This window comes from Eschrichtius robustus, chromosome 14, assembly GCF_028021215.1.
Source record: "Eschrichtius robustus isolate mEscRob2 chromosome 14, mEscRob2.pri, whole genome shotgun sequence".
Lineage (NCBI taxonomy): Eukaryota > Metazoa > Chordata > Mammalia > Artiodactyla > Eschrichtiidae > Eschrichtius > Eschrichtius robustus.
Window position 1 is genome coordinate 51,046,364 of NC_090837.1, and position 288,358 is coordinate 51,334,721.

Consider the following 288,358-nt stretch of genomic DNA (forward strand, 5'->3'; position numbering starts at 1 on the left):
TCAGACTCCCCAGAAGAGACTCCATCAATGAAGGAGGAGCTGTGTTGATGAACCCAACCAAGAAATGGATGAAAGGAACAGGGAAAACAGGAAGTCAGGGGATTACTGGAATCAAAGAACATGGTGACGTAAATGGTGAGGGTTGGGAATTCCTTCAACCCAGATAAGGTAATAAAAGGTGGGAAAAGTTAGGAGAAAAATTAGGGGAAGAGGTGTGTTAAATGTGTGGTTTCTTGTGTTGGGGAGCCAGGGCAGCGGAGAGGGTGACAGTTCTTACAGTTCAGTGTTTGCTGTTCACTTGATTTCACCTGTTGCCAGGCCTGCGGGTGACCTCCAGCCACCCCTGCACCCCTACATCTGGGCCTCAGCGGTTCACAGGACCAACCACGTAATTTATGGGGCCCAGTGCAGAATGAAAACGCAGAGCCCCTTGTTCAAAATGTATTCAGAATTCCATGGGGGAAATGGGGAGATGTTGGTCAAAGGGTACAGACGTTCAGTTTTGTTTGTTTGTTTGTTTTTAACTTTTTTTAAAATTAATTAATTTATTTATTTTTGGCTGTGTTGGGTATTCGTTTCTGTGCGAGGGCTTTCTCTAGTTGTGGCAAGCGGGGGCCACTCTTCATCGCAGTGCACGGGCCTCTCACTATCGCGGCCTCTCTTGTTGCAGAGCACAGGCTCCAGACGCACAGGCTCAGTAGTTGTGGCTCACGGGCCTAGTTGCTCCGCGGCATGTGGGATCTTCCCAGACCAGGGCTTGAACCCATGTCCCCTGCATTGGCAGGCAGATTCTCAACCACTGCGCCACCAGGGAAGCCCAGACGTTCAGTTATAAGATGACTATGCTGCTGAGATCTAAGGTACAGCCTGGTGACTGTAGTTAACAATCTTGAATTATACACTGGAGAGTTGCTGTGAGAGTAGAGCTTGAATGTTCTCACCATAACAACAACAAGAAAATGGCAATTATGTGAGGTGAAGGGTGTGTAAACTAACCTTCCTGTGGTAAGCATTTTGTAATATATCATGTATGTATATGTGTATCAAGTCATCATATTGTACACCTTAAATGTACGCAGTGTTGTATGTCAATTATATCTCGACAAAGCTGAAAAAAAAAGTAGCTGTGGTGGGAATAATGAACAAAATCATATAAAGGTTGATGTGGTAATAACATCAAATCTGATCTTTAAACCTTTATATCCAAATTCCTACTGGCAAGAAACATAGTCACCAAAAGGCCAGGCTTTAAAAAGTATTTAAAATGTCCAGGCAAGGGAGAAAGTATTTATGTCTGGACTTAACAGAGTGAGTGAACGTTTTCTTCGAATCCATTCAATGAGGGGATTTACTCAACATAAAAAAAAGAAAAAAAAGAAAAGAAAAGAATTTCAACATAGGAAGAGCAGAACATTCAACCACAAGCTGCAGGAACACGAAGCAGACCCTTGCGGTACAATTTCTCAAAAGAATAACCTCCCCTTGCCCGTTTGAGGGAGGTGGTGTAGGATGGAGATGTTTAAGAGAAGAATCTACCTGGTGGTCCCTCTGGCCTGGAGGCAGTTCCCCCATCCCCTCGCCCTTGGTTTTTTTTGGTTTTTTAAAAAATTAATTAATTTATTTATTCTTGGTTGCGTTGGGTCTTCGCTTCTGTGCGAGGGCTTTCTTTAGTTGCGGCAAGTGGGGGCCGCTCCTCATCGCGGCGCGCGGGCCTCTCACTATCGCGGCCTCTCTTGTTGCGGAGCACGGGCTCCAGACGCGCAGGCTCAGCAGTTGTGGCTCACGGGCCCAGCTGCTCCGCAGCACGTGGGATCCTCCTGGACCAGGGCTCGAACCCGTGTCCCCTGCACTGGCAGGCGGATTCCCAACCACTGCGCTACCAGGGAAGCCCCTCGCCCTTGGTTTTGAGGCCACCTAAGAGGTGCCTGCTGGGGTTCTGGGCGAGCCCTCTCTCCTCTCAGCAGCCTCTCTCTGAACTTCCTTAAATCAATTCTCTCTCCTTCCTCTTTCTGTTAATCTTTTTAAAAAAATGGATTCAAATTTCTCATCCATTGTTGTCTTTAATGTTCTCGGTCCTCATGGGTGAAATATTCCTCATTACTATAATTTAGTGGGATTTTCGGGGGAGCGGAGTTCAGTGCCTGAGATTGGTCTGCCACTTAGGGCCTTGAAGAGGAATCCACCAAGAGGGGACAACAGCACACTCATAAGGGGCTTTTGGAGATGTGTTGAAACTCTCTGCTGGGCCAGCTCTGGAGCCAGGCTGCAGGGCTCCTATCCCAGCTCTCCAGTCAGCAGCCGCATGACCTGCGCATGTTACTGCTTCCTTTAGGCCTTAGTTTTCTTACCGATGCAACAGGGGTATTATAATAGTACTACTGATGCTGAAAGCTTGGCCTTTGTGCACGGGTGCTGAATTGAGTCTCGGAGACAGTTTTAGGTGAAGTAGAAAAGAATAGCTTTATTGCTTTGCCAGGCAAAGGCGGACGTAGCAGGCTCGTGCCTCTCAAAATTGTGTGCCCCCAACCTGGGAGGATTTGATGAGGAGTCTTATAGCAATGGTTCAAGGGTGGAGTTGCTGATAAGATTAGGGTGTGTGCAGGGACTGCACACCTCTAATCTCTCAGGTGAATCTTCTTGATGAGCTTCTCTGGTTCCTTTAATCTTGCCTCAGGTGGTTTCTTGGCTGCTCCTTCCTTGATTAACAACTGTTTGAATCTGCCCTTTAGAACTCAGGGAAGGTCACGGAGGCTGGAGTCTGTCCCCTACAAACAAGAAACATGGGACAGAAAGGCTTCCGTGCCCTGGAGTCCCACAGGGTCCTGCTTGGTTTCACTACCTCATAGTGTTGTTAATACAACACTATGAGTTAGTATCTGAAAACCCAGAAAAGTTTCTTATTGAGATGAAGAGGGGAAGGTGAGTCTCTGATGACTGGAGCAAACAACACCTCTGTGGGGTACTTCCCCCAGAAACGGGAACAGTCAGTGGGCTTTGAAAAGAGGGGCGAGGGTCTGCTTACAGCTTGGGAACACTTCTCATTTTGCTTTTTGTAGATTTTGATCACTTGATGTATGGTCAGGCCACTCAAGATGGCTGTTCTCTTGCTCTCTGTACATCCCGTGCCCGACCAGTGCCTGCTTCACCTACACCCTCCTCACGTGACTGACCTTCCTGCATACTTGCCCCAGGCCCCAGGTGGTGATTGTTCTTATCAGAGGGGTGGTGAGGGGCGTGCCCCCCTGCTAGTCTCTCTGGTAACGGATGAGCCAACCTGACGTCAATTCCCCTGTAACTGGCAATCTCCCCTTCCCCCCGGGAGCGAAGACTGCTGCCATGTTCTGCCCATCTTCTGCCACACACGGTGGGGTGTCTCTCCAGAACCTTGCTTCCCCCTTCCATTAATCTATTGATGTCTCCTTTGCTGACTCTGGGCTCTTTCTTCCATCTTGAAGCTGGGCAAGTACAGTCCTTGCCGGTCTGCAGGATGCAGCCCAACACTTGGTTTACCAGGTTGACCTTGGCCCAGAATGTGGAGGAACAAGCCACTACTTCCTCATCTGAACTGTTTGTGGAACCACCCTCTTCCCTCTCCCCACTTCCGTTTGGGCTTCTGGGTTCAGGTCTGCAGGTCTGGAGGGTCCAGATCTGACCCCACCTTCCCAGAAGTTCAGTTTCTGACAAAGGTAGTCAGCGACTGGGATCCCACTGGTATGAGGGGTACGAGTGCTGACCAAGGCTCTTTTGGTTACTAGTGACAGAAACCCAGATGTTATAAGGTAAATTAAGAAAGTTTTGGCTAAAGTAAATAATCCATGATGAGACAGGCTGGAGCAGGCCTCAGAGACAACAGCAGCTCATTCTCTCTGCATTCATGTCTCGGCTTCTGCCTGTGTGTGACTCATTCTCTCACTCTAGTGTGTACAACAGGGGCCACGGCCACTAGAGCTTCAGGATTTGAGCCGGGCAGCCGCTCCCCTATCTTCTACACGGTGTGCTTATGGCTTTGTGAAGTTATCTATAGCGTTAACAGACCTAGAAGCGCACGCATGCATGGGGGCTAGGGTTTCATTTTAAAAGATAAAGGGTGACTCTGTAACATATCTGAGAGTGTTCTTATCTCCTTGGACCTTGAGTGACAATAAGCAAAAAGTGAATGACAGGGAAAATCAGAGTACAGCAGAACACCATCTGCATGGACTTTTTCTCTTAGTCCACTCGGGCTGGCTTTGAAATGAGCTGCGTAACTCACGAGCATTGGAAAAATTCTGGAGCAGAGGCGATTTTCTGTACTGCACCTGAATAAACAAAGGTTCATGAGATTGCGTCTTCACTTCCCCTTCATCAAAAGTCGATCTCCTTCTTAAAAGGGATACTCATATTTCTAAATTCATATTTTCCCTGACACAAGAGCAATTTAATATTATTCTGATGCCACTTGAGAGAAGAGGTAAAATTCCTAGATCATTGGAAGAAATAATATATACTCCAGAAAGAAAAGAAACCAGGAAATGTAAGGTTCTGAGGAAGTGAATGGAAAAAAAAACTAGCATCAAAATATTGTTTACTAGAACAAAAAGGTAGCAGAGAAGAAAGAAAGTGAAGAACCAGGGTAGTACGTGAAAAACACAACTGAATGAGAATCTAAAGGACCTCCTGGGAAACAAACACAGGATAGATGATAGATAGATAGATACGGATTAATGGATCCAGGCATGACCAAGGTGGCTTCCTAGATGGCATAGAGTTGAGTGAATATCATCTCAGACCCACTCACACATGTCCACCCCTGCTGATTTACAGAAAGACAAGTGGCCCAGCTTAAAAGAGACTGGAAAGAATTTTTATTTTAGTTTAGTTTAGTTTAGTCTATTTTATTTTATTTTATTGTATTTTTTGGCTGCACCATGCAACATGCAGGATCCTAGTTCCCCAACCAGGGATCGAACCTGTGCACCCTGCAGTGGAAGCACGGATTCTTAACCACTAGACTGCCAGGGAAGTCCCCAGAAAGAATTTTTAATATTTGTAAATTATTAGGCAGGAGACTGAAGGCCTAAGGAATATGCATGGTATTGTTGCTACTTCTTGCAAGCTGTCTGTGGGACTTTGGGAGAGAAATTGAGGGCAGGAATTGTTTTCTACCAGATGGTATGAGGGCATTTGGCATTCTGGACTTTCACATAAAGGGATAGAATCAGGCATTTCTAACTAGAGGGGAAGTGGATCCCACAAAGATAGGAAAGAACAGGCTTGCTCAGAGACTAGCTGACCTGCTCAGGAGGATTCTAAAGTAAAGTGTATTAATTTTTTTTTTAAATAAAGAGATGTACAAAGATGAAAACAAAAATGATTCAGAAGTCTACTGTGCAGAATAAATCTTAATATTAAACAATAAATAGATAAAATAACCTGTGCACTTGTGAGAAAATTTCAAATAGTACCTGAGAGGTTTTTATACAAAATATGGATGAGGATGGAGGGGGGAAAAAAACCAAGTATGACATGGTAGGCAATAAGTGGGCAAGAGGTTCCCAATGATTCTCATGAAGAATGTGGTTGAGAAACAAGATGCTAATGGCCTCAGTTTCCCTGATGTGAAGAGAATGGCCAATAAGGTATACTCACAGTTTTAATTAACTAAGACTGGTATGTTGAAATTCAAAAGTAGAATATGATGTAAGAGCTTTCGTTATTCAAAAGAAATATATGTTAGGTAGCATACCATGAATATGTGCAGCAACCTTCATGAAGTCAATGTATTTATCAAGCACATGTAATCTGCCAGGAATTTTTCTAGATATTGGAATCCAATACCTGCTCTCAAGGAGCTTATAGTCTATGATCTCAAGTTGCTTTTTGAATTCAGCCAGGTATAAATAACTCCAAATTGTTCTAGTGAGTAAATAAAGACACACCTGCAAGAAAGCTGTGTTAATTCTCTGAAGGATTTGAGATGTGATCAGTCTTTTTTGAAAACACACACACAGAAGAGGGAAAGAAGGGAGCAGAACCAAAGATGACTTTGCACGGTTAGACAGAGATGTAAAAATGGAATCAGGAAGATTAAAGTCCAACAGGAGATGGGGCTTGATTTTTTTCTAAGTAAACATTATTGAATGACCCCATATATACCCCAAAGCACAGCAATCACAATTATATCACTCGTTCATTTTCACAAATTGAACACACCCATGTAACCAGCATCCAGATCAAAAAAACAGAACACAGCCAGCATCTCCAGAAACCTCCTTATGGCTTCTTCTAATCATCACACACCCCATCCCGCACCCGTGGCTACGGCTAACTGCTATCTTGACTTCTAACACTATACCTTACTTTTGCCAAAAGTAGTTCACTTTCTTAAAACTACTTTGCTCAGGTATAACCTGCACATATTTAAGTGTGAAAGTAAGCACCACCCAGTCAAGGTACTGAACATGTATTTCCATCATCCCTAAAATGTTCCTATGTTTCTTTGTAATCCATCCCTCCTTCTACTCCTGTCCCTAGGTGACCTCTGATCTGTTTCTGTCACTATGTTAGTTTGCATTTATTAGAATTTTATACAAATGGGATCCTACAATAAATGGGATTATATACCCTTTCTTTTTTTTTTTTTTAAGTCTGCCTTCTTTTACTCAATGTAGTGATTTTGAGATTCATCCATGTCGTTTCATAAGTCAGTGGTTTGTTCCTTTGTATGGATGAGTAGTATCTTATTGTATGGCTATAACGGAATTTGTTTATCCATTCACCAGCTGACAGACATTTGGGTTATTTACAGGCTTGTAGTTATTACAAATAAAGTGGCTGTAAACATTCATGATCAACTCTTTGAAGAAATATAAGCTTTCATTTTTCTTGGGCAAATACCTGGAAGTGGAATGGCTGGGTCATATTGTAGGTGTGTGTTTAACTTTTCAAGATGCGGCCAAACTGCCTTCCAAAGTGATGTATGAGAGAGCCAGTTGTGCCCCATTCTCACCACTACTTGCTATTATCAGTCTTTTTAAAGTTTAGTTATTCTAGTGGATGTATAGTGGGGTCTCATTGGGGGTTTAGATTGCATTTTCCTGATTACTAGTGATGTGAAGCATCTATTCATGCCCTTCTTGGCCATTTTAATATATTCTTTTTTTTTTTAATAGATAGATAGACAGCTTTAAATTTAGGTATTTATTTATTTTTGGCTGTGTTGGGTCTTCGTTTCTGTGCGAGGGCTTTCTCCAGTTGCGGCGAGCGGGGGCCACTCTTCATCGCGGTACGCGGGCCTCTCACTGTCGCAGCCTCTCCCGTTGCAGAGCACAGGCTCCAGACGCGCAGGCTCAGTAGTTGTGGCTCACGGGCCTAGCCGCTCCGCGGCATGTGGGATCTTCCCGGACCGGGGCACGAACCCGTGTCCCCTGCATTGGCAGGCAGACTCTCAACCACTGCGCCACCAGGGAAGCCCCCCATTTTAATATATTCTTTTGTGAATTGTCTGAGTGATTTGTTTTAATGCCAAGATCAGCAAAAGGGACTTATGCAAATGTTCAGAGGCAAGAGAAGGGAGAGTGGACCATAGATGCAGTGTTGCTGGATAATAAGGACAATGCAGACTCTTATCTTGCTTTAGTTTTCTATTTCAGGGGGAAAATCTTCAGCCTAAAAGGAGGAATGGCAGCCTGCATATAGGAAGAAATAGCAGATCCATAAAATGAATTGGAGAGTAGAGACCTAGTGGTCCACCAATAATCATTTCCCCCTTCTTTCTTTAGAATCTCCAAGTTTTAGTTCGGTATAGGGTGACCAGCCTCTCTTTTTGCCCAGGATTGAGGAGATTCCTAAGATGCAGGACTTTCTAGAAAAGACTTAGGTAAACCTAGGGAGAAAGGCTTAGGTAAACCTAGGGAGGTCCTTGGCTATCCAAAATGAAGATGATTATTTCCCAGGCTCCCTTTCAGCTAGATGTGGCCATGCAATTAAGTTATGACCAGTGAAATAAAAGCAAAAGTGATGTCTGAACTTTCTGGGGTGTTCACGGAAAGAGCATGCCCTCCCCTTCCTTCCTTTCTGTCTTCCCACTGGCTCAAATGAAGAAGTGAGAGCAGCAGGAGGCATGCCCATCCTAATCTGTGAGATAGAAGCTGCTGGTTAAGAATGCCAGAGCAACAGGAGAGAAGGACGAAGAGCCCCTGATTATTATGACACTGCCATAACAACCAGAGGTGCCTACCCAGCTTTTACGTAAGAGAGAAGTAAACTTCGATTTTGTTTAAGCTCCTTGTTTTAGACCACCTTACAGCTGCCTACATAATATAGTATATAAGAGCTAAAGTAGGTAGGCTAAATGATTTTAATGGATATAAATGTTTTCAATCTTCAAAAAGAAGGCATAAACAAACCCCAAATTGGTGAGTTTGATGACAATCTTGGGTTATTTTTCTAGAGTGGATTAATAAAAGGATGTTGTGAGTCACTTAAAAAGGCAGCAGAGATTGCTAGGTTCGAACATTGTTGCACCAAGAATTAGTCTTGTTGAGCTTGTCTTAGTTTCACTCTTTTGAGATGGTTGTTATACTGGTAGGTCAGCAAAATGTGTGCTTGTAATAAGGCTACTGACAAGAACACACATGGCATTCATGCAGACTTGTTTTGGGTATAAGAACAACTAGGTGGATGAAAAACCAGTCGAACAATCATACCCAGAGGGTATTGAGTATGCATCAACATCAGCTTGGAAGGAAATTTCAAGAGGAAGCTTTGATCTAGCTAAATATTTTATCAGTGATTCGGATGACTAGATAGTGAAGTACTCATCCTATTGGCAGAAGACAAGAAAGACAGTAAATACTAATGAAGACAGAATCAGGACTAAAAGTTCTTGCTGGCTAGAATGGCAGAATGAAACTAACAAAGTGAAGTGATACATGTGTGTTCATGCATTCAGATTGAAAAAAAACCATCTAATAAGATAAGAAATGGGGGCGATATGAATTAGTATTAAGTATTTTAGGTGACGGCTCAAAATGAGTCAACAGGGCAAAGCTGGAGCAGTCCTGGCTGACTCTGTTAACAGGGTGACAGTGTCTGCCATGGGGGGTATGGCTCCGCTAGCAATGTTCAAAGTGGCAGTTCTCATGCCACGATTTGAAAGATATAGAGGCACAGCTTGAAGAAGGAGTGGAGGAGACATGAAACTAATCTCAAATACTGGCAGGCTAACCTGTGGCGTTCTAACTCTACACAGCCATGGCCCTGGTCCCTCACTCTGACGCTCACACTTCACTCACACTTGTCTGACTATCTACCTGCTCCTGACCTTCAGCTTGCCACTCTATTCCTGTTGCTTATCTTCACATATAGGTTCATCCTGCTGCTCTCAGCTTTGGGAACATTGTCTTTCTGACCTGAGCCCTTGATGTCAAGGAGATTGGGTGGACACAAGAGTGGAGAAGCTAAGTGTGGGCAGTGGGAATGGTCATGCCCCAAACACTTCCTCTTAAAGCAGTGTCTTTTCAGATTGTGAGATGCATCAAGAAGGTAGTCAAAAGTAGCAACTTTTTTTTTTTGGCTTCGCCATGTGGCTTTTGGGATCTTAGTTCTGCAACCAGGGATTGAACCTGTGAAAGCACAGAGTCCTAACCCTGGGACTGCCAGGGAATTCCCAAAAGCAGCAACATTTTTTTCTTTAAATAAATTTATTTATTTTATTTATTTATTTTTGCCTGTGTTGGGTCTTCGTTGCTGTGCGCGGGCTTTCTCTAGTTGTGGCGAGCCGAGTCTACTCCTCCTTGTGGTGCGCAGGCTTCTCATTGCAGTGGCTTTTCTTGTTGCGGAGCTCGGGCTCTAGGCACGTGGGATTCAGTAGTTGTGGCATGTAGGCTCAGTAGTTGTGGCTCACGGGCTCTAGAGAACAGGCTCAGTAGTTGTGGTGCACAGGCTTAGTTGCTCCGCGGCATGTGGGATCTTCCCGGACCAGGGCTCCAACCCTTGTCCCCTGCATTGGCAGGGGGATTCTTAACCACTGCGCCACCAGGGAAGCCCAGTAGCAACTTTTTAATATGCTCTTTTCTCTGAATTGTAGAAATTGCTGTGCTTCTGAGGCTTAATGGGGAATATGGGGCAGTATGATGAACTACATACCTTAAATAGCCCTCCCAAAGAAACAACTAAAACTGCTGAATAAAATTTTTAAATATGTGTATTTAAAAATGCATCACTGAGCTTGCAGGAAAAAAGCCTCACAAGCCAAAAATGAAATGAAATTTAAATCCAGAGGGGAAAGATAGCCCTGAGGTTGGCTTTCACCTTGAGACCATCAGCCCAACCCTGGTGACCCTGAGCTTTCACTAGGTAGCCCTTCAGGATAGAGAAACAGAAGCTAAAATCTGCGGCCTGCCCAAGTGCAGAATCTAAAAGGATATCCTGCATAAAGTTGGGAACCCCACGGAACATAGCATTGATGTAATGATAAATTACAAAGAAATTCACCCTAATGGAAAAGACAACAAGGAAATTTATCTTGACTTTGGCATTGGGTAGAAGGAGAAAAATCTGTCCTGGTAAGGTGTAATCCTCAGCAGGCCTCATATGAGTTTTGGCTTGTATTCAACTATCTACAAGGTTCTAAAAAACCTCAGTCTAAAAAGTTAAAGTAATCTCAGGTCCCTAAAGAAGCAAGCCAAATCTTTTATGAGAGAATATAGCTTAAAGTCAGACCTTAATGAATTTCCACAAAGTTCCAAAGAACAGGAGCTCACCGTCAAGTATTACAGAATATGCAGGAAAACAAGGCAACCTGAGTGAGAGTTAGCAGACAGCAGACTCAATCTATAAAAGCTTGTATTAATTGGAATTATCAGATACTAAATATAAAATAAATTTGCTTAATTTGTACATAGAAATAAAAAAGAGTGAAATATGATGAGAGAAAAAGAGCAATTAAAAATAACCAAGCATAATTTTAAAAGACCAAAAAGAAGTTCTAGAAATGAAAAATATAATAAAGTTTCAAGAACAAGGCAAAAGATCAATAAAAAAGTAGATGTTTTAAATAATGCTATAAACCAACTAGACCTAATAGTCGTGTGTATAACATTCCATCCAATAACAGCAGAATATATATTCTTCTCAAGTGCACATGGAACATTCTCCAGAATAGAATATATGCTAGGGCATAAAACAAGCCCCAATAATAGAAATCAATATTGAAATCACACAAAATATATTAACCAAACACAGTGGAAATTAGAAATCAATAACAGAAGAAATGTAGGATATTTACAAATATGTTAAAATTTTAAAATATACTCCTAAATAACCAAAGGGTCAAAGAAGAAATCACAAGAGAAATTAGAAAACACTTTGAGATGAATGAAAATGAAACACAAGCAGGGGTAGAGGGAAATTTATACCTGCAAATGCCTATATTTAAAAAAAGAAAAGAAAAAAGAAAAAATCCCATATCAAGAGCCTAATCTTCTACCTTAAGAAATTAGAAAAAGAAGAGCAAACTTAACCCAAAACAAGCAGAAGGAACAAAATCATAGAGACTAAAGAGAAAATAAATAGAAAAACAAAAGAGAAAATCAACAAAACCAAAAGTTTTATTGATATGAAATATAAAAAAATTGACAAAACTTGAGCTAGACTAACAAGGAGAAAAGAGAAGATTCAAATTGCTAAAATCAGGAATGAAAGTGGGGATACCACTTATAACCTTTCAGAAATAAAACAGGCTTATAAGGGAATATAATGTTGTATGTTCCATCACTTAAGTCCAGGCATTCAGTAAAACAATAAAAGTAAAAAACAAACAAACAATTAAAAGAAACAAAGTAGATAAACTAAATAAAATGAACAAATTACTAGAAAGACACAAACTACCAAAACTGATTCTAAAAGAAAGAGAAAATCTGAATAAAACTATAAGAAGTAAAGAGATGGAATTATCAGTAAACCAAAAACAAAAAGAAAACCAAACAAACAAACAAAAAATTTCCACAAAGAAAAACCGAGTCTCACGTGACTTCGCTAGTGAATTCTACCAACTTTTAAGGAAGAATTAACACCAATTCTTAACAAACTCTTCCAAAAATTAGAAGAGATGGTACACATCTCAACTCATTCTACAAGGACAGTATTACCTTGATACTAACATAAAGCAAAGATATCACAAGAAAACTACAGACCAAAATCCCTTGTGAATATAGACTCAAATATCCTCATCAAAATACTAGCAAACTGAATTCAGCAGCATATAAAAAGGATTGTACACCATGATCAACTGGGATCTTTCATAGGGTTGCAAGTTTGGCTTAAGATATGAAAAACAATGTAAAACACTGTATTAATAGAATAAAGGACAAAAAACACACAATCATCTCAATAGATGTAGATAAGCTTTTGACAAAATCTAACAGCATTTCATGAAAAACCACCAAACAAACTAGAGATAAAAGAGAAAGTCCTCAATTTATTAAAGGCCATCTATGAAAACTACATAGCTAACAACATCTTTAATGGTGAAACACTAGATGTTTTCCCCCAAGATCAGGAACAAGTCACTGCTATTCAACATTATACTGGAGGTTCTAGCCAGGGCAATTAAGTAAGAAAAAGAAATGAAAGGCATCCACATTGGAAAGGAAGAAGTAAAACTCTCTCTATTCACAGATGACATGACCTTACGTATAGAAAATCCTGAGACATTCACACACACACACACAAATATTAAAACTAATAAATACATTCATCAAAATTTCAGGATACAGTTTCACTATACAAAAACTCTATTTCTGTAAATAAGCAATAAATAATCAAAAATAAAATTAAGAAAAAAGTACATTTACAATAACAATAAAAAGAATAAAATACTTAGAAATAAATTTAACAAAAGAAGACTTGGACACTAAGAACTACAAAACATTACTAAAAGAAATTAAAGAAGACCTAAATAACTGGAAAGACATCCCTTGATCATCACATTGGAGGTTAGGATTTCAACATATGAATTTGGGGGAGACACAAATATTTAATTCATAACAGGCATCAAGACAATCCAATAGGAGAAGGAATAATCTCTTCAGAAAATGGGTCTGGGATAATTGGATATCCAAATGCAAAAGAATGAAGTTGGACTCTTATGCCATAATAAAAAATTAACTCATGGATTTAAGACCTAAATGTAAAAGTTGAAAATATAAAATTCTTAGAAGAAAACAGGAGCAAGTCTTTGCGACCTTGGATTAGGCAATGTTTTCTTAGATATGACGTGGAAAGCACATGTGACAACAGAAAAAGCAGATAAATTGGGCTTCATCAAAACTTTTTTAAAAAATGTGCTTCAATGGACACCATCCTGAAAGTGAGAAGACAACCCACAGAATGGAAGAAAATATTTATAAATCATATAGCTTATACTTGTATCTAGAGTATATAAAAATCTCTTATAATAAAAAATAAAAAGGGAAATAACCCATTTTTTTAATTGGGTAAAGGATTTGACTAGAGTTTTCTCAAAGAGAGATACATCAGTGAAAGTATCAAAACATAGTGAATCTAAACATTGTTAGACTTTCTAGAAAAAATAGAAATATTATATACAATCTCCAAATTACTAGATGGGTAAAAATAAAGTGAAAGGAGAAAAGCAGAATGAATTTTTTTAAAAGACAAAAAAGGACACCAGAAACAAAACCAGAAAAATAGGAAAGTATAAAATAAAAGTAGGAATAGATTCAAATATAATTCTAAATAGAATAAACTCAGTCTTGAAGACAATGTTTACTGCAGAGACTTTTAAAATCTAGTTATATGCCATTTTCAGAAGACATACCTAAACATAAGGCACAGAAAGTTAAAAAGGAAAGGATAGAAAAAATACCCAGAACACAAAAATAGGTGGTATAACTGTATTAATGTCAGACGAAATAGATGTTAAGGGGAAACTAAAGGACACAGATTTCCTGTCAATGTAAGGAAGAAATTTCTAAGGGACCTATAAGAAAAGTGGAATGAGTGACCTCTGGAGTCATTGAATTCTCCATACTTTGAGAAATTCAAATCTGAGGTGATGACCACTCGTAAGTGTGTTAGGGAGGACACTAAACCATCACAGAAAGGTTGGGATTTAATGACCATACAGTTTCTCTGTATCCTGAAATCCTAATATGTTATCTCATTTTCCAGTTGTCTTTCAAATTATTTCATTTTCTCATGTCTACAAGATTTTCTGATTAGCCACATATTAGAAGGAAGTTCTGACATTCCTGTCTCATTATGAACCTTCATCTCTAAAGTATAAAGTCTGTGGCACATATGTGTATACGTAAGAGTGTGATTTATGTGTGTGTTAGACTGTATGTGTACACACATGTCCATTGTTAGGACTTCGATTTCCTCTGCTTTAAGATTTGTCTTCTAACAATTTGTCTGAAAGGGAGGTTGAGAAAACTCCCAGAGGAAAATATTAATGTCCTATCTTATCTAACAGACAACAACAGTTAGTTGTCTGAGTTACTAACAAATATGCAAAGAGAGATAAACATTGCAAAGCCTTCAGAACACACAACACATTTTGAGGGTGTGGGCTGGGTGGCAGCTGTTTGGCAATAGCATTCAGCTGTTCTTTTGCAATACAGATCCCCAGGTTTTAAACTGCCAGATCAAGATCTATCCAAAAAATTCTCAAAAAATTTCCTGGAAGATGTCTGGGGCCTGGAGTGGATAGAGCCTGCTCTACCTGCTCCAAGATACTCCCAGGGTGGGACCCAGAGAATAGGGTCCCACCCTGGGACCCTAAAAATAGGTGGGATCCTATTTTTAACAAGCATCTCTAGAGGATTCTGAATCACACTAAAGATTGAGAAACATGAATTTAAGGTATCTCAAGATTTTAGTATAAAAGAGGTGAGCTCTTTTTCCATGCTTTTAAATACCAATTTCTTTAAAATATTCCTTGATTGTCTTTTCTTTTTTTTAATTAGTGACACAGATTATAAAGACATTTGGAGGTAGTATTCTCACTTTATTTTTTGGTGAAACCATCTTGGGTCTTTTTTTCCAATCATATTTCATTTATTCTCATCAACTTTAAAAGGAGATCATGTCATTACTCACTGTGATGGCAGGAATCTGGCCTTCGTGGTCTAAATGATCTAGGAGTATACCTACAGGAAAAGGACAAAAATGGTCATGGTTTTATTTTCTTTGCTGGTATAGATACCTACATTAGGGGATGTGAGTTCTATGATCCTAAAAGAAAGTATAACAGTAGTCTCAAGGAGACAAACCAAGCCAGCAAGAAGCTCATTGTAAATGTGATCAAGTTGCAGGAGAAGCCAAAAAGAGAGAATGAAAAGAATAAATTTCAACTTCTATAATCATTTACTAAATAAGTAATTTGAAATATTTATTCAAAAATTATTTTTAAATGACAGTAATGGACAATGATTAGTACAAAGGTAACTTTAGGCTGGAAAAAAGTAATTTTCAGCAAAAAGAGGCAATAGAGCAAAGGAAAGGCTGACTTTGTTTCCTCCTCACAAAGTCACAGAATTTAATTTTTTTTTACCAGAGGTGAAAAAATAAATAGCTTTTACCTTACACAGTCTCATCAGACACAAAATAAATGATTGAATGCAATCTGGCTTACTAAGAATTCATTACGGGGCTTCCCTGGTGGCACAGTGGTTAAGAATCCTCCTGTCAGTGCAAGGGACCTGGGTTCGAGCCCTGGGCCGGGAAGATCCCACATGCCACGGAGCAACAAAGCCCATGCACCACAACTACTGAGCCTGTGCTCTAGAGCCTGTGAACCACAACTACTGAGGCCTGCGTGCCACAACTACTGAAGCCCGCATGCCTGGAGCCCGTGCTCTGCAACAAGAGAAGCCACCACAATGAGAAGCCTGTGTACCACAACGAAGAGTAGCCCCCGCTGGTCGCAACTAGAGAAAGCCCACGCACAGCAGCGAGGACCCAACACAGCCAAAAATAAATAAATAAATCAAAAAAAAAAAAAAAAGAATCCATTACGTAAGAGCCATTTAAGATTTATTCTTTAGCCTGACCACAAATGTCCTCCTATAGATTGAAGCTCTCTGAGAAATAACTGTGTTCCTCTTGTATGTACCCCACATGTCTTCAACACTGTTGGTCATGTAACAGGATATCAAAAATATCCTGATTGGTTAAATAGTTGACTGCTTTTTGAACAGCACTCATTGTGAACTTACAAATCCTTATGAAATTTCACTATACTAAGTTAAAGAGAAAACTCTAAAAGCTTCTTGAGAGCAAAAACAACTCATTGGGAAAAGGATGAGAATCATATTGGCTTTCAGATTTTTCTACCTTTAGGCTGGACTACCATAGAACAATGCCTTCAAAATACTAACAGAAAATTGTTTGGAACATAGAACTCTATATCTAGCCAATTTACCAGTCTGCAAATCACATTGAAAGAATTCAACATTTACCTCCCTTTATGGAAAAAAAAATCACTTGAGTATATGCTTTAAGAAAATGAAAATTGAAATAAAAAAAGATGAAGATATAAAATCCAAAAAATAATGGCCACAACTCAGAATAGCAATAAAAAGAATCCCTAGGCTTTTGGTTGGGCAGCAGGTATAAAGGCATTGGTTCAAAGTGAAACTTGCAGACAAATGTATTTGATAGGAAAATGAATTCACCTCAACAAATAAGTATTATTTTAAAAGTTATATGAACTTAGTGATAGAGTGAAGGTGATTGTTTCTTCTGTCAATAAGAAAAAAGTAAGGCAAACAGAAACTCTCTGAAAAATAAAAAGGTCTATAGCAAAATCACAGCCTATATAAAACAAATTAAATGTAACATGATTCTGAATAGCTTATGGAGTGTAATGAAGGATAAAACATTCTATCTTGGTTTTTGAAATATTATTTTTGAATCTATACATATTTAGGAAAAGCCTAAGTACATTTCCTTCTCCACAAGTCTACCTACATTTCTTGATTCTGCAGAAAATAATATGTACACAATTTTAGTATTTCAAGCACCCTTTATTGGATTCTACTTTTTTGAATCAACTTATACACAAAGCATAGAAGACCTAATTATAGTTCCAAAACAGAAGGAAATGTTATAAACCTTTATAATGTATAAGTTATGAGATGGAAAGGGAAGAGAGGATGTAAAAGTGTGAGGGTATACATATCCTCATTTTTTATAATGAAGACTTGAGAGATACTACCTAAAGTTGAGTGGCCAAGAAAGTACTTTCTTTTTATAATTTAAGGTTATAAAGTAAGCCAGTAGAAGAAGTACTTATAATACAACTACCAAAATATTGAAAATAGGAGGGAGACAGAGGTGGTGTTAATGAGTCCAATTCCTATTCTTTGATATGTGGAAATCAATAAAAAACTCGTGTGTGGTAGATGTTATTGTTCCCAACTTTTTGCTCCTTCTATGTAGTAGATTATACATCCACTCTTTCTGTCATATGATTTTTGCCATACCTCCTGATAGGGCATAGATAGTTTCATGCCTATCCCCATCAACTCTAGGCTTGGCCATATGAATTATTTTGAACAATGAAATGACACTGGTTAGCTCTGAACAGAGGCTTTCAGAAGTATCATGTGTTTCAGTTACTTCTCTTCAGCTGTGGCCCCCTGCGGTGGGAAAAGCATATCCCAAATAATAATGGACGCTCCTTTAGCCCAAGACCCAAGATAAAAAGACACATAGAGCCAAGCCAAACCAAGTCCAGCATGGTGGTAGCCAATGGTTTGTGAGCTTGCAATAAGTGTCTGTTGTAAACAATGACTTGGGAATTGTTTGTATGGCCACAAAAATTGACACACACTGTCTAAAGTTGAAATATCAAGAATTGGAACTATACTATTTAGAATTAAGGGAGATATCCATCAGAGAGGTGGGGTGGCAACCACCAAAAAGAATTAGTTAAAGGTAGTTGGGCTTCCCTGGTGGCGCAGTGGTTGAGAATCTGCCTGCCAATGCAGGGGACACGGGTTCGAGCCCTGGTCTGGGAAGATCCCACATGCCGCAGAGCAACTAGGCCCGTGAGCCACAACTACTGAGCCTGCGTGTCTGGAGCCTGTGCTCCGCAACAAGAGAGGCCGCGATAGTGAGAGGCCCGCGCACCGCGATGAAGAGTGGCCCCCACTTGCCCCAACTAGAGAAAGCCCTCGCACAGAAACGAAGACCCAACACAGCCATAAATAAATAAATAAATAAATAAATAAATTTAAAGTCCAAATTTATAAAAAAAAGAAAAAAGGTAGTTACCTTTGGGGATGCTATTGGGTGGAAAAAATTTAAGCCTTTGTTTCATATCTTCCTATCCTGTTTGAATTTTTTATATGTATGTATTTTATATATGTATGTATTACTTTTATATTTAAAATGTGCAAAGTACAGTGCATACCATCTAGGAGGTGATATAAGCCATAGACACATAAAACATTATAGCTATCATATCATGAGGCAGCTAATTTGTGTGGGGGAAAAAAAATGCCCCAGATGATGAAATTATAGGAATTCAAAAAAAAAAAAAAAAAAAGGAGAGAGAGAGAGAGATCAACCCAACTGAAGAGGTGGTAGATGGTAAAGAAAATTGCACTGCAGAAGAATCCATAGGGATTAAGATAGGTGGAGGAAAGTAGGCAAGGAAGAAATAAGCAGCATAATAAATCTGGAGAGAGGGAACACTGAAGGGGATGTGGTATGACTGGAGTAGAGAATTCTTATGGGAGAGCTGTGGGCAAGAGGGCTGGGACCGCTAAGAATGGGACAAGATTGTGAAGGGCTTGGATGGCTTGAGTAATGTGTGTGTGGACAGAATGACTTCATGAACTTGGTGTTTCAGGAAGGCCAACATGGCAGGGCAGTGTAAGACAGACTGTATTCAGAATCCTCAGAGCTAGTAGAAACTGTCTCAAGGGTCACTTAGCCAGGTGGTGTGGCGTATGTGAGGGTATTGCTCTTAGTCACATAGCTTCTGTTACCACATCTTCCTTTGGGCCTAAAGCTATAAAAGCAGTGCCTCACTCCTTTGCTAGAAATGTGTAAATAATTATTCAGATAGACTGGTGCCCTATAGGACTGGGAAGCTATGACTAGGGGAAAGAAGGGGCCACAAAAAGGTATTTTATAAATCTCTCAAAACCACTCTTAGCTGGAAAAGACCTGCAGTCTTCTCCTCCACCCTGTGCTACTTACCAAGTTTTTTTCACTGAGTCTTCCTAAATGCCATCTAACAATACCATGAATTCACATGTGTTAAAACTCAGGTTGGGGGACTTCCCTGGTGGCGCAGTGGTTAAGAATCTGCCTGCCAATGCAGGAGACACAGGTTCGAGCCCTGGTCTGGGAATATCCCACATGCCGCGGAGCAACTAAGCCCGTGCACCACAACTACTGAGCCCACGTGCCACAACTACTGAAGCCCGCGCACCTAGAGCCTGTGCTCTGCAACAAGAGAAGCCACCGCAATGAAGAGTAGCCCCTGCTTGCTGCAACTAAAGAAAGCCCGCACACAGCAACAAAGACCCAACGCAGCCAAAAATTAATTAATTAATTAATTAAAAAAACAAACAAACAAACAAAAAAAACAAAAAAACTCAGGTTGGGACTTCCCCAGTGGTCCAGTGGTTAAGACTCCGCCTTCTAGTGCAGGGGGCATGGGTTCCATCCCTGGTCAGGGAACTAAGAACCCACATGCTGCAGGGTATGGCCAAACAAACAAACAAAAAAACCCTCTGGTTGTCTTACTCCACAGTACCTCTTTTGAACTGAGAACCCAACATCTCTTCCATTTCTCTTCATTTCAGGTTCATTCCGTTTGATTTCCTTTTAAGTGATGACTGCCCACCCAAATCTACTGCCCACTAAGACTTGCTTCCATTGCCCTTGATGATTTTTGTACCTGATTTAGGTTTTAGCTGCTATTCTGATTCCTGCCTTCCTTAACCTCAAAAAAAATTCATACTGGTGTCTGGTCTATTATTTTCAGTTTCTTAGGTTCATTTCTGTCACTGCCTTCTTCACCTTCATTGGCCATGTGCCCAAATGGCATATGCTGAGCCTTCTCAGGGCAAGGCCTATTCCACCTGCAGAACCTCAGGCTTGTTCTTCTCACCAGCTGTCTCAGCTTTTCCACTCCTCCATGCTTGCTGACCTCGGACTCCATTGAATCTCTGATCTAGCAGTTCCCAGGATTTCACCTATTTTTTTCCTGTAGGATATTATAGCCCATATAAGTCTCCAGAGTGTATGTGTGGAATTCCCAATAAACCAGCAATAAATTTTCCCTTTCCTCTCTGACTCATAAAAGCCTATTGGAATGCAAGAAACTGGGAGTGACTTTTTTATAGGAATAATCTGCAATCTGCTCTAATTTATGTTTTAAAACTTTATTCTCAACTGCTTGTTCCTGCCCAAGATGGAATAGTGTGGATGGAGTACATTTCCCACTAAGAACAGTTAAAAGCCCTGGACATTGTATATGAAACAAACAAGAGAAAACTCTGAAAGGCAGAGAGAAGAAGACAACTGATTAAGGACCTTGGGATCTGAGGAATGACAGGACAATGAGTTCTCTGTGTTATTTTTTTGTTTGTTTGGTTTGTTTGTTTGTCTTGCCTCATATATCTTAGGCTAGAGAAGCTGGCAACCTAGAACCACCACAGGAACAAATTTTTTAAAAACCCCAAGAAATGCCTGCTCTCACTAGCTAAAGGACTGGGAAAGGGGCAACGTAGACAACTCTTAGACCAGTAACTACCCTATTCTAGCCAAACCCTGCGGGAAAAAAAAAAAGTGACCTCACCCCTGTCCCAGTCAGCAAAGGCTGAATAGAGGGACTCCCACCTTCACCCTTTTGTTAGAAGGCATCACTCATGACCCCTCTAACCCCTGCTGAGGTGATGTCAGAGAAGACCAAGTGGGGAGCCAGCACTTTCATCCCGGCCCAGTTGACAGGTGACTAGCAAAAACAAAACAAACAAAACGACGCAACCACATGGAAGTGTATTATGCCAGGTTAAAAAAAAAAAAAAAGCCAGTCTCAAAAGGTCATATACTGTATGATTCCATTATATAACATCCTTGAATAACAAAACTATAGAGATGGAAAACAGATAGTGGTTGCCAGGGGTTAGAGATAGTGGGGATGGGGGAGGGGTAAGTGTGACTATGAAGGAAGTTCATGAGGGAGATCTTTGTGGTAATGGAATAGTTCTGTATCTTTATGCTGGTGATAGTTATGGGAAACTGTACATGTGATAAAGTGGCACAGAACTATACACACATATTGTACCAATGTCAATTTCCTGGTTTTGATATTGTACTATAGTTACAAGTTTATAGCTTTTTTATAAGTTACAGTTATAAGATGTAACCATTGGGGGGAAATGGGTGAAGAGTACAAAGGACTTTTCTGTACAGTTTTTACAACTTCCTATGAATTTATAATTATTTCAAAATAAAAAGTTAAAAAAAGTTATCCTCCAATTTTGATACTTGTGATAGTCATTAATGTTATAATCCCAATTTTTGCAGCTCTCTGCCTTCTGGGGACAATATTGCATTTCCCTGCTTCTTTGAAAGTTAGATATGGCAGGTCGTTTGATTTGGCCAATGAAATGCATGCATAAAAGTGACACTTGGTGAGGAAGTGTTAGGAGACCATGTACAATATGCCACATGTCCTTCTACTGTCTCTGCCAAGGAGGAACCATGTGCTGCTCTGGACTCTTCTTCAGCCTGGGAATGACCCCCCCACCCCCCTTCCTCAAAGGACATGGCTTGTGGGCCAGAAAGGACCTGTGTAGTTTTGGGGCTTTTGGATATAGACATCCAGTGCAGTAATACAACAATTAGTCACCATTACCTGCCCATGCCCCTTACAAATGCCTAAAATGTACTGCTCTTATCACCAGATCCAAAGCAAGGCACCCTCCTGACTGCTTATGATCCACATTTACCACACCCAGGACTGCCCTCACCATGCTGACATATGCCTACTGCCTGACCTAACCCATGATCACCACCCATCTGGCTATTCTCACTTGGTTTAATGTTTTTGAGGTTCCTCTATGTTGTATCTTCCACATATCTTCTATGTATCTTTCATTCTGTTTTATTGAATAGCATTCATTGTATGGATATACCACATTTTGTTTATCCATTCACCAGTTGCTGGACATCTGGATTGTTTCTAGTTTTCAGGTATTATGAATAATGCTCCTATGAATATTTATATACAACTTGCTATATGAACATGTTTTCAGTTTTGGGGGGTATATACTTAGGAGTGGAATCATTGGGTCATATGGTACTCTTATGTATAACTTTTTAAGTACCTTTTTAACAAACTTCCAAAGTGGCTGTACCATTTCACATATCCATCAGAAATGTAGGTGAGGGTTCTAATCTCTCTAATCTCCTCAGCAACACTTGCTATCATCAGTCGTTTTTATTACAGCCATTGTAGTGGGTGTGAAGAGCTTTCTCATTGTGGTTCTGATTTTCATTTCCCTAGTCACTAATGATGTTGAACATCGTTTCATGCTATTGTTGACCATGTAAATATTTTCTTTGGTAAAATGCCTATTCCATTCTTTTGTCCATTTAAAATTCAATTATTAGTCTTATTAAGTTATGAGTTCTTTATATATTCTGAATACAAGTCCTTTATCAGATATACGATTTGCAAATCTTTTTTTCCCCAAGATACAAAAAAATCTTTTTTTTTTCCTTAACACGGTTATTTTTTAAAAAGATACAAACTTCAAAGTGAAGTTCCCTTGTGGTACATTAACAGGCCAATCATGATTCACTTTGTTTCAAAATATTATGTCAGTACTTTTAAAAAGCAACTTTTAACTTTTATTTTAGAATACTTGGAAAATGTAGATAAGCACAAAATAGGATAGTAAAATTCCACAGATAATCTTCAGTAACATTATTTGCTTCCAGCCTTTTGGTTCTTTCTGCGAACATACCTTTATTTAAAATATAAAAATGGGACCATTTAAATATTATAAACATTAGTTTCACCGCTGGCAAGCAAAACACAAAAACCTCTGAATGATTCAAGTAGAAAATTTATTAAAAGAACAGTTGGTCATGCCTAGTGAGTGACAGAAGACCAGGCTGCGTCTTCTCTTCAGGTTAAGGTACGGCTAGGTACTGGAATTAGTGCCAAGGAAGAGTGTTTCCCAAGGGGGCACAGTGGAAGGGCCCCTCTCAGAACTACGTGGGAGACACTGCCCTAAACAGCCCCTATCCTGCGGGGGCCGGGGTTGTTTTTGTCCCCCAAGGCCTGTCTGCCTCTTCCGGCTTTGCCGGTCGGTGGCCTCCCCTCTCGCCGCCCACCCTGGGTCCTGGACCTCCTGCATCCCCGTCGCCGGGGGCAGCGCTCAGCTCGGCCAGACCAAGGGGCCGCTGACCGTCCTCCAGCTCCGAGTCCTCGTCGACCGCTCGCGGGTCAGGAACAGCCCTGGCCTCGGCCCCGGGATCGATCCGAAGATCTCGTCGGCGCGGTGAGGGCACCGTGCTTTCCTCCCACCCCGCGACCTGCTCGACGTGAAACGGCCCGAGCTGTACTTCACTTGCGGCGGCAGCCCCTTTGTCCGTGCACAGGTTCAGGTGGAGACCACTCGGCCCGGACCTCACGGCCGAGCCCGTCGCAGACCCAGGCTCCCGCCCGGGACAGAACCGGCAGCGCCGCCCGGAGGCCCTCGCTCCGGCGCCCGGGTTCCGCGCCTCGCCACGGGTGGGACAGGCAGAGGTAGAGGCGCCGAGAAGCCGGAACCTTCACGCCCCCGAGGAAAGCGCCGCGGCCCCGAGGTGGGCTCGCCGCAGGGGCGGGGGCGCCGCATCCGGGTGAGCGCGCGGCGCCCCCGCCTCCCCCGCGCAGCCGCACGGGCCGCCGCCGCCACCAGCACGCCCCGAGCGGGAGGACCGCGCCCAAGCGGCCTGCGTGGGCGGCCCTGCGGCCCCGGACCGCCGTGCTGAGGCGGTCCCGAGTGAGCGGTAGCGGCGGCGGCAGCAGCATGCGGGGTGGCCCGGAGTAGCGCGCCGAGCCCGCGAGGCCCCGCGAGGAGGAGGGGGCAGGCGCGGCGGAGGCGGGGCCCGCGTCGGGCCCGCCCGCCCGCCGGGGGAGCCGCCGGCAGTGGTCGAGGAGGCGGCGCGGCGGACGGCGGCCCGAGAGTAGCGCCCGCGCTGCGGCCCGCGGGACCGCGCCGCGACCGCCCGGGCCGGCTCCGAGGAGCGCCCGCCGCCGCCGCCGCCGCCGCGCGCGGACCGAGGTGAGTGTCCGCCCGCGCCCGGGCCGTCCCGGAGCCGCGGCGGCTGACGCGGGGCCGGGGGAGGAGGAGGAGGAGGCCCGGCCGCGTCCGCGTCTCCCGTCCCTTTGTGGCCGGCGCGGCCGGGGCGCGGGCACGCTGGGCGCGGGGTCCGGGTCGGGGACTCGGGGGCTGCTGGACACGCGGCGTCTCTGGTTGGCCGCTGCGGCGAGAAGCGAGTTTCCGTCCTAGTTTGACATTGAGTTAGAACCGTTTTTCTTTAGAAGACGGAAGTTTGTTTTATTGACCAAAATACAGCAAAATATGGCTCCTGGGTTCGGTCCGGCTGTGTGGTACTTGGAGTCGCGGTGCCAGGCTGACCCCCGTCCGGCCGGCGCGACGCGGGAGGGGAGGACACACGGGCGGCCCGGGTTGGGGGCTTCCGGCCCACTACCCGCGAAGAGGACCCGGCCCTGAATTAGCAGACGTCTGTGGATGGGAAATAGCAGGCGTTAGGTAATGTAGTACAGCTTCCTGGAAGAATGAATGAATGAAATGTCATTTACTCATCCATAATCAATGCAATGCCCATTTAAAGATTTGCCAGGAATTGTGATGATTTGCAGTGTCATTGCCTCTCTTACCTAGTCAACCTTGCTAAGTGAGGGTCCCCCTCCTCCGAACTTGTGACCTTGGTCTCATTCACAGAGCCGCTAAGCTAACCAGACGGGCTTGGCATTTTCTGGCAAGTGTGGGCAATGGTCAGAGTAGTCTTTGTGATTGTGAACTGTATCTGGAGGGCAGAGATCATACGTTATGCTTAATATCAACGCATTGATCTATAATAATTCTTGTCAAGAACTCTGAGAGGGTGGGGTGGGATGGGTGGGTATTTTGTCCTCATTTCACAAATGAAGTTGAGGCCCTAAGAAGCTGTAACTTTACAGGGCGCAAGCTAAGCAGCAGAGTTGGGATTCACACCTAGGTCTTATTAATCCAGTGCTCTTTACATTACATCTGTGTCTGGACTTGGGTTGTCCATTGTGGTAGCCACTAACCACGTGTGGCTATTTAAATTAATTAAAATTAAAGTTGTGAAAATTCACTAGCCACATTACAAGTGTTCAGTAGCCAAATGTGACCGGTGGTTACTATTGAACAGCACTTGTTTAGACCATATATCCATTGGCTTATTCAGTAAATATTTGTTGAGTGCCATCTGTCTATGAGGCATAGTTTTAAGTCCTGGGTATAGTATGGTGAATAGGAGAGGCAAAATGTCCTTGGCTTCATGGAGCTTGCATTTTACATGATAGTTTAAGGGATGTTTCCGTGGTACCTTCAGTGCTTTGCTAATGCAAAGTGTGGTTCGTGAACCAGCGGCAGCATCTCTGTCGCCTGGGAGTTTGGAAGAAATGCAGAATCTCAGGTCCCAAGCCACATCAACTGAATGAGTGTCTGTTAAAGTGATTTAACAGGTCACAGGTGATAGATCTCAGATCTCAAGTGATTTGTTTTCATACTGAAGGCCTTATTTGGGTTTAACAAATGTCCTGATGGATTGTTTGGTAGGGCTCTTAAGCCAACTTTGAATGCCTTGGGAACACTCATCATTTACACAAATACCTGTTAAATGCCTGGCTTCTGTAGTAGAGTGTCAGCTTTATGAGAGCAGAGATTTTGTCTTCCTTTTCCAGCCATGTATCTTCAAAGACTGCACAGTGCTTGGTAAGCAGTAGGCACTCAATAAATGCTTCTTGCGTATATTAATGAGCCTGTTCAGAAGTCAAAACTAGTTAATCCCAAGCAATTCAGGCAAGGTAATATTCAGGGCAGCGGGTAAGGGCATAGGACCAGAATCAAAATGAAGGTAGATCTATGTGTAGTTTTTCAGCTCTAAGCCCCAGCTACCCTGGCCTGAGTTTCATTTCCTGGTTCCCTTGCATGCCCTATCTCTTTCTCTTTTTAATAATATAAAATAATATTTATAAATTTGAATCTTAATCATATCTTAGTGCCACATACATATGTATATGTGTATATATATTATTTTTTAAAAACTAAATTCCAGACTTTATTTGGATTTCACCAATTTTCCCATTAATATCCTCTTTCTGTTCCAGAATCCTGTCCAGGGTACCACACTGCACCACATTGCATTTAGTCATCATGATTCCTTAGTCTTTGGTCTGTGGCAGTTTTTCAGGTTTCCTTGTTTTGTGTAACTTTGGTAGCCTTGAGGAGTACTGTCCTGGCTGTCTTCAGTGGGCAGCTTTCCACAGACCAGTTAGGATCATCTAATACTGGGAAAAGGCTCTCATATTCAGAAAAGTAAGACCCTGACAGGAATAGCTATTTCTGCTGGTATTTGTCTGTTTATGTAATATATACGTCTATTATGCTTCTGTAACAACTTACAACTGTAGTGCTTTGTTTTCAGTAACAGATTCTTGGGATACAGTTCTTAATTGGTTGAGATTCAGAAGTGTGTTACAACATTGCAAATGTGAACCACTATTTTAAAATATACTGAGTTTTTTATGATGGGTTAAGAGCTGGGCTGAGGTGGAGGAGCTAGGAAAAAGGAGAGATTAGCTAAAAGAGGCAGTGGGTCAGAGAGGGACCATGACGCACGGAGTGACGGATAATGCAGGAAAGAAGACTGGGGCAACTGCATAGAAGGGAACTAGAAGTGAATACTTACTGTTTGTTCATTGACTCAGTTAATATTTACTGGGCGCTTATTGTGTGCCAATCCCAGCGCTAGGTACTCAAGATAACTGGGGTTGGACAGCATTAGATAAACATGCAGGTAAGTGCATAATAATTAAACTTGTGATGAGTGCTAGAAAGAAAAGGTAAAGGGTGCCGGAGAGACTGTGTTTGTGTGGTGGTGGGGAGCTGCTTGCTTTTGGTTGGCTGGGTTGGTAAGGAAGTCTTCTCTCATTTGCATTCCTCGCGCCAGCTTTTGGGGACCTTCCATTGTTACCCCCACACTGCTTACTCCATCTTTTTGTTATTTCACAACACACACGCCCCTTTCTTCATAGGCACTGTGTTTATTTTTAGCTCCGAGTCTTTACATATGATTTCTTCTTCCCAAGACATCCCCATCTCCACTTCCACTTGTGTAAGTGCTACCTCTTGTTCAAGGATTTGCTCAAATCTCATCTCCTTTATGAAGTCTTTCACTGTTGATTTGTGCCTGTGTTTGTCACTCTACTTGAGTTTATGGTGTTTGAGGGTACGGATAATATTTTACGTTTATATCTATGTGTCCGCAGTCCACCACAAAGCCAGAATTAATAAAGAGTTGTTAAGAAGGTAGATCTATTCTGAAGTGTTAACATTTGGGTGATGAATCTTAGAGTAGTGAGTGAAAGTCCAGTTTTGGGCTTTTGTGTGTGTGTGAGTGATGAAAGAAAGTGCAGCATTTATTTCAGGGCACCAAGCAAGGAGTTAGGGACAGCTAGTGCTCAAAAAGCCCAAACTCTGGGCTTTTTTTTTTTTTTTTTTAATTTTTTATTTATTTATTTATTTATTTATTATTTTTATTTTTTTGGCTGTGTTGGGTCTTCGTTTCTGTGCGAGGGCTTTCTCCAGTTGTGGCGAGTGGGGGCCACTCTTCATCGCGGTGCGCGGGCCTCTCACTGTCGTGGCCTCTCTTGTTGCGGAGCACAGGCTCCAGACACGCAGGCTCAGTAATTGTGGCTCACGGGCCCAGCTGCTCCGTGGCATGTGGGATCTTCCCAGACCAGGGCTCGAACCCATGTCCCCTGCATTGGCAGGCAGATTCTCAACCACTGCACCACCAGGGAAGCCCTGGGCTTTTTTAAATTAAACTTTTTTTGGTGGCATAATTGTAGATCCACATGCAGTTACAAGAAATAATTCTGAAAGATCCCATGTACCCTTTACCCAGTTGCTCCCAGTGGTATCATGTAAAACTGTAGTGCAATATCAGACCCATGAGAGTGTCATTGATATAGTCAAGATACAGAACATTTCCATCAGCACAGGGTTTCTGCGTGTTGTTCTGTTATAGCCATACCCTCTTCCCTCCCAGTTCCATCCACTCCTTAAGTCCTGACAATCACTAATCTGTTCTCCATTTCTATAATTTTGTCCTTTTAAGAATGTTTTATACATGGAGTCATATAGTAAGTACTTTTTGGAATTGGCTTTTGCCTCCCACGCCCCCCCCCCCCCCCAGCATAATTCTCTGGAGACTCATCGAGGTATTGGGTGTATCAATAGTTGCTTCCTTTTTATTGCTGAGTAGTATTTCATAGTATGGATGTACTTTTATGGTTCTTTTAACCATTTACCTGTTGAAGGACATTTGTTGTTTCCAGGTTTGGCTATTATAGCACCATTGGTTGAAAAGGCAACATTGTTTCCTCCATTGAATTGCTTTTATATCTGTAAAAAAGATCGGTTGGGTATACTTGTATGCGTTTACTTCTGGGTTCTCTGTTCCATTGATCTATGTGTCTGTCCCTCCACCAGTATTGTACAGTCTTGGTTACTGTGCAATATAATAAGTCTTAAGTAGGTGTAGAATGATTCCTTCCACTTCATTCTTTTTCAGAATTGTATTAACTGTTCTTTCCTTTGCCTATCCATATAAATTGTAGAATAATCTTGTTTATATTTATAAAAAAATCTTACTGGAATTTTGATAGGAATTGCATTAGAACTGTATATCAATTTGGGGAGAATTGATGTCTTACTCTATTGTCTCTTCCAATCTATGAACATGGTATGTCTCTCCATTTATTTAGATCTTTGATTTCTTTCATTAGCATTGTGTAGTTTTATCATACAAGTCTATGTTTTGTTAGATTTTGTTGGGTTTTTGTTAGATTTACATATAAGTATTTGTATTTTGAACAATTGAAAATGGTATTGTATTTTACAAGCAACTCATGCAGCTCATTATCAAAAAAAACAAACAACCCAAATCAAAAATGGGCAGAAGACCTAAATAGACATTTCTCCAAAGAAGATATGCAGATTGCCAACAAACACATGAAAGGATGCTCAACACCACTAATCATTAGAGAAATGCAAATCAAAACTACAATGAGGTATCACCTCACACCAGTCAGAATGGCCATCATCAAAAAATCTACAAACAAATGCTGGAGAGGGTGTGGAGAAAAGGGAACCCTCTTGCACTGTTGGTGGGAATGTAAATTGATACAGCCACTATGGAGAACAGTATGGAGGTTCCTTAAAAAACTAAAAGTAGAACTCCCATATGACCCAGCATTCCCACTACTGGGCATATACCCTGAGAAAACCATAGTTCAAAAAGAGTCATGAACCACAATGTTCATTGCAGCACTCTTTACAATAGCCAGGACATGGAAGCAACCTAAGTGTCCATAGACAGATGAATAGATAAGGAAGGTGTGGCACATATATACAATGGAATATTACTCAGCCATAAAAAGAAACGAAATTGAGTTATTTGTAGTGAGGTGGATGGACCTAGAGTCTGTCATACAGAGTGAAGTAAGTCAGAAAGAGAAAAACAAATACCGTATCTAACACATATATATGGAATCTAAAAAAAAAATGGTTCTGAAGAACCTAGGAGCAGGACAGGAATAAAGATGCAGACGTAGAGAATGGACTTGAGGACACGGAGAGGGGGAAGGGTAAGCTGGGACGAAGTGAGAGAGTGGCATGGACATATATACACTACCAAATGTAAAATAGATAGCTAGTGGGAAGCAGCCACATACCACAGGGAGATCAGCTCGGTGCTTTGTGACCACCTAGAGGGGTGGGTTAGGGAGGGTGGGAGGGGGACACAAGAGGGAGGGGATATGGGGATATATGTACCTGTATAGCTGATTCACTTTGTTGTAAAGTAGAAACTAAGACAACATTGTAAAGCAATTATACTCCAATAAAGTTGTTAAAAAAAATGGTATTGTATTTTAAATTTTGGTGTCAATGTGTTTATTGCTAGTAGAGAGAAGTATTAACTTTCTTATGTTGATCTTGTATCCTGCAGTCTTGCGGAACCCATTTTTTAGTTCTAGGAGTTTTTCTGTAGATTCCTTGAGACTTTCTAAGTAGACAACCATGTCTTGTCTACATAGGGGCAGTTTTATTTCTTCCTTTTCAATCTACATGCTGTCTACTTCCTCTTCCTGCCTGATTGCACTGGCGAAAACTTCTAGTACTATGTCTAATAAGAATAATAGGAGAGGACGTTATTGCCTTGTTTCTGATCTTAGGGAGAAAGCATTCAGTCTTTCACTATGTTTTGGGTTAGTCTCTGCCAGTCCATAGTGATGCTATTGGCTAGAAATGACTGGCACTCACCTGGGCCTGTGGTGAGCCCCCACACAGACATTTCCCCTTCTGGAGCCAGTTTTGTGTCTGGACTGGCCCTTGTGCTCTTACAGTGATTGTAAGACACACCTCTGCAACAACCATAAGGGAAGTTTGAAAAAAAAAGGCTTATTACAGGTCCTGGAGGAGGGTACATGGCATGCCTGAGGCCACACAACGAGGTTGTGGGTAAAGAGTGCAGACCTGGGTTTCTGCTTTTTTTGGGGTTGATGGTGAGGGGCCTAGGGTTTTGTGGGTTCTCTCTTTATTGGTGAATGTAAGACATAAGAGCAGGAATTAGGGCACAGGAAGGAAAAAGCAAGCTGTCAAATGGTCAGTTATCTAATGACTAGAGCTCTCTTAAAGAAAAAACATAAACAAAAAAATGCAACTTTATGGGTGGGGCGGCACGGCTCTCTATCTAGCTGTGTAGCTGGCAATGTGTTTATTCAAGATGGATGTCTTTGAACTGGATGCCTGGGACATCAAAAGCTTAATGTCAGGCATTTACATTGCACAATCAAAAAAGCTAATTGTCAGGTACTTATACTACACAGTATTATGTATAGTGTTAACTGTAGGGTTTTTCTAGATGCTCTTCATCAAGTTGAGGACGTTCCCTTCTGTTCCTGTCTCTCTGAAAGTTTTTGTCATGAATGGGTGTTGAATTTCATTAAGTGCTTTTTGCGCATTGATCTTTATATGGTCATGTAATTTTTTTCTTTAGCCTATTGGTATGATGGATTATTTTGATTGATTTTTAATTGAGCCAGCCTTGCATTCCTGGAATAAACCCCACTTGGCCATGGTGTATTATCCCTTTTATATTTTGCTGAATTCTATTTACTAATATTTTGTTGAGGACTTTTTGCATTTATATTCATGGGGGCATTTAGCAGTATAAATTTTCCTCTAAGCACTGTTTTAGCTGTGTCCCACAAATTCTGTTTTATTTTTATTTTCACTCAGTTCAATATATGTTTTTATTTCTCTGAGACTTCTTTGACCCATGGATTATTTAGAAGTGTGTTGTCTAGTTTCCAGGTGTTTGGAGATTTTCCTGTTATCTTTCTGTTTTTGGTTTTTACTTCGATTCTGTTGTGGTTGGAGAATACACTCTGTATGTTTCAGTTCTTTTAAATGTGTTTAGGATTGTTTTATGGCTTAAAATATAGTCTATCTTGGTATATGTTCTGTGGACACTTGATTAGAATGTGTTTTCTGCTGTTGAGTGGAGTGTTTTATAAATGTTTCGTATATGTTGATTACATTCTGTTGGTTGATAGTGTTGTTGAGTTCTTCTATACCCTTGCTGGTTTTCTGCCTAGGTATTCTATCAACTCTTGAGAGAGGGATGTTGAAGTCTCAACTATATTTGTGGATTTGTCTGTTTCTCCTTTTAGGTTATATCAGTTTTTAGCTTTACATATTTTGCAGCTCTCTGCTGCATACACATTTAAGGTTGCTGTGTTTTCGTGGTGGGTTGACACTTTCTGTCACTACATAATGTCCTTCTCTGTCTCTAGTAATTCTCTTTGCTCTGAATTCTACTTTTATCTGATATTAACATAGCTGCTACTTTTCTTTTTCCTTTGATTGCTTTCCTTTGTTTGAATGATATATCCTTTTCCATTCTTTTCCTTTCAACCTGCCTAAACTGTTATGTTTGAATTAAGTGTCTTGTAGACAGCATATAGTTGGATCATGTTTTTTAGTTGATTCTAGCAATCTTTGTCTTTTTCATTGATGCATTTAGACCATTTACAATGAATGTTATTATTGATCTGTTAGAGCTTAAGTCTGCCATTTAATTTTTTGTTTATTCCCTCTGTATTTTGTTTCTCTGGGTATTCCCCCACTGCTCCTCCTCCCAGCTTCCTGTGGGTTACTTGAGCTTTTTTTTTTTTTTTTACAATTCCATTTTAATTTATTAGTGTTTTTGAGTGTATTTCTTTGTATAGTTTTTTTAAATTAAAAGTATTTTTACTGGTTGATTTAGGTATTACATTATATATACCTGGCTAATCATTGTCTAGTGGTGTCATCATTTTTCCTGTTCAGATGAAGCACAGAAACCTTACTTCCCTATACATCCCTTTACTCGCCCACATTTTAATACAATTGTATTTATTTCTTTTAAAAACATTTACAAGTACACTAGACACTGTGTTATAGTTTTTGCTTTCACAAACATAAATGAGTAAACTCAAGGGGATAAGGAAAGCCTATTTATCTGTATTTTTGCTTACTGTGTTTTCTCTTGATGTGTCAAGATTCCTTCTCTTATCATTTCTTTTTGTTTTTAAGAACTTCCTTTAGCCATTCTTAAGGGTATGCCTGCTGGCGACAGATTTTCTTTGTTTTCCTTCATTTGGGGATGACTTGATTTGCTCTTCATTCCTGAAGGATATTTTCTTTGGATATAGGATTGTGTTGATCTTTTCTTTCAGCATTTGAAAAATGTTGTACCACTTACCTCTGGCCTCCATGGTTTCTGATGAGAAATCCACTGTCTGAATAGTTTTTCTTCCGTAGTTAAGGTGTCTTTTATCTAACACTGTCCTCAGGATTTTTTCTTTATTTTTAGTTTTTAGAAATTTAATAGTGATAAATGTTGGTTTGGATTTCTTTGGGTTTATCCTGTTTGCATTCACTCAGCTTCCTGAACCTGTAGGTTTGTGTCTCTTTCCAAATTTGGGAAGTTTTCACCATTATTTCCTGAGTGCAAGTGCTTTTTCAGCAAACTTTCTTTCTTTTCAAGACTCTGATGACTTGAATGTTAGATCTTTTGTTATGGTCCCACAGGTTCCTAAGGCTGTCAATTTTCTTTAGTTTGTTTCTTTCTGTTGTTCAGTTTGAGTAATTTCTGTTTTTGTATCTTCCAGTTTCTTTGTCCCTTCCATTCTGCTGTTGAGTTCATCAACTTAGCTTTTCATTTCGGTATTTTTCAGCTCTAAAATTTCCATTTTGTTTTTATTTGTATCTTCTGTTTCTTTGTTGAGGTTATTTATTTGTTTTTATTTATTTATTTTGAAATTTCTTGTTGAAGCATTTCTGTCACAGCTGCATTATAATCATTCTCAGATAATTCTGACATCTCTGTCATGTTGGCGTTGGTATCTATTAATGTCTTTTTCATTTAGTTTGAGGGCATCCTGGCTTTTGGTATGGTGAGTGTCTTTTTGTTTTTTTTTTATTAAAACTTGGAAATTTTCATATTCTATGAAATTCTGGATCTTATTTAAGCCTTTGTTTTAGCTGGCTTTTTTTTGACACCACTCCAGCAGGGGTAGGGGTGGCATGTGGTGCTACCTTGTTATTGCTAGGAGGAATTAGAAGTACAGCCTCCCCACTTGGCCTCCCTCGACCCAAGAAGTAGAGTGTTTTGTTACTGTCAGATGGGGTTAGAGGTTCAGGATCCTCAGGGGACATGATGTGGAAGGGTGCCTTGTTACCAGCTGACATGGATAAAAGCCTGGGCTCCCTACTTGGCCTCCTTAGCACCAGTCTAGTGTGGATGGGGTTGGGGTGCCTTGTTACAGCCTGGTGAGTATATGGAAATCTAAGTTACCTACCTGAACTTTGCTGGCCTCGGTGGGCCACAGTTTTTTCTGTGGTTTTTGTCTGGAGTAGAGTCATTTTTTTCCCTTAGCGTTTTCTGTCTTGCTAAGATGTCCCTTTTTTGGTCCTTTGGCTAGAGAGAGCAGGCTTTTGTTGGGCTTTTTTTTTGGTCTGTGACTGTTGGCATTTCCAGTTGGCCAGCTTCTTCACTTCCAAGTTTGGGATATATGAGGCAAAAATAAAACCCAGGGTAGTCACCACTGTGTTGTTCCTCAGGGCCTGAGGCCTTGCCAGTCTGCCTTCTTCTCTCCACATTTAAGAGTCTTCTTATGTTTGTTTCATACGCACTGTCTAGAATTTTTAGTTGTAGTTAGTGGGAGAAATAAGGAAAAGTACATCTACTCCATTTTCCCGGAAGCAAATGTCCCTGAAGGACCCGTTTTTAACATTTTCCCTTTGTCACAGGCTGATTCTTTTCTAACATATGTAAAGTATGAATTATAAGAAAAATGAAATTAAAAGCCTACAATATATAACTTACAATTTTTTATTGTTAGATTTAGTAGATGTAAAAGTTCTGTAACATTGCTGTCATAGTTTCTAAGTGCTTACTCTCAATCTCTGTACTTACTCTTCATGGAGTAGGTGCAAGCAGTTTGCTGTCTAAGGACCACACTTTGACTAGCACTGCCTAGGGTATGACTGCTTGATTCTTTCTGAAACTAGAAGTCAGTGATAAGCCATTCAGTTTAGTTTCTCCTCTGCTATTTTCCTTGTATTTTTGTAGGAATGTCTTCAATGTGAAACCCTTTTAATCCTTAAGGAGAAGGAATGTTTTAGGGTAGCTGTTACATTAGCGATCAGAGTTCAGAGTGCACCTCTGATTTTATGTGACTTATTTCTCCTTTAATTTTTAGAGTTCTTATAAAATGTTATGTTATAGAATAAATTCCTACAAGTGTTTATAAGAATCCTTTACAGTCATTGTAATTATAACTTCTAATGTTACATAGAGAACATATGGTGGTTTTTGGTTCTGTAAAGATGTGTAAATATAGGTTTCTGGTATGTAATCTTTTGGTTGGCAACCTTAGCTATGGGATAAACACTAAGAGACACTAGATAAAACCTTTTGGGGAGCCTTGAGGTGAATTGAAGGTAGTTCTTTAGTTTAGATGTCATGGTTTTTGCTAGATCTTTGTGTCCTTGGTAGTTAGGACTTCCTTCTCGTTAAAAAAAAATTTTTTTTTTAAGTATCAGTTCAGTTATAAATAGGAGTAGAATTTGCATTTGTTGGTAAAGCCACATGCTAAGTTATTGGATTGGTCTTTGGAAATTGCACATTGCAGTTTATATTCATTGTTTCTCTTAAGGTTAAAGAGTGAGTGAAATTTTCTGGGAATGTCGTAACTCTCATTTTCCCGCCTCTAGGGATTCGTGAGTTACCAATAAACACTTTTCTAGTATTTACCAGTCCCTGTGTGTGGCAGGGGCTGTAGAGGGTAGGTGAGGCCTGACTGCTTCAGAGAGAAGTCCATATTCTGCTCATAGTCAAGCTGCAGAATTAGTTTTAATTATTTTAAGTGTTTCCATGCAGAGAGAACACTACCTGATGAAATAGGACTGTTGTAGGGAGAACAGCCATGAGAGTTTCAACTTCTACCCAGAAATAGGGGCATAAGAGAACTAAAACAGTTTTGCCACTCGGCATGGAGAATGGTGGTAAGATGGTCTCTGATCTGAAACTTGGGAGAGGAGTGAGAAAGTAGAGGGAAGAAGAGGATGGTTAATTGTAGACTAGGAGTCTCTGAATAGGGCTGGAAATCCTGTGATGAGCAGCCTCTGGGGCATTTCAGTGCATGAGCTATAAGGACACTCCTGGAGAGAAAGGAGCTTTGTGGTAGAAGCTTTCGACTGGAGATGTCCTTGAGTTAGAGGAAGGGGTGTAATACTGGCAGCTTATCAGCCAGTGTTTATCAGCTGGTGTCGTGGGCTCTTACCTCAGAAGAAGTTTGAGGAGTATTAGAGAAACAAGGAGTTGGTTCAGATAGACTGGGATGTAAGCTATTGACAGTTGGAGATGGTGCTGCAAAACATAAATAAGACACAACGTGTGTAGCACTGATCAGTGCCAGGCACTATTCCAAGTGTTCTACGTACACTAGTTCATTTAATCGTTATAACAGTCCTTGGAGGTAACTACTCTTATCATTATCCCCATTGTTTAGATGAAGGATGGAGGAACTGTAGCCCAGGGAAGTTAAGTGGTGAAGCTGGGATGTGCACCTTCCCTGTGTCTGTGCATTTAACATGGCGGTCTGGCTCCAGAGTTTATGGTCTTAACCACTAAGCTAGATTGCCTGGTTAGAATAGTGTGGACAAGATTAATAGGGTCTTTGAATACCAAGCAGAAGAATATGGACATTATTTGGAGGACAGTAGGGAGACATTGAAGGATTTTGATGGACTGTTGATTGACATCAGAATTGAACTTTAAAATACATGTAGGTGGGTGGTTTTTATTTTAAGACTAGAGGTAGGACGTGAGGCTAATGCACCAGTCTAGTTGACCGTGTATGCAGGAACATATAGCTGCATTTTTAGAGATGGAATCAGATGTTCTTGTCAGTGGACGAAGGAAAGAGAGATGTCAGTCACTCGACCTCTAGGAGAATATCACCATTAACAGAAATGGAAAAAAACAGGAGTTTGTTTGAGGATAGTTACTGAGTGTGTCTTGAGACATGTCCAGTTGCAGGTGCCAGAGAGGGACTCCAGGTGGAACTGTCCTGAGGCCATCGTAATTGTGGAACTTGATCTTGGCAGGAGAGGTCAGTTCTGGAGGTACAGATAAGCATGAGCAGCATGGAGATGGTGAAAATAGGGAGTGGTGGAGAGGGCCGAGAAATGAATCCAAGGGGATACTTACATTTGGGACTGCAGAGAAGGAAAGAGTCTTTTACATCGTCATTGAGCGAATATTTATTGAGTGTCTGCTGTGGGCCAGGTTATGTGAATACACAGTGAACAGAACAGACATGGTTCCTGTGCTTGTTGATCTACAATCTAACGGGGTAGACAAAAATAGAGACAAGTGAACAATGGGAGTTTTCACAACAAACAAACAAAATAAATAATGGGGAAATGATGTTTCAGCTGAGACCCAGAGGTCAAAAAAGATTTAATACAGAGAGTGGGGCAAGAAGATTCCAGGTAAAAAGAATGGTACGTGCAGAGGCCGTGTAGCAGAAGAGGACTCACTCTGTTTAAGGAACTGAAAGATCACTGTGGCTGAAGGGCCACTGGTGCAATGGAAAGTGAGGTGAGACGCAGGGAGGGAAATTGGCAGGGACGACGGGACGGGTGATGCAGGAGCTTAATCCCAGTGCTGTTGGAAGGCTCTGAGCAGGAGAGAGCCCGGTCTCAAATTTTAGGCAGATCACCCTGCTGCAGTGTGGAGAATGGATTCATGCAGGAGGTAGGATGGATGGAAGAGAAGCGTGGAGACCAGTGAGGAGACTTGCAGGAGGCCTGGACTACAGTGGTGGCAGTGGGTGTGTGTGAGGCTGAGGATGGCTCTAGTGTCTCTCTCAGCAAGCTGCTCGGGCCCTCCCTGGCCTTTCCCTCAGTGGTGCTTTTTCCTCTATCACATCATGTATCGTGTTGACGCTCAGTTTATTCATCTGTGTTTCTTCTGTGCTGTGACTTCCTTAGGCAAAAATAGGGAACTTCACTTACTGGTCTCTTAATAAGCACAGGTGCTTCCAGCTGAGAAGTGAGCGGTAATGTTGAATAAATAAATCAGCATGCGTACCTTTCGAGGTGCAAGACTGTGGTCAGGTTTAGACTGAGTCTTTTTCCTGTTGTTTTTTCCTTGAGAGAAACTCCAAGACCTGGGCTGGCTGGTGGCAGTGTTACAGGGGAGAGCGTGCTGACTGTGGGGCCTGCATGGCCTTCAGAGGTGTTTCCGGGTGCCTGGCCATTGGAAGGTCAGGAGGAGAATTAGAAGAGAACAGAGTCAGGAAAGCCTTGACTTTGGGGGAGGGGGCCTTGTGAGGAATGACGGGCACTCCTGTCCAGTGCTGCTGGGCAGGCCGGAGTGTGGAGAGACTTGCTCTGCTCCCTGCAGTTCCAGCAGCGAGGTGACGGCAGAAATCGTATTACAAGGTGATCAGTGGTGACGGCAGGTGGAGCCAGTTCCCTGAGGAGCTGAGAGGAGGAGGAGGGCGGGGCTTGATCGGGGCAGTCGAGGCGGGTGACTTGCAGGACAGGAGGAGCGGCCGTTGCCTGTAAGCAGTGGGAGTGGCCTGTGAGAGCAGGGGCCCAGCGCAGGGCTGACGGGACAAGGAAGGAGGGTTGTGGTCGGAGGGGACAAATGCCCCCGCGGGAGGGGGCGGCCAGCCATCGGCTCCAAGGAGGACTTTGCTCTTGGCGTGTGCTCTCTCCCTGGGGGCAGAGGGTTCTGTTTTCCCAGAGAAGCCAGGGATCCTGGTTTTGTTTTGAGTGCAAAGTCCTGATGTTTAAATGTTGGCAGTTCATTTTTTAAGAGTCTGGTTTTGTGGGGAAAGGAGAGACAAAATCCTCATCTCTGACAATTATCTCAGGAGAAAGGGCTGGTGAGTGTGAGAGACAGGAGGAAAGCGTGTGTGGAACAAGGCTTCCGAGGCTGTGGGAAGGGATGCGACTACGTGTGCAAGTGGAGGGCACGTCCCCTTGGGGACGGGGAAGGGCTCTGAGAGAGCAGAGGGCGAGCACGTATCTGAGGAAGAGAGACTTAGTGGAGCCGGGGCCAGGGCCACGTGGCGTGGCCATGAGGGTGTGCACACGTGGCTGGCTGGGCTGTGAAGTGGGTTTCCGGTGGACCCAGCCAGCCTGGTGTCCGAACTTTCTCTGTGATGTTAATAACCTGGAAGTCAAAGCAGAACAAAACAGTGGGACTTGCCTAGGGTTAGGACTGAAAGGCCGAAAGGTCCAGTGGGTGAGGGATTTTTTGTGTGTCAGGAGGGTGTAATAACAAAGGTTGTGTGACTTCTTGGTTGGTAGCTGAGCACGTGGAAGGTGGGGTAGGGGAAGAGGAGGTGGCTCAGGGGCAAATGGAGAAGGGCAGGTTTGGTGGGGTGAGGAATGTCTGCGCCAGATGGTGGGGAGACCGTGGCCAGGTGTGGTCTGTGTCTGGGTTTGGTGTGGGCCGAGGTATCCGTGTAAGGTGTGGACGGGCAGGTTGGTGTTGAGCCCTGAGACAGAAGACAGAGCGCCAGGATCCGGGCCTCTGAGGACGACAGTGTTAGAAGTCAGCTTGAGTGTTGCAGCCGATGGAGGATGGAGGGGATTGGAAGTGAGGAAGAAGGCAGTCAATCCAGTGCTGACATCAGCCCACTGTGGGGTTGGGTGGTGTCTTGAAGATCAGTCTCGGAATATAAGGTTACATCTTTTGGGAGTGGGGCCTAAATAAAGCAGCAGATTTTGACTAATCCACAGTTCACACTTAACTATTACAATACTCTTAATATTATGGCGAATGTCCTATGTAGAATACCCTCATATATAACAAAAATGTAATAAAATAATATGTAAGAAGATTGGGACTGATCCATTTTTTTAGGGCAGACAAAGTGGGGTCCACCTGCAGTTCACTTTACTCACACCCACAGCGATGCTTGATTGCCAGTCCTGACCTGTTCTGTTTTCATTTACTAGCAGCTCCAGACTTGTGAGAAGTGGCAGTGACTAACCCAGTCATGCCATCACCTGGGTCCCTAGAAGTCCTTGCCAATATCACTTTCTGAGGGGTCAGGGGCTCCACAAAGGTCTTCACATTTCCTTTAAACTTTCAGCAGTGGAAGACCATTGGCTTGTTTAGTAACCAGACTGTAAGCCTATGGCAGCAAGCTGCTGCCTGTTTACTTGCCACCTTCCAAACAAAACTAAACAAAAATGATTATGAATTTAGGGATGCTTTCTTCTCTCCATGTCATGTCCACATGTTTCTGCATAAAAATACTACTGGGAGAGTAAGGAGACTAAGGTCATTTTTTTTGCATTATTAAGTAATGGGAATTTTTTAAAAATAGAAGTTAACATTTACATGGTAAAATATCCTGACAGTACCAAAAGTTATACAGTGAAAAGTAATTCTTCCACCCCAGTATTTTTTTTAAATTTGCAAATGGAAGTCATAGATATTTCTGGGCCAGATGAGAGTTGCCTTAATTTTTTTTTTTTTTTTTGTAAATTAGAATATTATGAAGAGATATAATAACTAGGCTAGAGGGGAAAGAAACCACCAGTTAGATGCGATTTTCCAGTAGGCATTTTTAAAAAGTTAAATTTGGGGTACCTTTTGAGAAATGGAAGAAGGTAGGGAATGTATATTTTGGAGAGAGAGGGTGCTGTGGAGACCAGGGAAAACAGGAGAGCTTTGGGAGAGAACTTAGGACACTGGGTGTTAGATATAGAAGTTAGGATAGATTATGTCAGAGCAGAAAGAAGCACGAAGTCACTTAGCACGGGTTTTTCTGAGCCCTGAAATGGAAAAACTTTTCTCCAGACTCAAAATGGGAACTAAAAACAGTAGCTAGATTCAGATTGGGCGGGAAGGTGGAAATAAGACAAATCAAAGTAGACAGGGATCTAGTGATGTAGACCAGGATAGTAAAAATAGAATTCCAGGAAAAAATTGTTGAGGACTTTAAACCTGAACCAAGCCAGCTGGATAACTTATACTGTTCTCTCACCTCTGAATAATCTCTGCCCTTACATATTATTGAGGTATAATAGAGTTTCATTATGAACATGAACCTTTTATATGCTGGAGTGTGCTGAACTAGGGAAAAAGGGTTTCCATCAGAGACAGACAGGGAAAGTCTCCCCCTTTATATTTTTGTATAGATTGCAGCAGTGAACCTGAGTAGACATATGGTTATACAATCTCCGCAAGATTATACAAGGCAGGGAGAGGTAATTCTCCAAAAGGAAATTAGGATGGATGCTAGGCAGCTGAAAAGAAATGTCTCCTTTTCAATATCAAAGATTTTCATGATTCTTAAAGGGAACCCTCCTACACTGTTGGTAAGAATGTAAATTGGTGCAGACACTATGGATCCAGTATGGGGATTCCTCAAAAAGTTAAGAATAGAACTACCATATGATCCACTATCCCACTTCTGGGTGTTTATCCAAGAATAAAAAACACTAATTTGAAAAGATATATGCACCCCTATGTTCATTGCAGCATTATTTACAATAGCCAAGATATGAAAACAACTTAAGTGCCCATCAACAGATGAGTGGATAAAGATGTGGTATATTGAATACATATACAGTGGAATACTACTAAGTCATAAAGAAGATGAAATCTTGCTATTTGCAATAACATAGATGGACCTTGAGGGTATTACGCTAAGTGAAATAAGTCAGAGGAAGACTAAGTACCACATGATTTCACTCATATGTGGAATCTATAAAAAACAGAAAACCAAAATAAATGAACAAACTAGACAAAACACATATATGTGGAGAACAGAGTAGTGGTTACCAGAGGGAAGAGGTGGGGGGAGGGTGAAATGGATAAAGGGGATCAACTGTATGGCGACAGATGGAAACTAAATTTTTGGGGGTGAGCACCCTGTCGGGTTCACAGAAGTAGAAATATAATGTTGTACACATGAAACTTATATAATGTTACAAACCGATGTTAACCTCAATTAAAAATTTTTTCATAATTCTTCACACTGTAGTAGCTTACTTGTGTAAGACAATAGCTAGAACTTACTTAGTGCTTTGCTCAATACAGTTTATACTGTGTCTGATATCAGCCCTTTACATGCTGCTTATTTAATCATCACAATACTCTTTTAATGTGGGTAACCACTTGTGTGAACTTACCTGATAATAGGTGTGAGAGCCAGGTGCAAACCTAGGTAGTGTGTGCTGCATTGCCTCTATGCTGTTTAAAAACTTATCATGAATTAGTTAATGCTTTTAAATAAAATTGAATTTTATTAATTTTAGTGTATGTGCATATTTTTAAATGGTAGTACCATGTATCTCTTTCTCTCTCACACACACACAAATGATATAATTTATTCAGAAAGGTAGTGAGGCAGTTCTTCAACTTCCCGAGGCTTCTTGGCTGTAGATTAGGAATCACTGGCTATCCTTGTATTGATGTGCAGTTCTCTCCCAGTCATGGCTTCTCTTCTCCCCACTGTGTGGCCATCAGTGGTGGCCCTGAGTAATCTAAGGCAATCATGGTAGTCCCATCCCCCTTGCTAGGGATTGATTCAGAAATAGGCATGTTACAATTTTAGGCTGAGGGAAAATCTGCTGAAGCTTCTGGGAAAGACTTTTTTCCTTGTCCAAGGCATGGGGAAGTGGCCGCTCTCTTTGTATAGACTTTGTCAGATTTGACTGTGAGGCTCCGAGCTGCTGCAGCAATCTTGTTAAACTCAAGGAGGAAACCAGCTCCAGAAGGTGGCGGAAAGTATTGCAGAGGGATGGAGCGAGAGTTGCTAGGCTGACAACTCTGAATTCCACCCTACCCCTGGACTAACAGTTATGTGAGCCAGTAAATTTCCTTATGTTTAAGCAGTTTGAGGTGTGATTTCTGTTCACTTACAGCTAACGGCATCTCAGCAGATGTCATAATGCAGAATTGCACTGGAAAGAGATAACGAGATTCTTTCTGCTGGATGTTCAAAGTAAAATCATCAAGATACTGTTAAATAATCTGGTCCCCTAACCTGGCAAGGTAGAAACTGCATGAATTAGACTCAGAGGACCTGGGTTATAGTTTCTACTTTGCCATTAAGAACCTATGTCACAGACCTAAATTTCCCTATTAGCAATAACAAGAAGGTTGCCCTGAATAAGCTGTAATGTACTTTTCATCTCAAATATCCTCTATTTTGGAACCCACGACAAATATCTAGTTAGACTTAATCAGGAATTAGGAGATTTTTGTTTTTGAAAAACAGTGAGCCATCTCAGATTTTTATTATAATTTAGTAGCCCCAAGGCAGTCTCTTTCTACAGCTTGTATGTAAGTAGCAGTAGTAAAGTTTTTAACAGTGTTTTAAAAACTACCCCCCCCCCGCCCCCGAGGACTTAAAACCACCAGTAGCTTATTTATTTATTTATTAAAAAAAATTTTTTTTTGGTTTCTTTAAGATTCTTCAGATTGTTCATATTCTCTCTCTTTACTGTGGAAATTTTCAAATGTGTATGGAAGTAGAATAGTGTAATGAATCCCCATATATTCATCTTCTTACCTCAGGAATTATCAACATTCTGACAGTCTTAAAACCAGTAGCTTTTAAGTGCTTATATAGTTGCCTCTTCTAGCAGAGACTTTTTTCCCTGGTAAACTTTGGAGCTAACTTAGGTCTCCCTTGCTTTAAGGTTTCAGTTGTCTGCGTATGTTTATTTAGTACTGTTTTTTTTTTTTTAGCATCAAAAGCAGTTACAACACTGTGAAAACAAGTCTTTATATTAGCGATTGTGCTCAAACAATTATGAATATTTAGGCATTTATATTTGTACACGTCACGGTAGGATGAGTTATGCTGTACTAGCATGCAACCCCCAAATCTCAGTGGCTTATATACTGGTTGGCTGGGGACTCTGCTCTGCCTCATGCCCCTCTGGGACCCAAGCTGAGGGAGCAGTTACCGTCTTAAATGTTGCCAGCACTGGCACAGAGGGAAAGAGAGCAGGGCAAATTGTGCACTGTTTCTTAAAGCTTCTTAGTGTCATTTTTGTTCACATATCAGGGGCCAAAGCAAGTCATATGCCTAACCCATATTTTAAGGGGATGGAAAATCGCAAATCTACCATGTGCCTGCCAGGAGAACCAGAAATATTTGGTGGACAGCATTAATGATTATCACAGTATCATGACAAATATAAAATCTCTTCTGCCTTTCAACTTTATATGTAACAGCCAAGGCTTCAAATCTTGTTTACCCTCATGGAACAAGTATAGTATAGGTCATGGTATTAAAATTAGCCTCATTGTTTTCTTAGCTCTTGTTTATTTAAAAGCCACTTTCAGACCAGTTATTTAGAAAAAGTCCTCAAGAGAGGAAGTACCAGTTTCGGATTGGATCCCTGACGTTTTCTGGAAGATACAGACTTTTCACTTCTCTCAGGTGATGCAGTAGACCACCATTAGAGGAAGACCTTTCCCATCTTTGCCCTGCATCTTTTAAAAAGTAGCATTTTGGATTTGCATTCTGACATGGGTAAAATCCTGGGTCAGACCCCTGGAATGTTTCAAGTGGGGTTCAGGATTCGATATCAGATCTCTGTTTATATCTTTTGCTTTTGGAGGCTGGGATTTAAACAACAGATTTTGACTATCCTGTGTGAGTTATGTCAGTCATAGCACTGGCCATATTTATATGACCTTCTGCAGGAAACTGTGTAACCCCCCCCAGTCTCTGCTCAAAGGTGCTCTTGGTTGGTCATAATTTTGTAGCCCTCAGAAACGTGCACCAGACCAAGGCAAGGCAGCCAGGCCAGTAGCAGCTACTGTGATAAGACCTGGCTTGAAAAGATACGTGAGGCCAGCTAGCTCCTTTCTCGTGTAGAGAATTTAACTTCCAAGACTGAGACTGAGACTCCTGAGCCTGTTAGGAAGCCATGAGAGAGTAGAAAAGCCATGATCAGTTCTGGCTGCTGGGGGCCTTTGCATTTCTGTTTCCCTGTGTGAGCCCCAGCCCTGTGGTCACTTCTGCCCAGCTTGGCTTGGGATTCCTGGGTTCCTTGCATGTTCTGTAGGATAGGATTAGTTGGGAGTACTTGTTCCAGAGACCCAGAAGAAGGGTAGCTGAGGCAAGAAGAGCTACTTCTCTTTCGTGTCCAAGTCAGAGCATAGACAGCTCATGGCTGGTGTGGCAGCTCCATGGTTCTCTGGGATCTTGGTGGCTCCAGCTCTCTCCTCCGCCATCCCAGGGTCTAGTCTTCCTCCTCGTGGCCTGAGCCGTCACATTCACGTTCCGTGCAGCAGGATGGAGGAAGAGTAGAAGAGAAGGCATGCTCCGTCCGGTCTTTTTGGACACCTCTAGAAGTTGTACAGAAGACTTCTCTCATATCAATTAGATCTTCACTGCCGGGGAGACTGGGAAATACATCCTTTTACTAGCTGTCCATGTGCCTTGCAAAAATTGGGGGTTCTGTAACTGCAGAAGAGGGCACGAACAGTGGACACCTCACAATCTGCTTTCTGTATCTTGAAAGTAAACTCGGTTGCTTGAGGCTGTCTCTGTGTCTTGGTATGAAAGGCATCTAAGTCACCTCTCAGAATGTCCTTCTTTCATTTCGTGCCTGTTTGTACGTACTCCACTAATCGTTTCGGCCAAACTAAACAAAGATTCATTTGTTCATTTACTATAATGTTCTTTTATTAGTGTCCGTTGTGCACTTCAAGTACAGTCCTGGGTATTGAGAAAACACAGAAATGAACTAATATGAGGTCTCTGCCCTCAAGGAGTTCACAGTTTGGCAGAGAGAGATGTGTGAGTGAAGAGTCGCGCTGTTGTGTGATAAATGCAGTAATGGAGATCCTCGTGGAAGATACAAAGCATACCCGCTAGGATGGCAAAGAAGCGTGCTGGCTACATCTTCCCCCTCTTTCTTTCTTCAAGACGCAGGAAATGAAGGCCCACACCCTGGCCCTAACTAAGCACTAGCCATGGTAGGGGCACTGTCAGTCCAAATTCAGATACTCTTTCCTATAAGAACTTCCCAGTTCTTTCCTATCCGTGAACAGAGTAAAAGCTTTCTAACGGCAAATCCTTGAATCTACCACAGGAAAGAGCAATATATATACACAGCATATAATACACGTATAACTGCATGTACAGTGCTTTATGTCATATAACATTCTTCTCACCACACACCCCATTTATCCAGAAATCCAGTTACCTAGTTTTATCAAAACTAATATTTCTTTTGGACATTTTTTACATGACAGTCTTTGTTGACTGACTTACCAGTGGTGTTTTTGTTTTACTTTAAATCTTATCCCCATTTACTTTTTGTCTGCACCTGTCTATAGAAAGCTGATCGTTGATTGGCATTAGTGGTGCTTTAGGGAATACATAGTAATCTTAGGTTGAAATGGAATTTTTATACAAAAAAATTTAGATCAGTTAAATCGCTGTCAGCTTATCAGGATATAGGAGATAACATGAGATTAATACAGCATTGCTCCTGCGACCTATCTCCTGGGATGTAGAAATAGCTGTTTTTCAGACCTCTCCTCTGAAATGGTGTCTTCTCTTTGATGATCTTACCTAGAGCCCGTTGCTACCATTGAACTCTTCTCTGTTAGACTTTGTGTTAAGTTTATGAGTTGAAAGCACTGCTATGCATCATAGTTTATTTGGATTAATTATAACTGTAAATTTTGTTTTAATTCTTACCATCATAGGTACTACTGGGGCTGTTAAAAATTTTTTCCTGAAAGAGAATTATTTTTTAATAGGGAATGTGGGAAAGACAGATATGGTCAGAAGCATTTGGGAGAGAGCAGTGGCTGAGACAAAGTGAATTCATTTTTTTATATTGATTATAATCAGCTGCTTGCTCTTTGCTTAGTATTAATCCCTTTAGATTCTCTTTTTGAAGGCATACGTTGTAATAATGACATCTCAAATAATACTAAATATTTTTTATATATAAAAGTGAAATGAATCCCTAGCGTTTGAATAGTCTTCAGTGTACATTTGATTCTTTTTGATAGAGGTAGAAAATTGTTCTGAAAGTCATTATACTGAAACTTATGGAACATAGGTAGCTTCAGTTGTTTTTTTTTTGTTTTTAATCTGCATTGTGTCTGGAACCATGGATGTGTCCTTCTGTGGAATCATAGAGTGTTACAGTTTCAAGGAATAGGCCAACTATATAATGTTAGTGAGTCCAGTGCAAAATGAAAATGTGGGGCCCCTTACTAAAAACCATTAAGAATTTCAAGACCGTGAGAGCAGAGCAGTAAACCAAAATGTGGAGCCCTTCTAAGCGTGGGGCCCTGTGTGACTGACTGCATAGGTCACAGGCGCGTGAAGCCTGCCCTACCAGGAAATCTTAGCCTGCATTTAGTGTAGGCCCCTTCTTTAATAGATGAGGATGTGTAGCATTTATATGCAACTAGATGCTGATAAATTATTACTGTATAGCAAGACCAAAACCACAACCTTTAAAAATGGTGCTTTTGAAGGTTTCTGTAGGCATATCTAGTCAGTGTAATTTAAAACTACCATCAGGTATTCCCAGTGGTCATAAAAATAATGGCATGGGTAGTTGAAATAAATAATCCCACAGAATTTTATCCTAAATTGTTTCCCAATTCTCCATCCAACAGGGTTTCTTTTTTCTTTTTTAAGATCTTTGTCATAGTTTCTGTCCTGCTGCAAATTTTATTAGCTTAGATTTCTTTATTCTCCTGTAAATGCTCTGAGAGTTCTAATGAGCCTTGAAGGGACCCACAGGAAGGGGACTGAAGAGAAGCAGAGGGCATTTACAATCTACAATGTAGACAATGAGCCCTTACAACTGAGAACGGTGCCTGTGTAAGTGTGGTGGATATTCTGTTGCTGAAGGACACATGGAAGACTAAGTAGCATGTGTTTGTTATTGAAAGTCTGCTGTATACACCCCTGTCACTATAGTTTTTTTTAATTAAATTACTTTTATTAACTAGTAATCAAATAGTTTTTGTTTTGTTTTTGCAGAATCACGTTAATTATGACTGCTGTTAGAAATAAATGGAAGCAGCTAGCTCCTTGAGCATGATTCATGGTCACATCACTTTAAAACTTAAATGTTAATATTCTGATAGCTACTTTGGGGGGCATTTTTGTACCTTGTTTCATTAGCTTACCCAATTTTATATGGTGTTTTAAAAAAAAAAATCATTTATTTATTTATTTTTAGCTGCGTTGGGTCTTCGTTGCTGTGTGACTTTCTCTAGTTGCGGTGAGTGGGGGCTACTCTTCATTGCGGTGCGCGGGCTTCTCATTGTGGTGGCTTCTCTTGTTGTGGAATAAGGGCTCTAGGTGCATGGGCTTCAGTAGTTGTGGTGTGCAGGCTCAGTAGTTGTGGCTCGCGGGCTCTAGAGCGCAGGCTCAGTAGTTGTGGCGCACGGGCTTAGTTGCTCCGCAGCGTGTGGGGTTTTCTCGGACCAGGGGTTGAACCTGTGTCCCCTGCATTGGCAGGCGGATTCTTAACCACTGTGCCACCAGGGAAGTCCTATATGGTGTTTTAATAAAACTCACGGACAGTATAATGTGAATTAGACCTGCTCTTCTAGCATGGTAGAATACATTGGATAGCCAACGGAAGAGAACTATTAAAAAAATTTATGAACAAACCAACTGCTCATGGCACAGGGAAATTAGGACATCATGGAGTTAAGGGAGTTTGTAATGCAAACAGCTGCCATGTCGTAGAGCTGCCTCTCAGCTCCCGTAACAGAAATCAACTCAGTTGATCAGAAACAATAAGAACTAACACCCTTCTACATTGAATAATTTGGGGTCATGTTTTACTGTTTTGATTGCTGTGTGCAGTTGCCAGCTACAATGCTGAATCCACTTTACTTAACTTTCAGTGTTTGGCTGACTTTTACTACAGTCTGGTGTCTAACAAGGAGCTTTTGCTTCTCTTAAATGCTGACCCAGGAGCTGAGACCTGTGATGTGGATACCAGCCACCTCTTGCACCATTAGGGGAGAAACAGAATAGGGGATATGCCTGTTTGAGAGCATTGCCATTTACAAAATGGCTCTGAGGTTTATAACATGCTTTACAGATGAAATTCAGTAATCGGATGAACATTTATGGAGTGTGTGTGATGTATAAGGCCCAGTGTTCGACTCAGTGGGTGATAGAAAGATAAGATATAATTCCTGCTATAGTTAAAGGTAAGACATAAAAATAGTTATAGTTAGAATAAAAGTCGATTCAGTGATTTAGTCATTTGTCTCATAGTTATTAAGCACCTCTGCTATGAATCAGACACTGCTCAGCACTGTGAATTCAAAAATGCCTTCCAGGACCCACAGTCAAATGGGTGGACTTGGCATACAAAAATACACCTGCGTGATGACGTCAGTAGAGGTGTGTGGAGGGAGAGGTCTGAGGAGGCCAGGAGCGGTTCCTTGAATCCCAGCAACATGTCAGCAGGTACAGCCCTGGGTCCCGGGAATACAAAACCTCTGCCTTCACGGAACTTTGGGCTGAGTGTTACATGAATCTGGCAGATGGACAAGCAGAGGCCATTTCAGACAGAGGAGTCAACACTTGTGGGGACGTGGAAGCCAGAGACTGCATGGCACACTGGAGCCTGGGCGTGGTTAGCAGGGCAGGGCCCTGAAGGAGGTGTGGAGTGGAAGCGGACGTGTGGCCGGCTCATGCTGGGCATTGTCCCCAAGGCTCTGTCGGGGACGCTCTTCCACGGGCTCCTCTGTGGCTTCCCGTCTCCTCAGCAACACTGCCTCAGAAAAGCCTTTCCTGATCACCTGGCAGAGAGGAACTGCCCAGGCCCTTGCTAACACAGCACCTGTCCTTTTTATTTATTTACGGAGTGCTCCTTACTAGCTGACACTTTTTGTTTATTTTTGTTTATTGTCTGTGTCCCAACACTTGGCTACAGTTCCATGAGAGCAGGAACCCGGTCTGTCCTGTTTATTGCTGTATCCCTAGCACCTAGAACCCAGCATAAAGCTGGCATTTGATAAATGTTTATGGAATCAATGTAAGCATGGAATGTTTTACTATGAATTTTGGATTTTATTCTATAGACCAGTGGCTCTCAATATTATTCTTCTCTAGACCACTTTATACCAAAAAATTATTGAAGACCTCAAAGATTTTTTGTCTTGTGGGTTATGTCTGTTAATGTTTATTATATTAAAGATAAAAACCTAGACATTTTAGACACTAATTCATTTAAAATAATAATAAATCCATTACATGTTGATATAAATATATTTTAAAAAATAACTGCTTTCCAAAGCAAAAAATTAGTGAGGAGTGTGGCAGTGTTTTATATTTGTGCAGATCTCATTGTCTAGCATCTCATAGCTGGATCCCCAAATCTTCTTTTGTATTCAGTCTTTTATGATATCATATGTCATGTAGCCTCTGGAACTCAGCTGTATACTCATGATGGAATGAGAGTAAAAAGACAAATAATGACTTGATGTTAGTATACGATTAGTTTTGACCTTGCAGGCTCCTTGAAAGGATCTTGAGGACCCCCAGATGTGGTCCCCAGGCTACCATTTGAAGATCCGCTGCTGTAGGTGGATGGTTTTCTGACTTTTTACTAGCAAGAGTATGTTCTCAAATAATATCTTCTACCAAGCTCCAGTGTATAGCTAAAGATAGAGCTGTTTGGGTTAAAGTGCATCTGTGTTGGGCGTTAGGTCCCAGGAGCCCTGAATTCCCTTTCTTTCTCATTCCTTGGCTAAGTTGCTAAATTGGCACCTCCAGGGTGGGAACATTGTGTGAGAGAGTGAGGCAGGTGAGCTGTTTACCACTCAGTACCATAGTTAAATTTCAGTACGTATTTTATTTAATGGCTTTTAATATATCATAGCTTACTATATTTTAGCATGAACTAGTATCTTATAAAGGCCATTTTCCCGTAAATACACGATCATTGGTTTGCTTTCATTAAAAAAAAAAATTAATTGCAATCAGAAACCTTATTTTGTTTCTGAGGTTTACTTTTTCAATTTTGTTTAAGAAATTTTACTGAAATTTGCAAGAACGTTATAGAAATATTTGTCAGTAAACATTACCTAACTCAGGTTTTAAAAAACAAGTTGCTTTCTTTACACATCTGAGAGTATGTAAAATAAAATTCAGTCAAGGCCTAATACGTAATCAGACAGAAGTGAAGAGGTAAAAGTGGTCTAATTCTGCTTGCCAGATACAGGAGGGATTCTCGTGGTCGGGAGAGTGGAGGAGAGTGGAGGAGAGTGGAGGGGAGGGGAGGGGAGTGGAGGGGAGGGGAGGGGAGGAGAGTGCAGGGGAGTGCAGGGGAGTGGAGGGGAGTGGAGGAGAGTGGAGGGGAGGGGAGGGGAGTGGAGGGGAGTGCAGGGGAGTGGAGGGGAGTGGAGGGGAGTGGAGGAGAGTGGAGGGGGGGGAGGGGAGGGGAGTGGAGTGGAGGAGAGTGCAGGGGAGTGCAGGGGAGTGCAGGGGAGTGGAGGGGAGTGGAGGGGAGGGGAGGGGAGTGGAGTGGAGGAGAGTGCAGGGGAGTGCAGGGGAGTGCAGGGGAGTGGAGGGGAGTGGAGGAGAGTGGCAGCTGGCCAGAGTCAGGCTGGCGCCTGCACAGTGCCATAAGCAGCATCACCTCTGGCCGGCTTCAGTATGTTGCTGTGTTTAAAATGCAGTTATTTGCCTCAGGAAACATCCTCAAGTTTTGTTACTACGTGGAACTGTTTCTGATTTTTTTTTTTTTATCTTGAAAAAGGATCACAAGTTTCCTGTAAAGCTTCTGGTTTTGCAAGTAAATCCTGTCTCTACATTTTGTAGGTTCTATTCTTCGGGAGTTTTATCCGATAGACAAAGTAAAATGACCATGTTGGAACATTAATCCATTACCGTCATCATTACCTGTATCATTAAAAAGAGAGAGAGATCATCCGTTGTGTATAATCACAACACAATGTTTATATAGAATACAAACTCTAGCTTTATTTTCTACCTTTTAAGAGGTGGAAGGGAAAATTGAGGGATACCGAGAAAAGCGATGAAAATAATTACAGGACTGAAAAGTACAGTCTTGGTTTTGGAGTTAAATGTTTTAAGGTGTGATTTAATTACTAACTCAACTTCATACATGATTCTTCTTATGAAAAGAGAAAAATCTGCTTTAAAGAGTTATAAATAGGGCACATCTCCATAAAAGATAGAATGAGATATAATTGGGCAAATTACCTTCTAAATTAGGTTTAACATTCAAAAGAACTGCCTAATAGTGATACCAATAAATTCCTAATTATCTTTAGAAATATGAAGGATGATTCTCATTTAACCATTCTCTCAGTAAATATCCAAGTCTCTATTTTGATCGTATCATAAGTTTATTTTAAAATTTCATTTATTTTAATTTTTTGAATAGGTAGCATCATAACAGCATTTTGAGCAGCATCTCCAGTTATTAATGTTAAAGTGCGCCTGTGTTTCTTGGAAGTGGATGGAGTCATATAGGCTGCTCATCATCCTCCTTCACATCAAGAGAAGAGGAAAATACTCATAATTTCTTATAATTGTATGTCTAATAAAAATTAATTGGTGGTATGTGGGGGAAATAATGTTTAGTAATAGCTACCTTGTTTAAAATCCCAGCCCCTTCACCTCACTCTTGATCCTTCTACTTAAAGGATCCCTATTTCTTCTTTCCATTGCTCTTACTACCTTCTGTGATACAATTCACTTTACTTAGTTTATTGTTTCCTGTCTGTACCTCTCTTCCCACGTAGGGTTTTTTTTTTTTTTTTTTTGGTTATAATTTCTCATAATATTTTTATTTTTTTTTTAACATCTTTATTGGAGTATACTTGCTTTACAATGGTGTGTCAGTTTCTGCTTTATAACAAAGTGTGTCAGCTATACATATACATATATCCCCATATCTCCTCCCTCTTGCATCTCCCTCCCATCCTCCCTACCCCACCCCTCTAGGTGGTCACAAAGCACCGAGCTGATCTCCCTGTGCTATGCAGCTGCTTCCCACTGACTATCTATTTTACATTTGGTAGTGTATATATGTCCATGCCACTCTCTCACTTCGTCCCAGCTTACCCTTCCCCCTCCCCGTGTCCTCAAGTCCATTCTCTACCTCTGCGTCTTTATTCCTGTCCTGCCCCTAGGTTCTTCAGAACCACTTTTTTATTTTTTAGATTCCATATATATGTGTTAGCATACGGTATTTGTATTTCTCTTTTTGACTTCACTCTGTATGACAGACTCTAGGTCCATCCACCTCTCTACAAATAACTCAATTTCGTTTCTTTTTATGGCTGAGTAATATTCCATTGTGTATATGTGTCACATCTTCTTTATCCATTCATTTGTCAGTGGACACTTAGGTTGCTTCCATGCCGTAGCTATTGTAAATAGAGCTGCAGTGAACACTGTGGTACATAACTCTTTGAATTATGGTTTTCTCAGGGTATATGCCCAGTAGTGGGATTGCTGGGTTGTATGGTAGTTCTATTTTTAGTTTTTTAAGGAACCTCCATACTGTTCTCCATAGTGGCTGTATCAATTTACATTGCCACCAACAGTGCAAGAGGGTTCCCTTTTCTCCACACCCTCTCCAGCATTTATTGTTTGTAGATTTTTTGATGATGGCCATTCTGACTGGTGTGAGGTGATACCTCATTGTAGTTTTGATTTGCATTTCTCTAATGATTAGTGATGGTGAGCATCCTTTCATGTGTTTGTTGGCCATCTGTACCACATAGGGTTTTTGAATGTGTTAATCTTTGTGTAGTTTAGTGATACATGCCAAGTGCATAGAACAGTGCTTGGTACATATTTGTTAATCAAATGAATCATTTTTTTTCTTTGGCTTTTAGAAGTAGAGGTACATTTCTTCTGGGGAAAAATACTCAGCTAGCAAACTATTCAAAGCGTTTAGAGGCTTCAGTTTCTGGCAGTGTGGCAAATTATAGAGTGGAAAAAAAAACAAAACGTCCCCACTTATTAAACATCACAAATACTGGGCCAGATATTCATACCTTTTAAACCCATAGTTGAGCTGACAAGCAAGTAAGGAAACGCCTCGGGGGTCAAAAGCAAGAACTCTTGAATCCAGGGAGGTAAGCTAATGGTGATATGGCTGCTATGCTGGGGGCGCTGGTATCTGTAGATCCCTCGAGGCCTAGAGGATTTTGCAGGGTGACCATGGGGTGCTAGGCAGAGTCTTGGGATCAAGCAAGGTGAAAGGTTCAGAGACTCTGGTAGAAAGCTGAAACTCCCTGAAGGGTGTTGGTAAATAAACTGGGAAAAAATTTAAAAACTTGTCCCACAGTGCAGGGGTGGGGGACAATAGGAGTGCGGTAAGGAGGATTGCCTGTCTCAGCTTGTCTTTCATTGGAAAGGTGATCGGTCTTCCCTGAGAAATGATAACTACAAGTCCACTCTTCACTGGGTTTGGGATTGGAGCTCATGCTACCTGAATGGCACAAAGCAAACAAACAAACAAAAAAACAAGCCAAGAAATTAGTGAAAGGTGATCTCAGGTTGTTAGAGCTGAGAAGCAAAGCAGATCCTCTCTGGAGGAATATAGGAACACATACTTCAGAGAATTGATACAGTAAGTTTCTACGAACGTGAGCTCACAGTTGAAAAAAAAAAAAAATCAAAAGCTCTTCAAATAAGCCACGATGAGTTAATCAGTGGAACTAGGAAACCATATAGTCAGGCACCAGAAACTGCAGATATTCTAGTTGTTAGATACAGAATATAAAATAAATGTTTACTGTGTTCAGAAAGTATAAAAATATAGCTAAGGAGCAAGAGGCTATCAAAAATAATTAGGCTGAATTCAGCAGTGCATAAAGGAAATACTGCATATTGAACAAAGAGTTTATTCCAGGAAGACAAGCTTGGTTCTGTGTTAGAAAATCTGTTAATGTAATTATCCACATGAACAGTGTAAAGCTTTAAAAAAACAAAAACATATTCTAAAAGATACAGAAAAAGCATTTAATAATATTCAACAATCTTTTAGGATACAAACTCATTCCAAAATAAGGATAGGAGAGAAATTCCATAACCTGACAAAGGGCATCTACAAAAAACCTACAGCTGACATCATACTTGACAGAGAAACATTAGAAGTATTCCTTTAAAAATCAGCAACAATGTAAGGATGTCCTTTGTTACCTCACTTCTGCAGCATTGCACTGGAGCTGCTAGTCAGTAAGGCAAGAACGTTACCGGCTTTAAGGGATGAACAGAGTGGTCATCCTTAGAGTCAGTATGAATATTCTCATAGAAGATTCACCAGTCCACAGATACATTTTTAGGATTTATAATAGTTAGCAAGTCGCTGAATATAAGATCGATGTAGTAAAATCAGTTCTGTTACTCTAAACTAGCAGCTCACAATAAAAACGTGATTAAAAATTTTCACATCAACTATACTCCAATAAAAATTTTTAAAAATTTCACAATAGTGAAAAAAAAAAGCTCCATAGGAATAAATATAAAAAGAGGTAACAAGATCTTTATATATAGAAAGTTTAAAAAATGTGTTGAAAGACGTTAAAGAAGACCTAAATAAATGTGGGGACACACTGTGTTCATAGGGAGAAAGACTGTTTCTTGTAAATATATCAATTAACCTGTCATTGATATATAAATTCATTGTTATTTCCATAAAAACCCTGTAGGGTATGGTTTTGTTTGTTTTTGTGAAACTTGACAAGTTAATTTAAAAATTTATTTTGGAAAGGAAATGTCTAAGAATAGCCAAGATATTTCTGAAGAGTGCTTGTCCTAACAGATTTTAAGACTTAATGTAAAGCTTTAATAATTGAGTTAGTGTAGTATTAGGGCAAGGATACACAAATAGATACTGTAAAAAAAATTGAGGCAAAAAAACAAAACAGAACTCTGCATACATGGAAATCTGATATATGACAGAGCTAGTGTTACAGATCAAATAAGGAGATGGAATCCTCTGTAAACGGTCTTGGGATTTATTGTTAGAAGGCAGGGGAGAGGATGGTTTCTTACCTCACACCATATTAAAAAAAAAAAAAATTCCAGATGGATTAAAAATTTGTGAAAGGCAAAATTTAAGCCTTCAGAATAAGATATGAGAGGGTATTTTATGATTTCAGGCTTTCTTAACTAGTTGCCAAAAGCACAGCTGTTGAAGGAAAAGGTCAATAAATTTGCATATATTAAAACTGAGATCTTTTGTTTCTTGTTTAAAACAGAAAGAGCATGTAAAGACAAGTCACAGGTACTCAAATAGAAGATATTTCTAACACATACAGCTGACAAAGATTTTTTAAATCACAGTAATATATACACATATATGTGTATATGTCCATGCACATACACATGTCAATGTGAAAAGATAAACGGGCAATAGAGAGGAAAAGCTTTTCATAGAAAAAAGATGAATAGCCACTAAATATTTGTCAACAGGGAAATGCAAATTAAAACTACATTGACAAAATTATAAAAGCTGAATAATACCCAGCATACTCCTGTAATGCTCTGTGGCCAGGGTCAGCAAACCTTCTGTTTTAGGCTTTGCAGGCTGTACAGTCTCTGTTGTAATTACTCAGCTTTGCTACTGTAGGGCAAAAGTAGCCATAAACCGTACATAAACAAATAGAATGGGTGTGGCTGTGTTGCCATAAAATTTTATTTATAAAAATAGTGGTTTGCCGACCCCTGCTCTGTGGCACCAAAGATAATGAGTTATTAATACATAAACACGGACAAATCTTACAAACTGGACTACAACGGTAGCAAAAAATACATTATAGTATGATTCCATGAATGTACATTCCAAAGGTAGACTATAAAGAATACAGATTTATGGGTTTTACCGTGGTTACTGGAACTTGACAGACTTTGTCAAGGCCAGAACTCAAAATCGATGTTGGCCAAATTACCTAACGTTTTAAAGCATCAGTTTTCTTATCTGTAAGATGATGGGCATAGGCATAATAGTACCTAGCTCATTGGCTTGTTGGGAAGATTACATAGTTACATAGTGCCCCTAAAAGTGCTTAGCACAAAGTTAAAAGTTCAGTAATTGTTGCTATGCCTTTATTCTCCTTTAAAAATTTACATTCCTATTAAAAGAAAGGATAACCTTTCTTGCTTTGGGAACTCTAGGTATTTTTTATCCAGCCTTGCACTGCACGTAGTTAATGTGACTGATAGCAAGGCTTGAAATATCCTCACCCTGAAGTCTTGAATAAGGTTTAATTTCTTTTAATTAGCACAGTTCTTGAGACCCTCTGATGTTTTAGTGTCATGTTTAGATCACCAAGCTCCACGTAGCTTGCTAAATACCTGACAAAAACAGTTTCCAGTGTCACTTAACCTTCCTCTGTAGCATTTAGCATTGTGGAAAACTCCTTTCTCAGAACTCTGTCCTTTTTTCGTTTAATGTGCCACGCTCCAGATTCTTCTCTGACCTCTTAGACCTTTCAGTTCTCTAAATGCTGCCCACCCCTAAAATCATGACTTACCAGATTTTTCATCTGAAAAATGAAGATAAAACCCATTCAGACAATTTTCCCCTCAATCTTATGTGTGTGGCTTCTGTTCTCTATAACTTTCTGTCATACCACCCTGATCACAGATGTTCATACCGACTGTCTCTTCCCGAAGGATAGTGACATTGTCTAACTCATCTTTGTTCTCCTAGGGTCTGGCAACATGCTTGGCATATAGTACATAGGTGCTGATTATATTCAAGTTAAGTGAATGAATGTATTCATGCCTTGATTTTGTTCATAAAACACCAGTGTTTGCAATATTTGGCCTGCCAAAGTAGGATGTTAAATCTGTTTGTAACCCTAAATTAGCTTTCAGCTAGCTGAAACAAACTTAAAAGTTATTTCTTTATATTCAAAAAATTCCAACATACATAAAAGTAGAGGAAATAGTAAAATGAACCCCCTGAAACCTGTTTCCATCTTCCAGATTCAGCAGAGGTTAAGATTTGCCACATGTGCTTCACTTCTCAATCCTTCCCACCACCTTCCTGCCAACCCCAAGTATCTTTTTTTTTTTAATTAATTTTTATTGGAGTGTAGTTGATTTACATTGTCATGTTAGAAACCTAAGTATCTTAAAGCAGTATGAGACACCATGCTATTTTACCTCTAAAATTCTTCAGTGTGGATCTTTTAAAAGTGAGAACGTTTTCAAATCTAGCCATAATGATGTTATCATTCCTAATAAAACTAACAATAATTCCTTAGTATCATCTTCTACCCAGTCCATAGTCATATTTTCCCAGTGGTCCCTATAGTGTCTGTTTGAGTTGGTTTGTTGATTGAAAAGTCAAACAAATCCACACATTACATTTGGTTTTCATGGGAAAACTCTTCTTATGAAGAAATAAAACAATACCTAGTTTTTATTATTTCTCCCCCCCCCCCTTCTTTTTCTTTTTTTTAAATACTCTCCCTCAAGATTAGGGTTCTTTATAATAAAACCAGAGGCTCTGCAATTTTAGGTAAAGGTTTCATCTCCCTTGAGACTGCTTTGCTGTTCTTTTTTGTTAATCAAGCACTTTAACGTGTATAGGGCAGTACTGCACTTAACAGCACAGCAAAATGCGAGACTGAAGGTTGTTAAATTTAACTGTTCTCTGCAATACTGTTAGGACTTTTCATTAAGGCTGTAAAATTATTTTATGTTCATTAAAATGTATATGCTCTTTGATAACATTTAAACATATCTTAAATATTTTAGAGTTATTTTTCTTGAATTTATGGTTGTAAGGAGGAAGCTAAATTTAGGCTGTAACACAGTATGTGTATTTGGAAAAATCTGCCTACGGATGAACTTAATTCTTACATTCTCTAAAGCTGAAATAGAGAAATGTCATCTGCAAAAAATTTATCTTTTAGTTATGGTATTTTTGTCGGTAATAAAGAAAAACATGTGTAACTGTTCAGTGTGTAATAAGGGAAGATAACCCAAGTGTTTAGAGGTTTTAGCAGAATGCAATTTTGAGAATTAAGTGGAATTTTAAAAAATAGTGCAGAAGTAATGTTTTGAGTTATTGATGTGAATTAAATAACAGGATTATTTCAGGGACTTTTTCAACAGTTTTCCTGTTAACTTTCTGTTATATTGTTAAGTGAATAACATCCTAATTGCAGTGGTTTTGAGGGTTTCTGAGAGCAGGAAGCAAATCCTATGTCTGCTCCCAAAGAGCTGAAAAAAATTCCAAGAAAAGGCACTTGGGGTGTTATCTCCTAGCATGGACCTTAGCTAGTGTCAGTGCAGAAGTCCTTAACTAGTATCAGAAGCCATGTGAAACTAGGAGAAAATTAAATTGAGGCAGTGAGGTAGAGAATAGCTATTCACAAAAACAAAAGGCAAGGGGCCAGACAGTTGAGTAAAAACAGCAAGAGAGAATGCAGAAACAATATAAGCTAAGAAAAGAAGTTAAGTGGCATTAGAGAGTAACCAAATTAGGAAAAAACCCCACAAAAGCCAAAACCAGTGTACCAGCTTGCTGACGAGTTAAGGGAGAAGATGAAGACTGTGTTGTATAGTGTGTGGTGCCTGTGATAAATCTGTGAAGTAGAATTCATGACTGACTAGAGCACCATCTTTCTGTAACACGCTAATACATGAACAAAGGGTTGTGTTTTTTTTTAATGGTAACTATAAATATTTCAGACCATTATCTTGGACCAAAATCTGATATCTACCCCCATCCCAAATTTCTGTTTTCATTCGGTCTGTTGAGCAAATTTAAAACTTTTTCGATCCCAAAAGGTCACTTAAGTTAACCTCCAAGTAACGTAAGACAGTGTTTTAAGTGAAGTAGTTCTCAGAAGACCCTTTATGTTTGCAATCGTAAAAGACAGCCAAATTTCATTTGAGGGTACTCTCGTCCTTTGATATTTTTTCTTCCTTCTCTCTTCCCAGATGATTCAGTGGAGGAGGAGGAAAAGTATGGCACTGAGCTCTGGGGAATGCATGGGAGAAGGAAAAATAGGGAAAAGGGAATGACAACAGAGATTTCCATTTAGTCTGCAAATTGTTTTTGGTTTTTCTCATCCCAAGCCCAGAGCCAAGAGACTGTGGGATCTTACAGTCTTGTTTGTTATCCAAACTGGCAGTAGCAGTGCTGGTGGTAATAGCATAGTACTGTCTGCATTCTCGGTGTGGTTGGCCAGTTTCTAGTGGATTCTTTATCCACTCTGGTTGGCCACCTCATAGCACATACACGTTGCCTGTGCATTTTGGCTTGATCTGTGGGCCAGCAGCCATCTGTGGGTAACATCTGAGAATCTCTGTTTAAAATCTGAGAAGTAAAATATATTTTTTAAATAAAAGATTTTAAACATATAGTAAAGTACAGTAGCAGAAGACCAGGAACGGTCATGAACTCACCTTTCCCCTGTGTCTTATCTTTACATTTTTCTCTACTTGATTCTCTTCAGTTAGTATTAGGTTTGGCTGCATCTAAAAGATACCTGTTTCCCTTCTTCCCCCCAGAAAAGGTGCTTTTAGAGAGAGTTTTTTCCTCCCAGGACATGGCAGCTGTGTGGTCATCAAGCACCCTACTCCTCTTATCTTTCTGCTTTTCAGTCCTTAGCCTGTGGCTTGCTTTCTCAAGGTCTTCTCATGGTTGCAAAGAATGTCTTTGTAGCTCCATCCTTCATGTTCATGTTCCGGGCAGTGAAGTCAGTTCCCTTTCAATACCTTTCCCATACCCCACCCAGTGATTTCTGGTTTGATCTTACTGGCTACCTTAATCTGCGTGGCAGGCCAGGATATGTAAATTGCCACTCATTAATACAGCAGTTTGATTTGTAAGAAAGAAGAGGAAAGTAGAAATTCAGTGAGGAACTAACAACCTGCCACAATTTAGGTCTTTTATATATGAAAAAAGTTCCTTTATAGTTGAAGCCCTTTCCTTCCTACTCAGAGTTAACCATGTGTGAATTTGGTATATTATTCTCATGCATATTATTTTATCTTTACAGTATTTATTTATGTCCATGAAGTGTCTTATTTTAATATATTTTAAAACTATATAAATGGAACATACTGTGCATATCCTGCAGATTGCTTTCTTCTTCATTCAGCATTGTTTACCCAGATAGATGCACATAGTTCTAGTTTAATTTTAACTACTATGTAGTATTATACAGTTCATGTATCCTCTTGATGCACATGTATGTTGTTACCTTTTTTCCCCCATCATAAACAATGCTGCAGTCTTTGTACATTTCTCCTTATAAGTACGTGCAGAGTTTCTTCCGGGTGTGTATCTAGAAGTGGAATTACTGAGTGATAGGGTAGTGCTTTCTTCAGCTTTACTAGATACTGTCAGATTGCTCTCTGAAGTGGCTGTGCCAGATTACACTTACAACAACATTGTAGGAGCGGCTTTTTATTCCTTACTGACACTTGTGTTTCTCCTCATCTGTTGAAGTCAAACTCATTTCCCTGAATACTGCTGAGGTTGAGTATATTTTCATATGTTCATTGGCTGTTTATGGTTCCTTGTCTGTGATTTGCCTTTTCATACCTTTTGGCTATTTGTCACTTGTGTGTTGTTGTTTGTTTTGATTTGGAGGAGTTTTTAATACATTCTGATACTAATCTTTTGCTGATTATTTCTGTTGTGGATATTTTCCCCTAGTCTCTGGCTTATCATTTAAATGTCTATGATGTCTTTGGTTATATTACAATTTTTAACTTTCATGTAGTAATTATTTATTTTTTCTTTTATGGTTTGTGCTTTTTGAGTATTCTTTAAGAAATTCTTCTGTAACCAAGGACATAAAGATATTTGCCTATATTTTCTTTTAAAGTTTTAGAGATTTGTATCCTTAAATCTTTAATCCACCTGGAATTGGTTTTTTGTGTGGTGTGAGGTAGGAATTTTATTTTTACATATGGACGAACATTTATTAAATAGCCCATCACTTTCATACTGATTTGTAGTGCCACTTGTGTCACGTGTTGTTTGTATGTTCATGTAGGTCTGATCCTGGACTCTCTGTTCTGTTTCACTGGTCTTCTAATCTGTCTCTGCCCATGATTCACACTGACTTAATTACTGTAGCTTGATTGATATATGGTAGACAGAGTTCCCTCACCTTGTTGTTCGAAATCTTATTGGTTTTCATGGCTTTGCTCTTCAGTATGATTTTAGGATCTGCTTTTAAAGTTCTATAAAAGACTACATTGAGATTTTGATTGGAACTGTGGTAAGTATGTAGATTAATATGAAGAGAATTTACTTCTTTACTATGATAAATCTTCCATGTATGAGCATGCTATATCTTCATTTTTTTAAAAGGTCTTTCTAAGCATTTTTCTAGTTATTATTGGCAAAAGAATGCATTGAATTTTGTTTTTTAAATCTTTATTTATTTATTTATTTATTTTTGGCTGCATTGGGTCTTTGTTGCTGCGTGCGGGTTTTCTCTAGTTGCGGCGAGCAGGGGCTACTCTTCGTTTTGGTGCACAGACTGCTCATTGCAGTGGCTTCTCTTGTTGCAGAGCATGGACTCTAGGCATGCGGGCTTCAGTAGTTGTAGCATGCGGGCTCAGTAGTTGTGGCTCACGGGCTCTAGAGCGCAGGCTCAGTAGTTGTGGCGCACAGGCTTAGTTGCTCCGCGGCACATGGGATCTTCCTGGACCAGGGCTCGAACCCGTGTCCCCTGCATTGGCAGGCGGATTCTTAACCACTGCGCCACCAGGGAAGCCCAAGAATTCATTGAGTTTTGTGTGTTGATCTTGAATCCAGCAACCTTGCTAAAAGTTCTCATTAGTTCTAATTGTCTTTATTTTCTTGGACTTGCTGTCATTTCTTTTGTTGTTGTTCTGTTCTCGTCTTTCCAATTCTTAAACCTTTTGTTTCTTTTTCTTGTTTTACTGTTCTGGATAGGAATTCTAGTACATTGTTGGAAGGGAAAAGTGATAGAAAGCATTTTTGTCCTTTTCCTAACTTCAAAGGGAATGCTTACAACACTTCATCAATAAGTATTTTGTTTACTGTAGATTTAGGGCAGATATCCTCTATCAGGTTAACAAAATTCATTCTATTTCTAGTTTCCTAGCATTCTTTTGTTTTTGTTTTAAATATCATGAATAGGTGCTAGGTTGTATTACTTCACATAAAATGTTAAGTCCCTTGAAACCATATAGTTAAGCTTCCTCCCACCTCTATCCTTTGCTCTAATTTTGTCATATATTATGTCTTCATATTAATAAATTGTACAATACAAAGTTATAAATTTTGTTTTAATCAACCATGTCTTTTAAGACATCAGGAGGGAAAAAAAACAGGCTTTTGTATTTACTGATATTTACCATTGCTGATGTTCTTCATTTCTCCTTACAGATCTGAGTTTCCATCTGGTGTCATTTTCCTTCTGCCTGAAGAACTTCTGTTAGCATTTCTTGTAGTGCAGGTCTGTGAGGCATGAGTTGTTTTGGCTTTTTCTTTATCTGAAAATGTCTTTGTTTCATGTAATGAGAAGTCATCCATTTTTTTCCTCTGTATTTAATATGTCTTTTTTCTCTCTCTGCTGCTTTCAAGAGTTTTTCTGAATCTTTAGTTTTCAGCAGTTTGAATATGATGTGCTCTAGTTGTGATTTTCTTTGTATTTATCTTGCTTAGGGTTCACTGAACTTAGATTTGCAATTTTATGTTTTCTACCAACTGTGGACATTTTCAGCTCTTATTTTTATGTATACTTTTCTGCGTAATTTTCTCTGTGCCCTACTTTTTGGGACTCCAGTTTCACCTATGTTAAACTTTATGGTTTTGTACCTCTGCTCAGTGAGCTCACTGAGGCTCTTTGTTTATTAAAATATTTTTCTTTCCACTCAGATCTTCAGATTAGGTTATTGTTTTTTTTAATCTGTCTTTACGGTGACTGACCCAGTATTCTGTTGTCGCTAATTTGCTTTAAACCTGCCAAGTAAATTTTTCATTTCAGACTGTATCTTTGTGTTCTACATGGTTCTGTACGGTTCCTTTTTTGTGGTTTTCATTTGTCTGATGAGAGTTCCCTCTCTTTATTATTAAGTTTCTGAACATATTTATAGTAGCCACTTTATAGTATTTATAGTAGTCCTCGTCAACTAATTCCAACGTCTGAGTAATCTTGCGTTCGGTGTGTATTGACTGCTTTTTTTTCTTGACTGTGGGTCACATTTTTCTGTTTATTCTCATGTCTAGTAAGTTTTTATTGTAAAATGGGTATTGTGGATATGTTTTTGTGACCTGCAGTTCTGTTTTGTCTTAACGATTATTGACTCTTTGTTGCTCTAGCAGGCAGTCAACTGACTAGACTTAAACTCCCAGCTCTGTTTCCCCTGCACTGGGCAATAGCTGATTTCTTTGTTCAGTTCTTACAGCTGTCTGGCTGTTGCTTTCATTTTGGACCTCTGGAGTCTCTTCCGTGTTGTATGGTCCAGGGCTTACCTAAGGATTGTGGTGGAGGTTATATACGTATTTCGGGGTTCCCTCTTTTCTAGGATATCTCCCCTCGCTTTCCTATTGCTCTTTTAGCTCCAGACTTCATATTTTGATGCCATGAACAAATATGATTATGAATTCCTTCTTGAACTTCAGCTTCTCTACACAGCGTCGGCTGGTGTCTGCCCTCGGCTGGTGTCTGCCCTCAGGCACGCACTTGTATAAAGGCAAATCTCACCTAGCATAGTTCCCCTCTTTCAAGGGTTGGCTTCTGTCTAGTTACTGCCTTTTGATTGCTCTCCAGTGCATTTAGTTGTTTTTATCTTTCGGCCAGAGTTTATGATTGTTGTTTGTGGGAGCGTTAGTCCAGTATAAGCTGTTCAACCTTTATGTGTGTAAATCTTCTGTGCTTTCAATTTTTTTAAAAAAAAGCCTTTATTTTTGAAAGCAATTTTAGGTTTACCATAAAATTGAGAGGAAAGTACAGAGATTTCAGTCCATATGCCCCCTGCTCCCACAAATGCATAACCTCCTCATTATCAGCATCATTCACCAGAGTGGTGCATTTGGTTTTTTTGGGTTTTTTTTTCTAAACCAAGGATAAACCTACATTGACACATTATAATCAGTCAAAGTATATAGATTACCTAAGGGTTTACTCCTGGAGGTGTGTATATTCTTTGAGTTTGGACCAATATATAAAGGCACATATCCATCATTATAATATCATACAGAGTATTTTCACTGCCCCCTAAATCCTATTCTCTATTTATCCTGACCTTCAGCCCCCATCCCTGGCAACCACTGATTTTTTTTTTTTTTTTTTTTTTTTTTTGCTCCATAATTTTGCCTTTTCTAGAATGTCATACAGTTGGAATCATACAGTATGTAGCCTTTTCAGATTGGCTTTTTTCACAGTAATGTGCATTTAAGGTTCCTTCATGGCTTTTCATAGCTTGATAGCTCATTTCTTTTTAACACTGACTAATATTCTGTTGTCTGGATGAACCACAGTTCGTCCATCCATTCACCTGAGGGACATCCCAGTTGCTTCCAGTTTTTTGCAATTATGAATAAAGCTACTATGTAAACATCCATGTGCACGTTTTTATGTGAACAAAAGGTTTCAGCTTCTTTGGGTGAGTACCAAGGAGCATGATTGCTGGATGGTATGATAAGAATATGTTTAGTTTTGTAAGAAACTGCCAAATTGTCTTCTAAAGCGGCTGTACCATTTTGCATTCTCACCAGCAATAGATGATAGTTTCTGTTGGATGAGAGTTCCTTACCAGTATTTGGTGTTGTCAGTGTTCTGGATTTTTGCCATTGTAGTAGGTGTGTAGTGGTATCGTGTTGTTTAAATTGTATTTTCCTGATGATGTATGATGTGCAGCATCTGTTCCTATGTTTATTTGCCATCTGTATATCTTTGGTGAGGTTGCTTTCACTTTTAACTTTTCTGAATCCTTATGTTTTTGATGTATGTATCATAAATAGCATATAGCTTTTATTTAAAAAAAATCCAATCTGATAACTTTTAATGAATACATTTAATCTTTTTATCTTCATTTAAATTACTTATGTATGGGGAATTTTTTCTACCATTTTGTTTTGTGCTTTCTATATTTGTGGGTTTTTTGTATTAGGTTTTTTTTTTTTTTTTGGCTGCATTGGGTCTTCGTTGCTGTGTGCAGGCTTCTCATTGCGGTGGCTTCTCTTGTTGCGGAGCACAGGCTCTAGGTGTGCGGGCTTCAGTAGTTGTGGCGCGTGGGCTTCAGTAGTTGTGGCGCACGGGCTTAGTTGCTCCGCGACATGTGGGATCTTCCCAGACCAGGGCTCGAACCTGTGTCCCCTGCAGTGGCAGGAGGATTCTTAACCGCTGTGCCACTGGGGAAGCCCTGGGTTTTTTTTAGTGATTTTAAGTTCCTTCCCATTTTATTCCGAATTGATTGGTTTTCTTATTTCTCCTTTTTGCAGTTTGGTTTTTGATTACACATACTGTTTTTACTTAATTAATTGTTACCTTTTAATTTAAAAAAATATTTAATTTTAAAAAGTCTAAAATTAATCAAATATCTCTGCTCTATACCTAAACACAGCAAGCTTAAAATGCTTTAATTTCAATCACCTTTATTCCTTCTTACATGGCATTGCTTTCAGGTATTTTCATTCATTTACAAATAATTACTGAATTCTTCTACCATGTGCCAAGTTCTCTTCTAGGTGCTGTAGTAATAGCATTAAACAAAATACAGTCTCTGCCCTCATGAAGCTTACAAGATAATTAATAAACTAATTATGATATATTTTGTTGTAAATTAGTGTTTGGTGCTGGAATGGAAAGTAAAGCATTAGGACAAAATAAAGAATGACTTGGGGTGGAGATGCTATTTTATATATGAGTTTCTGCTGTCTTCAGACATTTGATAAGATTTTTAGGGCTCAAGTGTGTAAAACATGATTCTCATGCTGGAGGAGCTTGCATTCTAACCAGAGTCACAGGAAGAAGTTACAGATGGGGGACCCTTCAGCACATGGTGGGTAATGCTGTACAACTGGTGGATTTCCCAACGAGGCTATTAGAGTGTCAGGCAGCATGCAGACAGATCCCGGGCAGAGTGGGATGAGCCAGAGAAGAAGACTGCAAAGCATGGTCAGAAAAGTGGGAGAACAAGGAATGACCCTGGAGCCAAGAAAAGAAGAGGTTATGTTTTACTTATAGCCTGCCTATTCTGCAAATAAGAGGCTGAGACATAAGGTAGAAGGAGTATGAGAAAGAGACTTGTCTTGGTAGTTAGGACATTAGAGTGACTTGATCAAAAACAGTTTCATTTAAGTGAAGCCAGACTACACTGAGTTGAGAAGTTGAGAAATTGGAGACAGAGAATGAAGACTACTTGCATAGAAGGTGGTAAAGGAAAGAAAAGAGAGAGAGTGATAATTTGAGGGGAAGAGGGCAGCATTGTAGAACTCAGGGCTAAGGTTGGTATTCTGGCAAAAATACAGAACAAAACCTTGGAGACTTTAGGGACTCTCTGGCCTGGAGGAGGTTTCTGCTGGATCCTTTACTTGCCAGAAACTGCTCCCCAGGATCTCTCGGGTTTTCCATTGCTGATGGTGGCGGTGTATTTCCTTGTATCTCAGTTCATGGTTGGGAGGAAAGATGTACATTTTCTGAAACCTCAGTGTTCTGTTGTAATGATTTGTCATTTGTATTCAGAGATAAAATTAAAAACATGGGAAAACTTCCCGTGACCATTGCTCTTCAAACTCCTTAGCGTGAGAGTCAAGATTTCCCCTGTTCTGAACACACCCTTTCAACCATATCTCCCAGTTTTTCTGTTTGCTGTCCCCGACATGTCCCTTGATTTTCCTGCCTCCCTATTTTAGGTCGCATTGTTTTGTCCACCTGAAACATCCTTTTGCCTTTTCCTAATTGAAACCAATTCCCGTCATTCTCCTTCACCAGGTTCTCTCCTTTGTGCACTATAGCTCCTTGTAGCTTGGCACCTGTTGCAAAGATAGAAAAGCATTTTGTAAATTGTAAAGTGCCACAAAAACTTATTATCTGTCCTCCTAAACTACAAGCTCATTGAGGGCAGAAACTGAGCCTTCTTCATATTTATGTACATCAAACTACTTAGTTTTGTGTCTTGTACATACTTGGTATTTATTGAAGTTTGAATGAATTAGGGATTTGTGATTCTGTGATAGCTTAAATAATGCTAAGAATGGGCATATTATATACCAGGTTCTATTTTGCAGCTGTTAAATTTATACTGAAATTCTGCTCCTATGCAATCTCCTGTAAAAGTAGATTCCTTAATTTGGATCCTCCACTGGTTTACATCTCATTTTTTTCTTCACAGGATATGTGCCTTTCTAAATCAATAATTGTAGGTTGCAGAGTGATGTATTGGCATGCTTTTGACTATAGTAGCAGAATACCCAGTTAAACAAATAGGGCTTTATCCCCTCTGGTAACAGGAAGTCCAGACCTAGGAGATTTCAGGGCTAGTCTGTTAGTGGCCCCATGATAAACAGGGTCCCTTTTGCTTTCCATGTTTTCATGTTGTCATCCTTAGCATGTTGATGTTGGCTTCCCTCATGACCTCAAGATGGCTGCAGCACTTCTAAGTGTGCTCTGCAAACAATATCCAAAGCCAGAAAAGTATAGTTTCTCCTTCAGCATCTCTATGAGGGAGCATAACTTTTCCTGAATGCTTCCCAATAGATTTCCCCTCAGATCCTATTGGTTGAGATTTGGTTACTTACACTGGCAAGAGGAGTAGAACAGTCACAGTTGACTTGGACTAATCAAGAATAGGTAGTCTAGCAGAGAATGATCACTTGAATTCAGTTAGGGGTCTAATGCCGTGAAAAACTGGAGTGGGAGATAAGGAACAAACAGTTATCTGCCACAGGTGCTGTCTGTGTGTCCTTGGCCTTCCCACCTGGGAAGTTAATATCCTCATAGATTTCTAAGAGAAGGAGAGATACTTTTTACAGTATTTCCACTGAGCTTGGTGTTGGATCTCAGAAATACTTTATTCATTGGCTCACTTATTCATGTAATAAACATTAACTGAACACATAGTTTGTGCCAGGTATTGTGCTCAGCATTGGGGAAGTAGCTGGTAAGACTTGGTCCTTGTCCTCAGGTGGTGGCTGGTGTCTAGTCCAGTGAAAGAGGGTGGCTGAGGTCACGGGGGGAGGAGAGAGTTACTCTGCAATAAACTGATTTTAGGAAATTTATTTTTCAACAGGAGATGTGGGACATGTGGATTTGGGATATGAATTCATTTGAAAAACCACTTTGGGGTAAGTTGATAGCTGGGAGTAAATGACTTGAGGGTTGTACTTCTCTTTACATTGGGATTTGCTCTTATTGTGATGTAGGTTCAAACTTATGTTCATTGGACTTTATGCCTCATATACACAAGAAAATGGCTTGTACTAAAATCCTAGTGTAGTAATTTGAGAAATATAACCATCAAGCATAGCCACAGTACTAGTTAATATTCATGCATTCACTTCTCATTCAGGAGGTCAATTTGAAGACTAAATGAAGACCAGATTTAGAAATAGAAAGATACTTATTATATACGGTTTAACCTGCTTGCGCTCAACCAATAATCCTGTCATGTGGACTGGAAAGCACTCATAGCACCAGTGTTATGGAGATGGAGGGTTAAAGTTTGTCTCTGAGCTTCTCTTTGCAGTACTCCAGATGGCCGTTTGAATTCTCATTGCATCAGTACAAATATAAAAGGTTCCTGATTTTTCATTTCACCTAAGAAAGAGCCTCTAGAAATACTATTTAATATTTACTGAGTGTTTACTATGAGTGTGTTGTGCATTACTTCATTTAATTCAGGGACTATAATGTGGGTATGTTTTTCTCATTCAAAGGAATGAAGAGGCCCAGATTTATGCAAATAAAGTACAATTGTTAGGATCACATAACTAATACGTTTTGGAATTGAAATTTGAATTTCAGCGTTTGGCCTAATAGACCCTCATTTCTGTTTTAAAATGCTGATTGTGTTGGGTGTCCCCAAGACCAACCCCAGATTTAGTGACTGGCTAGGAGAGCTGATAGGATTCAGCATATGATCATAATAATGGCTAAGATTTAGTGCAGCGAAAGGATACACAGCAATATTAGCAAAGGGAAAAAGTGCATGGGGTGAAGTCTGGAGGAGACTAGTCACTAGCTTCCCAGAATCCTCTCCCAGTAGAGGAGTCCCACAGGATGAGCTTAATTCCTCCAACGATGACTTTTGACAACACATGTGAAGTGCTGTCAACCAGGGAAACTCATTAGACTCTGCCAATGTTTTTATTGGACCTGGTAATGGAGGCACCTTCCACCTAGCATGTACCAAAATTTCAGGCTCCCAGAAGGAAAACAGATGTTTTGCATAAACCATAATGTTTGTATAAACAGTTTAGGCACAGTGAGGCCCACTTATCATTTAATGTAAGTTTTATATCGTTGTAGGGAACTGTTTATCCTTCAAGTTCCCAGACACCAGCCAAGGGCTAACCTTGCAACCAAGCCTTTCTAAGGACAGTAATCTCAGCCTTACATCTTAGCTTTTATCCTGTACACTGATTTATTCATTTAAGGATATTGTTCTTATGATCATTTAGCTTCTGAAAAGTAATGAGAGAAGTAGGTATTATGGCAAACAAAATTCTTTAGTGGTGTTTGTTTTGAGGGTCCCATGACTGCCCACTAGTTTGATTTGCTGGAAGGACTGACACAACTCAACATAATGTTGTACTCATGGCTAAGTTTTTATTACAGCAAAGGTTACAGTGCAAGAACAGCAGGAAAAAGATATATATAGGTGATTGCTAGAGAGATCAGGCACGGACTTCTAAATCTCCCCTCTGTGAGGATCACAGGGACATGATTTCCCCTCTAGCTGTGAGAGATAGAGACACGTACAAGATGTGTCAGACAGGGAAGCCCATGAGTATTCCAGTCCAGAGTTCTTATAGGAAGCTGGTTACATAGGCATACTACTGCCATGTGGCCAGCCATGGCAACTGAAACTTAGGGCCCCAGACCAGATACCAGGTGCACATCATAAATCTTGATGATTACTTTAAACAATGCTGACAGCCTGGTACATCCTGACTCATCACCTCTAACATCCTTAACCAGTGACTGTGAACATTCCACGAGTTTAGTTCTCAGAGTTTGGCCAGGGGTCATTGCCATGGCTGTAGGCATCCCCCAGGGTTTAGCAAGGACTGGGTAGGACTCTTTGTTAACTTCTTCCTCTCTGACTTCTACATGAAATAATGCTGCATTTGTTGAATGCAAAATTTAATGATGATATATTTTTATAATATGATACTCTATACTTAGAAAAAATAATTGATAGTAGAAATAGTTTACAGATTTCACTTATCTGAGGGGAGGTTTGTAGATTCTTTTCTTTTAGGGTTTTATATAATGGTGACTTTTGGATTTCCCATTTTTGTCCACAGTTACTTGTATTATATACAGGTATATGTTATGTTAAAGAACGATACAGAAATATGAACTTAAATTAGTTGAATCAAGATATTACAAAATTAACCTTCTCTCTCTCTGAAGGTCTGCCTCGTGAGAAGCTTTTAAACACAATAGGATCTCTTTTTTATGCAATTTGCGGATTTACAGAAATAACAGTTTTGCAGAAAGAAAATAACCCATAATTTAAAAATTGCCTGGTTCCAGGATTTGAAACCAATCTTTACTAGTTCATTTATTGCTCTTTGAAACCTGGTTTGTGTTATGCAAAAAAGAAAGACAAAGTAGATGGGGAAGGTTCCATGCTTGAATATGAGAAGTTCTGAGTTAACAAACTTACATAGCTTTCCTTATTGCAGGACTTCACAGAACGTTTGGTGCAATGATGTACAGCGAATGGAGTATGTAACATTTCCCTAACTTATTTGACCATGGAATTTCTTAAGTGCAGACTCTCCCTATGGGTCTTGCAGATAGTGTTCTTTAGAACAAAATAACAGGACATCGGGAAGCCCTTAAAGGGATTTAGCTAAAGGAGAGACAGAAACAAAACAGCTATAGAAAAAAATTTAAAGAAAACCTTGTTGCAGAAAAGTTTAGTATCTTACACTGCCTGATAAAACCTATTTAGAAACTTCCCTATCTGGATGTCTTTTTCCTGCCAGGTTTCCTGAGTTGATGTTTCTCTTTTGCAATGTGAATGGCGTGTCTCTCACACTGGTATTTAACAGTGTGATAACAGCTTCTGTGGCGTGGGTCACTGCCTTCATGCTCCTGCCATCTACAGTGTCTGACATGGTATCAAGAACGTAGTTGGCTAAGACTCAATAAATATCCAGACAGCATGGAATGATTATGACTCTAAAATACTGAAGCCATTTTTTTAAGGATAACAATATAGTAGACATAAAGGTTAGGTGCTGTGCATTTATTTTAATAGTGCTGTCATTTTGAAAAGCATTTTTAGAACTTTTCTTTTAGACTTCTCTTGAATTCCTCTTTTCATCTCCAACTTCTTTTTTTATGACCTTTATGAATTTGTAATTGGTTTATTTTTTCAGAACAGTAGAATTGTTCTACCATAGACATGTAAGCACTTTAAACTACTAGATTTCTTTTGCAGTAGGTGGAATATCATTTTAAGTAATTAAATGGTGGTCATAGCTAAGGAAGGCCAGTGGGTCAGAAGTAGCCAAGGCCCTTCTCAAGTAGTGAAAGGTGAGAATACTTGCTTTACTGTGTATCAAAAATTATTATAAAGCTGTAATAATTAAGACAGCCATGTGGTGTAGGGATAGACAGACCAATGGAACAGAACATAGAACCTCAGAAACCTGGTTTATAACAAAGTTGGCATTGCACATTTCTAGGGAGAGGATGAACTTTCCCAAATAGTACTGGGACAATTGGTTATCCACATGGAAGAAGATGACATTGAATCTCTACTTAAACTGGAAAGGTAAAACTTTAAAATTTTTAGACATTAAAACATTATTTTTAATGATCTCTAGATAGAGAAGAGTTTCTTAAGACATAGAAAATGCAAACTATAAAAGACACCTCTTGGGAATTCCCTGGCAGTCCAGTGATTAGAACTCCGAGCTCTCATTGCTTAGGGCCCGGGTTCAATCCCTAGTTGGGGAACTAGGATCCTGCAAACTGTGTGGCGCAGTCAAAAAGAAAAAAATAAAATAATAAAAGACACCTCTTGTTAAGAAGATAAGCTATAAACTGGAAAAGTTACTTGTAGTACATGTAACTGACATGGATTAGAATCTAGACTGTATAAAGATCTTCACAAACTAATAGGAAAAAGACAAAACGACCCCACCCAATAGAATAATGGACTAAACTTCAGTAGGTACATTAGAGAAGAGGAAATGGAATGACCAGTAATGTCAGAGATGGTGGGAAAATGCAGATTAAAACTGCATTAAGGTAACAACTACACACTTACCAGATTGTAAAAAAATAAAATAGTTTGACATCAATAACTGTTGCCAGGGTTATAACGCATCCAGAGCTCTCATTTTTCTTCCTAATTTGTTTCAAACACCTGGGAAAACAAATTTGCCATATTAGTCATATTAAAAATATGTATACCCTATGACCTAATTCCCCTAGGTATGTACTCTAGATCAGGGTTGGTGTGACGACTCATGAATTAAGAAAGGTTTTTAACATCTTTAAATGGTTAAAAAAATAAAAATAATGTTTCATAATTTATAATATGAAAATTACATGAGATTCAAATTTCAGTGTCCGTAAATAAAGTTCTATTGGAATACTGTCACACTTACTTGGTTACATATCACATATGGCTGCTTTTGTGGTACAACACCAGATTTGAGTGGTTGCAGTAGAGATCTTATGTCCCGCAAAGCCTAAAATGTTTACAGTCTGGCCCTTTGCAGAAGAAGCTTGCTGACCCCTGGCACGTTTGTTCCAGAAAATGTGTTCAGGAATATTCATAGCAGTACTGCTTGTAATAACAGAAACCTAGAAATAACCACATGTTTATTAAGGGTAGAAGGGGTAAAGTGTGGTAAGCCTTATAGTGTATAATTATATAAGCCAATTGAATATTAGACAGTAGTGAAAATGAACTGACTGCAACTACACGCAACAAATGGATGGTTCTCAGGAACGTAGTGTTAGAAGAAAAGCAGGTCTCAGATTTTTCCATTTATAAGTAGTTCAGAAACAGAAAATGTAAACAAGGCATTTTTAAGGATAACAGTGAGGTAAAACTATCAGGAAAAGAAAGAATGTTAAGTTCAGAATAGAGGTGGTCTTTGAGGAGCTAGGGAAGAGATGGTATTGGAGAGGGAACTTTAAAGGTGATGTTCTTATTCTTAAACTGAGTGGTGGATACATGTGTATGTTGTGTTGTGATCCTTTATATCTGTGATTTGTTTTATACCTACTTTTGATATTTGATATGTTTTTGTGATTTGGGGCATTAAAAAGTATCTTTTCAAATAGTGTAGTCTGCCTCATAATGTATAATTGTTTATGACTAGTAGAGGGGAACCTCACCAGTGGACCAGAACCTGTTTGATTTTTACCTGTAGGTCTCCTCTGTCCCCTACCCCCCCATCCCCCCAGTGGCCATCCCAGATGTGTGTTAGGAACCCAATTCAAACTGTCATAAACAGAAAAGGGGATTAATAGAAGGATTCCTGGGTGTTCACAAAAGCCAAAGTAGAGTCAGGGACTCCGTCACCTTTGCCTCTCGTCCTGTGTGCCTCTGGGCTCATCCTCTTGGACTGCAGGTCAGCTTTCTCTACATGTTGGGCAGTGTAGCTGACTGCAGTGCTAGATGAGCACAGGCTTCCAGCTCTGTGACTCGGGAAGCCAAGGGGTGAGGTCCTGTGGTTGGCCTGGCCAGGTCATTTGGCTATCCTGTGGCCAGGGGGCTAGGTCTGTTACCAGAAGAAATCCTTGGGGGAGGGTGGGGAGAGCACAAGTCAGAATCATGAGCCGGGAAGCCATCTCGGTTTGTGTCTATTTTATGTTTGTTCTTTAAGTATAAAACAATATGTGGCATTTTGACATAGCTTTGTGGATATCAGGGCTATTTTGAAGTGACCATTAAGACATTTGTTGCCTAAGACAGGCTACTCAGTGGTTGGAGTGGAAAGAGAGGTTAGAAATGTCTGTTGAGTGTATTACTGTAATTAAAAAAAATCACAACAGCATTATGACAAAGGTCTCTCCTGCTACCCCTTTATAGTCACAGCCATTCCATTCTTTTCCCCCTGATAGGGACATTTAAGACATTAAAATGGTTGAGTCGAAATAGACATTACAAACTTGCTTTAAAACGACATATCTATGAGCTATTCTGAATGACTGGGAGGGCACTTATCCCACTGGTAATAGTGTTTAGCTGGGATGGGGGTTTATAGATGGCTTTGTATCTTTTATTTTACTTCTCTGTGTTTGCCAAGTTCTTTGTATTGAGCATATATTACTTTGTAACTAGGAAAAATGTTCACTTTTAAAGGTATTGCTAGAAGCTAAGTCTGTTTATCACCTTGGAAACTGACATTCCACTTAAGATACCAAACACTGAATGCTCTAAATTAAAACATTTCAGCCAGTAAATTTTTATAGGAGTCTGTACTTTGGATACCCCAAATGATAAACTTGTTCCACCAACCTCTAAACTTGGGGTAACACCTGGGAAATAATTAAGAAAAGAGAATATCCAAATTTATATTGAATGTGGGCATCATTTTGTTACATACGCTAATACCTAAAAATTGGTACTTTTTTTTTTTTTTTAAATAATGTGAGTTTTTTTTTAAAATTATTATTTATTTATTTATTTATTTTTGGCTGTGTTGGGTCTTCGTTTCTGTGCGAGGGCTTTCTCTAGTTGTGGCAAGCGGGAGCCACTCTTCATCACGGTGCACGGGCCTCTCACTCTCGCGGCCTCTCTTGTTGCGGAGCACAGGCTCCAGATGCACAGGCTCAGTAGTTGTGGCTCACGGGCCTAGTTGCTCCGCGGCATGTGGGATCTTCCCAGACCAGGGCTCGAACCCGTGTCCCCTGCATCGGCAGGCAGATTCTCAACCACTGCACCACCAGGGAAGCCCAAAATTGGTACATTTTTTAAGCTAGTGAATGAGCCTTTTCAGTGTTGTTTTAATTAATAATCACTGGACAACTCAAAGACAGTGGCAGAAATGTAATAGGCCAGAATAGCTGCTACTTTGTTTTGACAACTTTGGCTTCAGTTATTATCTATTCATAGATTTACTTTTGTTATTGGTATATGGTAGGATCTAAATTTATTTATTTATTTATTTATTTATTTTAAAACGGTGGGTTTTTTTTTTTTGTCCAAAACACTTAAGAAGTTTTATTGAAAACAAAATACAAAAACACCAGATTCTCATTTTAAAGTAAAACAGCATCTTTCACAACTTTCCAAGTACTCCACCATTCTTATCACTATTAAAAAACAAAACCAAGGTTCCAGATCCAAAATAATTAATGAACCCACTGGTGAACATTTTTCTCATGGTTCTAGCTTCCACTCATTTTTTAAATTTTACATTTGCACCTTTTCAAGAATGAGTAGCAGTTTTTATTTAATATCTGTGAGAACCACACTTAACTTTCTTCATATGAAATAGAAAACCACACATACCCTAATCAAACTCAGAGAAAATACACATTTGTTCATTAAAGCTCACCTGCTTTAGATAATTTTTTCTCTTCACACATTAGCATAGTAAGCCAATGTTTGATCCATGCTGCAAAAGCTGTACAAAATGAAAAGACCTGTTAATTCCCTAGGGAAACCTTAAGGCAAAAGCAAAAGCCTTACTCTACAAAAGAAAAACAAAGCAGAGGCATGGGGACTGTGGAGACGGCTCAGATGAGTAAGCACCACAAGGATGAAGAAGACGATTTTTGTACAAACATATGCAGGATAAAGTTTAAAAAGGAGCATTGAACGTCCATGTTTCCTGCAGAAATAATGATCATGTCAGGTAAAATGACTCCTGAAACAAGTTCTGCTTGGATCTTAATTAACAGAATCTTATTAGTTCTCTCCTACATATACCCGTGGTATCAGAGCCTTGTTTCAGAGCTCTTCTTTCCTCCTGTTCACTGTACAGACCTGGATCCCAGGCCTGCCCAACAATCCCTATAGAAGACAGTGTTAGTGTGCTTGGGTCCTTCTTTGGAAAGCTGTCACCTCTCCTTCACCTGAACACTGGGACTTGGGTGCTCTTGTAGCTACTTTATTTATTTATTTATTTATTTATTTTTGACTGTGTTGGGTCTTCGGTTCGTGCGAGGGCCTTCTCTAGTTGCGGCAAGCGGGGGCCGCTCCTCATCGCGGTGCGGGGACCGCTCTTCATCGCGGTGCGCGGGCCTTTCACTATCGCGGCCCCTTCCGTTGCGGAGCACAGGCTCCAGACGCACATGCTCAGTAATTGTGGCTCACGGGCCCAGCTGCTCCGTGGCATGTGGGATCTTCCCAGACCAGGGCTCGAACCCGTGTCCCCTGCATTGGCAGGCAGATTCTCAACCACTGCGCCACCAGGGAAGCCCTAAATTTATTTTTTACCATTTGGAAAGCTGTTTGTTCCTTTATCAGTTTTCTGCTCTGATTTATAGTAGCACCTTTCCAGTTTTCCACACATGTTTAGGTTTGTTTTGGGGTACCTCACGGCTGTAGATACTTCTACTTCATAATAGAGGTTTCATTTGTGTTTTGATTAGAATTAAATTAATTTAGGGAAGAAGTTGCTTGTTTGTTTTTCCTGAACATGGTACATCTATCCATTAGTCAGGTGTTCTTTTATGTCCTTCGACAAAGCTCCACAATTTTCTTCATGTCTTGCACATATTTTGTTAAGTTTATTTCCAGATACCTTAGCGTTTTTATAGCTGCTTTGAATGTGATTTGTTTTCCTTTATATATTCTAATTAGTTATTATCATGAAGAAGCATGATTGATGTTATATGTTCACCTTTGTATTCAGCAACCTTGATGAAATAATGAATTAGCTCTAATGGTTTATTTATTGATTTCTTTTAGAGTTTCTATATAGAAGACATGCTATCTGCAGATAATTTTGTCTCTTTTTAATCCCCTAATTCTTATTCCTTTTCTTGTCTTATTGTTTAGACCTCCAGTACAATATCAGATTGGAGTGAGGATGCATAACTTTTCTTATTTACAATGTTACAGAAATGCATCGGGAATCCCATCATTAAATATGTTTGCTATAAGTTAAAGAATTTCCTTTCTAGTCCTAGTTTTCTGTTGAAGTTCTCTATTGATGAGTAAAGAACTACCTAACTGCCTCAAAACTTAATGGCTTTAAACAATAAACATTTATTATCTCATATTTTCTTTGGGTCAGGAATGCAGGAGTAGCTTAGCAAGGTGGTATTGACTCAGGATCTTACATGATGTTACAGTCAAGATGAAGGCTTGACTGGGTCTGCTTCCAAAATGGTTCACTTCCATGCCTTGCAAGAGAGTACTCTTTGTTGGCAGGAGGTTTCAGTTTCTCAGCACATGGACCTCTATAGGGATGCTTGAGTGTCCTTCTGACATGGTGCTGGCTTTCCCCAGAGTGTGTGATCTGAGAGAGAGCTGGGAAGAACTGTGCTTTATGACTAGTCTTGAAATCACACATCATTACTTCCACCATATTCGATTGGTTAGAAGCAAGTCCCTAAGTCCAGCCCACACTTTAGGAGGGAAATTACACTCCACAAAAATTATTTCATGTATTGATTTTTTTTTAGTCTGTCTGCCCCTACAAAGTTGCACAAGAGCAGGGGCTTCTATCTGTATATCTTTACAGAGATATACAGAGAACCCCACTTTGAGCCTCAAACTTTTGTGTCCTCAGCTGTGGTTAACATCTCTTTGAGGGTATCAGAGGTACCTCATACTCAGCATGTCCAAAGTCAAACTTACATTTCTTCCCATCTTTTCCTCCTTTCCAAAAATTGGTCCTCTTTTACCGGTCCCTGTTTCTGTGACTGGCAACACTCTGCATCCACTTGTATAGGCCAGGATTTCCTCCTCTTTACCCCCACCTGACTCATCCTTAAATCCCATTGAGTTTGTCCCTTAATACCTCTTGAATCTGCCCACTTTTATCCAGCTCCAGCTTTGTCGCAATCACAGTTTTCACCTCTTTTGTCTTTGATCCACTGGCCTTTGAGTGTTGGGCTCCTTCCTGCTATAGAATCCTTGCTACTCACTGCCCCAAATGCTCATTTTCTCTTCAAATCATGTTTTCCTCAGGGAAGCCTTTTTGACAAAGTCAGATCTCTGTTACAGATGTGTACAGTGCTGTGTACCTCCCTCCAAAACAGTAATCACGATTGAAATTTCACGTTTATGTGAGTGTTCGACTAATGCCTGCTTTCCTGGAGCCAACTCTAAACTTCGTAAGGGAAGGAATATTTTGTTCACGTTTGTATTCCTTGCATTTGACACATTCCCTACATTTACTGAGTTTGTGTGTTTTGAATGTATGAAATAATAATAAGTGAATGAATAGGTTTCATTATAGTTCTGAGAAATAGAGCAAATGGAATATAAAATTAGTAAATAAAATAATCTTGCTTCTCTTTACAATGTTAGAGGATAAATATCATTTTTTTAAGTCTTTTTAGTTTTTCTGGCAGAAATTTCAGCTACAAATTAAATGAATAGATCTATTGAAGGGTCTCATATCATACCTCTGCCTGGTCAGTACAGTGCAAAATTAGTGATTCTAGGTGTAGGTGCCTGAGAATTCAGTGTTCTTGGGAGAGGGGAGATAAGCACCTTAACATACTCAGAAGACTGAAGTTTTAGGTCCAAGAGAATGATGCTTCTATTTTCTCCAAAGCTGCTTTTGAGCTGAGACTCTCTTTTTAGGCTTGAAATTTCTGGAGAGCCTTGGCTAGAAGTATATGGAGTAAGAGAAAATAATTATTTAGCCCTAGAAAATACTGATCAACCTTTGGAAAAACTTGGCATATGACACGTAGGATAGAACCAGAAGTTTACTGATATAATTGATCACTGTACTTTGACATTAATTCAGATTGTGTACCTTCTAAAATAATTAAGGAGTTAAATGCATTTCACATGGAAGGTTTTAATCTATTGTGGTTGAGACAGAAACTCTGAGCTTTTAATAATTTCCAAGATAAATTCTGGTATGTATCACTTGAAGAAATACACAACAGTTTTTCTCCTAAAATTGGAATTATTTCTTTGAAGGATCCTCACCTCCCCTGTATTTATCTGTGTACAGTAAAATTCACCCTTTTAGGTGTAGTCGTACCAGTTTGGACAAAATGACTGCCGCCACCACAAGCAAGAGATGGAATGTTTTCATTATCACAAGTTCCTTCACGGCCGTTTGAGAGCAGTCCTCTACTTTTCCACAGCCCCTGGCAACCACTGATCTGATTTGTCTCATATAAATGGAATCATACAGTATACAGTATGCAGCCTTTTGTGACTGACCACTTTCACTTAGCATAAAGCTTTTGAGATTCATCAGTATTATTGCATATATATCAAGAGTTCTTTTTGATTGCTGGATTTCTGGGTAGTAGTATTTTACTGTTTGGTGTACCACAATTTGTTTATCCATTAACCAGGTGATGGACATTTGGATTGTTTACAGATTTTGATGATTATGATTAAGCTGCTATAAAGATTTGTGTACAAGCCTTTGTGTAGACGTACGTTTTCCTTTCTCTTAAGTAAATAGCTAGGAATGGAATTGCAGATTCTTGTGGGAAGAAACTGCCAAACTGTTTTCCAGAGAGACTGTACCATTGTGCATTCCACAGGCAATGTATTAGAGGTCCAGTTGCATCAGTTCCTTAATAGCACTTGGTAGTTTTCTTTTTTCCTTTCACTGTTTATGTTGGTGCATAGTGGTGTTTCATTGTGGTCTTAACTTGCAGTTCCCTAATAGCTAATGATGTTGAACATCTTTTCTTGTGCTCTTTTGCCACCTGTATCACTGTTTTGGTAAAGCAACAGTTCAAACCTTTTGCCCATTGTATTGGATCAGGATTTTTAAAAATTGTATTTGGAGAGTTCTTTATATGGTCTGGATACAAGTAATTATCAGATACGTAATTTGTAAATATTTTCTCCCAATATGTGACTTGTTTTTTATTTTTTTAACTGTCTTTTGAAGAGCAGATTTTAATTATAAAGTCCAACTTATCAATCTTTTTAAATGATTTGTGCATTTTATTGTTACCATCTAAGGAATCTCTGCATAACTCAAGGTCTCAAAGATGTTTGCCTCTCCTTTATCCTCCTTTCTCTCTACACCTCCTGCTTTCTCTGTACCGCTCTCCCAAATACACACACACCCACTGCATTTCATCTTCACTTTTAGAATCTAATTTTGCTGCCTTGGAAAAATTAAATAGGAATGAGTACAGAGTTATAAAGATTTACATTTAAGTGTTCTGGGCTGTAAGCATTGAAAAAAATAACAATCAGCAGATTTTAGAGAACACAAAACTACATTTGAATCCCAGCTATTGCTCTGGCAGTTCGACTGCTTGCTTTGCCAGTGACCAAAAGAGGTAGCCTTTCATGTGAAGTGGCTTGAAATATATACATATATAATCTGTATCTCGCTTCCCTGGAGAGAACTGTTGCTCCGTGACACTGTGCATTATAATGCTTTTGCTCTTCCCCTCACCCTAGTCACCACAGATGTCAGTTGTTGCTCACTGCATGTGACAGATACTAAGTAAGTATGATTTTGAGGCAAGAATATGACAGTAGCATCCCTGTTCTCACTGTGCAGTCAGGGAGTGTTGGTTTGATGAAAGGAGGCCAATAGGCAAGAGATCAAAGTCCCCAGGGAGATGAACAGAAATAATACTTTACATTTATAAGTATTACTTGGTATTTTGGGGTGCTTTTCAGGTTGCTGTTTAGCCACCTTGTGAAGTAGGAAAGAACTGTTGTATCTTTTTCATAAATAAACTCTCTGGCCTGCCCTGGATTGTTTAGGTAGAGACATCTCTACTGTCCACCATGGAACATGCCACATAAAACTGCCCTTGTAAGAAGCTGCTATGCTGCCCATCAGCCCAGCCCTTCAGAGCATCTGCTCATTGTCTTTCACCTGTGCCCAGTGTGTGTTTCCTCCATCCACTCCCCTGAATGCACTTGGCTCATCTGTCTCCTGATCAGCAGTGACACAGACCTTTGAGCCTTGATGTCAGCGGCTCGGTGGGATGACTCCTTACCTCTCTGAGGTCCCTCGGACTGCTCCAGAGCTCCCCCAGATGAGTGCCGTATGTGCCAGAAGTGTTTCTGGTCTAGCTATCCCAAAGGACAGTTCCTCCAGTCATTTTCTCATGATATTTTAACAGATTGGGGGTGGGGGGGGTGGATAGAAACTAAACATCAGGGAAGTCTGTAAAATTACTGTCAGAGCCAGGACTAGGGCTCAGATCTTTCGATACCCTTTTCTTTTCTGTTATACTTTCCATGAGTCTTGTTTCTGAACGGCTGGTGACTAGCATTTTTAGAATGGGATTCAGTGGGACAGAGGGATAAGAATCATTCCAATTAAACTGCTCTAGAAAAGTACTAGGAGAACTCATATAAATCCTTGGACCCTGGGAACTGAATGTGAGTGGTTAAAATGGACTGGGAATTACTGGTTTCTTAAACTCCTGTGGCAGTTAATGGCTTAGCTTTTGCTTTAGTGTTTAATACGGCAATTGAATAGAAGGCAGTTAAGCCCCATGTGTTTGATGGATATAAGATAGTAGCTCACTGTTTTAATTTGAATTTTCCTCATTGTAATGAATCGAGCACCTTTTCACTTGTTTATTGGCTATTCAGGTTTCCTTTCTGCAAAGTGCTTGTTTATGTCCTTTACCCATTTTTCTATTGGATTGTGTATATTGATTTGTAGGAGTTATTTGCATGTTCTTGTTACTATTTTTATATATTTTACATGTATTCTTTCAAGTCTGATTTTAAAACTTATTCTTCGTAGTAAAATTTCATATTCATATTGAATTAATCCATTGGTTCTTTTTTAGGTTCTGAATTTTTAAGTTAATCTTTTTTCTTTTTCTTTCTATAGGTTATGAACGTGATTTCTGATGAAACTGGATTGGAATAATTTTCATGATCTTTGTATATTTATATATATATATATATTTTAAAATTTTGCATTTGACTTAAAGTGCCATGAGAAAATTTGCATATTGCAAGGTGGTCCTAGCCACCTCCTTGATTTGGGTACTCTTGGATATGTTCCTGCTGCTTTACTTCAGTGAATGCAACAAATGTGATGAAAAAAAAGAGAGAGGACTTCCTGCTGGGGATGGTGAGTGACATTTTATAATAGTGGACCTGTTTTGATATATATGTCACTTGTTTGTACTAACTAATTTGGAAACTATAAAATTTTAACATTTTTAGATTAATAGTAATCCCTGGCTTCCTATATATGATGATCATAGTTCCATCAGTTCTCCAGTGGGTTCTTCTAACAGTTAAAAGTATTAAAGTATCCTGTATAGAATTGCTAAAGTCAATTTGTTTGTTCAATGTTAAATGTAGTTAATTTTCTGGAAGTTATATTACCAAATACTGTAGGGAATCTCATAGCTGGAACTACCAAAATTGTACAGGAGATTAGTCTAGTGTCATAATGCTGAGTGGAGCGTTAAAATTGCATTATCAAGTATGAGAGAGTTCTCCAGCCTTCCCATCTCAGTCCTAAGGGAAGAAGTCATTTTAGGTAGATGTGGTCTGGTGAGTTTGTTTTGTTAATGCTGTAGATAGCTCCAGTTAGCACTTTTAGGGAGAAGTTATGAAAAGATCAGGCTATAAAATCTGGGCTGCAGTGAGAACACTGCAGTATCTGATATGGAAAAGGAAGGAAACACAAATATGAAGCATCTAGTTTGGAAGTACTGACATTTTTGACAGAGGACACCTGAAAAATTCAGTTTTAGACTCTGTGTTTAAACTAAAAAACAAATGCTGCCTTTTATTTATTTTTTTAACAAAATGAAAATGACTTTGCATTGTGAATCAGTAATTCAGCAATTCTGCGCTCTGAACTCTCTGTGATTAGTTATAGAATATCTGGCTAAACAGTAATTCTATTTTTAGGAATTATATGTAAATGATTACTGCTTTATTTGAATATATAGCCACATTTAAATATCTTGCACTTTTATAATGAAAGCACCTGCCTGGTCCCTTAAAATTTATAATCTAAAATTATTTATTTGTACTGGTAAGTGTGCCTACTTATTGTAATTTTTACAGATGGGATTGTGTAACCAGTTCTGTTTATTTCATGGGAAATCTGCCTCAAATTAGGCTCAGTTGCTAACACTGGACTTTAGTAATACCTAGGCTAACCCCTGACTTTTTAATTTTCACCTTCCCCATAATTTTTTGCTTATTAATTTGTTGACTTTCCTGGTTTCCTTTATGGCCCTGCTGTTTAGTAAGTTTGTTGGGTGACAAGACACTACCTCCTTAACTGTTGTTAGAGCTGTAACTCTGTCAACATTTAAATCAAATCAAAGGTATTGCCATTCACCAGTAAGAAACTAGCATAATTCTTTTCCCAAATGGAACAGATTAACTTTCCCCTTACTCCACCTTAATTCATTGCCATTTATAGAGGGAGCTCATGGTGTTCTGTCTTAAATGCAAAGGCATGAGAAGTAAGACAGACTGGGACTGCTGTAGTAGGTGAAGACACACTTAATGAGTGTTTTTTAAACTCTGATATGTGCTGGGCAGTGTGGTACGTGCTAGTGACATACACTTCAACAATACAAAAAAGTTCCTCCCTTTGGAGAATCCCAATCCAACAGGAGGGAAAGAATATGGTAAAGTAGTGATATGCTAGATAGCCTACTAGAGATGTGCATGAGAGCAGGAGGAAGGAACACCGTGGGGCATCTGAGAAGGTGCAGCAAGGAAGTGTAATGCTCAAGCTGTAGTATCAGGGTGAACAGGTGTTTGTTAGGTTTGATGGGTGAGGGGAATACCTTCCAAGCAAAGGAGAGAAGCATGTGCAAGATAAGCAAGTGAGAGACAGAGTTGATGGATAGGAGAATGTGAGGAAAGAGCACGGGATGAAGCTGGGAGGTTAGCAGAGGCCACATCACAGGAGGCCTTTTATGACATGCTAAGGGTTTTGGACTGAATCCTGTAGGTGAGGCATGACATTGAAGGATTTTTTTGGCTGCGTCAGGTCTTAGTTGCGGCACGCGGGATCTTTTGTTGCGGCACACGGGCTCTTTGTTGCGGCGCACGGGCTTCTCTCTAGTTGTGGTGCGCAGGCTCCAAGGCGCGTGGGCTCTGTAGTTTGTGGCATGCAGGCTCTCTAGTTGAGGCCCGCGAGCTCAGTAGTTGTGGCTTGCGGGCTTAGTTGCCTTGCAGCATGTGGGATCTTAGTTCCCTGACCAGGGATGGAACCTTTGTCGCCTGCATTGTAAGGCAGATTGTTTACCACTGGACCACCAGGGAAGTCCCACTGAAGGATTTTAAACAAGGGAATAAGTAACCTGATGGGATCCAGACTTTCAGAAGGAAGCTTGGTGGTCACGTGGCTGATGTATTGGCTTGGTGTTTAAAAGACGAGTTCCTTCGGTTTTTAAATAAAAATAAAAGACACATTTTTCATTTTCACCAAGAACTTTATTGAACAACATATTCACAGTTTTGTACCACTACCTTCTGCCATTTTTCAGGCAACTTCATAATTCCATCTTCCTAAAACTTTTTATCTTTCTGAGCAAAGAAGTGTTTCAGGTGCCTTTTACAGTCTTCCAGGGGATTGAAATTTTTTCCATTAAGAGACTTTTGTAAAGACCGAAATAAATGGAAATCTGAAGGTGCAATGTCTGGTGAATATGGCGGATTAATCAGAACTTCCCAGCCAAGCTGTAACAGTTTTTGCCTGGTCATCAAAGAAACGTGTGGTTTTGCGTTAATCCTGATGGAAGATTATGCATTTTCTTTTGACTAATTCTGGACCCTTTCGTCGAGTGCTGCTTTCAGTTGGTCTAATTGGGAGCAGTACTTGTTGGAATTAATCATTTGGTTTCTGGAAGGGGCTCATAATAGAGGACTCCCTTCCAATCCCACCATATACACAACATCACCTTCTTTGGATGAAGACCAGCCTTCGGTGTGATTGGTGGTGGTTCATTCACTTGCCCCACGATCTCTTCCATTCCACATTATTGTACAGTATCCACTTTTCATCGTCTGTCACAATTTGTTTTAAAAACGGAACGTTTCGTTACGTTTCAGCAGAGAATCTCATGCAGAAATCCGGTCAAGAAGGTTTTTTTCCGCTTAATTTACATGGAACCCGAACATCAAAGCGATTTACATAACCAAGCTGGTGCAAATGATTTCAGCGCTTGATTTGGGTACTTTGAGTATGTTGGCTGTCTCCCGTGTGATATAACATTGATTGTTCTCAGTTAATGTCTCGATTTGATCCCTGTCAACTTCAACTGGTCTCCCCGACCTTGGAGCATCGTCCAGCACGAAACTTCCAGACCACTTTTGACACGTTCGATCAGTCACAGCACCCTCTCCATACACTGCACAAATATTTTTTTGTGTTTCAGTTGCATTTTTACCTTTCTTGTAATAATAAAGCATAACATGCCGAAAATGTTGCTTTTTTTCTTCCGTCCTCAGTATTAAAATGGCTACACAAAAATTCACCAATTTTTTTTTTTTTTAATGCATGCTGATATGACAGCTGTCACAGTACAATCTAACAAAAATGTTTCAAATGAAGTTAAAGACAACTAAGCGCTACCAGAGCCATCGTATGGGAAAAACCAAACAAACTTTTTGGCCCACCCAATACTAGCAGGGAATGAGACAGCAGAGACTGGTTGTGAGGCCGCTGGGAAGGTTTGGAGAAGTTCTTGGGGCCTACACTAAAATGACACTGGAGATGGGAGGAAGTAAAATATATGAGAAGTTTGTAAATAGTGGCATTTACATAGCATGGGGAGTCACTGAATGTAGGTAATAACGGAAAGTGAAAAGTCGAAGATGATTCTCAGGTCTTCCTCTTTGGATGAATTGATACGACGTGGGGCCCCCAGAGGCGGAGTGGCTTTGGTGAGAAGGCAGAAGGATGAGTTGTGTTTGGAGCATTTCATGTGGAGGTGTTGGGAGGGATGTTCGGCAGCAGAGGGTGGCTGGGGTAGAGCACGGGGGCGGCAGTGTGGGCCCCAGCAGTGTGTGGATGTTGGAAGAGACAGGCCAGTGTTGGAGAGGATCATGGAGGGTCAGCAAAGGGAAATAAGGCTTCTGGAAGTCAGAGTAGGAGGAGAAGACAGAGGGAGTCGGGTATGGAAATCCAGGAGTGATGTTTGTTCAGAGATTTTACCTGAGATGAAGAAGTGGTTCTGATGTGTTTCCCAACAGGGGGTTTCTTGTGACCCTAGCAAGTGCCATTTCAGTGCCAGTGGATTTGATATTACTGATGTGTAGCTTATCCTTTTAGGAAGCTTCCACACAAAGAGATAGATAGTACAGTAGTTTAAAAGAAAGGAATGGAGCCAAAGTTGGTTTTCTATGTATGTATGTATTTTTTATGTATGTTGAGAGAGACGTTTAAAATATAAAGGAATGAAGTAATACTTGAAAGAGCCAATTCTCAGCAGATGAGACAGTGTGGTATCAACCAGAAGAAAAAGATTATCCTTGAAGAGGATTCTAAGGTTAATACAGTTTTGGAAAACCACTAGTAGCATGAGCATCAAAGAAAAGGAGTAGCTTTCATACAAAGTACAGAAGTACGAAGTAAAGGAGAAATGGTCTGAAAGTAACAATGTAGAGCTATGAGAGAGCATCGTTACCTCCTGGGAGACGGAGAATGAAAGTTGTTGAGGGTTGTGAGGTTAGTGGGCTCTGGGGAAGAGCCGGATTTAAGTCTGGTAGATGGGGCCCCTGTTGAGACAAGACGATGTATTGATAGAAGCTTTATAATGGCCTGGGGGCATCAGGGTGTTGAGTGGGACAGACTGAGAAGGACGTGAGCAGCGGAAGGATGAGAGAAGCACTGAGCAGTAAGCCAAGACGTGAGTTAATAGCTGAAGGGAGAGACTTGGAGAGGCCCTCGGTTCCAGATGGGGCCCTAGAGCATCCACTTTTTCAAACTGTGTTCCATGTAGCCTTAAGGGATTGAAGGCAAAGAGCGAGGAAATGATTTAGGGAAGGGGGACAATGGATGCTAAGCAAGAACAGTTTGAAAAATCTGCTCTGACGTGAAGTTTCAGTGCAGTGGGTGCTGAGAGGTCTCAAGTAGCATCCGAGGCCTAAGGTTGTTAAGGCTCTCAACATAAGGCTGCTGAGGAATTGTGGTGCCACTGAACAGATCTTTCTCTAAAATTGTTGGGAGAGGGTTGATAGGTGATGGCACCAAGGATGTGGACCTTCTTAGTGGAATTAGCAAGTACAGTCAGTGACCTAGAGGAATGTAGGTCTCTTTTGATAGAACACATAAGGTCTCCAGGATATTCGTTTTCTATGGCATTTGAAAAACCAAATCAAAACAAAAAAGCAAAAAAAACAATGAGCAGATACAACACTCCAGAGCAATTGTCTCAGTATTGTAAGGACCTCATTTCTGAACTTCTTTGAACTGCTTTACAGTGCCAATTTGGTAAAATTTACCAAATTCTGTTCTTTATACTATTGTGTGCAAAAAGGTGTCCTATTTTTAAGCAAAATGGATTCATTATCCTTATGATAATGCTCATAAGATTATCGTTGATATATCTAGTTTTCTAGGATTCTTACATTTACTTGTTACTTGCCTGCGTCAGGTAACAACAGGCCAGTCTTTGGTGTTTCAGAGGGTTGGTTTTGTTTTGTTTTGTTTTATTTTATTTTCCTGAGCAGTTGTCTCTCATAGTTTTATACTTGTATTTTATACCCCAGACTGAGAATGGCAAAATTCTTCTGTTGCTAGAGAATTAGATTAGATATTCCCTTTGAAAAAACAGGGTTAGTGTGGGTTATGTCTTGGGAATATTTTTGCAACTCTTCTGCTTTTTAGAATTAACTCATTCATTCAATTTAGGGATTTGGATGTTGCATAGACTATTCACTATTTTTACAGATGCAATTTCAAGTAGGAATTAATCCTTTGTGCCAGCACTGTACTTGATTTTCAGATTATTAAAATGTTGATTATCCAAGTTTTCATGTGCTTCTGCTAGAATTATTTCAGTTGTCAAACAGTAGGAAAAGTTTGAGAACATATTTTATAGAAGAAACTTCTGATGATTAAAAACTTAAAAATATTGTTAGTAAAGGCTTTCAGAAACTCTTTATTACAGACTTTTAGTGTGCTTAGAGTTTTATTTGAACACATTACAAATGAATTGAATATAAAATTGGAATGAAGGTTGAAACTGACAGGTGTTGAGGTAGCAGAGAGTTATCAATGAATTTAGTTACATGCAATAATATTTTGACGTTAAAAAAATGAGGTAATTTGCTTTGTTTCTAGAATACATATTATATACACTAAGAAAGCAAAAACATTTCAGTTGTCATTGTAAGCCACATCCCAATTTCAGAGATGTTAAAATATGGGAAAAAATATTTTGGAATAAGTGAAATATAGTGCATAAAAATAGTAAAGATAGTTGTATAATAAGATAAGAAAATTGTTTGGGAGAAATGATTTTAGCCTTTTATCTTCCCCATCTTCCCCAAATGGGTATCATGTAACTTTATACCTCCTTATTCCACTTCCATGAGAAAAATACAAATTAGAAATTTGTAAGATTTATTAAAACACATTCATAGGTATGTCATGTGGTTTGTATATGTGAATCTTACTTGGCAGCATTCAGAGTGAACCTATAGTTTTTTCGAAAATTAAATTTTCTAAAACATGAAACTTCTCTACATTGTCATGTAAATGAAGTTTAACGAAAGTGTATAATAAAATGTTTGTTCTCACGTAATACTTTGGAATAACACTTTAGTCACCCCCTTGTCAAAGCTGATTTGATTTTTAGAAATGATCTGCCTATAAAATGTTATGGCAACGAAAGTTTGTTTTTCAGTTTGGGAAATGATCATATCCAAACCCATTTCATTTGCTTTCAAACAAGTTTCACTGAACTCTTTTTTAATTTACATGAAAGACTGGTAAGTAGAATACAAGGGAAGTTAATGCTTACTATCTTCTTTGTTAGTTGCTTTTTAATACTGCAAGTGCATTAGTAGTAAAAATATTCACTAGCTAGTTGCATTTTATCCTGGCATCTTTGCCAAAGAAAATTAGTTTACTGGTTGGTGTAATTCTTCAGGATATTATAATTTCTAAATTAGAGTATTGTGGTGGATTCTGTAAGTCATGCAGTAGTCATATAACTTTTGATTAATGGTCATTTTAAATGCGGCTCTGAGAATGCATGTGTATCAGTAGGTTAAAGTATATAATGTGGGTATTATACCAGATATTTAGATTATTAGTAAGTACCAGGTGACCAAATTTGTAAAATATTGCAGCCAGGAGGATTTTATATGTTGAACAGTTTTGCGCAATTCTTTAAGACCTCAAGGCTAGAGTTTTACTTCACTGTGATGGGGCAGGATTTTAACTTTCTGGTCATACAGTCTTTTAGGCTGTAAGCAATCAAGTTTATACTTACTGGTTCTTAAAGTAATAATTTCTTGAGTGCTCCTTCATGCTCCCCCCAGTCCTCATGGAAAATTTCCAAACATAAACAAAAGTAGAGAAAAATAGAAAATTGATCTCCCATATACCCATCATCTGGCTTCAACAGTTATCAACTCAAAGCTAGTCTTGTGGCGTAGATACATGGATACCTCTTTCTTTTTGTCCTCCCCACCCCCCGTTTTCGGTTGTTGTTGAAGAAGAAGAAATGGGTTTTTTTGTTTTCTCCAGTTTCCCACAGGCAGGATTTGCATCCCTTTAATGTTTTTTTTTATCATTTCCTCTGTCCCCTATATTTCCTGTGAATTGGTAAGTAAATCCAGAGGCTTGATCAGATTCAGGATCTACCCCACCCTGCCCCCAGCAAAAATATGTTATAGATGGTGTTCTGTATAACTTAATACTCAATTAAAAAACTGAGTAGTGTGAAAATGTTTCCATTATAACTTTTCTTTAAAGCATCATCTTATGCTAAAATAGGGCAAGGTAACTGAAGGATATTTATAATCAGGGCCACTAGATGTCTCCCACCTGCTCTTCAGGTTATCTGTGCCATGCAGATAAAATAACTGTTACCTCTAGAACTCCGCTGCTTTATATTGACCCGTGAATGTCCCAACCCCCAAATCTGTTAATTACTCTTTATTTTCAGAGACAGGTAAGTAAGAATTGACTCTGAGAGTTTTATAATTTATGATATTTAAAGTTTTAAAAGCTTATATGGGCATTATACTTCTGTACTTACAGTTTTTATTACACTTGGCATTGGAAATTTTTGTCACTGAAAATTTTTAATTCTTATATTTAAAGAGCTTACTTGACAAAAATTAGGCGGGATTTGTTTTTAAAAATTGTGTTATAAGAGTTTCCTATAATTTAAGTTATTTCCTAATATTTTAACTTTCTTCCTGGAATCACAGTTCATTCTGAGAATGGGGAAAGTTATTATCCACCATTTTTTTCCTTGATAGTCCTCTAGAATAGATTTTATATTCTAGACAGAGTTTTTGAGGACACAGTGAATAATATTCTGCAGCTCTGGTATTGGTAGGTTCCTTTGTACCCCATCTGAACAGTCATCCTATAGGTCAGCTTTACCAACTAGAGCTGTTCTTGGGCAGATGAAGCTTGGCTGAAATGAGCTGGTTTGTCTACTGCCTTGATATCTTCATTTTTGTCCAGAGACTTTCGGGGATGCCTAAAAAACAAACTGTAGGAGAATAAAACTTTCAGCTTTAAAAATAAACAAGTAATGTACAAAACAGATATTTTCATCCCATTCTTATCCTCACCTCATTTTCTACCCATCCCTCTTAGATGGGAAGTTTAACAATTTTTTTTCAAATTTAATATATTCTAGAACATATTTTTCTTGGAACACTTTTCAACATCTCAAAAGCATATAGCAAGGAACAAGATTTGGGAATTGCTGATCAGGAATATTATTCTTTTTACTGATATAGCCGGTCCTCCATATCCATGGGTTATATAGAGGCCTGACCGTACCACAACTTTTTATATAAGGGACTTGTGCGTCTGTGGATTTTGGTATCCGCAGGGCGGGGTGAGGGGGGTGTCTTGGAACCAGTCCCCCATGGATACTGAGGGACAACTATATATTACGAGATAACATTACTTCTGATTAGAATTATATTTCTTTTTTTTTCATTAATAAGGTTATTTACTAGATATATTTCAAATATGTAATCTACATATATGGAATACATAGTTTTAACACATTCCACTTAGCATTTTTAAAAATGAAGCATTTTTCTAGCCCACAAAGGAAATGTTAATACCTTTCAAAAGGTAGGAAGTTTAAGCCACATGAGGGTAGAGAACATGTAATGTGTTGTCTGCACTGATCCTCAGTGCCTGGCACAGTGGCTGCTATGATGTAGGTGCTCATTAAATATTTATTGTTGGAAGGCTGTATTTTCTCACTTAAGTGCAATAAAGGAAAAAAGTTTACAATGAATGTTTGAACAAATAAAAAGCTCAAAGCATAAAAGAAATTCAAAATAAAAGAAATTCTCAAGAATTATATTTCTTGATGCTCCACCTTGCATAATGCTTATTATAATGTCTACTATTGTCAGTTCTAGGATTTCATTTTGACTTATTTTGAATAACACTTTTACTCACATATTAATTTAGCATGTAGTTATAAAATGCCTATATAACACTGCTAAACTCCACAGAAGGTACGTGAATGAACAAAAAACTCCAGCTAAAAAAGAGATCATAATCTAGTTAGGGGAGGGTGTCGTAGGCAGGTTTAGCGATCATAATAAGAGAGAACTATTGATTAGAGACATAGAGCCCTGGACAAAATGATGTAGTAGTCAAGAGTAGTAAATGATCACTCTAGAGAGATGCAGAAAAGCTGCAGGAGAGAAGCTGTTTTAGCTGGGCCTTGAAGGACAAGTGTGAGTTTGGTATTGCTAGAGGTAGAGGTAGGAAGGAGGTGCCAAGGGAGGGGGCCAGTGTGAGGAAAGGCACCAACGCAAGAAGACATGAGGCACATGGAGGAAAGTAGTGGGTGCTGTTTAACTGGAGGATGAGGATCCGGGGGGTGGGAGGTGGAGAGCCCAGCAGGTGGTGGGTTTGGGAAGTTAGATTAAATTTCCTATTAAAGAGATTGGCCTCTAGGAGACCATGAGAATAACACAATGAAGGCTATGCTTTAGGGAGATTAATGTGGTAAGGATATCCGAGATGGGAGTGCCAAGGCCATGAAGTGGTTCAGGTGAGTGGTGCAAAGTGAGGAGGTCTTGAGTCAGGACGAGGCGTGGAAGCGGAGGACAAGGCAGCCCCTAGGTCGTGTCACAGACTGGGAGAGGATGGTCTCAGAAATGGCTCTGGTTGTTGAGGGCATAGTTTAAACTCAAATGTTATTAAACAGAAACATGAATCAATTGTTATACAATTAATGTTAGTTAAGTTTCCTCCTTATTCTTAGTTCTAGAGCCAGTACAAAAGCCTCATGAAGGTCCTGGAGAAATGGGGAAACCAGTCATCATTCCTAAAGAGGATCAAGAAAAGATGAAAGAGATGTTTAAAATCAATCAGTTCAATTTAATGGCAAGTGAGATGATTGCACTCAACAGATCTTTACCAGATGTTAGGTTAGAAGGGTAAGTACCTAGTGTGGTCCTAATTGTATTTAATATGAATGAAAAGTATGTTATGAATTCCCAATAAATTGCACTTTAGTGTTGACTGTTCTTAAAGTGATCGTTACATCACTAAGTTACTACTTACCCCCCCCCCCCCACTTAAATAGTTAAATGCTGATAAAATAATACCTCAAGTTCTAGTGATCATTGGGACTATATATTTTAGGCTTTGGAAGATAATTGTTTATCTTGATAGATTAGTAGGGATTTTAAACTTCATTATTAACAAAACATTTATATAATTAATTTTTTTTATTTGAATTTTATTTTATTTTTTTATACAGCAGGTTCTTATTAGTTATCTGTTTTATATATATATTAGTGTATATATGTCAGTCCCAATCTCCCAGTTCATCCCACCCACCCACCCCCGCCACTTTCCCCCCTTGGTGTATATAATTAATTTTTTACAAGATTCTTTTAAGTTGTGTGTAACTTAAAATGGTGAAGTATACAGTCATAAGCATACAGATTACTGAATTTTTACATATGTATGTACCTGTCTAACCATCATCCAAATCAAGTTATAGAACATTTCCATCACCCCTGAAAGTTCTCTTGTGTTCCTTTCCAGTCAATACTCCAACCACCAGGGGCAGCCATTGTTTTGATCTCTAAACATAGATTAGCTTTGTCCTTCTTTGAACTGTTTATAAATGGACCCATACTGTTTATATTCTTTGGTGTCTCTGAGATCCATATTGTTGCATATATCAGAAACTTATTCTTGTCCATTGCAGTGTTGTGGTTTGTTATGTGAATATACCATAGTTTATTTACATGTTGATAGATATTTGTGTTGTTTCCACTTTTTGACCATTGTGAATAAAGGCTATGGTGACATTTCTGTGCACATTTTAGGAAGACTTAAGCTCTCATTTCTATTTGGTATACGTATTGGGGAAAGGAATAGGGTATACACTTAAGCAGCTTTAGCACGGGCTGCCAAACATTTTTCCAAGATGGTTGTACCAACTTACACTCCTACCAGCAATAGAAGGCCCAGTTGTGCCATACGAAGAAGGTAATACAAGGTATCTGGACTAGAGGACAACAGGCCCAGTTAAAAGCAAGGGAACTGTACAGAGAAAGGTAGATCAAGTGAACATATACATTCTAGCTGTTGAGACCCCCTAGCCACCTTGCCCTCTATGGCTCCCATTAATGCCAGCAGCCAGGCTTTATCCCTCCAGGCAGGAGATTGGAGGATCTTTTTCAGCAGAATTGGACTAGCCCTAGAGAAAAGCAAAACAACTGCAAACACTGACATCAGAGATTCTCCAACTTAATAGCATAGCCTGGTCACTCCAGTGGAGGATACTCATAGTCACTAAGCCTCACTTAAATATTCAGAGCTTATATTCAGTTTTTTGGCCTTCCATTTTTAGTAATAGATGGCCAAGGAATACTAGACATCACAGGAAACCCTCAAACATGTAAAGTATAATTCAAAACTTTAAGCAACTTGGAGGAAGCAAAGACTGACTATTCAGGGGGAAGAAAACTTAAAAAGAAATAATTAGTAATCCCAATGAAATAAGAAAACATATTACAACCATAAAACAAGAATAGGATACCATTCAAAAAATAGACTGAGAGAACCAAAAAGAGCTTTTGGGAATTAAAACAAAACAAAACTCAGTAGCAGGTTGGGAGGAAATCTTCCATACAAATAGATCAAAGAGATGGACAATAGTAAAAGCATATGAAATTGAATTGACTATCAATGAGGACCAATATTTGATTAATAGGAGTCTCAAAGAGAACAACAAAAAAAGTGAGGAGAGGGGTAGGCAGGTGGGAAGGAGAAAATTTATCCACCAGATTTTCCAGAACTGGACTGTACAGGTTTTGGATTGAAAGACCATTAAGTTTTCAGGACAACAGATGAAAACAGACTGCACCCCCAAGGCATTGTGACTTTCAGAACACTGGCAATCGTTCCCTGAAAAAGACCTCTTATAAGTTTCTCTTGAGAAGAAAGCAGATCACAATCAAAGGATTATTTATCAGAATATCTTCAAACTTCTCAGCAGCAACTCTGGAAACAAAGGAGCAAAATTCTAAAGGAAAATAACTGCCAACCTAGAATTCTGTGTGCATCCAAATTAACAATAAAGTGCACAGGTTAAATAAGGACATTTTGGGAATGCAAGGTCTCAAAACATTGAACTGCCGCCACATATCTTTTCTTGGGAAGTTACTGGCTTGTGCTCCACCAAAAGAGGACTTAAATCAAGGAAAAGGTTGACACAGGATGTGGAAGACAGGAGATCTGATGTGCGAGAGATGGTGGGAATCTCTGGAAGATGGTGTAAGGACAGCCACGGGTGAGAGTTGTGCAGGCAGAGAGGCAGCCAGCCCGGGTGGGAGCAGCTCAGAAAATGCTCACCAGGAGAGACGTCAAGGAGACGTTGTTGAAGTCGTACCTGAGAAGGCTGAATGTCTTGGAGAGATTTAGACAATTGATGGAGAATTTGGGATTGAATTAGTAATAAGTACATAGAAAACCATTGCAAGAAAAAAAATTAAACAATCATTAAATCCAGGGAAAATTTTGTAAAGTTGTTCAGAGAAGGCAAAGGTAATCATAGTTTATTACATGGCACAGCTATGAACAAGTCATAATAAGGTAGCCATTGAATATTGTGCATGTAAAAATTAAACTGAGGGGATATAGAGTATTCATCCAGCAAATTGGTTCAGTGGACATCAGTCAAGAGAAGCTTCGTTGTAAACTTAGATTTTCACAAACTGTGTACTTTCCTGAGTAACTTAAGAATTATTGAAGAAAGCTAGACTCCTCAAGGAAGTCTCAGTTAAATTCAGTGATGTGTGCATTAAAAAGAACCTTAAATATTATTGTTTATAGTAGAGTTGTTTCTGCGCTTTTAATAATTCCCCTAAATACATCACCACTCTCAACACATTTTATTGTTTATTTTTAAAAATCTTTTACATGGTTCTTGAAGATACTTTTATTAATGAGTAGCTTATAAGTATATTAAATATATTATAAACACTAGTTTTTGCACAGTGAACAACTTCATGATATAAAGATGAGTGTTTAAACGGTGTGATATGTATGCTTGTGCACCAAATTTGGGGCTTGATGAGGACTTCTCAGACTTGAAAAAACCCTGCTTTGTGCTGGATTGCTAGTCCAGCTGCTAATACGCAGCCCTTCTGGCCAACCATTGGGTCTCTGTGGGACAGGGCTGCTTCATGAGGTGGCACAAAGTCACTACTACCGCTGAATAGCCATTTTTTTGCCTTCTTGTTCCATTTCTGTGCTTTTATCCTTTTTTTAAAAAAAAAAAAGTTTTGAAAAACTTTTTATTATGGAAATTTTCAAATATATACAAAAATAGAGATAATAGTATGAACCCTAATGTATTCATCACCTTGCTTCAACAGTTCCTAAAAGTTCTCTTTTATACCCTCTAAGATGTCCTGCAACAATCTCCTTCTCCTGGTATTTACACTTCTGTGTGGTCTCTTCTTATGTTGTGCTACGGTTGGTCTGTATGACCAGCAGAACACCGTACAAGTGATGGAGTGTCATTTTCAGGATTGGGTTATAAAATACACTATGGTTTCCAATTTGGTCTTTTATTCTCACTTGGATCGTTGACTCTGGGGTAAGCCAGCTGACATGACAGGAATGGCCCTGTGGAGAAGCCCACATGGTTTGTGGATTTTGGGGATCAACCAGGTGCGTGAGATTAGAAGCAGATTCCCCAACCTCAGGCAAAGACCTACCATTTGCAAATATTACAATATTTGTCTCTGAAAGATAGGACTCATAGAACAAAAAAAAAGGAAAGGGAAAAATCATGATACCGTTTTTCATACCTAAAAAAAGTATTAACAGCGATTCCTTGATAACATGAAATATCCAGTTAAATTTCCCTAGTTATGTCATATATTTTCCTTTTTTAAGAGTGTTTGTATCGGGATGCAAATAAGATGCACACATTGCAACTCGTAGATATCTATCTCAAGTCTCTCTTAGTCTGTAGGTTCCGTCTTCTTTTTTCCCTTACAGTTTATTATTTGAATACCAGGTGGAGCGTCTTGTATCTTTCCTGAGTCTGCATTTTGCTGATTGCTGGTGCCATTGATTGTGTTCCTCTGTTTCCTCTCGTCCCTGTAGATTGGTAGGTTAAAGGCGTTTTGTACCAATATCCTTGAAGTCAAGTAAGTTGTGACCTATTAGACAGGCCTATTATATGTCCCATCAGTCTGTTTTCTATCATTGAAACTCCTATTAGCCAGGCTTTGGACTGCTTGCATTGATTCTCTTAGTCCCTTTTATTTTTATCTTTTCTCGTCTTTCTGTTCTACTTCCAGGGAGAAGTGCTAGGCTACCTTTCAGCTATTCTCTTGAATTTTTTATTTGTTAAATTTTTAATTACTAAGTCGTTGCTGTTGTTTTCTGACTTAAAGATACAGACACAAAACCCTGCAACTTAACTTTTTTATTCACAGAAATATTTGTGAGATGTTTAGTATAACAGTAGCATTTTAATCTTTCTAGTTTTTAAAGTAATTTTAACTTTGGTTTAAAAAATTATCAGTCCTATGAGGCAGGCTGCTGTTAAGTGCCTCAGAGAGATTGCTGTAGCCCAGGACAATTGAATCAGGTTTGAATCCAGGTCTTCTGACTTCTAATTCCCTTCTTTCTCTGCCTAATTGCTGAAGGTTATTTTTTTCTCATTTTCTTAACTATTCCTTTTAATGTTAGATGAAATTCTGGAAACAGATTAAAATCATGTATTTAGTAGAATTCTGTTTATTTTCTCATGTTAGATAAGCTTCTCTAGATGATTTGGATAAACTTCTGGGAGTTGCTGTGCTTATAATTTTTAAGACTTACGGTTTTATAGTCTTTTAGATGTTTTCAGTAGTGTTGTTATTCCCCAGTTGTATTCCATTCCTCTCTAACCATAGGTCTGATTTTTGCATTTATCATTACTGTGCATGTTTCTATCTATCTATCTATCTATCTATCTATCTATCTATCTATCTATCTATTATCTATCTACCTAAACAATATATAGTTTCATATTTTTAACAACAAATTCTAGCATAGCATATGCACATATTCTTCTGCAACTTTAAAATTGTTCAAGCATTGATTTTGAAATTTGGCCATGTCATTACATGTAGTTCTAGGTCATTCATTTTAACTGCTTTGTAGAAGTCCATTGTGGGAATATACACCATAATTTATCTATTTTGCTTTTGCTTATTTAGATGTATATACTTTACAGTTACAGAATGTCTATAAATATCCTTTTTAAACAAGCATGTATTCTCTTGTACAGATGTAACAGTTTTCTGTGGAGCAGTGCTTTCCAAATTGTCGGTCATGACCCCTTAGTCATTAAATGGATCATGAGATCAATTTAGAAGACCTCAGGCCTCAAGTTTTTTTTCATGGTATTTCATACACAATGTGAATACCTGTTAGCATTTTAATTAGTGAAATAGAAGATATCGGAGTGTATCTCATGTAATAAAAGTTTTTTTTCATTAATCATTGTTTCAGAATGTATGTTTTACGATGACGTAAAATGTATTTGTTACCATGTGTTATGGTCAGTTGCACAGAGATGCGAAATAATTGTGTTGAGAGGAATGCACTTTTTAATTTCATTTGACGTTTTTAAAAATTGCTCCCACTGTGGTTTCACCAGTTTACATTTTCCAGCTGCAGTGGCTGAGAGATTACATTGCTCTGCATATTCACGCAGAGGATAGTAGTGGCATGAGTGAGATATAATAGTGGCATGGATGAGGCTGGCACAGGTGAAGAAGTTTTCAAATTCTGATTGTATGTTTAAGATGGAAGCTATCAGAATGCTGACAGGTTGGATGTGGAGTAAAAGAAAAAAGGAAAAGTTAAGAATTTAGGCCTGATTAGCTATCTGAATTAAAGTCATACTTGCCAAGATGGAAAGGAGAGGAGAAATATGGGAATAGAGATCAAGAATTGTTAGCACATATTTATAAAATCTTGGAGTTCAGGGGAGGGATTGAAGCTGGAGTCATTAAGGGATAAGAGAATTTAAAGTCACGGGACTGGTTGACAGCCACTGGAGTGGATGAGGTGAAAAAGGGGTTAGGGAGCTAATGTTCCAGCCTTTGAAGATTGAGAACAGGAGGGAGATCTAGCAAGAGGCTGAGGAGGGGTGAGGTAATGTTTCAAGGGGGAAGTGGCCAGCTGTGTTAAATGCTGCTGAGAGGTTAAGTTGAGATCTCTAAACTGACCGACGGTTCCAGTGTGTGGAGAGGCTGTTGGACAGGATTGTTTGTATGGAGTGATAGGCAATGAAACCGTGGTTTAAAAGAATGGGGAGACTTTTCCATTTCTTTAATGGTGGCCTTGGTGATCTGGACCAACTCTCCAAATGAGAACATCTAGAGAGTTAGAAAAATCATCCTCTTGAAAACATCCAGAGGTTAGAAAGCACAGCTTAGAAGGTAGTGAAAAATTACAGAGCCAACATCTGGGAGAAGATGGAAACCCAGAGAAATGAGCATAGAATTTGGAGGCTACTTTTTATCTAGAGGCATCTGCTGAATCCAAAAGGTATATACTGAGAAACTAAATAGTGCTTTCGACAGGAAAGAAAAGATATTGGGAGCAAGAGGGACTTAATGAGGTGCTGGCTGTGTTCTATTTCTTCACCTGAGTCATGATTACATGAGCATTTGCTTGTGATATCTCATTTGCTCTAAATTTATGTTTTTTGCACTCTGTTATGCTTCCCATAAAATCAACTTGAAAAAAGAGTGGGAGAAACAATGTGGGAGGGAAGCAGTGGAGACAGCAAGTATAGCAGTGCTTTTGAGGTGTAATTGTTGGAAAAAGAGAAATGGGGCAGTTAGCTGGGGAGATTGTGCAATCAAGGGAGACATTTTCTTTTTCTTCTGTAATATGGCATATAGTACAATATGGTTGTATGTTGATAGAAATGATCCCATTGAGGGAAAGTTTGAGAGGGGAGTATTATAGCAAGAGCATTCCACTTGAGTAGGTGAGAAGGAATGTAGTTGGCTTCAGACAGGAACAGGGATAATGCAGACATTGTATAATGGGGAAAAGGCACAATGTTCATGATCACAGATGTCTAGAGGATGGTCAGTGTGTTGATGGGAGTATGGAAATCCTCATCTGATGGCTTTTTTCAGTGAAATTAGAAACAAGGTTAACACCTGTGAGTGAGGAGGGTAGGAAAGGTATTGGGAATCTCAGGAGATGTGGAACAGTTTGCAGGGGTTAACCAGGAAATGTAGTGGGAGTACTGGATAGTGCTGAGAGCCTCCTTGAGGTTTGTGTTTGTAAACTGAAAATGAGACCATTCAGCATGCTCATATGTTTTCTTTAGCCATATTCAGCAGCCCTAGTGCAGATGCAGAATCAGCGGAAAGTTGGATTTAGCTATTGGGATATTGCCAAGCAAGTGAGATAGAATAGGGAGATACAAGACAGTGATTATAATAAAGAGTCCTGGAAAACATGAAGAGGGTCACAGAAAGTAAAAGGATGGAAGGGTCTGGATTTGAGATCCCAGTGAAGAAAGCTAAGGATCTGGGATTATTGGAGTAACTGAGTTGGAACAAGCCAGGATGTCAGGGGGAGGGAGTGGGGATGGGAGGTGGAAGGAGCAATGGTGACCAGAGATTGGGATGCTTAAATGGAGATTATCAATAATGCTGTGGTCTAAGGGTATAGCATGAAAGTAAGTGGATGATATATGGTGGAGGAGAACAGAGCAGAGCAAAGATCTGAGAGGCCAAGTATTGATAAATCGACTGCATGGAAACTAAAATGACTGATAACGTGATGACAAGACTAGTGATGGAACTGGTAGGGAAGGTGACAGATGACTGTACCAAGGATGGGTTGGCAACTTCTGATAGCACCTTCTTTAAAGGACCTGAGGCTTCTTAGGGAAGAGGGAGAAACATAAGTCTTGAAATAGCGATGAGGAACAAGGGAGATACTTGCCCCCACTTCCAGACTCAGTGGTTCAAGGGATGTTGAAGAAAAGCCAGCCTTCTCTTGAAAGACCACTCAGGAGGCAGTATTCTTGGTGATATTTTAATTAGTGTAGAATATGAAGGGAATATTCAGAGAAGAGATTGTGAATATTTGGGAACTTTGCTAATGACAGTAACCATGAATTCCAGAGAGCACAGTGGAAAGGTTTAGAGATTATGAGCTTTAGTTAGCCAAATCGCAATTAGAATTTGGGTAATTCACGATGACCTGGAAGGCTTGGGTTTTTTGTTATTTGTTCATAGCATTATCTTCAGTACCTGATGCTTTTAAAACATTTTCACTAGATCTATAATTATGTGTCTATTCTCATTTCTAATATTGTTTGTTTCTTTTCTCTTTTTTCCTTAGTCAGTCTTGCTAGTGGTTTGCAGTTTTTAAGTTTAAAAGAGGAGTAGCTTTTCCTTTTGTTTATCCAGTTTTTAAAAACTTGTTTTCTATGTAATTATCTTGTCTTCTATTTTGTGTTTAATCTGTTTTCTCACTTCCTTAGTTAAATGCTTAACCTGTTAATTTAAAATATTTTTGTTTTCTAATAAATTCATTAAAGACTCTAAATTTACATCTGTGAATCATGTCAGTGCACCCTGCTAGTTTTATGTGTAGTACTTTCATCCTAATTCATTTACAAGTAGTTTGTAATTTCCATTTGATTTCTATTCAACCCAGGATGACTTAGAAGTACATTTTTAAATTTCTGTTTACATTTCTTTTTGCCTTTTGATTTTCTCATTTTTGTTATTGATTCCTAGATTAATGATCAGTAAGGATTGTCTTTTTTTTTTTTTTTTTTTAAGAAATTCACGTTCTTTATTTATTTATTTATTTATTTATGACTGTGTTGAGTCTTCGTTTCTGTGCGAGGGCTTTCTCTAGTTGCGGCAAGTGGGGACCACTCTTCATCGCGGTGCGCGGGCCTCTCACCATCGCGGCCTCTCTTGTTGCCGAGCACGGGCTCCAGACGCACAGGCTCAGTAATTGTGGCTCACGGGCCCAGTTGCTCCGTGGCATGTGGGATCTTCCCAGACCAGGGCTCGAACCCGTGTCCCCTGCATTGGCAGGCAGATTCTCAACCACTGCGCCACCAGGGAAGCCCCAGGATTGTCTTTTTGAAATGTGTTGAAACCTTTGTGATCTAGAAAGTGTGCAGGTTTTTTTAAATGTTTCCTCTGCTGTTGAAAATAACATGGTCTGGTTGCCTGTTACTTTTGTTTTTGTCTGTTTTAGTGTGCATACTCTATTAGATTCTGATTAATTTGTATAAAAAAAGAACTCCCACTATGATTGTGGATTTGACAATTTCCCTAACTCATTCTATTAGTTTACTTTTCAAGGCTGCATCGTTGGATGCATTTAAGACAATTTACTCTGTGTGTGTGTGTGTGCGTGCGTGCGCGCGCGCATGCACGCATGTGTGTTTTTTAAACTCAATGTTCGTGTATCTTTATTGACTTTCTTCCGCCTGATTTTGATATTGTTACATCACTTTTAGTCTAACATTTTCCTGGTATGTCTTTTTTCTTTTTCTGTTTTTTTACTTTCAGCCATCTGTATGGTTTTTGTTTTAGGTGTATCTCTACTAAATGGCTGAATTTTGTATTTTTAAATCATATAATCTTTGTTTCTAATAGTTGAGTTTGATGCATGTATATTTATTGTGACTGTTGATATATTTAGACTTATTTCTTTTAGGTTGAACCATATGAAATTGATATTCATTTTTGACCTATGAAAATGACAGCTTTATAAAGTTCCATCTAATAAATCTTGTTTTCTGTTTACCATCATTTTTTTTTCTTCCTTTCCTGCATTGCTAATTGATACAGTTTCAGTTGATAAAATTTTTAGTATTCATGTTTTTCTCTCTCTTGGTTTGGAAACTTCACATTTTATTTTTATTCCTTTAGTGGTGAGATCTGGGCACACTGTAATGTCTGTCAAGGTGTGAATTCATCTACATACTCAGTGTACATAGTGTACTTTTGATCTGAGCATTCATGTTCTTCACTTCTAGAACATTTCTAGTTATAATCTCAAATTTTGCTGTGTCACCATTCCCTCTGGTCTGTTCTTCTGGAACTGCTCGTGTGCATATACTAGAGCTTCTTAATCTATACTCTTATTTTTTCTCCTTTTTTGAATTGTATCTAGATGAATTTCTCATTAATGTCTTGATGCTGGCAAAGTCTGGATCTGCCTTTATTGGCTGTGTGGCTTTGGACAAGTTATTCACCTTTCCGTACCTCGGGATCCGTACCTGTACAATCTGGACAGTAACAAGAGCTGCTGGGAGGCTCTGTAGTGCTTTGAATACTCACTGGCCTAGGATGCAGAGAAGGCCTCTGTTCAGGGAGAATGAGCTCCGGGTACCAGTGCAGTTCTCAGGAAAAGCTTACTCCAAGCATGCTTTTCCATCCTCACTCTTTTTCACTCATCACTGTCTGGCTTCTGAAGTGTATTCACAATGAAATGTGAAATGAGAACTGTCAGCCTAATATTTAAATATCCCTACATTGAGATGGACAAAACTGGCCAGCAGGTGGTTTTCAGACCGATTCCCAGAGGTGGAAGGAGGAGTAGTGTGGGACAGCCCCTAGAGAGCAGCTTTTTCACCCCCTTATCTGAATCCAGAAAAGCCTTGGTGGTTCTAAGCTGTAGGGTTAACTGGTAGTATAGCTGGAGTGTCCGGATCACCCTGTGCCAGAACCTTTACTGCCTTGTAGCGTCTCCAGGGGCACATTTCTGAAGGCAACTGGAGGAAAGAATAACATTGTTCCAGTGTCAAGAAGAGTTCAATAGAATTAAGAGTCAAGGAATGATCTTTGTAACGTATAATCTTAGGGAAGGAGATTAATACAAATTCAAAGCACCTAATTTGGCAATTCCATCCTATATAATTAGTCTCAGATGCTTAAAAAGTAATAATAATACCACTTATTGAGTGTTTATTATGTACCCAGGACTATACACATTATCCTATTTAAACAGTTGAGCAAAATGGTAGTAGTATGCCCAGTTTACAGATTGGTAAACTCAGCTTGGGGAGCTTAAATAATTTATGCAAAAGTATGGTCAAGAAGTGACTCAAGTGAAATGTGTCAATGATAAAACATGTAATCTTAGTCAGTGTGCTTGGCCATCACTTTTATGGTTAGATCTTCATTGATCTTGCCTGAATGAGAGTACATGGAGGAGAAATTATGTAACATTGCCAGACAGTGTTTTAACTTGTCGTTGATAAATGGTAGTGTCAGGTAAATTTGGTGGGTGACAAAGAATACTCTGAAAATCATACTCAAAGGGACATGGAGATGAGGATTAGGTTATTTGTGCATATTCACCTTGATTTGGAATCAAGCTACTTCATTTCTGTAAGCCTCAGTTTTCCCATCTTTAAAATTGGGAGAATAATACTTCTGTCTTAGGGTTGTTGTAAGGATAAAGTGGGATAATGCATATAAAACTCTTAATGCCATTTCACTCCCTAAGAGGGTTAGGATAAGTACAGTGGGACTTTAACTGTTGAAAAATCATAGAAATAATAATTATCAAGGGAACTCTGTTGTTCTGTATTCCTGAATTTTTAGGTATTTGTGTGGATTGATTTCTCTGGTAAGCCTAGTCTTGCTGAGTTGAACACTATCCTAAGCAAACTTATTAATGTCTTTATTTCCTGAAACACTGCTGAGTCACTCAGGCAGGCACTCAAGCTAACTCTCAGACCACATAGTGAATTTCATGCATTAGAGTTTATTCAGTAATCCTCTCACTCGCTTATAAAATGAGTACTCATTATGCAGGACGTCTTTTAATTAGTATTGTATATAGGGACATAAATGAAACCACTCGTGTTTTTTGCTCATTGTTTAAAAATTATAAAAATGGGATTTTCAATCTACTCTAGTATATAACTCACTCCCATTAATAGCATCAGCCCACTATGGAAGTGATGGTGTAGTCTGAAACACCTGCCATCTCCCCTCATCCTTTCTCAGTCTGTGCTCTCTGCCAAAACAAAGGAGTAAAACTAAGAGAAAGACATGCTGTATAGAAGAGAGGAAATCCAGTGTGCAGAGAGAGAACAGAATCCCGGGCGGGGCTGGGGGGCAGGTGGCGAAGGGAGAGCCCCAGATGACAGTGGTGCAAGCATGGAGGGAGGCAGCCCAGAAAACCTCAGGAGAGATTGCTTTAAGAAGATTCCACTGATACTATACTGATAGTTGGTGCTTCTGAACACCTTAAGAGACTTTTAGACAGTTTGTAGAGAGTGTGGGTTTGAATTAGTGACAAATACATAGAAAACTAAGGACGAGTGGGGGGATAATCCAGGGTGAAATGGAGGGGAATGTTGTGCAGAAAGAGGAATATTATTCATAATATATGACTCAGCTATGAATAGCATTTTACATAGCTCTAATATACATTCAGTAGTGATATATCCAAATTTATAATATAATTTGGGAGACTGAGAGACTAGCAAGTGTATGTGTTGGGGGAGATAGGAGTGAGATAAATCCTCATATTCTGTAGTAAGAAGTCAATACATAATATCTACAACTAGGGAAAAATCAAGTAAAAATGCAGATATAGTACTTAGAATTATGTCTGCTCTATGGGAAGGGAGAAGTGGCAAAGAGGTGAGGGAACAGCCTTTTTTAAAATAGATCTTTATTGGAGTATAATTGCTTCACAATACTGTGTTAGTTTCTGTTGTACAGCCTTTTTAAACAAGCTTTTGACAGCTTATTTTTTAAGCATGTACATGTCCTTTGATCAAAATAAAAACCTAAATAAAGATGCTCAGCTAATTCTGATCTCTGCAGACATCCCACCTCCCAGAGACTCATTACTCCAATCTAGTGCTTCTCAAACTCAAACTTGCTAGGGTAGGAGAGGAGGGAGAAAGAAAAATAAGGCTGGGAATGTGGATGTGGAGTTTAATCTCTCTCTGACCTTTGGTCACCCCTTACTAGTTTCCCAGACCAGAAGGAGAGAGCTTATCTTGGGACTCTTTCTTTGTGCTTCTAGTGCATGCTTCCAGTTGTGGAACTGCCTTTGAGTGCAGCCTGACTAATGCCAGAGGGGGAAGAATGGAAAACTCACCACTGGTTAGATGGAACTTCAAATTCTAGTCTCCTTCACTAGTTGACCTGCTACCATTTACATTTCAGTGTCCCCTCAGACAGCTGCTCCATGTATCCTGTCCAGGAGTTATGGTCCCGCCCACTGGGAGTAACAGAGTGGAGTGCACTTACTCCACCTTTCCCGGAGCCAGAAAATGCACCCATTTAAAGTGAATAATTCAATGATTTTGAGTAAATTTGCAGAGTTATGCAAGTATCACCACTTTTAGAAAATTTCCATCACCCCAAAAAGGTCTGTGGTGTAGTCACTCTCCATTCGCACTCTCCATTAATTAAGTTATCACTAATGTACTCTGTGTATATAGATTTGCCTTATCTGGACATTTCATGTAAGTGGAGTCATATAATATGAAGTCTTTTGTGTCTGGGTTCTTTGACGGAGGATAATGTTTCTGGGATTCTCCCGTGTTGTAGCATGTACTCTTTGTTCCTTTTTATTGCCCAGTGTTATTCAGCTGTATGGATAAAACACATTTATTTCTCCTGTCACCAGTTGATGAACATTTGAATTGTTCCCCTTTTCTGGCTATTATGAATAATGTTGCTAAGAACATTTGTGTTACAGGTGTTTGTGTGGATATATAGTTTTGTTTTTCTTGGGCAAATTCCTGATTGCTGGGTCATATGATAACTTTAACTATTTAAGAAATTGCCAAACTATTTTCCAGAGTGGCTGCACCATTTACGTACCCACCAGCAATGTATGAGGGTTCTAGTTTCTCCACATCCTCACCAACACTTACTTTTGACTGTCTTTTTTACTGTAGCCATTCTACTAGGTATGAACTGGTGTCTCATTGTGATTTTAATTTGTGTTTCTCTAATGATTAATGATATTGGGGATCTTTTCATGTACTTAGCCATTCTTATATCTTTGATGAAATGTTTCTTCAAATATGTTGCCCATTTTAAATTGGATAATTTGTCTTCCTGTTACTGAGTTGTAAGAGTTCTTTATGTATTCTGGATACAAATCATTTATCAGACATATGATTTCCAAATATTTTCTCAGTTTCTGGCTTGTGTTTTACATTTCCTTAATGGTAACTTTAGGCACAGAATGTGCTTAATGGCACACAAAAAGTTAATTTTAATGAAGTCATATTTATCAGTTGTTTCTTTTATGGGTCATGCTTCCAATGTTATATCACACTTCATGGTACAAGACTGGAATCTTCCCCCCTAAGATCAGAAATAAGGAAAGGATGTCTACTTTCCACTTCTATTTAAAATTGTACCAGTCCAAAACTTGGACCTGTGCTGTGGGTACAGAAGGAGAGCCCCAGAAGAAGCCCTCTCTGGTCTGGGATACAAGAAGAGGGTCTCTTAAGGGTTAGAGAGTGGAGTAAAACCCTTATTTCTCCCCCAACCCATCTCTTTAAAAAAAATTTTTTTTACCTGCCCCACAATCTCAGCCCCTAGGCAGTATTGCCAGGCAGCACAGCCATGAGCAGTGGCCAGGGAAGCAACTAAACATCTGAAGGGAATTGTCTCTGACTAGAACAACTCTGGTGTCCGGAGCATGGGTAGAACTCCCATTGCTTTTCTTTTTCTGTCTCTGACAGCGTGACCTGGAACACAGGACAGTCTTGGGAAGTATGCAGCAGAGGGAGGAGACTAAAGCCTCTGCTTTCTAGCTATGTTGGAAGACTCAACATAAAAGATGTCAGTTCTCCCCAATAGATGCTTGGTGAAATTCCATTCAAAATCCCAGCAAGGGATTTAAATCTTTATTTGAAAAGGCAAAGGAAATAGAATAGATAAAATAATTTTGAAAAAGATGAATAAAGTTGGAGGAAATACAGTACCCAATTTAAAGACTTTCTGTAAAGCTGCAGTAATCAAGACAGTGTGGTGTTGGCAAAAAGATAGATATATAGATTAGTGGAACAGGACAGAAAACTCAGAAATAGACCCATATAAATATGGCTTTTTTTTTTTATTGAAGTATAGTTGATTTACAATGTTGTGTTAGTTTCAGTTGTACAGCAAAGTGATTCACTTTTATATACTCATATTCTTTTCCATTACGGTTTATTATAAGACACTGAATATAGTTCCCTGTGCTGTACAGTAGGACCTTGTTGTTTATGTTTTATGTATAGTAGTTTGTATCTGCTAATCGCAAACTCCTAATAATACCCCTCTCCCAGCCCCTTTCCCCCTTGGTAACCATAAGTTTGTTTTCTATGTCTGTGAGTCTGTTTTTGTTTTGTAAATAAGTTCACTTGTATCATATTTTAGAGTCCACGTATAAGTGATACCATGTGGTATTTGTCTTTCTCTTTCTGACTTATTTCACTTAGTATGATAATCTCTAGTTCCATCCATGTTGGTGCAAATGGCATTATTTCATTCTTTTTTATGGCTGAATAATATTCCGTTATATACATACACACACACAAATACATATATATGTATGTATGTATGTATATACCGCATCTTCTTTATCCATTCATCTGTCAGTGGACATTTAGGTTGCTTCCATATCTTGGCTATTGTAAATAGTGCTGCTGTGAACATTGGGATGCTTGTATCTTTCTGAATTAGAGTTTTCTCCAGATATATGCCCAGGAGTGGGATTAGGCTATTTGATCTTTGACAAAGGTAAAAAGCCATTCAATAGAGAAAAGATTTTCTCTTCAACAAATGGTGTTGGAACAGTTAGAAATTCATATGCAAAAACATGACTCTCAACCTGAATCTCATGTATTATATGAAAATTAACTCAAATTGGATCACAGATCTAAATCTAAAACCTAAAATATTATAATTTTTAGGGACAATATTCAGGACCTTACATTAGGCAGAGAGTATTTAGACATGACATCAAAAGCATGATTTCATCAAGGAAAAAAAATGATAAATTGGACTTCATCAAATTTTAAAATTTTCACTCTGTTGAAAACACTGTTAAGAGAATCAAATGACAAGCAACAGACTGGGAGGAAATATTTATAAACTAGATATCCAACAAAGGGCTTGTGTCTAGAATACACAAAGGACTCTCAAACATTCAACCCTTACTCCAATGAAGATGTTAAAAAAATTAAAAAATAATTTTTTAATTAAAAAAAACCAACCGAATTAAAAAAAAATTGAATGCAATAAAAAGTTGTCAAAAGATTTGACACTTCACCCAAGATGCTATATGAATAGCAAATGAGCACATGAAAAGACACCAACCATTGGGGAAATGCCAGTTTAAACCATAATTAGATACCACTCTATACCTATTTAAATGGCTAAAATAAAAAATACTGACAGCATCAAGTACTAACAAAGATGTAGAACAGTTGGAACTCTCATATATTTCTGGTGGGAATGCAAAAATGATACAGTCTCTCTGGAAAAGTTTGGCAGTTTAAAAGTTACACTTACATTGTTAACACTTACCATGTAACCCAGCTAGCCCATTACTGAATATTTATTTACTCTAGAGAAATGAGAACATGTTCACACAAAAAGTTTTTTTTTATTGGAGTATAATTGCTTTACAATGTTGTGTTAATTTCTGCTGCATAGCGAAGTGAATCAGCCATACGCATACACACATCCCCTCCCTCTTGGACCTCCCTCCCCCCAGCCCAACATCCCACCCAGCTAGGCCATCACAGAGCACTGAGCTGAGCTCCCTGTGCTATACAGCAGGTTCCTACTAGCTATCTATTTTGCACATGGTAGTGTATTTATGTCAAACCTAATCTCAACACAAAAGACCCTGAATAGCCGAAGCAATCTTGAGAAAGAAAAACGGAGCTGGAAGAATCGGGCTCTCCGACTTCAGACTATACTACAAAGCTACAGTAATCAATACAGTATGGTGCTGGCACAAAAACAGAAATATAGATCAGTGGAACAGGATAGAGAGCCCAGAGATAAACCCACACACCTGTGGTCACCTAATCTATGACAAAAGAGGCAAGAATATACAATGGAGAAAAGACAGCCTCTTCAGTAAATGGTGCTGGGAAAACTGGACAGCTACATGTAAAAGAGTGAAATTAGAACACTCCCTAACACCATACACAAAAATAAACTCAAAATGGATTAAAGACCTAAATGTAAGACCAGACACTATAAAATCAGAGGAAAACATAGGAAAAACACTCTTTGACATAAATCACAGCAAGATATTTTTTGACCCACCTCCTAGAGTAATGAAAATAAAAGCACACAAAAATTTGTACGAATATTTATAGCAACCCTATTCATAATGGCCAAAAAAACTGGAAAGAACAGGTGAATGAAGAAACAAACTAATATATCAGAATGGAGTACTATTCAGCAATAAAAAATAACAAACTTCTGATACCACAACTTAAAGGAATCTCAGAGATATTGTCCTGGGTGAAAGAAAGATTATACACCTCATTCATGACATTTGTGGAAAGACAAAACTATAGTAATGGAGAACAGATGTTGGTTGCTGGGGGTGTTAGGTGTAGGGGGAGGGTGTGAGTATAAAAGGATAGCACAAAGGAGTTCTTTGGGGAGATGGAACTGTTCTGTTTTCTGATTTTGGTGAATAGTTTTATGAACCTATACATGTGCTAAAACTCATAGAACTTTTCACCACCACCCCAAAAAAAGGTCATTAAAAAAATGACACAATACCAAGTGTTGGTGAGTATGTGGAACAACTCGAACTCTAACAGACTGATGGTGAGAGTGAAAATTATTACACCCTCTTTGGAAGCCTGTTTCTCAGTATTTACTAAAGCTGAGCTTATATATCCTTTATTGCCCAACAATACAGAAATGTATACATGTAGTCACCAAAAGACATACACATGAGTATTATCACAGCACTATTCATTATAGCCCAGACTAGAAAGTACTCTAATGTCCATCAATGGTGAATGGAAAAATAAGTTATGATTATGTTATGATTATGTACTCATATAATGGAATACTGTACGTCAGTATAAATAAACTATGGCATACAACAATATGAACGATACATAACCACACTGTTGAATGAAAGAATTCAGACATAAAAGGATGCTCAGTATCAACAGCTCCCAAAGTGTAGTCCTGAGACTTCTGGGGTCCTTGAAGTCCTTTCAAGAAGTCTGCAAGGTCAAAACAGTTTTCACAATATTACTAAGGTATTATTTGCCCTTTCTGCTCTTAATCAACTAGTGTGCAGTGGAGTTTGAGAGGCTGTGTGGATCAGGGTCCAGGTGGGAGTCAGAAATCACACAATAATGTGAACAGAGAAAGTTTAATATAAATAATTACTAACTATAATGGAATTAACTATAAGGGAGTAAAGATAGTAGTAAAGGAAGGAAAATTATCAAGGAAGGAAAACCTTTGGAAGGGAGACCCCTCCATAAGGCTGGGATTCAGACCTCATTGGAGAAGTTTCAGTAGATGGTAGAGAACTTTGCTAGTTACCCCTGGCCAGACCCGGTGCACAGCACCCTCCAGAGTGGGGACTGGTAAAGCAGGGTAACAAGCATAAAATACACTTCGGAGCTCATTTGGGCAGGAAATCAGAGCCAGAACTGCCAAACAGCAGCCACCCCTCCTGGCTTTAGGCAACCAACTCTGGGAAGCCAGCTGCTGGGGTACCTGGGAGACTGACTGAGAGGCTGCCTGTGGGTGCTACTGGAACTCATGCGTTTGGGCGTCTTCCACACACTCCAGTAGCAGCCACCCTATAGGAAGGAGAAGAAAACAAATGGAGGCATGCTAGAACCAGGAAGGGAGGTTTCTTCCTCCGGCAGTGTCCCTCCAGCACCCTCGACTGTCAAAGCTTATGTATGCATCTTGCCAACTGCAAAGGAGAAATGCTTATAGGAACCAGTTACACTATCACAGAGCAGGCAGTGAAGGATATATTTGGAGATAAGAGGCAATAAATTCTTAGTGGGTTACTATATGAAAGTGATAAATCATCTCTCTGATGGCTAACGTAATATGTGTTTGTGGATTCTTTATTTTAAAATTTTGTTTTAATTTATAATGTAAATATTAATAGCTATAACCCATAGAAGAACTTAGGGATCCTCAATTTTTAAATGTATAAAGGGGTTTTGAGTCAAAAAGTTTGATGGCCACTGCTCTGTATTACTCCTTTTAAATAAGCATTTAAAAAAAGAGGTAAAATTCATCTGTAGTGCTAGAGGTCCAGAGGAGTGGTTACCTTGGGAAGGGGCAGAAAGGAAGCCTCTGGGGTGTTGGTAATGGTCTGTTTCTTTATCTGGGTGCTGACTCCTTGATGCAGTCACTTTGTGGAAACTCATTCACCTGTATACTTATGGTTGTCAACTTGTTTGAATGTATATTATATTTCAGTAAAAAGTTAAGACTCTTCTTTTCCCTCTCTTCCTAACCCACACCCTGTTGTTAAATCTGTGTGTGGTGTTTTTGCTTTGTTTTGTTTTTTTGTTTTTTTAAATTTTTATTTATTTATTTATTTTTGGGTGTGTTGGGTCTTCGTTTCTGTGCGAGGGCTTTCTCTAGTTGCGGCAAGCAGGGGCCACTCTTCATCGCGGTGCGCGGGCCTCTCACCGTCGCGGCCTCTCTTGTTGCAGAGCACGGGCTCCAGACGCACAGGCTCAGTAGTTGTGGCTCACGGGCCTAGTTGCTCCGCGGCATGTGGGATCTTCCCAGACCGGGGCTCGGACCCACATCCCCTGCATTGGCAGGCAGATTCTCAACCACTGCGCCACCAGGGAAGCCCCGTTTTGTTTGTTTTTAAAGTAGCACAACTTTACACTGGCTAATTTTCATCCCTGAGGATGAAAGACTCAGTTGGGACAGGGTGGAAGAAAACTGCTTCATAACACTGCCTGTGCTTATCCTCAGCTCCCTACCCCCAAAGGGATCCCTCACCTCCAAGCCCACAAGGACAGGTGGTCCCTCCATGGGAGAAGCTTAGCTAGAATGCTGAAAGCGTCTCAGGTCTTCTCAAGTGCTTTATGGCTTTCTCAGGTAGAGGGGAGTATGTGTGTGTTTACCTGTTTGAGATCAGTTACGAAGATTTTCCCATATTTTCTCTATATTTTCTGTTTTGCATTGAGAGAATACTTATGAATTTATATGTTCTCTGAATGATTAAATTCAATTGTTTGATTTAGGAAATTGTTTTCCTTTTTGTCATCTGTTCTTCTGGGTCCCAATAATTTGCTTTGCTTTCTGATTCTTCCATCCTGCTGTGAATGATTTCCATTTTAGTCTTCTTTATTTCCAGTGTTCCTATAGCCTTGCTTCCTTTCCATACAACTTCAGAATTTAATTCTTTAATGTGTCATCCTAGTAATAAATCTGGCTTATCACTCCTCTTCTGCAGACCCTGCCATCTCAAGAGTTTTCCGTCGTCTTCCTCTCTGCTTCCTAGCCATGCACATGGCTAGCAGTACTGTTGGTACATGGCGAATTTGCCTAATCATCTTCTGTGTCTCACTTGATTTTGTTCTTTTTGTTGTTTCAGTAAGCTAGCAGCTTTACAGTCACCATGACTGTTTTCTGTTTCCCAATTCTCCTATAATAATAAGTAGGATTAATTTGTGAAAAAGGATTACATATGACTTAATATGATTCAGTTAAATAATATTGGAAAGTCTTTTTCTGAACGCCCCTTCCCCATACTCAAGCTATTCCTGACTTCACAGTTCTGCTCCAGTAGTCTGCAAGTCAGGTATACAGCATGCACCTTCCCATGAAAACATGAGTGTCTTGGCTTGCTCACCTGCAAGGTACCTGAAGCATAGTACTAATGAGATACCTATAATTTGGACGCCATTTGTAACAGAGTTTTGATAAATACTGTCCAAAAGTAATACTATTTGATATAATGCTATTATATCAATACTATCTGAAAATAATAATAAAAAACAAAATGGTACTATTTTCAGATAGTATTATTTGGAATGCCAAGAACCTTCCCATAGTTTTCCTTCCTGTAGCCTAGGCAGCTAGTCTTTTGGACTTCACCTCTAGCCCAGACCTGGAGGGAGGGGATTGTAGAGAGGGTGGCAGGCTGTGTGGCAGCCTTCTAGTGGATCTTGGTGTGAACACAGGGTGAGCGGGGAGTGGACTCTGACGTGGACATGGGGCTGTGGTCTCAGGCGTCGGTGGATAGACAGTGAGGTTGCTGGCGAGAGGAGAGGGAGACCGCGCTGTGAAAGGGAGTCTTGGGAACGGTGAAGAGGTGGGAGGGGCTGAAATGGGATTTAATGAAGAAGGACAATGGAAGCTGTTTGTTTCCCCTTTTCTCCTGGGAGGGAGGAGGGACCAGTGCTGATGGGGCTCCCTAGTGAACTCTCCTTCGTTTCTCCTTATTTCAACCCCTTTATTTTACCTTGCCATCTTTTTCCTCTTCTATTTTCCTTTTCTTCCAGCTGCCAATCAGCAGCCCTAGGGTGCCACATTTAGTGAGTAGGGTTATAGTGGCAGCTTCAGAAGAGGGCTTTTGTTGGTATTTTTTCTCAATTCTTCCCCCTTCTCTCCTTTCTCCGCTCCCATTGACAGGTAATAATAGACGAGATTGGAGAGACCACACAAGGTTTGAGGAGTTCACGAGAGCAAGAAAAAAAAGGTGGATATAGAGGCTGGAACAACTCTTAAAATTTGGGGGTCCCTAAGAAAGAGTAACACATGCACTCTTTAGGAGAGCCTTTGTCCTAAACAGCTGCCTTGATGTCTGGTTACTTGGTGCTGTTGTTGCCCTTGGCTAGTCTGTTTCTGGCGGTTTCATCTAGCTAGCAAGATTGAAAGAAGAGACCATGTAGAATTAGTATATTGATTCTGTGTGTAGATACTTTGGGTGTGTTTGGTCTTTCTGATGGTTACATTTCTAAAGATAGTCTGTACTAAACAAGACGCATGTGGGAATTTCACCGTGGAGGGGGCAGCATCAGGACTGTGGAGCTCCCAGTCAGGCCCTGCCGCTCCCTCCCTTGGTCCATCCTCTGCTTCTCTCTGTGAAATGTGGCTTCAGATACCTCACAGGACTATTAGAAGGCTTCAGTGACCAGTACATAATAGATACTCAGTAAATATTAGTTTACTTCCTTTGTGGAAGGTAGTCCTTTGCTTAGATTATTAAACTGTTAGACTGTAGTGGTTCTGATTTTTTGTCTAACGGGATTCTTGAGGTACGTTCACTTTGGGATTAATATAGCCTTAGTACATTATCCATTCAAGCGAATCAACAGAAAACATGTCAGGAAAGAGGTGCCTGATTTTAAGAATATAACTAACATCTTTAAAATAGTTTTAATCTAACCATAAAGCTCTAAGTAGTTACTATTTTATTAAACATGCAACGTTAACCAAAACTAAAATAAATGAAGTACTGAGAGTTGCACCACTAGAGCCACCTGTCTTATTCTTCTATTACCCCTTCTAGTCTGGGTTACTTGATTATGCTATTTGTAACAGTTTTACAAAGGCATTTGCTTTGTCTCTAGGTGTAAAACAAAGGTGTATCCAGATAATCTTCCTACAACAAGTGTGGTGATTGTTTTCCATAATGAGGCTTGGAGCACACTTCTGCGAACTGTCCATAGTGTCCTTAATCGCTCACCAAGACACATGCTAGAAGAAATTGTTCTAGTAGATGATGCCAGTGAAAGAGGTAAATTTTACATTTTAATGCCAATAATATGCTACACCTTTTGTCATTAATGGTTAAAAAACTAGTTGCTATCATTTTAACCTAATAATTTTATACAAACTTCTAATTTATCCTAAAAGTTATTTATGACGTTTGGACTCATTTCACGTACGCAAAAAATTTACACCCTTGTGAAACTTAAAATATTACTTTAATTAGCATTTAGTTTGTGTCACATCTTAATCTTGTTTTAAAAAGAAATCTATAAAAATTTATGCAGAACAGTGAAAAAAAAACCACATAATTTTGTCAGGATTTTCTCTGTGGGAAGCTGCAGCCCTGAGTCAGTGGAGAAAGATTGGGCTCCTACTGAGAGCCATGAATAGAGAGATTTAGTTCCCTGTACAGTGGGAAGCATCCCTGACAGCAAAACAGAGCCTGAGCTGGGTGAGCCTTAGTTCTCCAGATTCTTCTTAGGTTTTCCGTTTCCTCCGTTCCTAAGTTCAGGAATAATCTATAGCTAGGTACATAAAGGGTGACGAAGGAACTTATGAAAAAGTGGTATATAATATGTTTCTGATCTCATGATGAATCTCTACAGTGGCTCTTGCCCAGACATTCTTCCAAGAATCTCAGAACTTTTCACAGGCTTTTTTTTCACAGCACAGCTGTTCAGGATCATTGGTGTCATGTGTTTCCCCCAATATTCCTGTACTCACGTGAGAAAAATTTGGAGGGAACTACGGAAAACGGCTCTTCCTTCCTTCCTTGAGCGGCCTTAAACTTCATGACCCATCTTTTCAACCTTTTTTGTTATTATCTTCAACTTTCTCGCCTATCTCTCATTGCATCTGCTAAAATAGTTTAGTCAAGTATTATACCTTCTCCTCCCTGTGCCCACACTAAATATATACATTTAACCGTGATGAATTTAATCACTTCCTGTCTTAATTATTGGGAGTAATTTACTCATTGATAACAATTTAAATCTTCTTACTTTGCCAGGTTGTAGAGGTACCAATGAAGAATTAGTTACAGCCCTGCTGTTTCAAGGGCCTTGTAGCTCACTTCCTTAATCTAATCAAGGAGATAGTTTATAATTACATAAAACATTTAATAATAATGTATAATGTAATTAATGTCAAAATGAATGAGAACTGTTATAAATTAAGAATACCACACTTAAATAATTACTGTTGACAGTAGAAGTATAAACCCCACGTGGATAATTGTTAGCTAGGAGTTAATTAATTCCTGTTTAAGAAAATTAACTGAAGTTAATTTTAGCGGTGATTCATACAAACATCTATCCTGCAAGTGACTTTTACTTATATGTTGATATTTGTTCAATGTTCCTCAAGAAGAGATATTTTTCCTCAGATGAAATGATTTATTTTTCCAGTCCCCCCTTTGTTTTCTCCATTATTTTGTTGAGTGCCTGAGAAGGCTGTGAAATAGTAAGTTTTTGTAGGATGTGGCCTAACCAGCAAGACTTACATGTCCGCTACCTGAAGTGACAAAGATAGTCACGTATCCCGGTTATCTTTTACCTCCCTCGTGTAGGCCCTTCTGAATCACCCCAGCCTTTGTAAACCTGTAATTGGAAACGTGTGGGCAGGTGTCTGCCTCCCTGCCCCGTCGGGCTTAGTCACTAAGCAGGACCCTGAGCGTCTCCCCACAGCCCTGATCAGGGACCTGGCTCTTCTATATCTTCCTGCATGGAAAGCCTCAGGCACCTGGGTCACTACTTCTGATATTTGGGAACCCCTGGGCATTGTGTTTTTGTGGTTATAACTGCAGTCTTGCTATCCAGATTGAGAATTATCTAATCTAACTTTCTTGTTTAGGTGGTAACTTTGGGCCCAGGAACCAGAGCCAGCTCTCTAAGTCCGCTCTTTCCTATTCATGAGGCACAGCCATGGCACCCTCATTTCTCACCTGGCCGATGAAACAGACTAATTAGTCTCCCCACAGACATCCTCACCCCATCCTGTCTGTTCATGCTGCGTGCAGAGGGAGCTTTTAAACGTGCAGACCTGACCGTGTCACTTCTCTGATTAAAACCTTTCCTCTAAACAAGGACCTACTGTGTAGCACAGGGAACTATAGTCAGTATCCTGCAATAACCTATAATGGAAAAGAATCTGAAAAAAATATATATGTATATATAACTGAATCACGTTGCTGTACACCTGAAACATTGTAAATCAACTATACTTCAATTAAAAGAAAAAGAAGCCTTCCCTCTAAGGCCTGCAGGACCTGGCCCCTGCCTGCATCTCCAGTCGTATCTCAGATCATTCCCTGCCCACCCCAGCCCCTAGTTCCGCTCGTATGTTTCCTCAGAATCAAGTTGCACTTAGAGAGGCTTTCCTGACCTCCTGCGACCGGGTCATGTCCCTCTGAGCACCTCTCAGAACACTCTATACTCCCGCAGCTCTCCCCAGAGATTTACCTGTTTACTTGCCTATTTAATGACTGTCTCCCCCCACCCTGCCCCCCAGACAGGCGCCATGACTCCATCAGGACTATTTGCTCACCATCATCTCCTTGGTGTCCACAGTGCCTACCACACAGTAGACAGTCCAGACAGTGAAGGAAGGAAAGAATAATCTACCAGTCAGCTGATCCTTATTTCTACTCCTTGTCTGCACAGACTTCCTAACTAGGTTGTGTAGTGTGCATAGTCGGCTCATGGCCTCAGGTATTGGATTTCACGGTGAACCTGCTGAGTTGTCAGTAGCTCCATTTATTAAGGATGGAGTAGGTGCTATAATTATCCCTATTTTATTGATTGAGCAAAATGAGACTTCGCATAAACCTAGGGCTGAACCTCTTAACTGCTATGTAGCTCATGTCTGTCATAACTTTACCGTTAAGGGGTCTGTAATGAAGACGGAGTCTGGATGAATCCCTAGTTCATGTTCGAAGTTATGCCGTTGTCATCTCAGAAGGTTATGTTAAGATTTAGAATTGATACAATGTTCTTAATCTGAGATAACTATTGTTTTTCTCATTTTACACAGAAGGAAACAGAGGTTCTTATTTAAGTAGGGATTAGGCGTCAGATTTATTACACTCTAAATTCTTTGCTCTTTCTGCTGCTCTTTAGAGTTCTGGCTAAGATTTCTCAGATGTTGCTGGGAGCAGTGAAATTTTCCCTGACATTCACTCTCTGACAGCCTCACAACTCCCTTATGCAGAGATGCCTAGGGATCCATTTATAGACTAATAGCTGTAAAGATACTCTAATAAAATAAGATTCTCTCTTATTTTTAGATGACATCGTACCTTCTAATCATAATCACTTAACACCCCCCCAATGGCTTCATTTTTATAAAATGAGGTTTGAATAAATAGTTCCTAATCCCCCACCTAGCCCTGAGTCCATAATTCTATATCAGGTGTTAGGAAGATACCTATTTCTTAGCCATATTGCATGAAAGCCACAAAGACATCAAACAAAGATACCAAGAAAATTTGTTGAACAGCAACTCTTTTCAACTACCAGACCAGAGAATCATGCATTTTTCATTTTAGTTATAGACAGGACAGAATATTATAACTTTCAAAGATACGGGATTCAGGGATTAGATTGCTTTGATTCTTAATAAGCACTTTAAACTGTCTAATATTTTGGGGAAGACGTATTGGGAGACACAGTGTTTGTGACACAGCCGTATTTGACTGGTCTAAGGTACTCGAATATATCTCACACCTTAACCACATGAGATTCTGTCAAACTCTGGACATAAAGCAATTTAAATTTGGATCAGGTTGGGTGAATCCACAGTCCTGAATTGTTCTCTCAGTAGTTCCCTTGTAGGATTTCTTGCTGTGGGTGAAAAGAGGGGCTTTGAAGTCAGGCAGACCTGGCTTGAATCTTGGATCTACCTCTTAATAAGCTGTGTCATCTTGATCAGTTCATTTAATATTCTGAGCCTTAGAGTTTCATGTCTAAAATATGCTTAATGACATCTCATAGGGTTGTTATGAGGATTAAATGAAATAAAATATGTAAAGAACCTGGCATTGTATTAAATAGACATAAAATGGTAAAGTGTTGTTTTTCATTGGGGTTGGCACTACCCTCACCTTTTTTTACTCAGAATCAAGTTATATATGTTTCTAACCCTAAGATTTGGTTCATAAAATCACGGTGATCAGATAGGAGTTCTCCACATATTTTTCAGATTCTCTTTTTAGCCCAGATATTTTAGGAAGTGTATTAGCAGACATGGAAATGATTGGTGTTCTGGTGTAGTGGGACACAGAGGCCTTTTTTTCTTTCACAGTTTTCATAGTCCTGATTATGCCATTATTGAATCAGTCAGGTCTTACCAGTTCCAATGGACAAGAACCATTTCACTACTATTTGTCTTTCCCTCTCCGCTATGTAGGGAGCCCTTTGGATTCCCACGTTTAGTATTTAAAGAGCCCCTTAATACTTACACCCTGACCTCCGTTACTGGGGTCCCAGGACAGAGCTAATCATAGGAGTCCTAGTAGCTCCATGTCAAATTTTTCCTTCCCTAGAGAGACTGTCCTTGTACCTGTTGTATGGGGGCAAATTGGAAAGACATTTGATCACCATCCGTCACTTCTCTGGCATAAGCACCATGAACTAACCTGATCTGAAAAGTTTCTTGTCTTTGGTTTGAGGAAGTGGACCCTTTTCTGCTTTTTAAAATCAATTATGTACTTTGGAGGCAGGAAAGCCTTGGCTTAGGAGCATAACCTCTATCTGATCTCTCTAGGATAGCTGCTGATTTCATCACCCATTCACTCTCCCTTTCTCTTTTCCTCTTCAATTGCCCTTCCCCCTGGAAACCTTTTTTACTTAGACCGACCGGTCTGGTAAGGGTTCTGTTTGGTCTTGCGGCTCCAGTCCAGCATTCTCATCTAGCTTGACCTCATTTCCCACCTCCTGAAAAAGAACTACATAGAGACTGTGATAATCTATAAGACAATTTGTTTCTGCCTTTGAAGAAACCCCACAGTTTTCCGAACCCGAACAGCTAGTGCGTATTCTGTTCTTTGTCTCTATTGAGGTCTGGATTTAATTCTCTTGAACTACCTTCTTTCTGTTCCTGATCCTTAAGCATGATTAGAGAAAAGAAGAATTGAGCCTGACGGAGAGCTGCTTAGAGAAGCGTGGTAACGTGCCTTTGACTGAGCCTGAGCCCAGAGGCTCTCCCCTAATTCCTCGTGTAACAAAGGAGAGGCAGTTCTGGTACATTCTCTCGGGAAATAAAAAGGCTTCCTAAGTGAAATGGGTTTGTGAGTCAGGGAGCCTCACTGAAAGTGCTCAGTAGGTATGTGTTGAACGAATATTGCAAACCAAAATTGCCTTCCATCTGGATAATGCCAGCTCGCAGTTTTTTCATGTTAGTTTTTTAAATTTGTTTTATTAATTTTCAGACTTTTTGAAAAGACCTCTAGAGAGTTATGTGAAAAAATTAAAAGTACCAGTTCACGTAATTCGAATGGAGCAACGTTCTGGATTGATCAGAGCTAGGTTAAAAGGAGCTGCAGTGTCTAAAGGCCAAGTGATCACCTTTTTAGATGCTCACTGTGAATGTACAGTGGGGTGGCTGGAGCCTCTCTTAGCCAGGATCAAACATGACAGGTAATTTTCTGGAGTCTATAAATTGTTTTCAGTACGTTTGTCCTAAACTGTGGTAAGTTGCAAAATTCCATGTTTTTAAATAAATGTAAAAATATTTTCCTTTAAAATACCCACGAAGAGTACTCTAAACTAAATATGAATAAGACCACATTCTAAAGTCTGGAAGGAATGTTTGCAGACTGTCTTGTTAATGAGGATGGATTAGGAAACATGTTAGGATGTATACTGTATGCTCTCTTCACTAAACGGGAGCAGAACAGATAGACACGGATCTCAGGGAAGGTAGGATAAAGCCCTTTACTTGTCCCTGCTCTCTAAGGCTGACACTGGGGCGCGAGCAGGTCATCTCCTCTCTGTCTGCATCCTTACTGGGACTGTATCTCTCAGCCAGTAGCACAAAGTAGAAGGGGGTGGGGATCCTGAAATGCTTGATTGTATATGGAAAAGGACTGTAATCTTGGATAATACAGGTAGAACATTGGGAGCAGCGCAAGCTCATGGTTGTAGTCTTTCATGATGCACAATTTTCAAAGAATTACCTACTGCTGGGCTTGGCCTTAGCTCCTAGATATGAGAAGACAACCTAACTTCAGTCTGCAAGACCTATGTTAGTTGAATTTCTGCTTGTCATTGAAGTTTGAACCAGAGGCTGTCTGTGTCATCTTAACATTAAGGTTTAGATTTCAGCAGGATAAACTTTTACTAGTCAAGCAGAGCATAGTGGGAGCCAAAGTCATTGCATCTATTCTGTTTGTAAGCAAATGCTGGACCTACGTCTCTCCCGTCCCACCCCCACCCCCACCCCCGTTTTCCCTGACCCGGGATCGAACCTATGCCCCCTGCATTGGGAGCGTGGAGTCTTAACCACTGGACCACCAGGGGAAGTCCCCATCTCTCCCCTTTCAAAGATGAATTGCCTGGGCAATGAGAAGATACAGTAGCTTTAGGAAAAAGAACACTGCCTGAAGAAGAAATAGGATATTTCTGTAAATTGTTCTCTATATGAAACAGATGACTGATTTAGGAAGTGTTTGCTTGCGTAAAGACAATGTGTAACCTTTATGAAGCAGGAGCCTGGACCCATGGAGAGAAAGCAATGTGAGGTGATGACAGAAATATGAAAGGGAAATTGGCTGAAATAACAACCACAACAACTTCCAGTTGGGCTGTGTGGTAGATTAGGTATCCTGAATAACGTTTCCAACTGAAAAAGCTAAGTGCTGGATAAATACAAAACACATTTTTAAAAAAAGATTTATTTATTATTTATTTATTTCATTTATTTTTGGCTGCGTCGGGTCTTAGTTGCAGCACGCAGGATCTTCATTGAGGCACGCAGGATTTTTCATTGCGGTGCATGGGCTTCTCTCTAGTTGTGACATGTGGGTTTTTCTCTCTGTAGTTGTGGCGCATGGGCTCCAGAGCACGTGTGCTCTGTAGTTTGCAGCACACAGTGTCTCTAGTAGAGGCGCGAGAGCTCAGTATTTGTGGCGTGCGGGCTTAGTTGCCCTGTAGCATGTGGGGTCTTAGTTTCCTGACCAGGGTTCGAACCTGTGTCCCCTGCATTGTAAGGTGGATTCTTTACCACTGGACCACCAGGGAAGTCCCCAAAATACATTTTTAAATGCATCACCAAGTTGGCAGCAAAGTAAGAAATTTTGCAGATCTCAGAACAAAGTGCAAACAAGTAAAGCAGTCTGGGAACTAAAGCCAGCTTTCACTTGTAGGGTTTCTGCTGAACTTAGGTGACACTGAGCTTCTGCCTTGAAAGACAAACAGATGGGAGGATGGGAGCCAAGGCCTGGGCCCTGACTGCAGTGGGAAGACGAATAGCAAACACCTGTATAAAGCTAGGCTCCTGATGTCTGTACTTCTGTGTTAGAATGAGAAATGAATCCCACCACACCAAAGACAACTTGGCTGTTTCAACCTTGGTACGGGGTGGAAGAGGGGATCTCCCCTAAGGGTTTGTAAGCAGAACAAAGAAAAGGGGTACCGATTCAGCTCTTTTTATGAGACTGGTATAACGTTGATATGAAACCAGAACAGATGTGGAAAATTTCTCATACCCACTCATGAATGCTAATACGAAAATCTCACAGCACCAGCAAACTGAATCCAACTGAGATTTATTAATATCATATCAACATATATATATATTTATATATAAAAGTAAAACATATCATATAACATATCAATATATGTAACATATCATTACTACTTGGTTTAGTGTAATATTACAAAACCAATTCACATAATATACCCTACTAACATATTTCTGAAACTGTGATTAAAACTCTGTCATTAAAACTCTGTAATCACTTTAATAGATACAGAAAAAAGTGTTCATTTATGATTAAAATGAACATTGATTTATGATTAAAAATACTTAGTAAACTATTATAGAATGGAAATTTACTAATTTAAGAAGCTAAACTAATTTAATTTAGCTACACACACACACACCCTTAACTAGCAAACATCATATCAATAGAGAAATGCAGAAAGTATTTTTTGGAAGATATTGCACAAGATAAGAATGCCCTGAATTATTACTGTTACTCAGTATTATTAGAAGCCTTAGATTTTGCAATAATATAAGAAATAAATAAAGGGTATAAGAATTAGAAAGGAAAAAAACAAGTGCTGTCAATTGCAAATGATGTGTTTTTTACGAAGAAAAGTAAACTATACACAAAGTAGTAGAAATAATAAGAATTTAGCAGGGTAGCCAAACATAAGATCACCATAGAAAAGTCAGTTGCCTTCTCCATACCAGCAGGAAGAGTTAGAAAATATAATGTAAAAAGAAGAAAAGAAATGATATCATTTATAATAGCAATGGAAATCATAGGCTATAATTAGGAATATGTTTAACAAATGATGCATGAAATAGAAAACTGTTGAAATTCATTGGAAAATAATCTGAGTGGAAAGAAGGATAATGTTCATGGATAGAAAAGTCAATATAAAAATGTCATTTCTCTCCACATTGATCTATATAAATTCAGTGTGTTTCTAATTGAAAATCTCAACAGAATTTTCTTGGAGAAACTGGCTGATTCTAACATTTATCTGGAAGTACACATTTTAAAAAATAGCTAAAATACCCCTGAAAAAAGAGGAGTCAAGTACAACTGGGCCTGCCCTACTAGACATCAAGACTTATTTTAAAGCTGTTTTAATTGTGGCAGTGACGTATTGATGCAGGAATTCACAAATAGACTAGTGAAACAGAGCCATTCCATGTTTCTATGAAAACTTGATTTATGACAGAGCAGGCACTTACGATTACAGCAGAAGAAAAAAAAAGACCATTAGATAAATAGTGCTAGAACAGTTGTTCATCCATAAGGAAAATAAACGAAGTTGGATACTTATTGCATGTAATACCCAAAATCAATTTCACAAGGATTAAAGGTAAACATGAAAGGCAAAAATATAATTCCTTTTGAAGAGAATATGGGAGAATATCTTCATGATTTGGGAGTAGGGAAAGATTTCCTCAAATAAGACACCAGTCAGATGGGGAGGATATCACATACTCTAAAATGTGGCTCCCAAGGGCTCTGAGCAGAGGGCACTGTTTCTTAGAAGGGGCTGTGGGCATGTGTGTTTTTTCAAGTTTATAAAAATCACAATACCAAAAGAAAAATATTTCAGAGTGTGTGTTCAATTTGTATGAAGAAATACAAACTGCAGGAAAAATACTCTTCTAATCATTAGAAAAGATAAATTTTTTAAATCCAGAGATACTATGTAACATTATTATAGTAACAAAATTGCAAGAAAATAGCATCCAAAGTTGATAGTATTATAAGGAATCTGTATATAAATATACATATAACACTTTTGGAAAGCAGTTATGAGTAGTGCCACAAAAAGTTCTTTCCTTTAATTCGCTAATCTCACTCCTGGAAGTTCACTCTTAAAGCAAAAGTAAAATATTGTATATATGAACATAGTCACTTAGTATCTTAGTAGCAAAAATCTATAAGAAACACAAATGTCCAGAAGTCATTTATTAAGAAAACTGTTAGCTTAAAATTATTAAATATGTAGTCATTAGAATTATTAAATATATAGTCATTAAAAGTTATTTTTGGGGCTTCCCTGGTGGCGCAGTGGTTGAGAGTCTGCCTGCCAATGCAGGGGACACGGGTTCGGGCCCTGGTCTGGGAGGATCCCACATGCCGCGGAGCAACTGGGCCCGTGAGCCACAACTACTGAGCCTGCGCGTCTGGAGCCTGTGCTCCGCAACAAGAGAGGCCGCGATAGTGAGAGGCCCGCGCACCACGATGAAGAGTGGCCCCCGCTCGCCACAACTAGAGAAAGCCCACGCACAGAAACGAAGACCCAACACAGCCAAAAATAAATCAATCAATAAATAAAGTGTAAAATTTATAAAAAAAAAAAAAAGTTATTTTTGAATACTGTAGAAATATTTGAAGTACTTTTACGTGTGGCAAATATATAAAAGTATGAATGGAAGAGGGATGGAAGGTTATTTTCAATAAGTTATAAATAAATATAGTAGATAATTATGATGCTAGCTTGGTAGGATATAGCAGGGAATTTTTTCACCATTGTCCTTAACATAATAGAATGTATTTTTATTTTAAAAACACTTAGTATACACTTGTTATATAGTTGTTACGATAGCCCTCAAAAAAGAAGGTTTTAAAAGATTTTTAATTTGCTTTTATGATTTTAGGAAGACAGTGGTCTGTCCTATCATTGATGTGATCAGTGATGATACTTTTGAGTACATGGCAGGTTCTGACATGACCTATGGTGGATTCAACTGGAAGCTCAATTTTCGCTGGTATCCTGTTCCCCAAAGAGAAATGGACAGAAGGAAAGGTGATCGAACTCTTCCTGTGAGGTAACTGATTTGTCAAACATTTTCCCTAATGTGTTATTGGCAGGGGATTGTGAAGCTTTGGGGATCATACTAGAAGGATTATACGTGTATTTTGAAAGACATGAAGGATTTGTGCACCATATATGTAGTTAAGAGCCATCTTTCATGTATATCATTATTTCAAAGAGGGACTTTTTTCCTCTGATGAATTAGTAAAATTCGAATTTTTCATTTCTATAAATCTAGTGCCTGTGAGAAATGATGGTGACATGCATATGTTCTTTCATTCCTATATGAACAACATTTTGCAGATCTATAATTTATGCTTTAATTCAGTTGTTAGGGATAATAATATTTAACTTAAACCATCCCTTAATTAATTGTAAGTGCCAATATGTGAAAATAATACCTAAAACTGGGTGATAAAATGTAAAATGTAAGACTTTAAATTCAGACGTGTACCATCTGATAAGGTTAGAAAAAGCTTGTTTCAAATATAAAAATAACTAGAATTGACAAAAGTATAAAAAAGGATTTCCATTAATGCATTTCTGCTTTTTCTTTTGTTCTATATTTGGTCTTATAGAGATTTTTTTCAGAAAGGGATAAAAACCTTCATTCTATTCAGGACCTTTAGATAGAGACCTTGAGCCTTCTGAGCCATCCTAGGATTCCAGTTGCATCAGCCTGTTGTTTCTGTAGTAATTGAGAGTTCCTGCAGCACCAGACTTTTTAGCCTTCTCCTCTCCAGGAGAGGAGAAGGCTTCCCAGATCTTTCTTCCTTTGAATTAAGTCCAGTTCTGACAGAGTTGAAGAGAGGTTTCACTAATTCTTTGCTCTTTCTCCCTAGCCAACCCAAGTCCTTTCCCAGTAAAGGGACTTTTCCACTCTTTTGGTGACAGTTCAAATCACCATCTAAACCAAGGGTCACTAAACATTTCATACATGATGGACTTCTTTGAAAAACCTGATAAAAGCTTTGAGTCTTCTCTAAAGTGGGACTGGGGGTGGGAGGCAGGGATGCACATGTGCAAACAGAAGGGTTTACATACAAGTCTAGGAAATTTAGAGAGATCCCCAAACCTAGGTCAAGAAACCCCTGCACTAAATGATAGTGCTGGGTGTCAGCCTGTTTCCTTTGACTCCTAAGATATTAGACTTTCTCATTCTTTTTTCTCTTCTAAAATCAAAGTAAGTCCTAACTTCTTTGTGGAAACAACTATTTCCACTGGAAAAGCAAATGCTGCCACCCTCACCAGTGCATGGAATGAGTATGTTTTAGGGTTACATAGGTAGCCAGTTCATCCTAAAATATGATCTCCATAGTGTCCTCTGTCCCTGGAACTTAATTACGGTCTCCTAGTTGGAACCCAATTTTTCCCCATATTCATTCTTCAAGGAAACCAATATTTGGTATTCATTTATTTAAATCCTCCTTCATTATCATTTCTCTGCTTAATTCTACCTATTCCCACCCACTCTATATACCTAGGCCATGTTTCGAGGCAGAGAATTTACCATACTTGGTCAGGATGATGATCTCCTTACTTACGAGGAGTATATTGATTTTATTCTGTACTTCATCTCCTTCCTTAAAGGTTGAGGGAAAGGGCTGCATTGCTTTCATCCTGTTTAGTCTTACATCTTTGCAATATTTGCCACCCCTTAGAACCTGGCGTGTTAGAGCTGCTAACATGAGTCTAGTTGGCTAATGTGGACAACTGCATTTATGGTTGCTTGGAACTATGGAGTAGATACACAGTCAGATGGAGAGGATTATGAGAAATAGCTTCAATTTAAGGAGTTTGAGGTAGAAGCTCAGTCAGCACCTGAGGATCAAGAAAGGTACTGAAGACAGTAAGAGAGAGCCCTTGGGACTGGGCAGGGAAGGGTGTCCAGGCAGAGAAGGGTGTCCAGGCAGAGAAGGATGTCCAGGCAGGAGCTGTGACAGCACGAGTGGGGTGCAGGTCCAGCATAAAAACAAAGAAAGCCCTGGGAGCCTGTGAAAGTTTCTGAAGGGTGTGAGAATAAGCATTTATTCTGTAGTTACAAACAGTTATAAAACTACTTTTAAAAACAAAAACTGATAGTAAATTTTAAATTGTTACAATTAACGGTATAGTATTATGATTGAATTTCAGAACACCTACAATGGCAGGAGGCCTTTTTTCAATAGACAGAGATTACTTTCAGGAAATTGGAACATATGATGCTGGAATGGATATTTGGGGAGGAGAAAACCTAGAAATTTCCTTTAGGGTAAGTTCCCTTTGAAAAAAGTAATCTGTATAAACTCAAATATGGATATGCTTTAAATATTTATGTTATCTCTAAACAAAAATTAAAAAGTGAAATTAATATGAGTTTAATCAGACTTCACAGCCTTCAGCCCATAAAAAGTTTGGTGATACTATTAAAGGTTCATTATAAACTATTTTAAGCAAATAATTCAGTTATAATTACTAGTCCACCTTTAAAACTTATACAAGATTCCCCTGTTGTCTTTAATTTGTTACTTTCAAGGAAGTAATTCAAACTCCAAAAATAAACAAAAATAACACATAGTTTGTAGATGCTACTTTGTTACTTAACTGCCAAAAACATGATTTCACTTTCTTTAATATGCTTTGTCCTTCTGGTTTGAAAATTGTTCTCTCTTATTTAAACCTGGTCACTTTACCAGCTTTATATTTTTCCGTAAAAAGAAAAAGGCAAAAGAATTCTGAAATTATTCTAAATTAATGTAACCCAGTCAACCTTAAGTCTTATGCATTTCCTGTTCACAAAAATCAACATATTTTTAAAATGACGTAGTGTATTTCTGAAAATAATGAACTTTAGACACGTGGCCTATAGTGGAAATCACACTGAACTGCACTGAAGTCTAACCCAGCTAGCTTGCTGTGTTCCTGGTAGATAGCTTTGCTCTTTATTTATAAAAGGAGAGTTTTGAACTCCAGATCATCTTGGAGATCCTACTTAGCTGTATCACTTTTTGATCCTGTGAAAATGTTAAGGTAGGCACACTGAATATTTAACAAAATCAAAATTTTTCAAAATGTATTTTAATTGAAAATAGTAGATTTTTGACTTACGGGAAAATGTATTTTGAAAGGATAATTTCGTTAAGGATGTGAAACCACAGTTAATGATCTTTCTTTTACCCCTTTTTTGTTTTTATCCTCACAAACACCATAGAGTGTGCTCTCACTGTCCACTGAATAACTCACGAGTAATCAAGTTAAGATTCCTAGGTTCTGTTTAATGTACAGGTTGTGACAGGTTTGGAGAAGGAGGAACAGATAGGACTCTGGCTGAATACTGCATGGTCAAAGTTTTTTGACCACGAACCATATTAATAAACATACACACAACCCATAATGTAAACATTTCATGAAACAGTATGTCCTTGCTAGTACTGGTTGCAATTCATCAAATTTGAATTTTATGACCCTTGTAAGAGTGACGGCCTGCAGTTAGAGAAATACTGCTGTGGACCTCAAGTCTTTTCTGTATTTTACATTTACCTATCTTTCTGAATTTAACCTTCAGCTTCTGGTTTGATCAGAACCAAAAATTGAGGAAGCACTGGCTTTGGGACCATATAGCAGGAGCTCCACTGTACGCCCTTGAGTCTGTGAAATTCCAGCTATGAAACTCAATAGATGTGAACCGTTGTTTTTTTTTGTATAATTATCAGTGTTTAAAACTGGTCTTCTTTGCTGTTGTTTTCAGATTTGGCAGTGTGGAGGAACTTTGGAGATTGTTACTTGCTCACACGTTGGACATGTGTTTCGGAAAGCTACACCCTACACGTTTCCAGGAGGCACAGGGCAGATTATCAATAAAAATAACAGACGACTTGCAGAAGTGTGGATGGATGAATTCAAGAATTTCTTCTATATAATTTCTCCAGGTTAGCATTATTTTGCATTAGAAATACAAAACTAACTTTCTTGGTCTGATCCTAATGCATTCTGAAGAGAGATAAGAAGGAGTGGAAGAGAACCTCTGAGCAGAGGCGAGACACCTACCTCACAGGTTGTTGTTAAGGAGTAAAGGAAGTCACATACAGTATAGAAGGTGCTTAGCAGAATGCCGGTATATGTCATTAACAATAACAATACACGATCCAGTCTTGCAGAAGTCACTATTGGTCCAGGTGCTTTCCATGTTCTTTTTTTTTTTAAACCTAACTGCAACAATTAAGTTTATATGAAAGCATCAAGTATTTCAAGGCCAGTGCAGAGCCCTGTAACATGCCTCCAGGGACTTCCCTCCGGGAGCTTTTCTCTGCTCTTCTGAGTTTTGTGGCAACAGCTGTTCCATCAGCTATAAATCTGCCTGACATTGTTACCATTCCATCCTCTTCCAATCACCACAAGACTATGCAGTGGCAGCGCACACAATTCAGTGAGCTGTGCGAGAGAAACCTGACCGGAAACAATTGCTCTGTTTAACCTCTGTTTCATATATTGGGCAATATTGGTCTTTAGTTTTGTTTTTGCCTTAACAAATATTAAACTTTTCTGACCCCATATAACTTACATTTGTGTGTAATATTATTAGCATGTATATCGTTCTCAGATAAATTTAATTTTTCTTTGAAAAACACATTTATATATTTCCTTGTTTTATATTTTGGGAGGTGGATTTATGGTATGTCACTTGTGTAGTCACACATCACCAAAATGATACTACTTTTCTCATTTGACTGGCTTTTTAGATGCAATATATAAATAGAAATGTGTTACCTAACAGAACATTAATAATTCAGTCACTTATTTCTTTTAACAGGTGTTACAAAGGTAGATTATGGAGATATATCATCAAGACTTGGTCTAAGACACAAACTCCAATGCAGACCTTTCTCTTGGTACCTAGAGAATATTTATCCCGATTCTCAGATTCCACGTCACTATTTCTCTTTGGGAGAGGTAAAAAAAAAAATATATGTATATATATATATATTCTGTGTGGTTATTATGTTCTCACTGATTTATAAAAAATAATAGAGGTTAAACTTCTAACAAGGGAGTACCTTCATATTAAAGTTACCTCAAATGTGAGAAAGTTCTTGTTAGTTGACACAGTCTACCTTATTAATTTTTTATCATGTTATATTTTATTAAAATAAGAATGCTCTACCTCTCACCTTTCAGAGTTGGACTTTTGTTACAGTATATTAGTGTCTTCGATAGACTTCTTATTTTAACAAACTGGCCCATTTAGTTGAAACCATATATTCCTAAAGCTAATGTCCTAGCATTAATTAGCCCAAATCAAAGTGTGAGGAACTTCAAAGTAAAGATAAATTGTAAAGAACTGACAAGGAAACTTGAAAGACCATTTATAATAAGTTGTATTTTTAACACCCATTTATTTTCCCTTGGGAGTCCAAAATCTCAGTGTGGGCATGGAGGTTGGAAAGACTGTTGGTTAGCATGCTTTTATCTCTGATGATGCCTTTAGTCATTGCTCTTAGAATTCAGCAGCAGATCTTCTTGAAACTGAAATAATTTCCTTATTAGTGCTTATAATTAGACAACACAATTAGTTGTGCTTTGGAGTTTGGCCTTTTTAATCTTTGTGGGTGCCCATAGTATAGGGTCTGGTGTGAGAGAGTCTTGCCTTCTTACCTTCTGGTATAACTACCAGGATGGTCACAAGGAAGTACTTCTTGTGCCCTGTCCCACTGTTTTCCTAGAATGTCGATAGCCATTCTTTCTGGTTCCCAGCCAAAGCTGTGCTCTGTGTGTAGGAAATCTAAATCTGATTTAGAAATCTGATCAAGTCAGGGGTTTTAGTAGTTTCATAGGGCTGCCATAATAAAATACCATTTCTGGCTTAAACACAGAAATGTATTGTCTCACAGTTCTAAAGACTAGAAATCCAAGATCAAAGTGTGGGCAGGTTTGGTTCCTTCTGAGGTCTGTGAGGAAGAATCTGTTCTCTGCCTCTTTCTAGCTTCTAGTGGTTTGCCGACAATCTTTGGTGTTCCTTGGCGTGTAGAAGCGTCACCCTGATCTCTGCCTTCATCTTCACATGGCATTCTCCTGTGTACGTGTCTGTCTCCAAACTTGCCCTCTTTATAAGGACACCAGTCATATTGGATTAAGGCCTACCCTAATGACCTCGTTTTAACTTGATTACCTCTGTAAAGAACCTATCTCCAAATAATTGCCACATTCTGAGGTACGGGGGGTTAGGACTCCAACATGTGAATTTGGAGGGGGGACACAATTCAATCCATAACAAAGATTGAGCTAGGTGGGGCTGGGTTGCAGTTTTAGGAAGACTTAGTTCACTTCTGGCTCATGTATGCTTCTTGGAGGGGTCTCTGTCTCTTCAACCCTGAAAGTTTTGCCTTTCTGAGGTTTTGAGATTAGTATACTTTAGCCTCCCACCTTGTTCAGTGGAGGGGGGACCAGTTGTTATTTTTTCAGGTCTTCTGTCTAGCAGGAATTTGTCTCCTAAGCACCAGGAGATGTGGAAGATGTTTTTTTTAATTTTATTGAAGTATAGTTGATGTACAATGTTGTGTTAATTTCTACTATACAGCAAAGTGATTCAGTTATATATATATATTCAGTTTTATATATATATATATACACACACACACACATTCTTTTTCATATCCTTTTCCATTATGGTTTATCACAGGATATTGAGTAGAGTTCCCTGTGCTATACAGTAGGACCTTGTTGTTTATCCATCCTATATATAACAGTTTACATCTACTAATCCCATACTCCCTATCCATCCCTCCTCCACACCCCCCCATTGGCAACCACAAGTCTGTTCTCTATATCTGCGAGATTGTTTCTGTTCTGTAGATAAGTTCATTTGTGTCATAATTTGGATTCCACATATAAGTGATATCATATGGTATCTGTCTTTCTCTTTCTGACTTACCCTGCTTAGTATGATAATCTCTAGGTCCATCCATGTTGCTGCGAATGGCATTATTTCATTCTTTTTCATGGCTGAGTAGTATTCCATTGTATATATGTACCGTATCTTCTTTATCCATTCATCTGTCGATGGACATTTAGGTTGCTTCCATGTCTTGGCTATTGTAAGTAGTGCTGCAGTGAACACTGGGGTGCATGTATCTTTACAAATTACAGTTTTCTCCAGATACATGACCAGTTGTGGGATTGCAGGATCATATGGCAACTCTGTTTTTAGTTTTTTGAGGAACCTCATTACTGTTTTCCATAGTGGCTGCACCAATTTACATTCCCACCAACAGTGTAGGAGGGTTCCCTTTTCTCCATACCCTCTCCAGCATTTGTTATTTGTAGACTTTTTAATGATGGCCATTCTGACCAGTGTTAGGTGATACCTCATTGTAGTTTTGATTTGCATTTCTCTAATAATTAGCTATGTTGATCATCTTTTCATGTGCCTCTTGGCCATCTGTATGTATCATTTGGAGAAATATTTATTTAGGTCTTCTGCTCATTTTTTTTTTTTTTTAATTTATTTATTTATTTTTGGCTGTGTTGGGTCTTCGTTTCTGTGCGAGGGCTTTCTCTAGTTGCAGCAAGCGGGGGCCACTCTTCATCGCGGTGCGCGGGCCTCTCACTGTCGCGGCCTCTCTTGTTGCGGAGCACACGCTCCAGACACGCAGGCTCAGTAGTTGTGGCTCACGGGCCTAGTTGCTCCGTGGCATGTGGGATCTTCCCAGACCAGGGCTCGAACCCGTGTCCCCTGCATTAGCAGGCAGATTCTCAACCACTGTGCCACCAGGGAAGCCCTGCTCATTTTTTGATTGGGTTTTTTTGCTGCTGTTGTTGTTGTTACTGAGTTGTATGAGCTGTTTGTACAGTTTGGAAGTCCTTGTCAGTCACATCATTTGCAAATATTTTCTCCCAGTCCATAGATTGTCTTTTCGTTTTGTTTAGGTTTCCTTTGCTGTGCAAAAGCTTATAGGTTTGATTAGGTCCCGTTTGTTTATTTTTGTTTTTATTTCTATTGCCTTGAGTGACTGACTTAAAACACTGGTATGATTTATGTCAGAGAATGTTTTGCCTATATTCTCTTCTAAGAGTTTTATGGTGTCATGTCTTATATTTAAGTCTTTAAGCCATTTTGAGTTTATTTTTGTGTATGGTATGAGGGTGTGTTCTAATTTCATTGATTTACATGCAGCTGTCTGTCCAACTTTCCCAGTACCACTTGCTGAAGAGACTTTCTCTTCTCCATTGTGTATTGTAGGCTCCTTTGTCAAAGATTAATTGACCATAGGTGTGTAGGTTTATTTCTGGGCTCACTATTCCGTTCCGTTGATCCATATGTCTGTTTTTGTGCCAGTACCACACTGTTTTGACTACTGTAGCTTTATAGAATTGTCTGAAGTCTGGGAGAGTTATGCCTCCTGCTGCGTTCTTTTTCCTCAGGATTGCGTTGGCAATTCTGGGTCTTTTATGGTTGCATACACATTTTAGGATTATTTGTTCTTGTTCTGTGAAAAATGTCATGGGTAATTTGATAGGAATTGCATAAATCTATAGATTGCTTTGGTAGTATGGCCACTTTAACAATATTAATTCTTTCAGTCCAAGAGCATAAAATATCTTTCCATTTCTTTGAATCATCTTCAGTTTCCTTTATTAGTGTTTTATAGTTCTCAGCATATAAGTCTTTCACCGCCTTGGTCAGGTTTATTCCTAGGTGTTTTTTTTAATGCAGTTTTGAAAGGGATTGTTTTTTTTTTCCCCTTCTGATATTTCATTGTTAGTGTAAAGAAATGCACCCGATTTCTGTTATGTTAATCTTGTATCCTGCTACCTTGCTGAATTCGTTCATCAGTTCTAGTAGTTTTTGTGTGGAGTCTTTAGGGTTTTCTATATATATAGTATCATGGCATCTGCATATAATGACAGTTTTCCCTCTTGAGATGTGGAGGATTTCATTCTGCCTTTCTAGCCACAGCTTCCCACCCACTGACAGCACAGCAAATGTCCCATGAGGAGAATGGCCTTGTATTTGGGGCTCCTCTGATTTTTATTTTGTCATTCTAGCCTTCACATAACCAACATCACTGTGCTCTTTCCTTGAGGAAAAGGCCCATTTGGGCCACACCCTGTCGTCAGCCTGCACCATCAGCAAATGTCCTTACAGAGGAAGACATCTGGTGATTGTCAGCTCACCCAGGGAGGGCTCTTCCCTTTCTGGGATTACAGTTCACCTCACCCTACTTGCTTCCATTGCTCTCTAATAGACTCAAAAATAGGATTTCTGCAATTTAGCTGTTTTTCCCTCTACTTGTTGGAGCAGAAGTGTTGGGCTACTATGTGTTACTACTGAGAAAGTGTTTTTCCTCTTCTTTACTACAGTGCAATACCCCAAGCCAGGGAGCCATAAAGATTCTGGTTCTCCTTTCTTAATAATCTTCTAATTCCCCAAGGTCCCTCTTTTTATTAGGTCAAGGCAGTGATTTTCAATTTTCTGATTACAACCCAGAAGTGGTTTATAAATCAATTTAGCTACTTATGGCCAACATTTTTTAATAGCTTAGGAAATACTGTATGAAAGTGCATTGCTTATAGTAAAGAAATTTTGTTTTTACTGGGTCTGTCTGTAGTTCATTGCAAATCTTTATAAACCTTTAAATTATAAAATTGACTTTTTGAAAGCATGTGAATCCAAATAGAAGAAAAGAAAAACCCAACACTTCTGTGACAGGAATTGATAGCAGGGCAAAATTTTCTTTGTGGGTCACAGCAGGGAATGATGATTTGTGTGGACAGGGCCACATCCAGGTCCCATCCCAGGACTGAATCTTCCTGACACTCAGGAAGAGTCGACCCCCCCCCCCCACCCCTGATCTGCAGGAGGTTGTCACTTCTTCCTTCCTTTCATTCATTCAACAAATATTTGCATACCTACTATTTGATAGATACTATTTTAAGTACTGGGAATACAGTGAATAAAATAAAGTCTCTGCTCTTGTGGATCATGCAGTCTCTGGAGGAAGACAGATTTTTTTTTTTTTTTTTTTTTTTTTAATAGTCACGGTGTCAGGTGGTGGTAAGGACAAAGAGGATAGAATGACTTGTGGGTGGGAGCGGTGGTGCTCTTTTATGTGGAGTAGTTGAAAAAGTCCTCTCTTATAAGGTGATTTTTGAGCAGAGATCTGAAGGAAGTGAAGGAGCAAGTCAGATGAATTTCTGGGGAAAGAGTGTTCCAGGCACAAGGAAAACAAGTGCCAAGGCCCTAAGACAGGAATGTACTTTGGCACATTCCAGAAGCAGCAGAGAGGCCAGTTGTCTGGGTATAGTGGACAGGGGGAGAGCAGAAGAAGATAAGGTCAAGACGTAGTGAGGGCCAAATCACATAGAGCTTGTAGGCCATAGTGAGGACTTTGGGTTTTGTTCTGAGGTGGGAAGTTGCAGGGAGAGATGAGCAGACTTTCACTAAAAGGATCAGATTGTCTGCTATGTCAGAAAGAACTCTGTGGGAACAAGCGTAGAACTGGTGTATTGGTGAAAGGAAGAGAATAGCCAAGGATTATGTTAAGATTTTGAGCGAGACACTGGGGCAGTGAAGTTGGCCTTCCTGAGATGGGAAGGCCTGTAGAGCAGGTGCAGAAGGCGCTCAGCAGTGCAGCCTGGGACGTGTTACATTTGATCCGGGTAAAGACAGTGGATAGATATTTGCATTAAAAAACCTGCAGCTTGGACACAAGTTTGGGATGGAGATCTACAGTTAGGGGTTGGCAGTATATAGATGGTTTTTAAAACCACAAAACTTCATGAGAGCGCCTTGGGGGGAGTGAATGTATTGTAGATGGACAAGAGGACTGAGGACAAGCCATGAAAGACTCCACAATTTAGAAATTGTGAAGGTGAGAAGGCATCAGCCAAAAAGACTGAGAAGGAGAGAGCATTGAAATAGGAAGAGAGGGAATTCCCTGGCAGTCCAGTGGTTAGGACTCTGTGCGTCCACTGCAGGGGGCACGGGTTCCATCCCTGGTCGGGGAACTAAGGTCCCACAAACCACGTGGCATGGCCAAAAAAAAAAAAAAAAAAGTTACTATTTCTGAAATAGGAAGAGAACTAAGAGAGTGATGCCCCAGTAAGTGAAGGACTTGCTTCCAGAAAGAGGGAAGTGACCCATCGTGTGGAACACTGCAGAGAAAGGAGGGGGACACGTCCTGAGAACTGGCCGTTGGATTGGTGAGGGAGACATTGTCAGGAGGCTCCATCTCACTGTGTCAAGTGGGTTCCGGTGGAGACTGGTGGGGACAGAATCTCTGATGGCTTCACAGGAGATCAGGAGAAGAGGAAGTGGAGATCATGAGCGTGGATAAGAAATTTTGCTGTAAAGCTGAACAGAGAAGTGAGTGGTAGCTGGAGGGGTAAATGGGGTTAAAGAAGGGTTTTTCTGTGTATTTTTGCTAAGATGAAACTGTGCTGATGCCAAGGACACAAAAGAGAAAACGTGAAGATAGAAAAGAGCCACTGCTGGCAGGAGTCCAGGAGTCACGTTCAGTAGGTGGGGGGGTATGGGCTGTGGTGCACAGTGGAGGTAGAGGCTGGAGAGGGGGCAGTTCATCCACGCAGCTGGAAGGAAGCGGGGCCAGGCCAAGTCAGGCGAATTGTGGGTTGAGGGCTGGAGGCTGGTAGTTTGAGGTGGGAGTGTGAGGGACTTCTCTGGTGAGCTTTGTTTCTTCAGCTGAACACAAGATCGTTGGCTGAGAGTGAAGAGGGGGTGTTGGTGAACAGAGTGAAAGAGGAGGAGATGTAACGTGGAAAAGTAGGATGCGGTAGAGCAGCTAGATCACAGCGGGGAGCTGCGCGGTGGTGAGTGAGAAACCGATCGGCCTGGTTGCAGTGTCTCCAGTGCCAGAGCAAGCACAGACTCCTTGTTGGTCCTTGGTAGTTCCTGAGGCTACTTCACGGTTGACCTGAGCTCCCTGCCTCTGAACTTTGTCGTGGTTTAAGGAAGTCACCTCAAACAAGCGAGGGTATGCGGAGTTCCTTGTCTCATCAGTGAGTATCCATTCCCTTTGCCGGAGCCTCATTCCAGTCAGGAAAGGCCCGGCGTGGGTGATGCCATGGGAAGATTGATAGCAGTTGCTTGCCTTCAGAATAAAGAATGAGGAGTTTTGTTTTTTTTTTTTTTTTTTTAGAACTGACCCAATTTTGGACAACACCTAGGCATTGTTAGCTAGGTCAGAATATAGGCGTATTACAAAGAGCCACTTGTCTAACACACAGTAGATGATTGCCAAGGCAAGCTTGCCTTTTACCTGCCTCTTGCCAGCTGGCTTTCTATATAAGGAACAGATTTTACCCTCTGTGGCCTGCTTGTTATTACCTTAGTAACTAAGCAGCTGGTCTTAAGCATTTATGTCCTTAATACTAGGCCACACTATCAGGTCGAAGCTCTGATTTGGGGACTGGGGTTGTTCTCGAGCACCAGCCAGAGTGCAGCTAGGGAGCTTGTGCTTGTGATCATAGCTCCATCTCTGTGAGCCTTCCTTTGCTAGGACTGGAATTTAGCCTATCAGGTACCTCTTGTCATATTACAAGGACCCAGGGAAACCTGAAGTCATAGGATTTTAGAGCAGGAAGGGAAATCGGAATGTGTACATTTAGCACGTCTGGCTTCACAAAGTCTGGCTCTCATAGCTCCTGTAGGGACCTGGAACTGAATAAATGTGTTTCACTGTGATATCTAATTGTTGTTAATCCAAGAGGTGAATTGTCTAAACAGCAGACACAGAAAGCAAATAATCCAGACTCGTACAGTTTAGCCAGGCTTATGGACTGACCATTTACTTTTCCACCCTAAAATTTACTGAGCATGAACTTTATGTCAAGCACCAGTCTGAGGCTTTACAAATATTAACTCATTTCCCAGCACTCCGAGATAGGTGCTATTTTCCCCCACTTCACGGGTAAGTAAATTAAGGCACAAATAAATGGTTTAATCAACATGGCTCAGGTCACAACCACAAAATGGAAGAGACAGGATTTGAGCACAGGCAGTCTGGCTTGAGAGCTTGTGCTAATCTTAACGACTAACACTCACACCCTTTCTCATATCTAACCAGTATTAATTACCCTCATGGCAGAGAGTGAAAAAGTAAATCTAGATTCCGTAATAGTAGATTCCAAGAATCCTTTAACTGCTTATTACATCGTCCACCCTAATGAAGGTGCCAGGATTCTGGAGGAGACTATAGCAGAATCCAAGAAACTTAGGCTCTAATTTCTTGCCTGGTTTCCCAGGAATGAGTGCATTCACAATCATCAACTCAGAAGGTTGAAAATAATATTTTAGTGACAGCTGTATACACCTGAGTTAAGGAGAGCCAACAGCTATTGTGGGCCTACTAGGTGTCAGTTTCTGCTGGGCCTCTGTATGTGTTACCTCACTGAGGGATCTCAGCAAACGTGAGAGAGAGTGTTATCCCTGTTTTACAGATGAGAAAATGAGGTCTGTACAGCAATGTTTCCCACTTACTATGTTCTAAGGATTGCTGATGTCTGGTATCTCTCAAGGTGCCTGTTAGAAAGGCAAGGGGTAGGGGAGGAGGGGTGGATTTTATGGCCAAAAATGTTTGGGAAATGCTGCTTTATAAAAAGCAGCATTGGGGCTTCCCTGGTGGCGCAGTGGTTGAGAATCCGCCTGCCAATGCAGGGGACACGGGTTCGAGCCCTGGTCTGGGAAGATCCCACATGCCGCGGAGCAACTGGGCCCGTGAGCCACAATTACTGAGCCTGCGCAGCTGGAGCCTGTGCTCCGCAACAACAGAGGCCGCGATAGTGAGAGGCCCGCGCACCGCGATGAAGAGTGGCCCCCGCTTGCCACAACTAGAGAAAGCCCTCGCACAGAAACGAAGACCCAACACAGCCATAAATAAATAAATAAATAAATAAATAAATAATTTTAAAAAAAAACTTGCCAAGCCTAATCGTCCTTTTTAAAACAAAAAAAAAATTAAAAAAATAAAATAAAAAATAAAAAGCAGCATTATATCCTTCTGTACTATCAGTCCCCACCCCTACCAAGAGTCTTAATTAGTATGTTAAAAGGCTTTGAGAAGTCCTTCAGTAAAGAAAACCTATTCAAATTTGTTAATCTGGTATTTCCCAAACATACTTGATCACAAAATCTTTTTTTCAGTGGCAGATACTGAAAAAAAGTTTATTCAGTTGTTCAAATCATGGTTTTGGGAATCACTGTCTTAGAGTACTGACCTGCCAAGGTCGCATGGCAGGTGGAGCCGGGCGTGAGGCCCAGCTCTGCTCGTCCCCCCACCCTAAGCTCTCATGCCTACCCATCTGCCTCCAGACACCTTGAAAGTGCGGCTATTTTTCCCTGACTGCATCGTTCAGATATTGTTATGACTTTAAGTGTCAGATTTTGAGTAACCAAGTCTGGTACCTATTTCCATTCCAATATGAACATTGAAACAAGTATTATCACCACCATTCCTACCTTCCGTAGTTCACTATAAAGCCGGTCATTGGTTACATAGCGTTAAAGCTATATAGAATTACAATTTTGAACATCTGATTCAACTTTTTTTTTTAAATGTTTGTTCCTAATTTTTCCATTCCCCAAAGACTCTTCAAAGTTAACTCCCACCAAACAAACCTATTAAGTGATCTACTGCCTACTGACATCATAAAGAACAGAATTGTTCCCAAAACTCACCCCTAGTCATCCTGGTTTTTCATGTCCTTCAGAAATCATCTCACACACTCTGTAGGTGAGGTAGCCCACATGTATTCCTACAAAGGAGGAGGATATTCCCTGAAAACTGTCTTCTCTAGCAATCTAACGTGGAAAAACCAGCCTGGAGAGCAGCTCAAAGATGCCACTTTATGCATTGAGCCAGACAGAATCCTCTCTGCCCAGGCACCAAACATCACAGCTCCCCTTCTGCGGAAGTTCCTTCCTCAGCGAGTGTGCGGGGCTTCTCTCCATCCCTCCCCTGCACTTTGGAGAAGTGTCATCAGGCCCCAGCAGAGGCCCACCCACTCTCTGACCACTCGTCTCAGCTGGGCCACATCTTGCTAATCAAGGTTCATTGTCACCAAAACAGTTGTCGGGAAGCAATGGTTTCCAATCCTTGGAGAACTCTACTTTTAACACCTAGTTGTCAGTAGTATCCTCAAGGGTTGGAGGCTCAGATCTCTTACGTCAGAAAACAATCCAGAATTGTTCATAGGGATGGTGTAAGGGTGGTATAAGCTGTTACAGGTTAAAAACTCATAGAACAATGCCTAGTGCAGAGTAAGTGTAATTTATTTGCCGTAATTTTTAGCAACATCAGTTATGGAAACAGAATAGCCAAAGTTGATTTATTATAAGATAGTTACTGAGTGATAGGAAGTCCAATTACATTTGGGGAGAATTTTATTTTTTAAATTTTTATTATATTGTTTGATAAAAGATAATTATGTAACCAAAAAAAAAAAACATTTCCATGTGAGAGGGAGAAGCTGACAATAATGGTGGTTCTTCCCTAATCATTTCTGTGACATTTATCACCTTTCTTCAGAAACCTCTACATCTGTATTTGAAAGAAAAAAATTGAGGAAAGCAAAGGACTGGGGAGTTTGTAACTTTTTCAAAAGTATAAGGAAATAATTGTTTTATATGAATATATGAGATTAAAGACTCACCTTGTCAAAATTCGAACTAAATTTTTTGTCAAGTAAGATAGCCATGATCATCAAGTATTAATTGATTATCCATCGAGGTGCAGAAAGGTGTTTTATGTAAAATTGTATCTAACTATAAAACCTTTTATAAAATTTATTTATGAGGTAATAGGTTTCTGCTTTAAAATAATGGATAAAAAGATGATGTGCATTATGTGGTAAAAGAATTCCTGGATACTGATGTGATATGTTACACCCAGGAAAAAAATGATGATGGAGGTTTGTTTTAGATAGCAATCCTCAGGGTCAGGGGTGGAGTGGCAGGGGTATGTTAAGATGTTTGGGTGAAGAAGTATTAGCATTTAGGAGTTGGAAAATCCTGTTTTTGCATGAACTGAGTTTGAGGTTTTGATGGAATAGCCAGATGGAGTTGACTAGTGATAAGGCGGCAGCGCAGATTATTACTATTTCTGAGTCCACTACGTGCTAGACTCCGAAGTAGGTATGTGGATGCACTGTCTTACCCAACCTCAACATAGAGCTGACTAGTCTCTCTTAGGAAATTGTTCTCAGAGGGTTTGGATCATTCGGACTTAAACCCAGGCCTCTCTTTTGCCAAAGCCCCAGTTCTTATTCTGATCCCCTGGGAATAATACAGTTATTCATACTTATGCTGTTGTATCTTTATAAGAAAAAAATGCATCTGGACTTGTTAGTGCCTTATTAAAATAGTGGAATAATATGTAGACTGTACATGTTTATAAAAATAAATGGGCTATTTGTGGTTTTAACTTTCCCCCCAGTTTATCTATCACACACAATTACTCCTTTTCTATCTACATGACATGACAGATATAGTTTGTCCTACTTCTCCCTTCCGGCTTACCTGCTGACAATACCACCCATGAGAACAGATTTAGGACTTTACAAATGTCTATTAATTTGCCATATGCTTTTAAACTGTAGTGGTTCAGAGGGAAAAAATACATCAAAGGACAGTGCTTAAAATATTCTTCCTAATTCTGATGACTGATTCAATTTTTTTATGTAACTGACAAATACCTAATGGAAGAATGGTGTTTACACTACACCATGCTTAGGCTTTCCAGTTAAGCCAAGTTCCAGGTTCTTTGCTTAGAAAATACCCACCTTGAGCCTCCTAAGAAGTCATCAAAGTAGTTATCAGTAGTAATGCCCCCTTATCTTGGTGGCAAACAGTGTCCACAGGGAGTTGTTAAGTTGCTTTAAATTATTAGGCAAACTAGAGCTTACTGAGTTAAATACAAATCATAGAAGAACAGTTTGGGATGAAAGAAAGAAGAACTTAAAGGATTTCTCCATGAAACACAAAAATTACTTATATAAATAGTAAGACCTTTCTAGATCACGGAGTCTTAGATAGCCAGACAGTGATTTTTTTCCCCTCCCAACTCATAGCCCTTACCTCAGGAATTAGAGATTTAGTGGGAAGTTTAGATCGATTTTAATGTGTGTGTTAGATCTGTATGTGTCTGTCTAGTTAACCTCTCTAACTCATGATATTTTCATTATTCATTGTCCCCTAGATACGAAATGTGGAAACAAATCAGTGTCTAGATAACATGGCTAGAAAAGAGAATGAAAAAGTTGGAATTTTTAACTGTCACGGTATGGGAGGTAATCAGGTGAGTATTTTAGTAAAGCTTTAAAGGGGTGATTTTTGGATTTGTTTTAATCATCTTCCTTTTTTATTTCATGACATCATTCAGGAAATATTTTCCTACCTTTAAAGAGAAAATAATAAAGACCTTTAGGAGAATAGAGCCTTCAATCTAATGATTATTTTTTTAAATGAAACATTTGTAAAAGTCCCTTTCTGAGAACTGTGTTTATATTGTTGTACACGAGATGTATTCTGCCCTTTTTAGTCAAACAGATGACAACCCTTGACCGTACACTCAGTTTATACAGAGAACTTAAGATCATTTCTTTTTCTTCTCTGCAAAAATAGCAGTGTCTTTTCTGAGTCATTTATTCTCCATTACACTAATAAAGTTCAAAAAGCATGTATCTTGAAATACTTGTTTTTTTCCCTGCCAGATTCTTGGGCATATAAAACGCTTATTTATTTTGCTGTTAAAGCTTGTATGTGTGCATTTTTGTTTTTCAGGTTTTCTCTTACACTGCCAACAAAGAAATTAGAACAGATGACCTTTGCTTGGATGTCTCCAAACTTAATGGCCCAGTCACAATGCTAAAATGCCACCACCTAAAAGGCAACCAACTTTGGGAGTATGACCCGGTGGTAAGTTATCCAGTTGAATATAGGAATAAAATTGGGTGTCATTGGGTGTATTGTATAAAATGCTTTATCTAAAAGAATGAATTCTTGTGGAATCTGCATATGGATCAAATTGTTCTTATACTCCAAGAATTGACAGATGGGAAAAGCAATATAAGTAAAATAAACATGTTTTAATCTCTCCAGTAATTAAATTAGTATTGCCTCCAGTCCCTGGGTCCTTGTTGTTACTATGTAGCCACTCTTCCCTCTGTATGTCCTTAAGCTTTGCCAGCCACTGTGGTAGAAATGGAACAGTAAGTAGGCTTTTAAAATTACTGAATTAAACATTTAGGTAAAAGTTGAGCTTTAATTAATGAAATTCTCTGGCTCAATGATTTTTCAGTGACATATATAATAAAACTATTTGTCTTTGCTTTCCTCTGGAGCCACTCCCTCTCCCCACCTGCTATATGTTGTACTCAAATAGAGGTACTTAAAAGCACCTCCAGTAAACCTCTCTTCCTTTCCTCATACCTGGCTAACCTCCCAACTTATGCTTTTTTGCTCTATGGTTCTGGAACCAGCACCAGCATCTTCAATATATCTTTCTCTGGTTCTTTTTCTTCCGCCTACAAGCACTGGTTTTCTTCTTCATGTTGGGACAGACTTTTGTTCCTATTTTATTTTCTACATACCATCCTGCTTTTCTCCTGTGCTGTATGATGGCGAGTGAATGGCTGGCACTTGTACCTCTGGTTCTTCAACCTGGCTCCTGCCTTGGTCTGACACTATATAGAAACAGCCCCTGGATGCAAAGCCAGGACATTCTCGTCTCTTTTTCTTAACTTCTCTGTAGCATTTACTATTGCTAAGCAGATGATCTTTTAAAATCCTCTTATCCGTTGGCTTTAGATGCACTACTCTTTAGTTTCTTCTCTTAGCTTTTTCTCTACTTCTTTTGTCTGCTTGGCTCACTCTGCTGCTTCATTCTACCCCCTCAATGGAGATGTCCAAAACCAAGTTGTGACTTTGGCTGTCTTTTCTCCTTATACTGCATCACATACAAACCCTGGTCTACTTTTCATCTTCGACCAGCTATTCCCTGAACATACCCTGTACTTTCCCACTTTACATTTAAGATCATACAGTTCCACCTGCCTAACAAATCCTGCCTGTTCTTGAGGGCCCAGAATTGACATCACTTCCATGGATCCCAGCCAGAAATTAGCTCTCTCTGTCTTAATTACAATTGTCTCTGACCCCTGTAATTCTGTGCTTCTTTGTAGTTATTTATCTACCAGTCTTTTTCTCCACTATTAGATAGTTAGATCCTAGAGGGCTAAGACCATGTTTTGTAAATCCTGGGTCTCCCTTCACAATATCAAACCACAGTTAAAAAAAATACTGTGTGTGTGTGTATGGGAGAGAGAGAGAGAGCGCAGTAGCTCAGTTAATATGACTATTGGAAGTGGCCTGAATATTCTGTTGCAGGGTTTTCCATGGTGCATGCTATTGCCATTTTGGGTGTAGCTGCCCCAGGTCCTGCAGGATATATGGCATCTCTGAGTCCAGACAGTAAATGCCAGTGGCACCCCACAGTCATTGCAAAGGCAAAATATTTTGAAAATTAAAAAGCCTCCCAATTGTATATGTTCATTGAAAAATGATGGTATATTTAATTAGGTAACATAAACCTATTTATAGTAGCATGAACAGATAGTGGTTTATTTTTTTCTTAAGTCTGGATGTAAGTGGCTTCTGGCATGGATTCAGTGACACAATGATGTCAGGGATGACATTGCAGCAATATTCTTGGCTTTTTCTTGTGGCCTCTAGAAGGCTGCTACAGTGCTCACCCCATCACGCCCAACTCAAGACAGGAAGAAGGGAAGAGGAATGTTGCACTACTGCTTGAATTGCTCTTTATCAGGAAAGCCAAAGCTTTTCCTGGATCCCCCGCAGCAGGCTCTGCTGTGTCCCATGGGCCAGAACTGCATCTCATAGCGATCCCCCAGCTACAAGGGGAGGCTGGGAAAGCAGGCATTTGCATTTCCAGTCTTTATGGTGTGCTGTGGCCAGGAGACAGGGAGTGGGAATGGCCAATTGGCAGACTGTGTATAAGATATACAGTCTACCACAACAGTTATTCAGAAGTAAATGTTTGCTTAGAAGTTAAGGAGCTAGAAGTGATTTAGGATATTTTGAAAGAACCAGTTATGAGTGTAAAGTTTTAAAACCCCTGGAGCACTTTGCAAGGTGTCTTCCCTGAGATTAAATTCTAGTATTGCAGGCTGGGTTCTCCCAGAAGCTGACTCCACTCCAAGGTCAAGCTTAGTGTTCAGGATGTTTATTAGGGAGCACCCTTTAGATCAACACCTGTGAAAAGGGAGACAGAAGAATTGGCAGAGGGAGGAGTCAAGCTGTGTTGTGGGTCCCACAGTCTGAGCCGACTGCACAGGGAGCTCCGGACGGCCCATCAGAGTTGTCCTGCCTCCATCAGTTGAAAACTGCAGTCTGGAAGAATAACACTTATGTCAGTAATGTATAATCTAAACCTAAAGTCGTGAAATCTTAGATTTCAAAGGAACCCTAGAAATAAAATTCAGGACCTTGTTTTTAATACATGTAGACACTGAAGCCCAGAATGGAAGTTAATTGCCCAAGGTCACAGAGCAGGTAAATTAAGAATCCCAGATCTCAGACCTGGGATTCTTAATCCAGGATCCTTTGCACAATACCATACTATCTTGTATTAAATTGTATATTCTTATATCTTTAAGTCTTGTTTATAGTATATATTGCAGAGAGTTTATGACACCAAGCTCTTTTGCTTTGACTACTTGTAGCTGTCCTTTCTGGAATGAAAATGTAGATTTTGACACAGTTATATCTAGAGATTAGGGGTAGAGGGCGGCAAATTATTTTTTTCTAGGTTGCAGGTGGACTTTATGCAATGATAACTATAGCTTTCATCCTCCTTTCAGAGGTTACAATTAGCCTGTTGCCCTAGTTACACTCTTTCTGTGTGGAAACTAGTCCGTGCTGACAGATCCTCCGCTGAGTACGGTGACCACAGTCCCCACAGAGTCACGAGCCACAGGACTCTGCCCCTGCTGCCAGCAGCCGGAGAGCTGTGTCTGGAACAGGGCTCTTCACCAGAGTCCTGGTCTCCTGAAGGGACGTTAGCTTCCTGAAATTATAGGGATTCTGTCTTAATTTTGAGCAGTTAAATACCCAGCATGTATCAATAACCTCTGTCTTTGTTACAAGTTTATTTTAATGATTCTAAATAAGTGAAATAATAACATTTTTTAAAATTAGGGTGATAAAGACCAATTTCCCAACTAAGAAGTTTTTTGTTGTTTTTTTTGTGTTTTTATTAATACTGACAATGGGCCTGATGAAGGTGGCCACTCAGAGAAGCTTTGAAGGGCCTTCTGGAATGTTTGGGGGGTTCTTTTTAAAGTGCTTTGTTTTTGTCTTACAAATGACCGAAGGCCTTAGCAGCAAGCTGTGTGCTTCCGCTCTCTCGGGGCTGCTCAGGATGTTGTAGCGAGTGCCTCTGAGCTGGGCGGCACTTTCTGTTCATTATCTTAATGTTTCCGCACAACTCGAGAAGTATTCTTGTCCCCATTTTATAGATGAGGAACCTGGGGCTGAGAGAGGTTTCTGCTCAGGGGCATATTGTTGGTACGTGACAAATCTGGGGTTCACTACAGAAATGTCTGGCTGCAAAGTGCATCCCCTCAAAACAAACTACACAGCATCTGCATAAAAGTGAAAACAGCCCCAGCCATGCTGACTTTTCCCGGTCTTTTTATTTACGTATGTATGCACGTATGCATGTATGGCTGCGCTGGGTCTTCACGCAGGCTTTCTCTAGTTGCGGAGAGCAGGGGCTACTCTTCGTTGCGGTGCGCGGGCTTCTCATTGCCGTGGCTTCTCTTGTTGCAGAGCATGGGCTCTAAAGCGCAGGCTCAGTGGTTGTGGCGCACGGGCTTAGCTGCTCTGCGGCATGTGGGATCTTCCTGGACCAGGACTTGAACCCGTGTCCCCTGCATTGGCAGGCAGATTCTTAACCACTGCGCCACCAGGGAAACCCTTCCTGGTCTTCTTGTTATGCATTTATTGGAACTAAAGTATCTAACCCTGACCCTTTGATACTTCTGAAGTCAGTGTTGAGAGTAAACTGTGACATCTGCGAATGTGCACTGCCTTTTGCCAGCTTCCACATGGACCATAACACAGAAGTGACTGAAAGCTAAAGTAGCTGTATTGTATACGGTCATTAGGTTTTGCTTTGTTTGAAGTTCAAATAGGTACAGAAGAGGCCTTATGAAAATGAAATGTTCCGTATGAAAATTAAATGAGATAAAAGAATTACATTAAAATAGAGCCGTGAGTAAAAATGTGTTAATAAACATATTTCCTTATAGTTGCATACTTATTTAGGATAACGCTTAATGCAAATTCCTACATAGCTGCTTTGGAGTTCTTCACCTGACCAGGGCTTGGTATCGGATTCATTAGTATGGTCAGTATGTGTCTGTTAACCCTCATCTGTCAGTTCTTTTGAAATTATCCTAAAAATCAACATGACAGCATCAAGTCTGGAATGCAGGCAAGTAGAGAGGAAGATATATAGCCACATCTATCAATCAGCCACTTATTAAGGACTCTTTTATAAATCTTATGATTTCGAGTCTTCAAAAAGACCTGAGTTTCTAAGGACTTGAAGCTTGGAATCACAGAATTAATTTGAACAGCCTTATCATGGGAAAATGAAGCAGTTTTGAGACACCTTTTTGAAAATAGGTTGAGGATCCTAACTTAGGAATCACTAACCTGATCACTTTTTTAGGAAACTGAAGCACAAAAAAGTAAAATTTCTCACAGTATTACAGAGCTTATGGCAGAATTGGGACTTAGAATTGAGGTCATCTGACTGCAAATCCAGCAGAATGCACTGTACCCCCAGTGCCTTTCTCCCCGACATAGCTCTTAATGCCGTCTACACGGACACATTTCTCCATTGTCTTAAATAATTTATATTTCAAAAACAAAACCCTTTTCTACAGAGGAATTTCATAATCACAAAAAATGATGGTTGAGGTGTTTTGGTTTTGTTTTCCACTTTGATATTAAGACTTCTTTCCTGTCATTTTCAGAAATTAACCCTGCAGCATGTGAACAGTAATCAGTGCCTGGATAAAGCCACGGAAGAGGACAGCCAGGTGCCCAGCATTAGAGACTGCAATGGAAGCCGGTCCCAGCAGTGGCTTCTTCGAAATGTCACCCTTCCAGAAATATTCTGAGACCAAATTTACAAAAAAAGAAGAAAATAAATAAGGATTGACTGGGCTACCTCAGCATACATTTCTGCCACATTCTTAAGTAGCAAAAAAGGAAAAGTGCTTTCCTCCTGCAGGATGTAAGGTTTATCAGCCATTAAAACTTAAACTGCTCTCTCTTTCACTAGCTGTGAACCGGCCTTCCTGCCCAAGGACGTGAAACTATGTAGTAGCGAGATTGTGCACACTGATGTTTACAAGATTAAAAGAGTCTTTCATCAAGAATCATTGTAAAGAATATTCAGACTGAAACAATCTACGAAATGTGCTTTCCAGAGAGCTGCACCTTTTATGGTTTGCTTGCACATCAGTAATTTCTGCTGAATGTGCTGTTATAATGAAGAGATGTCCAAGATTTTTTTTCTGATTAGAACTGGTAGCCAGTATATTAAATATTGATATAAAAACAAATGAAAAAGAACTGGAACCAGATTCAGAATCATGAAAACATTTTTACAACAATTAAAGAAACTATATTAAACAGGGTTTAAAGGAAATTAAAACAGAACTACGAGAAGTACAATTTGTTATAGTATAGTATCAAATTTCTATATAGATTTTATACCTCAGTGGGGGAAAATAACTGATTCCAATGACATTCATTCTGTTTTCATCTGTGATAGTCATGGATGCTTTTTTTCCCCTTGGGGTGCTGAAATAATTGAGCTGAAAAAGTGGCTCCTTGAACGTAGTTTTAATTGCTTTCTACAGTTTTTTTTATTTGGTTTGTGGGCTGTTGGAATTGTAATTTTTCATTGCCTTCAAAAAATGGAGATTTAAAATAATGTCTGGTTTCACTGAACAAGTTTGATATCTCAGTTGCTCTTGGGTCAACTGGCTTATAGACTTTCTCTCACACACAAATTTCTTATTAGATTTTCAACTTCCTAACTTGATTCAACTGATTATGTTTAATACCCAAGATTCATACTACTGTACTACAGATTTGTTTTCACAGCAATAAATCTTCTGTTCTTTGTTTATGATTCCACTCAACAGACGGCCTGCAGAAGTGATTTATCTGGGTATTTGGAGATGATACGTTTGATGGTTTTTTGGAAAAAACTTTTTTCACTCCATACTCAGATGTGCTTCATTGTCAAGTGCATATTTAGATTAGGTTCTTGAATTGTAATGTTGATCTGCTGCTTTTTTTTTTTTTAATAAAATTTGACTGAAAATGTTTAATTGGTATTTTTTAATGAGTTAGTTAGCTGAAGAAGTGCAGCTATTATTCCATATTATTAGTCCTGCATTTCTTCCCTAAATTCCATTTAGGTTCAATCTGTTTTATTTTTCTGATTTTTAATACAAGATGATGATAACCTGAGTATTGATTAAAGTTGAGTATCAATTAAATTGTTTTAATCATCGAAAGAAAATCTGATTGTGACATTTTTCCTGATACGTGAAGCAATCCATTGGCAAAAGTGCATATATTTTTCTTCCTATTTGTAAGATGATTATATTTAATGATATTTTCTTTGTCAAAGGCTCTCACTGCAGGCAGTGCTATTTCTTGTGCCTAAAAATGTTTCTGAAAGTTGTTGCATCACTAACGATGCTTGCCAAGTTGAGTGTACAGAAAGTTTCTCACATCCTATTCAAGTTAATATCAAGCACATGTGGATGCTTTAGGGTGAGGCTATAGTACAGAATGCGTAAATTTTGTCCCCAGGAAATCTGAGACAAAGGAAGTGCTGGATGGGGTTTTTTTCCTATTCCATGAGCTGTGTTAATTCTGTCTTTGGTAGGCCTTTTATGCTTGAATAAACCAGATGTCTAATCAATAAATTATTTTCATGCTCAGAATTTCAGGTTTTTGTACTCTAGTGTAGGTTGGTCTTATTTCTTACTGTAAGAAAACTTAACAGCAATGTGATTTAAGGTTTTGTTGTGTTTTTTAAGAGGGGGATGTGAGTGATTTAATTCATGGGTACTTTTAGAATCCGATAGATAATCCCATTGCCTTTATTTTTCTAATTAAAGAATTCCTAAGTACTTTGAAAATATAAAATATTCCTGAATAGTTTTGCTTTACATTGGTTTTATTTGAAGTTAAAATAGATCCCTGTTCTTTATAGCTATTTGTAGATTAGGCAGTGTGCTAAACACTGTTAAAAATTAAATTGGGAAGAAAGGAATGAATGAAAAAGGAAGCAAAGGATGAAAAGATGGGATTATTACTTGACTAATGAATAATTCGTAAATGTGACAGTTCAGGACAATTTGAATCTCACCAATCTATTCACCCTACTCCAATGCCAACCCATTTTAATATGTCTTTCTGTTCTAATTGGGATCTTGAAAATAGTACTTTGTTCACCATTCTGCAAATAAAAGGCAGCATGTAGGTCATGTCCTCATTTCCCTATTCTACACTCAGCTGAAAAACAAAGGTTCCTCTGTAAAGATTTGGTGCTGTCTCCGATTTTTAAGAACTATACCAAGAACAAATTTAACTCAAGAATTACATATTCTGCAAAGGAGAAGGAAATCAGAAAGAAGGTAGTATTTCTGAGGTGATACCTGTAAAAAGAGGTATACAAAGCGAATCACGTTTTACTGTTCGGAAAATCAGATGTTTCCAATTATATGACACTGCTCCTATTCTCTGATTTCTTGGAGTGTTTGCTTGATAAATCTACCAGAACTGACAATTTTGCAGGATATGAGGCAAAACTCAGTTGTACTGTCTATACGCTAGCAACAAACAATTGAGAATTAAATTTTAAATACATAATTTATCATCAAAGAAGTCAGATACCTCAAAAGTAAGGTAACAAGAGAGGTGCAAGACTTCTACCCAGAAAACTACAAAACATTGCTGAGAGAAACTGTAGAACACTGCAATCGATAAGTTATGTTCATGAATTGAAAGACTACATACTGTTAAGATCTCATTGCCCACAGATTGATCTACAGATTCAATGAAATCAAAATATGAGGCTTTCTTGTAGAAATTGGCAAATATATATGAAATGCAGCAGACCCAAAATAGCCAAGAAAATCTTGAAGAAGGAAACAAAAGGTTGGAAGACTTTACACTACTCGATTTTATGACTTGCTTTAAAGCTACAGAAATTGAGTGTGGTACTGGAGTTAGGACAGACATAGATCAATGGATAGAATAGAGAGTCCAGAAGTAGATCCACACATCATATATAATTACTGACTTTTCAACAAAAACACCAAGCAATTCAGTAAGTTGTTATGGAATGTGTTTTCAGTTGGACCTGGAGTAATGATACCTGTATGAGAAAACACCAAACATTGATGCTTTAATGCAATGTGCATTTATTCAAAATGGATCAGAGACCTAAATGTGAAGGGCAAAGCAAATCTTCTAGAAGAAAACAGTATCTCCATGACTCTCAGGATAGGCAGGTATTTTAGGACACAAAAGATGTCAACCGTAAAAGATAAAAGCTGATAAGTTTCACCAAAATTAAACCCTTCTCATCAAGAAGATACTGTTAAGGTGAAAAGGCAAGCCATGACCAAGGAGAAAACATTTGCAATGCATGTAAATGGCAAAGGATTCATATGCAGAAAAACAACTTGTAAAAGCCATTTCAAAAGCAACACAATATAAAAATCAATGACTTGAATACACACTTCACAGAAGCTATCCAAATGTGCAATTAGCACAGGAAAAGGTGCCCAACATCAGTCATCAGGGAATGCAAAATGAAACCACAAGGAAATCACACTGTATAACTGCTGAATGGTGAGAATGTGGAGCAACTGGTGCATGTCAGTTGGTATTGTCACCTTGGGAAACAGCTTGCCAGTTCCTCATACAGGTAAACATATGCCTACCCCATGACTCAGTGACTCCACTTCCACAGATAAAACCAAGAGAGATGAGTATATGGGTCCACAGCAAGATTTGTGCAAGAATATTGTCATAGTTCCAAGTTGGGAACTACCCAAATATCCATCAACAAGTTAGTGGATAATCAAACTAATGGTATATTTATACACTGGGATATTAGTCTGCAATTTTAAAAAGTGAATTCCTGATAGAACAACAAGGATAAGTCTAAAAAATGTTGAACAAAGAAAGCTAGACATGTTGCATTTATATCAAGTTCAAGAACAGGCAACGCAAATACAGAGTGGTTACCTCTGGGTGAGCATAGGGTGGAAACAAGCATGAGAGAACTTTCTGGAATGATGGGAGTATTCTATAAAGTGATTTAGATGATGGTAACATGCATAAACATTATTTAAAATTTTCTTTAGCTGTGTACTTAGGATATATGCATTTTATTGTATGTGAATTATACCTCAATAAAGTAGTGGGGGAAATAAGGAAGATAGCAAGATTTTCTCCACTGCTACAAAACACCCAGAGGCTGAATAAATTACACCAAACATATTTCCTAGTGGAATGCTGAGCTCAGAAGAAAATATAGAAAATCCTTAATGTCTGGGGGAAAAAAGGATACATAAACTTAAGCCACAGATGTAACTGCTAAACATGAAAGCCCTTCCTCTCCAAGGACAAAATATAGTAACCAGAGTTTGGGGAATAGGAGCTTAGGCCTGAACAAAGTTGGAGAATTGAAGATCTGCATAAAGCTGGGATAGTCAGAGGAGTTACATCTAAGGATAGGTAAAGAAGTCTGCCACCTTGTGAAGGAAACCAAAAAGTGACTGACTAATAACTCTGCCCCTCTTCCGAGTGTAAATAGTGATGAGGATGATGCCACCTCTGTAATCATAAGGCCTGCTTTTACATAGGTCAAGGGTTTAATGCCACAATCATGAGGTCTGCAGATCAAGAAAAAGTGAGTAGACTTATGGCCTTTTCTGGGAATCATTGGAATACAAGTCTTTTTGAAAAAAATCCAATTCCCTACACTCCACAAATTATGAAATCACTATATAAAAGAGGAAGTGAGTCCCCAGTGTGAATGTTAAAAAAAAAAAAAAGTTTGAAGACAAAGATGGTGGAATAGGAGGCTGCTGAGCTCACCTCCCCTCACAAACACATCAAAACTGCAAATACACATAGAGCGACTCTCAGTGAGGTCAGCGTGGGGAGTAGCAGAACAGCTCTTCCACAACCAAGGCTGTGAGGAAAGATCCACACAGAGCCTGGTAGGAAGGGAAAAGAAGCAATCTGGTGGAGACCTGCACCCCTAGTGGGGGATACAGAAGAGGAGGGAGAGACCACAGGCTCAAGGATCCTCCCTGGATAGTGAGGGCTTCCAACCACTTATGAGGCACGCCAGCCCAGGGGTCTGACACCACGAAGATGAGCCCTTTTAGTCTGAAAACCAGTGGGGCTTACCTGAGGGCCATAGGAAACTGAGACCCCATTCTTGAAGAACACATGCATGGACTTGCTTACTTCCGATCACAGTGTGGAGGCAGCAGATTGAAAACTGCCTGGGGCTCTGGCCAGCTTGCCAGGACCACCATAGCACACTCCCGAGCCTGCACTTGGCTCCTGCTCCAGTCCCTCTTGCTCTGGTGCTGCTTGCCACTAAGGCAGAAGCTGCCGTTTTCAATGAGCCTATGCATACTTGGAGAGAACTGAGCCAGCTCAGACCCAGCCCCACCTCTGACCAGCCATTGCCAGCGAGCCTTTGGTGCACACACACAGGAGGGAGCAAGGCTGTCTCCAGGGTGGAGACCATCACGAGAGCACCAGTCCCTGCGCAGACTGGGAAGGGAGTGAAGCTAGCTCCAGGGCAGAGACGAGCATCACTGGAGCTTTGTATACATGTGGGAGGGGGCTGGGCCAGCTCAGTGGCATGCCATCAACCCCTCCTTCGCCAATCCAGCCTCTAACCAAGGCGTGCACACCAGGGAAAAAGTGAAACCACGGAAGTGTAGCCCCAAGTCCTCAGGCCTCAGCCATATCCCAAACCAAGGTGGAGGCTGCTACCACACCTGGGAGAAACCCAACTCCCTTGCAGCCCCTGCTCCATCCCCTTAGGCCCCAGCCCTGGCCCCAGGAGAGCAGTTACAGCCATTGAGCATAGGAAAGCCCCAGCTTGCACCTGGCTCTGGCTCTAGCCCCTCCAACTCCATTCTTACCTCCCACCAAAGAGGTGGCTCCCAGAACACCCCAGGGAAAGAGGCAGCTCATGCTCTTTTGAGAACCAGCTCTGCACCAAAGCTACTGGGCACACTCAGACTGCACAGAATGCTCCCATACAAGGACACACCTTCAAGACCAGGATAGGTAACTGTTTCACCTAATTTCATAGAGACATGGAAAGTTAAAATGAGCATACAGAGGAATATGTTTCAAACAAAAGATCAAGGGAAAAAACCCTGAAAAGACCCTAATGAAACAGAGATAAATAATTTACCTGAGAAAGAGTTCAAAGCAATAGTAATAAGAATGCTAACTGAACTAGGGGAAAGAATAGAATTGACACTGTAAGAATTTTAATAAGGAACTAGAAAACATAAAAAGAACCGGTCAGAGCTGATGGATACAATAACTGAAATGAAAAACACACAGAGGGAATTAACAGCACATTAAGTGATACAGAAGAACTCATAGCAATCTGGAAGACAGAACAACGGAAATTACTCGATCAGAACAACAAAAAGAAAAACAAATTTTAAAAGTTGAGAATAGTTTAAGGGACCTCTAGGACATCAGGCATACTAAGATTTGCATTATAGGGGTCCCAGAAGGAGAAGAAAGAGTAAAAGGGGTAGAAAATATATTTGATGAAATGATGGCTGAAAACTTCCTAACCTAAAGGAGATAGATATCCAGGTACAAGAAACACAGAGTGCCAAACAAGATGAACCCAAAGGCACCTACAACGAGGCATATCGTAATTAAAATGTCAAAAGTTAAAGAGAATTCTAAAAGCCACAAGAGAAAAAGAGTCACATATAAGGGAAGCTCCATAAAGCTATCAGCTGACTTTTCAGCAGAAACTTTGTAGGCCAGAAGGGAGTGGCATGATATATTTAAAGTGCCGAAAGGAGAAAACCTACAACCTAGGATACTCTACCCAGCAAGGTTATCACTGAGAACTGAAGGAGAGAGAAAGGGCTTCTCACACAAGTAAAAACTAAAAGAGTTCATCAATACTAAACTGACCTTACAGAAGTGTTAAAGGGTCTTCTTTAAGTAAAAAAGAAAAAGCTGCAACAAGAAATAAATTATAGGAAGTGAAAAATCCCACTGGTAAAGGCAAATATATAGTAAAGTCTGTGGATCAACCACTTAAATAACCTAGTACAAAGGCAAAAACATTGTAAAATTAACTATAACTACAATAAACAGTTAATGGCTAAGCATGAAAATGTAAAATATGACATCAAAAACATGAAACAAGGGACTTCCCTAGTGGTCCAGTGGTTAAGACTATGCATTTCCACTGCAGAGGGCGCAGGTTCAATCCCTGGTTGGGGAACTAAGATCCCACATGCTGCATGGCACAGCCAAAAAATAGAAGGAAAAAAAAAAAAAAACACACAAAACATGAAACAAGGTGGGGGTGGTAAAAAATGCAGAGCTTTTAGAATGTGTTTTAACATTTTTAAACAAATAGATCAAGTAGATACAGTTATAGGTCAGTTATAGGTTATAGGTCAACATATATGAACTACACACTAACCACAAATCAAAAACTTACAATAGACATAAAAAACCTAGAGAGAAAGGAACACAAACATGACATTAAAGAAAATCATCAAACCACAAGAGAAGAGACTAAAAGAAGAACAAAAGACCAGAGAACTACAAAAACAACCAGAAAGTGAATAACAAAATGGCATGCCGCAAAAAGAACATACCTGTCAAAAATCACTTTAAATATCAATGGACTAGGACTTCCCTGGTGGCACAGTGGTTAAGAATCCACCTACCAATGCAGGAGACACAGGTTTGAGCCCTTGTCCGGGAAGATCCCACATGCCACAAAGCAACTAAGCTGGTGCACCACAACTACTGAGCCTGCACTCTAGAGCCCACGAGCCACAACTACTGAGCCCACGTGCCACAACTAGAGCCCATGAGCTCTGGAACCTGCACACCACAACTAGAGAGCCTGCACGCCACAACTAGAGAAGCCCACGCACCACAATGAAGAGCCCACGGGCCGCAACAAAAGATCCCACGTGCCGCGCTGAAGATACCACGTGCCGCAACTAAGACCCAACGCAGCCAAAAATAATAATTTTTTTAAAAAGTCTATAAAAAAGACAAAGGAAGACTTTATATAAAGGGATCAATACAAGAAAGGGACATAATATTTGTAAGCAAATATGCACGTAATATAGGAGCACCTAAATATATAAAGCAGATATTAACAGACAAAAAGGGAGAAACTGACAATAATATAATAATAGTAGGGGACTTTAACACCCCACTTACATCAATGGAGAGATCATCACACAGAAAATCAATAAGAAAGCAGTGGCCTCAAATGACACGTTGGACCAGTTGGATTTAACAGATACATAATGGAACATTCCATCCAAAAACTGCAGAATACACATTCTTTTCAAGTGCTCATGAAGCATTCTCCAGGATAGATCACATGTTAGGCCACAATACAAGTCTCAAAAAATTTAAGAGGATAGAAACTATATCAAGCGTCTTTTCCAACCACAATGGTATGAAGCCAGAAATTAATTACAGGAAGAAAAACGGGGAAAACAAAAACACTAGGAGATTAAACATGCTAATAAAAAACTAATGGGTCAGTATAGAAATAAAAGAGGAAATCAGAAAATACATTGAGACATGAAAATAAAAACACAACTTTCCAAAATCTACAAGATGCAGCAAAAGCAGTTCTAAGAGGAAACTTTATAGTGATGCAGGCATACTTCAAGAAACAAGAAAAATCTCAATCAACCTAACCTACCATTGAAAGGAATTAGAAAAAGAAATACAAACAAAGCCCAGAGCCAGAAGAAGGAAAGAAATAATAAAGATCAGTGAGGAAATAAATAAAATTGAAGCCAAAAAAACAATAGAAGAGATCAATGAAACCCAAACAATCATAAGAGACACATATTAATCAAACTAACAAAAATTAAATTCAAAGACAAAATATTCAAAGCAGCAAAGGAAAAGCAAAAAATAAGGGAATCCCAACATACAAGGGAATCCCCATAAGGTTATCAGCTGATTTTTCAGCATAAACTCTGCAGGCCAGAAAGGAGTGGCAGGATATATTTAAAGTCATGAAAGGGAAAAGCCTACAACCAAGATTACTCTACCTGGCAAGGATATCATTCAGATTCAATGGAGAAATCAAAAGTTGTACAGACAAGCAAAAGGTAAAAGAATTCAGCAGCACCAAGCGAGCTTTACAACAAATGCTAAAGGAACTTCTCTAGGAGGGAAACACAAGAGAAGAAAAAGACCTACAAAAACAAACCCAAAACAATTAAGAAAATGGTAATAGGAACATACATATCGATAATTACCTTAAGTGTAAATGGATTAAATGCTCCAATGAAAAGACACAGACTGGCTGAGTGGATACAAAAACAAGACCCATATATATGCTGTCTACAAGAGACCCACTTCAGACGTAGAGACACATACAGACTGAAAGTGAGGAGATGGAAAAAGATATTCCATGCAAATGGAAATCAAAAGAAAGCTGGAGTAGCAATACTCATACCACACAAAATAGACTTTGAAATAAAGACTGTGACAAGAGACAAGGAAGGACACTACATGATGATCAGGGATCAATCCAAGAAGAAGATATAACAATTGTAAATATTTATGCACCCAGCATAGGAGAACCTCAATATATAAGGCAAATACTAATAGCCATAAAGGGAGAAACTGACAGTAACACAATAAGAGTGGGGGACTTTAACACACCACTTACCAATGGACAGATCATCCAGACAGATAATTAATAAGGAAATACAAGCTTTAAATGACATATTAGACCAGATAGACTTAATTGATATTTATAGAACATTCCATCCAAAAGCAGCAGAATACATTTTCTTCTCAAGTGCACACAGTACATTCTCCAGGATAGATCACATCTTGGGTCACACATGAAAAGATGCTAAACATCGCTAATTATTACAGAAATGCAAGTCAAAACTACAATAAGGTATCATCTCACACCAGTCAGAATGGTCATCATCAAAAAATCTACAAACAATAAATGCTGGACAGGGTGTGGAGAAAAGGGAACCCTCTTACACTGTTGATGGGAATGTAAATTGATACAGCCACTATGGAAAACAGTATGGAGGTTCCTTAGAAAACTAAAAATAGAATTACCATATGACCCAGCAATCCCACTCCTGGGCATATACCCAGAGAAAACATAATTCCAAAAGATACATGCACCCCAATGTTCATTGCAGCACTATTTACAATAGCCAGGAAATGGAAGCAACCTAAATGTCCATCAACAGAGGAATGGATAAAGAGGATGTGGTACATATATATACAATGGAATATTACTCAGCCATAAGAAGGAATGAAATTGTGCCATTTGCAGAGACACAGATGGACCTAGAGACTGTCATACAGAGTGAAGTAAGTCAGAAAGAGCAAAACAAATATCATATATTAATGTATATCATAGAGAACAAATGTATGGACGCCAAGGGGGGAAAGGGGGGGTGGGATGAATTGGGTGACTGGGATTGACATATATACGCTACTATGTATAAAATAGATAACCAATGAGAACCTACTATATAGCACAGGGAACTCTACTCAATGCTCTGTGGTGACCTAAATGGGAAGGAAATCAAAAAAGGAGGGAATATATGTATACATATAACTGATTTACTTTGCTGTACAGCAGAAACTAACACAACATAGTAAAGCAACTATATTCCAATAAAACAAAATAAAATAAAATAGTTGGTGGCGACTGCCTCTTAAATGTCTTAAAGCCACTGCCCTTCTTAAAAAAAAAAAAAACACAATGCGATTTCACCTCACACCTGTCAGAATACCTATCACTAAAAAGACAACAGAAAATAAGTGTTGGCAAGGGTGTGGTGAAAAGGGAACCCTATTTCACTATTGGTAGGAATGTAAATTGGTACAGCCACTATGAAAAACAATGGAGGTTCCTCAAAAAATAAAAAATAGAACTATCATATGATCCAGCAGTACCACTCCTGGGTATATATCTGAAGAAAACAAGAGCACTAATAAGAAAAGATACGTGCACCCAATATTCATAGCAGCATTATTTACAATAGCCAAGACATAGAAGCAACCTAAGTGTCCATCAACATACTAATGGATAAAGAAGCTGTGGTACACACACACACACACACACACACACACACACACACAAATGGAATATTACTCAACCATAAAAAAGAATGAAATTTGCCATTTGCAACAACGTGGATGGACCTGGAAGGTTTACGCTTAGTAAGACAAATCAGACAGAGAAAGGCAAACACTGTTTTCACTTATATGTGGAATCTAAAAAAGCACATGAATGAATATAACAAAACAGAAACAAACTCATAGCTACAGAGAACAAACTAGTGGTTACCAGTGGGGAGAGTGGTGGGGAGAGGAGCAAGATAGGGGAAGGGGACTAAGAAATACAAACTATTAGATACAAAATAAGTAAGATACAAGGATGTAAGGTGTAGCACAGGGAATATAACCAATATTTTATAATAACTTTAAATGGAGTATAATCTATAAAAATATCAAATCACTATGTTGTACACCTGAAACTAATATAACATTGTAAATCAACTACACTTTAATTAACAAAAAAAGAATTTAAAAGAAGTTCGGGCAAAGTGAGGATAGCTTGGGTCAGGCTAAACCTCCTCCCAATAAGTCAATAAGTTAATGACCCTGGACAAAAATTTTTTGCGGGGGCGGGGGCGGGGGCCATGCCACTTGGCTTGTGGGATATTGTTCCTCGCTCGACCAGGGATCGAACCCGGGCCCCCTGCAGTGGAAGCACAGAGTCCTAACCAGTGGACCACCAGGGAATTCCCCAGGACAATTTTTTAAAAAAAGTTTGAAGGCCCTGGAGAGTGAACAAAAGACAGAAAATGTAGGGGATTCGACCCTTGTTTAGCAGGACCTTCATTGGATAAAGTGACATATATATAGCTTTTCCACAGAGAGGATCCCCAATGCACACAGCTCACTAAAGTAGTGTTCATACAGGCAGTAACTGTTGTCTTATGCTGAAGAGTAAGAGATCTTATTTAGAAGGAAACAGAGTGGCTGGAAATGGAGGGAGGAAATCCCAAAAGGAAGGAGCCATAGGGGAACCCCCAAATCTGCATACAAAATTTTCCTCAAATCCTTGGCTTATTCAACTAAGTATATACAGGATGAGACTCCAGGAAGCCCAGGGAAAAACAGCTGGAAGGCAGAAGATCTGAGCAGAGGTTGCCTGGTACCAAGAATACAAAGTTTCAAGTTCACATTCTTCCAATTTCCAGGGGCCTGATAAACACTTTAGACTTTATGTTGAAACCCAATAAGAGCCATAGGAATAAAGACCATTTTTCTTAAGGATTTAGAGCTATTCCTAGGGCCAAGAACAAAGTGGGAAAAGACCAGACTTAACAAAGTGTAAAACCAAGCCTCTGTAACATCAAGTTGATCTGCCAATAATTTAATTGACTTCTTGGACAAAACTCAATAGTCTTCTGAGGAAGATAACAGAATACAGAATCTCTTCAATACATCAGTCACAATGCTCAGTACAAAATGAAAAAGTAATAGATAAAGAGACAAGAAAGTGATCTTTATTTTTTTAAATAGTCAATAAAAGCAGATCCACTGATAACCTAGATAATGGAATTAGCAGACGAGCTCTTCAAAATAATTATGTGTTTTTTAAAAATAGATATTGAAAAAATGGCTGTAATAAAAATGGGAAATTTCAGAAGATGTAGAAATTAGAAAAGAGAAAAATTAGAATCCTAATATTGAAAAATATCAAAGAATTTATTGAATGAGATTAATATCAAATAGGACACAACAGAAAAAGGGTCAGTGAACACAAGTCAATGAAATTTTTTCAAACTGAACCACAGGTAGTGAAGAAGATGAGGAAGAGAAAGACAGTCTGAGAGGCAGGGGCTTGGCCAAGATGGCAGAGCAGGAAGACCCTGGGCTTACCTCCTTCCATGGGCACCCCGGCCCCACTTGCAGCTAACCAGCACCAGCTTTGAGACACCAGGACCCTGCAGCCAACCATGTCAGGAACTGGCCCCACCTGCCAAAAGGCCAACACCAGATCCTGGAAGCCCGGCCCCCAAACCACCCACCCGAGAACCCAGCTCAGCCCACCAGTGGGCCAGCACTAGCCACAGGACCACCACCCCACAACGGTGCGGCAGCCAGCCACCTCGTGTCCCGGCCCTGCCAACCAGCAGCCCACATAAAGAGCACCCCTAGAGCATATGGCTCTGGTGATGAGAGTGTAATGCACTGCTGGGACGCACAGGACATCTACAAAAGGCCACTTCTCCAAGGCTGGGAAAAGTAACCAACCTAACAAATAACACAGAAATAAAAACAGCAGTTAGGCAAAATGAGGAGAAAGGAACATGGTCCAAACAAAGGAATAAGATAAAACCCCAGAAGAACTAAATGCACTGGAGATAGGCAATCAGATCCAAAGAAAATGAAAACACTAATTTCAAAAAGATACAGGTACTCCAGTGTTCATGGCAGCATTATTCACAATAGCCAATATACGCAAGCAAGTGCCCATCAATAGATTAATGGATAAAGAAGCTATGGTATATATATATATACACACACACACATACACACACATACATACATACAATGCAATACTACTCAGCCACAAAAAAGAATACAATTTTGCTATTTGCAACAACATGGATGGACATGGAGAGCACTGTGCTTAGTGAACTAAGTCAGACAGAAAAAGACAAATATTGTATGTTATCACTTACAAGTGGAATCTAAAAACAAAACAAACAAATGAATATAATAAACAAAAACAGGCTCACAGATATAGAGAACAAACTAGTGGTTACCAGTTACCTCCCTAGCTACCTCTCCAATGGGGAGAGGAAAGGGAGGAAGGGCAAGAGAGGGGTAGAGAATTAAGAGGTACAAAGTACTATATATAAAAGAAATAAGCTACAAGGATATATTGCACAGCTCAGGGAATACAGCCCATATTTTAAAATACCTTTAAATGAAATATAAGCTATAAAAATTTTGAATCACTATGTTGTACACTCAAAACTAATACAATATTGTAAATCAGCTATATAATTCAATTAAAATGAAATATTTATCAAGTGACATTTTAAATATTTGAAGGTGTTTAAGTTTGTAAATGAAACAAACATCATCCAAAAGCCCCGTAAAAAGACTGCTATCTCATTGTAGTTTTGATTTGCATCAAAACTACAATGAGATATCATCTCACACTGGCCAGAATGGCCATCATCAAAAAATCTAGAAACAATAAAGGCTGGAGAGGGTGTGGAGAAAAGGGAACACTCTTGCACTGTTGGTGGGAATGTAAATCGATACAGCCACTATGGAGAACAGTATGGAGGTTCCTTAAAAAACTAAAAATAGAACTACCATACGACCCAGCAATCCCACTACTGGGCATATACCCTGACAAAACCATAATTCAAAAAGAGTCATGTACCAAAATGTTCATTGCAGCTCTATTTACAATAGCCAGGACATGGAAGCAACCTAAGTGTCCATCATCGGATGAATGGATAAAGAAGATGTGGCGCATATATACGACGGAATATTACTCAGCCATAAAAAGAAACGAAATTGAGTTATTTGTAGTGAGGTGGATGGAGTTAGAGTCTGTCATACAGAATGAAGTAAGTCAGAAAGAGAAAAACAAATACAGTATGCAACACATATATATGGAATCTAAGGGAAAAAAAAAAAAAAGGTCATGAAGAACCTAGTGGCAAGATGGGAATAAAGACACAGACCTACTAGAGAATGGACTTGAGGATATGGGGAGGGGGAAGGAAAAAACAAACAAAAAAATGACTGCTAAATTTTGATAGACTTATACATAGAAAAATAAAAAGAAAAATTATAAACTAAATCTTAAAACTTAAGAAGGAACTAGATTTTTATAAAATTTATAACTTTAATAAATAAAATATTATTTTCAAAAAAATTAGTGGCTTCTAATTGTGTTAATAATAAAATGCATCATCTATAGAAAAGCCTATCTCCCTCTTCAACATCATTTTCAGCTTCTTTCCTTTTTGTTTATTATGATCCAACCACCATGGTCTTTCAGTTCCTCCAACAAACCAAGCTCTTTTTCACATGAAGGCTTTTACATGTGCTGTGCCTTGAGTTTCCTAAAAAGTCCCACACACACCAGCTATTTTCCATTATTATTCATACCTTAAATAAATGCCCCTTCCTTAGCAAGACCTTCCCTGACTACACAATTCCAAACAGGCACCCCTTTTATTCACTATATAATCTTTTCCTTTGTTGCTCTTAACAAAATGTTTGATCATATAATTATTTGGGGGTTTACCCTATCTTACCACTAATGATAAGCTGTATAAACAACCAAACCTCATTGATAGAATTTAGTGACAAATATAGTGCTTGGAACATAGATAATAAATATATATTTGTTGAAAGAGTAAACCAATAATTTTTATTTGTTTCTATTGTTCTGTAATAAATATGCACTTTGCAGAAAAAAATTATCTCTTCTTAGTTCTTCATTAGGTGGCACAGTTTAATAAAAATCTGTAATTATAAAAAATTTATATATATATCATTTAATAAAATGATATTTTTTAAAAAGAGGAAAAGTCATGATAATCAAGCACATGCATTTGATACTCAGAAGGAGGTAAGACAGAGAATGAAGGCTGAGGGAGAAGTTGTGTCATGCCTTTCTCCTCACTTCCATGATTGCTGGCAATCCCTGGCTTGTAGATGCATCACTCCAATTTCTGCCTTTTTCTATACATGGCATTATACTGTGTCTGTGTCTGTCCTCTTAAAGGACACTAAATATACTGGACTGAGGGCCCACCCTAATCTAATTTGACCTCTTAGCTAACTACATCTGCAATACTGTTATGGGTTGAATTGTGTCCACCCAAGAAAGATATGTTAAAGTCTAACCGTCAATTCCTCAGAATATAAACCTTATTTGGAAATAGCATCTTTACAGAGGTAATCAAGTTATAATAAGGTCATTAGGGTGGGCCCTAATCCAATATGCCTTATGTCCTTATAGAAATGGGAAATTTGAACACAGAGAGGGACACAGATAGAAGATGATGAGAAGAAACAGACAGAACATCATCTACAAGCCAAGGAATGCCTCAGAGTAACAGAACCTAGGAGAGAAGCAAGGAACAGATTATCCCTTACAACCCTCTGAAGGAATCAACTCTGCTAACCCCTTGATTTGGGTCTTCTAGTCTCCAAACTCCAGAACAATAAATTTCTGTTGTTTAAGCCACTCAGTGTGTGGTACTTTGTTATGGCAGCTCCAGGAAACTTACACAGACCTTATTTCAAAATTAGGTCCCATTCTGAAGTTCTGAGTAGATGTGAATTTGGGGGAAACACTATTTTAAATCAGTACATCCACTAAACATTTAAAGAAGAATTAACACCAATCCTTCACAAACTGTCCCATAAAAGACTAGGAAGGAACGCCTCAATTCATTTTATGGGACTAGCATTACCCTGATACCAAATCCAGACAAAGATATCACAAGAAAAGGAAAGGAAAAAAACCTAAAGACAAATATCTCTGATGATTATTGATGAAAATACCTTCAACAAAAGATATTAGTAAACCAAAGATACTAGTAAACCAAACCCAGCAGTGTATTAAAACAATTACACACCATGATGAAGTGGGATTTATCCTAGGAATGCAAAGTTGGTTCAACATATGAAATCCATGTAATACACCGTATTAATATAATAAAGGACAAAAACCACATGATCATTTCAACAGATGCAGTAGAGATATTTGATAAAATCCAACACCCTTTCATGATAAAAACAGTCAACAAACTGGGAATAGAAGGGAACTTCCTCAATCTAACAAAGGGCCTCTATGAAAAATCCACAGCTAGCATGATATTTAACAGTGAAAGACTGGATGTTTTCTACCTAAGATCTGGAAAACAAACAACAAGGTTGTTCAATCTTGCCATGTCTATTCACCATTGTACTGGAGATACTACCCAAGGCATTTAAGCAAGAAAAAGCATCCAGATTGAAAAGGAAAAAACTAAAACTATCTTTATTTGCAGATGACATGATCTCATATATAGAAAATTCTAAGGAGTACACCAAAAAAAAAAAAAATTAGAAATAATAAATGAGTTCAGCAAGGTTGCAAGACAAGATCAATACTCGAAAATCAGTTGTATTTCTATACCCTAGCAATGAACAATTCAAAAATAAAATTAATAAAACAATTAATTTAAAATAGTATCAAAAAGAAATAAATACTCAGGAATAGATTCAACAAAACAGTGCAAGACTTATACATTGAAAACTTTTTTTAAAAAAATCACTGAAAGAAGACCTAAAAAAATCACATGTTCATGAATCAAGACTTAAAATTGTTAAAATGGTGATATTTCCCAAATTGAGCTACAATTTCAATAAGTCTCTATCAAAATCCCAGGTGCCTTTTTGTTGTTGTTGTTGCAGAAATTGACAAGCTTATCCTAAAATTCATATGGAAATTCAAAAGGCCCAGAATAACCAAAGTAATCTTGGAAAGAGGACAAAAGTTGGAGTGTTAAGCTTCTTGATTTTCAGCCTTACTACAAAGCTACAGTAATCAAGACAGTGTGGGGCTTGCATATGGATAGACGAACAGATCAATGGAATAGAACTGTGAGTCCATTAACAATCTCTTACATTTATGGTCAATTGATTTTTCAACAAGAGTGCCAGGAAAATTTAATGGAAAGAGTAGTTTTTTAAACAAGTGGTAGTGGGACAACTGGAAGTCTACATGCAAAAGAAGGAAGTTTGACCTGTATATTATACCATACAAAAATTAACTCAAAATGGATAAAAGACCCAAATGTAAGAGCTAAAATTATAAAACTCTTAAAAGAAAACATAAGCATGATCTTCATTACCTTGGATTAGGCAATGATCTCTAAGATATGAAACTAAAAAGCGCCAGTAAAAAGAGAAAGAAATACAGAAATTGAAATTCATCAAAATGAAAAGCTTTTGTGCTCTCAAAGGTCCCCATCAAGAAAGTGAAAAGACAACCCAGAGAATGGGAAAAAAATATTGGTCAATCATATATTCAATAAGGGACTTTTATCCAGAATATATGAAAAGTGCTTACAACTCAACAATAAAAAGACAAATAATCCAATTAAATAATGGACAAAAGAATCAAATAGACATTTCTCCAAAGAAGATACACAAATGGCCAATAAGAATATGAAAATATGCTCAACATCATTAACCATCAGGGAAATACAAATCAAAACCACAATAAGATACCACTTCATACCCACTAGGATGACTATTAAGAAAAAGACAATAAGTTCTGCTGAGGATATAAAGAAATCAGGACCTTTATACATTGCTGGTAGAAGTGTAAAATGGTGCAGGTGCCATGGGAAACATTTGGCAGGTTCCTTAAAAAGTTAAACATAGAGTGATCATAAGACCCAGTAATTTCTTTTTTTTTTAACTTTTAATTTTATATTGGAGTATAGTTGATTAACAATGTTGTGTTAGTTTCAGTTGTACAACAAAGTGATTCAGGTATACATAGACATGTATCTATTCTTTTTCAAATTCTTTTCCCAATTAGGTTGTTACATAATACTGAGCAGAGTTCTCTGTGCTATACAGTAGATCCTTGTTGGTTATCCATTTTCAATATAGCAGTGTGTACATGTCAATTCCAAACTCTCTAACTATTCCTCCCCCCCAACTCTTCTCCCCTGGAACCATAAGTTCATTCTCTAGGTCTGTGAGTCTGTTTCTGTTTTGTAAATAAGTTCATTTGTACCATTTTTGTTACATTCCGCATATAAGCGATATATTTCTGTTTGTCTGTCTGACTTACTTCACTCAGTATGACAATCTCTAAGTCCATCCATGTTGCTGCAAGAAACCTAGTAATTTCACTCCTAGGTTTATACCCAAGAGAACTGAAAACATGTCTACACAAAAATTTATTCATAAACAGTCATAGCAGCATTATCCATAATAGCCAAAGCGTGGCAAAAACCCAATGTCCATCAACTGATGAATGGATGAATAAAATATATCTCCATACAACAGAATGTTATTCAGTCACAAAAAAGAATTAACCACTGGAGAGTGACATCAGCAAGATGGTGGACTAGGAAGCTACAGGTCCACCTTCCCCCACAAAGACATTGAGTTAACAATATACAGACCAGAGAACCTCTCTGAGAACTCTAGAGACCAACTGAGAAGCTACGGCACCCAGGCTATTGTAAAATCAAGAAGGAACTCCAGCAAAAGGGGTAGGAAAATTCACATTGGATGCACCTGTTCATGCCCCTTCCTTTATGTAGCACAGCATAGAGGAAATCCTTGTTCCTCCCTCAGGATAGAAACAAAAGAGTGGACCATGTAGCCAACACTCTGGCTTGCTTGGGAGCAGCCTGAGGGACTGCTTTCTGTCTTGCCTGACTCAGAGTGTTTAACAGGATCAGTACCAGAATTTGGGAAGCTGCTGAAATCAGAGGCAAGCAGCATATCAGAGCAGCAGTTTTGCAGGAAGACACCAAGGGGAGCAAGAGATAAAAAATTGAGAGGTCTTAGAACCTACAGCTAGGCTGATTGGTGAAGGTCTTCCCTGTGTAAAGCTAGTATGCAAAGATTGGGAGAGGTGGTTATTTTTTCCAAATGCTCAAATCTCAGAAAAAAAATTGTAAGGCATACAAAGACACAGGAAAATGTTGGTCAAAGGAAAAAAATAAAACTCTAGAAACTAACCCTAAAGAAATACAGATCTATGAGCTTCCTGACAAAAAATTAAAATAACTGTTATAAAGATAGTGAACTAAAAGAAAACACAAACAACTAAACTAAATTAAGAAAATGATGAACAAAATAATATTAACAAAGAGACAAACTATTTTTTTAAAAAAGCAAACAAATTCTGGAGCTGAAAAATACAATAACTGAACAAAAAATTCAATAGAGTGGGGACATCCCAGGTGGTGCAGTGGTTAAGAATCCTCCTGCCAATGCAGGGGACATGGGTTCGAGCCCTGGTCTGGGAAGATCCCACATGCTGTGGAGCAACTAAGCCTGTGTGCCACAACTACTGAGCCTGTGCTCTAGAGCCCACAAGCCACAACTACTGAGCCCGTGTGCCACAACTACTGAAGCCCGTGTGCCTACAGCGCATGCTCAACAAGAGAAGCCACCACGATGAGAAGCCCACACACCGCAATGAAGAGTAGCCCCTGCTCGCCATGGCTAGAGAAAGCCCACGTGCAGCAACAAAAGCCCAACACAGCCAAAAATAAATAAATAAATTTATTTAAAAAAAATTCAATAGAGGGGTTCAACAGCTGACTTGACCAAGCTAGCAAAAGTGAAGACAGGTCATCTGAAATTATTGAGTCAGAGGAGCAAATAAGAAAATATTAAAAAAACCAAAGACAGCCTAAGGGACTTATGGTACATTCTCAGGGGGACCAATGTACACATTAAGGAAATCCCAGAAGGAGAAGAAAGAGAGAAAGGGGCAAAGAGTTTCTGTGAAGAAATGACAGTCAAAAGCTTCCCAAATCTAAGAAAATAGACATACAGATTTTAAGAAATTTAAAGAACTCCAACTAGAGTAAATCCAAAGAGAACTGCATCAAGACACATTACAATCAAATTGTCTAAAGTCAAAGACAGAAGATCTTGAAAGCAGTTAGAGGAAAGCAATATATCATTTACAAAGGAGCTTCCATAAGATTATCAGCAGATTTCTCAGCATAACCTTTGAAGGCCAGAAGGGAGTAGTATGATATATTCAAAGTACTAAAAGAAAAGAATTCAACCAAGAATACTGTATGTGGCAAGACTGTCCTTCAAAATGAAGGAGAAATTAAGACCTTCCTAGATAAATAAAAGCTGAGGGATTTCATTAGCACTAGAACTACTCTACAAGGAATGCTAAAAGAGTCCTTCAAGTTGAAGTGAAAAGATGATAGACAGCAACATGAAGCTGTTGCTGAAATTATAAGGCTCTTCAATAAAGGTAAATGCATGAACAAATATAGTAACCTCTTCTATTGTAATTTTAATGCATAGAATTTAAATGACAAAAATTTAAATAACCATAAATCTATATTACACAATATTTAAAGATGTCATTGGTGACATCAATAGTACAAAGTGTGTGAGTTGAAGCTGTAAACGAATAGAGTTGCAACTGAAGCTAAGTTGTTAACAGTTTAAAACAGAAAGCTACAATTTTAAGATATTTGATTGCAATGGTAACCACAAGGAAAATATCTATAGAATATACACAAAAGGAAATGAGAAAGAAATCAAAGCATATCACTACCAAAAAAATGAAACACAAAGTAAGAAATGAAAGACAATAAAGCTACAAGACATACAGAAAACGATGAACAAAATGGCAATCGTAAGTCCCTCCCTGTCAATAATTACTTTAAATACATGTAAATGCATTACACTCCCCAATCAAAAGACATAGAGTGGCTTAATGGATTTAAAAAAGTGATCCAACTATATTCTGTCTACAAGAGACTTTAGATCTAAGGACACACATAGGCTGGAAGTGAAAGGGTGGAAAAAGATATTCCATACAAACGGTAACCAAAAAGGAGCAGGAGTGACCATACTAAAACCAGACAGACTTTAAATCAAAAACTGTTACAAAAGACAAAGAAGGACATTGTACAATAATAAAAGGGTCGATTCACCAAGAAGATTTATCAGTTATAAATATTTATGTACCAAACCTCAGAACTCCTAAATATATGAAGCAAACCTTGATAGAATTGAAGGGAGAAATAGACAGAAACACAATACTAGTAAGAGAGTTCAATTCCCCACTTTCAATAATGGATAGAACAACCAGACAGAAAGTCAGCAAGCAAATGGAGGAACTGAACAACACTATAGACCAACTGGACCTAACAGACATATACAGAACATTTTACCCAACTATAGCAGAATGTACATTCTTATCAAGTGCACATGGTACATTCTCCAGGATAGACCACATATTAGGCCACAAAACAACTCTTAATAAATTCAAGACTATTGAAATCATACAAAGTATCTTTTTCCATCACAATGGAATGAAACTGGAAATCAACAGCACAAGAAAAACTGGAAAATCCACGAATATGTGGAAATTAAACAATACACTTTTAAACAACCAATGCAACAAAGAATTCACAAGGAAAATTATAAAATACCTGAGACAAGTCAAAATTAAAACATGACATACCAAAACCTATGGAATGCAGTGAAAGCAGTGCTAAGAGGGAAATTTACAGCTATAAATGAGTACTACAATAAAGTAGAAAGACCTCAACCCAAATTTACACCTCAAGAAACTAGAAAAAGAAGAAAAAACTTAATCCAAAGAGAGCATAAGGAAGAAAATAATAAAGATTAGAGCAGAGATAAACTAGAGAACAGAAAAACAGAAAACAATCAATGAAGCTAAGAGTTGAATTTTAAAAGATCAACAAAATTATCAAATCCTTAGCTAGATTACGAAAAAAGAGAGAAGACTCAAATAACTAAAATTAGAAATGAAAGAGGGCATTACAATGACAGGAAGAAAAGGATTATAGGAGAATACTATGAACAATTGTACACCAAGTTGTACAACAAATTAGTTAACCTAGAAGAAATGAATAAAATCCTAGAAACACTTAAACTGCCAAGACTGAATCATGAAGAAATAGAAAATCTAAACAGACGAATACTGAGTAAAAAGATTGAATCGGGAATCAAAAGCCTCCCAACAAAGAAAAGCCCAGGACCAGACAGATTCACTGGTGAATTCTACCAAACATTTAAAAAAGTAACACCAATTCTCCTGAAACTCTTCAAAAAAACTTAAGAGGAGGGTACACGTCCAAATTCATTCTATGAAGCTAGCATTATCCTGATACCAAAGCCAGATGAAGACACTACAAGAAATTATAACTATGACCAATATCCCTGATGACTATTGATGCAAAAATTCTTAACAAAATACTAGCAAAAAGAATTCAACAGAACTTTAAAAGGCGTATACACCATGACCAAGTGGGATTTGTTCCTGGAATGCTTAAATGGCTCAACCTATAAAAATCAATTAATGCAATACACCACAATAACAGAATGAAGGATGAAAAAGGATCATCTCAACTGATGTGGAAAAGCATATGACAAGGTTCAACACCCTTTCATGATTAAAAAAAAATCAACAAACTAAAAAAAGAAAGAATTATTGCAACATAATAAAGCCCATATATGAAAAGCCCACAGCTATCAATCATACTTAAGGGTGAAAGACTGAGTTTTCCCTCTGAGATCAGGAACAAGGCAAGGATATCTGCTCTTACCACTTTTTTTTTTTTTTTTCAATATAGTATTGAAAATCCTAGCTAGAGCACTTAGGCACTTAGACCTAAAACTATAAAACTCCTAGAGGAAAACAAAAGGAAAAAGTTTCATGACATTGGACTTGGCAATGATTTCTTGGATATGGCACCAAAATCACGAGCAACAAGAGCAAAAAAATAGACTATATTAAACTTAAAAACTTTTGTGTGTCAAAGGACAAAATCAACGAAGTGAAAGGCAAACTATGTAATGGGAGAAAATATTTGCAAAAGCACATATCTGAAAAAGGCATTAATATCCAGAATATATAAAGAAATCCTACAAATCAATAAAAAATAAAATAGCCTAACTAAAAAATGGGCACAAATTTTAATAGACATTTCTCCAAAGATGATATATAAATGGCCAAAAAGCATAAGAAAAGATGCTCAACATCACTAATCATCAGAGAAATGCAAATCAGAACCACATTAGGTATCACCTCATACCCATTAGTATGGGTAATATCAAAAAGACAGAAAATAACAAGTGTTGGCAGGGATGTGGAGAAGTTGGAGCTTGTGCATTGTTGGTGGGATTGTGAAATTGTGCAACCATTATGGAAAACAGTATGGACGTTCTTCAAAAAATTTAAAATAGAACTACCATGTGATCCCACAATCCTATTTATGGGCATATATCAAAAAAAATTGAAAGCAGGGTCTCCAAGAGATACTTGCATACCCATGCTTATAGCACACTATTAACAACAGCCAAGATGTAGAAGCAACACAAATGTGAATGGATAAACAAAATGTGAGATAGATATAATCACACAGTGGATTATTAACTCAACCTTAAAATGGAAGGAAATCCTGACACATGCTTCAACATGGACGAACCTTGAGGACATTATGCTAAGTGAAATATGCCAGTCACAAAAAGACAAATATTGTATGTTTCTGCTTATATGAAATATCTAAAGTAGTCAAATTCATTGAAATAGAAAGTAGAATTGTGGTTACCAGGGGCTGGGGGGAGGGGGGAAAAGGGAGTTGCTGTTTAGTGGGTATTTTCACAACAATGTGAATATACTTAACACTAAAGTACAGTTAAAATGTTTAAAATGGTAAATTTTATGTGTTTTTTACCACACGCACAAAAAGGAATGCACCAAATGCTGGTGAGTATACAGGATAACAGGAACTCTCATTTATTGCTGGTGGGGATGCAGAATGGTTCAGCCACTTTGGAAGACAGTTGGGCAGTTTCTTACAAAACTAAACATATTCTTACCACACCATCCAGTAATCATTCTCCTTGGTATTTATCCAAAGGATTTGGAAACTTTCGTCCACACAAAAACCTCCACACGGATGTTTACAGTAGCTCTATTCATAAGTGCTAAAACTTGGAAGCAACCAAGGTGAATGGATAAACCGTGGTACATTACAACAATGGACTGTTATTCAGCCCTTAAAAAAAAAAAGCTACCAAGCCAAAAAAAGGCATGGGGGAACCTTAAATGCACATTACTAGGTGAAAAAAAGCCAACCTGAAAAAGCTACCTACTGTAGGATTCCAACTGTATGACATTCTGGAAAATCAAAACTATGGAGACAATAAAAATATCTGTAGTTGACAGGGGAAAGGGTTGGGGGGAGGAATAAATAGGCAGAGCACAGAGAATTCTTAGGGCAGTGAAAATACTCTGTATGATGTTATAATGATGGATACATGTCTTTATACATTTGTCCAAACCCATAGAATTTACACCACCAAGAGTGAACCCTAAGGTAAACTATGGACTTTGAGTGATTATGGTTTGCCAATATAGGGTCACCCTTGGTAACAAATGTACCACTATGGTGAGTGAAGTTGAAGGCTATACATGTGTGGGAGAAAGGGGGTATATGGGAAATCTCTGTACCTCCCTCTCAATTTTGTTGTGAACCTAAAAACTGCTCTTAAAAATGTTTTTTTAATAAAAGGAATTAAGTATTTATTAATGCATGTTACAACATGGATGCACTTTGAAAATATGCTGCATGAAAGAAGCCAGACAGAACACATTTTATGATTCCATTTATGTGAAGTGTTCAGATTAGGCACCCACAGAGACAGAAAATAGGTTAGTGGTTGGCAGGACCTTGGGGAAGAGGGAATGGGGAATGACTGGAAATGGGTATGTGTGTATTTTTGCGATTATAAAAATGTTCTGGAATTAGATAGTGGATATGGTGCACAACGTTGTAAATATACTAAAACCATTGAACTGTATACTTTAAAAAGTAAATAAACAAGTAAGCAAAAAATCGAAGGTGAAATAAAGACATTTTCATATAAATGGAACCTGAGAGCCTCTGTGGCCAACAGTCCTGCACTATAAGAAATGCTAAAAGAAGTTCTTCATACTGAAAGGAAATGGTAGCGGGTAGGCACTCAGATCTACAAAAGGGAAAAAAGAGCAATAGTAATGATAATTATACCTAATAGCAGTAGTGTGGGGTGGGAACTGCCCTCTGAAGCCAACTACCAGGTGGTGGGTTCCTTTGCCATCTTGCTTCTTCGCTCTTAGGAATTAGGGACCTCTCCGCAGGCAGCTCTCACCATACACTCTCTCTCTGTTATTCCGGTGGTGGAGGGAACCCCAGTTAAGTCCACCATCTAAGCAGATGAGCAGAGCATGCAGGGCCAGTGCCCGGCTCCCCTCAGGCAAGCACCCCATTCTACCCTAGGGGGACACACTTGGGAAAGGGAGAGGCTGACGTCCCTCAAAAGCCCCCCCTCCCACCTTCGGACTCTGGGGTTGAGCTGCTACAGGTCCGAAGGCAGAAGGGCTGGGTTGCACATAGGAACTTCCCTATAAGCCTGTGCAGAGGGGCCACCCTGAGGGCCTCAGCTCCTGCCTCATAGGCCAGGAAAGAAACCTTCACTTTCTGTCCTCAGCTTTGGGCCTTTGCCAGATTTCAAGACATCAGGCAATATTGTACTGCACATCCTGTCAAGAGAGGGGAGAAGGAGAGGGACACGGTCTCTACACAATCGTGCCATTTCAGTGGCCAAAGTGAGACGGTCAGTTGTGAAAGGAGACAGTGGTCCTGCGGAAAGAGCATGGGCTTGGAAGTCAGATAAGCATAGGTTCAAATCCAAAGTGGGCCATCTGTCAGCTGAGGGACCCTTAGCAAGGCCCTTCATCTCTCCGGGCCTCTGTTTTGTCATGTCTAAACTGGCTGCCTTGTTGGGGAGTTATAACACCTTGACAGAGATGGCATTAACAGATGGTTTTTCCCTTCCGCTGCTCTCATCATTTGCTTCTGCTAAGGCTGGTGCCTGTGGTGAGGGCAGCTGCACTGAACTGTGTGCCAGACCAGACCAAGGACACTGTGCACTGGGCCGCTGGAAGGGGATCCAATCCAGAAGGATGGAAATCCAGTCCTCCTTAACCAATGCATGACTTGGTTTGACTTCAGCAAAGAAACATTTAAAACTGCAAAAAGTTAAAAGAAACAAGGTAGTATTTACTCTTCAGCACTTCCACTGTTACTCAGTCCAGCCCACCTGATTCCATCCTGCACCCTGAGTGTGTGGCCTTCCCTGATCCACAGGCCACAGGCAGGTTTAGAGATAAAGAGCTTGACTTGAAACAGTGGACCAAAGAGAGAAAAGTCTCAGCCAGACTCACAGACATAGAGAACAGACTTGTGGTTGCCAAGGGGGAGGGGGGTAGGGGAGGGATGGATAGGGAGTTTGGGATTAGCAGAGGCAAACTATTATATATAGAATGGATAAACAACAAGGTCTTACTGTATAGTGCAGGGAACTACTATATTCAATATCCTGTGATAAACTGTAGTGGAAAAGAATATGAAAAAGAATGTATATGTGTGTGTGTGTGTGTGTGTGTGTATGTGTGTGTGTGTGTGTATATATATATATATATATATATATATATATATATACACACATATATTTAACTGAATCACTGTGTTGTACACCAGAAACTCACACAACACTGGAAATCAACTATACTAGAAAATAAATTTTTAAGAAAGGAAAAGTCTCAGCCAATCTCCCTCATGATTGCAGACTCAAAACTCCTAGACACAACATAAAAAGAAAGAATTCAACATTAGATTAAAAGAAGTATTCACTTCAACTAAGTTGGGATTGTCTCAAAATTTAACTAAGATTTAAGAGAAAATCTATGAATGTATTGGGCCAGTAGATGTTTGATAAAACCTTACTAGTAAACACTTGTTGCAAAAGCTGTGTTTAACATGTTTGTTTTTTTTTAAAGTACTCTTGTACTTTAACTTACATTTTTTCAAACCAAAAGCCAAATTTCGATTTAACGATAAAACCCTAGAGACTTTGTTATTTAAATCAAACAAAAGAAGGATGCCTGCTGTCACCACTACCACTTAACAGTGTTCAGGAAGTTCTGACAATACATTAAGATCTGAAACAGAACGGAGGTAAAAAAACATCATCAAGAACAACGTGTTCTCATTATTTGCAGATGATTGTCATATATTTGTTTCTTAACTCACCAAATATACACTGAGAGCCTCCTCTATGTCCCACACCATTCAGGGAAACAGAAGGCAAACTCCCTGCCTTCACAGAGCTGACAGGAGGGGGGGTTGGAGACAGATAAACAAACAAGTGAAACAAAATAAAGAATGTGCCTTGAAGAAAACTAAAACAGTTGACAGAGTGACAGGGCAGAAGGAGCCATTCCATAGCAGGTGGTCAGCCTAACTAAAGAAGGGATATTTGACCATAGTCTGAAAGGTACAAAAGAGCAAGCCATGGGGCAAGTAGACAGTGTTCCAGGTTGGGGAGCAGCGAGGGCAAAGGCCCTGGGACAGGAACAAGGTCAGCAAGCTGATGAGCAGGGCAGTGTGGACAGGGAATAGTTAGGTGAAGGGGAAGGGCCTAAGATAGAGCCAAAAAGCAGGCAATGGGAGGGCTAATTATAGGCAGAATAATGGCTCCCAAAGATAGCCATGTCCTAATCCCTGGAACCTGTGAATATGTTAGTTTACTTTGCAAAGGAGAATTAAGTTTGCAAATGGATATAAGGTTGCTAATCAGCTGACCCTGAGGTGGGGAAATTATCCTAGATTATCTGGCTGGTCCCAATGCAATCACAAGTCTCCTTAAATGTAAAAGACAGTGAATCAGTGTTAGAGTGATGTGATGTAAGAAAGACTCAACTGGACACTGCTGGCTTTGAAGATGGAAGGGGGCCATGAGCCAAGGATGCAAGCAGCCCCCTAGCAGCTAGATAAGGTGAAAAAACAGATTATCCCTTCAAATCTACAGAAAGGAACATAGCCCTACTGACACCTTGATTTTAAGCCAGTAAAACCCATTTTGGACTTCTGGCCCCTAGAATGGTAAGATAACAAATTTGTGCTTTTACACCACTAGTTTGTGTTGTTACACCAGCAATAAGAAACAAACATAATGGTGTATTATACTATTTTCAAATATTTAATTAGCATTCCATCCCTGGAATAAACCCCATTTAGTCATAGTGTATAATTCTTTTACAGACTGGTGAATTCTGCTTGCTAATGTCTTGTTAAGAGTTTTTGTATCTATTTTCATGAGGGATATTGATCTACAGATTTCCCTTTTTGTGTTATCATTGTGTAGTTAAGAGTTCTTTGTAAATTGTGGATAACAGTCCTTTATTAGATGTGTCTTTTGCAAATATTTTCTCCCAGTCTGTCTTGTCTTCCCATTTTCTTGATTGTCTTTCACAGAGCAGAAGTTTTTAACTTTAATGAAGTCCAACTTATCAATTATTTCTTTCATGGATCATGTCTTTGTTGTTCTGTCTAAAAAACGGCACCACAATACCCAAAGTCATAGGTTTTCTCCTGTGTTGTTTTCCAGGAGTTTCATAGTTTTGCATTTTACAGTTAGATCTATGATCCACTTTAAGTTAATTTTTGTGAAGGGTGTAAGGTCTCTGTCTAGGTTATTTTTTTTTTTTTGTATGTAAATGTCCAGTTGTTCCAGCGTCAACTGTTGAAGAGACTATCTTTGTTCCACTGTATTGCCTTTGCTTCTTTGTCAAAGAGTAGTTGACCATATTTATGGGGCACTATTTCTGGGCTTTTGATTCCGTTCTATTGATTTATCTGTCTGTCTTTTCACCAATACCATACTGTCTTAATTTTTATAGCTATATAATAAGGCTTGAAGTCAGGTAGAATCAGTTGCCCAATATTGTTCTTCTTCGATTTTGTGTTGGCTATTCTTAGTCTTTTGTCTCTCCATATAAACTTTAGAATCAGCTTGTTGATAATCCATAAAATAAACTGCTAGTTTCCCCTGAGGGTAGGTCTTGTTAAGAAGAACAGATTTCTTGGCATATTTCAAAATGGTTTCTTTTCCCCTCCCCATGCCAGATGCCCGGAGATAATTCTTCTCTGATATCTACTGTGGGGATCTGATTGAGCTCCTGGGGGTAAATCTCACAATACTGTGAGGGTCCCTCTGTGCCTGGGTGCCCTGGAGTTTTTAACTCTCAGATTTGTCCACACTGAGCCTCCAGCCATTACAGTTCAGATTTTCCTACCCTGACTCTGGTTCCTGCAGTGAATTCTGCTCATGAGTCTCCACTCCTCTGGTAAGCTGGGACTCCCTGTATTCGCCTGACTCTTCAATCCTGGGGCAGTGGTTTGCCCTGTGTCCTCCCCTCTTCTATGGATCCAAGAAGAGTTGTTGATTTTTCAGTCTGCCCAGCTTTTTACATGTTGTTAGAATGGATGGCGACTTCCAAGTTCCTTACATGTGGAACTGGAAACCAGAACTCCTTCCTGTAGGTCTTAGACTTCCACTTTTACTTACCTTCTAGAGTTTTTATTTTCTTATAGTTTTTCTTTTTTTTAATTTAATTTTTTATACAGCAGGTTCTTATTAGTCATCAATTTTATACACATCAGTGTATACATGTCAATCCCAATCTCCCAATTCATCACACCACCACCAACAACAACACCCCCGCTTTCCCCCCTTGGTGTCCATATGTTTGTTCTCTACATCTGTGTCTCTATTTCTGCCTTGTAAACCAGTTCATCTGTACCATTTTTCTAGATTCCACATATATGCATTAATATACAATATTTGTTTTTCTCTTTCTGACTTACTTCACTCTGTATGATAGTCTCTAGGTCCATCCACATCTCTACAAATGACCCAATTTCATTCCTCTTTACGGCTGAGTGAAATTCCATTGTATATACATACCACATCTCCTTTACCCATTTGCCTGTTGATGGGCATTTAGGTTGCTTCCATGACCTGGCTATCGTAAACAGTGCTGCAATGAACATTGGGGTGCATGTGCCTTTTTGAATAGTTTTTCTTTTTAAGGCACCTCTTTGTATAGTATTTTTTTCAGCAGTTTGCTCAAGATATTATACTATATGTATATAACATCAGTCTACTGAGGTCAACATTTTTCAGTCCAAGTGAAGTGTTATATTTTTAGCACTCATCCTCTTTAATTGTGTCCTGAATGTACACATGGGATTTTTAGATCAGGAGTAGATTTCTTATTATTTACCTTACAGAAAATAACAAGCATGTGCTTCTCCCATGTCCTTGGAACAATACAATGAGAGCCAGGTCAGATACAAAGACACATGCAAAGTCTACATTGTAAGTGAGAAACCCAGAGGAGTGAATTTTGGCCATTTATATGCAGGAGAAAGAGACAGATGCCTCTCTCTCCCCTTCTGAAAGAGTCTCCTTGGAAATGTCTTACCTGAACACATTGAAATAAATATCTCAAGGGTCCAAATAGCCCAATTCTCAGCTTTTACAATGTACAAATATCTGTGTGTCCTGGGTTTCATCCCTTTTGAAATTTCAAAAGCCACTACCTAGAAAAACAATGCTCAAACCTAGATATCTATCCTGAAATGTAACTTTTTTGCTCTTGGGTGGATAAAACAAGGCTAATGGATAGAAGCAATTAGTTCTACTATTAGGGAAACAGATGACTTCAGATCTAGTTTCTGAGCGAAGTGAAAACAAACATTATGTTTATTGAACACTGATTCCCGAGTCTCTGGAGTCTGAGACTTTTATAGGAACACTGAGAAATTCACGTGATTTATTTACCAAAGAAACTTTACCTCCCTTTGATTCCTTTTACTCTTCCCCATCTACATAATGATTGTCTTAGCTATTTTCTCTAAATACACTGAGAACTACATCAGAAAACATAGTAATTTTAGATAATAAAAACTTTAACTAAACAGAAAAAAAAATGTAGTAATTTTTGCTTCAACCACCAAACATAATTTAGAAAACTTAGGAGGAAAAGGAAAATCTATTGTATTTACTCATAGTTTTACTCTTTCTGTTTTTCTTTCTTCCTTACTGATGTTCCACGAATTCTTTTATTTTTTTGGTAACAGCTTTATTGAGATATAATTCACAGAATACAATTTACTCATTACAAGTGTACAACTCAATAGTTTTTTAGTATATTAACAGAGTTGTGCAACCATCATCACAATTTTAGAACATTTTTATCACCTCAGAAAGAAACCCCATACTCTTTAGCCATCACCCCCCAAGTCCTAGGCAACCACTAATCTACTTTTTCTCTCTGTAGATTTACCTATTCTGGAGATTTTATATAAATGGAATATAGTGTTTTCTGATCGGCTTCTTTCATTTAGCTTATATTTTCAAGATTCATCCATGTTGTAGCATGTATCAATATTTCATTCCTTTCTATTGCCAAATAATATTCCATTGTGTGGATATACCACACTTGATTTATCCATTCATCAGTTAACAGATATTTGGGTTGTTTCCACTTTTGACTATGAATAATGCAGGTATGAACATTTATGTACAAATTTTTTTGCAGGACATTTTCCTTGGGTATATACCTAGGAGTGAAATTGCTGGGTCATATGATAACTCTATGTTTAATTTTTTGAGGACCTGCCAAACTGTTTTTCAAAGCAGTTGCACCATTTTACATTCCCACCAGCAATGTATGAGGGATCCAGTTTCTCCACATCATCAAAACTTATTATCTTTTTTTTTCTTTATTTTTTTTGACTGCATTGGGTCTTAGTTGCGGCATGCAGGATCTTTGTTGAGGCATGCAGTAACTTTCATTGCAGTGCGCAGTCTCTTTGTTGTGACACACGGGCTTTTTTCTAGTTGTGGCATGTGGGTTTCTCTCTAGTGGTGTGCAGGTTTCTCTCTACTTGTGGTGTGCGGGTTTTCTCTTTCTTGTTGTGGCACGCGGGCTCCAGAGCACATGGGCTCTGTAGTTTGTGGCACGAGGGTTCTCTTGTTGAGGCATGTGAGCTCAGTAGTTGTGGTGCGCAGCATGTGGGAAATATGAACAGACCAATAACAAGTACTGAAATTGAAACTTTGATTAAAAAACCCCCAACAGGTTGTAGGAATGTAAATTGATACAGCCACTATGGAGAACAGTATGGAGGTTCCTTAAAAAACTAAAAATAGAACTACCATATGACCCAGCAATCCCACTACTGGGTATATACCCTGAGGAAACCATAATTCAAAAAGAGTCATGCACCACAATGTTCATTGCACCTCTATTTACAATAGCCAGGACATGGAAGCAACGTAAGTGTCCATCAACAGATGAATGGATAAAGAAGATGTGGCACATACATACAATGGAATATTACTCAGCCATAAAAAGAAATGGAATTGAGTTATTGGTAGTGAGGTGGATGGACATAGAGTCTGTCATACAGAATGAAGTAAGTCAGAAAGAGAAAAACAAATACCATATGCTAACACATATATATGGAATCTAAAAAAAAAAAAAAATGGTTATGAGGAACCTAGGGCAGGACGGGAATAAAGATGCAGATGTAGAGAATGGACTTGAGGACACGGGGAGGGGGAAGGGTAAGCTGGGACGAAGTGAGAGAGAGGCATGGACTTATACACACTACCAAATGTAAAATAGATAGCTAGTGGGAAGCAGCCACATAGCACAGGGAGACCAGCTCGGTGCTTTGTGACCACCTAGAGGGGTCATAAAACAGTATGATACTGACACAAAAATAGAAATATAGATCAGTGGAACAGGATAGAAAGCCCAGAAATAAACCCATGCCCCTATGGTCAATTAATCTACAACAAAGCAGGCAAGACTATACAATGGAGGAAAGACAGTCTCTTCAATAAATGGTGCTGGGAAAACTAGATAGCTACATGTTAAAAAAATGAAATTAGAACACTCTAACACCATACAAAAAAATAAACTCAAAATAGATTAAAGACCTAAATGTAAGGCCGGACACTATAAAACTCTTAGAGGAAAACATAGGTAGAACACTCTCTGACATAAATCACAGCAATATGTTTTTCAATCCGTCTGTCAGAGTAATGGAAATAAAAACAAAAATAAACAAATGGGACCTAATTAAACTCAAAAGCTTTTGCACAGCAAAGGAAACCATAAACAAAAAGACAACCCACAGAACTGGAGAAAATATTTACAAATGATGTGAGACAAGAGATTAGTCTCCAAAATTTACAAACAGCTCATGCAGCTTAATATCATAAAAACAAACAACCCAATCAAAAAATGGGCAGAAGACCTAAATAGATACTTCTCCAAAGAAGACATACAGATGGCCAAGAGGCATATTAAAAGATGTTCAACATCGCTAATTATTAGAGAAATGAAGATCAAAACTACAATGAGATATCACCTCACATCAGTCAGAATGGCCATCATCAAAAAAATCCACAAACAGTAAATGCTGGAGATGGTGTGGAGAAAAGGGAACCCTCCTACACTGTTGATGGGAATGTAAATTGGTACAGTCACTATGGAGAACAGTATGGAGGTTTCTTAAAAACCTAAAAATAGAGCTACCATATGATACTGCAATCCCACTCCTGGGCATATATCCAGAGAAAGACATGGTCCAAAAGGATACATGCACCCCAATGTTCATTGCAGCACTGTTTACAATAGCCAAGAAACCTAATTGGAAGCAACCTCAATGTCCATTGACAGATGAATGGATAAAAAAGACGTGGTACATATATCCATTGGAATATTACTCAGCCATTAAAAAGAATGAAACAATGTCATTTGCAGCAACATGGATGGACCTAGAGATTATCATACTGAGTGAAGTAAGTCAGACAGAGAAAGACAAATATCGTATAATATCACTTATATGCAGAATCTAAAAAAAATGATACAAATGAACGTATTTACAAAACAGAAACAGACTCACAGACTTAGAGAACAAACTTATGGTTACCAGAGGGGAAGGGTTGGGGGGAGGGATAGTTAGGGAATTTGCGATTGACATGTACACACTACTATATTTAAAATGGATAATCAATAAGGACCTACTGTATAGCACAGGGAACTCTGCTCAATATTATGTAACAACCTAAATGGGAAAAGAATTTGAAAAAGAATGATACATGTATATGGATAACCGAATCACTTTCCTATACACCTGAAACTAACATAACATTGTTAATCAACTTATACTCCAAAATACAATAAAAAGTTAAAAAAAAAAAAACTTCCTTTAGCTATTCTTTTAGAGTAGTTCTACTGGAAACAGATTCTCTTAGTTTTTCTTCATCTGAGAATGTCTTAATTTACCGTTCCTTCCTAAAGGATATTTTCACTGGATATAGAATTGTGAGTTGATGATTCTTTACTTTTAGCACTTGAAAAATGTTATGGTACTTCCTCTGGCCTCTATGATTTCTGATCAGAAATTCACTGTCATTTGAATTATTTTTCCTTTATGGGTGTCACTTCTCTCTCATTGATAAAGAATTTTTTCTTTGTCTTTAGTTTGCAGAATTTTTATCATAATATGTTTTGATTTGGCTTTCTTTGGGCTTATCCTGTTGGGGATTTGCTCAGTTTCTTAAATCTGTAGACGTATATCTTTTGTCATATTTGGGATATTTTCAGCTATAATTTTTTTGAATACCTTTTAAGCCCCATACTTTTTCTCATCTCCTTCTGAGACTCCAGTGACACAAATATTTGATCTGTTTATAATCCTACAGGTCTGTGAGGGTCTGTTATTAATTTTTTAACCTGTTTTTCTTTATTGTTCAGATTAGGTAATTTTCCTATTATCCTTTTTTTTAATAAATTTATTTATTTATTTATTTTTTGGCTGTGTTGGGTCTTCATTGCTGCACACGGGCTTTCTCTAGTTGCGGTGAGTGGGGGCTACTCTTCGTAGCGGTACATGGGCTTCTCATTGCGGTGGCTTCTCTTATTGCACAGCATGGGCTCTAGGCACGCGGGCTTCAGTAGTTGTGGCACGTGGGCTCAGTAGTTGCGGCTCGCAGGGTCTAGAGTGCAGGCTCAGTAGTTGTGGTGCACGGGCTTAGTTGCTCTGCGGCATGTGGGACCTTTCCGGACCAGGGCTCAAACCCATGTCTCCTGCATTGGCAGGCAGATTCTTAACCACTGTCCCACCAGGGAAGCCCTGTTATCCTTTTTCTAATTGCTCACATATTTGTTTACTTTTTACATAGATGCATAATTTATGGTAGTCTATGTTTATTAAGGTTATGTATGTATAAATAAATATTTATACTAATCATTATTACTATAATTGCTATTTGCCTATAAACCTCATCCCAGTCGAATAATTAATCTCAGTGTTAGATGCCTACTTGCCCATTTGGGCTGCTGTGTCACCTCAAATCAGGATCCACCACCCTCTCACCCTCACACTCCCACCTTCACTCACATCTGCTCAATCTTAGGAAACGATGTCAAAGCAATTTTGCCACAATCATATTAACAAGATGACCTCTTGATCTGGTATCTCAAAGCAAGAAGCTAAGTACAGGACAGTGCCAACAGACAATCGGTTGACAAGGCATTTGGGTGCCTCTACCCAGGCTCTTCAGTACAGAGTCTGGCTCATGCCACCTATCAGAGTCACACTGCAATGGTGGCTCTTCCCAGGGTCCCAGAAAGGAGAGACCAGGCTTTGTCCCAAAGGAGGTACAAGGGCAGGAATATCTGAGACTCGGTCAGGGGAGAGAACACACATGAATACCGGGAGCCTATCACTTTCCAGGAGTCCCAGAGCCCCAGGGACCAAATCCCAGGATACCAGCACAGGCTCCAGTGGCACAAAGCCTAATGTCTGGAAAGGTGAAAGTCTGCAGCAACCTGACACACTGTTATATTCTCAAATCAGAAAATAAGGAATCTCAGAGCAACTGAATGGGAGCCCAGCTGATAATACCTGGTGCTGTCAGCCTTGGCCATCTTCCACTACACAGCTGCAGCCAATCTCCTTCTTCACAGCACAAACCAGTCCCAAGGGAAAAAATGGCCCTTACTCTCAGAACCCAAGGCATACTAACGAGTACACAGGTTACAGCTGGTCCTAATGCACCTTGGGCTACCCATCCTGAACACTCTTATCCAGAAAGAACTAGAGCTTAGTCACTCTAGTGCACTTCTCGCAGTAGGTTTTTGGGGAAAAAAAAAGAAAAAAGAAACACGTGCAAACACACACACACACTCCCTCACTCACAGACATATGCAAACAAACAAAAAGAAAATCCCAGGCACTCACCCACATCCTTGGGGCCGGTTGTTCCTGCCAGCAGCTGTGAGGTGTCCCGAATTCGTCCCAGGAGACATCCTTGCTTACTCCTGGAGCCTTTCCTCTGCAGAACAGCCTTAACGCATTGCTTTCTCTTTGAAACCGGCCCAACTGCCAGCGTCCTGCCATGGGAGAGCTGGCCCCTTCACCCAAGGCCCTCCATCAGGAAATGCTCTCCTCTTTGAACACCATGACGGACACCTGAGGGCCAAGGATAGGGCCTGGGGAGGGAGGGATGGCGTGTGGGGCTTCCCAGGAAGGCAAACAGGAGCCCCAAAGGTGTGCTGTGCGGCTCAGGTGGCGTGGCGGTTAAGTGCGGGGCCTGATGGAGCAGCGGGCAGAGGATGGGCTGGAATGCACCGAGCGGCAAGGGGGGCTCAGAGAATGGCGGAACCGGGCCCAACGCCCTGCTCCTTTCACCTCTCTTCCCGGAGGAAGCGCGATCTCGTAGGATCTCGAGAGATCTACCGGGAGACGGGCGGTCCTGGGATGAAGACACCTGGGTGCCCCAGGGGCTGCAGGCCCTGCCTCCCAGACTCCTTCTTAAAGAGTGTGGCTCACGCCACCTATCAACGAGACCCCAGTTCTCATCAATGCCTCGTCGCCCAACTCAGAGTCACAGGGAAGGGGTGCGTCGCCTGGCGCTGGCTGGGCTGCCGACACCCCCACGCTGACCCCGTGCGCTCGCCTCGCTGTGCTTTGGTCGCCGTGTGGCGCCTGGCAAACCCCCAGGCCCACAGCGCGACCCACCCAGGGCGCCCTGGGGCCAGTCCTCCTCGCTCGCCCACCCGCGCACGCGACCCCCCCAAACACCGGCGAGCTCCCGTGGGGGACACCCTAGCCGGAGAGCCGCCGCGGAGGTGGGCGCAGGGAGCGGGGAGAACACAGCGACCGTCTCTGCACCGGCCCGGGATTCGACGAGCGCTGCTGCTGGGAGTGTAATGCTGGGGGTGAGGTGGGCGGCCCCGAGAGATAGTATAATATTTTACACTGAAATGAACCTGCAAGTGGATCCAAAACTGTCTTTTCCATCCGGGGGTGGGGTCCGGCAGAGAAAAGCTATTTGCATGCCTTTAGACAAGAATCATTTTGCATTGTTATCAGTCATCTACAATTTAGAGTTATAAAATAGCACTTCGGCAATAAAAGGCCAGAATCAGATAATCCCAAAGGATGTGATCTAAACAATTCATAGTTTCTATGAAAGCACACATTTCCCCCTACATGTGAGAACCCCCAGGTGAAAGGACCCAGAAGAATGTGGTCACTCCGTAGCCTGGCCCACTGGGGCCACACCCTCAGCGAGGCCCCAGGCTCTTAGTTAACCCTGGAAACCCCGGGCCCATCACCCCTCCGGATGAGCTGGAGAGACTCCGGCAGACGCCCCGAGTTGCATGTTGCTTGTCACCTTAACAAGAACCTTGGATTCCCATGGTGAGGATCATCACGGCTTTGTAGTAACACCTCTGAATGTCTCCGAACCCACTGGAAATAAGAAATTTATTTTATTGAAGCCTGTGAAATAATCTTTTAAAAGAAGTGAGTTTGCCAAGGAACAACCGGTTTTAATAACGACAGACATTGCAGATCTTTAGAGCGAATGTCTACCAAAATGACTAGAATTGTCTCTAGGTGTGGGGTTTTTACAGCTCTCCACCTATTTTTAGCAGTGAGAAGAGACGAGTCAGAGCTTCTGGAGGAATCGGCTTTTGTGAAAGATGTCAATTTATCAGGACCTCAGTGAGAGAGACTGGAGTGAGGGGCGTGGGGGGCTGGGGGCAGACCCCAGGACTGCAGTGAACCGTCACCTCTACTCCCAAGCTCCAAGCCCCACTCCCACCCCATCCCGCGTGTGTCACTGTGTTTGCCCTTTCTCCGCCTGGCCCAGACCCCTGCCCTGCGCTGCCTGAGGTGGGAGGTGCTGGAGAATGAGGCCCAGGTGTGGTTGATCTACAGAAAGGGTGAGCCAGAAGGGGACAATGACCTTCCTGGATCCATAATGCACTTCCCAAAGCAGTGAGAACTTCTTAGCGCAGAAAATGTGCCCCAAAGTGACCACCCAGTCAGTGCCTGGCACACAGTATTTCCTGGAGAAACGCGTTTAACCAATCCTTGTCCTTACGGAAATCGGACTCCCCACCCCCCTTTTACCCTGGGGGGAGGAGGGTCAACCTTAGCTTAACAATGAGCAGCTGATCTAGGCTCGTGCGGAGGCCACGGTGGATCAGCCTCAGCGCAGCCCTTGCACAGGCCCCATGGGAGCCTGAGCTTAGGTCAGGAGGATTCAGAGCCCGGCCCCGAGGGGGATGGGAGGGAAGGACCCAACCCTACAAGCCTAAAATGGAAAAAAGGTCTTCGAGGAGTTTCCCAGTCTGGATTCCATGGCCTCGTAAAAGGTGTTCTGTGGAAAATGCACATTCCGGTTACGTAGGTCTGGGGAACTACGGGTTAAACAAACTTAGGCGAGTCTCTCGTGTTTCGCCGAGCCTTTCTCACCAGAGGTGACTCCGGCCAGAGATGCAAGATGAAGGTGCCGGATTCTGTGAGCAGAGCGCCCTCTGGGGGAAATACCGATGGATGCAATAGGGAGGGCTTGTCTGTGCCAAACTTCTGCTTTCAATAAGGACCCTGAGGCTCCAGGGAGCTTGAGAGGCTCAACTGGGGCCCTACTGAGCTGTGAAAAAGTCCCTGATTCTGAGAGAGAAGGAGAGGCCTTCTCCCCACCTGCCCGCAGTGTCTCTGGGGATCAGGGACCACGTCCAGGGCCCTTGGAGTTGGAGCTGGGGCCGGTAGGTACAAGGTCCCTGGTGGGGGTCCTCCCCACAGGCTCTACTCCCCGAGACACTTGCAGGCGCCCGCTGTGCACGGGGGGCGGCAGGAGGAGACGGCCTGGGGCGCAGATGGGCGGATTCCTTCGTTCCAAGGCGACAGCGTACAGCGTGAGGAGGACCCGGGTGTGGAAGGCAGAGGATGATGAAGGAGCTGACGGAGGCGGCCTCCCAACCAGATCTCCCTTCCCCAGGGTGGTCCCTGAGGAGCACAGGGGCCCCCTAGAGGTCGGGGAGCTTCTAAGCGGACAGGCCTGGGGTCCCTGTCCTGGCCCCTTCACTCCCCCAGTCGGTAGCGGAAGAACGAGTCTCAAGGCTCTCCCGGCTGTAGCCTCATGGCGAGCGCGGTGCTCTGGGCCTGGCCCAGGAGGTGCTCAGCCCCGACAGTTCCCCAGGGGCTGCCGGAAGAGCACCAGGCAGCCTGCAGGAGGTTAACGAACATCATCAAAAGGTCGCATGTTGGGACTCCCTCATCCCCAAGGTCTCAAAACGGTCCAGGCAGTGTCTGCCTCCACTCTAGAGTCCAGCCCTGCCCCTCAGGCCCCGGCTACAGCCTGGTCGGGGCCTCCTTTGGGCTATTATAGCAGATCCTGGCCTGGCCTCTCTGCCACTTGCCCCTTCTCCCTCTAAACACACACACACACACAGCCAGAACCACCTTTGGGCAGGCAGGCAGGCAGTTAACACTGGGCTCAGCGTTTGTGCCGGCAACAGGCAGACAACAGTGGGCAAGGTCGACACCTCGTCCTTGGGAACACTGGTGCCCAGGACAATGGTGGGCACAGAGCAGGTTCTCCCTACAGGTTTGCTGACTGACTGATCGACCTAAGCAATTAATGAGATCTATGTGGATGTTGCCCTCACGTTCCCACAGTCCAGTAGGGGAAACTGGTGTGAATTAAACAATCGCAAATGCTTAATTAACAATTGCCACCATGATAAGGACCAGGAGGGAAAAGTACAGAATTCTGAGGAAATGAGATTTCAGCTGACACCTGAGGATGAGAAAGAGTTGGCTGGGTGAAGAGAAGAAGGAGCGTTCCAGGTGAAGGCAACAGCACGTTCGGGGCCTGAAGCACAGCTCCTGCCGTGGCTCTCTCGGCTTGGTTCCCCTCAGTGGCTCCCCCGTGATGGCTGCCCACCTGGGCCCACAGCACTCGGGCCAAGCCCTTCTGCCAGATTTCTCTCCCTCTGCTCTCCTTCAGGGCTCAGGACCCAGCCTGTCCTGTGTTCCCAGCTCTATGCCTTTGCCCTGGTGCTGGGGCTCCCCTGTCTCCACCTGTTCAAAGCTTTCCCTGGGTTCCAGTTCTGGGTGAGATGGAGTAAGCACACGCCACCCTGTCTGTGCCACTCAATACAACTGTACCGCCAGAGAGCAGGCATGGAGCAGCTATCTGAAGACTCTGAGAAGTACATAGCAGCAGGGGGATTGGGGAAGGAGAGCAGAATTTGAAGCACCCAAGCACTAGCAGTGAGTTCACTACTTTTGTTCTCCAGTACAGCATACCTTGTTTTATTGCCCTTCGCAGATATTGCAGGGTTTTTTCTTTTATAAATTGAAGGTTTGTGCTGACTCTGTGTTATCAGATGATGGTTAACATTATTTTTTTTTACCAATAAAGTATGTTTTAATTAAGGTATGTGCATTGTTTTTTAAACATAATGCTATTGCACACTTAATATGTGACAGTATAGAGTCAACATAACTTTTATATGCACTGGGAAACAAAAAAATTCATGTGACTTGCTTTATTGCAATATTCAATTTATTGTGGTGGTCTGGAAGGGAACCCGCCATATCTCTGAGCCTTGGCTCCAGGCTGCCGGATATCTGCAAGTGGACGTGGGTAGTGATGGCTGTGATCTGGGCAATGAAGGCTTGATCAGCAGCTTGCTTCCAGTGGGTCTCATCAGAGAATCCTTACTGAATACATCTGCGTCAGTGGCACCACTGTCCCATCAGCAGTGGCAATATGTTTCCCCGATTTACTGCCCCACAGAGGGGTGTCTGTAATCTGCCAGTCCAGAATCTCCCCAGTAGCAGGCCAGGTGGTGGGCCATCAGCAACTCAGGCTCAGGGGAGGACTGGCCAGTACGATTAGGACTGTGGTGAGCTCTGGCCCTTGAGAGAACAATCGCGGTCACTTTCTGCCTGACAGATACGGTGCTGAGCAGCTGCAACAGTGCTGACGCCATCAACTTAGCTAAACCACCAGTGCACCAGGCCCAGGAGTTTAGGGGTTTCTTTGTGAAGCCAGGACCCCTTTGTGTCAGTGGCTTTGCTTTAGGGGACATGGCAGGGGATACTGTTTCCCCTAAAGGTGTCAATGCCCCTTTTTATGTGAAGGTGAGATGCCAGGAGGGCCAGGCAAACTGGTTCTTGAATATATATGCCATTTCCTTTTGAACAGAGAGATCTTTTGGGCTCTTTACACCTTGTTAGTCATTGAGTCTGATTTGATACTCCCCAAAATGGACATTCAGGCCAAAGAGCCACAAGCCATGCATGGGTCAGACATGCAGTTTCCACAAGAGCTTGGTAATAACTTGCTCAAAAACAAAACCAGAAGGGCACCGGTGGCTTGTCCGGCAGGTGGCGCTGTTATACCAGGAAATGCCCCGGCACAGTCTGACGGCCATTGAACCTTTAAAATTGATTTCTCCTCTTGCAGGAATTCTGTATTGTTTCTGCCGGACCAGCAGGGATGGTTTAGGGAGGAAACGATAGAGGGGAGGTTGCAGTCTACACGTACCTCCAGCACTTCTGTACACGCAGCAATCCCGGATGGGAGAGTCCCCTCTGTCACTCACCTGACAGGAAGGCAGACTAGAACCCTCGGTACTTACCATCCGTTCAGTGGTGGAAGCCACAACAGTACAGTGAATGGCCCACAGGACCCCACCCAAAGGCCCCTTAGGATTTCCTTCCCTTCTGCAAACTTCACCAAAACCCCATCGTTTGAATTCGGGAGCCTTTTTACTCCATGAGAACATGAACCAAGGAGACTAACATGCACAAGAGTCAGGGACTACAGTGATGTGAGTCCCTAACACCAGGACAACACGTTATCCCCTGGCTGGCAGTTCACGGAGCACAGGGGGCGGTGGAGGCTAGCCCCTGGGGGACAGTGGGAGCAGCAGGAAGGAAACAATGTCAGCTTCTTTTCTCCATTCCTCCAGGGTCTACACCTGAGCATGCCACTTATTGCTCCCAGCGTCCGGTGCGTGGGCCCAGGGGCTTCTTTCTTCCTCTGCACAGGCCACCACCTTCCGACCTGCATCCTCTGTGCTTTGGGCACCCACGCGGTGCTGAGAAATGGCCCAGGCAAAACAGGGGTCAGGACTTTACAGTCTTGGCACACACAGTAGGAGATGCAAGAGAGCAAGAAGCTCAAAGAGAATTGTCTCTCCCAAAACTGAAAAAAATTATATGAAGAGATAATGTCAAAACCATACTAGATAACTTAAAATGGAATACTAAAAAAAAATTTTTAAGTAACCTAAACAAAGGTAGGAAAGGGGAAACAAAAGAATGAAAAATGGAGGGAACAAACCGAAAACAAATAATAAAATGGTCTAGATCCATACATACCAATAATTACATTAAATGTAAATAACATAAACACACCAATTCAAGATAGAGATTGGCAGAATGGATTTTTAAAAAATCCCCCAAGTACCTGCTGTCTACAAGAAACTCTCTTTCCATATTATGATATAGGTAGGTTAAAAAGAGAAAGTATGAAAAAAACTATACCATGGAAACCCTAACAAACCAAAGCAAGGGTGACTAAATTAATATCAAAGTAAACTTCAGAGCAAAGAAATTAGCAGAGTTAGAGAGAGACATTACACATTGTTAGAAGAATCAATCCACCCATAACAATTCTAAATGTATAAACACCTGAGAATAGGAGCTTCAAAATATATGAAGCAAAAATTGTCGTAGCAGAAAAGTAGTAGACATATCCACAATTATACTTGGAAGCTGCAGCACTCCTCTCTATGTAATATATAGAAAAAGTGACAGAAAATTTGCAAGGATAGAACTGAACAACACCATCAACTAGCTTGAATTAACTGATATTTATGGAACACTCCACACATTCTTTTCAAGTGCACATGGAGCATTTACCAAGATAGACTATATTGTGAGTCATAAATCAAACCTTAACAAACTTAAAAGGATTGAAATCATACAAGATATGCTTTCTGACTCTAATAAAATTAAACTGGAAATCAGTAACAGAAAGATAATTGAAAATTTTCCAAACACTAGCAAAGAAACAATACACATTTAAAAAGGAAATCTCAGAGGAAATTAGAAAATACATTAAAAAGAAAGAAAATTAATATATAACATATCAAAATTGTGGGATGTAGCTAAAGTGGGAGGGGTATTTACTGCATTAAATGCTTATATTACAAAATAAGAAATGTCTTAAAGCAACCACCTAAGCTTCTCCCATAAGAAACTGGGGGAGGGGGTGGGAGGAGGGGGAGCAAAATAAACCCAAAGCGAGTAGGAGGTGGAAATAATAAAGATCAGTTATTAATGAAATTGAAAATAGACAAACAGAAAAAAATCAATGAAACCAAAAGGTGGTTCTTTGAAAGACCAATAAAATTGATGTACCTCTAGTCAGACTGACAAACAGAAAAAGAGAGAAGACAGAAATTACTAAATCAAGAATGAAAAAGTGAATATAACTGTAGACCTCACAGACATTAAAACAATAATATTTCTATGCAAATGAATTGGACAGACTACATGAAATAGGTTGAATCCTCAAAAACCACAAACTATCAAAACTCATCCACAACATGAAAGATAACTCAGTCCTACAACAATTTTAAAAATTGAATTTGTAGTTTAAAACTGTACTTTAAAAATCTCCAAGCCCTGATGTTTTCATTGATAAATTATTTTCCTTTACTATAACAATCTTATTGGGATATAATTAAGATACCACACAATTCACCCATTAAAGTGTACAATTCAATAGTTTTTGGTGTATTTAGAGTTGTGTAATCATCAACAGAATCAATTTTAGAACATTTCAACACCCCAAAATAAACCCTGAACCCATGAGCAATCGCTCCACATTTCCTCCCAATTCTTCAGCACTAGGCAACCACTAATGTATTTTCTGTCTCTATGAATTTGCCTATCCTGGACATTTCTTATAAATGGAATCATATAATACATGATCTTTGTGACTGGTTTCTTTCTCTTACCATATTTTCAAGGTTCATCCATGTTGTAGCATGTATAAGTTCTTTATTTCCTTTTATGGTCAAACAATCTTCCATTATATAGATATATCACATTTGATTGATCCATTCATTAATTGATGGGTATTTGGGTTGTTTCCACTTTATGGCTGTTATGAATAATATAGCTATAAACATTTGTGTAAAAGTTTTAATGTGGACATATGTTTTCATTTCTCTTGGGTATATACTTAGGAGTGGAATTTCTGGGTCATATGGTAACTCTATGTTTGTCTTTGAGGAACAGCCATACTTTTCCAAAGTAACCATACCATTACAATTCTCACCAACAGTGTATAAAGTGCCTTCAAACACATGTTATAATCTGTCTTTTTAAAAAATTCTAGCCATCCTAGTGAGTGTGAAGTAGTATCTCATTATGGTTTTGATTTGCATTTCCCTGATGGTTAATGATATTGACACCTCTTTTCATCTGCTTATTGATCATTTGTATATCTTCTTCAGAGAGATGTCTTCTCAGATCCTTACCCTGTTTTTTAATTAGGTTATTTGTCTTTTTGTTATTGAATGATGTGTTCTTTATATACTCTAGATACAAGTCCCTTATCAGATATATGATTTGCAAATATTTTCTCCTATTCTGTAAGTTGTCTTTTCACTTTCTTGGTGGTATACTTTGAAGCACAATAGTTTTTAATTTTGATGAAGTATGCTTTATCTTTTTTTCTTTTGTTGCTTACACTTTTTGTGTCATATCTAAGAATGCTTGTTCTAATCCAAGGTCATGAATGTTCATGCCTTTATTTTTTTCTAAAAGTTTTATAGTTTTAGCTCTAACAATCAGGTCTAGCATTCATTTGAGTTCATTTTTCTGTATGGTGTGAGGAAGTGATCTTTTACATATAAGTATCCAGTTGTCTCAGTACCATCTATTTAAAAAACTTTCTTTCCCCATTTAATTGTCTTGGCACCCTTGCTGAAAATCAACGGCCTATAAACATGAAAGTTAATTTCTGGGATCTCAAATCTATTTCATTGGTCTATATGCCTATTCTTATGCCAGTACCACACTTTCTTGGTACTGTAGCTTTGCAGTAAATTTGAAATGGGTAAGTGTGAGTCCTCCAACTCGGTTCTTCTTTTTCAAGATTGTTTTGGCTATACTGGGTCCTTTGCATTCCCATACAAATTTTAAGATCAGCTTATCAGTTCTGGCCAAAAAGGCACTTGGAATTTTATAGGGATTTTGATGGATCTATAGAATAATTAGGGAGTATTGCCATCTTAAAAATATTAAGCCTTCCAATCCATGAACATGGATTGTCTTCATTTATTTAGGTCTTCCTAATTTCTTTCAACAATATTTTATAGTTTTCAGTGTTCAAGATTTGCATTTCTTTAGTTAAATGTATTCTTGTTTTATTTTTTGGTGCTATTATATATGAAATTATTTTCTTAATTTCACTTTTGGATTATTCATTGCAAGTTTATAAACATACATTTCTAAAAACCCATCCCTATCATGATCTGAATTAAGACCAGTCATTTTCTTTATTGCATTTTAGGGAGAAGTTTGGAGGAGGTGACCAATTACTGATGCTTTTACCACACAAGTAATATATGAATGCATATTCCTCATAAAAGGTTCAAACAATGCAGGAATATTCAGAGGGAAACACCATAGCCTCCTTAACCACATGCCCCCATCCTTCTTGCTTCCTGCCACAAGTGCCAAGCACTGTGAACACTGCTTTGCATTCATTCAGTCCACGTACATTTTTTGGTATATTTTATGTACAATCTATATTTTTTGGTACGTTGATCTTGTATTCTGCAAATTTGCTGACCTCGTTTATTAGTTTAATAGTTTTTTAGTACATTCCTGAGGATTTTCTCAATTCAAGATCATGTCATCTGCAAACAGATAGTTTGAGGGAAGATCACATAAAATAGTGCATGTATCTGGTGCATGGTGAGCCCTCCCTGGATGACAGTTTGTCTCATGCATTCCTTGTTAGAGTCAACATCCCCTCAAGCTCTTATTGTTGAACCCAAGTTTGTGTGCCTGATGCTCAGTGAGGCCAAACAAACCAAAACTCCAGAGTTTGGAGCAGAGAAAGGTTTATTTCAGGGCCAAGCAAGAAGAACAGGTGGTTTGTGCTCAAAAGACTTGAAGGTTTTGGGGGGGAAGAGTTTTTAAAGGCAAAATTTTGGATGAGGGCTACAGGGTGTGTGACTTTCTTCTGATTAGTTAATGGTGAGGTAACAAGGTGGTGTTCCAGGAATCTTGTGCTCAGCCTGAAGTTACCATCCTCCACCTGGGTGGGGGACTTAGGTCCTGTAGAAGAACTCAAGGACATATTGTTATGTATATCCCTTGAGGAGGAGCTAGGACTCTGCTTTATCACTCTACTATTGTTTGATGCTTTCTCTTTGTTTCTGCATTCCCTCACTTCTATGATTAATAACTGTTTGAATCTGCCCTTTGGAAATCAGGGAAGGTCTAGGAAGCTGCAGCCTTTTTCCTACCAATAAGAAACAGAGGACACAGAAAGGCTTTTGTACCAGTAGGGCCCACAGGGTTATGCTCATCTCAATCCCTCCTTTTCTTTAATACTCCTCAATCTTGAGGGGAACAGGTGTTGGACAAGAAAGGGAATAACATTTTAGATAGAGAGGTTAATCATAAACTTGGCAGAGGAACTCAGTTTTACAGCAACTCAGTTTCAATCCCCACTCCTGTTTCAATCTTCCCCAAATCTTTGAGAGAACAGGGCAACAACTGCTCTGGTTACTTCCTGCTGAAATGGGGTGTAGTCCTGTCTCAATTTGGGGAATGGACACCAAATTGGAAATATTCCCGTATTCTAAGTTTTGGATCTGAGTCTTGTATGATTAAGACTCCTGTCAATGCAATTGACAAAGAAACTTGATTATAATAACTAGAATTATGACTGATAACATTTTATCAGGACATACCATATTTTTAGGAATTCCATATTGCTTTTAGAATATCTATATTAATAACATTTACCCACACAGTATAACCTGAGAAGGCTTATCATTCATTTGACAATGCTTCCCATGTAATTTAACTTATCAAATAATCCTAGTTAATTTAATCTCTGAGATGCCTCAGCATTCCTCTGAAGCATCCCAGAGTTAGCTGGAGGTCCAAAGAACATCAGTTAGAATTTGATATTTGGGAAGTTTGTCAAAAATGTCGAAAAGGTTTCAAAACACTTGGTCAAATAAGATCACAGGTTATGTGTAACAAAACTTATTCACTCAACCAAAGTGACAAAAGATTTCAAAAGCAAATACAGATCACTTAAAGGCAAAGAACCTCACACAGTTTGTTATCAAAAGCAGCATTCCAAGAAAACTTTGTTCTCTTAACAGAGAGAGAAACCAATTCCAGTCCTGTATCAGCCTACTCTTAATAACAAAATCCATTTACCTAATTAAATTTAATCCAATCTTAGCCAATTCTGACCATGTAAAAAACTCTTTTCTCAGTGTTCCTTTTCCACAAACCTTGTACAACTTTCTGTATCCATATTATTCTGTCCCTTATTTTCTTTTTCATTCAGAAACAACCAGCTCTGGGGTAAAACTACCATTTTTTCTTTTAACAAAATGCATTTCCATTCCTCATACCTTCTTTTACTGAAAACACACATCCTACTTTTTCTGGCATACTGAAATGTTTCCCTCATTATTATTTTTTAAATTATTTTTTAAAGTTTACCTAAAAAACCTGCTTATCTTATTTACATTTAATTTACTCATTTCATCATATCAAGTCATTTTTCTTGTTGACAAATTTTATAACAGAAACAATATGAACTTGTTGACTTTCAGTAAGTACAATAAAAATATTATACTTAATACTGATGACTCTAAAGACATGTTTAGATTAATCAAACCAACAAGCTTCCACTAGCTTTAATACCAGATATCAATTTAATATTGAATATCTCCAAGATCATGTGAAACTAAAATTCATTCTGGCCAGTTTCTTTTATATTTCTGAGAACTTATATAAGTGCTTAATTTCTTTTAAGCCTTTTAAACAGAGCTCATCCACAAACCAATCTTGGCAATGCCATTTGGAGGCAGAGACACATCATATTTATAATGTACACATAAACATACATACATCTATATAGACACAGACAGATAACCCACAGTTTTCCTGCTTGAGTTTAAAAAGGCCTCTTTTTTTTTTTTTTCTTCAGTCTCAGGGATCACAGATGATTAGATAAAAGTTCCTGAGAGCCCAGGTAGATCATTTACATCTCAAAGGCACAGGGAGAGAAGTACACGTTCCTCCTAGAAAGCTACCTTCTACTAACTGCACATGCAAAAAACAGTTTTAGAATGTCAAAGGAGCCCCATCTTGGCCATTTTTAGGGTGAGATTTCCTTCAGTTTCTAAATAGCCAATTCAGTTTAAATCAATAACAGTAATAGACAGTAATACATATCATTCACATGCCTCACTTCCAGAGAAACTTGAACCAGCATTTAAGTTACCAGGACCATCTGACAAAGGTCAATACCAGGAAGAGAAAACAGGATTTGGACTCATGTACTGAGACACTCACACACACACCCAAGATAAAAGCCAAAGCAATTCCAAAAGACTCACTTTGTTACAATAGAATAAAAGCCTAAACATAAGGAAGTTCATCCTATTTCCTTTCCTTTTCAGAAAACAGTTCTAGTTGAAAGATGGTGTTATAATTTAGAGAATAATTAGGGACCATTGTTCTCCAGACCCCAAGGAGTACTGAGGCCAAGCAGTGTTACAATAAAATATCATTTTCTTTCATTCATGGAAGATAGCTGAAGCTCTCCCAGTTTTGCAATATACACCCTAGGGGACTACAAGGTGGAACAGAGCTCTGATCACCCATATTTAATTACTCACTGCTGGTGTTGTCAAATATCAAGCAAACAGCAAACACTGCAATGTAGAACGGTCTCTCAGGGTCACAGTTCTGTAGCCCTAAAAAGGGAAAATTCCCAACGAATGCTCCACTGTAGGTGAAGGCAATGCAATAGGGACGAATACTCTGGTGTCATCACACGCAATCTCTGTTACCAGAGATGTCTCAACCAGCCAATGCAAGTACTGATATACACACAAAGATACAAACAACAAATACAGTCACACAGACAAAAGATCAGATGAGATAGAGTCCAAATTCCACTCCCATTCCCAGACGGAGGCCTCCAAAGAGATTGGCCCAGCTCCCAAGAGGGAATGGGTCTAGATTGGCTCACAGTGAGCCCAGAGTAGCTCAGTTCCTGAAAGGGAATGAATCCAGTTGGTGGGGACAGAATTCCCAGCCTGCACAAGTTGGAGTGACTCACACCAAAACAAAAGTAAAGGTGAACTGTAGATCAGGACATTTCTCAGCTCCAAACAGCCTTGTGCTGTGGTGGTTGGTGTCTGTCAGAGAGAGTCCCTCTGAGTTCCCTGAAAAAAAATGAGCTTTAGCAGCTGCTGGGGACTCAGGGAAGGGACTGCCCCCAGCCAGGGTTGACCTGTCACAGGTATTGGCTCCTGGCTGGCTCGCCAAAATTGTTGTCGAATGCAAGTTTGTGTACCTAACACGCAGTGAAGCCAAACAAACCAAAACATCAGAGTTTGGAGCAGATAAAGGTTTACTGCAAGGGCCGAGCAAGGAGACTGGGCAGCTGGTTCTCAAAAGACCTGATGTTTTTTGGGGAAGAGTGTTTAAAGGCAAATTTGGGGTGAGGGCAGCAGGGTGTGTGACTTTCTTCTGATTGGTTAGTGATGAGGTAACAGGGTGGTGTTCTAGGAATCTGGTGTTCAGCCTGAAGTTACCACCCTCTACTTGGATGGAGGCCTTAGTTCCTGCAGAAGAACTCAAAGATAAGGAGTTCCTTGAGGAGGAACTAGGACTCTGCTTTACTGCTGCACTATTGTTTGACTGCCTTTCCTTTGTTTCTGTGTTCCCTCAGTTCCCTGATTGGCAAATGTTTGAATCTGCCCTTTGGAACTCAGGGAAGGTCTAGGAAGCTGAAGCCTTTTCCTACAAACAAGAAATGGGGGACATAGAAAGGCTTTTGTTCCCAAGAGGGCCCCATAGGGTCCTACTCAGTTTCACTCTTAGAAGTTGGGGGCTCTCTCCTCTGCAGAGTCAGTCCTCTGAAGGCTGTCCTTGCCTGGCTGTATTCCCAAGAGATGAGCTTCATGGATACCACCCTTGCCTGAACCAGTTTACTCTAAGAGCCCCTGAGCTCCATCATTTGTCCCTGGCTCCAGCTTCTTCTCCCAGGCAGAAAGCAATTCCAGACCCGAAATGTGCCCACCCCCATGGTGTCTCCAAAATAGAGAAAGAAGAAGGGAAGTGGGGTTTTTCACAGCCCTGTGTTCCTTCTTCACAAGGTTGGCCTCCACTTGTGAGTCCTAAGGGAAGTGGGTTCTTTGAGGAGGGGGCAGAAAAAATATGGGAGAACAACCTACCTTAGCATAGGGTCTTTAAAACCAAATTCTGCATGACTCTGAATAAACAGAAGTAAAAAGAACTGTATGAAAACAATTTTATATTAAACATCTTAATACCTAGACATTCTGCACCTATACATATTACATAACTATACAGCAGTTTCCAAAAACTCAACACACTTTGATTGCTTACCCATTGGGGCTGGGCCCTGATCCTGGTGCCAGGACCATGGCCTCATTCTGAGGTGCCCCTAGGTCAGCAACAGAGATGAGGTGAGCTGTGCCAGGTGGGCTTTGCCTGCTCCCTAACAAGAGTCCAGCTTAAGCCAGGTAGTTCTTAGATAGTTCTGTGGGTTTGGGGGGCTTTCAAGTGCACAGTCTCTTCTTAGTCAAGGACACAGGCACAAGGGTACCTGTGGCCATTGGACATGCTTTGGGTCCCCTGGCTGCTCCCAGAGGGGCCCAGGCCTTGATGGGGACAAAGGCCCTCCTGCCTCTGAGAAGCAGATGGTTTCACTCAGCACCACGCTAGATTCCCCACCAAGCTCTGCCCTAGCTGCCTGGTGCCCAGTCCCCTATGTACACAGATGTTGTTGAACCCAAGTTCGTGTGCCCATGCACAGTCACAGTGAGGCTAAACAAAGGAAATGCCAGAGTTTGGAGCAAAGAAAGGGTTATTGATCAAGAGGGCACCAACCCAGAAGATGCGAGATGTAGGTTTGCCTCAGATCCATCTTATTGGCTGGCTGGGGTGTAAGGTATTTAAAGGCAACATTTGGAGTGAGGGTTGCAGGGAGGATGACTTTCTTCTGCTTGGCTGGTGGTGAGGTAATAGGATGATGTTTCAGGAATCTTAATCATCAACCTTTTGGTGTCTGGGGTCTACAGTGTTTGTGCTCAGCATGTAGTCACCATCCTCCACCTTAGCTCCTAAAGAACAACTCAAAGATATGTGTCAGATTGTTATGTATATCCCTTGAGGAGGGACTAGGACTCTGTTTTATCACTGAACTATTGTTTCCTGACTGCTTTCCCTCTGCTTCTGCATTCCCTCACTTCCCTAATTAGCAACTGCTTGAGTCTGCCCTTTGGAAATCAGGGAAGGCCTAGGAGAGTAAAACCTTTTTCTACAAACAAAAAATTGCAGCACAGAGGGGCATTTGTATCTAGGAGGGCCCCACAGGGCACACAGGTTTCACAGACAGTGAGGGTCAATTACCTTCCCTCCTCCTTCCTGCACTGAGCACAAGGGTCCGTGGTCAGCACTGTCAGGTCACTTCCTCTGAGTCAGGTGCTGTGTCTGCTTCCTTTTGAACAGAGTCTAATTCAGTCCTTGAGTCTGGGCACCACACCCTCCTGCTCACTGGAACACAGAGGTAAGTTTTGGCTCCTCTGGAGCACTGTAATCAGGAAGGCCAGGGAGGAAACTCCAGGGAGGAAACCCAGGCAGAAGAACCCCCAGAGCCCAGAGTCCCCAGCCCCACTAGGTAGATGCCATGCCCAGCTTCTGTGCTGCTCAGCCCATCTCAGAAGGCACAGGGGCACATGTGCTGATTCTGCCCCAGAAGAAGTCCCAGATTCCACCCCCGCCACCACCAGTCCCTTGTCGACCCCAGGTAATCACACCAGCTGCACTCCATTGACACAGGCCTTCTCGAGAGATATTATTCTCTATGAGGAAAAAAATAACAACACTATTATGAGCAGAGCCTGATGAAAGAAGGGCTGAGAGCATTTCGAAGATGAATTGCTGTTAGTCGGTTTTATGGCACATTTGCATTTAAATAGATTCTTTAACTCTTTTTCTGAACTTCAAATAAGACAGCCTTAAAAGTGCTGACTAAGAGGGAGGCGTGTTCTTAATTTTCACTTTAATTTTAATACGGATACATTGTCTTATCACAGCCATTCCTGCTCAAACGACACTTGCAAATGCAAGTTTTAAATTAGTTTTCCTGCTCTTTTTGGTTAAAAATCAGACAGTTCTTGGACCTGTGTTACAGGAAAGATGCCCATCTCACAGGCTGGCCTGGCTGGCCCTGCTCTAAGCTCTTCTTAGGAGTTGCCCAGTTGTGTTTCCTCCACAGCTTCCCTAGGAGGAAACAAGGCCTCTCAACATTGGGAAGCTGTGCGTCTTGCAGGAGAGCTCCATGGGAAAGGGCTCCTTGTGTCAAGAACCAGGACCCGTGCTCAGCATCAGCCAGTGATGTGTCAGAAATGGCTTGTAGGGATCTGCCTGGCAATGCAGGGGACATGGGTTCAATCCCTAGTCTGGGACGATCCCACAGGCCAGGGAGCAACTAAGCCCGTGCGCCACAGCTACTGAGCCTGTGCTCTAGAGCCCATGAGCCACAACTACTGAGCCCATGCACCACAACTACTGAAGCCCCTGTGCTCTAGGGCTCGTGTGCCACAACTACTGAGCCCATGTGCTGCAACTACTGAAGCCCGTGTGCCTAGAGCCTGTGCTCTGCAACAAGAGAAGGCACCACAATGAGAAGCCCATGCACTGCAATGAAGAGTAGCCCCCACTCGCCACAACTAAAGAAAGCCCTCATGCAGCAACAAAGACCCAACTCAGCCAAAACAAAAAAAGTAATGGCTTGTACCACCTTTCAAGAGCTGATTATTAAATTTTCTGGAAATGTGCAAGCTAGTTCTTCCACAGTCACTATTAAGAATTAAATTATGTAAACTTAAAAGTAGACAAATTATACTAAAAATTAAAGTGAAAAATTCTCAAAACTCATTACTTCATTATTGTTGTAGTACTATCGAAACAGAGGGTAATCATCAGTAAGATCCATTACACCTGTAACTTGCCTTCACTGACCAAGCTCAGTTTATTTTTACAACACCTTGTGTGTCCTCCAAGCCTCATGTAGCCTAAGCAATAAGATGTTTGCCCAAGTTGTATTTTCAGAAACTTGGACTCAGCTGTGTCGAGTTTGAGCTCGAGCCAGTGAAGACTGGCTAAGACCACTGACCCTTCATCCGGGCATGTGCAAGAGTCGGCTCTGTGACCTTTTGATGTCAAAGGGCCCAAAACTCCACCCTCAGAGCATTTGGGCGTCACCATTTTCTGAGCACACATCTCATGAAGAAGTCTGTAGCTTAGTTGTACCTGTGCAGAATGACCACTACCTCACTTTTTTTCTTATCCCCAATTACCTTTCCCTACACTTCCCACACCTCAGCTTCTTTTTAAAAAGAATATTTATTTATTTATTTGGTCCCAGTGGGTCTAAGCTGTGGCAGGCGGGCTCCTTAGCTGCGGTTCACCAGCTCCTGGTAGGCATCCGGGGCCTCAGGCCCAGCAGGTCCTCTGATCCTGAGGACACCCCAAGGTTCCTGTCTCCCACCTGGATGGCAGGAGAAGCATCTCACTGATCTCTCAGCCTTCAGCCCCGCCTAACCTGCCAGATCTTCACCCCTTGGGACTCGTGATATCCCTCCTCTCCTCTAGGACCTATGCTGGCTTCCTACTGCCTGCCACAACTCTCGCCAACACCCCTCTCTGGCTCTCAGGGACCCACACTACTCCAAAGTGTAGTCACCACTCCTTAGAATGAGGCTCAGAGAGTGAGCAAGTAACAAACATCTTTGCACATGTTAGCTGGTAAAAAGAAAAAGAAAAAAGGAACATTTGCCCATTCTGACATCACCTAAGGCAAAGTACCCTTTTTATCAAAATGAGACTCATTGAAATGTCTTAGATGCCAGTTCCCGGAGCTTTCTGCCCCATGGCCTCAGATGTTGCTCTCACCTCCTCCTGCTCCCTTTCTTAAACCCTGCCCCTGGGTGGGGCCCACGTGAAGGCCACCACCCCCTCCCATCCTTTGTACTATATGATCCAGCAATCCCACTCCTGGGCATATATCTGGAGAAAACCATAATTCGAAAAGATACATGCTACCCAATGTTCACTGCAACACTGTTTACAATAACCAAGACGTGGAAACAACCTAAATGTCCATCGACAGATAAATGGAAAAAGAAGATGTGGTACATATATACAATGAAATATTAGCCATAAAAAAGAATGAAATAATGCCATTTGCAGCAACATGGACGGACCTAGAGATTATCATACTTAAGTGAAGTAAGTCAGACAGAGAAAGACAAATATATGAGATCACTTAAATGTGGAATCTAGTAAAAAAAAAAAAATGATACAAATGGACTTATTTACAAAACAGAAACAGACTCAGAAGTCTCAAAATCAAACTTACGGTTACCAAAGGGGAAACGTCAGGGGAAGTGATAAATTAGGAGATTGGGATTGACATATACACACGACCATATAGAAAATAGATAACTAATAAAGACCTACTGTATAGCACAGGGAACAATACTCAATATTCTGCAATAACCTATATGGGAAAGGAATATGAAAAAGAAGGGATATATGTATACGCATAACTGATGAACTTTGCTGTACACCTGAAACTAACACATCATTGTAAATCAACTATACTCCAATAAAACAAAAACAAAGGGCCATAAATACATGTGGAATGGGATATTCAAAAGGCAGTGAAGGCAGAGGCACCAGATTTATCAATACAAGCTGCCCCGTTTTCCAGGGTGGGACACAAGCCCACGATGCAGGACTACTTCAAAAGCCCTGTGACTCTCCCACCCACACCTTGTCCAGGGCATAAAAGGCCCAAGATTTGGTATGGGGGAGTCCTCCTTCACCTCAAGTATAGAGAGGGCTTCAGCAGGGCACTTGAAGAGCTTGATTCATGTTCTCTGTGGTTTGGGGGGCAACATGGATGCATGTGCGATGCTGTGCAGGGCAAGAGGTTTTCAGCACAAAGCAGAACAGGGGTGGGGGAATGGGACCCTTGTCGCCAGGGTGACACCAGAGAGGGAGTGAACTGAGTTTTAAAGGGTGGGTGGGATTAAGAAAAGACTAGAGGGAATTCCCCAGTGGCCGAGCGGTTAGGACTCTGCACTTCAACTGCTGGGGAACCGGGTTCGATCCCTGGTCAGGGAACTAAGATCCCGCAAGCCACGTGGCCAAAAATAAATAAGTAAAAAATAAATAAAACTTACGGCCACTTGGTCTTTCCGGGCCCCCTAATCTCTCTAGACTTAATGCCCCCTATGCTGTGACCTATCCCAGTTCATCCTCCATCCCCAGACTCCTCCAATGGCACTGCCTCCCTCACATGCCACTTAGACGTCCAATCAACTTCTCAAATCCAACACATCCAACTCGGAACTTCTGATTTCTCCCTCAAAACCCATTCTCTCATTTTCCTCATCTCTGTGAGTAACATCACCATTGTAGGGGTTCAGAACGACCCTCCCCCGAAATGTGCCACTTTTGAGCTCAAGGCAATTGACACCCTGTGGGCTCAAGAAAAACTACTGGTGCTCCCTTAACCACCTCGAAGAATTTAAATTGAGGATGTTTCCCAGAAAAAGAGTTATTACCAAAAATAAATTTTATCTGAGTGGCCCTATCCATATAGAAGGGCAAACATCTAATTATCAAACATCTGCTCTTCTTATTATCTTCCTGTGAATGACCCTCCTGTCCTCAGAAGCCCCAGGCCCCATCCCATTCCTTGGCTCAGGATGGCATATATACCTCATTTTACCCTTCTGTCTCTGACCCTCATGTTTATGGTGTTCCTGAATGTATGAAATTAAACTGATTTTCTCCTATTAATCTGACTCATGTCAAGTTAGACCAGCCGGAAGAACCTAGAAGGGTAAAGGAAAATTTCTGCCTGCCCAACACCATCCTTCTAGCCAGAAGTCAGGGGCCATCCTTGAGTCTCCTCTGTCCACATCAGATTTATCACCACTCCTGGTTGACTTCTTCCAGGGATCACTCATCTCCAGTCATTTCTCAACATCCCTAACTCACCATCCCCCCAAATCAAACAGCCACCATCATCTCTTGCCCAGACAACTGGCCTCCAGCTGTCCTCTCTGTCCTTCACTCCCAAGTGGTTTATTCTTTACACAGCAACCAGAGCAATTTTTCTGAAAATGTAGATCAAATCATATTCCTTCATGGCTTAAACCCTCCAATTACTTCCCATAGCATCCAGAATTAAAGAAGCAGCTCTTTACCCTGGCCTAGAAAGCCCTATATCTGGTTCCTTCTTATGCTCCAGGCCAATCATGTGTCCTCACCATGGCACACCTCTCCTGACCTGAGATTTTGCACATGCTGGTCTTCCCTTCTGAAATACTCTTCCCCAGGTCTCATTCTTCAGGGCTCAGCTTAAAGCTCTCCTTTTCTGTGGACCCCTTCCCTGATTTCTCCCCGCCTCCTTCCACTGAGGTTTCTTCCCTCTACCCCCACCCTTTAGCCACCATTACAGCACTCGTTTTCTTCATAGTATTTTGTATTTAGCTTACTTATTCGTTCCTACATTGATCCAGTCGCTAGTACTGAGAGCTGTCCTAGGTGCTGGAGACACAGCCAGGAACAACCCAGACTCACACTCTCTTGCCCAGCTGCCTGTCCGCTCCACAAGACAGAAGCTGCATCTATTCTTCGGCCCGCAGGCCTGGCACAGGGAAGGGGCACAATAATAATTTGTTAAAAGAATTCGTTGTTTCATTAATGGACTTGTGAAGGAAGTAGGCTTGAACTGATTAAACAGTGTCTTAGCTGTGAAGTCTCATAGAAATGGAATATTTGCAAATCAAATTAACCAACTGGAATTTTGGAGCCCAGAGCAAATCCTTTTTTTGGAGCAAAGAGTTCTTTTGTAATGTAAATGATCCATCGCTTCCTCCCAGCTCTGTGTTGTCCTTGTTCAGGAGCTTTCCTTGGGCTCATGAACCCTCTAAAATGATATGTAAAATATGTGTGGGTGAGCATTTTGTGCATTTTTCTGAGGCATTCATATCTTCCATTAGATTCTTGACAGGTCCATTACTCCAAAAAGGTCAGGAGACGTGACTCTGGCCTGTGCCTATTTTTCAGGACTGTTCTGATGTGCCCTTTCCTGGTGAATGAACTGCACTGATAATTGTCTATTTTTAGAAAGCAGCTCTTTATAAGCCACAAACTTCCATCTAGCCATCATTAAATGAATCCCCAGTTCCACACACTTGGTGCAAACCCTTATTTGTACAGCATGAAGGTACTACTCTCTATTACTAAGGTGGAAAAATATTTTTTCATTGTACTTCAAAGAGGCTGAAAGCAACAAGTCTCATAAAAATATGAAAACCTAGGTAAGTTGCTCAAAAGCAAGAGAGGCCTTGGAAGTTTCCTGGTAAAGAAAATTTCTGTTTCAAGCTGTCTCTGTGTCTCACAGTGAACTTTAAAATGAAGAATTTCTTCCTCCAAGATTAACATCATTAATGTCAGAGGGAGTTGTTTGAAGTCACAGCCCCTTAAGCAACATCCCTTAGAGAAAACTTGAGCAGCAGCTCTTTGCTTCCAAGCGTCAAATCCCACCCCCAACCTCCACTCTGCCAGCAGCTCAGCTGTCACAAATGTAACTGTCCTCTCCTTCCTGGTGCCCACCTCCCATTTGTCACCTGGGCCAGTGGAGGGCTCCCTTGCATCAAAGGCAAGCCACCTGCCTACCCTCACCCAGGGCCAATTCTGACCCCAGAGCTACCGCCTGCATTTGGCCCTCCAGAGCCCCCCCAGCTAAGCTGCCCAGTAGGGCTTCCTGAAGAATGGAAGGGCCTTGTCCCCGGATACCATGGGCTCACTCAAGGGTGGGAGCAGAGGATGCAGGGAGGAGAGACAGCCCTGTACAACTGTGCTCGGGGCTGCCCTCTTAACCTTCCTGCTTTAGATCCTCAATAAGATTTATGACATTTTCAGAGAGCTTTCTAAAGCTTTCTTCCTGTGTCTGTAGGCTTTGAGGACCACTGTTCTCTGACACCTTCCTGGCTAGGGACAAAAGGAGGGTCTGAATTAGCTGAGGCATTTTTTCAAGGTTATACTTTAGGAGTTTTTATGTTTCGTTTTTGTTTTTGTTCCCTCTCTATTATGGGAATTTCCAAACATATGCAAAAGGAGAGCTAATAGAATGATGAACCTCAGTATACCTCCCACCCAGTTTTGACAATTCCATATCTGCCAGTCCTGGTTCATCTTTACCCCACTCCCCAGATGATTATTTTTAAGCAGAATTCAATGTGTTTCACCCATAAATATTCCCATATGTATTTCTGGAGATAAGGAATCTTTTATGTCATTATAACCACAATACAATTGCCACATCTAGAAACTTTTGATGATAATTCTCTCATATCCTCAAATATGCTGTCAATATTCATCTTTCCTTGATTGTTTCTGTCAGGGAGGAAGAAAACTTTCCTCTACTTTTCTAGGTTATTCTGGCTGGTCTAAGGATTAAATGGATATGAGATTAACAGCCAATTTAATTTCATACATATAGGAGCCCCACATACATGAGAAGGTCAGAGACCCTGTTGGCAAACCCAAGTTCATGTGCCCGATACATAGTGAGGCCAAACAAAACAAAATGTTGGAGTTTGGAGCAGAGAGAGGCTTACTGCAGGGCTGAGCAAGGAAAACAGGCCAGTTCATGCTCTAAAGACTTGAACTCCCACATGCTTTTCTGGAAAAGAGTTTTTATAGGCAAAATTTGGTGGGGGGTGGGGAGGTCTGCAGAGTGTGTGACTTTCTTCTGATTGGTTGGTGGTTGAGTAGCAGGGTGGTGTTCCAGGAATCTCAGTCATCAGCCTCTGGTTCTGACCAATCTGGGGTTCACATGCTTGTGCCCAGCCTGAAGTTACTACCTTCCACCTGGGTGGGGCCTTAGTTCCTGTAGAAGAACTCAGAGATGCGGATCAGGTGGTTCTGTATATCCCTTGATGAGGAGCTAGGACTCTGCTTTATTGCCTCACTGCTGTTTCTTGACTACTTTCCCTTTGTTTCTGCTTCCCCTCACTTACCTATTAGTAACTGCTTGAATCTGCCCTTGGGAACTCAGGAAAGATCTAGGAGGCTGAAACCTTTTTCCTACAAACAAGAAATGGGAGGACTTCCCTAGTGGCACAGTGGTTAAGAATCCACCTGCCAATGCAGAGGACACGGGTTCGAGCCCTGGTCTGGGAAGATCCCACATGCCGCAGAGCAACTAAGCCCGTGAGTCACAACTACTGAGCCTGTGCTCTAGAGCCTGCGAGCCACAACTACTGAGCCCATGTGCCTAGAGCCCATGCTCTGCAACAAGAGAAGCCACCGCAATGAGAAGCCCGTGCACCGCAACTAAGAGTAGCCTTGTGCACAGCAATGAAGACCCAATGTTGCCAAAAATAAATAAATAAATTAATTAATTAATTAATTAATTAATTACCTTTAAAAAAAAAAAAAGAAAAAAGAAATGGGGGACACAGAAAGGCTTTTGTACCCAGAAGGGCCCTACAGGGTCCTGCTCGGTTTCAACTACACATACATGAGAGGTTCACAGACAGAAGGGTAAAATGAGGTATATGTGCCATCCTGAGCTAAGGGATGGGATAGGGGTGTGGGGCTTCCAAAGACTGGAAGGTCTTCACAGGCCAATAAGAAGCGCAGATGTTTGGTAATTAGATGTTTGCTCTGCCACATAGATGGGGCCACTTAGATAAAATTTATTACTGGTAATAACTTTTCTGGGAAAAATCTTCAATTTATATTCTTCCAGGTGCTCAAAGGGAGGGGCAGTAGTTTCTTTTGAACCTCTAGGAGCTTGATTGCCTTTAGCCCAAAATAATCCTCATGCAAAAGTGGCACATTTGGGAGAGGCTGGTTATAAAGCCGTACATTTCATAAATGTTTTTTTTTTTTTTTATGGTGTGTTTGAATCAGAATCCAAGTAAGCGCCACACTTTGCTATTGGTTGATAAAGCTCTTAAGTCTCTTTTAATGTTTAACTCCCCTTCCAACTCTTTTTTCCACGTCATTTATTTGTTGAAGAATATACTTCAGCTTTAGACATTCTATTTTTTGCTTTTGTCTCTGCTTCCAGTGAGATTCTTGATTTTTCTTTGCTTTGTCTTCTCTGGGAACCAGGTGGGGGAGGAGGTTGGTAGTCTCGCTATGATGTCATTCATTTAATGCCCCGTTTGGAGAACCCACCCCTTCTTCCGCAGGACCTGGCGCTCCCTCAGGCTCAGTCCTGCAGGCTCAATCTCTCCAGGGCACCCAGCCACCCCAGCTGCCTGAAATGGTGTAGGGGGTGGGGTCTGGGGCCTATGGATGTTCATCAGTCAAAGACCACCAGGAGCGCACCTGCCGTCAAAGTTGAGTTTATTGTCTTGTTGAAATGAGAGAGCCGGACATCGTGGAGACCTGCGGGCGTCTCTGAAAGAGTGTTATGAAGAACTTAGAATACGATTTGGACTTGAGTTAGGTGATTTGGAAGAGGGATCAGCGAAGTGTGGTTTGCTCCGGATTGGGTGCTGTCTGGAAATGAGGGGTAATCCTGTGATTGCTTAATGAACCTTATCTAGGAGTCAGGAGGAATGAAGTGTAATCAGTAAGAAGCCTCAGTCGCTTTCTGAGCCAGAAGAGGGGGCTCTGGAACATTCTTCAGGTCTCGGTTGTTCCTGTTCTTCTTGATGCTCAGGCGTGGTTGTGGAATGGTCCCGTTTTTAATCTTCATCTGTCACGTGACCGAGTGGCCTTGTCTGACGGAGGTGTTCTAGGAAACTGTCTTTGTTCAACAGGAGAATATCATGGCCTCGTTGTGAGGGCCAGGCCAGCTCCCAGCTGTCAGGGGCCGTTTCGTTCTTCTCCAGTCCTAGGTGCCTCTGTGTTTTCAGCTCCCTGATGCCTCTATTCTGAGCCTTGCAGGCTCTGGGCTCACACGGCTGGCTTCTCAGCTTGCCCCCCTGCTAGCTGTCAGCTCTCAGCTTCCTGTGTTTGCTAGGTCAGTGACCACTCAGAGATCTTTTTCCAAAGGTTTGTTGCCTTCTCTCTCTGCTGTGATCTCTTGGCCTAGTCTCTTTACCTTTTGGGGGCTTATGCCTTTTTTTTGTCCCTTTACTTTTAGAGGACGATGGGGACAGAGCAGCTGCAGGTGATCGCATCCCCACAGCATCTGTAACTGGCAGTCGTGTCAGGTTTTTGTCTGGGGCAGGCTTTTGTCAGAGAACTGCTCCTTAGTGAAGTCCTTCTGCGCTTAGTGAGGGGATGCTTCGTATTTATTCCAACAAATCCCCTCCTTGATAATGTGGGGGAAATGTGTGGATCACAGGCTGATATTGGGATCAAGAAGGTTCCAATTCCCTCACTTAATGAGAATTGCATTTTTTCTGCAGGCATCCCACTTTATCATCTGATTCTGTATGGAGGGCTGTGTCATCATGGGGGAGTCTCACGGACTCATTTGTTTACCAAAGTGGATTCCCCACGGCTGAGTAACTTTGTTTCCTTATATCTGGAGCAGTAGAAATATCTGCTTCTTAGAAACCGTCAAGGTAGCAAATGCACACTTTAATAAGAACCATACTTCTCATCTGTGAGACCCAGTATTTTTAATTAGCTGGCTGGACAGCTACTTGTCTTCTTTAAGGTATAAATTATTAAAGGCCAAGGGGGAAACGTCCGTTTAATGCAATGACACGCTTATACCATTCGTCTCAGCAACGTGGCTCCGCTCTGTTGTACTCTGTGGAGAAATAATGGCAATTTACAAAAGAATCATCGCTAGGATGTGATCCCAGGGAGCCGAAAATGTTCCACCACGGTCATAATTACACATCCCATGTAATGGGTTAAAGGTGGAGGAAATATCTTTGTTCCTGTCACTCGGATGGAAGTCGGCACAGAGGATAGAAAGTCTGATTCCGGTTCTGCAAATCCTCAAACGTTTAACGGGGCTCATGGGAGACCCATCAAGAGGTCAGTGGTGCAGGAGCTGCATGAAACGGTCTGTGGCGAAATCCACTTATAACACCTTTTTTCTTTAAAACCTTGCTTTTCTATGTATAATTGTATTTTTAAAGAGCCATATTTGCATGTAGACTGGGATTTGTTGTTGGAAGTGAACATAACCTCTGAATATGAGGAGGGCATGTTATTAGAAAATAACCATTGTCATTGATAGTGGGTAAAATTTTGACAATAGCACCACCTGCTGTGATTTATAGGCTGACCCTTGTATGCCACGTACAGTGCATGTCTCATTTTCACAATAGCTCCATTTAGCCAGTGAGGAAAGAAGGCCAGAGAGGTTGACAATGTTACACAGTTAGGGAGCAATGAAGCCTCAGTTCAAACCTGAGTCTGACTCAGCTCAGGTCACCTCCTCCAGGAAGCGTTCCCTGACCTCCACACACCCTCCTCTATGACACCTGCATCATACCCCGGATCCTGCTATGTGTCTGCCACAAAAGCAGGCTGGAACTTCTTCCTCATTTATTCCCAGTCCTGGCCCAAAGCAGCCTCTGGATAAATTCATTCAAAATGAACCTGATGTCAAGCCAAGCCCCTCTTTCCTTTGTGACCAGGCATTGCCACTGCCCTGTCCCTGTGTGGTCCTCTGGCTCATGCACCCGGGGACCTGGGATGAGAACTCTGTGAAAGGGGCCATCTCTTACAGATACAAATAAAGTGTGAAGTCATCAGCACTGGGGCTGAGTTTTTTCCAAAAAAGGAATAAAATAAAGGAGAAGGGGCAAAGGTTGAGAGATGGCCAGCAGACAGTGAGGACACCCTCTGTATAGAGACCCATTTTGTAACTGAACTCTTGCTGGCAGCTCCCTACACATAGGCAAAGGTAAGAAGGGTTCAGGGAGTCCTTTGTGAATGCCAGAGGTCTGAGGAGTTAGAGAAGTGAAGACAGCCCAGGACAAGCCCCAGAGGATTGAGGGGGCAGAGAAAGCCTCATTTTAAACTTAGAACCATATCCATATACATATTTGAGTCTAAGACACGAGGGAGAAAATAACATTCAAAAGAAACAGGTTCCTTGGTTCTAGCAGGAAACGCCAGGTTTAAGCAGATATCAGACATTGTAGCCAAGTACAGGCTCGGAACTTGGGCCACCCAGGTTTGGATCCCAGCTGTGCCATGTTCCAGTGTGTGACCTTGGACTAGTTGTTAATCTGTCTGTGCCTCAGTTAAACCTTCTGTAAAATGAAGGCAATGATAGTACGAATTTAACTGAGTTGTTTTGAAGATCAAGGTTAATACCCGTGAAGGGCTCAGATCACTCAGCATAGCCAGCATGGGTTGAGCACCTGCTCCGTGCTATCCCTGTGCTCATTCACAGGATCCCCTTATCACCCCAGTGAGGTCAGTACCTCTATTAGCATCATCCCCATTTCACAGATGCAGAAACTGAGGCACAGATTGCTGACTATCTTTCCCAAGATCATTCAGCTGAGAAGCAGCAAAGCCAGAGGTTGAATCTGGACAATCTGGTGCCAGAATCCCTCTCCCAACTACTTTGCTATGCTGCCTCTCAAAAATACTCTTTTTGTAGTATCAAGGTACCTGTTGTAGGTTGAATTGTTTCCCTAAGAAAGATCTGTTGAAATCTTAACACCTGGGACCTGTTTGTGCTCATTTGGTTGGTCTTTGTTTTCTTCCACATGTGTCTAAATTTGTTAAGAATATTTCACATATACCAGTATTCAGATAACTGGGATGAGACTTAACAAATGAACAGGTCCTCTGTCATAATAGCACACGCAGCCTTGGGTGACGGAAGCAAACCCAGTAAATGAAAATTCCACTTTACACTGAAATGAATTCTTTTCTTTTAAGAAGAGTTGATTAAATTCCAGCTCCACTGTTACCTTTGAAATATTGCTGGCCTCCTCTCCCCTCCCCCACCATCTCTCTCTGCAGGAAGAAGAAATGGTGACAGTAAGGACAGACTTTCCTTGTCACTTCTGTCTGACCAGGAAGCAAGAACTGGTCGGTGATGTGGGAATGGCAGGACCCAGAGGCATATCCCCTGGAGACAGGGAAGGATGGGGGTATAGGGCACATCGGGAGTGCCCCTAGGTCTGAAGGAACAATTTGAGTAGGCAAGTGTAAGCTCAGCAAGAAACTTCTGCTCTGACAAAGAAGTATTGAGCAGGTAAAAGCTAGACATCTCTACAGCCACTGAAGACCACGTCTGAAAGCAGGAAGGCAGGGAGAGGAGGAGGAGGAGGAAGACAGCACTTTTGTAAAAGAATGGAAGCATGGATACCAACTGCCATATTACAGAGGTTAATTCTGGTGGGGGGCCGCGGGATCACAGATGGCCTCTGTTTTGTTTTAATTTTATTTTGTTCTGTGTTCTTTTGGGGGCTTTCCGTGTGTTCTGCCACAAACACCTATGGCTTCTGGAATTAGGAAAGTTATTTTTAAGAATATGAGTGTTGGGGGGAGGGGGCAAGATGGTATATGTTGTAAGAGAGCATGATGTGATGGCAGAAGGGTTATCATATAAAAGATCACTACTGAAAGGCAAGCTGCAAACTTTAAGTTTTTACTGTGAGAAAATATTTTGCAACTGATAAGGAATCTTGAAATCTTGGAGAGTGAAGAATGTGTCAATATTAGAAATCACAGTGAGCACGTTCCTGACTCAGGGCCCTTACACTCACCGTTCCTTCTGCCCCAACACTTTTCCCCCAGACTTCTGCCTGGCATCCTTCCTCACTTCAGGCAGGTCTCTGCTCCAATGTTTATCAGACGCCCCTGCACAGAAAAGCAGCCCCCATACCCCAACACATGAATGTCCCTTCACCAGAAAGTCATTATCAATGACAGCATGGATGAGGACTATCCTGGGGCCCAGAACAATAGCGACAATAGGCAATCATCATAGTATTCCTTGAATGAAAACATGAAGTCACTTAGATGTTTCAGGGGGTGGTGCAAGTGTCATTTTCTGGCCTTAGGTCAGGAGCCCCAGGTCTCTCTCTTCTTGGGGGCCCCTGAGGATGACACAGACATTGGACTCGCAAAGCAAAGCAATGGCATTAGCCACAAACTCCAACATATTCAGTTCCTGGTGAGTTTTCCATGAGAAAAGAGTTTAAAGAAATTACACACATAGAACACAGACTTTGGCCCCAAAATGCCAACTCCCACTAAAATGAACCAGGATTAAATGGCTGATTCCAGATCTTGGGCCAAAAGTGTATAAGATGAACCTGGGCCATCTGGTCCTACCTGACAAAAAGGAGATCTCAAAGGGTCACGGCAAACAAAGACCCAAGAGTCAACTTGAAAAGGCTCCGTAGCCCAAATGCGACCATTTGAATAATGACAATGTTTTGAAAGACATGAAATATATTAAAATATATGAGTTCATATTAATATTCCAAAAAAAAAAAACCCCTAGAACAAAACAAAACTAATTGATTACCTTAGATAAGGCACAAACTTGTTATTCTGAAAACTGATAAAGCAAGGGAAAGAATTGAGCTTTATCCTGCTTTTCTCTACAACCTATATTTCAAGATAACCAAGTAAAGAAGGAAAATTTCTTTCTATTGAAAGCCATCCAAGCTAATAAATGAATAAGCAGTGAGGTAATTAGAAAATCACCATTTTGCAAATCCCCAATGAAAAACGGACCTAGGTAGCAATAATTAATGGCTGCTAACCATTCAGTGAAAGTCAATGGAATGTATTGGAATGAATGGATCAGGGTGAAAAACTAAACCCACTGATCAATGTGAGTTAGTGTCACCAAAAGTGGGCAACTTTGCCTCTTGGGGTGATGCAATAGGAAGCACACAGCACTACCTAGGAAGTAATTTTGATGGAAAAAAAAGCCTGAATCTGACCAAGCCCTCGACCATACTCCCAGGAAAGGAAACGATCAGGGATAGAGGAACAGGTTAACAGATAGTTCTAGAAAGCAGTAAGCCAAACTTGGAAATGTAGAAAATTCTACAGGACAAATGACCCAGTTTCTTCAATAAAGTTATGGTTTTAAAGAAGAGAAGGCAAATTGTTAGATCAAAGGAGACTTGGGACATCACAATCAAATGCGGTATGTGGCCCTTATTTGCATCCTGATTTGAAAAAAACAACTACAAACATATGTTTTTGAAATAATCAGAGAAAAGTGAATATAAACCAGGTATTGGACACTAATAGGAATTACTTATTTTGTTGACTGTCATGATATTATAGTTAGAGTTTTTAAGTCACTACATTTAGAGATACATATTGAAGTATTTGCATGTGACATTACATGATATCTGAGGTTTGCTTTAAAATACTCCAGCAAGAAAAATATAAATGGGAGAGCACCTGAGACAAGAATGCTGAAAAGTGGATTTCTGTGGAAGAGGATATTGGCCCCTGCAGTTTTACACCCATGTAGCTTCTCATCTACCTGGGAGAGAAGACTGCTTTGCTTTTTTTAAAATTTCCTATTTATTGTAGACCAATACTTTTGTAAAATACAATAAAAGTGAATTGCCAAAAAAGTTAAATGATAAAAAATCAGACATAGAGCATATAAGTCTAAATTTTTCATTGGGTTCAACACACATACAATTATATTGAAATTAATACAGTCAGAACAAATATACTACATGGAAAGTGAAAATAATTTTTTAAACCTGTTTTGTGGCTGTTTTTCACTGAATGTGCCTATATAAGCAACGAATATGGAGAATTGCTATTACATTCATAACTTTTTGTCATTCCATAATCATAACTCATCAGAAAGTTATGAGTGAGATAGTGATTCCCCATATTAAATGCCTCTGCACACAATTTGAACAAAAACCACAAATATCAATATTTAAAGTTTTTAATGTGACAATTGAGCTTGCTTCTTGCTTGTTAATTTATCTAAACTAGTTTGGATTGGTGACAACACTACTCACAGAGGATAATGTGCCTCTAAACTTTTCTTTGTTTAATTGTCATAACACTTCTAGTAGAGAAATCAGACTCACAGAGGTGTGAATGGCAGGAGAGAGTTTCAAGTCATTTCAGCAGGCTCAGAATATTCATTTTTAACTTGTATCCAAAATGAAGCAAATAATGATATATTTTCAATATTCGTCTTCAGTCCTTAATCCTAGCCAGTGCCATCAATTTATCCTGTAAAGCTGTACTTCAATTTAAATTATCCACACCTTTTGATGAAAAATTATTACAGAGCCATAGATTTCTTACATGTGCATTGTATTTTGGTAGAAAATAAAATTCATATTCATAGGTGTATGAGTGTAGAGTAACAGGCCACTACCTACATTCCTGATTGTTGTTGAGACATGTCATAAAAATCATAGAAATCCTAACTTTTGTTTTGCCTTTTTGATCTTTTGTTGCATTCCTTTTTGGGTGGAAGTTTTAAGATCATTAAAAATATCTAAGAGATCAGACAAATCAGCAAGTCTGGAGCTCTAGTTCACATCTTTAAACATTGGATCAGGGGCTTCCCTGGTGGCTCAGTGGTTAAGAATCCGCCTGCCAATGCAGGGGACATGGGTTCGAGCCCTTGTCCGGTAAGATCCCAAATACCACGGAGCAACTAAGCCTGTGCGCCACACTACTGAGCCTGTGCTCTAGAGCCCGTGAGTCACAACTACTGAGCCCTCGCCCCACAACTACTGAAGCCCTCGCGTCTAGAGCCCGTGCTCCACAACAAGAGAAGCCACTGCAATGAGAAGCTCACACACCGCAACCAAGAGTAGCCCCTGCTCGCTGCAACTAGAGAAAGCCCGTGCGCAGCAACAAAGACCCAACACAGCCAATAATACAAAAATAAATAAAATAAATAAATTTATAAAAACAAAAAAACACATTGGATCAAACTGATTCCTTACCTTACAGAAAAATGATGAATTTGTTCTGCATTGTATTCCAAAAGAATTCTCCCTGCAACAAGCATTGTGCCTCAGCATGCAGTAAGAGATTATTATGATCCACATCCATACATCACATAAAAGTAGAATGATTTTTTTAATGAAGTATAGTTGATTTACATTATTTCATTCTTTTTTATGGCTGAATAGCATTCCATTGTATATATGTACTGTATTTTCTTTATCCATTCATCCATCGAGGGATATTTAGGTTGTTTCCATGCTAATGCATTTTGCTTTTATGTAATTCACAGATTTTTAATTAATCATTAAATACACTAGTTCACATGATTTTTTTTTAAATTTATTTTTATTATTTATTTATTTTTTTTGGCTGTGTTGGGTCTTCATTTCTATGCGAGGGCTTTCTCTAGTTGCGGCAAGTGGGGGCCACTCTTCATCGCGGTGCACGGGCCTCTCTGTCGTGGCCTCTCTTGTTGTGGGGCACAGGCTCCAGACGTGCAGGCTCAGTAGTTGTGGCTCACGGGCCTAGTTGCTCCGTGGCATGTGGGATCTTCCCAGACCAGGGCTCGAACCCATGTCCCCTGCATTGGCAGGCAGACTCTCAACCACTGCACCACCAGGGAAGCCCCCACATGATTTTTTAATTTGTTTGTTTTGGTGACAAGACTTTCTCAATGAAGGAAGCAGTGCATTAACTCACAAACTCCTTAATCCAGGTGACTGGTCCAGAATATTCTCCCATCATTATAACTATGCTATCAGAACACACTGTCCTACACAAAACAAACTCCAAACTACATTTGTTCATAATATATTCTTTTGTAATTTTATATAGTTCAGAACTAGTTGCATTTATTGGCAATGAAGTTAGAAAGAATACATATCACCATCATGTTTAAATTTCACACATACTAGAATTATCATATTAACAAATCTGTGCATTCTTTATGCTACAATTAAAAATTCTTTACTGGCTTTATTTGTTCTATGGGTTGGTCTTCTTTATACTAGGCAGTTCCTCCCTGTATCAAGCTATGGTCAATGAAACATGGGGTCAAATAACACAGGGTTAAAAATAAGTCATTGGATTGCTGTTTTCCTAATTAAGCTAATAATTTTCTAAATTAAAAACGGACAAGCTTGATTTAAAAAAAAATAACAAGTCATAAAAATAAATAAATGCTTACACTAGTAGTTTTACAACTTTTAGATTTCAGTTGCCAAATTAAACTGAAAACTGCATATGTTGCAATGTGTATCTGGTACATCGGTCACACCGTACACAATTCATAATGTAAGTTTAAAAAATCCAAACTGTCTATCCTGCTTCTTGAGATGAATCCAGTGACAGGCACTTGGAAGTCATGGCAGTGTCAAATTTCTGTGAAAGTTTCTCAGTGTTTAATCTCAATTTCTGTACTTAATGCCTCATGGACCAGAAACAAACAGACTGTGGACACCATAGGTCCATGGACTATAGTTTGAGTAGTGCTACATTGTACTATTCCCTCTACTTTTGTGTGTGTATCTGTTTTCTATTACTGCATAACAAATTACCACAGACTTAGTGGCTTAAAATAACACAAATTTACTCTCTCACAGTTTTTGTGGGTTAGGAGTCCAGGAATACTTAGTTGGGTCCTCTGCTCAGGGTCTCACAAGGTGACAGTAAAGATGTCATCTGGGCTGCATTCCCATCTAGAAGCTCAACTTGGGAAGAATGAGCTTCCAAGCTCCCTCAGGTGGCTGGCAAATTCAGTTCCTTGCAGTTGTAGGACTGAGGTTTGTGCTCTTATTGGCTGCTGCTCTCCTCAGGCAGTTAACAGCATGGCTGTTGACTTCATCAGGGCCAGCAGGAGACAGTCTCTGTTGCTTTGCATTTCTTTTAAAGAGTTCATCTGATTAGGTCATGCCCGTACAGGTAAATCTCTCTTTCCATTAACTTGAGGTTGGCTCATTAGTTCAAGATGGTGGAGTAGAAGGACGTGCACTCACTCCCTCTTGCAAGAGCACCAGATCACAACCAACTGCTGAACAATCATTGACAGGAAGACACTGGAACTCACCAAAAAAGATACCCCACATCCAGAGACAAAGGAGAAGCCACAGTGAGACGGTAGGAGGGGAGCAATCACAATAAAATCAAATCCCATAACCTCTGGGTGGGTGACTCACAAAATGGAGAACACTTATACCACAGAAGTCCACCCACTAGAGTGAAGGTTCTGAGCCCTACATCAGAGTTCCCAACCTGGGGGTCTGGCAATGGGAGGAGGAATTCCTAGAGAATCAGACTTTGAAGGCTAGCGAGATTTGATTACAGGACTTTGACAGGACTGGGGGAAACAGAGACTCCACTCTTGGAGGGCACACACAAAGTAGTGTGCACATCAGGACCCAGGGGAAGGAGCAGTGACCCCAAAGGAGACCGAACCAGACCTCCCTACTAGGGTTGGAGGGTCTCCTGCAGAGGTGGGGGATGGCTGTGGCTCACTGTGGGGACAAGGACACTGGCAGCAGAAGTTCTGGGAAGTAATCCTTGGCGTGAGCCCTCCCAGAGTCCATCATTAGCCCCACCAAAGAGCTGGGTAGGCTCCAGTGCTGGGTCGCCTGAGGCCAAACAACCAATAGGGAGGGAACTCAGCCCCACCCATCAGCAGACAAGCAGATTAAAGTTTTACTGAGCTCTACCCACCAGAGCAACACCCGGCTCTACCCACCACCAGTCCCTCCCAACAGGAAGCCTGCACAAGTTTCTTAGATAGCCTCATCCACCAGAGGGCAGACAGCAGAAGAAAGAAGAACTACAATCCTGCAGCCTGTGGAACGAAAACCACATTCACAGAAAGACAGACAAAATGAAAAGGCAAAGGACTATGTAACAAATGAAGGAACAAGATAAAACCCCAGGAAAACAATTAAATGAAGTGGAGATGGGCAACCTTCCAGAAAAAGAATTCAGAATAATGATAGTGAAGATGATCCAGGACCTTGGAAAAAGAATGGAGGCAAAGATTGAGAAGATGCAAGAATTGTTTAACAAAGACCTAGAAGAATTAAGGAACAAACAAACAGAGATGAACAATACAATAACCAAAATGAAAAATACACTAGAAGGAATCAATAGCAAAATAACTGAGGCAGAAGAACAGATAAGTGACCTGGAAAACAGAATGGTGGAATTCACTGCTGCAGAACAGAATAAAGAAAAAAGAATGAAAAGAAATGAAGACAGCATAAGAGACCTCTGGGACAACATTAAATGCAACAACATTCACATTATAGGGGTCCCAGAAAGAGAAGAGAGAGAGAAAGGACCCAAGAAAATATTTGAAGAGATTATAGGGACTTCCCTGCTGGCACAGTGGTTAAGAATCCACCTGCCAATGCAGGGGACACAGGTTCAAGCCCTGGTCCGGGAAGATCCCACATGCCATGGAGCAACTAAGCATGTGCACCACAACTACTGAGCCTGCACTCTAGAGCCCATGAGCCACAACTACTGAGCCCACATGCCACAACTACTGAAGCCTGCGCTCCTAGAGCCCGTGCTCTGCAACAAGAGAAGCCACTGCAATGAGAAGCCCGCACACCGCAACAAAGAGTAGTCCCCCCGCCACAACTAGAGAGAAAGCCCGCGCACAGCAACGAAGACCAAATGCAGCCTAAATAAATAAATAAATACATTTATAAAGAAAAAGAGAGAGATTATAGTTGAAAAATTCCCTAACGTGGGAAAGGAAATAGCCACCCAAATCCAGGAAGTGCAAAGAGTCCCAGGCCGGATAAACCCAAGGAGAAACATGCCGAGACACATAGTAATCAAATTGACAAAAATTAAAGACAAAGAAAAATTATGGAAAGCAACAAGGTAAAAATGACAAATAACATACAAGGGAACTCCCATAAGGTTAACTGCTGATTTCTCAGCAGAAACTCTACAAGCCAGAAGGGAGTGGCATGATATATTTAAAGTGATGAAAGGGAAGAACCTACAACCAAGACTACTCTACCCGGCAAGGATCTCATTCAGATTCAATGGAGAAATCAAAAGCTTTACAGACAAGCAAAAGCTAAGAGAATTCAGCACCACCAAACCAGCTCTACAACAAATGCTAAAGGAACTTCTCTAAGTGGGAAACACAAGAGAAGAAAAGGACCTACAAAAACAAATCCATAACAATTAAGAAAATGGTCATAGGAACATACATATAGATAATTACCTTAAACATGAATGGATTAAATGCTCCAACCAAAACACACAGGCTTGCTGAATGGATACAAAAACAAGACCCATATATACGCTGTCTACAAGAGACACACTTCAGACCTAGGGACACATACAGACTGAAAGTGAGGGGAGGGAAAAAGATATTCCATGCAAATGGAAATCAAAAGAAAGCTGGAGTGGGCTTCCCTGGTGGCACAGTGGTTGAGAATCCGCCTGCCAATGCAGGGGATATGGGTTCGAGCCCTAGTCTGGAAAGATCCCACATGCCACGGAGCAACAAAGCCCGTGTGCCACAACTACTGAGCCTGCGCTCTAGAGCCTGCGAGCCACAACTACTGAAGCCCGCATGCCACAACTACTGAAGCCTTCGAGACTAGAGCCCATGCTCTGCAACAAGAGAAGCCACCACAATGAGAAGCCCACGCACCACAATGAAGAGTAGCCCCCGCTTGCCACAACTAGAGAAAGCCCGTGCGCAGCAACGAAGACACAATGCAGCCAAAAATAAATAAATAAAATAAATTAATTAAAAAAAAAAGAAAGCTGGAGTAGCAATACTCATATCAGATAAAATAGACTTTAAAATAAAGAATGTTACAAGAGACAAGGAAGGACACTACATAATGATCAAGGGATCAATCAAAGAAGAAGACGTAACAATTATTAATATATATGCACCCAACATAGGAGCACCTCAATACATCAGGCAACTGCTAACAGCTATAAAAGAGGAAATCAACAGTAACACAATAATAGGGAGGGACTTTAACACCTCACTTACACCAATGGACAGATCATCCAAAATGAAAATAAATAAGGAAACAGAAGCTTTAAATGACACAATAGACCAGATAGATTTAATTGATATTTATAGGACATTCCATCCAAAAACAGCAGATTACACTTTCTTCTCAAGTGCGCACGGAGCATTCTCCAGGATGGATCACATCTTGGGTCACACATCGAGCCTCAGTAAATTTAAGAAAATTGAAATCATATCAAGCATCTTTTCTGACCACAATGCTATGAGATTAGAAGTGAATTATAGGGGAAAAAATGTAAAAAAAACAAACACATGGAGTCTAAACAATACGTTACTAAATAACCAAGAGATCACTGAAGAAATCAAAGGGGAAATAAAAAATACCTAGAGACAAATGACAACGAAAACACGACGATCCAAAACCTATGGGATGCAGCAAGAGCAGTTCTAAGGGGGAAGTTTATAGTAATACAATCCTACCTCAGGAAACAAGAAAAATCTCAAATAAACAACCTAAGCTTACACCTAAAGCAACTAAAGAAAGAAGAACAAACAAAACCCAAAGCTAATAGAAGGAAAGAAATCATAAAAATCAGAGCAGAAATAAATGAAATAGAAACAAAGAAAACAATAGCAAACATCAATAAAACTAAAAGCTGGTTCTTTGAGAAGATAAACAAAACTGATAAACCTTTAGCAAGACTCATCAAGAAAAAGAGGGAGAGGACTCAAATCAATAAAATTAGAAATGAAAAAGGAGAAGTTACAACAGACACCACAGAAAATACAAAGCATCATAAGAGACTACTACAAGCAACTCTATACCAATAAAATGTACAACCTGGAAGAAATGGACAAATTCTTAGAAAGGTATACCCTTCCAATACTGAACCAGGAAGAAATAGAAAATATGAACAGACCAATCCCAAGTAATGAATTGAAACTGTGATTAAAAATCTTCCAACAGAGAAAAGTCCAGGACCAGATGTTTCACAGGTGAATTCTATCAAACATTTAGAGAAGAGCTAACACCCATCCTTTTCAAACTCTTCCAAAAATTTGCAGAGGAAGGAACACTCCCAAAGTCATTCTATGAGGCCACCATCACCCTGATATCAAAACCAATGAAATCACAAAAAAAGAAAATTACAGACCAATATCACTGATGAATATAGATGCAAAAATCCTCAACAAAATACTAGCAAGAAGAATCCAAAAACACATCAAATGGATCATACACCATGATCAAGGGGATTTATCTCAGGGATGCAAGGATTCTTCAATATACTCAAATCAATCAATGTGATACACCATATTAACAAATTGAAGAATAAAAACTATATGATCATCTCAGTAGATGCAGAAAAAGCTTTTGACAAAACTCAACACCCATTTATGTTAAAAACTCTTCAGATAGTGGGCATAAAGGGAACCTACCTCAACATAATAAAGGTCATATATGAAAAACCCACAGCAAACATCATGCTCAATGGTGAAAACTGAAAGCATTTCCTCTAAGATCAGGAACAAGACAAGAATGTCAACTCTTGCCAATATTATTCAACATAGTTTTGGAAGTCCTAGCCATGGCAATCAGAGAAGAAAAAGAAATAAAAGGAATCCAAATTGGAAAAGAAGTACAACTGTCACTGTTTGCAGATGACATGATACTATACATGAAAAATCCTAAAGATGTCACCAGAAAACTACTAGAGCTAATCAATGAATTTGATAAACTTGCAGGATACAAAATTAATGCACAGAAATATCTTGCATTCCTATACACTAACAATGAAAGATCAGAAAGAGAAATTAAGGAAATGATCCCATTCACCTTTGCAACAAAAAGAATAAAATACCTAGGAATAAACCTACCTAAGGAGGTAAAAGACCTGTACTCAGAAAACTATAAGACACTGATGAAAGAGATCAAAGATGACACAAACAGATGCAGAGATATACCATGTTCTTGGATTGGAAGAATCAATATGGTGAAAATGACTATACTACCCAAAGCAACCTACAGATTCAATGCAATCCCTATCAAATTACCAGTGGCATTTTTTATGGAACTAGAACAAAAAAATCTTAAAATTTGTGTCTCAACACAAAAGACCCCGAGTAGCCAAAGCGGTCTTGAGGGAAAAAACGTAGCCGGAGGAATCAGATTCCCTGACTTCAGACTATATTACAAAACTAAAGTAATCAAGACAATATGGTACTGGCACAAAAACAGAAATATAGATCAATGGAACAGGATAGAAAGCCCAGAGATAAACCCACGCACCTATGGTCAACTAATCTATGACAAAGGAGGCAAGGATGTACAATGGAGAAAAGACAGTCTCTTCAATAAGTGGTGCTGGGAAAAGTGGACAGCTACATGTAAAGGAATGAAATTAGAACACTCCCTAACACCATACACAAAAATAAACTCAAAATGGATTAAAGACCTAAATGTAAGATCAGACACTATAAAACTCTTAGAGGAGAACATAGGAAAAACACTCTTTGACATAAACCAGGGCAAGATCTTTTTTGACCCAGCTCCCAGAGTAATGGAAATGAAAACAAAAATAAACAAATGAGACCTAATGAAAATTAAAAGCTTTTTCACAGAGAAGGAAACTATAAACAAGACAAAAAGACAACCCTCAGAATGGGAGAAAATATTTGCAAACAAATCAATGGACAAAGGATTAATCTCCAAAATATATAAACAGCTCATGCAGCTCAATATTAAAGAAACAAACAACCCAATCATAAAATGGGCAGAAGACCTAAATAGACATCTCTCCAAAGAAGACATACAGATGGCCAAGAGGCACATGAAAAACTGCTCAACATCACTAATTATTAGAGAAATGCAAATCAAAACTACAATCAGGTATCACCTCACACCGGTTAGAATGGGCATCATTTGAAAATCTACAAACAACAAATTCTGGAGAGGGTGTGGAGAAAAGGGAACCCTCTTGCACTGTTGGTGGCAACATAAACCGATACAGCCACTATGGAGAACAGTATGGAGGTTCCTTAAAAAACTAAAAATAGAATTACCATATGATCCAGCAACCCCACTACTGGGCATATACCCAGAGAAAACCATAATTCAAAAAGACACATGCACCCCAATGTTCACTGCAACACTATTTACAATAGCCAGGTCATGGAAGCAACCTAAATGCCCATCGACAGGCGAATGGATCAAGAAGATATGGTACATATACACAATGGAATATTACTCATCCATAAACAGGAACAAAACTGGGTCATTTGTAGAGACGTGGATGGACCTAGAGACTGTCATACAGAGTGAAGTAAGTCAGAAAGAGAAAAACAAATATCGCATATTAACGTATATATGTGGAATCTAGAAAAATGGTACAGATGAATCGGTTTGCAGGGCAGAAATAGAGACACAGATGTAGATAACAAACGTATGGACACCAAGGGGGGAAAGTGAGGGGGGGGTGGTGGTGGGATGATTTGGGAGATTGGAACTGACATATATACACTAATATGTATAAAATAGATAACTAATAAGAACCTGCTGTATAAAAAATAAATAAATAAAATAAATAAAGGCAAAAAAAATCAGCTTACTTTATTGTATAACTACAAAGAAAGAAAATGTATTCAGCAAATATATTGTTATTTGGATACACAATGATTTTTACCTCCCCCTGACGTATTTCATGTATCCAGGACTAAAACCTTCTCTGGAAAAAGAGAATAAAGGAATAAAATATTTTTTTAAAAAAACAAAAAACTTGAGGTCTATTGCTTAGGGACTTTAGCTACATTTGCAAAATACCTTCATTTTTGCCATATATGAAACCCAATCATGGGCATAGCATCAGGGGGTGGAGATCATGAAACTGTCTTAGAATTCTGCCTACAAGGTGTGTTTTAAATTTTCTTGATAATAATAATAAAATAAATTATATATATAATATATAATATAGAGAAAATAAATAATTTATGAATTATACATAGAAGACCCTAAAGACGCCACCAAAAAAACTGTTAGATTTAATAAACAAGATCAGTAAAGTTGCAAGATACCAAATCAATATACAAAAATCAGTTACAATTCTATACAGTAAAAATGAATTATCAGAAGGAGAAATTAAGAAAACAATCCCATTTACAATTGTATCAAAAAGAATAAAATAGCAAGATTAAATTTAACCAAGGAGGTGAAGAATCTGTACACTGAAAGCTATAAGACTCTGATGAAAGGAACTGAAGAAGACACAAATAAATGGATAAATATTTTATGCCCATAGATTGGATCAATTAACAGTTAAACTGTCCAAATAAAAAATAGTTAAAATGTCCATACTACCCAAAGGGATTTACAGATTCAGAGCAATCCTTATCAAAATACCAATGACATTTTTCACAGAAATAGAACAAACAATCCCAAAATTTGTATACAACCACAAAAGACCCCAAATAGGCAAAGCAATCTTGAGAAAGAAGAACAAAGCAGGAGGCATCACACTTCCTGATGTTAAAAAGAAACAAGCCCCAAATGGAGTCACCTGTGCTAAGACCCACCAAGACTACCTAACCTAACTGCAGTTTCAGCTTCTCCCAAGAATGGAAATTTAAACAAATCAGTCTTGATTTCCTGGTCAGCACTAGTGAGGTAATCTGCCTAAGACCCACTGCCTATCCCTAAAGGAAGATAACCTTTCCTGAAGTAATCTACTCTTTTCATTTCCTTGTCCCACTCTCTTTTTACCTATAAAAACCTTCTATTTTGTACAACTCCTTGGAGCACCTTTCTGCTTACTAGGTGGGATGCTGCCCAATTCATGAATCTTTGAATAAAGCCAATTAGATCTTCAAATTTACTCAGTTGAATTTTGTTTTTTAACATTGATTTCAGACTATATTACAAAGCTATAGTAATGAAAACATTATGGTATTGGCATAAAAACAGACACATAGCTCAAAGGAACAGAATAGAGAGCCCAGAAATAAACCCATGTATATACAGTCAATTAATTTAGGAGCCAAGAATATACAGTGGGGAAAGGATAGTCTCTTCAATAAATGTTGCTGAGAAAACCAGACAGCCACATGCAAAAGAATGAAACTCGACCACTATCTTACACCATACACAAAAGGCAACTCAAAATTGAATAAGACTTAAACATAAGGCCTGAAACCATAAAACTCCTAGAAGAAAATATAGAGGATAAGCTCTTTGACATTGGTCTTGGCAATGATTTTTTGGATTTGACTCCAAAAGCAAAGGCAACGAAAGCAAAAATAAACAAATGGGACCACATAAAACTAAACAGCTTCTGCACAGCAAAGGAAACTATCAACAAAATGAAAAGGCAGCCTACAGAATGGGAGAAAGTATTTACAAATCAAATATGTGATAAAAGTTAATATGCGAAATATAAAGAACTCACACAACTCAACAAAAAACAAAACAAAACAAAACCATTTGGTTAAAAATGGGCAGAGGAAGTAAATAGACATTTTTCTGAAGACATACAAATGGTCAACAGGTACATGAAAACGTGCTCAACATCACTAATCACCAGGGAAATGCAAATCAAAACCACAATAAGATATCGCCTTATACTTGATAGAATGGCTCTTATCAAAAAGACAAGAGATAACAAATGTTAGTGAGGATGTGGAGAAAAGGCAACTCTTGTGCACTGTTGGTGGGAATGTAAATTGGTGCAGCCACTATGGAAAACTACTGTATGATCCAGTAATCTTACTTCTTGTATTTGTATAAGAAAAATGAAAATATCTTTAAAATGAAAATAAGAAAGAGCAGTCTTTGTAAACTTAGTAGAACAATAGTGTCACATGACCCACCTTCTCATTACTGCCGGTGCTAGAGAGTCCGGAGGCCAGGGGAATGCACAGAGTCTTTGATGTCACTGTGAAGTCTTTTATGGAATGAAATGATTAACACTCAGGGGCATGATGAGGTTGATGGATGGATTTGCTTCCAGGGAAGCAATGTTCCTGCAGTCTGTTGGTCAATGGTTTTGATGCTATTAGTGGGGCTTCCACTTAGAGCTCCAGGGGCCTGTCTCTGTCCTTATCTTGTCAACATTTTTAGCAATAACTTTGATGGTTATTCCATTTTCTGACAAAACAGAGCAGGGAAGAAGAGATGAAGTGATAGACAACAGAGTGAAGATTGAGAATTTTCTTGGGAGTCAGGAATGTCAAGTTAACACTAAAAAAGATTAATTTGCACAAAGATGAAGGTCAGGCTTTATACAGACATCTTCCTAGTCACTTGTAAATTGTGAGTGTGGGGAGACTTGAAAGAATTCCTGTGAAAAAAAAGATCTGGTGATCTCAGTCAATGCCAAGTCCAAGAGTTTGATGTGGCAGCTAAAAAGATGAGTCCAACCTGGGTTTGCATCAACCCTTTCTGCACTGCCCTCTCCATGGACCACCATATCTGGGTGCTACACTTGAGAGCCTCCTCACTGGACTCACAGTTGCCCAGCCTCCCTTTTCCCTCTTCCCTGGCCCGCATATCATTGTATGTGAGGAGACCACTTCTACTTCCCAACACGCTAAACCTCAGCAACTCCTCATTGCCTACCAAGTCATGCACAAAACCTTGGCCTGTAAGGCAAAGAGCTTCATGTTTTGGCCAGCTCCTCTTTCCAGCCTTCTTCTTCCCACTCTCTCCTACATGTTTCAATTGAACTTGAGATCTCACCATTTCCTGACTATATTCCAGTTTCTCCCCGCCTCACAGGCTGTCATCTCCCTCCTCAGCCTTCCAGCTGCACCTGCTGAAAGTTCCAATTCTTCCCATACCTTGCCTTACAAATTCTACCTCAACCCCCAATCTCTCACCCAGGAAACTCCATGTTTTTGTTCTCCTTTTATGGGTATATATTTTTTATTATGTCTGCTGTGTGAGCGTTGGGATTCTGGGTGGGGCTCTGGTGTGCACCTGGTGGAATGAGGCACAGGGTCCCAGGAAAGTCTGTATCATGCTTCTCCTCCCCCCACTCCTCCTCATCGTGGCTCAGGCTGAGGAATCTGTGTTTAAAGAACAATAGCAGAATGAGAATAAAGTGCCAGGATTTAATGTGAACCAATGCCCTTGTTCTACAAAGTAGAGCCCACTAGGAAAATTCAGTTAGAGTAGGCAGATTTGGTTCGAGGTCAAAGTGGGATACTTACTCTTCCCACCTGCACCTCCAGTGCAGAGAGAGGGGCAGATCGACGGAGAGACAGAGAGAGATGGAGGGGGTTCAAGTGGGCAGAGTCCACTTACCAGAGTGGACACAACATAGAAACAGTGGATGGCTGGCCTGTCACTAGGCTCCAAATCTTGCCTTAGGGAAGATGGACAGGGCACCACAAATGGGTGGTATCTTTTAAGGCTCAGCCACCTGGTCCCCTAGTAAAACAGGACCAGTGACTATCCTGGGATTTACCCAACCACAGGCACAACTTCCCCCTTAGAGGGAGACTGGGGTGGCGTGGAAAGAGAAGCTTGGAGAGAGGCGCAGAATTGGTCTATTCCCAATTGGAAACTACTGGAGGACAGTAAAAGTTAGTCAATCTAATTATAGAGGAAATAACTGCATTTTGTTTATTGCATATTTGGTGTGATTAAAAATTTACTGGAGAAAAATCATCCATGAAACGTATTTTAACATTTTTCTGAATGCCTCAGTGACACTCGATGCAAAACAAAAAAAATGATCTCTTTATTATAACCAAATTTTTAGCATGTACCTGACACAATGCTACTCAATAAATCTGTAGAATTGAATTTGTGACTTACATTTTAAAACCAGTATTGACAAGTTTGAGTCAGTCAGGGCTTTGGTATCCAGAATGGAAGGAAGTCGTCTGAAAAACGTATAATATGAGCAAGATTCAGGTCATTTCTAGGGGTGAGAGGGGCTTTTTCTGAACTACAGAAACAAGGCCAAACAAGGTCAAATGATTGTGGGACCCTACAGGGACATGGTTTAAGGCTCTAACAACATAAAGGAGATGTTTCCAGCAATGAGCCCTTCAAATAGAGGAAAGGCTGCCTTGAGAGGCTGCCTGCAATTAGAGCAACAAAAAGAAGATTCTGGTTCTGAGTCAGGAATTAGACTCAGCTTCCAAATCTGAGTCTATGAAAACTAACTTCATGTGGGATTTGAGAGAAAGATAAAAGAATGATTTATCTAAACATTTGAAAACCAGATTTACATTCTTAAAGTCTCATTTAAGGAAGAAAAAAAAGAAATCCCGTTTCTTTTCTCTTTATCCACGCTGCAGATAATGTGTTTCAGAGACATCAATAATCCATGAAAGGTATTTTAACATTTTTCTGAATGCCTCAATGACATTTGGTGCAAAACAAAAAAAAAATGAACTATATTTTGTGCGTAATATTGAGTTATATTTCTTCATCACAATCTGAGCTAGATTTGGTCAGAATCAGCCTGTTGTAAATCAGCAGTTGCTGCCACAATTCACCAGAATAAAACAAATTATGGAAAGATTGTTTATTAGGTTGAGCCCCATCTTTATTAGTCATTTGCTACAATTTTATTTTATAGTCTCATTTTATTCTAATGCTTTCTCTGTCATAAAAATGTTAATAATTTCTCTTAGTATTTCATATTAATTTGTCAAACCAAGCTTACACAACGCCATAAGCCTGTCCTGCAAGAGATTTGGTGGTGGATGGGGAAGCCAACTCAACATACCAGTATTATGGGCCAAGGATCAAGTCCAATTTCTAAAAAAAGGTTATTGAGCACCTTCTAGCACCTTCTATGTGGCAGGCACCATCCCAGGCTAGCAGTACTGGGTAAACAATATAGACCAGGTTCCTGGCTTTGGGAACTCACAAGTCTGATGGTGGAGATCTCCATGTAAAGAAGCCATTGTGTTACAAAGCAGGGTAGCCATGGTGGGAAAGAAGAGGGACACCAGGGTCACCAGCCAGCCAACCCAAGGAAAAGCACAGCACTGAGGCATCTTTTTAGAGACTTCTTGACTTGGGGGTCCTTCACCAGGTTTAACTAAATTAAGAGTAGTAGAATACATTTAGATCCCACTTTATTCTGAAATGTGAAATAACATATGTAATGGTTAATTTTATGTATCAACTTAACTGAACCATGGGATGGACAGATATTTGGTTAAATATTATTCTGAGTGTGTCTGTGAGGGTGTTTATGGATGGGATTAAGATTTGAATCAGTAGACTGAGTAAAGCAGATTGCCCTCCCCAGTGTGGGTGGGTCTTATCCTATCAGATTAAGGCCTGAATAGAACAAAAAGGCTGAGTGAGGGATTCACTCTCTCTCTACCTGTCTCTGAGTTGGGACATTGGTCTCCTCTTGCCTTTGGATTCAGACTTGCACTGGAAGTTACACTATCAGCTCTCCTGCTTCAGACTTGGGCTGGAACTTCTTAGCCTCCATAATCATATAAGCCTATTCCTTATAATAAATCTCTTTACATATATATCCTGTTGGTTCTGTTTCTCAGGGGAACCCTGACTAATACACCATAACGTAGTCAACCTGTGAATATCCATTAGTTTCCAGTAGAAATGGTGTAGTTCTGCCTCCCCAGAGGGCTTCTCAACTCGATTAAACAAATTGAACTGATATTAAAACACTCCTTTTATTGACCTAAAGTGGGCATGTGTGTTAAGTGGAATGTGTCAGTCAATTAAATTTTCCAGTTATGTGAGGACTGATCCATGTCATTCCCAAAGACTCCAAAGCACTCTCCTTTCTTCTGTGACTTCCACCTTCAGAAATGAACACTGTAATCAGAAGAAGACAGAACTAAGGTGGCCTCTAGGACAGTGATTCCAAAATTGGATGCTCAGACCACTCACGGCCCTGTTAAAAGTGTGGATTTCCAGGCCCCCTCTGACACCTCTGGGGAACCCTGTGGGGGTGGCTAAACTCAAGGTCCTCACTGCAATTGGAGCACAGTTCAGCGAGAAGGTCTCAGGACATGTCCTGACACCCATTTTCATCGCTGCCTTTTACAATTAATTCTAGAAACACATGTTTTCTAAATGCACCATTGTTTTGTTTTGTGTGGTCTTTTAAAAAGAACTGACTCTAGTTTCTGCCACTTCCAATCAATCTTAGCTCTTGCAGCCCTGCCAGTTCTCATAGACACCTGACACTTCCTGCTGTCTGCTGTAGAGTAGCTTTGGGGATAGAGATTATTTCCTTTCCTCCTTCTCAAGCCCCACCCTAAGCTTTTTCTATTTAACTAAGAAAAATCAGAAATTGGTTAAATCTGTATTTTTAGGGAATCTTTTCCTAGTTGTGTTAGGGCCATAGTTGTTGATCTGGTGACAGAAGAAATTCCTGACTGATTAAATATGCTATGTCTAGATGCTCTGGCAATAAAATTGTGCCCTTGAAGTGAGAGCCTGGCCCCAGATGGGGTCCTGTGGGAAACCCCTCAATGTAGGAGCAAGACTACTTCAGACTTGGGAGAGGTTCCATGCAGTGGAGCCCTTCATGACTTCCCCCACTCACTATCCCTGCCTCCTGGGACATATGTCCCCTCCTCAACCTGGAGGAGAGAAGGCAGTTTGTAGATTGAGATGTCAAATTGCCCCAGTAAAATGCATAAATGGGCTGGCATGACTTTATTATGTACAGCTCATAACTTAATTCACAGCCCCTCCTCCTTTTGACTTCAACCCAAATGCCCATCAACTGATGAATGGATAAACAAAATATGGTATATCCATACAATGAGATATTATTTAGCCGTAAAAAGGAATGGATGAAGCTGAAAACATTATGATAGATTAAAAAAAGTCAGTCATAAAATGTACTTGAAGGGCCCTGCAGAACCAAAGCAAGAGTGCAAATCTGCAGTGAGGGCTCTGAGGAGAGAAACTCTGAAGTACAACTCAGCAATCTGGTCCTGGGCTCCAGCCTTGAAATTTACTAGCTTTATGGCCTTAGTCAAGATTCAAATTTTTCTAAACTTGAATTTTCTCATCAGTAAAATTAGGAAAACAGTGTCTTCATTTGTGAGGACTGAATGAGATTGTGTGTGTTCAGTGCTATGGTAGTTTATTACAGAAATGGGCCCCCAATTACTTCTTCCTGTATCTCCACCCTTGGTGGTCTCGTCCCACATTGATTCTGGGATTAGCCATGTGACTTGCTTTGACTGATGGCACATTCACAAACATAATTTGAGCAGAGGCTTAACATACCATGCATTGGGACTTGCCTTCTTATACCACACAAGTCTACCATGCCTGAGCTAGCCTGCTGGAGATGTGTGGCTCAGCTGTCAGCCAGCCCAACCACCAGCCATGAGAGTGAGGCCGTCTTAGACCATCCTATCCCAGCTGAGCTGCCAGATGACTGGAGCCATACAAGAGACTCCAGGTGCAGAAGAACCAGCCAGCTGAGCCCAGCCCCAATTGCTGACCTACATGTCAAAGACCACTAGGAACACACTTGCAGTCGAGCAAAGTTAGCTTTATTTCGAGTGCTGCAGCAATGGAGAGGAACCAGGAAGGGGAAGCCAGGAGGGGCTTATTATAGGATTTGGGTGTCTGTTGGGTGATTCCATAAGGCATTTAGGGAAGTGGGAGCCAGTTTTTGATTGGGTGCTTTCAGAAAATGGGGCCACCTTGGTGACTGGATCTCTTGATAATTTTTATCTCTGAGGCAGGAGGATTAAAGTGGGACTACAGTTGTCAGTGGTAACTCATATTAGCTGGAAGGAGGAGATGTTTAGTTATTTTTGAGTTGCAAAATGTCCTTGTCTCTGTATAGTTTCAGGCATGATCACAAAATAGTCTTGTTCTGTCTTATTCCATCATGGTCAAAGAATGGCCTTGTCTGAGTATTGTTTATATGCTGTGAAAACTGTTTATATACATTCAGGAACACTACAGCTGCCAGCTGTTGGGGCCACTTTTTACTTTCTTACACAGAATCATAAGCAAATAATTGTCTTAAGCCTCTAGGTTTTGGGGTGGTTTTTAATTCAGAAATATATAACTAATATGAGCTCTTTGTAATGCCTAAAGTGCTGTGCAGGCTTTCTGATCCCTTTTGGGGTTATATATGTAGAAAGCCCTGACTTCATGGGATCAAAGTAGAGGAAGTAGCAGAATGTGAGGAAGTTAACCAGGACCAGCTGAGGACAAGGGGCAGGTGGGGACCTCAGAGGCCCAAGGTGGCCACATACATGCAGCAGACAGGGCTGGTTTAATCATCTCCTGCTTGAGTCTGATGCTGCCTCTTTCAGATACTGCTTCCCAGGACCAGACCATGATGTTCCATCTTTCCTAGGCCCTCTCCATCCAGGATCCACTCCTGGCTTGAGGGGTAGCAGGGCAAGGGCAGTTTCCCCAGGACCTTTTCTCAGCTAACATCTCTCACAGGCACATGAAAGCCTCTGATGGTCTGTGCATGAACAATCTATTCTGTTCACAGACCCTTCTGTGGGTTCAGCCATCATAAACAATATTGGAGTCTATTTTATTTTTGGTAGAAAGATATACCTGCCCTTGCTCTGGGTACCGGAGGTACTGACCCATTTCAAGGAGGTGTGACGGGGGAGTCATAATTCTTGGTTATTGTCTCACCTCTTGAATGACCAATAACCCAAGAGTGAACTCTTCTGCTTTTTTTTTTAATAAATTTATTTATTTATTTTTGGCTGCGTTGGGTCTTCGTTGCTGCGCGCGGACGTTCTCTAGCTGCGGCGAGCAGGGGCTGCTCTTCGTTGCGGTGCACGGGCTTCTCATTGCGGTAGCTTCTCTCTGTTGTGGAACATGGGCTCTAGGCGCACGGGCTTCACTAGTGTGGCACGCAGGCTCAATAGTTGTGGCCCATGGGCTTAGTTGCTCCGTGGCATGTGGGATCTTCCCGGACCAGGGCTTGAACCCATGTCCCCTGCATTGGCAGGCAGATTCTTAACCACTGCGCCACCAGGGAAGTCCTCTTCTGCTTTTTGACCAGGTACTTTTAGCTTAAATCACTGACAGTCAGGCTCTGGTCATAAATCTCCTGAGGACAGGTCACGCTTCTTGCAGTTACTTCTTTAGCCAAAACCTTCAGTGAAGTTCAGGGAAGAAAGAAGGACAGTAAATCTTATTTTCCTCTTACAGATACTCTATAGGCTAGTCCCTACTGACAACTTAAAAACTGACTCAAACTTGATCAACTTCTGGGAGGTACTCTTTCACTCGGCTACAAGAATGCGTTTCTCCATTCACCCTCAAAGCCAGAGGCAGCCACTTTATCTGTCAGAGTCTATCACAGTTGGGTACAGAAAGATCCAGATGACTGAAAAGTAACCATTCATACTGGCTTCACAGAAAGGAAGAAAGTAAATCCCCAGTGGGAACACTGGGACATTTGTCTTGGTTCAGTAGGTCCTTGAAAGAACATGAGAAGCCCTTTCTTCATTTGAGGGTGTTGAACTGCATTTTATATGAAAATTTACCATTCCAATCACAGGGGACTTTTGAATTTCAGTGAATCCTCCCTTCCTTCCTTCTTACTCTATCGAACCAGAGAAGAGCCGAATATTGGCTAATTGCAGAGCCAGAGTGTCAACTCAACCACAAAAACCTGGATCATCCACTCTTGGCTGCGCAGTTTGCCAGACAATGTCAATGTTAAGATAGGAAAGGATTCCATACTTTGAAGTCACAATCACTCAGCAATGATTCCACCCACTTCTACCCATGATGAAGGGTCATTGGCCAGATTCCTGGCTCTGTACCCCTCTGGCTGTCACATAACGGTTTTGTATCTCAGTGCCTTTGTTTGTATCAATAGAATGTGTTTCTACCCATCTCACAACATTGCTAGGAGGAAAGTACAAAATTTCTTTGAGGCATATAAAGAATGATAAACATATGCTCTGTGAAATGTTATACATTTATTTAATGTGTTATTCCATGACATTTCACCATAATTCTATCACAGTAGGATAAATGGCAGCAGCCAAAACACATCCTTCCCACAAATAACAAGAATAGTTTGTGAGCTCCCCAAGGCTAAGAGCCATGTCCACTCATCCGTATATCCACTGTGACACACATCACCCAAGGAAACATCCCTAGGATAGGTTTGTTGAATAGATAGATGGAACACTGAATGAATGGATGGATGGATGGGTGGGTGGGTGGGTGGAAGATGAATAGATATGGTGGATGGTTGAATGGATGGATGCAGGACCAAGATGGTATGCAACAGCATGGGCACTCGGGTTGTTGAAACATTAAAATACTTCCACATTGGTTGGTAAATATGTCGCTCCCTGAGCTCTTCAAGTGCTCCCTGTTGTCCTGACTACCTTGATCCTCCTCCTCCCACAAAGCCCCAGTCCTTTCCACAATGGCAATTGTAGGGTTATCATCTGGCACAGAATTCCGTGCTGATAGGAAATCTAAATGGTTGATGCCAGTGGCCCCACTTAATTGTGAAATATTTTGAATGTCCCTCTTGCTTGGATGGGTGACCATTTCATTACTGGGCTAGTTTTAGGCCACTGGCCCTAGGACGAGGCTCTTAATAAATCCTATGAATGAGATTTAAATTTGTTGTCAGTATTTCCTAGCTCATAGGATTAAACTCCATCATAACTTGAGATCCTCTAAGGTTTTAATCTTTGTTGTTGACTTTCTTTTCTTCACCACACTCCAAAATTTCCAAATAGTGATTTGCCACATGTAGGGCTGGGACTTTTCCCTCGAGTAATTCCTTGTTACATTAACTCACTTTCTTAATAGCATGGGTTTGGAGCATTTCCTATTAATTAACTTATTTCCTTTTTTCCCCAGCTTTATTGAGATATGATTGACATACAACTTTGTATAAGTTTAAGGTATACAATACGATGATTTGATACATGTATATATTGCAAAATGATTACCACAATAAGGTCAGTTAGTACCTCCACGTCTCACATGAGTACCTTTTGTGTGTGTTGTGAGAACATTTAAGATCTATCGGCAACTTTCAAGTATGTAATACAGTACTGTTACTATGGTTACCATGTCGGTACATTAGGTCCCCAGGACTTACTCATCTTAAAACTGGAAGTTTGTACCCTTTGACCATCTCCCATTCTCCCCCATCCCCACCCCTGGCAACCACCATTCTACTCTCCGTTTCTATGTAAATTACTTTCTTAGTAGCACGAGTATGGATGATTTCTATTCCAAATAGTGACTTATTATATTAACTCAGTTTCTTAATAGCATAGTTTTGGGGAGAAATGCTGGCTAAGTGTCATGACCAATGGGTTCATCTAGAATAGTCCTTCATTAAACCCTGGAAGAACTTGTGACAACTGTATATTTACCTCTCCAGGCAGAGCTTATGTCATGTTTTGAAAGAGACGTTGGTCTCACACAGGCCAAGATCCAGCCATGTTGCTGATGCCTCGTTATGTATCTCTCAGCTCCCCATGGCCTTCGGCTCCTCCACTGGGGACTACCACTTGGAATTTAGGGACTGCTGCCCTCCACCTACACTATGGCCGCCATGCATGGCTTTGGTGGGATGGAGCCCCCCTCCCCCCACTCCACTCAGTTCCCTGCAACAATCTTTGGGCAGTAATGCTCACCACTCCCAACACACACACACTTCCCAATAATGAATAATAATCTCCAGAAGAAAACAGTGTAGCAATAGGAAGGCAGAACGTGGGCTTCCCTGGTGGCGCAGTGGTTAAGAATCCACCTGCCGATGCAGGGGACATGGGTTTGGGCCCTGGTCCGGGAAGATCCCACATGCCGTGGAGCAACTAAGCCCGTGCGCCACAACTACTGAGCCTGTGCTCTAGAGCCCACGAGCCACAACTACTGAGCCTACGCAGCACAACTACTGAAGCCCACGTGCCTAGAGCCTGTGCTCTGCAACAAGAGAAGCCACTGCAATGAGAAGCCCGTGCACCACACTTGCCGCAACTAGAGAAAGCCCACGTGCAGCAATGAAGACCTAATGCAGCCAAAAATAAATAAATAAAATAAATAAATTAAAAAAAAAAAAAGGCAGAAAGTGTTTCCCATAGACCTCTTCATTAACGTGCTGAGCACCAGCTGAGCCATTTGGTCCATGCTCTTCTGTCCAGACCATGCCCAGAGTACAAAGGAAGGTGCTCTTTCTCACCCCTTATCAAACAGCTGAGAGATTTAGTTTTCAAACTCTGGGGCAGGGCCTTGAAATATAAGTTCTTTCCCTTGGGCCAGAGTGGAGTTCTTAGGTGGCCCCTCTCACCCCTCCCCTCCTCAAGGAGGCAGAAGGGTTAACCTTCTCAGAGTATTGGTCTCAGGGTTAGAGGGCAGGAAAAGGACTCTTCCAGCCCCAGTTTTTCTCTGTCTGCTGCACATCACTTCCTTAAAAGTAAAGGATGCATCATCTACTATTTGGAAAAGTTTTATCAAAGGGAAATTGTTCTAAGAAACATAATAGTTAGCATCTAGAATGTACACGTCACAGCTGGGCCAGGCAATGAAATGGATCAGTGGCTTCTGCATCTTGAAAAGAGAAAAACATAGTGGCTGTCATCCTTCAACAGAGAGTATATTGAATGATATTTTGTAATTAGCTCCCATGCATCTGAGACAAAGAAGAAAAGAATTCCCTCCATCCGAGCATCAGGAAAGAAGCATTGCAGTAATATCAGGACAGCCACCTTCAGCAGTACCTGCCAGATTTTAAGAGGAGATTTTCTTCTGCCAACATCATTCTCCTTTCCCCTACTGCTAGAGAACTGGCTGAATTTCCCCTTCTAACGTAGCATCTTTTTTTGATAAAGTATAACAACTATAGTAACACATTAGAAGAAATAAATATCACACAGAGGAAAGGCTTCAGTGTTTGCTGAAGGTACCAACTGCACGGGTCTCCAGGGTTACTGGGTTGATTTGCATCAGACTCCTGCTCTCTTTCCCACCACCCCAGACCTTCCCTGCTTCCTGGAGACCCTGTGAGACAAAGTCCCCATCCTAGCAAATGGCATTTGCACATTTCTACACAGGACTCACCACCACCACCACCCCACACACACACCAACTCACAGCTCTTGCTGCCAGCTCCTGGTTTGATGCATCCACACGTTTCCAGGCAGCTCATGCCCAGTGAACTGAAGCTTTGAGCCATGACCTCAGCAGGAAGGACTTGCAGCCTAGCTCCCAGTCAGGTTGCAGTCATCCAGGAATAAGAACTGTGTTGACTTCACATGTTCATCTGACCCTCTTGTGCAGGAGCTGAGGGTCTGGGGAAAAAGAGGGGGACAGTCCCACAGTCTGAGTGGAGGGTCGCATCACTGATGCTCAGAGCTTTCCTCACTACCAGGTAACTTCTATAATCATAACAAATATAGACTTTAAAAAGAAAGAAATGAGCTCTGCCCTCCTCACTTCCAAGTTGGGCAGGGAGGAAGAGAGGAACAAAAGTCTCTTCCTTTGTCTAGGCAGTATGGTTCATAAAGCACTTGGTGAGAGCTGGGCCTGCCCAGGAAAACAGAAATCCCTCTAGGTCTTTGAAAAGAGGACCTTAATACAGGGGATCAGTTGATGAAGCTACAGGAGCGCAGAGGAATTCAACAAGAAACAGTGGAAAAGCAGAGATTAGCCACAGCAGGAAGCCACAAACACACCAGGGCCCGTGAGACAGTGGGAGCAGAGGGTGGGACCAGGGGCCAAAACCAGGTCTCCTGCAGATACTGAAACTGTGAGATGGCCCCATGGGAGCTGGGACCATAAGGGAGGGGCTGCGTGGCAGAAGCTGGAGCCTTGAAGGGAACACAGCCACTGCTGAGATGCAAGAGCAGAGAGAGAGACAAGGGAGTAAAGCAGTAGGGAATTTCCTCCCCTCCCTCCAGTTTTCCACCAGGCCTCCCTTGGCATGCCTACCAAGGTCAGTGGTAAAGAAGCCCATGAAATGTAGTTCCTTACAACCAAAAGAGGAGCACAGGAAGGGCTGGGGTGGATCTGAGGCACACCGGGCACCCAGTCTTTCCTTTCACCCTGCTTACAGACCAGGAGGACTAAGATGAAGATCAAAAGGTTAGATGGCCATCCCACAGTAAACACCAGCTTAGCCCTTCTGGCACCATCACACCCTTGGAAGTGAGACAGGAGATAGCTGGGCCCCAGGCTGAGCAGCTGGAGCTTGTCTCCTGCAGACATTTCAAGGGAAAGATAAAGGCAGGTGCAGAGAGGAGCTGAGCTCTGCTAGAGTAAAAAGACAAGACGACCACATTTTTCATTCTTGAGGTCAGGGAGACCTCCCCGACTACAAATGCGCAAAAAAAGGTTCCTCAGGAGTCAAAAAAGGGAGGGGGTGTTAGCCCATAGTACGTCCTGCCAACCTCCCAGAGCCCTCGCGCTGGAATCCATCTTGGCTAAAAGATGTGCGCCCACGTCAGGGAGTGCCCTGAGTCAGACCAGATATGGGCACAAAGCAAGATGAAGCAAGATGATTGGCTAGAGGAAACCGACAAAACTGCCCCCATATAAACAATTTAAGCCACCCCCATATAAACAATTTAAGCCGCCCCCAAAGCACGTGACTCTCCGAGCCCCCTCGTGTGTCTTTCCACACATACTTGTTTTCTAATAAACACTTTACCTGCTTCACTACCTTCTGTCTCCTTGTTGAATTCTTTCTTCAGAGAAGACAAGGACCAAGGTCCTGTTTCAAGCCCGCTGGCCCTTGTGGTCTAGGGGTTAAGATTCCTGGTTTTCACCCAGGCAGCCCGGATTCAATTCACTGTCAGGGAACTAAGATCCTGCTTCAAGTGGCCGCACCATGGCCCCCAACCCTGCCCCGCCCGAGCTCAGAAGGAGGAGCAAGAATATGCTCTGAGGTGGGGATGAAAGAAGATCCCGCAGAGACTTCGGGAGATCCCAGGGCAAGGGCTGAGAGGGCCACAATGCAAGTTTGCTCGCTGGACTCCTAGGATGGGTGGGTTCTGGGGTCTAAGAATTAGGATGTCTTGGACAGCAGCAGAAATTTAAACCCTCAAGTTCCATTAGAGGACCTGGACTAGAGGTGGTCCATGTTACAGCAGAGGGAGAGAAATGAGACTGGGCTTCCAGCTGTGTAAAGGTGCTTTTTTTTTAAACCATGTCATGGGCTTGCACTGGACAACCTATTTGTTATTTGAACCCCTAATGCTTTGCACTCTAGCGAAATTGTCCCCCCACTTTGTAAGGCTGCTGGTGGGTGTGCTGCTGTCAGCTGAGCTAGCTTACCGGTTATGAGTCCAGGTGGGCCGGGGCCAGAGTCCAACACCACCGTCTACAGTCCTGGCCATGGACACCTTATTGAACCTTTCAGGTTCCTCTCCTGGAAGATGGGGGTGCTGACATCTGCCTCGCAGGGAGCCGTTGTGAGGACTACGTGAGACAGTGAACTTGGCAACAAAGCACTTAGCACAGAGCCCGGCTCCCGGAAAGGGCTCAAATAATGGCAGCGCTGGTCCGCGGGTGAGAGAAAGCTCTCACAGCCTTACCAGGATCACCCACCCACCAGGACCCCCGGATGCTCTGATCCTGGGCTAGGCCAGTGAGAACACACAGCAAGGAACAGGCTCCTTGCCACCTGCCTTCACGGCTGGGCGGTAAAGGGTTGAAGGCAGCAAATTGCTTTCCCAGCCTGTGGCTCCTTAGTCACAACAAACAAACAAATCACAGCCTGTCAAGACAGTCCCAGAAGTGAATGAGATCAGAAGAATGCACATTGGCTGGCAAAATTTACCACCTTCAGGTGCCCATGGAAGTCCTGTTATGTTGAGAAAGAAAGTCAAAGGCCCTCGTGGAGATGGGGAAACCTGACACCCCCTTCCCACTGTCGAGGGGTCCGGGCTGGGTACTGTGGGGGACGGGTGGGGTGAAGGAGCAGTCAGGGCGCCTGTGGTAATGGACAGACGCCTCTGAAAGTCACGGGTCGCCGTCTGTCCTCTGTGGGCGGTGCAGGATCCGCGAGGGCCTCCCTGGACCCGGTGACCACAGGGAGGGCAGAGGCTAACGGAGGGGGTTAGCTACTGGTTATCTCAGGGCCTGGGGGACCAGCACACAGGGATGGCAGAGGCAGGGGAGGGGGAACAGGGCGAGAGGGGCCTGAGCTCTGTGGCAAGACCCAGTGGGTGAGTCGGACAAACAGCAGTGAAGGTCACAGGTACGGTCAGCCCTTCACTCACCCGAGGGGGTGCCCAAGGCGGCCTGTAAGATACACAATTTCCTCTAAGCCTCCTGCAAACATGAATGGCTCCTGGAGGGACCTGCTCAGCATCGTCTGGGCTTTTCAGCCGTGACTTTAGGACGGGGTTTTCTTTCCTTCGAGTGGATTCACACAACCCCCCATCCCACTCCCCACGCTGTCAGGGTGCGGTCACAGTAGCTCTGCAGTTCTGTGTATTGTCAAGATAATGACCCTTAAAGAAAAAAAAAAAAAGAAACTACCGTTCTTGGAGGGATGGAGAAAGAGAGGACAGAGGAGAGAAAGCTCTAGAAACTCTAAGGAGGGCCATGGTCTCTGGCCAGGGTGAGACAGAGCTTCAGCAAAGGGGCAGAGGTAGGACCACAGAGCATATTCTGGACACAGTTAAGTCTTTCTATGTGTCTGGAATGGTGCGCCGGGGAGGTATCTTCTGTCAGCGGGTATATATTGGATTAATGATAACACGTAAAACACGTAATCCAGGCTTTACCGATATTTGTTCCATTGAATTTGGGGGGAAGAATCTGAGCTTCATCTGACTGAATCAACAGTCAAATGGTGACCCCCAGGCATTCTTGGGGAGGTGGGACCATGGTGCCTCAGCAGCGGGGGGCCTGGACGACAGTCCCTTATCACAGGGTCACAGGGGGCGACAGGCCTCGTGGGCCAGCCTGATTCAGTGAGCACTGACAAAGATTCTTTGCTTGACCAAACTTTAGTCGGGTTCCCAAACCTTCTCCAAGCCCATCTCTGCACTTCCTTGTAAAATACAGTTTCAGCAAGAACCAGCTCTCCTAACCTCAATATCTGATCAGGTTCCTCGTCCCCCTCATTTCCCAGGTGGTATATGATCACCCTGGCCTGCCCTCAGCAAGAAGCCTATTAGTCTGGTTTAGCCAGAGTTCCCTCTTACCCCTGATGTTTCCTCGTAGGAATTTTCCACACACTGACTCCCACCCTGATCCTTGGCTACAAATTCCCACTTGCCTGTGCGGTATTCAGAGTTAAGTCCAGTCTCTTTCCCACTGCAGAATCCCATTGCAGTGGTCTCTCTACCTATCGCCATGGTCCTGAATGAAAGCTGCCTTACGTTCTTTAATAAACAGCATGAATCATTTTTTCCTTAACAGGCCCACCCGCCTTCCCACTCGTCCCTCACCTGTCACCACCAGACACAAACATTGATTTCCCTCCCCTCTTGCCACACCTGTGGGTCTGATGGGAGGCCCCCAGCTCGGTGCTGCTCTTGCCAATGAAGGCACTTCTCCACCTCTGCCCCTGGCACCTGAAAGTTGCCATGGTGGGGCCTTTCCACAGGTACAATGCCGCAAATTGGGCCCTGCCCCTGAAATATATTCTATACCATACAAATACTAAAAGTGGTCACAAAAGTACATTAAAATAAAATATAAACAGATGCTTTAACAAACATTTGTTAAGTGAAATTGAATGTTTAATATACAAGCTGCCATGAATAGTATCTTAGGCAGAGTTTTTTGCCTAGACCAAATTGGCTGACACTGTTCCTTTTTTTTTTTTTTAAGTTAACAGGAAATATAGACGTTTTCCTGCACTTCTTCCTCTTCCTCATTCCCTTCCTCTCAGTTCAACCTTAAAGCCCTCAGGTAGGGCAGAGCAAGGTGGGAGGAAGTCATGGTGGCTCAGGGCAGTGTGGGAGAGCCCAGTCAGGGTCTGGAGGATGTCTGGTGAGGGCACAGCACGGGATTTCTGAGCCCAGGTGACATGAGGAGGGCATCAGAGGGAAGTCTGAGGCGGGAGACTGGCTACATACATACGTGGATATATTCAGGGAAAGGGAAGCCAGGTTTCTCACTGACAGAAAAGAAAGTTACAAATAAGGAAGGAAAAAATAAAATGAATCCTGAGGTGCTGAAACTGACAGTGTCAGTGTGAACTCACGTTGTCATATATATAGGAATAAAGACAGAGAGAAATATAGATGCAAATGTTTGTGTGTGTGTAGATAAAAGTACATATATATATTCCCTAACCCTGGTCACACCTGGAAGTAGTGGTACCACAAAAGCAATGAGCCCACTTAGCTCCCCGATCTTGGCTTTTAAATATCATTCCCAACTGAAAGAAACCAGGGCTCCTTAGAGAAATGGCTGATTCCAGGGCTGGGGCAGGGAACCTACAAGATGAGCCTGGGATATCTTATTGTGCCAGAAAGTAGGAAAGTGCTCAGAGAACAATAGGGATATGTCAAAAGGACTTTGGTCTACAGGTCAAATCTGAGACAATTTTAGCATCAAAATAGATGATAGTGTCAATGCCTATAGTTGAACCAGTTGGGTTTACTACTCATTACAGTGAGGGCGAATGCATACCATAAGTAACCATGGGGTATCTCAGTAAGAGGATGTCAGAAAGAAACTATTACAGGATCTTGCTTTTGTTTTGGAGGGTTTGGGGAGAGTCCAAGAACATGGGGTTCACTCTGGATCGCACACTGTCAGGCAGTAGAGACATTTCTATGATTGGTGCCTCAACAAATCTTATCTATAGGGAGGGCAGACTAGAGCGGGGATCAGGCTGTAACAGTCAAGAAGCAGTCACTCATATTAGCCGGGAGAGAGGGATATTTGGTATTTTGTGGGTTGCATCTTGTTTTTGTCTATGCCTAGACAAAATTATTAAGTGGCCTTGTTTTGTATCAATTTGCCATGGTCTCAAAGTGGCCTTGTCTGATGTTGGTGCTCTGTGAGATGATTTGTGCCCGACAGAAGAGGATACGTGGCCTAGTTTGAGCACCAGGCCAGCTTTGAACACTGACGTCCAGCTGAAAGCATCACACCAGGTCCTAGATCTCAGGAATGCCTTTTTCTTTATCAATAATAATGACATAACTTATGGGACAAAATAAGACTCTATGAATCCATATAGATATAAAGTAATTGATTAATTAACTAAATTAGGAATATGATCAGAAATTTCTTTAAATTAATAGACTGTTTTAGAGCAGTTTTAGGTTTATAGGAAAATTGAACAGAAAGTACAGAGTTCCCATATATTTCACACACACACACACACACACACACACACACACAGAGTTTCCGCTATTATTAACATCTTGTATTAGTGTGGTACATTTGTTACAATTTATGAGGTAATATGACTCATAAACCAAAGTTTATAGTTTATGTTAGAGTTCACTCTTTGTGTTGTACATTCTGTGGGCTTTGACGAATGTGTAATAAATGTATCCACCATTACAGTATCAGCAGAATAGTTTTATTGCCCTAAAATCCCCTGTGCTCCACCTGTTCTTCCCTCGTTCTGAACCCTGGCAACCACTGGTCCTTTTACTGTCTCCCTAGTTTTGCCTTTTCTAGAATGTCATATAGTTAGAATCATACAATATGTATTCTTTTCAGATTGGCTTCCTTCACTGGGCAATATGCTTTTAAGTTTCCTCATTGTCTTTTTATGACTTTATAGCTCATTTATTTATTTATTTATTTATTTTTCCCCAAACTTTTGGGTTTATTTATTTATTTATTTATTTATGGCTGTGTTGGGTCTTCGTTTCTGTGCGAGGGCTTTCTCTAGTTGTGGCAAGCGGGGGCCACTCTTCATCGCGGTGCGCGGGCCTCTCACTATCGCGGCCTCTCTTGTTGCGGAGCACAGACTCCAGACGCGCAGGCTCAGTAATAGTGGCTCACGGGCCTAGTTGCTCCGCGGCATGTGGGATCCTCCCAGACCAGGGCTCAAACCCGTGTCTCCTGCCTTGGCAGGCAGACTCTCAACCACTGCACCACCAGGGAAGCCCTAGCTCATTTATTTTTATTGCTGAATAATACTCCATTGTATGGACGCACCATTTGCTTATCCATTTACTTATTAAAGGATATCTTGGTTGCTTACAATTTTCGGCAATTATGAATACAGCTGCTATAAGTATATGCAGGTTTCTGCATGCATATGTTTTCAGCTCATTTGGGTAAATACCAAGAAGTACAATCGCTGGATCGTATGGTAAGCCTATGTTCAGTTTTGTAGGAAACTGCCAGACTGTCTCCTAAAGTGGTTGTACTGTGTTGCATCCCCACTAGCAATGAATGAAACGTGATAATTACATGTGTTGTGATATTCTGGATGGGATCTTGGAACAGAAAAAGAACATTAGGCAAAAACCAAGGGAATCTGAATAAAGTGTGGACTTGAGTTAATAATGTATGCATACTGATGCACTGGTTGTGACAAATGTACCACAGGAGTGTAAGATGTTAAAATAGGGGAAACTCGGTACAAGGTACATTGAATTCTCACACTATCTTTGAAATTTTTTTGTAAATCTAAAACTATTCTGAAACAAGATGTTTATTTAAATATTTTAAAAAGAAATGGCAGAATATCACCATATACCCCAGGGAATGAATACAGGCATTAAGCCTCAGTGACTGCTATGATCACAAAAAGAGAGTCAACAAGACATTATGTGTTTCCTGCTGTCTTGCTAAAAGAATTTAACTTGAATCTCGTCCAATTTCTGGCTCCGGCTGTCAATTTGTAGGAAATGCAGGAGACAGAGGAACATGTTGCTTTGTACCATAACCAACAGAATCCATTATCACCTATCAATAGTGAAAGAAACTTCAAAATGAAAAACTAGGAAAGAGAATGTAGCAACACATGAAAAAACAATACCCCACCATCACCATCTATTTTTAAACACTAAAAAGAAAGAAGAGGTTAAAAATAAACAAAAAAGCAGACCCAAAATTAATTTCATTTGGAGATGATATAGATGTATACCTGGAAAAACCAAAATAATCAACTGAAAACTATTAGAAATAAGAGAATTTAGAAAACTGGTTAAAAAACTTAGTAAACAAAATGATTGCTTTGCTACATGCAACAATAACTAGCTAACAAACATAACAGAACAAAAGATTCCACTTCAAAATGACATAAAGTAAAAATTGCTGAGAATAAGATTATTAAAAATGTGCAGCATGTAGAAAAATTTTAAACTCTATTGACAAAACTGAGCGGACAATTAAATAAACGGAAAGACATATCCTGTTCAAGATCAGAAAATCTACCCTATAAAAGCGTCGATTCTCCCTAATTTTATCTACAAGTTTAATGTGATCCCAATAAAAATAGCATCAGTTCAACATCCAAATAACAGGAATTTCAGAAAGAGCAAAGAAAACGGTGGGAAAAAATTATCAAAGAAAAATACAATTTCTTGAGCAAAACATTCTAGATTGAAAGGGCCTTTTGAATTCTCAGTATAATAAATAGAGAAAAAAGACCCACACCAAAGCATATGATTAAGAAATTACAGAACAAAAGTAACAAAAAGGAAGCTCTTAGACACCAACAGAAAGGGAGAAAAATAGATTACAAAAAACCCAGGATCAGGACTCAGAAAAGCATCAGACCTCTCAGAAACCAACCTTACTGTGAGTTAGAAGACTCACAGTGGAGAAACCCCTTCACAATTCTGAGGTAAAAGAATTTCTATCTTACAATTCATATCCAGCTGAGGTATCACTTAAGTCTGGGGAAAAACCAGTGACTTTTTATTATTGTTTTCCTCATTAAAAAAAAAAAATTTATGGTGGAAAAGTTCAAACATTTAGAAGTAGAGAGGAAAATAGTATAATAAACTCTCATCTACTTAACACCCAGATTCAACAATGAACAGATCATGGCCAATCTTGCTTCATCTACACCCTGTTTCCCCCTCTGTTCTATCAATGAGTCTCTCTAAAAGATAAGGACTTCAAAATATAAGAATAATGTCATTATTACACCTAAAATAAAATTGAACAATATCATCAGATATTCAGTGTTCAAATTTCCAATTGCTTCATAAATGTCACACACTTTTTAGAAATATAGTTTGTTTGAATCAGGATCCATATAAGGTCCACATCTTGTAAACTGTTTGCTTTCTAAATCTTTTAATCTCTCATTTTCTCCTCTTATTTTCTGTACAAACTATTCTCTTGCAAATGCTTTTTTTCCCTCTTGAAATTTATTTGTTGAAGAAACTGGGTTGTGTGACCTGTAATGTTGCCCATGTTCTAGATTATTTTGCTGACTGCATCCCTATGATATCAGTAATCTCCTCTGTCCTCTCTATTTCCTGAATTTGGAAATATTTGGACCTAGAGGAGAACAAGGACTTCCCTTGGCATGCTTTCCCAGGAAGCCAACGAAGATGTGTTCCACTAAAAACAAAGGCAGACCAAAGACCTGGGATCCAGCTCAAGAGAGAGGCAAGGATGGTCCTCTGAATAACATGGAGGTGAGTCCCCGAGGATGTGGAGGTGAATCTCAGACGACAGCTATGTAACAGATACAAGGAGCAAAGTCCAGGTTAGAGCAGGAGAATACTGAGAGCTCGAAGGAGAATGTCTCCAAGAAGAAAGTGAAATTGTAGTTATATTTGACGTGTTTAATCATGTTGAGAGCAGACTTTCAATTCTATAGCAAAGTTTAGGACTTGTCATAAAGAAGACTAAGGAATAGAAAAAAATATCATTGTACAAGAAAGGAAATATAAGCATAGCTCACTGCTGGTTCAGCCATGAATAATATTTACCCAGCCATAATAATACAAATGCTGAATATTGATTTAATTTAAAAGAGCAGTATAACTCTATTGAGAGGAGGAGAGGAGGGAAGAGGCTTCAAGAAGAGTCTGATGTTACGCTTGCCAGGCGTGCCCACTTCATAGTACTTATTACTGGAATGAGATAGAACTCAGCAAAGATTCTACTCCTATTTTTCATTTTCACTGATGTAAGTACTCTTATTCATACAAATAAGTAGACGGGAATGGGAGGAGATTTGTTACAGCAATTCACTCAATACTTTGAACTCCTTCCAACTTTATGTCAAAACTCACAAAGGAATACATCATCAGATAATTGAAATTTAAAACTTAAAAAAGCTTCCTGTGACAGTAATATTCCAAGTATTTAAATACTTCTTAAATTTAAAAATTTCTGGATTGGATTAAGATTACAATGACTAGTAGTATGTATTTTATCAAAATGATATATCATTCTATGCATTATGAATTTTGATAAGCAATTATTAACATAGAAGGATTAAGAAATGCACTTCCAAAATGTTATTTTTAATTATTTGCTTTCAAAAAAATTGAAGCAGGCACTATGGTCACAGGAAAAATTTTTTAAGTTTTTCATTGCAATTATGATACATGTTCTTTATTACAAAGAAGCGTGTTTGGCGATGAATGAAGCTTAAGTATTTTATAATAGGATAAAGTTTTTGAGAAAATAGAAAGGAATGGGGGCACTGACTGCTGGGGGTTAGGGGCAGGGGCTGGGGCTGGGGCTTGGAGCTGGAGACCCAGGATCTAGGAACTGGGGATTCTGGGGGCTAAAGGCAGAGGATTCAATGCTGGGGACCGGGGTCCTGGAGTAACCCCTCTGTACATTGACCTTACCTACCAGGATCTCAGGTCTCAGTTCCTTCTCAATATACTATTTTTTTTTAAACAGTTCTCTAAAAAAGACATTGTTCTGTTTTTCCATTATTTCATGTCATTTTTTCAGTATGTTCCTATTCTTCCATTATCCCTTCCAAATGCTGAGAGCATTTAACCATCACAAGAACCCTCTTGCTCTCCCAATGGGACTTGGGGCAGCCATGCCCTGTGAGGGGACTTTTACACCTGCCTGCCTAAGACCAAAACATAGAGAAGCAAGTATTTTATGAGTCCAGGGCCATGTGCCTCCCGGCAGGGCTCCTCCATTCTCCTTAGGACAAGGGGCCTGAACAGGGACACCAAGGGCACCTGAGTACCTCACAATCCAGGGTTTCAAAACTGGGCTCTCAGAACCTCAAGGGGAACCTGGAGGTCAGCTCCCCTCTGAGAACCAGAAGTGCTTGCCTCCTTCTGGAAGATCACAATGAAATGGAAATGTTAGGACTCTGGGAAACAGAAATTGGCCCAAGGGTTTCTCCCACCATTTATTCTCTATCAAAATTCAGAACTAATTAAATAGAGAGCATTTTCTAATAATAACTAAATGTTAGCAATGTGGCTTTAGCAAAATATAATCTGTCATGAAATTATTGCTTTTAATTTGAGTTTTGTTGCTTTTATATTTGAAAATTTATTTTAGTTTTACATAGCTATGGATATATGTTATATGCTTGCACTTAGTATAAAAATAATTTAAATTCACACAGGGGGGTGTGCTTTTTCTTTTCTTTGAATAGGGTCTGTTCTTTGCTCAAACTTGAAAAACACTGCTTTAGTGTATTGTCATGAGAGATTGTGCAGAGCAGCTGTAAAGAGAAAAGGAAAGCCAGACCCTGCTCAGACATGCTCAGTGTCAAGGCTACCTCAGAGAGAGGGGCCAGGAACTGGCACAGGAGGTTCTCTTGGGGCCCTGTGAGTAAAGTATGGGAGGGCAGTTTGGGGAATGTACAAGGGGATAACTGAACCATCACCCTGCAGTACTCGGGGCGCTCAGCTGCTATTGACAAAAATCCCAACTCAGACCCAAAGGGAATGTCCTGGCTTCAGGAGGGACCCAGGCCAGCTGGAGTCTCTGGGGTGTCCTCAGGACCCTTCCCTCTTGTGCCCCATTGCCCTCTGCATCTCAGCTTCATTCTGGTCAACTGCAGGAGGGATTCCCCCATTGAGGGGATGGAGGCAAAGCCCCAATTTAACATCTTCCCAGCTTGGCAACCTCAACAGAAGATGTCTTCTTTCTGCCACTGTCTGGGTATCAGGCCCAGCACATGTGGACCAGCCTGTGTCCAGGGGTTGGCCTAGGCCCAAATCCTGTGCCCACCTGTGGCCAAGAAGAAGGGCTGGCACTGTGCTGGCCAAAGGCAATAGCTCCATCCTCCTCCATCCCAGGGTGCCTGCTGGGCAGTGTTGCTATGAGCCCCAGAACTCAGCTATACCAAGTCCTGGCAGAAGAAGTGGTGTCCTGTAGAAGGGTTAAAGGAAAAATTATTCTGATGCTTGTTAAAGCAGTAAGGAAGACTTCATTCAAGACTACTGCAATAAGAGAGAGAGACAGAGATCGGGCTCAACTCTGCATCCATTAAAGACAGTGGGGATTTCTAGCCAAGGGGCAGGGTGAGGGGCCAGTGGACAGAAAATTACTAAGAGGAGACATCAAGGGGGGGATTCTTGCTAAACTGACCTAACAGGATTCTTGCTAAAGGCAGGCCAAGGACTTGGAACAGCAAAGTTTGAGGACGAAGAACTTGATCGGATATCAAGGGTAGGGTATTCTCTATAAACTGACTTAGTGGGGACTCCTCAAGGATGGACTCAGAAGGCCAAGGCTGAGGCCTAGTCGAGAAGAGGGCTTATAGGACCCTGAGTAACATTTGGTAAAGGGGACAGTCATTGTCAGAAGGGCTGCTCTACTGGGGCTTGGGGACAAAAAGGCCCAGCGGAGAGGAACTTCTGGACTGCATGATTTGAGGCAACGTCAGCTGCAAGGACATGTTCCTGGATGAGAACATTGCCATGCAGGTCTTGGGGCTGCCCTGGGGGTGGGGATGTAGGGGAGGAAAAATAATTTTCCCTCTACCTTTCTAGGTTGTGAGAGACCCCCGTGTAATAAAGGACAGATTAACAAGACAAAAACAAACACAAGTTTAATAAAATGGACACCAACTGTATAATGGGGGATACCCAGGAAAACTGAGCAAAACTCACTGAAGTGGCCCAAACCACCACCTTAAATACCACCTTCAGCTACAGACAAAAGAAAGATATTGATGGGTGGCAGACAAGTTATGGGAGCTTCTTAGGGAAAACACAGTAAACATGGGTAAGGTTGTTATGTAGATTTAAGTCAGACACACTGATAAGAGCTTCTTGTGATTTAGTCATTCTCTTCCTGATACAGAGAGGGGGACATCCTTCAAATGGAGATTCCCCCCATCAGTGTACATTTCCCTTACAAAAGAGTAAATTCTACTCTGTTTTTAGAGCTTCTTCTGTGACTGCTTTTTCTCAAAAATAATTGGTTCCAAATAATCCTTATGCCAAAAAACCATATTTGGGGATAGCATATTCTGCTACCCTTCAGGGACAATCTCTAAAAGTGTGAAGTATTTAAAAGTAAGGCAAAAAAATGTAAAATAGATAGCTAGTGGGAAGCAGCCGCATAGCACAGGGAGATCAGCTCATTGCTTTGTGACCACCTAGAGGGGTGGGATAGGGAGGGTGGGAGGGAGACGCAAGAGGGAGGAGATATGGGGATATATGTATATGTATAGCTGATTCACTTTATTATAAAGCAGAAACTAACACACCATTGTAAAGCAATTATATTCCAATAAAGATGTTAAAAAAATTTTTTTTAAATAAAAGTAAGGCAAAAGATGACTGCATGCCCTTTCAAACTCATATAGGATCATCGTCTGACAAGCCTCAGGGCTTGCTCCTCTAGAGAAATGTAACCTGGTTTGACACACTATTGGCATTCTGTCGACTACCGATCACACTGTGACATTAGATACCGACTGATAGATGATTAATATGTCATAAATGGCCTCTGCCTGGTGGTGTTAGGGTTTTCTTGCTCTGGGGACATCAGCCAGCTCTGTACCTAATTCAGCAGTCTCATCTCTGCATCCTTTCACGGGTTGTATACACTGGTGTCATTTTAAACCACTTCATTGCTTAGGCAACAGACTCAACCAAGTGTTTGTCAACAAGTTTATGCAAATGCTGGAACAAAGCTCTAACAAAGGACAAAGGTCACTCCCTGGAGGATCTGAGCATTCCACTTGCGAAAGAGTTAAAACACTGGGGGGCGGGGACTGCGGGGATTTTCTGGGTCTCCACTGGTACCAGTCTCAGCAAGGACAGTGGGAGCACTCTATTTGCATATCTCACACTTCCTTGGTTTAGAAACTTATTGATTCAAATATGCAAAAAAGCTCGGGGCAGGGACTGAGTAGGTGTGAACGACAGCCTGATGGCTCTGCTTAGCATTAATTAGCATTTCAAAACTGTCAAGTTGCTGGAAGACCTTATTTTAATTGCTGCTAATCGGAGGTTCTAGAGGGACCAAGGAGCTCTCCGTGGGTACAAATCCTGTGCAAGAAGAAAGGTATCCAAAGAGAAAATGAGGGGGTGGGTGGCATGGGGGGTGGGCTGGGGCTTCAGTCGTAAGCACAAAGGGGCACTTATTTCAGGGGATTTCGGAATCCTTAAAGCTCGATTCTTGAGTTTTCCATTCAGTGGAGCCTCGGTCCCAGGGTGGCCACTTTCCTATAACATCTGCGTGGGTAATGCAGAGACAATGCCAATCACTAAGGAAAAAAGATGCTTTTCTGTTCCTCTGCTGTCATTTTATTGTGTTCTTTTAAAGGAAATACAGCCCATCACCATAACATCGCTCCCTTTCCATTACTGAGGATATTTTCCCTTTGAGCAGTCAAGGGTAGGAGGGGCAGGAGCTGAAGAGCTGGACGACTTACCCGGTGTGGAAACTTCCCGAATGAGAACAGACAGAGGCTATCTATTCAGAGCTTGCTATGGCAAGGGAGCCAACCAGCCACCATCTCTTGTGTTGGCAGAGACTCCAAGGCAGGCAGGGCAGTGGGAAAGCTTTAGAGTGGAAAAAAGGAAGGCTTCAGGTATGCTCTCATTGGAGATTGTTGGCATGGGAAAGCTAGAGGCAGGCTAACGAGAAGTGGGGCATCCTATGGGATTGGTTTGGGGAGCTTAGTTGGCTTTTTCGAGTTGGTCCTGAATTGGAGGGCGGGGGGTGATTTAAAAGACAAAAAAAAATAGGAAGCTACAGTCACTGCCCAAGTGCTGACCTTTCTGCTGCAGAGGTTGTGGATCAGAGTTCCATTGTCATATATGGTCTGGTCATTGTCTGTGTGTATGTCCAGTCTCTCACCAGGGTTGTATTTATCATAAAAAGTCAGATCAAGCAGAAGAAATAATTATTCTTGGTTCAAGGTAAAAGCTCCTGCAAATCTGGAGCACAGATGGCAACCAGTTCAGGAACACCTATTATTACACCTGAAACAGCATGCAGGGAATGCTGGTCTCCCAGTCCTGTTGTCACCAGGAAAATGTGCTCCTCAGGTTTGCTGCCAGCGGCAGTCAGACAGGCTGGGTTGCTGTGCTGTGGGCCCAAGGGTCTGAGGATACACAGCTGCCACAGTGCCTCGCCGGGGCTTCTAGCTCAACAGGCTTCCGAATGCTTCATTTTAGGGGCCTCTTGATCAAACAGCACATCTGGTAGGAATGCCCTGCTGTGGTCAGAGCCAGGAATGTACAACACATCTCCGTGGTGAGTCAGGGACAAGGGGTGGGCAACCATGGGGACTGAAAGCTGATCCGCTCTGGATGGTGTACTGACCTGGCCAAGAGGGAGGAAGAGCTGGAGGAAGGTCCCATGATGAAAGACCGATCAATCAACAGAAGAAATGAACCAAAGAGAGCTAGAAAACCAGAATAACTGCTGTCACCACAGTTCACTAAGTTGGAACGGAACCTGTTTTGTACTCAGAGCAACATGATGGCAAATGGAAGACGCGCTCTCAGCAGCGGCCGGTCACAGATGTCCAGAGAGACAGACTGCCCAAAATGAACCTCGCGTCCTCTGTTATTCTTTCTCCTAGCGGAGAGACACCATTGCTTACACTGTGCTCACAGCTGGCGTGTTTGGCAGAAATGTCTTTCTCATTTACCTCCTTCCCCAGAGCCCCTGAAGCTGGACACCCAGGCTAGAGAGGAAATGTGAGGGCAGTGGAAGCCGTTCCTGGAAACCCTGACCTGGATGGCTTCTGTCTGCTCTTCAACTGAAGGAAACCTGGCCCTTGAGACTAAGTGGAAAGAACTTTGGATCTAGAATCAGGAGTTGACCTCAATATTGCATGACCCTCGCTATGGCACTTAAACTCTTGGTGTTTATTTTAGACTTGTCAAAATCAGGGATGTCATCCCTGTCTGAGCCACGTCACACTCTCATTCTTTTTATGGCAATGTGATAGAAAGTCAGGACTCTGGGAGACAGATGGCAGACAAAGGGTATCTATCTCTGACTCCCTATGGAAGGCAAGTCCCATAAAAGTCACACATTATCTGGTTACAACTTCCTCTGTCTGAATGTGAGATTGTGCAAATGTCCTGGATCTGGCTTGGTTTACTTGTCTTGGGAACCAAAACAAAAAAACAAAAAAAAAACCCAGAGAGGGCTATTACCACCTTTCCTGGGGGCAAGGGATCCTGTCTTATTTCTATCTTTTTCTTCCGGGCAGAAATTCTAGGTTAAAGGTGACATCTAATCGCAATGCTCTTCCCTCATGTGGGACACAGTGAGACATGCTTCCCCCTAGTCTTGACTATAACCGTTTTTCAACAAGCAAGCATAATTTCTAAACAAAGAGGGGAAATTAAAAGGAAGTTTGCAAAATTGCGTGTACTTTTCCTTGCTGCAGATACACAGTACATGTCCTGGAAAGGAACGTATCATCCACTACATGATCACTTAAGAAAAAGACAATTGTTCTATTCATCCTATCTGTTGTCAATGAGAAAGAAAAATCTCCAGCACCAAAAAAGAGATTTTCTCCAAGGTTTCCCAAAATAGTGCCAGAGTTTTGCTACCAGTCAATTGCTGCACCAGCTTGGTCTGCATTTGCATTCCAGGGATAGGGCATGACCGAAAAAATAGATCCTATGATGAAAAGAGTTCTTCTTTTCCTTGCAGACAGGGGATGTGTGTTGACAGAGAAAAGACCATTCTTGCTTAGGTTTGGGGGGAAGAAGGCCAGGAATAAAAGCCCCAACATTTTCTTCTTGCCCAAAGTGAAGCTTTTGATCTTATCAAAGGAGAAGGAGCTTGCTGAGGAAGGGCAAGTGGCCCACTGAGTTGCTGTGGAGTTGAGCCTGCAGGGGACAGAATGGTGGATTGGGGTGTGAGCGAGCTTCTCGGTGTCCTCTCAACATCACCCCACCTCTGCCCAAGAGCTCACATGGTCTCCTCAAAGCTGACCCCACAGGCCACAGCCAGACAGTTAATGGACTTGCTCAGGGTCACTCTGACAATGGACTTGCTCAGGGTCACTCTGACCCAGAGACTGTGGTCATGGTTCATCTTGGTTTGCATCCTAGATGGTTATTCCAGGAAAGACCATTTGGGGACACATCATTAAAAGAGTTCTGGGGGTTTCCCTGGTGGCACAGTGAGAATCCGTCTGCCGATGCAGGAGACATAGGTTCAAGTCCTGGTCCGGGAAGATCCCACATGCCGTGGAACAACTAAGCCCGTGCACCACAACTACTGAGCCTGTGCTCTAGAGCCCGTGAGCCACAACTACTGAGCCCAGGTGCCACAACTACTGAAGCCCGCGCACCTAGAGCCCGTGCTCCCCACAAGAGAAGCCACCACAATGAGAAGCCTATGCACCGCAACAAAGAGTAGCCCCCTCTCGCCGCAACCAGAGAAAAGCCCACGTGCAGCAACAAAGACCCAACGCAGCCAAAAATCAAATAAATAAATAAAATAAAATAAATAAATTTATATATATTAAAAAAAAACAGTTCTGGAGACCGCAGTATGCACAGTTGTCCCCATGTCCCAGAAGCATTTCTAGTGGCCAAGCAAGGCCCCTGCAGGCCAGTATGGGCTGCTGTGTGTGTGACCAGTGACTTGGAAGAAGGCCAACAGGATCTGAGCGTCAGCCTGTAGATGCTGCTGCCCAGTCGGAGGGCCAGAGATGTGGCTGCTGTGGAAATACTGATTCCAGAAGCTCTTATCACCCCAACAAATCTGATAAGACGAAATTCAATAGGGGCAAATGTGAGGTTCTGTGCGTGAGCTCAATGCAATTTTCTGAGAAAGAAAATTAAAAATGTAACTTCTCTTCTACACTTTGATTAGAGTCTTGGTGGATTTATGCAGAAACTTGGGGCTGAGAGAAACATAAGAAATCCTCTAGCCCAACCAGACGTAGTACGGATAAGAACCAAGAGAGACTGTGACCTAATTAAGACCTGCATTTCAGTGCCGTCCTCAACTCGGATGGAAGTGGTGCCATCGTGTCTGCATGTGTTTGGTGCCATGTCAGGAGTCAGTATAGAGCAGTGGTTAAGAGTACAAGCTTGGGCTCCAGTTCCGACACACACAGGCTGTGAAAAAATTTGCACACACTATTTAACCTCTCTGTTCCCTCTACTGAAAATGTGATAAAAAGTCAGTGATGGCTCATAGAAAATTTTCAATAAATGTTAGATATTATTTGCATGCTGTGTTTAGCACTTTCTGGAACTCTTCACATAAATGAATATAGATGTACATTTAGAAATATATATACTTGCACAAACTATTTAACCTCTCTGTTTTCTCATCTGAAAAATAGCATAAAAAGTCAGTGTATATGTATGTGTGTGTGTGTGCGTGCAACTGTAGGTTGAAGAGGACCAAGGACCTGACTCTGAAAAAAGTCCATTTGAAAAATTTAACAGGTTTCAAATAAATGCAAATTCAACAGGAACAAAGGATATGATTAGGCTGCTAAACAAGCTAATGACACTCAAGGCTCCATTAGAATTACCAAGAGAGGAAACAGCCTCAATGTTTTTTGGGTTAATCAGACCATCTTTAGACCAATGGTCTCAGCTACAAATCACAGGGGCTATCACCAAGCTGACATCCAGGATGGTGGGGAATCTGGAAACCTTGTCCTCTAAGGAAAAATGGAGGTAATGGGGAGTACTTAGCCAAGAGAATACTTGGTGCCGGTGTGGGATATGTTGTAGTATCTAAAGTCTATCATGAGGATGACAATGATTCAAACAATAAAACCAGGACAACAGATGGAGGTTAAAGGGATGAATATTTCACCTCAATATAAGGATGGAATTTTTAGGTTTTCCATGCTGTAGAGGGCGTGTGTTTGAGCAGTAATTAGCTGTTGTAAGTGGTTCCTGCATTTAGTAGTTAGAAATGATAACAGCTACTGCTATTATCTCTAATTCTTACAACTCTATAAGGTAAAGCATATTGTCTTCATTTTACAGTTGAGAAAACTGAGGCTCAAAGAGGTTATTGAGCTGGCGCAAAGTCATACATCTAGTAATGGTGAGATGAGATGAACCAAGATGAACCAAGATTCAAATCCAGATCTGATTCTGAATTGCACATTCATTTCATTATGACATGATGCTGACCTTCCAGCTCATTTTTTCCCATTTCCACCTGTCCACCCTATTTCCACCTGGTTGGTCACAATTAAATGCAGAGTAACAAACTCCCTCATTGCTTTATCTATCTCTGATCAAAGTAGCTTACAATTTTTTGAAAGAACTCATAGGACCCCTAGAAAGGAAAATGCAAATAAGGAAATATTCTTAAGAGTCAAATTTCTTGAATGTAAATACAAAGACAGTGCCTTAAATAGAAGACAAAATATATCCCTTAAAAACCGAAATGAACACAGGTCCAGATTGGCAGTGGCCTCTACGGAGTGAAATGAACATACTGTCTTGTCTTTTGTTTTTGCACAGTTACCATACAGGTGCCTGCTGCTGGCTGCACGGGGCTCTAGCTTCTGACTGGGAGGAGAAGCCAGGACTTATACAAGTGTCACAGAGATGACCAGGAACAGCACATCAAGGGAAACTTCCAGGTCTTCATGGGATGCGAGAACAGAAGTTTCTTAGTGATTGCTAAGAAAATCTCTTTCACTAAGATCACTAAGAAAGGTCTCTTTCCTTCTCATTTTACAGGTAAAAAAACTGAGGCCCAGAGGGGTAGAGTGATTCTTCCCAGGACCCAGAGTAAATTGGTATCAGAATCTGGGACTAGAACCATGGCCTTTGAACTATAGCAGTGGGAGCTATATTAAAGCTGCAGAGGCCAGGTCCCACTCCGGCATCAGTGAACATATATGGACATATTTAATGCTCTACCGAATAATAATGCAGTACCGAATACTGTGCATGCATGATTAAACATTTGCACAATTGCTTTTCTATCTGTATTTTTGTCAATTTTTCTTTATATTTATTTTGCATTTGTTTTTATAAGAAGTTTATTAAACTATAAATCACATACCACACAATTCTGTCATTTAAAGTGTACACTTCAATGGTTTTTAGTATAATTCAGAATTGTGCAACCACGACCACAGTAAATTTTGAGTATTTTCATCGTCCCAAACCCCATATTCTGTATTTCCCTTCAACCCCTCAAGCCCTAGGCAACTACTAATCTACCTTTTTACCTCTACAGATTTTCCTTTTCTGGATATTTCATATAAATGGAATCATACAATATGTGGTCTTCTGTCACTGGCTTCTTTCACTTAGCATAATGTTTTCAAGTTTCATCTATGTTGTAGCATGGATCAGTATTCCATTCCTCTTTATTACCAAATAATATTCAATTATATGGATACACTACCTCTTGTTTATCTTTTCATTAGCTAATGGACATTTGGGTTGTTTCCATTTTGGGGCTATTATGAATAATGCTGCTATGAACATGCATGTACAAATTTTTGTGTAAACATATGTTTTCATTTCCCTTGTATATATGCCCAGGAGTGAAAGTGCTAGGTCATATGGTAACCCTATATTTAACTTTTTAAGGAACTGCCAGACTGTTTTCCAAAGCAACTTCACCATTTTACATTCCCACCAGTGTATGAGGGTTCCAACTTCTCTAAATCCTCACCAGCACCTGTAATTGTCTTTTCGATTATAGCTATCCCACTGTGTATGAAGTGGTATTGCATTGTGGTTTTGATTTGCATCTTCCTAATCTATCAGTTTTTTATTCTATATTTTAAAACTATATCTTTAGACATATAATATTGTAGGATTATTGCATCTTCTTATTGGAATGTAACTTTTATCAATATGAAAAAACTCCTTTATCCCAGAAAATGCTTTTTGCCTTATATTCTATTTTGTCTGATATTAATATTGCTATGTGTATTTTTTTGTTAACATTTTCCTGGCATATATTTTTCTATGTCATTTTGTTTTAAAGAGCCTCATACATAGCACAGAGCCGATTTATTTATTTATTTATTGTAACCACTCTGAATTTTAATAGAATATAGTCCATTCATACTTATTGTGATTACTTAAAGGTTCTACTTTATTCTTTCAAACTTACTATAATTTTTTAGTATTTTTTTCTTCCCTGCCTTTTATAAGATTGATTGAATTTTCCTTATTCCATTTTGTTCTTTTAGTGGTTTTCCTTTAAAATGTAAAGCACATATTTATACATATATTTCTGTTAATTAGTATCTTTAACTTCTCCCCTGAAAAGGAAAAGAAACTTAACAAGCTTCTCTTTCCCTCTTACTCATCCCTGCCCACGCATGTCACAATTATCTGGGACTTCAGTTCCAATAATAAGAATACTGTTAGTAATAACAAACAAAACTAACATTTATAGAACGACTTACTCTATTCCACAATGTATAAGCATAAATTCTTCTAATCTTACCAACATGTTTATGAGGTATACATATGGTATGTTACTTTCCAAAGATAATACAAGTAATGGTAGAGGTTATATTAATGTTATTCCTCAACATTTATGTAAACTTAACTCAGTAAGTTTCATTGGTTGTTAAAATGGTCACACTACCCAAAGCAATCTACAGATTTAATGCAATATCTATCAAATTACCCATGACATTTTTCACAGAATGAGAACAAATACTCCCAAAATTTATATGGAACCATAAAAGACCAAGAATTGCCAAAGCAATCCTGAGGATAAAGACCAAACCAGGAGGCATAACCCTCCCAGACTTCAGACAATACTACAAAGCTACAGTAATCAAAACAGCATGGTACTGGCAAAAATAGACATATGGATCAATGAAACAGAATAGAGAGACCAGAAATAAACCCACACACCTATGGACAAGTAATCTTTGACAAAGGAGGCAAGAATATACAATGGGGAAAAGACAGTCTCCTCAGCAAGTGGTGTTGGAAAAGTTGGACAGCTGCATGTAAATCAATGAAGTTAGAACACACCCTCACACCATACACAAAAATAAACTCAAAATGGCTTAAAGACTTAAATATAAGACATTACACCATAAAACTCCTAGAAGAGAACATAGGCAAAACGTTCTCTGATATAAATTGTACCAATGTTTTCTTAGGTCAGTCTTTCAAGGTAATAGAAATGAAAGCAAAAATAAACAAATGGGACCTAATCCAACTTAAAAGCTTCTGTAAAGCAAAGGAAACCATAAACAAAATGAAAAGACAGCCTATGGACTGGGAGAAAATATTTGCAAATGATGGGACTGAAAAGGGCTTAATTTCCAAAATACACAAACAGCTCATACAACTCAGTAACAGAAAAACAAAACAACCCAATCAAAATATGGGCAGAAGACCTAAATAGATATTTCTCCAAAGAAGACATACAGATGGCCAATAGGCACATGAAAAGATGCTCATCATCACTAATTATTAGAGAAATGCAAATCAAAACTACAATGAGGTATCACCTCACACCAATCAGAATGGCCATCATTAAAATGTCTACAGATAACAAATGCTGGAGAGGGTGTAGAGAAAAGGGAACCTTCCTACACTGTTGGTGGGAATGTAAATTGGTGCAGCCACTATGGAAAACAGTATGGACGTTCCTCACAAAACTAAAGTTAGGTTCCATATGATCCAGCAATCCTACTCCTGGGCATATATCTGGACAAAACTATAACTCAAAAAGATACACGTACTCCCTATGTTCATAGCAGCAGTATTCACAATAGCAAGACATGGAGACAACCTAAATGTCCATCAACAGATGAATGGATAAAGAAGATGCGGTACATATATACAATGGAATACTACTCAGCCATGAAAAAAGAATGAAATAATGCCATTTGCAACAACATGGATGTAACTAGCGGTTATCATACTAAGCGAAGTAAGCTAGAAAGAGAAAGACAAATACCATATGATATCACTTACATGTGGTATCTAAAATACGATGCAAATGAACGTATCTATGAAACAGAAACAGACTCACAGACATAGAGAACAGACTGTGGTTGCCAAGGGGGAGGAGAGGTGGGGAGGGAAGGGTTGGGAGCTTGGGATTAGCAGATGCAAACTAGTATACACAGGATGGATAAACAACAAGGTCCTACTATATAGCACAGGGGACTATATTCAATATCCTGTGATAAACCAGAATGAAAAAGAATATATATATGTATGTATGTATAACTGAATCACTTTGCTGTATAGTAAAAATTAACACATACTCATACTCAACCATACTCAATAAAGTTTTTTTAAAATGAAAAATAAATAAGTTTCATTGGTTCCTTTGCTTGTATTTACTGGCTCTTTTGGATTTTTTTAACTTATTTGTTTTACTGAAAAAATAACGAGTATTTCTTTCTGAGATAGTTTAAGGGTATTTCTTATATGTTTAACTATGTCTCTATTTTTGCTCTCACACTTATAATACTAGGTTGGCTAGATATAAAATTATGTCTAATATAATTTTCTTCCAGAATTTGGTTTTATTGAGTTAAGCATCCAAGTTGTCTTTGGAAATCCTGAGGCAAATCAGATTCTCATTTCTTTGTAGATATTCTGTTTCTCTATCTCTCTCTCTCTCTCAGCTGCACATTATTCCATTGTATGGGTGTACCATAGTTTATTCATCCAATCTTCTATATGTGGATATCTAAGTTGTTTCCAATATTTTATAATCACAAACAATGCTACAGTATATAACATTTCACATATGCATTTTCAAATTATTGAAGGTGTATCTTTAGGGTAAATTTATACAAGTGGGACTTCTGGATACAAAGTAAACTCGTGTAGTTTTGTGAGATATGGCAAAATTCCCCTTCATAAGGGAATTGCATGCTTTTGCATTCACACCAGCAATGTATAAAAGTGCCTGTTTGTCCACACCTTTACAAGCAGTGTGTTTTTATGTTTTTTAATTTTTGCCAATCTGATACATTAGAAATAGTAACTCAATAGTTTTGACTTGCATTTCTATAATTATGAGTGATTTTGAATATCTTTTTGTGTGCGTGAACTGTATGTTCATATTTTTAATCCATTTTTCTATTGAGTTTTTTGATCGTTTTCCTTTAACTAACTCTTTACCTGTAATATATGTTGTAAATATTTTCTCCCACTTTGCCTTTCATTGTTTAACTTAATGGGTTTTTTGTTTGTTTACACCATGCAAAGTTTGTTTTTTCTTTTTAAATGTAGTTAAATTAATCAATCTTTTCTTCTATTGTACCTATATTTGAAGTGACAGTTAAAAGCTTTTCCCTATATCCAGGTTATAGATACCCATGCTTTCTTCTAATAAATGTATGATTTTGTTTTTATCTTTACATATTTGATCCCTTTGTAGCTTATTCTTATTCAAGAAGGGTTCATTGGGTTTCCCTGGTGGCACAGTGGTTAAGAATCCGCCTGCCAATGCAGGAGACACAGGTTTGAGCCCTGGCCCGGGAAGATCTCACATGCCGCGGAGCAATTAAGCCCGTGTGCTACAACTACTGAGCCTGCACTCTAGAGCCCACGAGCCACAACTACTGAGCCCGCATGCCACAACTACTGAAGCCCGCGTGCCTAGAGCCCGTGCTCCGCAACAAGAGCCACTGCAATGAGAAGCCCGCGCACCGCAAGGAAGGGTAGCCCCTGCTCGCCGCAACTAGAGAAAGCCCGCATTCAGCAACGAAGACCCAACACAGCCAAAAATAAATAAATAAATAAATTTAAAAAAAAAAAAAAAGAAGGGTTCATTGAATACAGAGTTCTCTGAGTTCTTGAATGTTTTAAACTGTTCTTCTACAGCCTTGATCCTTGAAGGACAGCTTGGCAAGATACAGAATTTCTGGTTCACACATTTCTTTCCTTGAATTTCTTATAAGTCCCTTCCTTTTTTGCTTTGCTTTGTATGTTGCTCTTGAGAAGTCTGATGCTAGCCTAATTCTCTTGCCCTTGCAAAGTCATTTAGTCTTTCCACCTGGAGGCCTGAGGATTTTTTTTTTTTAATCTTTAGTTTAAAGATTAAGTCTAATAGTTTAATCTTAAGTCTAATTGTTTCACTAAGCTATTTCTTGGAGTCAACCATTCTGGGGGAATTTTCCAAGGTACCCAGTTGGATTTATCAATATGTAGACTCAGGCCATTTTTTTTTCTCCAAAATATTTTCTTGGATTATAGTTTAAACATTAGTTCTATTATATTGTTTGTTTTTCTGCTTCAGGGACTCTAATTATGCTGGATTTGCTTTGTCTGTCTTCTATTGCAACCACGTTCCCCATGATCCCTTTTACATCCTCTGTATCTCATTTTCTTGGTTGTTTTTCTGCCTTTATTCAATGACCCGTTATTAAATATCCTCCCAAATCACTCTCCACAGAGGATTGCAGTGTCAGCTAGAGAGAGAACTCTGGTGGCATTTAGTGTTTATTTTTCTACTGACAGATTATTTGAAGTTTGTCATGTTTTCCTGTCTCCTAGTTATCCTAAAGGTATCTGTTTCATGTGGTTTTATTTGTTCCTCTTATTGATCTGCATACTTTTTAGAGGATATATGGAGTGATTTGGATTTATGCACTGCCATTTTTCTTGGGTTACCTAGAATTCTCAATATCATCTTTTAACTCCTTGAAGAGTTATTTTAAATCCCAGACTGATATATTAATTATCTGAATCTCCTGTGGACCTGTTTCTACTGTCCATTGCTTCTCTTATTTTTGGTCATATGGTCTTGGTTTCTTGTATCCTGTAATTTTTTTTAAGCACTAGACATCATATTTTTAAAAAATCAGGACTTCCTTAGTGGCACAGTGGTTAAGAATCCGCCTGCCAATGCAGGGGACACGGGTTCGATCCCTGTTCCGGGAAGATCCCACATGCCACAGAGCAATAAGCCCATGTGCCACAACTACTGAGCCTGCACTCTAGAGCCTGTGAAACACAACTACTGAGCCTGCGTGCCACAACTACTGAAGCCCACATGCCTAGAGCCTGTGGTCCACAACAAGAGAAGGCACCTCAATGAGAAGCCCGCGCACCGCAACGAAGAGTAGCCCCTGCTCGCTGTAACTAGAGAAAGCCCGCACGCAGCAATGAAGACCCAATGCAGCCAAAAATAAAACAAATAAATAAATAAATAAATTTATAAGAAAAGATCCATGAATCTTAAAAAAAAAAAAAATCAGATATAACTTGAGGCCTGGATATTGGTATCTTTCTCCAGAGAGGATTTACTTTTGCTTCCGGTAGGGAGTTAGAGGCTCTCCCAATTCCAGACCATCTTAATCCAATAAGGGATTAATAGAATTTGAAATGGTTTCAATTCATATACTGACTGATCTATTTCTAGTTCATTTTCACTCCCAGGACATAGCTCGAGACAAAGTCTTAGAGTTTAGCAGAATCTCTTTCTGGTAGAACCTGAACTCCCATTTTCATTCCTTCTAGTCAGTGAGTCTGCTGAACTCCAGGTTCCTCCTCCAAATATATATCTTTTCAGGGACTTCTCCTTCCAATGCAGGGAACGTGGGTTCGATCCCTGGTCGGGGAACTAGGATCCCACATGCTATGGGGCAACTAAGCCCGCATGCCACAACTACTGAGCTCACGCTCCACAAACTACAGAGCCCATGTGCTCTAGAGCCTGTGCACCACAACTAGAGAGAGAAAACCTGCATGCCACAACTAGAGAGAAGCCGGCATGATCCCACATGCCTCAACAAAGATCCCATGTGCAGCAACTAAGACCTGACACAGCCAAAAAATATATATACATATATGTGTGTGTGTGTGTGTGTGTGTGTATATATATATATGTATATGTATATATATATATACGTATCTGTATATATATATATATATCTTTTCTATTCTGTCCAGTTCTTCTAGTTTGGCCTCAGTGAAAGGGTTGGCAATTTCCTTGTTTCTTCAAGAATCAAAGTAGACAAACCTCAAATTACATGATAAATAAGTACCATGGATGTAATGTACAGCATGATGACATAGTTAACACTGTTGTGATATATATGAAAGTTGTCAAGAGGGTAAATCCTAAGAGTTCTCAACACAAGGAAAAAAATATTTTTTGCTTTTTCTTTTTATTGTATCTTTATGAGATGATGGATGCTAACTAAATTTATTGAGGTAGTCATTTCACAATACATTTAAGTCAAACCATTATTCTGTATACTATAAACTTATGCAGTGATGTGCGTCAATTATATCTCAATAAAGCTGGAAAATATATTAACAATTAAAGAATCAAAGTAAGGCCAGTTTGTGAATTTATCTATCCTGCCTGTCACCCCTCTCGTAAATGAACAAAGGACAGCAAGAAATCAAGACACTGCTACCAGCTGCCTCTGAACACTACCCTCATCCTTCCTCTGTCAGTGTAGACATGGCTCCCCTTTAAAATAGCAAAAGAAAATATATTGATTGCATTAGTTTCCTAAGGCTGCTGTAACAAATTGCCACAAACCAGGTGGCTTAAAACAATAGAAATTTATTTTCTCACAGTTCTGGAGGTAAGAAGTCCAAAATCAAGGTGCTGGCAGGGCTCTAGGGGAGAATCCTTCCTTGTCTCTTCCAGCTTCTGATGGTCCCTAGCAGATCCTGGCTTGTGGCCACATCAGTTCAATCTCTGCCTTCTTCTCATGACCTTCTTCCCTCTGTCTCTGTTTTTTGGTTGTTGGTGGTGGTTTTTTTCTCACATCTCCCTCTCCTGTCTCTTGGGAAAACACTGGTTATTGGACTTAGAGTCCACTCTAAATTCAGGATGGTAGCATCTCAAGATTCTTAGTAACATTTGCAAAGACCCTATTTCCATATAAAGTCACACTCACAGGTACTGGGGGTTGGGACTTAGATATATCTTTTGGGGGTCAAAATTCAACCTACTACACTGATCACACACTATATGTCAGTCGTGGTGCTCTACCATTTACATGGAATAGTCCGTTTTGCATTCATAACAACACTATGAATAGATACTATTCTTTTGCCCATTTACAAATGAGGAAACTGAGGTTACGTTAGAAGCTAAGTAACTTGCTCAAGATATCACATCTAGTAGTTTAAAGATTTGGAATTCAGACCCAGGCAGGCATTACCCTAGATGATGACATTATACCACATCCTTTAGGCAGCAGACTTTGTGGAACTGCTACACTCAAGGGGAAAGGTCAGAGGACAGCCAGTTCTCATTTTGGAAACCATGGACAAAAGCCTGTAAAAGGGGTCGGACCTGGGGAACCTCTTCCCCATTCCTCCTCCGCTTCCTCCATTCTGTTGCCAAACATTTTATGGCTGCTATTGGCCTCCAGGTCCCATACAAGGTGTGCTGTCAACTTTAGGGGCCCACACATACCTTAGTTAGGCTTGTTTTTATTGTGAAGATCTGATAGCTCTACAATATTGATCTGTTAAAGCACCTGTTACTTAGGGTATGGTTGGCACATAAGACAATGATCATATGGGAACTTAAGAGCAAATCTGAGGCACGGCTGGGCATCATGGGGATCAGGTAGGAGCCGTCAGGTCCTGAGGCAGCTGAGGAGCTGCTTCTTCCCTGCCTCTCCCTTGTGGGCCTCAGTCTCTCCTCTTTGCTCCATTCATCACTAACCAACCCCCCTGCTCCCTCATGATTTTAGCTCCCTCTTTGGCTTACACAGTGAAGCTTGCCATGGCCTCACCTCCCTCTGCAGCCCACTACCCTATCCCCTCGTCTTTCTTTGTTCAGGTTGTTGGCAAAGAGAGTCTCTGTGACCCAGTTCCTCTCCCTATGTCATATCATACCAGAGTCAGTATGCAAACTGGCAGCCCTAAGCCATGTGCCCACCCTGCCTGGGCAGCCATAGCTAGGAGGAGGGACATACGGAGGGTGACATATCACATATGGCCAGTGAAGTAGGTGTCCTTACAGGTGCTATGGGTGTAGGAGTCGTTCTAAGGAAGAGCCCTCTCAGTATAGCATATCCACCCCTTAACGTTCACCCACACCCCATGCACAAACATAGACCACATTTCACCCATCATGATGCTCCTCTCAGGATGAAGCAAATTTGGGTGAGGGATTGAAACTCCTGCCCTGTGAGTGTCTAAGGACCCCCCAACCTGTCACCCATTGGGTTTCTGGCCCAAACCCTAGGCTGACCTGAGTCCCATTGCTGCACACAGCACAGCCCAGCCTAACTCGAGTCCACCACTGACTCCTTTTGGTCCTTGTTCTAATGCTAGCTCCTGTCCTGTGTATAGTTCTGCATGGAGCTTGTATTATTTTTCTATTGCTGCTATAACAAATTATCCCAAACTTAGCGGCTTAAAACAATACAAATGTATTATCTTACAATTCTGCAGGTTTTGTCTAATACAGTTCTCAGTGGGTCAAAATCAAGGTGTCAGCAGGACTGCATTCCTTTCCGGAGGCTCTAGGGGAGAATCCATTTCCTTGCCCTTTCCAGCTTCTAGAGGGCACCCTTATTCATTGGCTTGTGCCCCCTTCCTCCATCTTCAAAGCCAGTAAAAGAGGTTGAATCCTTCTTACATCACATCACTCTGATCTTCTGCCACTCTCTCCCACTTTTAAGCACCCCTGTGATTATATTAGGCCCACTAGGATAATTCATAATACTCTTCCAATTTTTTTTTAAATTAATTAATTAATTTATTTATTTTTGGCTGTGTTGGGTCTTCGTTTCTGTGCGAGGGCTTTCTCTAGTCTCAGCGAGTGGGGGCCGCTCTTCATCACGGTGCGCGGGCCTCTCACTGTCGCGGCCTCTCTTGTTGCGGAGCACAGGCTCCAGACGCTCAGGCTCAGTAGTTGTGGCTCACGGGCCTAGTTGCTCCGCGGCATGTGGGATCCTCCCGGACCAGGGCTCGAACCCGTGTCCCCTGCATTGGCAGGCAGATTCTCAACCACTGCACCACCAGGGAAGCCACTCTTCCAATTTTAAGGTTAGCAAATTAGCAACCTTAATTCCATCAACCTTAATTCTCCTTGGCCATATAATGTAACATATCCACAGCTTCCCGGGATGGGAAAGTGCACATCTTTGGGGGGCCATTATTCTGCCTAACACAGAGTTCAACTAACATTTCATTAGGTCCTACTATATATAAGGAACTGCACTGGGGACTTATTGTGCCCCAAAGTAAGTAGAGATTGAGCAGAGAGACCATGGGCCACTAGAGGATATATAAATGCATACATCTTTACTTACACAACACACATGCACATACTCATGTACACACACACACACACACACACACACACACACACACACACACTAGTAGGCCAGGATATCAATACACAACTTATCCAGAGCACAGGGAGGGAGAGTAAGACCAGCTTTAAGGAGACTGTCTTACCTGGACTTTGTGACCTGGAACTTGGTGACTTTAAAAAAGCAGCTTCAGTAGAGCAATTTTGATGGTAGTAAAATGGAACAGAGATAGGGATTGAAAAGGAGGCAAGAGGGCTTCCCTGGTGGCGCAGTGGTTGAGAGTCTGCCTGCCAAGGCAGGGCACACGGGTTCGAGCCCTGGTCTGGGAGGATCCCACATGCCGCGGAGCAACTTGTCCCGTGAGCCACAATTACTGAGCCTGCGCGTCTGGAGCCTGTGCTCCGCAACAAGAGAGGCCGCGATGGTGAGAGGCCCGCGCACCGCGATGAGGAGTGGCCCCCGCTTGCCACAACTAGAGAAAGCCCTCGCACAGAAACGAAGACCCAACACAGCCATACATACATACATACATACATACATTAAAAAAAGAATGTAAGCAGACAAGAATAGCATTTAAAAAAAAAAAAAAAGTGAGTATAAAAAGAAAAAAAAGAAAAGAAAAGGAGGCAAGAAAACCAAGGTCTGGTGGGCGCCACTTACAGTCCAGAAATTTACCAAAGGAAAGAAAGAAACAGGGCTGTAGCAAGAGCCTCTTTACCCCGATGGTTTGTTCCTTTTCGACCTTTCCAAGTTCATGGTCCTACAGCATATTTAACCTGGAACCTGGGAAGGCTACTGGAGGAGAGCTTCGCTGGAATCTAAGCATGGCACCTGTCACCTGGCTGCACAGGTGACAAACGACTCTCCTACACACTAACGGTACCTGATGCTTGCCTTCATCGCTTCTGCTGAAAGGTCCTAAGTTGCTGTATGTATCAGCTAGGGTCCCATCAGCTGACAGATGACTGCTCAAAATGAAGAGAATTAAAGAAGGGACTGTTTACAGAGAGGAGGGTTAAGGAAACTGAGAAGCATGGAGAAGAAACAAGGGACATAGAGAGAACTCATTAAACCCCTAAGCCTCAAAGGTCAAGGGGAGGGAGCTGTTACTGGAACCCAATGAAAGCTATAGCCACGGAAGAGGGTGGGCTGGATGGGAGCCGAGCTGTGGGCTCGGCCGGGGGCGGAGAATAGATATCTCCACCTCTTTCCCTTATCCTCGGGTCTGCTGCCGGTGCTTCCCCCCGCCCCCGCCCCGCCCACTCCCCCTCCAACCCCGGCTGATCTAATCAGAAGCCAGAGGATAAGACAACACTCAGCCGATGCAGCCTATAGAAGTCAGCCTTTGAGGGCACAGAATGGGAGGGAAGGGTGGAGCCAACAAAATATCCAGCCCTTACCCACCCCTGGGTTACTCCTAGTGCCAGTAGTTCTAGAAATAACTGGATTTGGCCAAGCTCTCTGAGGAGATAGCAGCCGCAGAAGTTTCTGTCACTGTCACTAGAATCCAGGGCTCCAGGACAGCAGTGGAAGGAAGCTCTAAGAGAAAAGGCAAAGAAAGGCAACAGGAAGGGAGAAAAGGCGGCTTGGAGGTAAGAGAGGAGCAGCGTGGAGGAAGCTCCCGGCTGTCAAATTATCATCGGCTAAGCTCTGAGCCTTTGCTTAAAAATCAGTGCGCAGAGCTGTTTACCCACCTTGAGCACTAACCACAGCCCCACATCTGTCGTTATTTTCGATGAGCTCATGGAGCCGTCCAAGCTGCTCCTGGGCCCATTCTTAGTGATATTAAAGCACTTTTTAATTGCCACATTCTCTGCGGCAGAGAGAGCCTAATCTGAATGTAGCTTTAAAACCAACCGCAATCAGCAGAGATCCATCAATTAGCGTTCGGCATTAAGTAAGGCGGAACATTTGCCAAGGCTCCAAGGGCCTATCCACATCTGAACGTTCTACAAGGTTCTTTCTCTTCTGTTTGAATAATATTCGGAGGTCTTGACTCACAGTGTTGACTGACAGTTTTTCTCAGCTGCCAAAAGAATAACCAATTTTCTACCATAACTCTTTTTGAACTCAAACGGTACAGCTCCAACAGAGCTCTTTACCCAGGTACACACATTTTTTTTTTTAAAGGGAAAAGTATCTGCTTCAAACCACTAATTATAATTTATTATAACACATCCCAGGAAGCAGGGTTCTTACTATAATTAACTGCTGAGGAGTAGGATGGAGCAACCGTTTACTGAGTTTCAATTGACTTGTTCAGAATCTGTCACCCTCTTGCAACTTAACTCACAATCAGATTTAAATTCAAAATGTTATGGAAGCACTGTCAACTTTATGCTGAATATTTCTTAGTAATTTGCTCTCTTCAGAATTTTCTTTAGGTTATGCCATTTTTCTCTCTTTGAGAGGGAAAGGTTTTATCCTAAAATATATATGTACTTCTTTCCTTTCCGTGATGGTTAAACATGACAGTGGGTATCAGAGGTAGTTTCCAAACACTGGCCACTCCTGCTGGGTTGTAAGAATTTTGAAATGTGTAGATTTACTGTCATTACTTCAATCGAATATCATACTGAAGGGACCTCTTTTTCATTTTATCCCGTTGTCACTGTCCTGAGGCTTGTACTGACCCTCAGTTTCCTTCTCTGCAAAGTGGGGGTGATAACATGTAGCCTACAAAACTGTTCTGAAGGTTGAGTGTAATCTAAGTGTTTGACACAGAATTTAGCCTACAGTAAACAGCTCTTTTATTCTTTGCCAGCCAGGAAAACATGGCGATGACTGAAAAGGGTGAGAGAGTAAACTATTTTTGCTCATGCCAATCTCTGAGTCCATGATCAGAATTGCCAGCAAATGACCAGTCTCTAAGCGAGCCAGGCTTCTGAAATCCCCAATCCTTAATTCACAACACAGTCACCAGAACTAAATGGTTCTAAATTATTTGAGTTTCAAGTGGCTAGGGTGACAACACTTCTTTCAGCCACCTTCCTATGTAGCTGTTTCTGACTTTCTGAGCATTTGACACCATGGACTAAGGTTTTCTTCTTCTAAATGAAGAGAGTTGGCTCCTGGCCTTCTCTGGTATAAATTCTTGAGACTGTTTATAAAATTCAGATCATTCCTGGCAAGAAAGTTATTTCAAAATGATATGTTTCACCTATAGTTATTGAGATGTCACTTTCGGCAACTCAGAAAGTTGTTACATAGAGTCTGAATTTGGTTACATCAAACAATATTAGAAGGACAGCACACAAACATTTCTGATGCATTTCCTTTTTTGCAGAATGGAGTTAGTTTAATTACTTTGTGATGATAAAAGCAATATGTGGTTATTGCAAAGCACTAAAAACAAGAAAAGCATTGTGCAATAAAGAGTTAACTCAGCAGGCTGCGGCTTGCACTGTTCAAACCCACACCTTCCCAAGATCTTCAGGACTTGACTTTGGCCTAGTTCTTGGAGATGGACCTTTGAGCCTTTGGAATATCCTGCCTGTGAGAGTGTTTTTGTCTGCCTGAAGCCTTGGGCCGCACCAGATAGTTTATGCTAACAATGTGATTATGGTGAAAACTGTTTCTGTAGGCCTGAGGCTTTGGGCCACACTGTTATCAGTCTGACCTCTGGAATGTGGGGTCTGCATGCCTATGTGACTGACCCCTGGACACCAAGGCTAAGTGATATTCCCCAGTTATGAGCTTCCCTTGTTGGTAACACGGCATATGTGTTGTCACATCTTGTTGCTGGGAGAATTAAGCACTTTCTGTGACTCCACTGTGTGAGAACAATTGGAAGCTTGTCCTGGTTTTTCCTGGACTCCATCCTATGTGCCTTTCCCTTTGCTGATTTCAGTATGTATTGTTTTACTGTAATAAACTCTAACTGTGAGTATAACAGCTTTTCTGAGTCCTGTGAGTCCTACTAGTGAATCATCAAACATAATGTATGGTCTTGGGGATCCTCAATGCAAATATTAAAAAATTAAAGTTAAAATAATTCATTGTCTTACTTCTAAAGATAATATTTTCTTAAAAATACATATATAGGGCCTCCCTGGTGGCACAGTGGTTAAGAATCCTCCTGCCAATGCAGGGGACACGGGTTCGAGCCCTGGTCCGGGAAGATCCCACATGCTGCAGAGCAACTTAGCCCGTGCGCCCCAACTACTGAGCCTGCGCTCTAGAGCCCGCGAGCCACAACTCCTGAAGCCCGGGTGCCTAGAGCCCATGCTCTGCAACAAGAGAAGCCACCGCAATGAGAAGCCCGCGCACTGCAATGAAGAGTAGCCCCCGCTCACTGCAACTAGAGAAAGCCTGCACGCAGCAACAAAGACCCAACGCAGCCAAAAAAAAAAAAAAAAAAAAAAAAAAAAAAAATATATATATATATATATATATATACACACACATACTTAGAGGCTTTTTTTCCTATATACTCCAATATTTTGTTAATGGACAATGGGTCATATTATATACTATGTTTATTAACCTTTTCTCATTTCACATACAATGAACACATTTTCCTTTGCCCTTAAATATAGATATATTATTTGTACAGCATTCTGTTGTATAGAATTTATGGTTCATTTATTTAATTGATCATTTATTGATAGTCATTTGGGCTGTTTCCCCTTTTTTTGGTATTATAAACAATGGTGCAATAAACATCTTTGTAGATAACCTATTTGCAAGCTTGTCTCCTTATTTGTGATACAGGACCTGTGATACAAAGATTTTAGAATTGTGGTGAGAATCACTTGAAGTGACTAATGAGATGTGCCAAAACAGGTTAAGTTTTCAGACCTCTAACCAGAATATTCTTGATATCTAAAATGACTGGAATTAGGCTAGATTCTGAAGAGATCCTCATTCAATAAATTCATGGAAACCTGTGTCTCCACCATTTTTCAACTATATCCATATGAGCTCTTAGACATTAAAGTAGGCATTCTTCATTGGTCCTAAGGGGTTAGCTTACTGTTTTCCACTGAGATTTATTATAATCCATTTCCCCCAAAATGAGAATAGATATATATTCTCCTAACACCAAGCAGCTACAAGATCAAGAATATCTGCCTCTGCTAATAATTTAACTGCTTGACAGAATAAAACTTAACAATCTTTAGATAAAGACAATATAGCCCAGAGCCTTTACAATATATCATTTACAATGTTCAGCATTCAGAAAAAAATTACTAGAAAATGTGATCCATAATCAAGAGGGAAAACAGTAAGTTAAGCAGAAAAATGAATGACTCAGATATTTGTATTACCAAATAAGGATCTTAAAAATAACTACTATAAATATGTTAACAAATTTAGAGAAAAATACGTAACATAGGTGAACAGATGGGAAATTCCAAAAGAGAAACTCTTAAAAAGAACCAAATAATTCTGTATGGAAACTGAAAATGCAATATCTTAATAAAGAATTCATTGGAGGGCTTAGCTGAAGACTAGACACAGAAGAAGAACTAATCAGTGAAATCAAAGATAGGTCAATAGAAAGGATTCAAAATGAACTACACAGAGAAAATAATAATAATAATAAAAAGTAAGAGCATCTGGGGACATTATCAGTCCAATACATATGAATGGAGTCCCAAAAGAAGACAAGATGTAGAGGAAATATATTTAGAGATAGTAAATGAAATTTTTCAAAAACTGATGAAATACATCAATCTACATACAAGAATCTAAGTGAATCCCAAGCAGGATGAATACAAAGGCACATTATAGTCAAACTTCAGAAAACCAAAGAGAAAGAGAAAAATCTTAAAACAGCCAGTGTGGGGAGGGGGACACATTACATTCAGGGGAACAATATCAATAATGACTAACTTCTCGTCAGAAGCTATGGAAACCACCAGCCAGTAAAACAACATTTTCAAAGCACTAAAAGAAAATATTAGTCGATTTAGAACACTACACCCAGTGAAAATATCCTTCAAAAATGAAGACAAAGTAGAGACATTTTTAGACAAATAAAAATAGAATTTATCACCAACAGAACTACATTGCAAAAAAATGCTAAAGGGAAATGATCCTATAAAGACTAGACCTGTAAGAAGAGTCCTGGAAATGATGAAGATGTGGGTAAACATAAAAGACTGTTTTCAATGTTTCTCTTTTAACAAACAATGGAAAACAAGCTTATTCTAAAATGTATATGGAAAAGCAAAGGGCCTAGAAGAGCCAGAACAGCTTTGACAAGAAGAATAAAGTGGGAGGAATTTTCAGACTTACTATATATCTACAGTAACCAAGACAGTGTGGTACTGCTGGAGGAATGAACACATAGATCAATGACACAGAATAGAGAACCCAGAAATAGATCCATACAAATATGCCCAACATTTTTTGACAAAGGTACAAAATGCAGTTCAATGGAGGAAGGATAGTCTAGTCAGTAAATGGTGCTGGAGCAACTGGCAAAAACAAAACAAAACAAAAACCTTGATCTAAACCTCAGATCTCATATAAAAAAATTATTCATAATGAACCATAGACTTAAATGTAAAACTGTAAGACTTTTGGAAGAAAACACAGGAGAAAATCTTTGGAACCTAGTGCTAAATTCAACATCACTAGTGATTAGCCATGACAACAGAAGTATAATTCCTAAAAGAACACATTGATAAATTAAACTTCATCAAAATTAAAAACTTTTTTGCTCTGTGAAAGATCATAAGAGGATGACAAGGCAAGCCCCAGACTGGAAGGAAATATTTGCAAACTATGTATCTGACAAAGGACTTGTATCTAGACCATATGAAGAACTCACACACTCAACAGTAATAAAGCAAGCAATCCAATGAGAAAATGAGCAAAAAACATTAACAGACATCTCACCAAAAAGGATTTATGGATGGCCAATAAACATAAAAAATGTTGTTTAACATCATTAGCCATTAGAGAGACGAAAATTAAAACCACAATGAAATATCATGACAAATCTATTAGGATGACTAAAATAAAAATAATAAGTGCCGGTGAGGCTGTGGAGAAACTGCATCTCTCATACATTGCTATTGGGAATGTAAAATGGGACAATCAATCTGGAAAATAGTTTGGCAATTTCTTATAAAACTAAATATATACGTATTATTTGACCCAGCACTCACACACTTGGACATTTATCCCAGAGAAATGAAAATTTATGCTCACACAAGAACCTGTATATGAATGTTCATAGCAGCTTTATTCATAATAGCTAAAATATGGAAATAGCCCAAATGTCCTTCAATGGGTAAATGGATAAACAAACTATGGTACAGTGGAATACTACTCAGCAATAAAAAAGGAGCAAGCTACTGATATACAATACATATTACATGGATCTCAGAGGCATTCTTTTTTTTTTTTTTCACACTACTGCCTCTTTATTCTCCTGCTCTGTCATCTTAAGGCATCGTAGGAGGAAAATACACATCAGTATTTACTCTGTATACTGATTTCTTTACAGGTGTAATGCACGTGCTTTCAATAGTGTTTGATAGTGTTTTTCTTCAAAGGCGTTCTTCTGAGTGAAAAAAGCCAATCTAAAAAGATTACATACTGTATGACTCTATTTATACAACATCCTCAAAATGTCAGTATCATAGAAATGGAGAGCAAATTAATGGTTGCCAGAGGATAGAGATTTGGGGAGGGAGGGTGGGGTGCTATAAAGGGGTAGCACAAGGGAGTTCCTTGGTATTGATGGGACAGTTTTATATCTCGATTATGTAGTGAAACAAATCCATCCATGTGGAAAAATTGAATAGAACTATGCATACACACACATACAAACTCATCAGTGAAAACTTGTGAAATCTGAATAAGGCACAGTTAACAGTATTGTACCAATATCAATTTCCTGGTTTCGATATTATTTGGGCTAGATATTACCACTGGGGGAATATGGGTAAAGGATACACAAGATTCTCTGTACTACTTTTGCAACTTCCCGTGAGTCTATAACTATTTCAAAAGCGAAAGATTTTGGAAAACTATTGACTGTTTAAAGTAAAAGCAGTAAAAACAATGTATGGAGTATTTATAACAAATATAGAAGTAAAATATACAACAAAAAGGGGCTTCCCTGGTGGCGCAGTGGTTGAGAATCTGCCTGCCAATGCAGGGGACACGGGTTCGAGCCCTGGTCTGGGAGGATCCCACATGCCGCGGAGCAACTAAGCCCGTGAGCCACAACTACTGAGCCTGTGCGTCTGGAGCCTGTGCTCCGCAACAAGAGAGGCCGCGAGAGTGAGAGGCCCGCGCACCGCGATGAAGAGTGGCCCCCGCTTGCCGCAACTGGAGAAAGCCCTCGCACAGAAACGAAGACCCAACACAGCCAAAAATAATAAATAAATAAAAATTAAAAATATATATATACAACAAAAAAACAGCACAAAGCAAGAAATGGAGTTAAATACAGTTGTAAGATTCTTATATTGTTTGTATAGTGGTATGATTGAATTCAAGGTCACTTGTGATAACTTAAGGCTGTATACTATAATCCTTTGAACAGCCATTAAATTAACTATCTATCTATCTATCAAGCAGTATAGCTAAAAAGCAAATAAAAGAGACAAAATGGAATACCAAAAAGTGCTTGATTAATTCAAGAGAAAGCATGAAACAACAAACAAAGAACAGATGGGACAAATAGAAAATAGGAACAAAATGGTTTAACCCAACCATATCAGTAATTACAGTAACTGTAAATGAACTAGACATTCCAATAAAAAATCATTTGGATTTTTAAAAAAAGATTCAACTGTATGTTATTTATTAGAGATACACATTAAATATAAGGACACAGGTTGAAAGATACATGCTACACAAACGCTAATCAGAACAAAGCTGGTGCGGTTATGTTAATAAGAGAGAAAGTAGACTTCAGGACAAGGATTATCACCAGTGAAAGAGGAATATTTCATAATGATAAAAGGCTCAGTTTTACAGGACATGACAATCTTAAATATATGCACCCAACAACAAGCTTTCACATACAAATAGCTAAAGCAAAAAATGATAGAACCAAGCAAATCCTTCATCTTACCTGAATATTTCAACACTCTTCTCTCAGTAATCTTTTTTTTTTCCATCTTTATTGGAGCATAATTGTTTTATAATGTTGTGTTAGTTTCTGCTATACAACAAAGTGAATCAGCTATATGTATACATATATCCCCATATCCCCTCCCTCCCACCCTCCGTATCCCACCACTCTAGATCGTCACAAAGCATCGAGCTGATCTCCCTGTCAGTAATCTTTAGAATAAGCAGACAGAAATATTAGTAAAGATACAAAAAAATATGAACAACACTATCCACCAATTTTTCCTAATTGGCATTTATAGAACATCCCACCCAACCACAGCAGAATACACATACTTTTCAAGTGCACATATTCACCAATAGAGACTATTTATTGGGCCATTAAACAAGCCAATAAATTTCAAGCACTGCAATCATAAGGATATGTTCTCTGGCCACAGTGGAATTAAACTAGAAATCAATTTCTAAAAAAAATAAATAAGTCTTCACCTATATGTCAGCGGAGTCTCCCTGCCTCAAATAATCTAGGTAAGTTTTTCGCTGACCCTCATCCTCTATCTATGGAAATCTGATATCCTCTCCTGTATTAGTCAGGGTTCTCCAGAGAAAGAAAACCAACAGGATGTGTATACATACATATATAGAGAGAGGGAGATATTTTTTTTAACTGGCTTATTTGATTGCAGGGGCTTAATAAATCCAAAACCTGCAGGGTAGGCTGGCAAACTGAAGACTCAGGTAAGAGCTGCCATTCAAGACTGTCCAAAGACGGTCTGCTGGCAGAATTCCTTCTTGCTCAAGAGAAGTCAGTCTTTGTTCTAGTTAGGCTTCAAGGAATGGATGAGGCCCATTCACCTATGGAGGGTAACTGGTTCACTTGAAGTCCACGCATTTAAATGTTAATCTCAGCCAACAAAACATCCAACAAAAACACCTTCACAGAAACATCCAGAATAATGTTAGGCCAAATACCTGGTCACTGCCGCCCAGCCAAGTTGACACATAAAATTAACCATCATGCCTCCCCACCACAATTTCTTAAATTTCTTGAAGGATGAGCCTGCCTATGGTCTCCAAACTAATATTTGTCCTAAATTAATTCAGTTTACAAATCATCAGGCCATCTCACATGTGCCATTAATGTGAAACTCAGCCCCTTCCACCAAGTTCCAACAAAACCAAGAAACTAACAGAACCCCATTCACACAAGGCCTTTGTGAGCGTTACAGACTTTAGTGAACGTCAGGGGACACAGGATGGGTTCTTCTTTAGCAACACAAACAACTTAAAAGTGTACAATAAACCCCCCTACCATTTGACCCACTCTCTTTGCTCCCCCTTCCTTTTCTGTCCTCCCCACCTCCAAATTATTGTTCATTTCTACAAAAGGCAATCTAGATGTTTCTGTTGATTCCTTGATGTCTGCCAAACGGCTTTCCATTCCAACTTGTTTTCCTAAATAAAGGCATTGCCTGAGAAGAATTTCAGGACCAGCTGTGAATCATCACTTCATCTCAACCGTCTCAGCAACCTGGTTTCCCCAGCAGTTTCATTTAAATATAGCCTCTCATTTTATTCCACTGCCCTCTAAATCATTCAAGAGAAGGAAAAACACTGAACCTATTACATTTAAAACCTAGTAAGTTCCTGCTAAAAGAGGAGGCTCTATGAACGCCACGAGGCCAGAGAAAAGTGAAGGAATAAATGGATGATTTATACTGAGGACTGGGCAGGTGTGGGAGAAACACATGCAGATGGTCGTCAGACCTGAGGTTGATCTGGATCTGGCTGAAAGATGCTACCCTAGGGCAGGCGCTTTGCAGAAATGTGACCCACAGACCCCAGCTGTAAAGGCAGGGGTCACTCCCTGGACCCTGTGTCCCCAGACCCCACCCCAGTGCTGTGATGGTGAAGGCAGCTTGCCTCTGATGCCTCCCACCTCCAGTTTGAGGGTCCTCTGTTGGAGCTACTTCCCTACTGAAATTCACCATCTGGGGAGGGGGAAGGGTAAGCTGGGATGAAGTGAGAGAGTGGCATGGACATATATACACTACCAAATGTAAAATAGATAGCTAGTGGGAAGCAGCCGCATAGCACAGGGAGATCAGCTCCGTGCTTTCTGTCCACCTAGAGGGGTGGGATAGGGAGGGTGGGAGGGAGACGCAAGAGGGAAGAGAAATGGGGATATACATATATGTATAGCTGATTCACTTTATTATACAGCAGAAACTAACACACCATTGTAAAGCAATTAAACTCCAATAAAGATGTTAAAAAAAAAAATTCACCATCTGATTTCATTTCCCTCTCAAGTCCCTGTCATGTAGGAGAGTAACGTAATCAATGAAACCCAGCTGATGCCTGCAGTGGTTTAATCTACCACCTTGCAGAAAATACTCACATTTAATAGACAACTCGTAAAAATACAACGTTTGTTGTCCCGATGGGGACGCAGGTTTAACGGTGGGCTTTCCCACCAATGGGAGAGATGCTTGGGGAGCAGCTGCCTTCCTTGCTGACCTTCAAGCCTCACTGTGGAGCCTCGGCCACCTGAGCTGGAGTGGGGGCGGGGGGGTGAGGAGCAGAAAGTGGCCTCAAAGCCCAGGTCAAAGCGGGCCGCGCCCCAGGCAGCTGGCACAAGGTACCGGACGCAGACTAGGGGTGAGCGAGGCCCTGCACCGAGACTGATCGCGGACAAGCAGGGGCCAGGCGGGGGCTGCCCCCAGGCCCCTCTGCCGGGAGCTACACCCACCTTCCTTCCCGCCGTCTCCGTGCTGCTGCCACGTCGGGTCCCTGGCGGGGAGCTGGCTCTGCTGCGGACCTGCGTCCCTCCGGCTGCAACACAAGACACGAGGGGTCGGAGCAGCGCCCGGGTCCCGTGTTGTAGCCGGAGGTCTCACACCGTGTCATGGTGAGCCCGGCCTGCGGGCACCTGCCCCGCTTCCTCTTCCAGGTGGGCGGCCCGGCTTGGGCTGGAGGAGTCTGCCTGGCTGTGCATCTGGACGAGCACGCTGTAAGACAACAGAGGCCACGTGGGGATGGGGCGCTGGGACAGGGGCTGTCCTCGCGGCAGCAGAGGAAAAACCAGTGGCTTCGGTGGAGGGCAGCCGGGAGCTGAGGAGTCTGACTGCCTCCGCCCAAGCCCTGCTGGGGGCGGCGTGGGCTCCCTGCGCTCCAGGTGCACCCCAGCCTGATGGAAATGCTCAGAGAGCAAGTACGCTCACAATATTTAGCTGTCCACATGCCTCTTCCTTCCAAAAATGAATTACGGCTGTTTACAAGGCACTAATTACAGTTTATTACAACAATTCTTCCTAGGAAATAGGGTCTTACTCTAGTACTATGATGAGAATTTTGTAAATGCCAGACTAGTACAATGAATTGCCCTGAATTATAATAAATGTCTGTGCTTTGGAAGTAAGGCAGTAAACACAGCATTACTGCTATCCATTTTCAATGGGCCCATCTAGGATTTATTACTTATTTATGGCTTATTTTTATTCAGAAACTCCTACATATCATTTTTATGTGGATTCTTTTCGGTGAGCCATTTCTGGGTTTTCTTACAAAATAAAATGAGGAAGGTTCAGAATCAAAAAAGTGCCCGTTCAATTTCCCCAGGTGACCTATTGAAATTTCTCCGCCAGATTCCCTGTCAGCTAAACTCTTTGTGGAAATCATGGATTGACAGAGGAATAAACTGAGGCATTGCTCACTCTACTTTTGCTCCAATAACGCAGATCATCACCCTTGTTTAAGAAGGCAATAGGCTTTGAGCACAGATTAGACATTAAATAAAAGTGTAGAAATTCAATATGACATGGTTTTCTCCCAATTAAAGAAGACAAGAATTCCACAGACTCACCATGTAGGAGGAAGAGGAATAACAATATCATGCCCACATTTTACACAGAAACTTAAAATTGAACAGTCTCAAAGGAAAAAACAAAAACAAAACAACCCTTTTCCTGCCTAAATGATCTAAAAGATTTACAAGGGTTCTTCCCAGATGACCTGAATTCTCACCATTGTCTCTGAGTGTGTGTGCAGTGCCTTGGAGACACACATTCCCCAGATAAGTTACTTTTTTCCAAAGCTCCTTTCACTTTTCTGTCCTATATCTCCTGGAATCATTCACTTGTTAAGACTTTGTTGTGTTCTCAGGGCCCAGGACAGGACCTCTGAGAAAGGAGACCCGTCAGAGAGCCCCCAGGCAGTGGCCCACTGCTGGCTGTTGGGAGAAACTCCCCACTCCCCAGGACCTCTGCTTACAAAGTCCAGACTCCTGATGTTAGCTCTGTCTCCAAGCAGCCAGGCCCTAATTAAGCTCAGAAGAAACTGAAATTCTGCACATGATGACCTTGCCTTTGAAAAACAGCAGAAATTAGTTTGTGTTAGAGTTCTGCTTTAAGAAAATGAAGGTTTCCCAGTGCTTATCAGCACGTCTGACTGTGAGCACGTGTGGCACCCTGTGATGTATTTTGAGAAACTACGGGACACAGAGGCAGACGGAACCCTGACGAGAAAGCCCTGTGGCGATACAACGGCGTCGGGCGGCGGAAGGAGGTGGCGCTAAAACTCCAGCCCTGGGCTTCCCTGGTGGCGCAGTGGTTCAGAGTCTGCCTGCCAATGCAGGGGACACGGGTTCGACTCCTGGTCTGGGAAGATCCCACATGCCGCGGAGCGGCTAGGCCCGTGAGCCACAGCTACTGAGCCTGCGCGTCTGGAGCCCGTGCTCCGCAACAAGAGAGGCCGCGATAGTGAGAGGCCCGCGCACCGCGATGAAGAGTGGCCCCCGCTTGCCGCAACTAGAGAAAGCCCTCGCACAGAAACGAAGACCCAACATAGTAATCAATCAATAAATAAATCTTTTAAAAAAAAACAACAAAAAAAACCTCCAGCCCTGCCACACAGCAGCAGGGGGTGAGGCCACTATGTGCGACCCCTAGAAAAAAAACAAGGCTGCAGGCATGCCCTGCCTATTTGCACGATGCTAGGAGAGCTGGTCCCCAGGAACCAGGAAGCGAAGTGCGGGCCAGGCAGAGGCAGAGCCTCAGCCCACGGGAGCCCCTGCACCTCTCCCAAGGCACATCCTCCGGGTGCTGTGAGCCGGGCCTTCCACCCCTAGTCAGAAGCCTGGCTCACGTCGGGGCTCAGCTGGAACAGCGGAGGGGCAGACCCCCCCCCCCCACCCTGGGTGGAGGAGACCAGGGAGCCCAACAGGAGGTGGGCCAGTCAGAAGCTCCAGGCCAGGCTGGAAGGTAAGTCCAAGGAGGAGGTGAGTTCAGAGGAGTCCTGAACAGTGGAGAGGGGCGGTGTTGCAGGAAGACGGGGACAAGACAAGCCTCCTGTCGCCGCTCACTGCCTGGGCCCTTCCGCCCCACTACCTCACCCCCACTACCCTGGAGGGAACCAGTCGTCTCCTTCACGCCCGTGATGAAGCGGGGCTGCGTGGCTTGTCTGCACCAACCAGAGGTCAGAGTGAAGAGAGAATGGGAAAAGCTGAGAGCAAAACTCAGAGCCCCCAGAGCCCACCTGCGGGATGGGGGACACTGAAACCAGCACGCTGCGGGGGCAGCAAGCCGAGGACAAAGGAGAAAAGGTGCTTCCGTTAAATCAAAGAGCATCTGTAGCAAGTGGAGACTGCTGTAGGCGGAAGGTCAGCGGCCTCCTGCACAACAGTGACCTGTGGGGTGGGGCGGGACTCAGGGAAACGAGCGGAGTTTACCTACTGCGTGGCCTTGGCGAAGTGCAGCTGGAGTTCGGGGCCCGACATGGCTCCACTGAACGTCCTGGCCGCTTCCCCACTGGGCAGGGCTGGGATGTGCAAGCAGGGCAGACCGAGGCCTGCAGTAAGAGGGCAGCAGGCCAGGCATCTGGGGTGCAGGCCCCTGAGTGTCCTCCGGCAGGGGAAAAGCTCATGACGACCCCGCCCTGGAGTGGGGGAGGGAAAAGGTCGGTGCCAGAGACCCGGGCGCGTGATGTGAGTATGTGCAAAAAGGCCTGGCTTCCCTGGGAGATGCGCTTCTGGCCCCTCACCACCCCTCCTGGGGGCTGCCCACAGAGTGCCCCCAGCCGTTCACAGATGTCCTAGCAGGGCAGATTCAGTGGCCGGAGCACTAGGAGGGAGCACAGCGCCTGTCCCTGCTTGCCCGGCCCAGGGTCTGACTTTAGGGAAGAACCACAGAACCTTAAGGGAGGTGGTGAGGGAAGGAAAGATGAGGCCAAAGGCACTCCTGGAGCTTTAGAAACCTCTTGAAGACTGGCAAACAAGCAAGAGACTTTAGAGCTACTTGAAAAATGACAAAGTCGGAAATGTTAAAAATGGCCATCATTATGCAGGGAGGTGGGTTGCAGCGGGAGCACCAGTGAAACAGGCCCATTTGCCTTCCATTTTCTGCAGGTTCTATTTGCACTCTATTTTCTTCTATTTATTTTTATACCCTTTAAAAAAAAAAAAAGCCTCTACATTAGTCACCTTTCATCCATTTGTAATTATCTTCCTCTGGGGCACCATAAATTTCTTTTGTATTATTATCATATTAGAGAACCTAATACTTTTTTTCCCCTTGCCTCCAGAGCACGAGACTCACAGATGCTTCCAGAGCAGGACGGAAGACCACACAAGTCTGCTTTATGGCACTTAATAGGATGGGCCCACTGGTAAAATCTCTGCCCCTGTTTCGGAAAGAATGCTAATGAGAAAAGAAAGACTCTGCACCTTGGCTTCTACCACATTATTTAGAGGAAGAGGCGCAGTGATGGAGAAGGGGTATTGAGCAAAAGTAAAAAATATAAATAAATAAATAAAGGCTTTTGAATTCTGCGCTGTGATGCCCTTACTCTGGGACTTCAGGCAAGTCACTTTAACCTTTCTAAGCCTCAGTTTCCTTCTCTGCAAAATGGGGATATAAAACCTGTCCTGGCCTTTGCATGGGGTTGTTTTTACAGGTAGAGCAGGATAGGATCTTCTTTGTTATCC

The 288,358-nt window shown here is 40.5% G+C and overlaps 1 protein-coding gene across 4 annotated transcripts; it reads left to right on the forward strand.

Annotated features, from left to right (window-relative positions):
- Window positions 1–24,251: 24,251 nt before the first annotated feature.
- On the forward strand, window positions 24,252–152,178 carry GALNT1 (polypeptide N-acetylgalactosaminyltransferase 1). 4 transcript variants are annotated; one of them, XM_068563676.1, is made up of 13 exons: window positions 24,253–24,311; window positions 69,152–69,206; window positions 83,040–83,285; window positions 93,625–93,799; window positions 116,482–116,648; window positions 122,049–122,256; window positions 126,971–127,141; window positions 129,262–129,379; window positions 130,856–131,036; window positions 131,918–132,057; window positions 144,318–144,416; window positions 144,902–145,036; window positions 150,184–152,178. In XM_068563676.1, exons 3-13 carry the CDS (start codon window positions 83,147–83,149, stop codon window positions 150,328–150,330), a joined length of 1,680 nt encoding a protein of 559 aa, XP_068419777.1. In that variant the 5' UTR covers window positions 24,253–24,311; window positions 69,152–69,206; window positions 83,040–83,146; the 3' UTR covers window positions 150,331–152,178. The 4 variants fall into 4 exon arrangements, with proteins under 4 accessions (XP_068419780.1, XP_068419777.1, XP_068419779.1 ...); XM_068563677.1 differs by lacking the exons at window positions 24,253–24,311; window positions 69,152–69,206 and adding exons at window positions 71,802–71,816; window positions 72,786–72,874; XM_068563679.1 differs by lacking the exon at window positions 69,152–69,206 and having other exon boundaries at window positions 24,252–24,311.
- The last annotated feature ends 136,180 nt before the right edge of the window (window positions 152,179–288,358 follow it).

Bases quoted from the DNA above. Each gene is read 5' to 3' on its own strand.
- GALNT1 (XM_068563679.1), top strand. From the start codon at position 83,147: ATGAGAAAATTTGCATATTGCAAGGTGGTCCTAGCCACCTCCTTGATT. The intron at 129,380-130,855 runs GTAAGTTCCCTT...TGTTGTTTTCAG, and splicing joins ACCTAGAAATTTCCTTTAGG to ATTTGGCAGTGTGGAGGAAC. The intron at 131,037-131,917 runs GTTAGCATTATT...TTCTTTTAACAG, and splicing joins CTTCTATATAATTTCTCCAG to GTGTTACAAAGGTAGATTAT.